Source organism: Manis javanica, chromosome 4, assembly GCF_040802235.1.
Source record: "Manis javanica isolate MJ-LG chromosome 4, MJ_LKY, whole genome shotgun sequence".
NCBI lineage: Eukaryota > Metazoa > Chordata > Mammalia > Pholidota > Manidae > Manis > Manis javanica.
In genome coordinates, this window is record NC_133159.1 from 142898636 (window position 1) to 143174867 (window position 276232).

At 42.8% G+C, this 276232-nt stretch overlaps 7 protein-coding genes, 2 long non-coding RNA genes and 1 pseudogene across 23 annotated transcripts; 5 read left to right on the forward strand and 5 right to left on the reverse strand.

Annotated features, from left to right (window-relative positions):
* Positions 1-14560: 14560 nt before the first annotated feature.
* On the reverse strand, positions 14561-58395 carry LOC140848618 (leucine-rich repeat-containing protein 37A2-like). Its single transcript, XM_073232884.1, has 15 exons — positions 58087-58395; positions 57210-57649; positions 54470-54541; positions 32223-32294; positions 29273-29344; positions 28403-28483; positions 25592-25663; positions 24953-25027; positions 22887-23002; positions 20512-20807; positions 19693-20316; positions 19276-19647; positions 18813-18914; positions 15056-15162; positions 14561-14946 (listed from the first exon to the last, which is right to left on the reverse strand). The coding sequence occupies exons 1-15, from the start codon at positions 58393-58395 to the stop codon at positions 14817-14819; spliced, it is 2940 nt and encodes a 979-aa protein (XP_073088985.1). The 3' UTR covers positions 14561-14816.
* Positions 58396-72048: 13653 nt separating this feature from the next.
* SLFN5 (schlafen family member 5) lies at positions 72049-100943 on the reverse strand. 7 transcript variants are annotated; one of them, XM_073235218.1, is made up of 7 exons: positions 100632-100943; positions 92248-92532; positions 88660-88714; positions 82909-83963; positions 81811-81936; positions 77594-78314; positions 72049-77373 (listed from the first exon to the last, which is right to left on the reverse strand). In XM_073235218.1, the coding sequence occupies exons 1-7, from the start codon at positions 100921-100923 to the stop codon at positions 76554-76556; spliced, it is 3354 nt and encodes a 1117-aa protein (XP_073091319.1). In that variant the 5' UTR covers positions 100924-100943; the 3' UTR covers positions 72049-76553. The 7 variants fall into 7 exon arrangements, with proteins under 7 accessions (XP_073091319.1, XP_073091321.1, XP_017499546.2 ...); XM_073235220.1 differs by lacking the exon at positions 100632-100943 and adding an exon at positions 100402-100510; XM_017644057.3 differs by lacking the exons at positions 92248-92532; positions 100632-100943 and adding an exon at positions 92597-92681.
* Positions 92178-100395, forward strand: LOC108386255 (uncharacterized). The gene is made up of 3 exons (XR_012130601.1): positions 92178-92314; positions 92620-92824; positions 93197-100395. It is a non-coding gene; the product is annotated as an uncharacterized lncRNA (long non-coding RNA).
* A 2666-nt stretch (positions 100944-103609) lies between the features above and the next one.
* UNC45B (unc-45 myosin chaperone B) lies at positions 103610-131798 on the reverse strand. Of its 4 annotated transcripts, none has more exons than XM_017644066.3 (20): positions 131656-131798; positions 130907-131074; positions 130347-130383; positions 129015-129190; positions 127672-127761; positions 123549-123716; positions 122801-122969; positions 121461-121631; positions 118913-119084; positions 116525-116825; positions 115550-115644; positions 115251-115392; positions 114346-114486; positions 111955-112082; positions 110986-111052; positions 110138-110251; positions 109699-109814; positions 108739-108856; positions 106484-106639; positions 103610-104336 (listed from the first exon to the last, which is right to left on the reverse strand). In XM_017644066.3, exons 2-20 carry the CDS (start codon positions 131072-131074, stop codon positions 104076-104078), a joined length of 2790 nt encoding a protein of 929 aa, XP_017499555.3. In that variant the 5' UTR covers positions 131656-131798; the 3' UTR covers positions 103610-104075. The 4 variants fall into 4 exon arrangements, with proteins under 4 accessions (XP_017499555.3, XP_017499554.3, XP_017499553.3 ...); XM_017644065.3 differs by lacking the exon at positions 131656-131798 and adding an exon at positions 131407-131508; XM_017644064.3 differs by lacking the exon at positions 131656-131798 and adding an exon at positions 131287-131401.
* Positions 131799-134863: 3065 nt separating this feature from the next.
* NLE1 (notchless homolog 1) lies at positions 134864-143444 on the forward strand. 4 transcript variants are annotated; one of them, XM_037008446.2, is made up of 13 exons: positions 134864-134982; positions 135117-135260; positions 136230-136447; positions 137022-137101; positions 137924-138000; positions 138129-138226; positions 138567-138759; positions 139261-139396; positions 139536-139582; positions 140896-141098; positions 142133-142292; positions 142400-142470; positions 143106-143444. In XM_037008446.2, the coding sequence occupies exons 1-13, from the start codon at positions 134965-134967 to the stop codon at positions 143116-143118; spliced, it is 1458 nt and encodes a 485-aa protein (XP_036864341.2). In that variant the 5' UTR covers positions 134864-134964; the 3' UTR covers positions 143119-143444. The 4 variants fall into 4 exon arrangements, with proteins under 4 accessions (XP_036864341.2, XP_036864342.1, XP_036864343.2 ...); XM_037008447.2 differs by lacking the exons at positions 137924-138000; positions 138129-138226 and having other exon boundaries at positions 134865-134982; positions 138567-138643; XM_037008448.2 differs by lacking the exons at positions 134864-134982; positions 135117-135260; positions 137924-138000; positions 138129-138226 and having other exon boundaries at positions 136288-136447.
* Positions 140150-140628, reverse strand: LOC140849081 (large ribosomal subunit protein eL21-like; annotated as a pseudogene).
* A 106-nt stretch (positions 143445-143550) lies between the features above and the next one.
* FNDC8 (fibronectin type III domain containing 8) lies at positions 143551-153244 on the reverse strand. Its single transcript, XM_017644063.3, has 4 exons — positions 151802-153244; positions 145967-146336; positions 144267-144500; positions 143551-143714 (listed from the first exon to the last, which is right to left on the reverse strand). The coding sequence occupies exons 1-4, from the start codon at positions 152149-152151 to the stop codon at positions 143562-143564; spliced, it is 1107 nt and encodes a 368-aa protein (XP_017499552.3). The 5' UTR covers positions 152152-153244; the 3' UTR covers positions 143551-143561.
* On the forward strand, positions 153244-183836 carry LOC140849082 (DNA repair protein RAD51 homolog 4-like). The gene is made up of 6 exons (XM_073235248.1): positions 153244-153664; positions 154001-154062; positions 154261-154379; positions 175453-175525; positions 182068-182141; positions 182261-183836. The coding sequence occupies exons 1-6, from the start codon at positions 153583-153585 to the stop codon at positions 182295-182297; spliced, it is 447 nt and encodes a 148-aa protein (XP_073091349.1). The 5' UTR covers positions 153244-153582; the 3' UTR covers positions 182298-183836.
* An 8794-nt stretch (positions 183837-192630) lies between these two features.
* Positions 192631-243565, forward strand: LRRC37B (leucine rich repeat containing 37B). Of its 2 annotated transcripts, XM_073235242.1 has the most exons (9): positions 192631-193521; positions 193963-194405; positions 202736-202807; positions 206673-206744; positions 209645-209716; positions 210508-210588; positions 213399-213470; positions 214025-214099; positions 216055-217728. In XM_073235242.1, the coding sequence occupies exons 2-9, from the start codon at positions 193999-194001 to the stop codon at positions 216212-216214; spliced, it is 1011 nt and encodes a 336-aa protein (XP_073091343.1). In that variant the 5' UTR covers positions 192631-193521; positions 193963-193998; the 3' UTR covers positions 216215-217728. The 2 variants fall into 2 exon arrangements, with proteins under 2 accessions (XP_073091343.1, XP_073091344.1); XM_073235243.1 differs by lacking the exons at positions 192631-193521; positions 193963-194405; positions 202736-202807; ... (3 more) ...; positions 213399-213470; positions 216055-217728 and adding exons at positions 226918-228492; positions 228854-228955; positions 241855-241901; positions 243230-243278; positions 243359-243565 and having other exon boundaries at positions 213499-214099.
* A 16936-nt stretch (positions 243566-260501) lies between these two features.
* On the forward strand, positions 260502-267290 carry LOC140849083 (uncharacterized). 2 transcript variants are annotated; one of them, XR_012130617.1, is made up of 3 exons: positions 260551-261374; positions 265641-265872; positions 266267-267290. It is a non-coding gene; the product is annotated as an uncharacterized lncRNA (long non-coding RNA). The 2 variants fall into 2 exon arrangements; XR_012130616.1 differs by lacking the exon at positions 265641-265872 and having other exon boundaries at positions 260502-261374.
* Positions 267291-276232: the final 8942 nt, after the last annotated feature.

The window sequence follows — 276232 nt, forward strand, 5'->3', positions numbered from 1 at the left end:
CTCCCCTTTTAATTCTGTTGGTATTTGTTTCACATATGTAGGTGCTCCTGTGTTGGGTGCATAGATATTTATAATGGGTATATCCTCTTGTTGGATTGTCCCCTTTATCATTTTGTAATATCCTTTGTCTCTTGTGACTTTCTTTGTTTTGAAGTTTATTTTGTCTGATAAAAGTACTGCAACTCCTGCTTTTTTCTCCCTATTAGTTGGATGAAATATCTTTTTCCATCCCTTCACTTTTAGTCTATGTATGTCTTTGGGCTTGAAGTGAGGCTCTTGTAGGCAGCATGTAGTTGGGTCTTCTTTTTTCATCCATTCAGTGACTCTGTCTTTCGATTGGTACATTCAGACCATTTATGTTTAGGGTGATTATCAATAGGTATGTAATTACTGCCATTGCAGGCTTTAGATTCATTGTTCTCAAAGATTCAAGGGTAACTTCCTTACTAAGAGTCTAACTTAGCTCACTTAGTACACTATTACAAACACAATCTAAATGTTCTTTTTCTTTTCCCCTTCCTTTTTTTCCTCTTCCATTCTTTATATATTAGGTATCATATTCTGTACTCTTTGTCTATCCTTTTTTATTACCTCTGGTGACAGCCATTTAACCTTAGGAACACTTCCATGTATAGCAATCCCTCCAAAATACAATGTAGAGATGGTTTGTGGGAGCTAAATTCTCTCAGCTTTTGCTTATCTGGAAATTGTTTAATCCCTCCTTGAAATTTAAGTAATCCTGCCAAATGAAGTATTCTTGGTTTAAGGCCCTCCTGCTTCATTGCATTAAATATATAATGCCACTCCCTTTTGGCCTGTAAGGTTTCGGCTGAGAAGTCAGCTGATAGCTTGATGGGTTTTCCTTTGTATGTGATCTTATTTCTCTCTCTGGCTGCTTTTTTTTTTTTTTTAGTTCATTTTATTATCATTAAGCTACAATTACATGAGGAACATTATTGTTGCTAGACTCCCCCTTCACCAAGTCCCTCCCCACAAAACCCATTACTATCACTGTCCATCAGCATAGTAAGATGCTGTAGACTCACTACTTGTCTTCTCTGTGTTGCACATCCCTCCCTGTGCACCCCCCAACATTATACATGCTAATCGTAAGGCCCCCTTTCTTTTTCCATGTCCCTATCCCTCCCTTACCACCCCTCCTGCCCAGTCCCTTTCCCATTGGTAACCGTTAGTCCATTCTTGAGTTCTGTGATTCTGCTGCTGTTTTGTTCCTTCAGTTTTCCTTTATTCTTATACTCCACATATGAGTGAAATCATTTGGTACTTGTCTTTCTCCGCCTGACTTATTTCACTGAGCATAATACCCTCTAGCTCCATTCATGTTGTTGCAAATGGTAGGATTTGTTTTCTTATGGCTGAATAATATTCCATTGTGTATATGTACCACTACTTCTTTATCCATTCATCTAATGATGGACACTTAGGTTACTTCTGTTTCTTGGCTATTGTAAATAGTGCTGCAATAAACATAGGGGTGCATATGTCTTTTTCAAACTGGGCTGCTGCGTTCTTAGGGTAAATTCCTAGAAGTGGAATTCCTGGGTCAAATGGTGTTTCTATTTTGAGCTTTTTGAGGAACCTCCATACTGCTTTCCACAATGGTTGAACTAATTTGCATTCCCACCAGCAGTGAAGGAGGGTTCCCCTTTTCCTCAACCTCACCAACATTTGTTGTTGTTTGTCTTTTGAATAGTGGTGATCCTTACTGGTGTGAGGTGATATCTCATTGTGGTTTTAATTTGTATTTCTCTGATGACTAGCAATGTGGAGCATCTTTTCATGTGTCTGTTGGCCATCTGAATTTCTTCATTGGAGAACTGTCTGTTCAGCTCCTCTGCCCATTTTATAATTGGATTGTTCACTTTTTATTTGTTGAGGTGCGTGAACTCTTTATATATTTTGGATGTCAACCCTTTATCAGATCTGTCATTTATTAATATATTCTTCCATACTGTAGGGTACCTTTTTGTTTTATTGATGGTGTCCTTTGCTGTACAGAAGCTTTTCAGCTTGATATATTCCCACTTGTTCGTTTTTGCTGTTGTTTTCCTTGCCCAGGGAGATAATGTTCATGAAGAAGTCACTCATGTTTATGTCCAAGAGATTTTTGCCTATGTTTTTTTCTAAGAGTTTTATGGTTTCATGACTTACATTCAGGTCTTTGATCCATTTTGAATTTACTTTTCTATATGGGGTTAGACAGTGATCCAGTTTCATTCTCTTACATGTAGCTGTCCAGTTTTGCCAGCACCATCTGTTGAAGAGACTGTCATTTCCCCATTGTATGTCCATGGCTCCTTTATCATATATTAATTGACCATATATGTTTAGGTTAATATCTGGGGTCTCTTCTGTTCCACCGGTCTGTGGGTCTGTTCTTGTGCCAGTACCAAACTGTCTTCATTACTGTGGCTTTGTAGTAGAGCTTGAAGTTGGGGAGTGAGATTCCCCCCCCCGCCCCCACTTTATTCTTCTTCTCAGGATTGCTTTGGCTATTTGGGGTCTTTGGTGGTTCCGTATGAGTTTTTGAACTATTTGTTCCAGTTCATTGAAGAATGCTGTTGGTAATTTGATAGGGATTGCATCAAATCTGTATATTGCTTTGGGCAGGATGGCCATTGTCACGATATTAATTCTTCCTAGCCAAGAGCATGGGATGAGTTTCCATTTGTTAGTGTGCTCTTCTCTTAAGAGTGTCTTACAGTTTTCAGGGTATAGGTCTTTCACTTCATTGTTAAGGTTTATTCCTAAGTATTTTATTCTTTTTGATGCAATTGTGAATGGAATGGTTTTCCTGATTTCATTTTCTATTAGTTCATTGTTAGTGTGTAGGAAAGCCACAGATTTCTGTGTGGTAATTTTGTATCCTGCAACTTTGCTGTATTCCAATATCAGTTCTAGTAGTTTTGTAGTGGAGTCTTTAGGGTTTTTTATGTACAATATCATGTCATCTGCAAATAGTTACAGTTTAACTTCTTTACCAATTTGGATTCCTTGTATTTCTTTGTTTTGTCTAATTGCTATGGCTAGGACCTCCAGTACTATGTTGAATAACAGTGGGGAGAATGGGCATCCCTGTCTTGTTCCCGATCTCAGAGGAGAAGCCTTCAACTTTTCACTGTTCAGTATGATGTTGGCTGTGGGTTTATCATATATGGCCTTTATTATGTTGAGGTACTTGCCCTCTATACCCATTTTGTTGAGAGTTTGTATCATGAATGGATGTTGAATTTTGTTGAACGCTTTTTCAGCATCTATGGAGATGATCATGTGGTTTCTGTCCTTCTTTTTGTTTATGTGGTGGATGATGTTGATGGATTTTCATATGTTGTACCATCCTTGCATCCCTGGGATGAATCCCACTTGGTCATGGTGTATGATCCTTTTCATGTGTTTTTGAATTCGGTTTGCTAATATTTTGTTGAGTATTTTTGCATCTACGTCTATCAGGGATATTGGTCTGTAATTTTCTTTTTTGGTGGGGTCTTTGCCTTGTTTTGGTATTAGGGTGATGTTGGCTTCATAGAATGAGTTTGGGTGTATTCCCTCCTCTTCTATTTTTTGGAAAACTTTAAGAAGAATGGATATTATATCTTCTCTGCATGTCTGATAAAATTCTGAGGTAAATCCATCTGGCCCAGGTTTTTTTTTCCTGGGTAATTTTTTGGTTACCGCTTCAATTTCTTTGCTGGTAATTGGTTTGTTTAGATTTTGGGTTTCTTCCTTTGTCAGTCTTGGAAGGTTGTTTTTTTCTAGGAAGTTGTCCATTTCTTCTAGGTTTTACAGCTTTTTAGCATAAAGGTTTTCATAGTATTCTCTAATAATTCTTTGTATTTCTGTTGGGTCCATCGTGATGTTTCCTTTCTCGTTTCTGATTCTGTTGATGTGTGTTGATTCTCTTTTTCTCTTAATAAGTCTGGCTAGAGGCTTATCTATTTTGTTTATTTTCTCAAAGGACCAGCTCTTGGTTTCATTGATTTTTTTCTATTGTTTTATTCTTCTCAATTTTGTTTATTTCTTCTCTGATCTTTATGTCCCTCCTTCTGCTGACATTAGGCCTCACTTGTTCTTCTTTTTCCAGTTTCGATAATTGTGATGTTAGACTGTTCATTTGGGATTGTTCTTCCTTCTTTAAATATGCCTGGATTGCTATATACTTTCCTCTTAAGACTGCTTTTGCTGCATCCCACAGAAGTTGGGGCTTTGTGTTGTTGTTGTTGTTTATTTCCATATATTGCTGGTTTCCAGTTTAATTTGGTCATTGATCCATTGACTATTTCAGCATCTATGGATATGATCATGTGGTTTTTGTCGTTTTGGTGTGTTGTTAAGCCTCCATGTGTTTGTGAGCCTTTTTGCTTTCTTTGTACAGTTTATTTCTAGTTTTATGCCTTTGTGGTCTGAAAAGTTGGTTGGTAGGATTTCAATCTTCTGGAATTTACTGAGGCTCTTTTTGTGGCCTAGTATGTGGTCTATTCTGGAAAATGTTCCATGTGCTCTTGAGAAGAATGTGTATCCTGCTGCTTTTGGGTGTAGAGTTCTGTAGATGTCTATTAGGTCCATCTGTTCTAGTGTGTTGTTCAGTGCCTCTGTGTCCTTATTTTCTGTCTATTGGATCTCTTTTGGAGTGAGCAGTGTGTTGAAGTCTCCTAAAATGAATGCATTGCATTCTATTTCCTCCTTTAGTTCTGTTAGTATTTGTTTCACATATGCTGGTGCTCCTGCGTTGGGTGCATATATATTTATAATGGTTATATCCTCATGTTGGACTGAGCCCTTTATCATTATGTAATGTCCTTCTTTATCTCTTGTTGCTTTCTTTGTTTTGAAGACTATTTTGTCTGATACTAATACTGCAACACCTGTTTTTTTCTCCCTATTGTTTGCATGAAGTATCTTTTTCCACCCCTTGACTTTTAGTCTGTGCATGTCTTTGGGTTTGAGGTGAGTCTCTGGTAAGCAGCATATAGATGGGTCTTGTTTTTTTTTTATCCATTCAGGGCTCTATGTCTTTTGATTGGTGCATTCAGTCCATTTACATTTAGGGTGAATATCGATAGGTATGTACTTATTGCCATTTCAGGCTTTAGATTTGTGGTTACCAAAGGTTCCAGGTTACTTTCCTTACTATCTAAGAGTCTAACTTAACTCACTTAGTATGCTGTTACAAACACAATCTAAAGGTTCTTTTCTATTTCTCCTCCGTTTTCTTTCTCCTTCATTCTTTATATATTAGGTATCAAATTCTGTACTTTTTGTCTATCCCTTGATTGACTTTGGGGATAGTCAATTTAATTTTGCATTTGCCTTGCAATCAGCTGCTCTACCCTCCTACCATGATATTACTACCTCTAGTGACAGCTATCCAACCCTAGGAACACTTCCATCTGTAGCAGTCCCTCCAAAATAGACTGCAGAGGTGGTTTGTGGGAGGTAAACTCTCTCAGCTTTTGCTTATCTGGAAATTGTTTAATCCCTCCTTCAAATTTAAATGATAGTCTTGCGGGATAAAGTAATCTTGGTTCCGGCCCCTTCTGCTTCATGGTAGTAAATACATCCTGCCACTCCCTTCTGGCCTGTAAGGTTTCTGCTGAGAAGTCTGATGTTAGCCTGATGGGCTTTCCTTTGTATGTGATCTTACTTCTGTCTCTGGCTCCTTTAGCAGACTGTCCTCATCCTTGATCTTTCCCATTTTAATTACTATATGTCTTGCTGTTTTCTTCCTTGGGTCCCTTGTGTTGGGAGATCTGTTGATCTCCATGCCCTGAGAGACTATATTCTTCCCCAGATTGGGGAAGTTTTCAGCAACTACCTCCTCAAAGACACTTTCTATCCCTTTCTCTCTCTCTCCTTTTTCTGGTATCCCTATAGTGTGAATATTGTTCCGCTTGGATTGGTCACACAGTTCTCTCAATATTCTTTCATTCTTATAGATCCTTTTTTCTCTGTGCCTCAGCTTCTATGTATTCCTCTTCTCTAGTTTCTATTTCATTTATCATCTCCTCCACCGTATCCAATCTGCTTTTAATACCCTCCATCGTGCTCTTCAATGATTTCTGACCAGGTGCAGGATCTCTGACCTGAATTAATTCCTGAGTTATTGGATGTCTTTCCGTACCTCCATTAGGATGTTGATTATTTTCATTTTGAACTCCCTTTCAGGAAAAGTCTCGAGGTCCATATCACTTAAATCTTTCTCAGGAGTCGTATTAAGAATTTTACTCTGGACAAGGTTCCTTTGGCATTATCATGTTTGTATATGGCACCCTCTACTGTCCAGAAGCTATTCTGGAGCTGCTCTACCCCTGAAGCAATGTCGGGGGGTTGCAGGGGAGTGGCTACTGGTGCCTGGGGGGGAGGAAAGGGCTGTTCCCCACCTCCCAGCTGCTGGGCCTGTCTCCACTGACTGAGCCAGTGGGCCGGTCACACAGGTATGTTTTTGTCCCAGAGCAGCCGGATATGGATCCCTGCTTTCCACAAGCAGCCGGAATCCCAGTCTCCCCAGGAACTCTGCCTGTATTAACATTCCAACCCAGTTGTCATGCAAGTTTCATGAAAGCACCATGAAATGCAGGTTTGTGCTCACAGAGCAGATCTCCAGAGCTAGGTATTCAGCAGTCCCAAGCCGTCCACTCCCTGCCTGCTCCATTTCTCTTCCTCGTGCTGGTGAGCTGGGGTAGGGGAGGCGCTTGGGTCCCATGGAGCCACAAGCCTGGTATGTTGCCCGTTTGGTCAGGTCTGCTCTTTTCTCCAGGTGTGTGCAGTTGGACGCAGTCCTCTTTCCTGTTGCTCTCTCAGGATTAGTTGTACCAATTAAATTTTCTAATTGTATCCAGTTTTAAGAGGAAGCCTCTGTCTCTCCTCTCACGCTGCCATCTTTAATGTCTGGCTGCTTTTAATAGTCTATCCTTATCCTTGATCTTTTGCATTTTAATTAATATATGTCTTTGTGTTGTCCTCCTTGGGTCCCTTGTGTTGGGAGATCTGTGCACCTCCATGGCATGTGAGACTATCTCCTTTCCCAGATTGGGGTACTTTTCAGCAATTACTTCCTCAAAGACACTTTCCCTTTTTCTCTCTCTTCTTCTGGTACCCTTGTAATATGAATATTGTTCCATTTGGATTGGTCACAGTTTTCTAAGCATTCTTTTATCTAGAGATCCTTTTTTCTCTCTGTGCCTCAGCTTCTTTGTGTTCTCTTCCCTTGTTTCAATTTCATTTATCATTTCCTCCACGATATCTAATCTTCTTTTAATAGCCTCCATTGTGCTCTTCAATGATCTGATCTCCATGCTGGAGTCATTCCTCTGTTGTTGAATATTTTTCTGTACCTCCATGAGCATGTTTATGATTTTTATTTTGAAATCTTTTTCTGGAATATTTATTAATTCAGTCTCACTCAGTCCTTCCTCTGGTGTTGAGATTTTGCTTTGAACCAGGTTCCTTTGACCTTTCATGTTTGTATGTGGTGCCCTCTAATGCCCGGAAGCTCTACTCTCTCAAGCTGCTTAGCCCCTGGAGCGATGTTGGTGCTCACAGGGGAGTGGTGCTGGTGTCTGGGGGAAGAAAGAGGTGTTTCCTGTTTCCTGGCTGTTATGCCTTTTCTCCACTGTCAGAACCATTGGGCCGAACACAGAGGTGTAAGCCTCTATGGTTTGTGTTTGTAGCTACCATAGGTGGGGCTTCCCTCTGGCTGGCCTGATACCAGGACAGGGGCTGCTGGTTTCCAAGCCAGGTGCAGGCTAGCTGGGAAGAAGACACAACAGGCTGTGTATCATGGTGGGGGGCCTTGGAGTTGTTTAGCTAGTCAGGAAGTTGGAGCGCCTGAAGATTGTTTATGTTAACAACCTGCTAGGCAGAGTGCACCCAAACAATTTTGTCTACCTGTCCTTTCTCCTGAGGAGTAAGCTCTGTGCAGTCCTTGCCCCTTTAGCAGCCCTCTCGCTGTTATAAAGTGTCTTGGACTACCCACCTGGATTAGCTGGATATGAATTCCTGTTTTCCAGCAGCTGGAATGAACCATGCAATGTAGGTTCATGCTCCCAGAGCAGATCTCCAGGGCTAGGTGTTTAGCAGTCCCAGGCCTCCAGTCACTCCCTGCTCTGTTTCTCTTCCTCCCACTAGTGATCTGGGGTGGGTGAAGGGCTTGGGTCCCGCTGGGTCACAACTTTGGTACATTACCCTGTTCCGTGAGGTTTGCTCTTTTCTCCAGGTTTATACGGTCTTGTGCAGCCTTCTTTCCTATTGCTTTTTCAGGATTAGTTGTATTAATTTTATTTTCATATCATATGTAGGTTTAAGAGGAAGTCTCAGTCTCACCTCTCACGCCGCCATCTTTAATCTGGCCACATATGTTTTATCATTGTAATTATCTGTACTGTTTGCCAGGTTTCAATTTTTAATAGTGGCAAAATGCATATAACAAAATTTACCATCTTAACTATTTTTTTAGTGTACAATTCAGTAGCATTAATTGTGTTCAGTATTGTCCAACTGCTTTCCAGAACTTTGTCTTACAAACCTGAAACTCTACCCACTAAAAAACCCCCCAGTTCCTCTTCCCATAGCCAGCGGCAACCACCACCTCCTGAAAATTCGTCCATATTGTAGTGAGACAGGGACCATGGGTTTAGGTAGAGCAGGGTGAGTACCTCGAGAGAAAAAGCAAAGCAAGATAATTACCGATAGAGCAATGTAACAATGTGCAAAGAAGTCCCTATCAAAACTCTGTTAAGCATTATACAAAGTCAGAGTCACACTAATTCTCTAGGGTAAAGATACAAGACTAGGAATATAGACATCTTCAGTGAGATCAGTTAAAGCTCAAAAGCCCAGGAGGAACTTGGCCTGGAATGTTTGAGTGTTCCGCAAATAAAGAAGGGTATCTCAGCATAACTTGTGACCTCACTGTATCAGTTACATCCTGACACTAAAATTTACCTTAGTCTGCTAAAAGGCCCAGCTTTTAACTGTACCTATGCTGTTTTCCCTTCTCCAATCCTAATCAAGTAATATGCAATTTAGGCAAAAGACTAATTTGGTAAGCAATCTCAACTATAAACAGCCCAAGCAAACAGACGACAATCCAGCCCACCTTGGGGGCAGGGCAGGAGGTATTACAAGTCTACACCCCTAGGCCTTTACTCCCATTCCTGAAAATCCTCAACCGTGCATAAAAACCCCTAGACCATGAGCCAACCACGAACTCTCTCATCCCCTCCTTACATGAGCCAGGAGTTCTATCCTCTCACTTTTTCTAAATAAAAGCCTCTCTACCTTGCTCTCCTACCTTGAGCGTTTGCGAAGTTCATTCTTCAGCTCCAGAACAAGAAGCCCGGCATCAGTAGCATGTGCTAGAATTTTCATTTTTAAGGCTCAATAATACTCCATTGTATGCCTATACCAGATTTTGTTTGTTTATCCATCCATGGATGGACACTCGGGTTACTTCTACTCTTGGCTATTATGAATAATGCTGCTGTGTATATCCTTTCCCACTTTTTAACCAGGCTACTTTTAATTTAAAATACGTATTTGTAATAGGTCTACTTTTATTATTATGAGAAACAATAACTAATATTTATTGTGCGTACTATGGGCCAGGTATTCTGCCCAGCTTGTTTTTAGTATTGAACTTGGGAGGGTCTAAAGATATGTCAAAACACAACTTATTTTTGCCTGGGAGAGAGGAGACACTGATCACGAAGGTGGTTTCCAACTGTGGGTAAAATTGTAACATTTCCAGAACATCTCGCCTGGCTTTAATGCATTTGCATATCCTTAGGGGGGGAGGGAAGTTCATCTCCATATCAGTGGGTAATTACTTGGGCAACCGAGGAGGGCGTGTCTGAAACTGAGAGTTTAAAGGGAGGGGCTTGCTTGTTTGCTTGCTTGCTTCTTCCGGAGCAGAGGAGAGAGGTGGCTCTAGACTGCAGTTTGTAGGTGAGGGGGAGGACCGGTTTGTTTCTGTTTTATCAGAAAATAGAGAAGGCCCCAGACTGCAGTTTGTAAGCAGTAAACGGATTTTAAACTTTTTTTCTCCCTTTGATTGATTTCAGTTTTTAGAGGTGTTTTGCCTTGGGTTTTCATCCCCCTGGACTTACACCAACAGTGAGGGCCATCATCACACCGCGGGACTGTGCGGATACCTTTGAATTCTCCAAATGTGTGTAGGTGGGGCCGCTGTGTGAGCTTTTCCCTAGTTTGCTCCCATCAAAATGAGAATCACTGTTCAACTGATCTTTCACTTAAGGGTGATTATTTGCTGCAGATTTGAAAGAGCGTATTTTGTACCTGTCCTTGAAGCTTTGAACGAACAACTTATTTTTGGTAATACGTGGACTGGACTTTTAAATTGCAGTTTTATCAAAGTTCACCTTTTTAGAGTTGCTCTTTCAGTTATGTGAATGGCTGCTTGTTTAAGTGCGCCAAACATCAGTGACGTCACTACCGCCAAGCCCTTGAAAGAACTATAATTTGTTTCCCTTTAAATCCGTAGAGTGTCTTTCCAGTTTTACGGGAACAACCCTTACTGAGCAAAGGACGCACTTAATGAGATCACAAAAGGGGTGTGGAATATGTGGATTTGCGTAGTGACTGCTGGTCATGCTTACACCAAGCATATATTTCCCCAGATTTTGGCAATATGCAGGTATGCAAACTAGTGCGCCCTGGTAATTATAGTCTGGAGACTCTTTATTCCAGAAAGAAAGGGAACGGTAGGATGCATGAGAAAAGTGCTTCTCTCTTTAGAGTGATTTGAACTGAGGGTAAGGTGCCAGGCACTGTGGGTGTGCTGACCCCCGCGATTTCCCCAAATATGGGAAACTTGAGTATATTTTGTGGTTGTGGGGCTGTTGTTCACACTTTCCTGTGATTTTATTCGTTTAAGGTAAGGTCTCCCTGGGTTTTTCATTTCTGGTTAGCTTGCAGCTTTTGTGTGTGTGCATTAGTAAATGCTTAGGCCACTTATTTAGGAACCAATTGAACTCTTTGGACACAGAGGACCTGTGTATTTTAAGAATTTCTTTGTCTTCTTTTTTGTTTCAAGTTCTGGTATTTTTATTGTTCTAGTACATTTGTCCCAGGTTCCAGTAAATTCAGCTTCCTGCTCTCGAGGTCAAAAATAATTGGGGGCTATCTTTCTTCTAGTGGAGATCTTTCTCATTTTTCCCAAGCTTCAAGAAGCTCTCTCTTATTTCCTTGTTTTTAGTCCTCTCCTTCCTCCATTGAAAACCTCATTTCTGACATCTGTTTCTTTGCCCTTTCTGCTTCCTTCCTGAGAGTCCTGTAATTACATTGGGCCTACCTGGATAATTTGAGATACTCTCTCCCACCTAAAATCCTTGGTCACACCAGAAAAATTCTTTTTGCCACAGAGATATATTCACAGGTTCCAGGGATTCAGACGTGGGCGTTTTTGGTGGGCTCTTCATTATTTAGCCTACCACATCAACCAGACCTGCAGATTTCAGGAGCTGTAGTGAGACAGAACATGCTGAAAGGATAAAACTGGTTCACATAAGCTTAGATATAAACGGAACTGTAACGTATGGTTCATTAAGGATTGCAAGGCTTACCTGTAAGCCAGCTTATTAAATTAATACATTTATTGACTTAAAATTTTATAAAGCCAAGGCTCATAAGCACTCCCTCCACCAATCTACCTCCTGAAGAGACATCCTGGTGGAAGGGCCCAGTGGAGATCACAGCTCCTTTTCTGTGTTGTCCCCACAGAATTGTATTCACACCCCCATGGCTGCTCATTGCACTGGATTAGAATTTTTAAGTTTAACTAATTTCCCCCACTCTTCTGTGGGCTCCTTAATTCAGCAAATTCAATCAGTTTCAACAGTTATATGCTTAACATTTATTCACTATGTGCTCTGAGGTCAGATATTCCTCTTTGAATCCCTAACAGGCTGGCACACAGTAGGTGTTCTCTAAATGTCTGAGAAATAGACATCTTCCAAGGCAATGATAACAGTGCACATTTACTGAATACTCACGGGTACCAAGCAGGGTCCTGAGAGCTTTGTTTTTCAGGATAACTCCTGGAAAAAGTATTTCACAAGTTCCAGGTGTTTCTCCAGCCACTGCTGGGGATGAGTGCATGTCACCAGCATCCAGCACCCAGTGTGCTTTCCACCTAGAAGGACACCTTTCAGGTTTCTGACTTAGCTAGCTCTTTTACAGAGACTTGAGCACCCACAAACCTACAAAAATTAGGATGCTAGGATCCCTGCGAGTACAAGTGGGGTCTTCTCACCATATCTGTAATATGGAGGATGCTGAATAGCACTGGTTGGCTCTTGACACCAATTTCTACCCCTTCTCTGCAGGTGTTGGAAGCCTAGGAACCACATTTCACAGATTCCCTTGACAGCAGGGTTCTGCCAATAAAATGTACTTCTGTGAAATCCGGAGGGTAGAAAGGAGGTGGAAACCATTGTTTCCTCCTCTGCGGCAGCAGATGTACAGGCTGCATGTTGGCCTCCATACTCCCCCACCAGTCACCAACCTTGTGGGTATGGGGCAGCAATGACCTCACCAGTAGTTTCCAGAAGTTTCCTGGGTCTGAATGGCACCAGCAACTGTGAATCTGTGGAAAGCAGCTACAGCAAAGTAAACTGAAAGCTAGTGGGTGCAGTACTCCTGCCCCTAACTTCTACCACCACTAGCCCCTCCAATAATGAGCAACAATTTCTTGTTTTTTTTTTTCTTGAAATATCTACAGTGGTTTCTGTTTTCCCATCTATGGTAGCTGTAAACTATGTCTGCAAATTCTTTAACTCTTCTTTCTTCAAAAAGTTTGAATGTGAGCTGGATTTAGTGACTGACTTCTAACCATTCATATTATGTGACAGAAGTGATGCTATAAGCTTTCTGAGGCTAGGTCATAAAAAGGATAATTTCCATCTGGCTCCCTCTCTGGATTGCTCACTCTGGAGGAGGTCAGCCATCACGGAGCATGGGGTCCCCAGCCCCGTATGGGAGGACTGAGGCTCCCTCCAAAAAGGGAGCTGTGTAAGTGAGCAGCAAACCACCTCGGAAGTGGACTTCCACTCTGTCAGGCCTTCAGATCTGCAGCCCTGGCAGAGATCTTGAGTCCCTTGTGAAAGACCCAGAACCAGACATACCCAAACTACTCCTGAATTCTTGGCTCACATAAATTGTGAGGAATAAATGTTTATTGTTATATTAAGCCACTGTTTTGGTGTAATCTGTTGCATAGCACCAGATAATCAATACACTGTGTGATGCGGGGGTTGAGCCGGATAGACATGAGACTCTCTGAGCGGCTGTAGTAATGAATGATGCCCACAGGTGGCTGGGGACTTTGGCTGTAGACTCTAGCTCTTCTCTACCATAGTATTTGCCATGCCAACAACCCATAGACTTTCCTGGGCACAACATTCCTTGATCTCCTATTATGTAAAGAGGACAGTAGTACCAAATGTGCAAATATAAAGTATGGTTTTATTGTTTCTTGGGGAAACTTACAAAGAGAATGGTAACAGGGGATTGGGCCAGACTTAGCTGGCCCAGGTGCCCATTGGCTAGGGGTCTTGTAGGGAGGGAGCCTGCCTGGAATATACCATGTTTATTGGATGGCAAGGCAGGGAACATCTATACCACCAACAGTGGAAACTGTAACGTGAAAGAAATGATCTCATTAGAAAGATGAAGTCTATTTTTCCATTGAGGTGGTTGGTACCTGCTGAGCTGCTGAAAGGGGAAAGGAAATGAATCTCCAGGACTATCCAACTGGCTTCACCTCCTAGATTCCTGACACTTCACTGATCCCCTTTCCTAGATGATGCATGAACCTTATCATCATCTAGAATATTCATTCTTTCACTCTCTGAACATAAGCTCTTGTCCTTCCAGTTCTCACTCAAGTAGATCCACTGTCCCAAGTTCTTCACCTGCATCAAAACCTATCTGGTGCCCCATTTTCTCCTAGTTCCTACTTATCTAACCCCCCAAGTGGCCTCTCTACTTCTAGACCACCATCAAATTATTCCTCCTACAACTCAAGATGGATCATGTCTCTTCTCTGCCTAAAACATCAGTAGTTCTCGCTTTGTAGTTCTTATTTGCTAATAAGAATTGTGTAAATTTGAGGTAGTGTTATATAAAAAACATATTATCTAATCCTCACTTTATGCACCCACTATGAAATAAGGCAACTCTCCCAGAATAGGAACCTGGAGCTGTCGGCAATCCCGGCCCACACGTTGGGAAGCCCAGCGGTACCAGACTCTCTATTCTTGGTTTTCTTCAGCCACCTGTCATGGAGCATGGGGACCCCAGGCCCGTATGGGAGGACTGAGGCTCCCTCCAAAAAGGGAGCTGTGTAAGTGAGCAGCAAACTACCTCACAGAGGAAAACACTTGTCACTCAGTAAGAAGCTTGGGAGCGGTAGCTTGGTCAGGCACCAAGGGAGCAGGGGTCTCTCGCCCAGCATCAGCAAACTAATAAACCAGATAAGGAATGACAGGCTATTCACTTTGCTTGGAACATCACCTCACCAGTTCCCAGGTACTGACGATATTGGGGAAACAAGGGAGGGAAACCTCATTTGTCCTTCTTTGCCCTCATTACCTCTGTGGAAGGAATGGCTGCTGCCAGGGATTCTGGTCTCAGCCCTGCTTTTCATGCCTATGGCACTTGTTATTTGCATATAAGTGTTTAACAATTTATACTTTAATTCCTTACCAGATGGCTAGGATTAGATATGAGTTCATACACTTCAAAGAGAGAAAATTACGTATTTTATTGAGAAGCCAATATTAGAAGGATTGTAGGTGGCCTGGGGCAGGCTGGGGCTCCCTCTGTGCTGGTATCTTGCGCTTCGCTCCCTTCCCTTTGTCACCCGAACCTGAAGTCACATTCTTCTGTATTACGACTTCACTGAGTTCCCTGAGACAAGAAGAATAATGCCAAATCTTTTACTCTTAAAAGGAATAATAAAACTTTTTGTTATTACCTCATTTTAGATAAGAATTTTAAGTTGTCCCTAATCTTTTACCCTCCATCCTTCTCAAGTAGCTTCTGTGCCAGGTTTTTCTCACATGAGGGACTGACGGTTCTGTACATATTCCTGAGCCAAAGCCGCCTTCTCCAGCAAAAGCCCTTCTAAAAAAATAGAAAGGAGGTATTAATTCCATACATCCCCTGCTTTCTCCAGCACAGTACTTGATCCTCCTCAAATTTCCCTGATTCTTACGCTATGTGATGAAACTATGTGATGAAAACATTAAAACTCTTCTGGAGGACTTTAAGAAGATATGAATACATGACCCGAGATACCATATTCCTAAATTGTTGTAAAGATATAAGTGCTCCCCAAATTTACCTACTAATAAAAAGCAATCTTATTCAAATCCCATGATACTTCTTAAATTAAAATCTAGCCAGCTAATATTTTTCTGGAAAACATTAGAAAATATGAAGGAAAAGCTATGAAATGTATGAAGAAGATCAAAGGGCAGGAGCTCACTCTATTAGACATCAAAATAAGTTATTAAGCATCTGGAATTAAATAGTGTGTTAACAGTACAAGAAAAGATAACTGGATCAACAGAACAGAGTCCAGTCACAGATAGTATTTTTTTTTTTTGAGAGGGCATCTCTCATATGTATTGATGAAATGGTTGTTAACAACAATAAAATTCTGTATAGGGGACTCAATGCACAATCATTAATCAACCCCAAGCCTAATTCTCAACAGTCTCCGATCTTCTGAAGCATAACGAACAAGTTCTTACATGGTGAACAAGTTCTTACATACTAAGTAAGTTCTTACATGGTGAATAGTGCAAGGGCAGTCATCACAGAAATTTTCAGTTATGATCACGCATCATGAACTCACAGATAGTATTTTTTATCAGTGAAGAAGAAATTAACCATTCAGTATAGGATTTTAAAACAATTGGATCTTCATGTGGGAGAAAAAGTTAGATTCTCTGCCTCAACCTCACTAAACAGCAAATAAAACACATTCTAGATGGATTAAAAAATGCAACAACACATGTTAACCAGAAGAAAATATCAGACAGTTTTTATACCGTCACGTGGCAGAGGCCTTCCTGCAAATCCACGCTAGCTGGGCCCTGCGGAGGGACTGCCGGCGGGGCTGGCACGCCTCCTGATCTTGTCATTGTCCTTCTCTGCCCTGGATTGTTTGTCTTCCTCTAGATTTAGAAAACTTTTACACTAAATATATTAATCCTCTGAGTGGCTTTCATTTAATTTCAATGTTTCAAATATTTCTCAGGGTTTTTATCTTCAATGAGGAAAACAACAGTGGATGAAGGAGCACAGACTTTGCAGTTGAGCACCACAGGGTTTTACCTTCGTTTGGGGCCTCAAGTTGATCTCCCTCATCTGTGAAAGAGAGATGGTAATATCATCCTCCCAGGAGTGTGGGAATTAAATCAGAAAATATATGGTGAATTTGGTCTGAAGTTTGACATAAATCAGTACTAAGTCTACTGATGGTGTCACAGGCAAGGTGACCAAATCTATGAAAGGCATCTGCTTCTCATATCAGGCTTAGAAGGCTCTTTCCCACCACAAGATACAAAAATATTGCTTATGGCTTCTATTTTTTTCTAATACTTTCATGGATTCTTCTTTTCTTTTTGTTGAAATATGTTTAATTAAGGTGATAAATAGAGATCTGCTATTCCCTCCCCCCCCCCCCATATAGTTAGGGAGCTGTTCAATGACCATTTATTCATCTTCTTCAACCGATGGGAATATTAAAAGGTGACATTTCAAAAGTCCTAGGAACACACGGGTCAGTCTATTGCTGGACTCCGTATGCTACTTCAGATCATTGTTAGGTGGCATTGTTCCTTACTGTGGAACTGACATTGCCTCCTCTTTCCCCCTTGAACACCATTATTGTCTACCACAGGGAAAACATTGCATGGTCTCTGTCCTCAAAAAGCTTATCATCTAAGTGAGCAGAAGAAACAATGAAACCATATATATACTGACATATATATAAATGCATGGTTAAACTACATGGACATTAAAAGCACTATGGAAGCTTATATAAATTCGAAAATAGCAAAAGGACTTCTGCCACCTGGGGTTCAGTGGTCACTGCCTGGGCAATGGCCAATGACTCCCTTCCCAGAGGCCTTGGCAAGCTGACCCCATTCTAGCTACTAGTCTCCTAGACTCAGAGACTCACCAAGAGAGAACTCACTTGGTGCAATCTCAACTGATTAGTATCACAGCATTGATAAAAAGTCAGAATGCCAGAGTATGACTTGACAATGAGAAATATATATCTGTTCCACAGGTGGACTAGCTGTGTCTACACAATCAGGGGGTTTCTGGTCATCACCAGGGAGAGGCCTCTGTGGCACACTAAAGCGACCTGACCAAGCGACCTGCAGATATACAAGTTTCTCTTTAGCAGTTCATCCATCCAGACAGGTTTTACTCAAGACGGATAGGCCAGGAAGCCATTTGGTCCTTAAATATCTCTACTCTGAAGTTTTGACCTCAAGGCTGTGGTCTTGTTTGCTTTTTATTACCCTAGACTGAATGATTATATTATTCTACAAAAGACAGAAGTGCACTTTAAAATACTTAGTTCACTTAAATGTTTCCATGTTTATAAAAGACATATTTCAACATTGTGTTCTGTTCAATAAAGAAAATTAATTGTTATAACCCTGTAAGAAAAACTATGTCTGCTCTGCTCTACCATGTGTTGACCTTGGTGTTTCTCTCTTGGGGAGCTGCTGTTTAAAAAATTGCTTATCATATTAACATCGCAGGGGAGAGGAATCCCTCACCATGGCCTCTAAGAAATGGTAGTAAGTCTCACAGAAGGACTAGAACCAGGAGGACTGGAGTGTTTAGGCAAGGGTTCATGGAGAAATATGAACCTGAGTTGGCTTTGAGAGACTCAGGAACTTCTACAGAGTACAAGGGAATTTTAATGGGAAAAGGAACAGACAAAAGTAGGAATGGGCATGTGACTGGGCATCCTGGGGAGCCACTCTGGCTGGAAAGAGGGCTGCCGTGACAGTAGAAAAGGTACATATAGGAAATTAAAGTTGGGTTGGTAGGGTAGAGTCAGGATTACCAGCTAATTAAATCACTCTGTTGTCAGCCCTGCCTGTTGGGAAAAGTAACAAACCATTCTGTTATTGAACAGAAGGCAGGCAGGCAAGCCAGCTCCAGAAGGACCGTCAATATCAAGTGCTTTAGAAACCCTGACATGGGCTTTAGCTGCAGTGATCTGACTGAACCTATTTCTGCAATGCCTTACGTGATGGGGAAGAAAGTTGCAAAGTCAATCAAATGAATCAACAAGATCACACTTTTATCTTTTAGCCGTGTCCTTTCTTCCAGGGTGACTTGTCGCTCATGAAGGTGGAGATCACACATCCCTCATAATTCCAGTCAACAAGGAAAGAAATCAGTGGTAGAAAGAATGACTGATGTCAAATCGACTTAGTTTTGAGTTGAAGATATTTTGCTGTCATGTCGACTCTGGCCTTCTTAAACCTCTCAAAACAGTCTAATGGTTCATTATCTGGTGTCAGTTTCACAGAGATCTCCGGCAAGGGGGGTTTGGTGGGGGGGGGTTCCTTTAAAAGTCTCCGGCATATACTTTGCAGGAAGAGAATAAAGCATATGTCGGTCCTGGTGACTAAAAAGGAATATCAAGTAGTGGGAGAGAGGCTTTGATTTTCAGTTTGTGGATTCTGAATCTAAAGACAGACTCTCCTCTGGAGGCCTGAACTAACTGTCCTTACCTTAATGAGGCAGAAAGCTGTAATCAACACCAGCACTGCTCCTGTCACTGACAATGCCAAGATGACTTTGATTCGATAGCCATGCACCAGAACTTTTGGGAACTGAAAAAATAATCGAAAAAGACTTTTCAAAAACAAAGAGGTGGAAAGGATAAAAGCTCTTTTAAAATCTCATTATTTCAGGTAAGCAGCGTAAATGTTTTCAAGAACATACCAAATCTAATGCTAATGATAAATCAGCATTTTCTTGGTTCATCTTGGGTGTTAGGTCCCGTCCTCGTCTACTCCAGTAATTGTGGCATCATTGTCTGAATGAGCACAGTGGGAGATCACTGTCTTCCCCAAAGGCCCAGGCCAAGACAAGACACAGACTAGGGGCCGCGGTCTTCCTGCCGGGGTGCTTCAATGCCATGTCCCAAACTGACTAACAGGCTGGGGGCCATGTTTTGGGCGTTATCCTCACCTCCTGGAACTCCTGCTCTTCCTGTTCACTCTGGGCTTCTGGACTCTCGTGGATGTAGTTTTCTGTTTCCCTCTGGTCTGTATCCCAGTCTGCCCTGGGCTCCTTTGCTTCTTGCTGCTCGCTGAGAAGCTTCATCAGGAGGCCGGTTTGGAAGATGAGCTTGGCACAGGCTGGTTTCAGGTGGGTCTCCGAGCAGCCCATTTTCAAAGTCCAGAAAACACGAGAAATGAGCTTTCTCCTATCACTGTTGGTGATGAGGGACCGCAGCTGCTCGTTTAGCTGAGCTCCCGGGTGGTCACCTGGAGATGAGCTCCCTGGGAAAGGGACGGCTGTGGATGTGGAGGCTAAGTCAGTGCCCACATTGTTGTGTTCCTAGTGTGTTTCCTTGGTGAGTCTGCCAGTTGGATCCAAAGGAGAAATTAATTCTGGGAAAGGATTTTTCTGAGAAGTCAGTTCTGATGATGAAAAAGCCTCTTGTGAAGGGGAGTCCATGAGGCTCACTGCAGTGAATGGAGGCTTGTTGACAACCATCGGGGTATTGTGTGAACCTTTATTGCTGAACTGTCTACTCATTTTGGCCTTGAGTATTTTGTGACCCGCATGCTGCAAAGATTCAGGAAAGAGGTACTTTTCTCTGAAGTGTGAGGTTGGTTCAGAAGCCTTCATATTTCTCATTCCAGCACTTGCAGCTTCTAAAACAAAAATACTGTCAGCTAGGTCTTTTGATTTTGGTTTAATCTCACGTAGAGATTTTGGAGTATTGGAAGCAGAAGGCCTGCCCATCAAGTACTGGACAGGAGGGACGGCTGCCTCCTGTTCCCTTTGGAATGAAGACTCTGTGTTGAAGGAGCTTCCTGCGGTCTCCCTGGGGGGCTGCTCCACGTGAGGCTGCTCCGGCGCCCTTGGGGATGCCGTCATGAGCCCTTTTTCTTCAGCTGTGCTCTCCACAAGGAGCTGGGCCCTCTGCTTCCTGCTGATGCCAGCCTTCCTCATTTGTCTGAGTTGCCTCTTCCGTATGCCCTTTGGGCCCTTGATGACCACCTTCAAAGGCCCGCGCCTCCTTCCTCTTCCCCAGATTTGGGGTTGAAATCAGGGACTCAGAATTTTGTAACGTAGAGGCATGGCATCTATGATATCTCCCAGAACAGAGATTATTTTCTGTTTATTTTTGTCAGCTGAAATGCTGGATCCAGGTGGAAGAGAAGTATTCTCTGCATTGCTTTGCAAATGCCCCACAGGCTCATCTCCTCCTTGTAGGTTTGAAAGAAGTTGTTTAATGAATTGTAATAATGCTGATTCTGCACCGTCCAGATATTCATCAGAGAAATAAGGTAATATGTAGTTTAGTGCACTAACAACACTTTCCTTGCTAAAGTCTCCTTGCTCACTTTTGAAGGCTGAAAAACTGATTGCATTTAGGTCTGCAGCCGCCTTCTCTGGCTCGATAGTCAGCTCAGGGCTGCTACTCTTCTTCCGGGATTGTAATGCCTTCATGAACGACCCTTCTGGGTTCCCTACAGATGTTTCATCATCTGTCAAAAACAAAAGATTGCTTTTCATCTTACTACGCTGATGGACAGTGACTGAAATGGAGTTGGGGGTGGGCAGAGGGGACTTGATAGTATGGGTGAATGTCAAAACTACAATGTTGCTCATGTGAAACCTTCATAAGATTGTATATCAATGATACCTCAATTTAAAAATGAGGAGAGACTGCTTTTGATAATGAAAGACTGATGAGACAGCTTTTTGTCAGTCTACAGCCATATATCTCAGTCAAATAGATTGGGAATCAGCAAACATTTGAGGTTTGATTAGGAGAAAAATAAACACAAACTTAAACCTATGGTCCACATGAACATAAAGAGGGATATGTCTTTGAAAAGAGCCGCTTCCTGCTAGGAACACTCCATAGTGCAAAATACAGTACTACGTGCAGGATTATTCCCATTTGTCTCCAATGGCCAATTGTCCCGTGCTCAAGAAAAGCCAAGGCTAGAGGACAAATACTCGCCCTTGGCTAGATTCTCTGCAGATCTAACAGTGAGTCCTCACGTTCACATACTCCATCCAGTAGTGCATTAGATGCAAAGGGAGTGTGCAGCTTTCTCTGTCCACCTCTGCAGTGTGTTCCTGTTCTTGGTACCATCACAATGACCACACCACCACCACCCACTGCAAACAAATGCTCTTCTCCATATGCCCTTCTCCACCTACCAACCTATTCCTTTGCTTGATCCCTGCTTCCATATATCCCAGCCCCCATGAGAGAAGGCTCTATATAGGTGGAAAAAACAAAAACTAAAAAACACCATGTCTACCCTGGCTCTTTGCTTAAATTTTAGCAGGGATCTCAGGTGTGGGTTAAGAGAGCTGTCAGGTTGTTATATCCATGTGGGATATTCAATAAATCAAAGGAACAATACCTGAGGTCCTAAAATGCAAAAGTGAAAATAAAATTTTTTTTCAGACACCTGCTTTGCTTTCATTTAATTTCATTTCTAGTATTTCCAGCTTTACGTGGGTAACCATCCAAAGCTTCTGACTACGTGAAGGCCAAGGGCAGCTGCACAAGTTCACTGGCCAGCTGGGTTTATTTTCCAGAAGAATTATAAGTATTTTTGGTGGTGGTGGTGAGGGTCAGAGGAGGAGGTAAGGGTCGTGAGGAAGGAGGAGCATGGGCTTGAAGAGAGCCCCAAACCGAGGCTAGCAGACCTGAGCACTAGGCTACAAAATATAACACTTGGATCTCATTTTTCCTCATCTATAGAATGAAAATGCCTGTTTTGCCTATCTTTAGTGGGAGAAGAGAGTGATATAACTGGCAAAAAAGAATTTTATTTTAAATAAGCAACATTGTATTTATAGAAGAAGCAAAGTATTATTTATGATGTGCCCCAGATCATTTTATGATGTGCCCCAGAGACATGTATTCAAGCTATCTGAGCATGAAAGCACGTTTTGGAAGTCATCACATTAGTGCCAATAAAACCTACCACATAGAAAAATACTTAAAAGCACCTGAGTGTTTTTGGGGATAGAAAAGCTTGAGTTCAGAGCAAATTTAGAGTTGGACAGTCTAAGAACAGAAGAGCCTTCCTTCCCATCCATTAGGAGGGCTGAGCAGCAGCTTCTGGTTATAGAACCAGAAACTCTCAGGTTCCAAAGAAAACTTTCATAAAATAGAACAACTTGTACTCCTCTATAAAAATTGCAAAAAGAAAATAAACAAAAATATATCTATAGTTGTCCTACAAGACAAAGGGCACGTGAGACCTCAGGCATATAAAATCAGTTTGTGAACCGTAATACGTGTATGAGTAAGTTCTCATTCAGGGGTTAAGCACCAGGCACAGAGCACAGTACACATGATATGGCCACTAATGTTCATTCTTTCACCTTCCATTCCTTTCTCTTGTTCCTTTAAGTATGTGGATCACTGTCACTGTTAGCTTAATGTAACTGAGAATCTGACTTTTAGCAAAGGAGTAGTTCTTAGAAATGTAGGGAGTTGAACTCTTAATGAATTAATAAAAATAATGCAATTAACACCATTAGTTTAAAAATTAACAGTTAAAACATAAATAAATCATCGGATAATGGTAACTCACAACAAAATGCGATGTTTGTCAGACATTCACTGTCACAATGCAGCTTGACTGTATTGTAGAAAACCTCAATATTTTTAAATTGGCAGAGGCAGCAGGTCATATGGATAGGTAAAATCCTATAAATTGAAACACAGAGAATTAAATCAGTGGTAAAGGAGTTACTTGACTAGATAGAAGAGGCAGGCCCAGGCCACCCACAGGGCTGTGCAAAAGGAGTTCTTGGAACATATGGCCTGTGAAGTTGGGTAGGGATGAGCTGGCCAACCGCTGTTCTTGAATACTGTAAACAAACAGGAGGACAGAGATGCCTCACAGTAGGGTAAGAATGGAAGTGGGTATCGTAGGCCTAGAATAAAGGTGATAGCGATTAGAACTGGGTGACACTGATCTGTTAGAAATAAATGATATAATGGAGACAACTGAGGAAATTTGAATATCAACTCCATTAGATAACATTATGCATAGGAATTTCATTTCTTCAGTGTGTTTTTAGTATTTTAAGCATATAGGGAAATTATTTGGATACCCAGAGAGGAAGGCATGTAGCTGACAAGAGGCAGATTGACTGGCAGATGCTGTGGGATGTTGACGAAGATGAGGCTAGAGCAATGGCCAGTAGATCTGATGGTGAGGGGAAGACAGTCATTTCTCAGCTGACCTGACAAAAACGGCGAGAGCAGACTGCTAAATGCAGGAGCATTTCCTGTACTAATCTTGTGTAAGGCCATCAGTTAGCCTTAGCATAATACCAAATTTCTGTTAGCTTGTCACATTGGAGGGGGATGGCACAATTAAAGGTGCAGTAAGTTGTGTAATAAATTGTCAGAAAGCCCTACAGAAACATTTTTTGAAACTGCAAAGATATAAAATGAAATTTGACCCTTATCTCACATTATATGTGAAAATGAACTAATAAAAATGGACCACAGATAGACCTAAATTAATTAACCAACAAGTATTCAATTTATTGAAAGAAAACATAAGGGAAAAATCTTTGTGGCTTTGGACTGGCAATGGGTTCCCAGACAAAGATTTCTTAGATAACACAAAAAAGGCACAAACCTATAAGAAAAACTAGAGCTAATCAAAATTCAAAGATTAAAGACTTCTGGTCTTCAGAGATACTTTTAATAGAATGAAGAGAAGCTATAACCTGAGAGAGGATATTTGCTAAACACATTTGAGAGAGAGGACTTTTTACAGAATATATAAAGCACTCTTAAAACTCAACACTAAGATAAATATCCAATTAAAAAATAGATTTGAACAGACATGCCATTAAAGATGTCTGCACATGTATAGACAACGTCATCAGAGATTAGAGATCTATTAGAGAAATGCAAATCAAAACCACAACGAGATACAACCACACACCTCCAAGAAAGGCTGACATTTGTAAAACACTGAATATAACGATCAGGTGAAGATGTGAAACAGTCAACCCTCATGCACTGCTTTCTGGAATGCAAAATGGCGCAGCTATTTTAGAAAACAGCTTAGCAGTTTCTTCAAAAGTTAAATACATACCTAGCATATGATTCAGCAAAAACATGTTCACACAAAGATCTGCGTGTGAATGTTTGTCATAGCTTTTTATAGCCCAAACTAGAAACAACTCCAATGTTCGTTAATTGATGACTGGTATGGAACTCTATTCAGCGATAAAAGGGAGGGACACCTGTGACAACATGGATGACTCGCAAAAAGATTATGCTAAGTAAAAAGAGTCAACACAAAGGTTACATGCGATATGAGTTCATTGAGAAGACCTGTAAAAAGCAAAAACTGCAGGGACAAAAATCAGACTGGTGGTGGCTGGGGGCTTGTGGTGGGAGGAGGGGTTTCCCTGCAAATGGCCATGAGGGGCCTTTTTGAAGTCACACGGGTTCTGCATTTCAAATGGTGGTGGTTACATAATTATACATTTGTTAAAATTTATCAAACTGTACACTTAGAAAGCAAATTTTATTACATAAAAATCATACTTCAATAAGCCTGACTTAATAAAATAATGAAACTTTAAAAAATCAACTAAGTGAAAATAAATACAAGAAAAATAAACTTACAGTTTTTCTAACTTGGGGCTCATCATGACGATGCTCTCAACTGTTTTAAGTGTCACTTGGGTTTTTCCCATGTCTCTGAAGTAAAAAGCACAAACGTTTATGATATGAACCCAAAGACAAAAGCTCTATTCTTAAAAAGATACTTAATGACACATTATTACTTCAGTTTTGGCTTCTCTATCTAGGCAGCTCGTGTTTACCTGCCACAGATGATAATTCCAGAGAGAAATTACTGAAGAAATTTAAATTTATTTGCATCATCAAATTAATGACCTTGGCTCTGAACACTATGATCTTTTTGTCATCGCCCTGCTTCTCGTTCTCACCTGCACCCACCAATCCAGACTTTTTTTTTAAATACACCTTATTCCTCTTTGCTTTCTGGGATAGGTTATATTTCTACATGCATCTGCACATTCCATATCTATGTGCATTCTTCAGCACCACTCTCTTTCTCTTATAGCTTGTCTTGCACATATACATTCTTTCTTAATCCTTTCGTTGGCCAAAACTCTTATTTCAATAACCCAGGTAAAATTAAAATCATTCTTTTTAGCCAAAATGCAAAATACATAATCTCTGATGAAAGTAAAAGAGCAGAAATCATCTGATAAGCCATAAGATTGTTGCAATACTTACAAATATTTTAATGCTCTCAATTTGAAAAAATAAGAATCTTCAACAGTTGTCAGAGGATTATGACTGAGGTTTCTGAAAAAATGCAATGGAATTAAAATTATCTGCATTTCATGAAACATATTCATTTTTTTTTTTGGTATAGGAGTTAAAGGTTATAAGAAAAAATCATTATCTGTCTTTACCTAGAAATCACACTTAAGAGTCTGTAAAGCACTCTTGCTTTGGGAACTACCTACCTAGGTCTCTAGATGATAAAGGGGAGAAGAGAAAGAGGAAAAACACAGAAAAAAGTGGAAAGCAAAGACTTTTCAGATTGAGAATCCCACAAAGTGACAATGCTAGGGGGAAATCCCCTTGCTCTGTACGAAATGGTATTCCTACGTCCTCCATAATCGAAGGTGCTATTCTTTCAGTTCTGGAAATTAAAACAGTTCCACAGTTTAAAGCAAGCAGTGACCCAAAGAGAAAGGGATAAACCTGAGAGGAGGCGGTAAAACCCCTGCTCCCATCATAGCCTTGGCTACACTGAACGCAACCACCTGTTCACTTAGTCTCCTGGATTGTCAGCTCCTTGAAGGCAGGGACCACACTTTACTGTTAGTGTCACTCCTGTGCCTGACATGGTGCCCGGTGTTTACTAGGTATTTAATAAAAGTTTTTTGAATAAATAACATTTTGCTTACATATCAATAAAATGAACAAATTCATTTTTGATGCAAATTTTTATTCCAAAATGTTGAGATTTTCTTCTCCATTCTTTAAAACAAACACAGAGCAAAAAAAAAAAAACAGGAAGGAAAAAATCAGTGCATTTTGCAGAATATTATTATCACAACTAATATCAATTGGGCTGCCAGGCATCTGTGATTAGCTTTTCACATTTAATCGTCACAATAACCTTGTGTGATACATATTATTATTATTATTACCCCATTTTACAAGCAAGGAAACTGAGGAGGTAAAGAGAGGTTATATAACTTGTCCTAATCATCAAGCTAGTACTAAGAAGCAGAGCTGAAATCTGAACTCAGCTCTGGTTCCAAAGCCTGGGTTTAACTTGTATGGGAGAAAGGGATTTAAGACAGCCTTTACTTTAACCTCAATTTTGACAGCACTAAATATGCAAATACCTTTTCGAACTTGATCTACCCATCTGGGAAACCTCTATGAGAATTGCATTTTCTCTTTTTATTCCTTTTCCCTAATCGCCTCCCATGCTTAAATATCTAATTATCCTGTGGTCATTGAGACTTTAGAGATTTAAAACCATGTTGCAGGAGAATCAGTGAAAATGATGGAGTAAGGACATCTGAAAATTTATCCTATAAAAGTAACAACAACAACAACAACAAACTAGCAGAAATGGCCAAACCAGCTTTTTCCAAAGTCTGGATATTTAATCAGTGGGCTTACAGCAATGTGGGGAGAATTTATTCAAGAAAAACATTAATTTCTCTACAAACAGTGAGATCTGTGTTGCTTTAACTTCTCCTAGACCTTTGCTCTCCGTCCAGTGGTTCCTTTGAAAAACAGCCCGAGGTCCTTCAGAGCCTCCTTCCCAAAGACTTGTCTCTATGTTACTGTCTGGTGGTGCCCTGGAGGACCTTCCCTGAAATTCGGCTTGTTTTTGACCTGACTGGGAGCTGCCTAGTGCTATAAGCCTCTCCTCAGAGGGCATTTTTTAAAACAAGTACAGGTAAATGGTTTAATGTGGTAGGTGTGTGAGGCAGTGGACAAAAAACAGCCGAACAAAAAAGCTTAAAAGGACAAGCTGAGGGAGGAGATGTTCATAGAGACTTTGAACGGCTCCAACACATTCCTGGGAAACTGGAAGCCCATGACACATATTCCTAAGAATCTAGAAAAAAACCGTTAGCACTAATCAATGAGGTCAGCAGGGTTGTGGAAGACAAAATCAGTAAGCAAAAATTAGCTGTATTTCTGGACACTAGGCAGTGAACAATCCAGAAATGAAATTGAGAAAACAATTCCAAGTCTAACAGCATCACAAAGAATAAGTCTTAGGAAAAAATTTAGCCAAAGAAACACAAGATTGATTCACTGAAAACTATGAAACCCAGTGATTTGCCTGTGTCTCAGAGAACTCGGCTGTGCCACAGAGCACTCAAGCAAAAGGGAGGAAAACCCCCATTTCTTATTGGATAGTCAGGAAAGAAAGTATATGGAATGAGGCTACAGCAATGTATTTTCTTTATGACTATTTTGCACACAAGAGCTTAACACAAACATCTTTTTCCATTCCTCAAAGGTTCCTACTGCTCACAGATAATGCACATCAGAGGTGAACACAGTTTGAAAGGTATTTTTCTGGGTGACTGGGGAGAGAAGATCCGTGTGGCAAGTTTTCAGAACTCCTTTCATTTAAAAGAAACTGATGGCTGAGGAAGCACCGACACCAGTTTCTCCCTGGAGAACTTTGTGCTAAACCTAGTTCTTTCAGCGCTGTGTTCTAAGAGCAGGAAACAGTTAGGTTCAGAAGTGGAACTGTGAGGCCCACACACCATGGAGAGCGTCACAGTCGTGGATCCCCGTGACAATGCTGGCGTGGGTGTTACATGCTGGAGTGCGGTTGTTGCCTGTGCAAAAGATCAGGAAAGCGGAGCCTGCCATGTATGACTCAGACATGTCTCTTGGCCCCTCTATCTGTACCTTCTTTTCCTCATTGCAAAAAAATGGATCTTAACGCAATTTTTCAGAGCTCATACTGAGCTTACCCGCAGCTAATCAGTAACTGTATCATGTTTTTACACATCATTTTTTTTACACATATTCATCTTCTATTTCACTTACAATGTGTGTAAGAACTGCATTCCATGCCAGGCCTGAAATGTTCCAAAGCTCAGTTCTGTAATTAGATTCCAACCAAGATTTCTACAAAAAAAAATACAAGAAAAAGAAGAAAAATATTATTTCAGAACATTTACCCCTTGGCAGGGATTCTAATCTGTATAGGATGAAACATAACCTCAGTACTTCCTCGTACACTAAAGAAATCTCACTATGGAAGATATTTGTTTTATTTTTAACATTTGCATAAAAAAATGATTGTCTATCAAGTACACTTGTTTTATAAAAAAGATAAAGATGGATTAGTAATTGACATCTAGGTTTTTTTCCTGGTATCAGTGGTATTATTACAGAAAATATGAATAAAATAAAATATATTTGTATGAAAGATTTATACTTTCATGTTTACACATGTATTGCTAGATACAAAGGAATAAGTGCTCAAAACACAGTCGTCTAAGTGATCCTTAATTCTCTAGAAAAGGGTTCCATGACTGCACTGTTGACATCTTGGGCAGGATAATCCTTGTGGGCGCTGTTCTGGGCACTGTAGGCTATTGAGCAGCATCTCCGGCCTCAGCCCCCCAGATGCCAGCAGCATAGCTACAGTTCTGACAACCAAAATGTGTCCCGACACGGCCTAGTGTCTCCTGGGCCCAAAATCACCCTACTTGAGAACCCCTGCTCTAGAATGAGTCACTCAGATTGATATGATCATTCTTATACCAGGGTTTCTTAGACACAAAAAGGATGTGGCCACATAATTTTAGTAGCTCTCCATTTAACATATTTCAATTTTCAAAATGAATAACAAAGAGGTTTACAATTAAGTTTATAAAAATTACAAACAATTAAATTGTACTTGTAACTTACATAAACTGCAGAAAAGGTAGTGATTCGAATGTACATCTTTCAATAGATTGTATTTTATTGCAGGATAAATCTCTAGAAAAATGAAATGGAAAAGGAAACATATTGTCTCAGCTATCAGATATCTAATTAACAGAGATAACTAGTAGAGGTTAGAATAGTCACATTGAATAAGTAGCTCTTATCTAAACTCTACACGTTAGAAATTATGTGAACCTTCCAGAGCCCCTATCCCTGCCCTCACCTAAGTCTCACTTTCATTATCTTCGTAAATTAAATATACAACCATAGATCTTGAGAGATTGTTGAGATAATCCTTTTTGACAGCAGAAGGACTGATTAGATCAACTTTTGTGGTCCCATCAGATTCCATAGTAGGAGCTCAAAAGTTTTTATCTCCACATATAATTTCCAATATTGAACGGAATATTCTCACATTTACAAATCTTTCTGGTTTTATTCTTTCTAGGCCATTTCAACACCAGAAAAAATAAAAGATGTCTTTCACATAATTTGAAAGGAAGTTACTCCTCTAACTAATAATTGCTTTAAACCAATTCAGAATTATACTTTCTATTATTTTAACAGAAGCTCCCTTTGGTTTCCATTGCTTTAATATTCCATGAATTTAACTGCTTCAGTTGCACAGTGGTGGGACAAAAAAAACAGCAACATGGTATTGGATTTTTATTTTAAATCACTCACTCTTGACTGTTACAGGTGACTCTCTTATTTCTATTGGTTCAGGCTTAATCCCTCACTTTTCACCTAGATGCGTATTAACTCTTCTGAAGGGTATGCCTGCCTCTGGTTCACTCCTTTCTAATCTGTCCTGCACAAAGTCACCACATTAACTCTCCATGAGTGGTTCTCAAACACCAGTATCACCTGGGAATTTATCAAAGATGTAAATTCTCAGCCCTACTCGGGACCAACTGAATCAGTAACTGTGGGGTGGGTGCGTGTGCTGTGAGAAGTCCTCCAAGTGATCTTCCAGCAGGCTGAAGTTTGTCCTGGAGTGCTGCCGGGATAACATGACAGCTTGTTACCCTTGGCTTGGCCTTCGAAGCCCCAGAAGGTCTCGCCCTAACACCCGATGTACTCTATAGGACAAGCTATTTTTCCCGTGTGCTGCTTTCTGCCACTCTTCTTTTGCAAACTTATTCTTCCCAAGATGTCTGTCTGACGATACCCAAAAGCCCCTCAAGCTGCTGCCCTAACAGCATTGCTCTTGTAGCATCTTTTTTTCCACCTTGAAGTCTTTTTCCCCACTTTTGTGCTCCCTGAACAATTCATACCTCTCACTGCCCACATCCATTTCCTCTTCTTAATATAGTTATTTTCACATCCATTTCCTCTGAGCATAAACTTCCTTCTTACATACCTGCGCTGTCTACCATTTTTAAAACTGATGCATGGACATAAACTCAAATATTTATAAAATGAATGAAGAGCTGGGGAATAGAAGAGAAGTGATCATTTAAAAAGAAATGGCTTTTCAAATAGCTCCCTCTTCTGCACCTCTGCAGCACTTTGTCATTCAATCAGTGCCTATGCACAGTGATCATAAGACAGTAGGAACCCTGTCTTACCCATCTTTGTGCCTGTAATACGAGGCACAGTGGTTGTCATATTCTTTTTTGGCTTTTTTATCGATTGGCGTTTTTTTAAAGTAATAAGAATACTTATGAGAATGAAATACTTAGCTTACAAAATATTTTGTAAAAGAACTAGAGGGGCCTAATCCACTGAGCAGTTATTTCATTTGTGTTTGCAAGGTTTGGAGCCCAGATGGCAGAGGTACGTAAGATCAATACAAAAGTGTCCCTTATGGCTTGGAAGGTTTGAAAACTGAAGGGACTATTTTTATTGTCATGTAAGGCCCTTTACATTCGATTCCCTAAAGCTTCTATTTTGCAAGAAGAATCTGTTTGCAAAAGATCATCACTAATTAGCGTAATAAGGATGACATACACAGTTCTGCATGCTAAAGACAAAGAATAAACATTGAGCTTTTATAGCAACATAGTATCTGCTTCCTTCTAAACAAAAAGAAGTACTATGCGGGCATTACTTCCTTGACAATGAGACTGGTGCCAATTAGTTGGTAATTAGAGAAGTTAGGGCCATTTCTGATATGTTTATTTAGTGTCAATGTAAACATTTCCAACTATAGCAGTTAATCACCAATTCAAACATCTGTTTTTAATATTGGTACAACAATCCCTGCTTTGAAATACTGAACACCAGTCTCTTCTCTTGGTAGCTATGTTCTTGATAATGTTGTTTACATAATTCATCTGCCTAAGTACTTATTGATGTTAATTTAGATTAAATTAGAAAAATATTCTGGGTTAATGGCATTCAACTTAATGTGAGTGTTCTATATTTTCTTGTTTTTGAAGTGACAATATGAGGTTCACTTTAATTCCTCTCATCTCACTAAACCAATTTTTACGAATCTTTTATGTGAAGGCCCGAAAGTAAATATTGTAGGCTTTTCAGGCTACATAGAGTCTCTGCTGCATATTTTTCTTTTCCTTTTATACCCCTTGAAAAATGCAGAATTCACTCTTAAGGGCTGTATAAAAATGGACCATGTGCTGGATTTGATCCATAGGCTATAAACTGTTAATATAAACAGAGGGCATAGGAACACTTACATAACAAGGCTCCTATGGGTGTCTATAATCACTCATACCTTATTACAACTTTTCCTCAGTAACTGAATGGTTTGTCTATCTGTATCTTGTCCGCATAGTTAAAAAATTGAAAACATATAGGAGGTGAGGTATTTAATGTTAGAGAGTGGCTACTGCCCTCCCTGCACAGACGTACAGAATTATAAATTTTTAATGTTGGGAAAAATTATATAGCTTGTCTAATTTAAACCCCTCATGTTATAAGATAATATAACTAAAAGCTCATAAATAAATGTGAGTAACTAACTTACAAATACTGGAGGGATAGCAGGCCTTCAAATGAGTCCTTATGTAATTCACTCAACTGATTGTCACTGAGAATTCTGAAAAATGGAAAGGTTACTTCTGAATCAAAATGCAAAAGAATTACAATGATTTACTGTACAGGACTAATTTCTACATGTGGGGGAGACCTGGATAATGATAATGGTACCACCTAAACAACCTAATTCTTATTTAATTTAGGGATGGTGATCTCTTCTCTGTTTTCATTCACATCTTTCATGTCCTCCTCTGTGTCCCTCTCCCTCCATCACACACACACACAACTATCCACTCCACACACCAAAATGTGTATTTAATACCTACTCTCTCGATCCCCATGTCTCGTTCAGAACCCAACTGTGGGTGACACCATTGTTAGCACAACTGTCATTTCCTCCCGCTCTCTTTGCCTGAACCTTATTACGGGAGCCCCACAAAGAACTATGTCAAGGCTGCAAGTGAAGCTGTTCAATCCCCCCTGCCATTAAAAATATTGTTTCGGGGAACTAAAAAGTGCATTAAGATACACATAAGAAAAATGTCCCATTTAATACAGCAGCAGACTCACAGACTCTGAGAAGGGACTAGCGGTTACTAAAGGGGAGGTGTGGGGAAGGGTGGGTGTGGAGGGATGGAGAAGGGGATTGAGGGGTACTATGATTGGTACACGTGTGGGGGGGTCACAGGGAAGACAGTGTAGCACACAGAAGACAGGTAGTGACTCTGGCATCTTACTACACTGATGGACAGTGACTTCAATGGGGTATGGGGGGACTTGATAATATGAGTGGATGTAGTAAACAATGTCTGTTATGTGAAGTCTTCATGAGAGTGTATATGAATGATGCATTAATAAAAAAAGTTAAAATGTCCATGTTAATAACTATAAAGCAAATACCCATGTAACACCATTCATGTCAAGAACATTGCCAGTATCCCAGAAGCCCACAGTGTGACCCTTTCCCATCACAAACTGATCTCTGACCCACTAGAGGTAACCATAGTCCTGACTTTGTAACTTGTCTCCTTGCTTTTGGAATGTGGTCTTACCTTTGATGTGTCAGCCATAAACAACATAGTGCAGTATTGCCTCTTCCTGAACTTAGTATGTAAATGGAATCATATTATATATGTATTATTTTCTACACTGCTTCTTTCTTTAAACCTTGCCTTGCAAATTCATTCTATCATCACATGCAGCTTAGGTTGATTCACTTTAATGCCTAGTGTTACATGCTCGGCTACATGTGGCTACTGAGTACTTGAAAGTGGCTAGTGTGACTGAGAAGCTGAATTTTAATTTAATTTTAACTATTTTAAAGATTATATTAGAAACTGATATTTGGTGCAGTTATTGGAAAACATTTCCGTATTCTGCAATAACTCGGGCATATGATACTATTTTTCCAACTGTAAATTTTATGAAATCTAAAGATAGATCAAGTAACTTTGACAAAAATTCTTGTAAATAAACTGAGATTTTACAGAGTTAGTATGGAAAAAAGAATATAAATGCATAAGTTTCATACCATTTGCAGGTCAAAATTATATTACTTTGGATATTTTAAAGAGAAAAAAGTGCAGACTATCTTAATGTATATAATGATTACATGTTGAAATAATATTCTGGACATGAGGTTTAAATAAAATGCTTCACATTACATCTGTTTCTTTTTACTTTTATTTTTTAAGTGGCTAACAGGAAATTTAAGATTACTTATGTGCCTTGCATTATGTTTCTAAAGAATAATATTCCATTGTATAACTATGCTAGATTTTATTCACTCTACTGTTGGTGGATATCAAGATTTTTCTAGCTTTTGTTACTACAAGCAATGCTGCTTTAAACTTTCTTATACTTCTATTTTAATATGCATTTGCCTGAGTTTCCCTAGGATCCAGCAGGGGTACAAAACTGTTCTCCTAAGAAGTTGTGCTATTTCAAATTGGCAAATGGGAAAGTGCCAAGTCTCTATGCCTCCAACCACAAGCTAAATCCCTAAGAATGATGGAAAAGACATGATTTAAAAATCCACAACCTTACCTCAAAGTGTGGGAGCAGCTCCACACATGCTTCCCTACCAGAAATGGCCTGGAATTACCCACAGGGTGACGAGCTGAAATGCCTGCTGCAGCAGAAGGGGCAGCACGTGGCCTCAAATCCTTCCTCCTCAGGCCAGAGAGCAAAGGGTGTTTTCCTCCAGGTAGGAGCATCGGTGCTCAACGGGCCAGGGGCCCAGAACCTGGGGAAAGGGTGTGCGCTCTGTCTAGCCACCAGAAGCCACCTCCCACCTCCTCTGACTTTCAGGGACTCCTTTAGGAATAACAAGCCCCAGCAGCTCAAGTCACCTCTGTCCGAGAGCCAGGAAACACAGGCAGGAGAATCTCAACTCAAAGATGAAGTGCACTCTGGAATGACCAATTGACAAAGAAAGCCAGCTCCATTATGGAAAGAAAACAAAAGCAAATGAGCTGATAGCCAATGAACCAGAGCGAAGAGAGGAAGCACGAGAGGACTTCAGAATGGCAGAACTGATATCCTGAGTCAGAGAGTGCGTCCGTGAAAAAGAATCAACTCAGGATTACATGAATGAAAAGTGTCATTATTAATAATAATAAAAACCCTCAATATATGCACCTTTGAAGAATAAATTAGAAAACAGAGATCCTGCCAATGATTTCTCCAGAATCCAGAATGAAGGGAATGGGAATAATTCACAGACAAGCCTGACATCTGAGTTTGCCCACAAATGTTCACACCTTTGCTTCACCTAGTGCCACAGGAAAGACACATGCCTGGCAGGATGGTTCGCACCCATTTCTTCACACCTGATGAGCAGGAGAGTATACAGCCAGTGTCTCCCAGAGTGGAGCAAGGGAGTGATAAGAGATACACCACAGAAGAAAGTCTTTAAGAAGCAAATTTCTCTTCCCTGGGAATCACCTTCCTGGGAAGTAATAGTAACAGTTTTACCTCCTTCAAGCACCTTGGGGATCTGAGAACATGCTATGTGGCCTTGTGAACTATTTCCACCAAGTTCTGCTTATAAAACATTCTGCTTTCCCTCACAGGGTCTGTTAGTCACATATTGATATTAATTCCACCTCATAGATTAATAGCTTACAACAATTAAATTACTACCACCTGGAAACTCTGCATCTGAAATCAAGGGCATCTCTGTTATATGGTGGTTCACATTACACAGAATATAGTCACGTACATTTAAAAAGATCCCAAGACAAAAAACTTTAATTCCCACAAAGAACTCCTGGAGCCCTGAGAATGCCTCAAAGACCCTAACCTCACCTAGAAATTCACCACATTACAAAGAACAGCAGCAGTGGCCAGAATGTGTGAAGGGGAAAATGGTCACCAGGTGATGCTGTGACTGTCCTTCCATCTCTGTCAGGCAATGGTTTCCTATTTCCATGGGAATGACCCAAAGAGGAAAAAAACAGATCAATATGTCCAACACTGTTTATCGTAACCCTTTTTATAACAGCAGACAGTTGAAAAAACTCTGCCTCCCCCCATTTCACATAACAAAACTGTATGTGTACACTGTTGATGACATGCAAAAAGGTCATAGGAAATGATGGTATATGAAAAAAATCAGGACAAATATGAAACTTGTATACTAATTCTTACTTCAAAAATTATAAATACAAGGTTTCAATAGGGACAGAGAAGAGATGGAGGTGGAAACTCAGCTGTTTATGGCAGTGTCTTCTGATTGGCTGATGCCCTTGTCAGACTGTTTGGTTCAAGGGAGAATATCACGGTAAGACAGGGAGTAACTAAAGAGTATGTGTTTTAAATTTATGGGATTTGTTTTGGTGAAGTTTTTGGGTGACAATGTAGTAATTTTTTTTAAATAACCCTAATAAATTCAACCTTAAAGGAAAGTTTAGACTGAGAATGAGTGTCATCGAAAAATTACCCCAAAAAGGAGCTTCACATAGCAACAATCTGTAATAAAACATATTGATCTGGAGAACTCCAAATATTTTTTGACTAAAGCAAAAATATGTAGGACTATAGGGAATCAGAGTTAAAGGGGGATCTAAAATTTTCTTACACAATGAAAACATCAAAACCAGGTATGAACTAACATTAGAGAAACATTCATGTTTAACTTCTGATCACACTTTCTTTCACTAAAGCAATCTTCTGAATTTTGCAATATTCATTCTTGACTCTACATTACTGGCAATTATCCTTCTCCCCACCTCTGTAACTTCTAGGAAATTGACAGGGCACAGAGTGGGTTTTTTTTCGGCTTACCTATACATACATGCCAACAGTAGGCCATTCTGGAATTGATTTACTCGCCTTCCCCTGCTTGCTTTCTCTCCAAAGCACTCATCATTACTTGAAATTATACCTATCTATTATAGTTAATATATTTTTTATATTACATATTTGTAAATCCCTTCAGAACTGGTATATTTGGTCTTTTTGTTCTTGGGCTTGTATCCCTGGTACATAAAACAGTTCCTGGCACATAGTAGATGCTCTGTAAATATTTGTGAAATGAATTCAAAGTGACAGGTATTGATTTTCAGATATACTACCTTTATTTTTAAAAAATCATCCCTTTATCATCATGTGCATAAATACAACTTTACAGGAAAAAGAAATATCTTTTCATCTGCATTTGTGACTCAATCTTTTGAGACAAGAACCTTCTGAGAATTTCATAAAAGCTATGAACCCTTTTCCTAGAAAACTTCACTTTCTTGAATATGTGCAAAAGCGCACATGCAATTTCCATTTGTTTATCATCCCTTTAGGGCACAGGTCTGTGAACAGAATGGCTTGGATGCAGGGTACGAACCTGAATGGGAAATCATGTCTGTCTCTACTTTCAAAAGCCTCTAAAATGGCATTTCCTTTCATCATGAATGTAGGCAGCAAACCACAACAGAGTAGCAGTATAGCTCATCTGACCCCCAGTAGAAATCAGATATGTTCATATCATGTCTTTGTTGCAGACCTCTCAAAATTCCTTTATTCTCATCACTACCTTCACCTTATAATAAATGCCACTACATCTAATAATTACCATTATTATAAATACCACTACATATTGTTATTTACTGTAAGAAAGGCAGATTTATTACTATATCACTAGTAACTATTCTTTAAGAGTATTTCAGTGTAATTGGTTTTCTTTGTTTTCATATGTATTTTAACCTATTATACCTTTAAAAACATCTCTTATTAGGTAGGCTTCTGTTGATTGCCAAATAGATTTACGGAACATAAAAAGTTAAGAGATCCTACCCTGGGGACCATTGACTCCAAGTTAGGATCCCCTCTACCTTACCAAGTATAAATCTCATACTGAGTTGGAAATCTTGTAATCTTACTGGACTCATGTTATATTGTATAAACTCTACAACACATGCGATTTAAAAATTAATGTTTAAACATCAGTTTATTTTTTGAAAACATAATATATATTTATATGGCTGAAACTTCCAAAGGTATAATGTACACAATCCAAAACGTTTTTCCTACCCCTGCCGCTCAGCCTACCCTCACGCTCGACTCTCTACTCCGCAGTGGGAACTGCTGTTATTTATCTCTTGTGTCAAGTTACTTTCATTTTTCTTAGAAGTCTGGGAAATAAAATCTCCATGTCATATACTATTATGGGAAAGATAAACTATATATATAGTATTTAAGAAATTCATAAATTAAAAAAAACAACTGTCTGGTTCCACCATTTTTTTCCTTACAAATAAGATATCCAACTAAGGGGGGTCTATTTTAGGGTGGTCATAATCCCTATTTTTAGATTACTATGACTGTCATGTCTTTTAATATTAATTCACAGGTCGTTTGACTTGTCCAAGTTGAATGAATGATTAATGATAGAATAGTCTTGAAAAATGCCAGTTAATTACTTTAAACATAAATATTTTTTCCAAAATCACTTGTTTCTAAACTGACTTAAAGAAAAACAAAAAAAATTACAACAAAAAAAGGAGAAAGCACAGACAATTCTGAGAATACAAATGTTGGTAGGCATTTATTTAAATCCCAAGTAATCAGAAAAATTCAAGTTCAGATGGGGTCCCTCTTATTCACCCATCACGCACCAGCCAAAAAAATACCCAGTGGCAGAGGGTGTAGGAAAACAAAGCTGTCATGGCCTGTTGATTAGAGTATAAATTGCACAACCATTTTGAGAGCAATTCAGATTTTCTACCTACACAGTCTTAATCTCAACAATTCCCCTTCTAGATATCTCTTTAACAGAGATACTTGCTCATCTTGACAATGATGCAAGTACAAGGATATTCATTGGAGTGATGCACGTGACAAGAATACAATATAATCTAAGCATCCAGCAATACAGGAAGAATTAACTGATAAATCTATACCATAAAATATGCAGGACTTAAAATAAAGGGGTAGCCGTCTATATAGTGGGAAGAAATCTAAATCTTATCAAAGAGTGAAAGCATTCAGTCATAGGATGTTACTCTTCATGTAGAAAAGGTAAGAAAATCACACAACAAACCTATTTTTTATCTGTAATACATAGACAAATGCATGGAAAAAGATCTGGAAGGATATATACTAAATTCAGAGTAGTGGTTACCTCAGGGGTGGGAGATTAGGGCACACGGAGGGTTTTCACTGTTCCTGTTATTTCATTTTTCTATATCGAGAACTTGATCATATGTTCCTTGCATAGTAGAAAGTAAGCTTGACTTAATAGAGAACCCACCAAATTTAATTTTTAAAATAAACAGAATTCCAATCAATAGAGGTTGATTTTTGTAGGTTGCCATCCATAGGTCATTCTGTTTCAATGGGAATTGTTTGCCTTCTTTTGTAAAGGAGTGTAGAGAGCATCAAGAGTCAGGAAAAAGAACTAATAACACTTAACCTGACTGCCTAGGGCAAGAGCCACCCAGTTTTTGTATAAACTACCCGAGGCTAAGCTTAGAAATGCTTGTGCTTTAAGTTTGATAACTGGAAGTGGGCAACAGCCTGGGGACGTGATCCGTGATAAGTCACGTAGACATGCTTGGGTAAGCAAGAGATGACAATTGAAGCGGTCAGGCAACTGGCATGTTCCCTAAAAGGTTACAATGTTTCCCATTAGTTACAATATAGAATGTGCTGTAAAATTATTGGTTGTTGAAATGCGGGGGCTTCGGTGTAACGGCTGTGAAAATCCTATATAAGCAATACCTAAAGTTGCCTGGGGGTCGGCAGCTCAGACTTGGCCTGTGTGTCAGGGGAGGTGCTGTCGGCCCCAGCTTGCTGTCTGAATAAAGACTTTGCTTGGATTTACATCTCCGTGTCCGTGTGTCTTGTTCTCTGGGAAACCCCGGAGTCCTGGACCCTAACATTTGGGGGCTCGTCCGGTATCCGTGCGGCTTCCCTGAGAACAGGACGGCTGGAGGCAAGGTCTAATTGTCCGGACGGGGCAGTGTAATTCGAGAGTCACTCCCATTGTCTGCATAGATCGGGAGTCACCCTCCCAAGTTTGGTCTCGGATTCATGATCCCGAGTGAGGATGTCTGGGTTAGTATTACCGGCCCCCAGGTTAGCGACCCTGGGTGAAGCCCAGGTAACCAATCCTGGCCCTAGGGTCTGAGTAACTCGGCCTTAGGAAGGCACATCCGATCAGCAGAAAACTGGCGCCCAAGGAGGAAAAGATTGGGCTCGTCACCCTGCGGCAGTCCGAGTGGACGCCTTTTGGGAGAATCACGAGAGTTTTTGAGGATTCTGAAAGTGGTGAGTGTGGTGCGCACCAGAGTGAGAGAAGGACCGGTCCGAGCGAGTGCGATCAGATGTGGTGTGTGTGCTTAGTGTTATCATTGATTGTTTTATTGTGTTTTTGTTTTGGTCTATATTTCTTTCTGTGCTTTTCATTTTAAGTTTCCCTGTTCTAAGGTTCTCCTGTTCTTTCTGTTCCTCCTTTCTGCCACTAAATCATTCCCTGCGGGCATGGGTTGGGCAATTAAGAGCCATTAGGGCGCCCACCACTAGAAGACTGCCATGACAGGATAAGGGGGTCACAGCCACGAATCCCAGATAAATTCGCGTCCCCCGCAGAAGAAAAACTGTGCAACAACAGGCACCTGTTTACAAGCACATACACCAGTCATCTTGTTAGAGTGGCATCTCTATCTTTTGCCTTTGTCTTCCTCGTATTTTTCACTATGGGCCAGACTCAGGCTACCCCTAAAGGTGTGATCCTTTCCCATTTCCCGAAGGTCAAGGAACAGGCCTTAAATATGGGCCTTGGCATCAAGAAAGCTAAGCTCGACACCTTTTGCTTGGCTGAGTGGCCTTCCTTTGGAGTAGGCTGGCCGACTCAGGGGTCTCTTTCCCTGGACCTTATCGGCAAAGTCAAGACCATTATCTCCCAGCCAGACCCTGAGGGCCACCCTGACCAATTTCCCTATATCCTTGTCTGGGAAAATCTGGTGGAGAAACCTCCTTCCTGGCTGGAGCCCTTTTTGGTGGGGAAACCACACCGACCCACTAAAGACCTCCGTCCTAGTCACCCAGGAAGAATTAAAGCCCTCTGATCGCAAGACCAGAAACCCTGTGTGCCCGAGTGTGCCGCCTGTTCTCCCTGACAGTTCTCCCCTCTACCCCCCTCTGTTGATTGAATGACCACCCCCATATGCGGCTCCATGGGAGGGAGGGGGTGAAGCTGCCAAGGGGGTAGAAAACAAAGTTGGAGAGCCCAGTGGGGGTCAGGCGGTCACAGTTTCTCCAGACTCTTCAGCAAGAGAAGGCAGGAGGCTAGGAAGAGTGGGAGGAATGCAGTTAAGGCCTCGGGGGACCAGGGAACAAGAAGGGGAGGCCCCCTCCTCCACCTCAGAAGGAGCAGTGCTGGTTCTGCCTGTGCGTGCCATCGGTACAGGCATCGCTCAACAATATCAATACTGGCCCTTTTCATCTAGTGACCTCTATAATTGGAGGACTCAGAACCCTCCCTTCTCAGAGGACCCCAAGTGTCTTATAGGTCTGGTTGAGTCCATTGTGTTTACCCATCGTCCCACATGGGACGACTGCCAGCAATTGCTCCGCACCCTGTTCACGATGGAAGAGTGAGAGCGTCGTATCCTCAATGAGGCCAGGAAAAATGTCCTTGGAGAGAATGGATAACCCACTACCGTCCAGCCCATCATCGACGAGGCATTCCCACTTTCGCGCCCGGATTGGGAATTCGGGACTGCAGAAGGTAGGGAGCGTCCCTGGGTCTACCGCCAGACTCTGATGACCGGTCTCCAGGCGGCCACCAAATGGCCCACTAACCTGGCTAAGGTAAAAACTATTGTTCAGGGGGAAATGGAAAGCCCAGCCGCATATCTGGAAAGGCTGTGTGACGCTTGCAGGCAATATACCCCCATAAACCCAGAAGCAGAGGAACATAGATCAGCTGTAGTCCTCTCATTTATCAACCAGGCAGCCCCTGATATCCAGAGGAAACTCCACAAGCAGGAGGACCTGGGGGAGATCTCTATTAGGGAAATGCTGCAGCAAGCAAAGAAGGTCTTCAATGCTAGGGAAACTCCGGAAGACAGAGAGGAAAGGCTGAGGAAAGAGAAATGGGTAATGCAGGAGAAAACTAGGAAAGAAGACAGAAAATTTCACAGGAGGGAGAACAAGAAGCAGAGGGAAGAGGTGGCCAGGATATTCCTGGCCGGGGTGAAGGAGAGCCCTAGGCCATCTCGAAAAATGGGACCCCGCCAGTCCCGACTAGGACAAGATCAATGCGCCCTGTGTTAAGAGATATGGACATTGGAAGAGGGAGTGCCCCAAATGGAGGGAACAAGGAGGAGGGAACCCCGTTAAGACCCTGCACTTAGGAGAGGAGAATTGACGGGGATGGGGCTTAGTACCCCTCCCCGAGTCCTGGGTAACCGAGTGCGTGGAGGGGACTCCCATTGGATTCATGGTAGATACTGGGGCACAATATTCAGTACTCAACCAGGCCCACGGTCCCCTGAACCCAGGATGCACAAGCATAGTCCAGGGAGCAACAGGGTCCAAGACATGTGCCTGGACCACTAGCAGAAAAGTGGACCTAGGAAGGCATCAGGTCTCTCACTCGTTTCTGGTCGTACCTGAGAACCCCGCACCATTGTTAGGCAGAGACTTACTAACCAAAGTCCAGGCGCACATTCATTTTGAACCCGAAGGGATAAAGATCATGGACAAAGAAGGGCAGCCCCTACGACTAGTGCATGTGTTGACTCTGTCCCTGGCCGATGAACATCGTCTGTTTCCGGCGGATCTAGAAAAGGGGGGCCAGGGAGAAATGGACTCTTGGTTGCAGGGGTTCCCTTCCGCATGGGCCGTAACCGGAGGAATTGGTCTCGCCAAACATCTACCCCCGGTTGTCGTTCAACTCAAACCCACAGCCCTACCCATCCGGGTCTGGCAGTATCCAATGCCGGAAGAGGCTAGGAAGGGGATAGCACCCCATATCCACAGACGGTTGGAGACAGGAATCCTTAAAACCTGCCGATCTGCATGGAATATGCTCCTGCTCCCGGTAAGGAAGCCTGGCAGTGGAGTTTACAGGCTGGTGCAGGACTTGCGAAAAGTCAATGAGAGGGTAGAAGACATCCACTCTACAGTGCCCAACCCTTACACCCTTCTCAGCCACCTGCCACCCTCACATGTGTGGTATACTACTCTGGACCTAAAAGATGCCTTCTGTAGTATCACATTCTCTGAAGTTAGTCAGCCTTTGTTTGCCTTTGAGTGGCAGGAGCCAGGGGGAGGAAGAAAAGGGCAGCTTACCTGGACTAGACTGCCACAGGGCTTCAAGAACTCTCCCACCTTATTCAATGAAGCCCTAAGCCAGGACCTAGAGCCCTTTCGCAGGAGCCATCCCCGCGTGACACTGCTACAGTATGTAGATGACCTATTGCCACAGAAACCCCTGAGAAGTGCAGAGAAGCCACGGGGAACTTGCTGGCTGAACTAGGCGAACTGGGATATCGAGCCAGCACCAAGAAAGCCCACATCTGTCAAAGGTCAGTGGTTTACCTGGGGTACAAAATATCTAATGGAGCCAGATGGCTAACGCAGGCCATGAGACAGACTATCCTGGCTATCCCCATCCCTTCCTCACCCCGGGGAGTGAGGGAATTTCTTGGCTCAGCCGCGTTCTGTAGGCTCTGGATTCCAGGGTATGCAGAAATAGCCCGACCGCTATATGAGGCGACCAGAGAAGGGCCAGGCTGGCAATGGGATGAAGAACAACAGGAGGCCTTTGATAGACTGAAAGAAGCCCTCCTCTGAGCCCCCGCCCTATCTCTGCCAGACCCGGAAAAACCCTTCATCCTGTTTGTTGATGAAAGAAAAGGAGTAGCTAAAGGAGTCCTGGCTCAGCAGCTGGGCCCGTGGAAAAGACCTGTGGCCTATTTGTCCAAGCGGCTAGACCCAGTGGCCTCCGGTTGGCCACCTTGTCTGCGTATCCTAGCAGCCATCACTATACTAGTAAAAGAGGCAGATAAGCTGACTTTTGACCGGAACCTGAGAGTAACAGCCCCACATACTGTAGAGGGGAATCCTAAGGCATCCTCCAGGAAAATGGATGACGAATGCAAGACTCACCCACTACCAAGGGCTCCTACTAGATTCTCCACAAATTGCCTTCTCTGACCTAAATCCTGCCACCCTTCTGCCAGACCCAGATCTGTCAACTCCCATCCATGATTGTAGAGACATCCTTTCCGAAATTATCCAGGTGCGAGCAGACCTGAAAGACACACCGTTACCAAACTGTGAGCTACATTGGTATACGGATGGGAGCAGCTTTGTGCAGGAGGGGGTCAGGAGAGCAGGGGCAGCAGTAGTAACCCACGAAGGGGAAATTGTCTGGAGCGCAGCTCTGCCCCCTGGCACCTCAGCACAGAAGGCGAACTTATTGCTCTCGCTGAGGCCCTGGAAAGGGCAGAAGGCAAGCGGGCCAACATCTACACAGATAGCAGGTATGCTTTTGGCACTGTCCATGTCCACAGTGCCATCTACCGAGAAAGAGGATTCTGTTGCGCGGAAGGGAAGGGACTGAGGAATCTACAAGAAGTCCAAAGACTATTAGCCGCTATCGAAAAACCCAAAGCGGTAGCAGTTATACATGTACCGGGCCACCAATCAAAGAAGACACTTGAGGCCATCGGCAACAACCATGCTGATGCGGAAGCTAAGAGGGCAGCCCTCTCGGACTCCCTTGTACTTGCAGCCCTCGAAACACCCATACCTGAACTGCCCGCCCTGCCACCCAAACCTGAGTATTCCCCCCAGGATCTTGAGTGGATTAGGAAACAAGTATCGGGAGAAGTGTCTGGGGAGGGAAATTGGAGTAGAGACCAAGAAGGTAGATTGATCCTGCCAGAAGCATTGGGACAGTACATGCTTGCTAATCTTCATAAGTCCACCCATCTAGGCTGGAAAAAGCTGCTCAGCCTTTTCCAGTCTGCGCAGTTGGTGTTTCCCCACCAGAATGAGGCAGCTCATCAGATCACGAAGGAATGCAGTAGCTGTGCAATGCTAAGACCAGCCCCAAGAGGACTGCACCCGGCAGGTACCCGGGAAAGGGGGAGGGCTCCAGGGAGGAATTGGGAAATAGACTTCACCAAAGTAAAACCAGGGAAGTATGGATATAAGTATTTGCTGGTTATGGTAGATACCTTCTCTGGGTGGGTGGAGGCTTTTCCAACCAAGCATGAGACTAGCCAGGTAGTAGCAAAAAGATTAATTGAGGAAATCATCCCCAGATATGGGGTCCCTGAAGCCATAGGTTCCGATAACGGCCCGGCTTTCGTTAGCAAAATCCTGCAAGGACTAGCCCTAGCTTTGGGAGTAGATTGGAAGTTGCATTGTGCTTATAACCCACAAAGCTCTGGGCAGGTAGAAAGAATGAATCGGACCCTAAAGGAGACCCTTTCTAAATTGCTATTGGAGACTGGCGGGGACTGGGTGACCCTCCTTCCCTTAGCCATCTTCTGCATTCGGAACTCCCCCTATATACATAGTTTAACTCCATTTGAGATAATGTACGGGGCCCCTCCACCCATAACCCGGTGAGTGCAGCTTCCCGGTGCAGAGGACCCGTCCCCTGACTATCTGAAGGTGTTGCAAGCTCTTGCTAAAGTGCAGCAGGAAATCTGGCACCTGATGAGAGCGTATTACGAGGGCGGGAAAATTCCGAGCCCGGAACATGGCATAGTCCCAGGGGATATGGTATGGGTCAAGAGACACCAAGTGAGGACTCTCGAGCCCAGGTGGAAGGGACCTTACGTTTTATTGTTTACCACCCCCACTGCTCTCAAGGTTGATGGTATCGCTCCATGGGTGCACCACACCCACGTTCAGAAGGTCCTGCCTCATAAGGATCCAGGGGCCCGCAAGGAGGAGTGGAAGGTGCAGCAGCATCCTGCGAATCCCCTGAAACTACACCTAAGCCGAAGATGAAGGGGGTCCTGCTGATAAGTGCCTTAGTATGGACCTTCAAGGGAACCACATCTGTGACCAGCCTCCCTCAGCCATGGGGCCTAACCTGGATGCTGGTCAACGGCGCAACTGGGGAGGTCATCAGTACCACAGAACACAGGGCGCCACTCGGAACCTGGTGGCCTGACCTGTTTTTCTGCCTTCCACGGATCAACCAAGGTTACCGGACCCTTTGGGGGCTGGGGCCCTACATCCCTCCGGTTAGCGCCCAGGGATTTTATGCCTGCCCAGAAGCAGGTAAAGGAGAGTCATGTGGGTGGGGGCCCTTCTGGTGTGCCAGATTGGACTGTGTAACCTCGAACGATGGGGGTCAGAAATGGCCAGTTACAAGAAAGGATGCTGTCATATTTTCTTATGTCAACCAGGGCATCCCTCGCCACGTGCCTGGGGACACGTGGTGTGACAGAAGGGACCAGGATTGGGTAAGAGTTCAATTCACCAAGATGGGCAAAAAGACTCAGGTATCACGTTGGATAAATGGGCTAACATGGGGGATAAAGTACTATAAATCTTGGGGACATGAGGAAGAAGGCTCAACCCTCACCATTAAATTAACCGTGTTAGCTCCCACGTCAGCTCCCAACGCCGCCATAGGTCCCAACCAGGGTATAACTCCCCAGAAACCTTCAAATCAGAACAAGGGCCTGGGCCAAAAGGATGAGAAAATGTCGACTGGAATGCTTGCCCCAGAACCCACAAGAGGAGATAATCCTATGTGGGAAATGGTGCAGGCAGTCGCAGAGACCCTTAACCACACCACTTCCTCCCTCACCAATCCTTGTTGGCTATGCTACCCAGGTTCATCCCCCTTCTATGAAGCAATCGGGATAAATGGCTCTTACACTATCAACAACTCCCATCCCACTTACTGGGACGGGACACCGTGGGGACTTACGATCGCCCAGGTCTCAGTCGCTGGTACGTGTGTAGGCACAGTCCCGGTGGCCCAGAGCCAGTTATGCTCCTCCTATAATAACACCACGTGGGAGCAGGACAAGTGGATTATACCCTCCTCGGGCTGGTGGCTCTGCTCAAAGACAGGCCTCACTCCAGCCCTATCCACGTCTGTGTTCAATGCTAACAGTGAGTTTTGTGTGCTGGTGGCCATTCTACCTCGCCTAATGTATCATTCTCATGAATCTCTCCTTTCTTATTGGGAAGAAAGGCTGAGCCCTCACCGGAGCAAGAGGGAGGTTGTTACCGCCCTGACCATTGGGACCCTCTTCTCCCTAGGGATAGCAGGGGCAGGCACGGGGGTCGCAGCCCTTGTAACTCAGGAAAAAGGGCTCACAGCCCTGAGGCTGGCAGTCAACAGGGACCTAGAACAACTCCGACAGTCAATATCAGACCTGGAGCAATCCCTCACCTCCTTGTCAGAGGTGGTCTTACAAAACCAAAGGGGCCTGGACCTCCTGTTCTTAAGAGAAGGTGGGCTGTGTGCAGCCTTAAAGGAAGAAGAGTGCTGTTTCTATGTAGATAAAACTGGTGCAGTCAGAGAGTCCCTGGCCAAGTTAAAAAAAGATCTAGAGAAGCGGCGTAAGGAATATGAAAGCAGCAAAGGCTGCTTTGAGTCTTGGTTCAAAAATAAGCCATGGTTTGCTACCCTCCTCTCGGCCGTTGCGGGGCCACTGGTCATCCTGCTGTTATTGCTTACAATTGGCTTGTGTATAATAAACAGGCTGCTTAGGTTTGTGCAGGAGAGGTTTGACACCGTCCAACTCCTGGTCCTTTGCCAAAGATATCAGGCCCTAGATACCGCTGCGGAAGATTCCTCAGTCTATTCAAGAAAAAGGGGGGAAATGTAAAGGAGTGTAGAGAGCATCAAGAGTCAGGAAAAAGAACTAATAACACTTAACCTGACTGGCTAGGGCAAGAGCCACCCAGTTTTTGTATAAACTACACGAGGCTAAGCTTAGAAATGCGCCTGCTTTAAGTTAGATAACTAGAAGTGGGCAACAACCTGGGGACGTGATCCGTGATAAGTCACGTAGATATGCTTGGGTAAGCAAGAGATAACAATTGAGGTGGTCAGGCAACTGGCGTGTTCCCTAAAAGGTTACAATGTTTCCCATTGGTTACAATATAGAATGTGCTTTAAAATTATTGGTTGTAGAAATGCGCGGGCTTTGGTGTAACGGCTGTGAAAATCCTATATAAGCAATACCTAAAGTTGCCTGGGGGTCGGCAGCTCGGACTTGGCCTGCGTGTCAGGGGAGGTGCTGTCGGCCCTAGCTTGCTGTCTGAATAAAGACTTTGCTTGGATTTACATCTCCGTGTCCGTGTGGCTTGTTCTCTGGGGAAACCCCAGAGTCCTGGACCCTAACACCTTGTTATCTGTGGTGCATGCCACAGCTCACTAAATCTAAACCGAGATCTGTTTCTTGTTATCTCTACCCCCTCATTGCCTGGCGCCAGGGACGACTTGCCCTGGCGACCTGGAGGCAGTTACACTCCTGTAGTAAAGCATGTTAATCATTGTGTCTAGAAAACTGTTAACCCACTCAAGAATGTGATGCCTGAGAGGTGCCTTTCCAGCACCACTCTTGAGCTGGTATGCCTTGAGTCCCCTGGCTGGCCCACTCAGGTCTTCCATATCTCATTGCGTCGCCTCCTTTGTCTGAGGGTTGGAGATGGGGAGGAGGCCGACAAGTGGTGCCCGAACAAGGACCTGAAAGATGGTCTAAACAGGGTGGAGAACCTCCGCTTGGCGGCACTTGCAATTCAAGGGCAGGATAAAGCTCCGAAAATCGTCGATCTGGTAAGATTCCCGGGAAACCGTAAGTGGGAAACAGGATCGAGACGTCAGGGACACTATAATGGGCCAACATGAAACTAAAGCAGATAAATCGGAGGATTATTTAAAATTACTCCGTGCCCTCCTGAAATCAGCAGGAGTGGAAACTTCTAAAAAGAACTTTGCTCAACCTCCTAAATATATTAAAAAGTATTGTTATCAGTTGCCTCTACAGGGAACCCTCAGACAAGCTGATGGGAGTAATGCACTAAGATTTCAAAGAGGCTCACAGACAGGGAAATATTATCCCCGTGCCTGTTTGGGTGGATCAATAGCCCCTTAATAAAGAAAAAGTGGCATCCTTACACAAGTTAAAGAACAGCTTCAGCTAGATAGATTAGAATTTTCCATGAGCCTATGGAATTCCCCTGTATTTGTTATAAAAAAAGAAGTCAGGAAATTAGAGACTCTTACATAACTTAAGGCAAATTAATGCGGTTCTTAAACCTATGGGACCTTTACAACAAGGCCTCCCTTTTCCGACTATGATTCCAAAAGACTGGAATATGGCTATCATTGAGCTTAAAGATTGCTTTTTTACCTTGCTCCTCATTCAAAGCAGTCCTCTTAGGCCTGCGTTACTTTCTCCTGTGTAAAGTAAATAGAGCCTGTAATTAAGCTGAACCCTCAGATCAACATGTAAATAGCTCTATTCTATTAACTGCTTTCCTTAGAGGCAGTCGTCCTGGAGCTAAGCATTTCCTTGTCAGCAGCCCCAGGGAAGCCAAACAAGCTTGTAACTCAGATCAGGGCTCTAGTAGCGAAAAGTCACACAGTCCCTGCATTTATCAGGCAGGGGCCTCTTGAGGAATGACTAAAGCTCGGGCAGAAAAAACTAGGAAAACTAACAGAGCAGTTCGATCCCTGAACTCTAAAAAAGAAGTATCTTCTGCACACAAACCTGGCCCCAGTACAAACTCTCTGATTAGAGAGGCTTGGCCCCTAAAAGAAGTACCCAATATAATGTTATGCAGCTAAATATATTTTGCCACAAGGGACGAAAATAGTCAAAAGTCCCATGAACTACTACCATATGGAGCTAGTTTTCTAAATTCTTTTAGTGAACATCTATTCTACTTATTAAGTTCATCATTATCTTTGAGAATTGAGAAGTCTTAAACTAAACTCCCTGAGACAGAAGAAATTTATCTTCTGCAATACAGCCTCGCTTTAAATGACTGGAGCTAGAATTGTACTTGCATCTCATTTCCAGCCCCCTGGACACACACAGTCCCTATCAGTTCAGAGCCTTCATTGCCCGTTAGTTTGGGGCCGTCTAAACCTTAACCCAGTTATGTAAACTGCTCGCCCTTAGAGTGTATTCTTGAAAACTGAAGTACTTTTAATCAAGTAAGCTAAAAAGAAAGAAGGCAATTAAATATTAGTAACTCAAATCTTTATATATCAGTTTTTCTGTCTGTGTATATGTTTTTATATGAAGTGTTGCTAACTGTAGTCATTACGTCTCAATTTGTATGTTTGTGTGTCTAAGTGTGTAAATGAAAAATATTTTCCTACCTCCGGATGGTATTATTAAAAATTGATTTAAAAACAAGCGCTTGTGAAAATTGGGCATTCTAAAACTTCCAGAAAATCTAATAAAAAAATATTAAGCATTCATGCTAATTTAAGTTTAACTGAAACGGACATGTCCTTATAGTTATCAGCTGCCAAAGTTTACTTAAAGTCATTTAAGTTGATGTTACCTGTTAAACATTTCAAGAAGATGCTTAAAGAAAACTTGACTTTGTCTAATGTTTGGTAAAAGTTTTGTAAGTAATCTAGCATGGTTGCTAAAAATAAGTAAACAAGTATAGCAAACATCTTAATAATAATACTGTATATTATAAATACTTAATATAATACTGTAATAATAATGTATAACAGTGTATATATATTCAAACAGCCTGAGAATTTTTGTGGTAACCAAAATTCTTAGTTTGCTAAGTTATATAAACATATTTTGTGCCTAATGAGAAATTGTGCTGTAAAGCACATTTCCAAAAATGATAATATATGTTCATAGATGTATCAATCTGAAGAATGCTAGTGTAACAGTTTACAGTGGCCTATTTTTCAGTGTTCACTGAAAGTTAAAGTATCAAATGATTTTAAGTTCTAATGAAAACTAATATAATAAGGAAAATATTTCTGTATGCTAAAGATGTGTATTTTAATAAGAGAAAGTATAAAGAATAGAAATTCATTTTGTTGAGGGTAAAAGAAAGTAATTGTTCTAACAAACAGCTATTTACTTAAAGGGGGAGAACACTGAATGTAAAAAGAAAGTTGTAGAAAGCTTGTGGAAAAATTGATACAGTCATGCTATGTGAAATTAAAGCAAGTGAGTCTTGATATTAAGTACACAGCAAAATCAGAATTTTGTTTTCAGTTAAAAAGACAAAGTTTTCTTAAACTGTTAGTCTGCTCTTAATGTTGAAAGATTGCAAAAGGTTTTCTAATTGTTTTATCAGAACAGTTTCTCATGCTTAAAGTCTCAATGAATTGTCTGAGTATTTAAGAAAATGAGATCTTAATATTAAAACACAAATTTAAACTTTGCTAATGACTGTAAACTTCTATATCTGCCTTTGATGTATTTTGTTGTCATTCTAGTTGAATAGGTAAGTATTGCTTCATGGCAGCCTATAATCTTATTTAAGCAAATGCCAAAGAAACTTTCTTTTGACAACTTTCCAAAATCAAATTCAAAAGGTGCTTTTACCTCTAGTTAACTCTGATATTTTCCAGAGGGCCCCTGGAACATGTCAGAAGAATTTTTTCTCCTCTTCGGGAAAAATATTTGGCTAATTTGGCTTATTTATCTGATGTATATTTACCTAGAAAGCACTGTCAAAAGGAATGATGCTAAACTTTGTTACTGAATGTTTTGTGGTACAGAAATATCCAAATTTTCTTATGTCAACTATCTTATGTAAGCTCTCATCAAGTCTTTAACCATTGTCATTTGTAAGTCTTTTGTCACTTAAAGTCACTGTTTTATTACTTCTAAACTAGTAAAGAACTAGATTTCAGCAGAACAAGTATTGGTTACATAGGATTAAGTAAACTAGAGAAGATGATTTTGTAGCTTTTTGTTTCAAATGTTGTTGACAAAATGTTTTAAGCTTTTTTTCTTAAGCTGACTGACAATGCTCCAGTTTACCTCTCCTCTACACTAAAAAATTTTTTTCAGCTATATAATATCACCAGAAAGCAGGTATTTCAGACAATTCTACAGGCCAAGCTCTAATTGAACATTGCCATCCTACTCTTAAGCATTATTTATTAAAACAAAAAGGGGGATTACTGCCTGATATGATAAAATTAACTGCATGCTTTACATATCCTTAATTTTGGTCTTTTAAAGGGTGACAGACAATCAGCTATGGAAGTGCATTTTTCTGACATTTCTTTTTCTAAAACAATAGCAGTTCCTGTATGGTGGTCTCCAATAGGTTCTTCACAATGGTATAAAGGCCATATTAAGGTGTGGGGGAAAGGGTTTGTTTGTGTCATTATAGAGGACCCGCTAACGCTTGATCTGGCTGCCTAGAAAGTGGATCAAGATACGCTATAAAGAGGAACTCCCAGCAACATCGCCATCTGAGATGGCTGTCCCAGGTGATGTCCCTCAACCAGTTCCCTCACTGGAGTGAGGATCCCTACATGATAATGAAGTTTTTTATTCTAATCTCTATACACATATACATAACCCAGGCCTGTACTATTACTGCTAGTATTAGCAGTCCTCCGTACTTCGGCCGGGGAGTAGTACTTCATTGTATTTCCACTTGTTCAATTTCTGTAGGCCCAGTGATTTGGAAAAAGGATGGTAATGAAATATATAGACAGAAAGATGGAGGAAAACTTAGTTGAGATAATGCTACTGATCAGTCTAAAAGAGACAATGCCCGCTATATTTATAAAATAGTTTTAACCTGAAATGATATTGGCAATTATTCTTGTGAAAAATTCCAGAAGGGAAACCCTGATCAAATATATAAAAGTAGTTATGTTTATTTGGACATTTCACTAACCCCAGAGAATGAGTATTCTTCACCCAATATGTGGTTGCAATTGGCTAATAACGGGCTTAACAAGACATCTTTTTGTGTAGCAGGTGATTCCTCTATTGGTGGAATCTTAAGGAAGAATTTGATAGTCATAGGACTCCCTTTTTCAGTGTTTACTAATATTTCTGGAATAAATATTACTTTAGCCCCCAAGATTCTTACTCGAGAAATTCAGTTGAATTTACCAGTTAGCACCACTATAGTTTCTAGTTGTATATGTATCAATTGTACTAATATACCCTTCTTACTGTAATTCTACTATTCATGTAAAATGGCCATATGGATATAGACTCCCAAATGGCTGGGTGTTTTTGTGTGATAACAAAACCTACCATGCCTTTTCCTCACATTATCAAGGTTTTTGTGGTATAGGATGCATTCTCCCAGCCCTTATAGATCATCCTGGATTTAAACACCAAAGAGTGACCCTAGCCCTGCCTCCAGATTGTGATGACAACTTGAAATTGTTGGACCCTGTTGCCATTGCAGTTGCAGCTGCGTTTGTATTGCCTGTACCAGGACTTGTTGTAGGAATGCAGAAGGAAATATCTAAGCTGGCCTGTGCCTACAGCAAGACTGCAGATCTGACTGCTTCCATACTGTCAGAACTTAATCAGGAACTTGGAGAAGTTCTAGTGGCAGTGGTTCAGAATGTGCTACCATGGACTGTTTGTTGCTGAAAGAACATTTGGGCTGTGAACAATTTCCTGGAATGTATTGTTTTAACATCTTCATTTTTCACAGACAATTCAAAACCAGTTGAATGATATTCACCACATTATTGATAAGTTTTCACAATTACCTGGATTATCTGATTGGTTCTCTTGATTTCACTGGCTATAGCCCATACTTGTAGGCCTACTTCTTTTATGCATGTCTTCCCATTTTAGTAACATGGGTGTGCCATTTGATTGCTGGCTTAATAAAGCCAATTCATGCATATGCTATATTTCAAGAAGCCATAGCAAAAAATTAATAATTGCATGCTATTTTCTTGAGAGTCCATGTGACAGATCACTGTTTTTTTTTTAAATTCCGCAGCAATTAAGGGGATGACAAAGTGTTTGCATAAATGTTTTGTATGCCTCTTTGCTCTATCGCATTTACTCCCTGTATGGCCCCAAGAGATGGCTGGCTAGCCAGAGACGGGTAAGATTCCTCATGGGAGGAACAACCTAAGACAGGCACAGTCGTGGGGGCCAACAGGTCGAGAGATGAGGGGGTCAACTGAGGCGTGGCTTAGCACCTTGCCCCCCCTGATGAGGCATTTCTTGTCGCCCCTTTTCTTTACCAAGCTGCAGTGGAATAATGAACTTCTCTTCCTTTTTAATTTAAAAATGGTGGAAATGTAGGTTGCCATCCATAGATCATTCTGTTTCTATGGGAATTGTTTGCCTTCCTTGTTATCTGTGGTGCATGCCACAGCTCACTAAATCTAAACCGAGATCTGTTTCTTGTTATCTCTACCCCCTCATTGCCTGGCGCCAGGGAAAACTTGCCCCGGCGACCTGGAGGCAGTTACACTCCTGTAGTAAAGCATGTTAATCATTGTGTCTAGAAACTTGTTAACCCACTCAAGAATGTGATGCCTGATCAATAAATATGAGAGGTGCCTTTCTAGCACCACTCTTGAGCTGGTATGCCTAGAGTCCCCTGGCTGGCCCACTCAGGTCTTTGATATCTTGGGTCGCCTCCTTTGTCAGCGGGTCGGAGACTGGGAGGAGGCCAACAGATTTGAGATATGGAAAGGGAGAATACCTTTTCTCAGAACTACTAACCCCAAAACTCTGGACCAAGAAACATCTCACATTGCAGTTAGTTTTTTGTGTTCATATTTGGAGAGAATATACTCACAGTTTCTCAACCCAAGTGTATGACTTCCATGTATTTTCTTCAACGTAAGAGATAGAGTTTCCTTGGAAATTTCTGTGAAGAAACACAGTGCATATCCTTGAATAGGTAGGAAAAGAATGAACAGAATAAGCAAAAGAATCATGGCAACCTTATCATGGCAACTAGGGGAATATTCAAATGCAGAAAATACCAGCTTTCTAGTGTCCACAGCCATCAGCTTCCCAGTTTGCACAGCTAATAAAGATACAACACGGGGCACAAACAACAAGGCATCTCCTCAGAACCTGAACTTCCTATCTGTCCAACTTCTCGGGCAGATAATGCCAGTTAACTACCTTGAAAGTAAGTATTTTTTCCTAAAATCACCTAGGTATCTCAAATGACTCCTTCCAAAGAGAAAACGATAAACAACTAAACAGAAAAAATGGCAAAAATTTATCATCAACAATAAATATAAAGGAACACTATGATTTCTTTATATAGCAAATACTTGGCTCAGGGCCCGCTGTTGAGATCTCTCCAGTTGTTAGAAGGAGAAGGGCAATTAGAATTGAGAGGGACTAATATGGAAAGATCTCTCAGAGACAGTGCCTAGGGAAACGCACAAATCACCGAGCAAGGAGTAATGTACTATCTCCCTGGGGGGAAGTGCAAAGGGAAGAGACTGGAAGGCAGGACACACACCAAAATGGTAACAGGAGCTATCTTATGGGCGGTAGGCAGGGTGGAGAGGGATTTCCACATTTTTTCCTATATACGTCTATGCCTTTTTTCTTTTTTTAAACACGGAGAATGTATCCATAAATTACATGTGTTTAAAAAAAGCTGTTAAATGCTTGAGGTTCAGTTTCAACCACTAACTCTCTGGATGACTTTGAATCTTTCCCTTTAGTCAAATACCGGGAAGCCCACTGGACGACCCGCCGGGTTACAAAAGCCAGAGTTCAAGGAGAAGCTTTGGAGCAGTGCCACCCTGGGACCAAACGGCCCTGCGGCGCACACTCCCACACTTCGCTCAGTGCCCGCTGTTGAGATCTCTCCAGTTGTTAGAAGGGCAATTAGAATTGAGAGGGACTAATATGGAAAGATCTCTCAGAGACAGTGCATAGGGAAACGCCCAAAGAGAAAATGATAAACAACTAAGCAGAAATATGGATATGACCTCCATATCCCAGTGATTACAGGTTCTGATGAATTACAGTACCTAGAGTTTGCATCTCTTTTAGTACTTAATTCAGCAACAAGTTACCTATTTTTCAGGGCAGTCAGAAATAGCTCGGATACCTGTCTGCTCCTCTGCCTAGTGGAAATTTCCACCTAACCAGAAGCCTTCTGCGTGCCTTACGCTCATCAAGAAAAGGCACCTACAACTGAACTGTCTCCCGCAAACGGGCTCTCCTTCCCAGCTGCTGTACTTCCCCCTGTTCTACCACCATCACTCTCCTCATCACCCAGGACAGAAACTTTTGAATCCAATTTGATTTTTCTCTTTTCCTGCACATCCCACCCTCCAGCTCTAGTCGGTCACTTAGGAAGTCCTACTGACTCTTCCTTTGTGGTGCTCTCAGGATTTTCTTTCTACTCCCAGCGCAACCATTCTGATTCAGCCCCTTTTCACTTCACTCCTAGGCTTTGCTAGTACATCCTGTTTGGTCTCCCTGAATCAAGCTCTCCTCTCTAGATCACGCTACATAGGGAATCTAAAACAATCCCCTTGCTCTAATCATTTGTCTCTCTTGCTTGAAAACTTTCAATGGCTCTCCATCTCTCATACTGCAACTTTCAAACCCCGATAGCTGAGAGTCAAGGTTTTTCAAAATCTTTCATTGCTTCCTAACCAGTTCTTTACAGCCAGACTGGTCTATGAAATCCTGATCATTCCTGCAGTCATGCCTTTGCCTACACTGAACATTTTCCCCCCTATTTAACAAATTATAGCTACTCTTTAATTCCCAGCTAAAATTGTCACTTACCCAGTGCGGCTTTCCCTCACCTCCATATCCCAGTGATTACAGGGTCTGGTGAATTACAGTACCTAGAGTTTGCATCTCTTTTAGTACTTAATTATCACCTCCCTTTTAATGAATATTCTTTCTACCTATCATTGTCGTGTTCTGGAGACAATGTTTATACATCTGCGGCTCTCACAGTATTTAGCCCTGGGTCGTGCAAAAAATGGGTGCTAAATATGAAAAGCCAGAGGAAAAAGTTTTGGACATAACTGAGGGACCAAACAATAACAGTTAACACTCATATATACACTAGGCACATATAGAAGGGCTTTACATGTATTAACTCATCTAAATCTCACAACAATCTAAAGGGATGGTAACTATCATAATCCCCACTTACAGATTAGGAAATTGAGTCACAAAGCTAATAAATGACAGACCTGGGTTCAAACCAGGCAGTCTAGCTCCGGAATCTTTACTCTTAACCAGTGAAATGAGGAGAGGGACATGCTGCTAAGAAGATGGACTAAAAATGATAGGAAAAGGACTTGAATGACAGAACTAAAAAAAGCAGGTAAGGAAAAAGAATAAGGGCAATTACAAGTAAAAGAATGGAGAAGGGAGAACAATATTAAGAAGGAAAAGGAAGAGAAGGAATAGTTAACAAAAGATAAAAACAGAAAATCAGTCAACACAGGGTATGGAAATGAGGGGCCAGGAAGTCCTTGAGGAAAATGCTGCCAGGTCAGGCAGGATGCAGAGAACAAATGAAGAGAGGCGGTTCTTACAAGATTGTGAAGGTGCCATTGTGAGCGTTGGGCTCTGGCACGGGCACACTCTGGAGCTTCCGCTCTGAGCTGAGACCAACGCACGCCAGCGTCTCATCTGTGCAGCTACAGAGCTCACATATGTTTGTGCTGGTGTTCACCACTGAATTCTGAGTCAGTGATGGAAAACCTGTCTCAGATGGCTCTGGCTGCTGAGGTACAGAAACGTCCAGGTCCCCAGGTGCAGCTGTGACCTGAGTCAGGTTTGGACGCTGACTGGGAACCTGCCCGGGATGTGGAAGTGTCCCCTGAGGGCGCGCTGAAGGTGGAGCTGGGGCTTCCTCCTGGACTGGAGGCTCAGCCTCTTCAGGAGTGAAGGAAGGCTCAGCCAGGGCTGCCTGCAGGTCTTTGTAGTTCTCATCCATCTCCGGGAGCTCTGGAGGCTGATCCTGGGAATCCACCTGGGGAGAAAAAGATTCAGCCTCCTCAACTTTCTGTCCATGATGAATGGGGACACTTTTCTGGAAGAAAGTTTCAACTTCCACAGGCACCTCTGGAGGTTGATATGGGCCACCCAGAAACTCTACAGGTAGCTTCTCCTTAGCATAGCAACATCCCTATTGGGAACTAAATAATCACCCTACAATTGTTTTAGATGTTTCTTTGCAAATCAGCCTGGAGTTCCAATAAGAACTTTGATAAGCCGTCGATACTGAGCTAGATCTTTCTTCAGGTTTAGAAGTGAAACAATAAACCTTGTTGGTTTTGAACTATCACTACCTAGAGGTGGAACAAGTATTTCAAATGACTGGTGTTCAGCCTGATCTACATTTACAGTTTTAGTCTCAGTTTTGAGTCAAGGAGGCAGATCTAGGACCTGATTCTGGTCCCAACTTACCACTGGAACCACCTGTGGCTGACTTTCATGCTGGCCAGGCTTGTCCCAAAGGTCTGGTCCTGGGGGCAGCTCTCCAGCTGAACCTGTGTACCAGAAAGGAACCACAGGATGCATCAGTTGTTGACGTGGATGGGGAAATTCAAGAGGGACATTGGAGGGATCCGAAGACCAGGACTCGGTTGGCCCTGGGGGTCTGGGGGTCAGCTGCACAGGATCCAGGGCCCAACCCGGAGGCTGAGCTGCCTGGACCAGCAGCCACAATGGTAGCAACACAAGAAGCCACGGGGCCCAGAAATGCAGCCAGGACATGGCAGCAAAGGCTCCAGGGCACAATGAGCCAGAGGACCAGAGCAGCTCCCTTAAGCCAGAGCAGAACCATTATGACAGCTCTCTGATGCTCACATATCCTTAGCAACTGCGTGCCCCTCCCCTGCCTAGTCCCACCCTTCATTTATGACACATTAGGCTTAGGCTGAGATCGCCTCCACACCACCTGAGCAAATCCTTTCTCAGAATCATGGAGTCCAAGTGTTCCCTCCCCAAGCCAAGGCTGCAGACACCTCCCTCCAGACCCCCCTTCCCTCTGAGAGAGACAGGATTTGGGCTGCACATCTAGGTGGCCCTGGCTTCTGGCAGCCCAGGGATAGTGGCTGTTGGTTAAGAGAAGGTAAGGGTGGAGGTGGTGCAGTTTCCCAAGGAAGCCACTGGGTCTGGCATCATAACTGATACCAAGTAATTGTTTTGTAATCTTTCCAATACCATCTGTAATATCTGAGTGGCTATGTGAAACTTTCACAGGATAGAAGCAAGCAGATTATAGTCTTCAAATTAAAGAATGTCTAACAAGTAATCATTGCAGTCACAGGGAATAAAGCCAGTATTGAAGGGTGTTCAACAGGGTACAGAAGTGGAGTCACATCTGAGGAGAGTCATCAAATTTAATCAAGGTTAAATCAAGGAGGAAAGGAATATGGGTAAGAATAGGCAGTCAGGTCAGTAGCCAATAGCCAAATCAAGATCAATCAGAGAAGGTTTATGGAATCATACAATTATAAAGTGAAAGGTTTGCGAAATCTAAGCCTCACTCATTTATTTAAAGGAATTGAAATGGTCTTTGACAAATTGGTGGTGGAATTGAGGTGCATAATAAAATGTAATTCTGGAGCTCTGGGAAAGTGAAATTGGATGGCACAATATGGAGTAAGGTTTCTACAATGTATTAGAGAACTTTTTAACTGTTTTCTGCGAACTGAAGGCAGTTCTGAATACACACTTTGAGAGTGATGACTATGACTATGAAGCTTCCGTTATGTTACAACCGATGAAAGAGGTTGTCAAGCTCACACGTTCTAAATCCACATGATAGTAATCATAGGACATCTCTTGTGAAGATTTCTTAAGGGGTAGCATAAAATGGCATGGGGTGTATCATCAGTATATTTGGGTTTGACTTCTAGTTTCCAGTTATTGTCATGAACCTTAACTAAGTTACTTAACCATCCCGAGTTCAAGTTTCTTCATCTAAAAAAAAGGGTGGAGGGAGAACCAGAGGATCAGTGTAGCAATGCAGCTAAAAGCATTCTGTAAACCAGAGAGCTGTGCAAATGCTAGCCTATGAATTATTGAACTCAGCACTTCATCCCAGTGGAGCTAGGAATTGGACCCACCAACACTGGAGATTTCTCAAAATGCTGCTTCTGATCACATGCCTTTTGGGCTCGTGGGCAGCCCTTGCTGAGTAAAACTTGATGATGGCATAGAAACCAGGACAGGCCACTGCAGCATTTGGGAAGGCTTGGACTGAATACGGAAAGCCAAACTGGGAGAACACTATGAACAGAGAATGCTATGGGGTGGTCCCACGCCAAGTACAGCACATGAAGTTTCCCGTCCTGAAAAACTGCCCATCACCTCATATTCCCCAGGTAACTGTGGAGAGCATGCAACTCAAAACACTTATTTTATGAACAATTGTGTTTTCCTCTGAAATCCTGGGATTTGAGAAGCACTAGAAGGCAACACGTGCCGTTGAGAGCTTCCTCTCAAAAATCTGCCGGGACCAGTGAATTGCTGAGGTTCGCTCCAGAAAAAGACTCCTCTCAGCGGACACTACAAGGCGGGTGAGGGCTAAGGCAGGACTCCTGGTGTCCTGGTCACCAGAGGAGCGGCTTTCCCCATCCCCGCCCCCCCACCCCTTCTATCTTGGCCCAGCTCACACGCAAGACCTGAGTCATGGGTCCAGAGCTCAGCTCCCACACCCGTAAGCTTTTGTCATTTCCAGTGTCAACCGCAAAAGGTACCGACACCATCCTTCAGTCACCGCGCATGCGTGGCCAAGGCTCCGGCAGTAGTGCGCCCGTGCAATGTGCGCCCGTGCTTCGTAAAAAGCGGATCGTGGGGGAGCTGGAGCCGCAGGGCCGGTCTACGAGGCGGCCCCGTGAGCTTAGTCTGGTACAAGCTATTTTGTCGTAATTGGAGTTTGTCCAGTGTTTTAAAATTTATTATAATTATTTCTGAATCTAGTGGCATCGGACCAGCTGATATGTGTTCCAGATGTCCTCTCCAAGAAACTGCTCTCACAACACAAAAGACTAACACAGTTATTATGTAAATGAATGGGCTCTTTTGATCAAGGTATGTTTATCTTTTTTAGCAGCTGTTCTTTATACCTAGGCTTGCAAGAAAACCAGAATGTCATCTGTGTTGTTCTTCTAATTGCCCAGGACTGTCCACCAGTCCCATACACCTTCCTTTGGGTGCTGGATGAGGAATTTCAAGGGTATTCTATGCAAACTGCCTTAACTTCAAAGCAAAAACTGGTAAAAACTGGTGGTTACACTGGGAAAGTGTATATCAAAACAAAGATCTTTTTGACTAAAGAATCTTCTACCTTAACTGAAGGCAGGGCAAGCCCTCATCATTATTTAAGTTTCCAGATATCTAACCCTGTACCCTACAATCTTACAAGCACTCAAATAAGAGATGAAGAAAGCCCTTTGAAAAGTTTTGTCAGTGGGCAGTAATAACACCATCTTGCCAAATCTGCCATGATGACCAATGAATCACTCTTACTTTCCGTTTCTTTGACATGCAGACACTCCTTAGATAGTATAATGTCCTGCTGGAAACAATATTGTTCCCTGGAGCAGGACCCCTTACCCTATTAGAGGGATAAGTCAGAGGTCAGCCCCTACTCCATGGTCCTTACACGTGGCTGCCTTGCACATAAGCCCTTCTTCCTTGCCTCTGTAAATTAGCCTTGCTGGACACAAATTGATGGGACATCTGTGTGTCCTGTGGTTCCTCAGGGCAAGCTTCTATAGGAGACATGCCCTCAAAAAACCTCTTTTGAATTCAAGCTGGATTTGTCAGCCTCTCTCTTTGGTCTCATCACAACCCCTTTTGTTTTGGGGGGTTGGTTCACTTACACCTCCCCCAAGTAGAACAATTGGCGAGCCAGCCAGGAGGGGCCAGGGGATCAAAGGATGGGCAAAGCGAATGAGCAGCAGTTGGGATATCCCGGGGTGGCCCTCCATGACCTGTGGGGACCACCTCAGGAGGGTGGGGATGCCCCGAAGATACACCAGGAGGTCTGGAACGCCTATTACCAGAGAGCCACGTAACTCACTGTGGTAGGGAAGGCTGCTGAGCTGCGGCGGCAGTGGGATGGCCATTACTGTGGGCTGTGCCATTGGCCATTGTTGCCCGATTAGCAGCTTAAGCAAAAGTAAGGTGTCTAAAACAAGAGTTACACTTAGAAAGAGATATGAGAATGCCAGCTGCACTCTTGGCAACAAATTTAGCAGAAAAAATTGAAACCCAAGAGGCACAGATTGAAACCTTAGTGGCCACTTTGCACACCTGGGAGGGGAGAGCCTGAGACATCCACGCACTCAGGCTGCAATAGCTAGGCAAGAATGTTATCCCGAAAGCTGGAACCAGTGGGAGCCAGCTAGTGAATCAGATGAGCATGTAGAAGACCTCTCAGATGAGGAAGAAGACACAGGAGGGTTTTCTTCATTTTAAACTAGACCTTTAATTCAGAGAATGACAAAGGTGCAAAATGTGGTCCCAGGAAGCAATGGACAGCCCATTCAGGAAATCTTTAAATTCCAGTTCAAGGTGTGGGTGGTAAAAGCCATTCTCTGGTAGGTAGAGCTCTTAACCTATAATCTTGCCGCTTACTGTTCATACTGGCGCCTGCGTAAAGGGTTGGATAGATGGGATGTTCACGTGCCCTAACTGAGCAGTTGCATGATCTCCTGCTCTACTTAAATGGCATGCATACCTTCAGCAATGCAGGGTTGTACACTAGCAGTGTGAGAATACAGGACAGCTGAACTTGTGCATATAGTGAAGGTTTTTTAAACAGTTGCCAAGGGAAAGTCTCCTGACTTGGATGGTAGGCTTATGGGATATGTAAGGACAAAATTCCCCTAGTGGCCAATGTAGAAAAAATGTGTAACAACCACTCATCCAGCCCTCCGGCAGAGGTTGCATAATGCCCACCAGACCCAAGGTAATCATAGTCTCATGGATTGGATGATTATGGCTGTGAGGGAGGCATGGCCTATTGAAGAAGATTTTCCAGGCCAGGTGTGAGCCTGGAGAGCTTTAGAAGAGGCCCAAAGCTTCCTCCAGGAGTTAGGAATTAAACAGGTGATATATGCTTGAAGGCCCTGACAAGGCAGTACTCACTGCTGGAGTGAAAACACATCACTGCAGGTGCACCTCGGGAATGGCACGAGCCCCCTATCTTCCACCTTAGCCCCCTTGTGGGAGAGGAAGTGTATGATGTGGGAGAAGCCACTGCTGATTTGGGAGAAAGTGAAAAGGGACATGACCAGGTGCATTTTGTGACCAAGGGAATAGGAAAAACAGTTAAACCACAACCAGAAAGTAGAGAATGACACAGAAGGTGGCAAGGCCCTGTCCAGGTAACCCAAAAGCAAATGTGAAATGATTTTTGTTGGCAGGAATAGCTAAGGAAAGAATCAGTAGCCTAATGCTGTCTTGGTGTCTCTGTGGAAGGAGCTCTCCCACTAAACAACAAGTTGGATCCATGCCATTGGCACCCCTTAGAGAATAGGAGAATACCATCAAAGCAAGGGCCAGTACCTATCAAGGATGGATAGCCCTGACTCCTAAGGATTTGTGGTCTGGCCAAGGTTGCCTCTGTGTGTGGGCTCTGGTTGGTGACCAGAGGCCCCAGATAGAGCTCAATATTTTCTGGTCACCAAGAAGTAAGCAGCATGTTATGGCCATTGTGGACACTGGGGCTGATTGTACCCTTAATACATGGCAACCCTGAGAGACACCCCAGAGTTTGGATGGCCTTAGATGGCTACAGGAGAGAACAATGAGTCAAATAAGCCATGGTCCATTTAGGTATGTCACCAACTCCCTTATGAGGTATTCATGTCCCCTATACCTGAAAACATTATCGAATGAATACTTTTGTGGAAAACATTGCAAATATCTGTGGGTGAATTCCAGTTAAAGGTGTGGTTGGTAAAAGCCATTCTCTGGTAGGTAGAGCCCTTACCTATAATCTTGCCAGTTACTGTTCATACTGGCTCCTTTGTGAAGGGTTGATAGACTGGATGTTCACATGCCCTAACTGAGCAGTTGCACGATCTCCTACTTTACTGAAGTGGCATGCATTATCTTCAGCAATGAAGGGTTATACACTAGTCTCTTGGGTATGAAATTACATGCTATTTAGGGGCCAGTACCACACTAGCTCTGGTGGAACCTCTGTTGCTTACTACGCATGTAAAGGAAGACATGCTGTATACCTGAAGGGGTCTGGTATATAGACAACTCTCGCAGGGAAATCCTGGTTGCTGGACAGCCATCCAATACCGGTTTGAAACTGGAGAACATCAGAGCAGTCCATGGGCAGAACTGCATGCTGTCTGCTTGGTATGTTTGCATGAGCCCTAGCCCATAATTTGTACTGACAGCTGGGCAGTATTCCAAGGTCTTTACCTTCTGGATGGGCCAGTGGGCAAAAGATGGTTGGATCATCTTAACAAAGCTGTTAATGGGGAGCACAAATGTGGAAGGATATTTGGGAAAGGTTACAAAACTGCAGCTAGCTTAACAGTGAACCACATGCCAGCACAGTCACAACCCCACTGGGCAACAAGGCAGACACTTTGGCCAAGATCCAAGCCTTAACACCATCACAAGCATCAGAGTTAGCAGAACAAACCTACAAATCTAGTGGACATCATAGTGCCTGGGTGAGATGGAACATTGCTAAGGGTTTACCCATAAAATATTCAGAGTTGTTAGTAGCAATATCACATTACTAAACCTAGTCTCAGATGCAACCCTGGTGTGTCATGCACATGGGGAGGACATATACATAAAGCTATTCTACCTGGTTAGACTGGCAGATTGATTATACTGGCCCCTTACCTATAAATAAGCAAAGGGAAAAAATATGCCTTTACTTTTGTAGATACTGCTACAGGATTGTTACAAGCCTTTTATCATGTATAGGTATCCTTGCAGATTGACAGTGAGAGAGACACACACTTTACAAAATATAATGTCCAAGCTTGGGCACATAACAGAGGAAACCACTGGCAGTTTCACCTGCCATATCATATAATCCAAAGGTGGCTGGGTTGATAGAATGGAAGACTGCGATTTGGAAAGAACAACTTAAATTGCAGTTATAAGCACCAACCTTGCACTGGTGCATTAACGTTTCTCTAAGACTGCGAATATTAAATGTGTCACTGATGAGCAAAATTGCCTCATCTTATGCGAGGTTGAGGGTTGAACCCCACCTCATCGACTTATTTCTGTGAAGTGCACTAAGCCAGACATGTTGCTACTGGACCCAGTGGCAGGGCAATGCTATTTGCACTTCTGTGCACACAAAGATATTTTGCCAGGGGAAGTGACGCTTCAAAGATGGTTGGGATGGCACCTTCCCACAGGTTGGGTGGAATACGTCTTTTCTTTTAATTTTTATTATTATTTTATTGAAGTATAGTTGATATATTTTACTGGCTTCAAGTTGGGTAAGATGCTCCTTGCCAGAGAGAGAGGAGTACCCTGGCCAACTAAAGTGGTTTCCACTGATGCTGTTGAACAGCAGCCCAGTGCGCTCAAAGTATACCTATGTGGGAGACAAACCCATTCATACAGGTACTGTTCTAGGGACACTTACTGGTCGTTCACTACCCCCAAAAACATTACATGTGTTAGATTCTCCTTCATCCCCTGGCAACATGTACAGGGCACATCGCCAGCCCATTCTGCACAGCTGCCTCAGTACTGACCACAAAGGACCCTGCCATCAGTGTGGTGTTACTAGAAGGGGAAGCCCTCCCCAAACAAGGACCCACTAAACACTTATTTTTTTGCCCATAAATGCCTCCTAATGATAACCTTGGTCAATGCAAGAGGAGGAAGCATGCTCCTTGCGTAGGCCCGAGGTCATGCTGCTAGCGTACATCATGGCTCTTGCCGGACCTGCAGATGATTACGTTTTCCAGCACCTCTGGATTGTCTTGGCATCTTCATGTGTTGCTGTCTCTACTGCTATATGTTTGCACATGGAATGACTGTTGCTATGGACACTAAAAAAATCCCCCTCTAAGATGGCTCAAGGCTCTCTTGTGGAAGAGGTAAGTGTGTGAGATTGTAAGAGCTGGATTTGAGGAGTAAGAGTGTTTCCAAGCAAGAGTGATGCCATCTTGTCAGATCCTGCGGGCTCACTGATGAACCATCATTGCACTCTCTCTCTTTGACACAAAGTACTCCTTAGATAATATCTAGCTTGGAATAGTTAACATTGTTTCCTGGGGCAAACTCCTTGCTCTATTTCCAGCGATAATACTTGGATGTCAGCACTGAAGACAGAGTGGTAGTCCTGCACAACGATACTTCCTCCTTGTTGCTGTAAATTAAACCCCCTGAATACAAAGCAGCATAGTGATCTATGTATCCTGAGGCAGCACAGGGCCGACTTCCCTAAGATCCTCTGAATAACCCTCTGTTGAATTCAGACTGGACTTGTCGGCCTCTTTCTTTGGTCTCATAGCCCCTTTGGCTTTTAGGAGTTGCCTTGCTGGGACCTCCCCCAAGTGGAACACACATTTCGCTGGGTGTTGTGAGTCCTTGTCTATGACATTCACTTCAGATGAATTTACTGGGATCTTGGAACAGAGAATAGAACCCAGCAAGGCTTCAGAATTCTCCGCTGCTGTGTTCAATGCCAGAGGAAGTGGAGCAATGCATATAGGATTCTGAGGAAAATTAAGTTTTTCCTAGGCATGTTTTACCAAGTCAAGATATCATTTGACTATAAAGTGAACAGGTAGACATTCTTATCAAAGAACTTATGGAGCAAAGTTCCCTAATACCATGTTGAAAAACTGCTTTGGAATGGAATCCAGCCAATGAATACATTAACTGCAATAGAGAATTCTAAAAGATGGGAGCACACTTATGCTCCCCAAATCTCTCACTGCTAAACCCTGGCTGTGCTTCCTCAGGCACAGCATAGCAGGCCATCTGCCAGGTTGTAGACCTCACAGAGGAGCACTTTTATAAGCTGCTGGTGATCCGTGACCTGGTCATAACAAGACCATGTCACCAAGCCCTAAATTAACTAGAATTCCTCACACTACCAAACCACCATTGGTGTAGATTTTGCACTCAGGGTGTGCCATGGAGCCTGCAGACCTTGATGCACCTGCAGCTCTGGGACATCACAGTAAAAAATGATTTGGAAAAAATGACAAAGATCTATTACCTACAATCTATGAGTTGTTCATTGTCTTTGATATCAGCAGGCAGCAATATTTGAAGCAGAGACAAATTGGAAAAATAATTTGGACTCAGAGTTAATGGCAAACCACTTTCAGAGGTTCTGTTGGCCAAAACATGTGACCACAGGAAGGATGTGCTTATGAACAGTGGCCTCAAGATGGACCAGTTCTGCCTGTGGCATGGTTTTGTAGGATGATTTGAAACACTGGCCAGGAAAATACAAACATTGATGAAGCCTCCAGACACCGGGTGAAAATGAAACACTGTATTAAAATGTATCCGTGGGGTTTTAATTTATTGAGGTGACTAGGGGAAGTGTTGGCTAGTTGACATATGAGGCGGGCTGCTAAGATGACAGGAATATTAATTTCCTATTTATTGCCGGCAGTTACACAGGTGTGTTTAGTTTGCAAAGGTGTATTGAGGCACACACTTGTGATTTGTGCCAATTTGTCTAGTAGGTGACTGGATAGTCTGTGGTACATACAGACAATGAAACATTATTCAGCACTAAGAGAAAATGAGTTCTAGAGCCATGAAAAGACATGGAGGAACCTTAAATTCATATTATTAAATGAAAGAAGCCAATATGAAAAGGCTACACTGAATAATTTCAACTATATGACATTCTGGAAAAGGCAAAACTGTAGAGACAGTAAAAAGATCATTGGTTGCCAGATGTCAGAGGTTAGAGAAGGATGCATAGCAGAGCACAGAAGATTTTGTAGGGGAGTGAAAGTACTCTGTGTGGTAGCATAATGGTGGATAAATGTGTCTTGCCAATGGGTTTCAGCCCCAGGCAAGTTCACTATGGATTCAGTGAGACTGAGGAATGACAATGGAATGTTCTTGGGGTGAAACGGTTTATTACCTGGCTTGTTCTCCTGGCAATAGGTTGAGCGCTAGAATTACGTCTGCATCCAGCAGTCTGCAGGTCTGGAATCCTCCTTCTTCTCTGCCTCTGCCCAGAGCACTGGGCAGAGCTCTTTTTATAGTGACTCAGTCAATAATAGCTTATTGCCTACAGGTGTGGAAGCAGTAGCCTACCAGCAGGCCAGTTACATCATCAAGTAGTTTAGGTTCAGGTGAGGATCTGGGCTATAGGAACCCTCAGTTTATCCACAGTTACCTCATCATGTTCATAAAAATCACTGGCATTCTCCGTGCCCATCTGGCTTTTGCATCAGACAAGTTGGTTAAGTTAGGATGTGATAGGAATCGCTACCCCTGTATCTTTCAACTTACTGATGGTAGGACTAATTTCTGAAATTTCCACAAGAATGCAGTATGGCTATCTTGATGGTGGGGGATAGTGGTGGGGAGACGTGCAGTGCAATTCTAGGGGCCTCCTCTTGACCCTACCATAATAGGGTCACTATGGATCATGATACATATGTGGGGATTCTGCCAGCTACCATTATCTATGGCTATTACACATTGCCCAGATTGGGAAAAATATATCAGAACAAGTGGTTGACTCCTTAAGCTCCCACCCTGACTGCTGGGCCAATGTGATGTTTCAGTTCTCTCTGGATTCCAGCCAGTTCAGAGCTAGAACCTAATAATCCCTGGAAGTCTGATATTTCCATTTCTCTAGTATAGTCTTCCTATTGAACGTTGTCTTGCCAATGGGTTTCAGCCCCAGGCAAGTTCACTATGGATTCAATGAGACCAAAGAAAATGACAGTAAAACGTTTCTTTGGAGTGAAAGGGTTATACCCAACTTTATTTCCATGGTGGCAGGTCAATCACTAAAATCCTGTTCACTCAGAGTGAGTCTGCATGCAGCAAGCCGGTCTCTGCCTCTGGGCCTCTCTGCCCACACAGCCATCCTCTGGGCCTCTATCCTTGGTGCTGCCACCACTCCAGCTTCTGCTCTGCTTTCCTGCAGCTATGCCACTGTGCGGCCCAGACAACTGGGCAGAGCTCTTTATATAGAGAGAGTCAGTAGCAATGTATTGCCCACATGTGTGTAGTGAGCTAGCCAACCAGGGCCAGGTGAGAATCCTGGCCACAGGAACTTTCGTTTTATCCACACTCCACCCCTCCAGGATTCTCTCCTCTCAATCTATGTGCCCTCAATCCTCTGCAATGGTCCCTGTGCAAGGAAGCTGGAACATTGTAATCAAACTCCACAACAACATAATACAACATACAAATAACAAAAATTACAACAAATTATAATAACCCTCAAGCCTGAGGAGATCACTGTCACCAAGTGGTCATCCTGGCTGTGTTCAAACCAGTTCTACTCAAATGAGTTAACCAGAAGAACCATGGGGGGGCCTTACAATACCCTCTTTCTCCAGCCTCTCCAGCAAAAAGTCTTGCAGACACACACGCCAATTTTGTTGCTCTGTCTCTGACCTCTGCTTCTTTGGTCTTAATGGCTTGAACTGCTGCTCTGGTTTCAGTTGTTGCCATAGGTCCAGTAAGATCCTATTTTACTTCCTAATTTCCTTCCATCTGCTCCTGCCCATATTAAATCAACCCACATTTGGGTTCTTGTAACCTTCATGGGGCCCTTTAAATTCTTCTGTGAGCAGCAGACCTTTCTGTATTCTCATTGCTTCAGCATCTCCTAAGTCTGCTACTGTACATATAACCTTGCTTTGGGGCTGCCCTAAGTGAGAGGCAAAAATGGCTACTAGAAACCCAAAGAGGGATGTAGGAGTCATTTGAAGCACAATTTCTTATGCCTAGCTCCCGTAACACCTGTTGAAGCTCAGCATACGTTTGCCATCTGGCAGGAGAGGGTGGTAGATCACCCTGAATGGGCTACACAGCACAAAGTGCAGCCATAAGCTAGTCGAGGAGGGAGTGACTCCATGGGGTCTGATGTGCATTTTGTAGTCGCTGTCTCAAGGCAGACTGCGTTGTCAGGAAAGCCTGTCAGAGAGCTTTCCCATCTCTGATCCCGACAGAACAATTCCATCCACCCCTATGTGCCACAGACACAGGAGCCAAGCTGATATTGACTCTGAGGGCTTCTGCCTAAACCGGGAGCCCAAATCCACCAGCTCAGCCTGAGTACAGGGGCGGACCATAGAGTGTTTCACGACCTGGGAGGGGGCTGTGCCTTTCCTTGGGGAACCCTCCGCTGCTGGGTCTTTATTTTCATTACAACCACTGGGCATGCTTTCACTAGAGGGGAGTGTCAGTGCCTTTGGCACCACCCCTTCATCCTTCCCCAGCTCCTCCATTTCTGGGGCTGATACCACCTTTCTCTCCCCTCCCCCGAGTGCCTCCTCTGCTACAGCCTTTACCTTTTCTACTGTGCCTCGCAGCAATGCCAGCTCAGTCATCAGCAGCTCTCTTACCTTCACCTCAATACTTCACGGCTGGTGTTCTCGTGCCACCTCCGCCTTTGCTTCCCTCAGGAGTTCGTCTTTTTCCTTGATGGCCTTTTCCTCCTTCAGAGCACCTGGCAGCACTGCTGTCTCATTCTGTAAGGAATCTTTCACCTCTTCAGTGGCACCTTGCTGCTGGCATTCTTGTGCTGCCTCCTCTCGCATCAGTGCCATTTCCTTCTTCAGGGAATCCACAGAAGTTTGCAGCTTGCCTTCTTGTGCCGCCATTTCTTGGGTCTTTTTCCGGAGTGTGTCCTTCTCCTTTGTAGACATTTTTAATATTGCAAGAAGCAGCCAACCCGCAGTCCCTGCTGCCTCACGGGCACTCTGTTTCTCAAAGGATCTGCTTACTATACCAAGGGCCATCCCTACTGCCTCCGGTATCACCTCCACTTGTCTCCAGACCTGGGGTGGGGCCCAGCCCTCTAGGAGGCAAGCCACCTCAGACCACATACCCATTGGGGGACAGTCCACTGTCTCTCCATTCATAGGCGCAGCCCACTGAAGCACCCCTCCCATAAGGGCAGCCTGTCTTTTTCCTTGGTCACCAATGAACCCTTCTGATTTTGCCAATTGTCTTGCCAATGGGTTTCAGCCCTGGGCAAGCTTGCTATGGATTCAAGGTGACCAAAGAAATGACAGTAGAACGTTTCTTTGGGTTAAAGGGCTTTTTACCTGGCTTGTTCTCCCGGCAGCAGGTTGAGCACTAGCATCTCTGCCTCCACCCAGAGCACTGGGCCAAGCTCTCTATATAGTGCAATAATAGCTTATTGCTAGCCTAGCACAGGCCAGTTACATCATCCAGTGGTTTTAGTTCAGTGACAATCCTGGCCATAGGAACCCCAACTTCCCCACACAATGCTTTCAGCCAGATCAGATGTTTTATTTCATCATCCATCATTGAACATCTTCAGTAAACACTCTCATATTTGCTCCCCATATTCTGCCAATATACATTGATGAGGTGCTAGAACCTTTTACTTACACGCTGCCTCCTCCTGGAATAGGCCTTCACTTTTGCACCTGGGCTACATTGGCATCTAACTCTTACTATGGGGTGATTTGGGGTCCTGAGGAAAATCAGCATCAGGTTGTGAGGCAGCTGGCCCAAGTGCAGCTGTTCAGTTATTGAAAAGCCTTTTTGCCTGAGAAGGCTGGTTCCCTTAGGTAAGGTGTGGCCACCTGTCTGAAGGTAACTGGGGATCCAAGTTCTTAGCATCTACCCCAAAATCCTTTTTGTGTCTCAGGGTCTCATCCCTTCCATACCAGCACCCTTCCCTTAGCGTTAGAGATCTGGCATTGAACTCAGGAGCCCTGACAGCGAGGCCCTTGGCTTGCTGCTCAGCCATAGCTGCCCTGCAAGCACAGAGCATGAGGAAGTCCTCCAAACCTGCTAGGGCTTTTGGATTTTCTGTAGATCTTCATGGCTGGATGGTTTTGTTCTATCTCAATTTTCTCATTGTCTATACTTCCTTGAGGTGTCAGAAAAAGTAAGTTTACTCTGCAAACTTTCTAATTGTCAGAGAAACTAAATGCCACAGTCACAATTTTCCAGTGCCTTGCCCTCTACCTTCACTTTGTCCTTTACCATTCCTGATGGTAATTATGTTACTGTGTGTGCATCTGTGTGTCTGTGTGTAACAGTTAGTCTGAAAGGATACCCACCAAAATCATGACGGTTTTTTTCTGCTGGAGATTGGGGAGGAGAAACTGAGTGAAAAGAGAAGAAAGGGGAATTCAAGTTTTGCTAAGGTATTTTATTTTAGAAGAGAAATATGAAGCAAATATAAAAAAATATTTATAAATTCTAGATGGCAAAGGTTTATTAAATTATTTTATTTTTTGTATTTTTCAAATTTTACCTCTCCAGTCTCCCACTCTCTATACTTCATCATTACTCATCATGATCATGAGGTGTTTACCCCAGGCTGCAGATTGATAGAAAACAAAGAAATTCAAGAAAACTATTATAGCAACAGGTGAAAAAATGCACACTGCAAAATCCTATCAGTGAATACCTCAAATTGTTACATTGTACAAATCCAAGTCATAAAACCCAAAAGCTCTTTTGCTCATCTGTATTTCCCTGACACTCATTTGCCCTTCCCCTAGAGCCAAACACTATTTACCAGTTTTTTAGTATACTTCCAACATTATTTCATTCATATACAAGCACATACCTGTATCAATTCTATAAGCAAAAGATACTTTTCCACATGTTGCTTTGTTCACCCTATAACATGCCTTAAAGATGGTTCCACATCAGTTCATATAGAGATCTATTTTTGAATGGTTTCATAACACATTATATGTGTTGATATGTCATAATTCAATCAACTCAACCCTTTTTGATAGACATTTACTACTTTGCACTCTTCTGCTATTAGAAATAAAGTGAAATTCAATTAACTGTACAAGTCACTTCACACATGTTTGAGCATGTATGTAGCATAATTTCCTAAGAGGAAGCTGGACAAAAGGATATATGTATTTAAAATTTTGAGAGTTACTGTCAGATTGTTCTTGATAGAAGTTGTACTACTTTATGGCAATGTATGAAAGTGTGTTTCCCCTGCCAAACAGTAAAATAATTAAGCTTCAACTTAATGATTTTTGTCAGTCAAGTAAGTGATAGTAGTATCTTGTTGTAGTTGTTAATTGATACTTCCGTATCATTGCTGAAGTTTCCATATGTCTAGTAATTTTAAATTCCTTTTCTGTGTTCTCTTGCCTGTTCACACCCTTTGCCTATTTTTCTTTTGGGAATCTTAGAATTTTCCTCTTTGATTTATAGAAACTGTTTTAAAAATAAGGAGTTGACTATGAATTTTGTTGTAGATATTTTTCCAGTATGTTGTTTATTGACCTTTTCATGTTTGTGCTACAAAGATAATTTTGTTTAAAATAGTCAATATTTACTTTTGTGGTTTCTAATTGGGGGCCATATTTAGGCCTCCCTTTGCTGAGATTATAAAAATAATGTCCTATTTTTTTCTCTTCCATATACTTGCATGATTCCATATTTTTACATTTAAATATTGGATCCACCTGGAGTTTATTTTGGATCAAGTGTGATATATAGCCAATGATTTTTTTTTCTTTCTTGATAGGTACCCAAGTTGTTCAACATAATTTATTGAATAATCAATCTTTTCCCAACTAATCTGTGCCACCTTTAACATATACTACATTCCCACACATATTTGAATTGAATTTGAACATTCTAGTCTGGTCCATTGACTGGCCACACAGCAGAACCCTATTGTTTTAACTATTGTAGCTTTGTGATATGTTTTAATATATGGTGGTACTAGTTTCCCTTAGTTTTCTTCATTTTTAGATTTTTCCTGGGTATTCTTGTTTTTTATTTTTCAGCAAACTTTAAGATCATTTTGATGCTTTAGGGATCTGTTGCTATTTTGGGGGGGATGATATTAAATTTATTGATTAACTTAGTGAAGTTGGATGTTTATGATTTTGAGTCTTATCTAAAACATAGTTTTCTTTATATCTGTTCAAATTCTCTTTTGTATTCTTCAGCTTCATTTCATAATTTTATTCATATTGAGCTTGTATATTTCTTGTTACAGTTATTCTTCATTATTTTGTTATTTTTGTTGGAATTACAACAGGGTTTTTTTTTTCATTTTATTGTCTCACTAGATATAGTTTGCACATATGAAGGCTATTGAATAACTTGGCAATTAGAAAATAATACATATAGATTAACATATGTTTTACTGATTTATTTGTTCATACTTCTTTCTTGAAATCACTACTTCTCAGTTCATTTTTCTCTTGCTGGAGTACATTGTTCAGTGATTCTTTCAGGAATGGTCAACTCTTGAGTTAAAAAAAAATTACAAGTCATTGCAAGCCTGAAATTTTATTGTGCCCTCAACTCTGAACAAGAGTTTGATTTGGAAGAGATATCTAGATTCAAACTTGTTTGTCCACAGCATTTGAACATATTGCCCATATTCCTCATGCATCCAATCTTACTAATGAAAAGGTTTTATAAAATACATTCATTCTCTTTGTAGATTATCTATACTTTTTCTCTCTTTTGGATTAAAGAAATCTTTTATGTCCTGAATCTTTACTATAATATGTTACATGTTTGTCATTGACTCAAAATTAGCACAGATAATATCATTATTAGACCACAACATTAAAATAGATGTTATAACTGTATTCTCTATATTCGAGAAGCTAGAAGATTGAATGTGTTAAATAGAAACATGGAAAGTATTACAAAAGGATCGAAATCAAGCTTCTAGAAAAATATTAGAAGATGCAAAAATGTCTGAGATGAAAAATGCACTGAATGGGATTAATGGCATCTTAGACATTGCATGGAGAAGAAAATATTAGTGGACTTGAGGACACAGCAACAGAAACCACCTGATATAAAACACAGAAAAATTTAAAGCACAGTACCAGTGAGCTGTGGAACAAAGTCATATGCCTAATATACATATAATTGCAGTGCCTGAGGAGAGGAAGGGGTATAGAAAATATATTAGAAGAAATAATGGCTGAAATTTTTCCAACTTTGATGAAAATTATCAATCAATGGATCCAAGGAGCTCTCTACAAACCTCAAGCACAATAAACTTTTTTAGTTACCAAATATCATAAATTACTTAAACCAAGAATAAACAGTAGCACAAAGCTTGGAAAGAAGAAATGAAAGTATTCTTACTGGTATTTTATCACTTGAAGACAGGCTGTGACAGCTTAAAGATATATCATAGACCCTAGAGCTATCATTAAAATAACAAAGCAAAGAGTTATAACTAATAAGCCAATAAAGGACATATGACATAATTGTTTATAAATGCACAATCAAGTCAAAAGGATGCAGAAAAAGAAGGAAAGGGGCAACAAAGAATAAATGGTAAAACAGAAAAAAATAGCAATAGGGTAGATTGAAACCCAAACATAACAATAATCACATTAACATTAGGTGAAGGACACAGGGTAGTGGTCTGCATTACCTTCCCAACTTCCTATGAATTTCTAAGTATTGCAAAATCAAAAGTTAAAAAAGCAAATAGTTTAAATACCTTAATTAAAAGGTAGGGATTGCCAGATTGGATTAAAAGGAAACTGAAACTTAAAATAAAAATATACCCACTGTCTTCTTGAATATTGCTCCAGAGAAATCAGAAGCCAGAATGATCATTCACAGATAATTGGATATTTTTGCTTGGATTGTTAAAATATAGCAGGGTCTTTCTATGTTTAACAGAGAATTAAGTTTTTGAGCTTTGTAGTTTATGTCTCTCAGAAAAAATGGATTTGTTTAGCTTCAGATATTGGGAGAATTTCTGAGAGAACTTTGGCACACAAGGAATTTGCACTTTCGTAGCAATAGCCATTGAGAGACTAGCTGAAATCCTGAAGACTTGGCAGGACAAAAATACTGGAATTACTTTATCATTTCATTGGTTATTAAATTAATGAAAAACAAAATGTAACCTTTGAGTCCAGTACATTCATCAGAAACCCTTTCATTTTAAAATTAACAAGTAAAACACAGTATTATCTCAGGGGAACTGAGGCAATCTTACCTTCATATACTAACCTAAGATTCTCCACAGGAATATTAAAACAGAGCCAAAAAGCCAAGATCCGAAATAACCAAAAGGCACACAGGAAGAATTTTAAAGACAGCGATCAAAACTATGAACACCATTTAAATAAATGAAAAATAATAAAATAGTGCGATGTGTTCTTACAGAAAATTATGATTTGTACCTTCCTACCTTACATTTTGAAACATGCTACATTCATTCCTAGTCCATAGAAGGTCAGTCATGCTACCCCTCTCCATCCTTCACACTCTCCCCGCACATTACATGCAAGCATTTCTGTGTCATGGCTGTGTTAATAAAAGTGAAAATACCTGAGTCTACCTGGCCCATCAGCTCATACATCTTGTCATGACTTCTTCCCTCACTGACTGCTCCCTGACCACCCTGAACAACCAAACCTCCTTCTGTCTACCTATCTACACACACACACACAAAAAAAAAAAAAAAAAAAAAAAAATCTTTGCATCTCAGGGCCCTCTGATTACTCTGGTGTCCTTTATTACTATCAGAAATTTCTTACACTTGTTTACTTATCTGTGATTTGTGTCTATCCCAAAGAAGGAATCTTGTCTATCTTGTTTTCTACCCAATCCTCAGCCCCTAGTACCTAGAAGAGTGTATGGTTCACAGTGAATCCTCATTAAGTATTTATTTGATGATTAAATTTTTAGATCAAATAGTTTCATAGTTAACTATAGGTGAAATTCCTAACTGTTTTGGATTAGGATTTTTTGCCAGAAACTTTCAGAATATACAGATGTTTCTTCGCCCTGGAAGCCAGACAGAGCATAAGATTGTGGAAAACAGCTGGTTCACCTGCTGTTGGATTGATCCCAAACACAATGTTTCTTTCCAGGCCTGAAAATCGGCGGACACTGTCCAACACAATGTGATTGCTCGTGATATCCAATGCATCACCGAATTGTACTAACAGATCAGAATCCTCACTGAGCTGATGTATTTTTCTCTTCCTCATTGCTCTTAGAAGCTCCTTTTTGTATTTCTCAACTTCACTTGCTTTGCTAAAAAGCACAGCAATATCCTGGGGGGAATAACCATTCCTCAAGAGACACCAGCAATTCTCTGCTAGCTGGACCACCATCTCCTCCATGTCCAAGTACTCCGTAATCTTAAAATTGCCTGGAACACCCTGAGCCCATTTAGCTTGATGGACTATCTCCAGAGACCCAGGGGGGATGTTAGGTGGAGGATTTTCTCTGACCACCTGCATCACTTCTTGTAGGTAGCTGGCTATTGGATCTGCATTGCGCATGACTCTGGTGAGCTCTTCTCTTGGATACTGGGCTGACAGAGTGGGGAGGCCTGTGTAACTCAAGTGGCTGGTCTGAAAGTAGTCCAGAAAGATCCAGAGAATTCCTGGGCAATCCTTTTCTCTCTGAGTGATGTTTTTTGCCTTGGTATACCAGTCCCCATCTTCACTGCGGAAATTCTGAGCTTCATCAATGATGATATGTTGAGTATCTTCAAAATCTTTTTTCATGAAGGTTTTCCGGGTCACTGCCTGGCAGATACCTTTCTTGCTGAAAATGAAAGAAACACAGTCAGGTTTCCTCAATCAGACAAAGGAAACCAACTAACTCTTCAATTCTTCTGGCACATAGTAAATACACATGAAGCTTACCATGTGAACTTAAATTCACACTTTAGCTTACTCAAAGAAAAGAGACTGAATATAAAGACTTTAAGTTGCTCTAAGAAAAGAAAGTTAAGAAAAGAAAATGGATATAGTCAGCGGCATACCTTACAAACTCCCTCAGGGGCTGGTTCTCACAGACGTAAAGAATGTCACCTGGTTGACAGTTAAACACATATCTGATCTTCTCCATGATCCTAAGAGCCAGGATGGTCTTCCCTGATCCAGGTAAGCCATGGACAAATAGCTTTCTGGTCGTGTGAAGGTTCTTTGAAATCAACTCATACTGTTTATCTGTGAGTAGGTTCAAAACTTCAGTGCCCAGCTCTTCACTTAAGAAAGATCTGAACCCTAGCAGGACTATGACAAGAGACTGTAACAGAGCTTCCAAGTGCTGGGTGGTCATAAGTTTGTAGGATGTGGGATAAATTGGCAAATCTGAACCATGAAAGGCCTTTGCTGTTTTATCGGGATTTAGCAGGAAGACTGAAGGAGTGATGCACAATCTCCCAGTGTAGCCACCTGTGTTCACCAGTTTCTGCTTTAAGAAGTGGGCGACTCTCATCGAATAGTCCTTCCAGTCCACGTTCCCCTCCCAGAGGATGGTGTAGAGGAGTGGGATGTTGTTCTGAGAGAGTAGAAGAGCATCACAGATCACTCCTTGCTTCTCTTGCAGACCCAAGTCCACAGCCCAGCTTCGAGAAAAAATTAATATTCCTTGAGAGACAGAGCACATTTCCTTACTTATGAGGTCTCTGAGTCCTTTATATTGTGAGAACAGTTCCTTATAGAGGCTTTCTGGAATATACACCACTCTGTCTGATGATACTAGACAGGGAAAGAATTGGAATAAATTAGAGAATCCCCAGACAAGCTAGTAATCATCATCATAAGTAGTAGATTCAACCCACAATTGGGCCCTACACAGTAGGTTATGCATTAGTAACAAAACGATAAAACATTTCCAAGTCCAATGGGGCCAAATAATTGACTGGTATAAACAGAGACAAACAATAGTCATGTTCCAAAGTGGTATTACAATGGGAAAGATCCCAAGGAAAGTTACAGCTTAGGAAAGAAGAAAATATGAAAGTCTTTATGAAGAAGGAGACCCCTGAACTGCATCTAAAAGATGACTGCAAATTAGCCAGCTGAAGTTGGAGAATAGAGAGGTAGGCAGAAGGGAGCTCATGAGTCAGCACAGAGACAAGAAACAGCAGGGTTTATTCAGGTAACTCCAAGCATGTTGTGTTGCTAACTTCTAAAGTGAGAGGCGAAGACGCAGGGATGACAATGGGGAGGAAGGCACTGTGCCTCGGCAATGCTGACTCTAGTTAACAATACTGTGTTACATACTTGGAAGTTGCTAAGAGAGATCCTAAGTGTTTTCATCACACACACACACACACACACACACACAATGATACTTATGTGAGGTGACAGGTATGTTGGTAACCTCGTTGTGGTGATTGTTTCACAATACACGTGTTTGAACTCATCACATACATGATGTTATATGTCAATTATATCTCCATAAAGCTGGGAGAAAAAGCACCTGGCAAAGTTTGTACACCATATGATTTTGTGAAAGGCAAAACTATAGGGATGGAGAACAGATCAATGGCTGCTATGGATTAGGGATTGGAGGAGAGTTTTGACTACACAGGGGCAGCATAGAGTCTTTTTTGGATGATGGAATTGTTCTGTACCTTGACTGTGTCCATGTTTAAAAATCCTTGTAACTGTGTAACAAGAAAGTCAATTTTATCTGTAAATTTTTAAAAATAAGTTTAAAATTAAGATAATTATAATAAAAATTCATTTTTAAAAGTACTCTTTAAGAGTTTGGGCTTTTCCTGTTGTATATAAGTTTCTTAAACTCTTTGGGGTCATAAACCCAAATTTGGAATCTAACCAAAATTTATGAACCCTCTCCCCAGAAGAAAATCAAATACACACAAAATTTGAATTTTGAATTCAGGGTAGAGGGAAGAGACAAGATTAAATTCAGATTTCTGTGCTTGGCTGGATGGAGGATGGACTGTGCAATTGATATAGACAGTGTGGAAGACATAGCAGAAAAAGAATATTGAATACAGAATAATAATGCAGAAGATACAAAAGAAGATTGTCAGAGCAGAAGATCAATTTTGGAAATGCTCAGGTTTTTGATCCCTGTGGTACATCTAGCTGTCCAGCAAGCAAGTGGACACACTAGTAAAGCTTGTCTGAGATCAGAGAAATACTCGACTTAGTTTCTGTAAAAGTGGCCTAAACTTTTATAAGGTTAAAGAGCACCTAAGGGCAACTCCTACTACTAGTCTGATTTAACATCATTCTGGAATTATTGGCCAATGAACTGAAGCAAGTAAGATAAATAAAATGTATAAACATAGGAAATGTTAGCTCAAAATTACCTTTGCTTTTACAGTAATAGGATTTTTAAATGTTTAGAAATGGTATAATGTGTATTCTAAAACTTAAGAGCTTTCCTACATGGCAGCAATTCACAATCAGAAATTATTATATGAAGATTGCCAGTGTAGGACTAAAATTTAACATATAGTAGCAATATGGATAAAACTTAAAAGAATTGGGAGATATACCATATTTCACTGATTATATATGTACTTTAATTTCTCTGATATCAAGATACATCTTTTAGTTTAATTGGCAATATTTTCCTTTTGAATGGCAAATAAAATAATAGTGCAATATTGTTTTCTTAAGTGTCATAAAATATGATAAAAGAAGACTTGAACAAATGGCTGTGTTCACCTATGAGAAAATTCACTGTTGTAAAAGTGACAATTTTTTCCAAATTAATCTATCAACTTTGTGTAATTGCCATCAAAATAATCTCATATTGTTCTCTTCTTTTTGGTGGAACAAACTGATTCTAAGCTTCTAGAAGAGAAAAGCCATGATACCATTTGGAGAAAGTATATTTTGGTATATGTTTTGAATTACAATTTAGCAATGTTCACCTAAATGTATAAGCAATTGTTATTACTTGGAATTTATCCTTCAGGAGTACCTCAAGGCATTTGTAGAAAAATGTATATTGGAGCACTGCTTAGAATAGAAAAAATTAGACATCATCTAAAATCCTATCAAAAAGGAACTAGTTAAAGAAGTGATAGAAGGGTGTTTTCAAAGTTGCATTTTTTTTTACCTGGGTGGTGGTTCAGCAGTTTCAGTGCATAATTATCTATTAAATGATATTTTTGTTGTATGCACTTTCTGTATTTATAGTATATTTAATAATAAAAACAGCTAAAGTTGATACTGTTTAGGAATACTATGAAATACCATACAATCAATAAAAGAATTGGGTAAATCTAGGAGTAAGGTTATAACAAGACGTACATACACACTACTCAGATTCAGCCATATACTTGCATATAGTTGTAGTGCATTCATTTTCACTGTAGAATAATATTCCATTATGTGGATATACTGCAGTATACTTATACATGTTATGACAATTGGTGATTTGGTTGTTTCCCATTTGGGACTAGAACAGATAGTGAATCTAGGAGCACTTGTGGGCATATTGCCAATTATATACATATCTCCTTGTGCATGTGTACAGATTTTTGTCTAGAAACCAGAAAGAATTACTGAATGGTAGAGTACGCAAATGACCAATTATACAAGGTAATCCACATTTGTTTTCCAAAGGGATAAGGCTGGCTTAATTCCCACCAGCACTACACAAAAGATTCTGATTACCCACCACTTCAACACCTGATTTGCCGATTATTTGACACAAGATGGTATCTGCTTGTGGTTTTGGCTTTGATTTGCATTTCGCTCATCACTGATGGGTTGGGCATCTCTTTATAAGTTTACTGGACTTATGTGTTTCTTTTCTGAGAAGTACATCTTTATTACTATTGCCCATTTTTCTACTGGGTTGTTTATCCTTTAAAAAAGTTGTGTAAGTTCTTTTTATATTCTTGATACCAATCCTTTGTCAGCTACATGTATTGCAAATATCTTCTAGCTTATAATCTTTTCACTCTCTTTAAGCTATCTTTGGAGGCAATGAAGCTCCTAATTTTAACATAGTGAGGTTTATCAATCTTTTTTCCTCTAATAGTTTTGTGCCTGGTCTAAGAAATCCTTTCCTACCCCAATGACACAAAATTATTCATGTACATTTTCTACTAAAAGTTTGAAAAGCTTGTTTCTGACATTTAAATCTTTGAACTCTATGGAATTGAGTTTTTTATACAATGTAAAATAGGAGTTTGATTTTATTTTTTCTATATGGATGAGCAACCAACCTATTCCAAAGCAACCAGAGATGATGAATTACCTGGAAAGTAACGCTTTTGCTGTTCTTCCAAACATTCAAAATTCTTGGGAGTGCACACAGTCCTGCCACAGGGTGTAGTGGATGACAAACTCAGTGCAAGGACCATCTCAGAAAGTCTAGAAAGATCTTAGGAAACAAGAACCAAGGATTCAATATGCAAAAAGGCAGTCCCCAACTTAGAGCTGATCTATGCTCCAAAGTCTTTCACTTAGTCTTAGAACTCAAAGCCTTGGCCCAGAGAAATATATATTTACACCCTTAGCTCAGGAAAGCTTATTGATATCTTGGGGAAGAAAAAAACTGGTGTGGAGCAACAGTTTTTAATTTTAATTGTATTATATTGAGACAAGCTTCTTATATTTCTAGAATGCTTACATTTAAAAAATATGATTAGAAGACAGGAAGTTCAATGGTATGGATTTCTGACAAGATTCTGAAATGGACTTTGTTTTTCTGGACTTTTAAAGACATTACCCTTGATTTTCTTTTGTCTAATTTTATCCTGGGCTCTCCTTTTCCAAGGCAGATGCATATCACCAACAATACTCTTTGGCTTTTAAATCAGGGCTAACTCTCAACAGGGAAAGTAGGATAGGAGAGGGACAGCCATGGTTTGGCCATGTTTTGGTCCAAAAATGGAAGTGGGGCAATGAGAAAAGGAGTATATTTAATCCAGGGAATCATAAGATTGGGAAGGCAGAAGAAAGTGGCAGAAAGTTAAAGACACACATGCACATGTGAAAATGAAATTTCATAAATAATTAAACATGAGTTCATGTTTAGGTTTAGAAAGGAAGAGACCTGAATTATGAACACAGGAAAGGATGTGAAAATAAAAATGACTTGGTCCAACAGCCTTCTGCACAACGTCTAGTGGGTCTACTAGCCCAGGGCATGTGTTGGTTAAATGCACAATATTCAAGATGGGCAGAGGGAAGCAGGGCAGTGAACAACCAACTGTAGAAGAATTAATACACCAGGCACCTGCAGCTCAGTATCCTTACCCAGATCCTAAAATAATACCTCTCTTTCCTCCCTCCCCACCATCCCTCTTTGCCCCAGCAAACATTACAGTCATTGTTGATTCTGCTCTCTGACCTGGGTCTGCTTCCATCATCCAAGCTACCCATTCCTTTGTGGCCAGCTGTCTCACACGATTGTCCTTCACCTGCCAGGAACTGGGCACGTCAGCAAACACTGCACAGCAGAATGGCTCCACCTTGACTGCACAGATATATCCGTGGAAGGCTCCCTGACTGCGTACTTCAAGAAATTTGATGGCATATTTTATCTCACTCCTTTGTGTACAGAAATGATGGACAGGTAACTTCCGAATACAACAATCAATAGAAATCTTCACAGAGTTAAGATCTGTTTTCTGTATTTTACATCCAATGACTTGATGGGTCTCATCATCCACACCAAAAAATATATACCCTCCTTCAGTGTTTGCAAATGCCGAAACACAGGTGGGGAGACTCTCCTCAAAGCATTGTGACACTCTTGTTGAGAACATTTTAAATTCAACATGTGTGGACTTAGTAAAGTTGACCTTTTCCAGGTACTGAAGGTGATCCCTATCAAATAAAGTAGCAGCTGAAGCCTTTATGTTATCTTCATTTTGTACACCAACCTGAACTTCCTGTGGACTTAATGAATTGGCATAATTGATATTCATAAGAGTCTGAGGCTTCTCTTTGAGGAATACCAGTGATTCCTGAGAATTCATGACATCAGTAGATGTTCTTTGTCTGTGGTATAAATTGGAGCATAAGGTAGCCAGTCGCACACTGGAGGCCTTTGCATTCCATGATTTCACAAAAATAAGAAAGAGGTCTCCCTGTTGCATCTCATCTAAATAGCCTTTGAAAATTGAAGGTAGATTCAGTCCTACTCCATGAATTTCATAACTGTAATCTTTGTTCTCAATCTCAGCCTTGACCACTCCCCCACCAGAATTCAGCAGAGCACATATTGCATGCAAGATGATGTCATTCTGTTTCTTCTCTAGTTGAGGGTCCATTTCATTCCTTTGCTTATTTCCAAGGATGACTTTTCCTGCATTTAAAACATACTCAGCAAAGTTCGTTTCCAAATCAGTCTTGATACTCATCTTCTCAGCACTTGTCCTATTCTTCCTTTGAAATGTTCTCCTAAAAAAACAGGAAGTTAGAACCATTATAACAGGACAAGAACAGGGGAGGTGGGAAATGGACAGTTTGAGGCCACTCTTCTGAAGTTCATTCGCACAGAGCTGGAGGCCAGATTCATGCATGGATTAAGTATGTAGGACAGGTTGAGGAGCTAACTGCTGGAAGCCCACTGCTCCCTGAGAAATGATCAAGAGGTTATTTTTATGCTGTGATTTTTCCAACTCTTTCTGCTGAGTTTTCTGAGTGGCAAGGTCTCTTAGGTCACCTGCAGAACACAGGAAAATTTACAAAGATACACATGGACTGAAGATGGATGCAGCTGGAAAGCTTTCATGGTCAGAGGTCTCTCTGGGGTGTGCTGGCACTTCTTATTTTTCTTTGTGCTTTGTCTTTCTCCTCTCACTGAGACCTGGGAAATTCCTGGGTTGTTAAAAACCCCAATTTTATATATTAAAAAAATTTAAAAATATATTTATATATGTCATATTTAAATATATACAAATATTTAATATGTTTTTGTATAACAAATATACATATATAATATATGTGAAATGTGTGTGTGTTATGTGTATGTGTGTGTATGTGTGTGTGTGTGTGTGTGTGTGTGTGTGTGTGTGTGTGTGTGTATATATATATATATATATATATATATCATGCTATCTGGACAGGGTTCTGGCTCTCCTCCCAACTTCCTTCCTAAAAAACCTGGATTCAGGAAACAAAAGATGCAACCTGAGGAAGAAGCAAATACAATCTCCTGGAAGAATGTGAAGGGAGACCCCAGAAAGATACTGTAGGACAGGCCTAGAGGATCCCCAGCCAAAACTGGAGCAAGATGGCAGCAGGTTTCAGTGGTTGGTGTGTGAGACTATACAACTGATGGGATACTTAATAAATTAGTCAACAGAGGAGGTAGAGAGTTTGGGGATGAATTAGTAATAGTGACTTAGGTAATACAAATTAAATATAAGACAGTAACTCTAAGATTAAAATAAAAAGTATAAGAAATAAAACATAACTATAAGCCATTATATGGCACAGCTGTAAGCAAAATGGCAGTCATAATATAAACTCTGAATATTGTACTGGCAGGATGTGGGGAGAGAAAGGGTAGGGTTGGAAGTGTGAGAGAGTGATACCATTGTCTCCACCGCTGGTGGGAATGTAAACAGAAAAACAGAAAATAGCTAAAACTGGGGTGGGAGTGGAGGGGGAGGTAGCTCGGGGTGTAAAGAGAACATAAGCATGATGTTTAGAAATAAATCAATGCCAAAAGAAAAAGCCAAGAGACAAGATATTGCCTAGAAAGCAGGCAAGTGGGGTGAGTTAAGGGGCCACTGATTTCCTTATGTCTTAATGGAACTATGACTTTCAGAACTACATGCAGAAGATTTCCACTTCCAGTCTCAATACAGTACCAGGGGCTACATTACTCTACTGTCTGAAATAACAAAAACATTTTTGAAGATGTAATGCCTGGAAATTTTCCAAATTTGATGTTAACATAAAAAAATTAAGATCAAGATTCAAGACATTCAACAAGGCCCACACATAAGAAATATGAAGAAGATTACACCAAAGCACATCTTAATTATTTTGTTCAAAACCAATGATAAAGAGAAAATCATAAAAGGAACAAGATGAAAAAGACATACTCTATATAGAAGAACAAAGGGTGACAGTAGATTTTTTTGTCAGAAACAAAGCAAGCAAGAAGATAGTGGATCAACATCTTTAAACCACTGAAAGAAAAAAACGTCAGCCTAGAGTTCTGTTTCTACTGAAAAACATCTTTCAAAACTTAATTCAACAAAAAGAAAAACAATCCAATTTTTTAAATGGACAAAGACCTTGAGTTGACATTTCTTCAGAGAAGATATACAAATGGCTAGTAAGCGCATGAAAAATGCTCAGCATCATTAGTCATTAAGGAAATGTAAATCTCAGAACTACAATGAGGTACCATTCTGTTGCAGGAACTGTGAGAACTATGAACAAGGAGCCGGGACACGGAGACGTTTGGCGAGAAGAAGTTTATTAGCACTGGCACTGACTCAGCGGATTCATCTCGGAAGGCTGAGCCCCAAGCCAGCGGGGCCATGGCTTTTACACATTCATTACAAGGGTAAAGGAGAGTCATGCCCCAGGACTGCTGCAGTGGGAGCTGTTAGTGCACTATAGGTTCAGCCACAATATTATGTTTTAACTTACCTCAATAAAGGGTACCTGGCTACTCTATTGTAAACTAATGGGCCTACGTGACTATAATCAACAAGCTGTTCCATATCACTGGGTTCCGGTGGGCGGTACATTGTTACATTGCTTTAAACTCAAGCACCCTGGTATTCCTCTGCGTTCTTAAAGCCTTAAAGAAACGTTGTCCCTTCTCTTGACTTGGCTTCCTACCACAATTTCACTCACTAGGAGGTAATGATGATGAAAAAAGGAAAATAAATGTTAGGGAGGATGTAGAGAAATTGGAATCCTCATATACCGCTGGTGGGAATGTAAAATGGTGAAGCCATTGGGGAAAATTGTTTGGAGGTTCTTCAAAAAGTTAAACACAAACTTACCATGGGACCCAGCAGCCCACTCCTAGGTACATACCCAACAGAACTTCAAACAGGCTCTCAGACAGATCCTTGAGGCTCAAACAGGTCTATTTACAGCTGCACTATTCATGATAGTCAGAAAATGGAAACAACTTAAATGTCATCAACAGATGAATGGATAAACAAAATTGTGCTATAGCCATATCATAGAATGTTATTCAGCCATAAAAAGGAAAGTATTGATACATGCTTCAACACCGATGTACCTCAAAAACATGCCAAGTGAAAGAAGCCAGACATAAAAGGTCGCTGTTATGGATGGACTATGTATCTCATGTCCCCTCAGAATTTATATGCTGAAGCCCCTAATTCCCTTTGGGATAGTATTAAGAGGTTGGGCCTTTAGGGGTAATTAGGTCATGAGGGTGGAGCCCTCGTGATGAGATTAGTGTCCTTAAAAAAGAGACTCAAGTCTCTCTCTGCTTTCTCCACTATAAGAGGATGTAAGAAGACAATCCAGTTTGTAAACCAGGAGGAGTACCTTCACTGGATCTGTCAAGACCTTGATCTTAGACTTGCCAGCGTCCAGAACTGTGATAAATAAGTGTATGTTGTTTAAGCCACCCTGTCTATGCAGCTTTCATTATAGCAGCCCAGACTGCCTAAGACAGTCACAGATTGAATGGTTCAGTTTATGAGAAACATCCAGAATGGATAAAGTCATTGAAACAGGAAGGAGATTGGTAATTGTCGGGGGCTATGAGAAGAGGGGAGCAGGGAGCAACAGCATAATGGGGTTTTATTGGGGAGTGATGAAAATGTTTTGAAGCTTGATAGAGGTGGTGGCTGCACAGTACTGTGATTATACTGAATGCTACTCATTCGTTCACTTTAAAATGGCTAGTTTTATGTTACATGAATTTCACCTCAATTTTTAAAATCGATCCAAAAAATGAAGGTGAAATAAAAACTCTCTTGGATGTGTAAAAGCTGAGAGACTTCATTAGCAGTAGAACAGTAATATAAGAAGTGTTAAAGAAAGTCTTCAGGTAAGAGGAAAATTATATCAGTTGAAAAGCAGATATACAGAAAGCAGTGAAAAATGCTGGAAATGTTTACATGGGTACATATGAGAGAGATTCTAAACTTAAATCTCTCTAAAGGAGGAAGAAAATTGGAGTACTAATATTAATTGATTTTCAAGCCTTATTCTACAGTTAAAGTAACTAGTATGGAATTGGTATAAAGACAAATAAATAGATCCATGGAATAGAATAAAGAGCCCCAAAATAGACCTACATATATATGGACAACCAAGGTGCGAAGTAGAGAAAGTGCAATCTTTTCAACAAATAGGACTGGAATAATTGGATATCTGTACAAGAAGAACCACACTTCATATTCCACACAATTCACAAAAATTTACTTTAAATGTGTCATAGACCTAAACATAAAATCTACCTAAAATCTGAAACTACTTCATTTATTTAAATGAAGTCTACCCAAATGAGAACAGGCAGAGGCTATGTATTCAGAGCTTACTATATTAAGGAAGTCAGCCACCATCACTTGTGATGGCAGAGACTCAAAGGCAGGCAGAAGAATGGGAATGAAAAAAGAGAAGGCTCAGGAATGTGCTGATCTGAGGTGGGTATTCTAGGGAAGCTGAAGGCGGGCTTACAGAAACAAGGCATCTTATGTGACTCGTTTGGAGAGCCTGTTTTCACTTTCTTTGGTTGGTTCTGAGTTGGGGCAAAAATTTTGGAAGGTGGGAGTTATTAACCATGTCCTGACCATTTTTGACCAACTGCTGCAAGAGATGTGGTTCGGCTTCCTCAGCTGGCTGCAGAGGTCATGGGTCAGAGTTCTTTTTTTATACATGGTCTGGCCACTGTCCATTTGTATATTCAGTCTCTTAACCTCAAAACTTGTAGAGGAAAACAGGAGAAAATGCTTTTACTTGGGTTCAGCAAACATTTCTTAGAGATGATGCTAAATTCACAGTACACAAAAGAAAAAACTGATATACTGGACTTTTAAGAATGTCTTCTTTTTGGAAGCCACTTTTAAGAGAATGAAAATAGAAGTCCCTGACCAGAAGAAACTTTTTCAAATAATTCAGCTGATAAAGAATGTGTACTTACATACAGTGGGGAAATGACAGCCTCTTCAACAGCTGGTGTTGGCAAAACTGGACAGCTTCATGTAAGAGAATGAAACTGGATTACTGTCTAACCCCATACACAAAAGTAAATTCAAAATGTATCAAAGACCTGAATGTAAGCCATGAAACCATAAAACTCTTAGAAAAAAACATAGGCAAAAATCTCTTGGACATAAACATGAGCGACTTCTTCATGAGCATATCTCCCTGGGCAAGGGGAAAAAAAGCAAAAATTAACAAGTGGGACTATATCAAGCTGAAAAGCTTCTGTACAGCAAAGGATACCATCAATAGAACAAAAAGGCATCCTACAGTATGGGAGAATATATTCATAAATGACAGATCCGATAAAGGGTTGACATCCAAAATATGTAAAGAGCTCATGCACCTCAACAAACAAAAAGCAAACAACCCAATTAGAAAATGGGCACAAGAGCTGAACAGACAGTTCTCCAAAGAAGAAATTCAGATGGCCAACAGATACATGAAAAGATGCTCCACATTGCTAGTCATCAGAGAAGTGCAAATTAAAACCACAATGAGATATCACCTCACACCAGTAAGGATTGCCACCATCCAAAAGACAAATAATAACAAATGTTGGCGAGGTTGTGGAGAAAGGGGAACCCTCCTGCACTGCTGTGGGAATATAAATTAGTTCAACCATTGTGGAAAGCAGTATGGAGGTTCTTCAAAAAGCTCAAAATAGAAATAACATTTGACCCAGGAATTCCACTTCTAAGAATTTACCCTAAGAATACAGCAGCCCAATTTGGAAAAGACAGATGGACCCCTATGTTTATTGCAGCACTATTTACAATAGCCAAGAAATGGAAGCAACCTAAGTGTCCATCAGTAGATGAATGGATGAAGAAGATGTGGTACATATGCACAATGGAATATTATTCAGCCATAAGAAGAAAACAAATCCTACCATTTGCAACAACATGGATGGAGCTAGAGGGTATTATGCTCAGTGAAATAAGCCAGGTGGAGAAAGACAAGTACCAAATGATTTCACTCATATGTGGAATATAAAAGCAAAGAAAAACTGAAGGAACAAAACAGCTGCAGACTCACAGATCCCAAGAAAGGACTAACAGTTACCAAAGGGAAAGGGACTGAGAAGAATGGGTGGGAAGAGAGGGAGAAGGGGGGAAAAGAAGAAAGGGGACCTTATGATTAGCATGTACAATGTGAGGGGAGGGTACGGGTAGGGCTGTGCAACACAGATAAGACAGGTAGTACTGATTTTACAGCATCTTACTATGCTGATGGACAGTGACTAATGGGGTATGTGGGGTGGCTTGGTGAAGGGGGGAGTCTCGTAAACATAATGTTCCTCATGTAATTGTAGATTAATGATACCAAAAAAAAAGAATGTGTACTTAGATTACATATAGGATTCTTGAAAGGCAATAATAAGAAAACAAACAACCTGATTTAAAAATGGATAAAAGATGTTAACAGATACTTCACCAAAGAATGTATGTAGATATACCTGACGTACATAAAATGCTGTTCAACATTATGACACACTAGGGAAATGCCAATTAAAACTACAATGAGATACCACTCTACATCTGTTAGAATGGCTAAAATGACAAGCCATACCAGATGTTGGCAAGGATGTGGAGAAAAGGGAAGTATACATTCCTGGTAGGAACATAAAGTTCATTTTTCCATTTCAGAAAAGAGTTTGGTAGTTTCATACACTTATCATATGACCCATCTCCTCCACTCCTACGTATTTAGCTAAGAAAAATGAAAACATATGTCCATCAAAAACTTGTGCATATATGTTCATAACATTTTTACTTATAAATGCCATAAACTGAAAACAAGTAAAATGCCCATTAACAGAAACAAAATTTGTTTATCCTTATAATGGAATACTACTCAGCAATAAGAAGGAAAAAGTTCTTGGTACCCACAACACAAATGAATCTCAAAATAATTTTTCTGAGTGAAAGAAGCCAGACAAAAAAGAGCACATATGACTCCATTTGTATAGAATTCTAGAAAGAGCAAACTTACCTATAGTGACAGAAAGCCAACCAGTCACTGCTTGGAGATGGTGGGGGGAGGTAGGGACAAAAGAATGGGAGGTGGGGTTTACAAAAGGGCACTTCTGGGGGTGCTATACATGGTCACTATCTTGATTGCAATTTTGGTTTCATGTGTCAAATGTATCAAATTGTACACTTTAAATATGTGCAGTTTATTGTCTGTCAACAATACTTCTTAAAAGCTTTTAATAAGTACATACGTGAATGATGGTGAAAATAAGTAAAACATTTTATGATAGTATAATTAGCTCAAAAACTAGTAGATTTATTTGACTGCTATTACTGAGTTTTTTCCATAGCAACTAAACCTTTGATAAGATTAGTGTTACAGAGTTCTGAATTCTGCACACTCCAGATGGAGACCTTTGTATGGCTCCATATTCAGTTGATGATAATCACTAACACACCCTGTCCTTTCCTTTCCATGCTGTAAACGTACACTTCTCAGACCTACCCAGTCCTCTCTCACTGGGAGTCTAGTACTTGGTGTGGAAAACAGCAGGCAGCCCTTAACTGCCAGAGAAAATTAGGTCAGCTAAATAAGAGAAAACTTGTTTGGAAAAGGAAGCTCTTTTCCCTTACAGGCACATAAAAGCAGGAAGTATTCATTTAATAAAACTGCCCTTGTAGATTTTCTCTTCTAGTAAAGGAATCCTCTGATACCTGGTCTTCAGAGACTGCTGATCTGGCCCACCAACGTGTCCATGAGCCTTGAGAGACACTGTAACTATGAATGGTTGTTTATTTAATGTCCCGTGGCCATGACAGTATTAAAATTGATTTCTGTTTTCTGATGGGCATCAACAACTGTGAGTTTTCATAATCAGTTCAGGAGCAGATCATCACATTTCAGTCTCGTTCCACATGCATGCAATAATACTAAAGTGTGTGATGGCTCATTTTCTTATTTAAACAACAGTTGAAGAGTCCTGGGACATTTAAACGAACACTTCTGACACGGTCTGGCTAGAGGAACACTCCCTTGGGCCCCCGACAGATGGAAGAGGCCTAAGTTTCTCTTTCCCCATCAAGGCGGGCATTTCCTCGCTAGCTCCTGGATGGCGCAAAGCCAGGCAACGTGGGCCACGCCCCCATCTCCCCCTAGAGACTCAGCTCTGAGATCCGCGTAGGTGGGGAAACGGGGAGAAGCCACAGCACCATCGAGCGACCCCGCTTACCTCCCTAGTCCTCAAGGAATTCCTTCTGGCTCCTACAGCAGTCGTGAGCAAAGGGGGGAACGGAATCACCGCAGCCCAGCCTCTGTGGACAGAACCCACGCGAGTTCTCCGTGGCCACTTGGGGCATACAGGGCTTCGTGGGCTATCCTGGGAGCCTGCCCAGCCTGTGCGATGCTGTGACAGTTTGAGGACTGACGTCCCAAGCCAGGGGTTCACGGGCAATCCTCGGAATACAGCCTCCTGTAATAATCTGGACACTGACCCTACTGGTCCTCAGGCCACAGCCTCACTGGTTCCGTCTTCAGGAGCCTCAGACCCTACCTTTGCTGTTTCCTCTGAAGTTCTTCGTGCTCCTGAACCGCGGGGAAATTTTACCAGGCTCGGTGGGGTAAGATATAGGCTGTGCTGCTGCGCGCCTCTCCCTCCTCGCCAGCTCCCTCAGCTCCCCGATCCTCCACTGTCCTGGCCGTTGGAAGTTGCTACTGATTTCGCAACCAACCGAGCGTCCCGAGCGGGAAAGGAGCTTAGCAGGCTGCGCCGGGGCCCTGGGGCTGCGGTCGCCGCATCCCGCCTTCGCCACAGCGGGGTCGGGGAACGGACGCGGACCTGGGGAGGGAAAGAAACCGAGCTTTTGAGGGACCTGGGCAAAGAAGCGCGGGGGACTGCTTACCCGCCAAGGTGTCCCCTCTGCAGCGCGCCTCCTTGGCCTGAGAAAGCGACGGCGCCTCCCAACTCCGGAGCAGAGACTGACTGCAGGGTCCAGGCTTTATATCAGCTGCCGTCGGTGACACCTCAAGGGGCGGAGCACGAGGCAGGACAGTCCACCAGTATGGCTTCTGTGGCCCGGGAAGCCCACTCCGTCAAGGACTACAGCCTCCGTTACCTTCAAAGGATACGGGTAGGATGCGCGGTTTTGGGGTGGGGGAGGGTCTTCTTCTTTGTTGCATCTCTCTTTTCTGATTTTTTGGAGATTTGCATTTCTCACCCCCCACCCAAGGAGGGAGATCTGAGTGCAACCCCACGCCTGCCACCCCTCCTGGACACCCCAGGCTCGGGTACGCTCAGCCGGTCTCTGCCCCCAACGCCCCCAGCCGGTTGATTCCTGCTCGAATTGTCCCACCAGCACAGGGTTTTCCCGCTGGGCGAGGTAGAAAATGAAGCCTCCGCTTTCTTGCCTCCCCACCCCCCAGTAATTCCAGAAAACTGATTCTGCAGCCCTTTACGGGTGACTTAATTTGTAAGGTGTGATAACTGCTTCTGAAAATTCCAGGAGAGGGTCGCCGCTTGGAAGAACCCGGGCAGGCTCCGGCCATGGCGTTTTGGTGAAAAAAAGGGACATCCTTTAGAGTCATCTGCCCACTGCGAATTTCCAGGGCTTGTGCAAGACCGTCAGTTTCCCGCTTGCTCTTCCTAAAGTTAATATCGAACATACCGTGGGCGCTCAGGAAGGGTCCCCGGGCCAGGTTCTGCTGACCTGCCCGCGCTGGTGGCACGTGTCGCTGCCCCGCGGTGTCCGTGCGGTGGACCCAAGAGGCGGTGCAGCAGGACGAAGGGGGCCAGGAGCGTGATGCCTGGGCACTGATCCGAGCTCGTGCCCCCAGGGGTGTAGATAGCGCTTGGGGACCCTTGCAGCATTCAGTCTGGTTCTGACTGTAACTGCTCCTCTCTGGCGGCAACTTCCTTCTGTCTTCGTCGGCCCTCTTAAAATTCTGGTAGATTTTTCTCCATCTCATCACTTCCAACTCCCGTGTCCACAGCCGGCAGGGCTGCTGGAGCCCTCTCAGCAAACTCTTTCTCTCCCATCTCCAAAAGATCGAGGTCTCAGTGGACAGGGCTGAAGAACCTGAGGCCACCTGCAGAGCCTGGGCAAATGGGGACTTGGCCCCAGCTGTCTGGTAGAGGTCTCTCTCTCCCAGTTTCACTTCTCAAGACTGGGTCAGACCCAGCCAGACCCCTTGGGCATGAGGAGAATCTCAAGCTTCGAGCTAATGGGAAAGGACTGGAAACAGGTAATTGTAGAACAGTACGTGTCTCTGGTGAGTCTACCTCATCGTTGCCCAAGTGCACTCAAATCCCTGCCCAGAAAGTATGTTGTCACCTCTAGCAGGGGACCTTCACAGCTGGGGCTGCCCAGGGAAAAAAGGACGCTGGCCAGTTACCAGAAAATCAAAGAGGAGGGAAATGAACTTCTGGAGGACACCACCTGTGATCATCTCTGGAGGCTGGGGCTAGAGGCTGGCTCTTCATTTTTTAAAGTATTGTCAAATAGCTAAGGTGTATGGAAAGTCCAAAAATAATAATACATTGAGGATCCATCCACCACCCAGCTTAAATGATAAAACATAAGCAGTACTTTTGTATAACCCTACCCCCAAAACTGGTCTCATACCCTCTACCCGTCCCCTACTCAACCGATACCAGTACAGTATTCTGAATTTGAAGTTGCTATTTCCACACAATTCTGTATACTTTTATTACATGTGTATAAGTCACTCATACATAACATTTGTCTCACACATTTATATACACTTAAGCCATATGTAAATAGTATATTGTATCCGACTCCTTAACATTTTGTTTTAAAGATCTATCCATATATCTAGATGATTCATTTCACTGTTGTATGAGCTGAGTCCTTCCAGCTCACCCTTCCATCCATCCCCTTCATCCCCAAACTATCCAGGTCTCCTCAACTTTTCCTGCAAAAGACCTTAGCTCCCACCGGCTGTGGGGTCATGATTGTCCCAGGGCTCCTCTCCCAGGCCTTCTTCCTGGTGTTAAGCTTCTGGAGGGTCAGGAGAAAAGGGGTGCTTTGGTGAAATGTTGCCCCCCCAGTTGTATGCATGTGCATTTGTTTTGGGCGTAGGAGAGGAGTGATTTATTCTTAGTATTTACTTGAGAATAAATGTAAAACTCTTAGGTTTGCTCTGTCCAAGAGTAGGAAATACCAAAAGCAACTATGGTCACACACAAACACACATGGGATGATACAACATTTACTATTTTTTTCTCCTTCTCAAGGTAATCAGGGAGCAAGCTAATGAGACAGGAGGTATGTTACAGGGACGTATCACCTTACGAGGTTCGGGCAGTCAGTCCCTCCTGGGAAGGCAATCACTGTACTAAAGAGAAACACTGACTAGGCCAGCCATGTGTCTGTGACCTGTACAAGCGCTTGTGGTGAAGGTCACAATAGGGCTGGAGACTGCATGTCATGGTCTGTCGTTATTCCTCCATAGAAAACCCCATTCAGCGTTCTCCATGAAAGACCCAGGGAGACTAACGCTGGGGCCCCATGTTCAGTGACACCAGTTGTGATGCGACAGCTATTACTAGGGGACTGAGATTTAGCATAGAGCCTTATCAGTGCTTTCACAGTTTTTCTTTTAAACCTAAGCAACTTGCTTGTAATATTCTCTCTTCAGGCAAAAACATATTTTCCATTTTCTTCTTTTTTACTTTTCTGATTACAAATTTTAAAAATAAATTTTACATAAATGTGTTTATGATATTTCTTAAGAATAGTGTTTGCCATTTGATAAAACAGAATGAAAACCTCATTGAAACAAATTTACTTGGAGGACGTAGATGAGGCATCCTTTACAAATGTATATGCAAATCACACACATCAGAGAGGATGGTGGGGAGAATCTCAGCTCTCTGGCCTGAGATCCCAGAGCACCGTGATGTTTCTCCTGTCCCAGTGGGTGATTATGCTTTTCCTGAAGGAGCCGGGTTGGTGGGAGCCTGATGCTCCATTTGCTTTTGCAGGTGTACGAAAGCGAAAGCACGTATGACTCAGTGTTTTCTCTCTGTGCTCTCCCTCAGATCCAGTGTGGTAGACAGAATAATGACCTCCTAAAGATGTCCACATCCTAATCTCCAGAATTTATAAGAGGTGATGTGACATGGCAGGGGGAATTAAGACTGCAGAGAAAATTAAGGTTGCTGATCAGCTGACCTTAAAATTAGATTATCCTGGAATATCTGAGCAGGCTCACTGTAATCACAAGGGAAGAAGGGAGTGATGTATGGAAGAAGGAGGCAGAAGAGTGAATGTCAGAGGGATGTGCTGTGACAAAGACCTGACCAGCCATTGCTAGATTTGAAGATGGAAGGGGGTCACAAACCAGGGGATACCAGCAGCTTCTAGAAGCTGGATTCTCCCTTAGAGAATCTCCCTAAAAACAGATCTCCCTTAGACCCTCCAGAAAGGAATGCAGTCCAGCTGATACTTTGACTTCAGCCCACTGAGACCTATTCTGGGCTTCTGATATCCAGAACCGTATGGTAATACATTTGCATGGCTTTGAGTCACTATATTTGTGGTGATTTGTTACAGCAGCCTTAGGAAACTACAACAGGGATTCAGACCACAGGACAATAGCCTTCCATCCACCTGTTCCCCTATTCAGTGAGGAATCACAAAGATCCCACAACAGCTTGTGAGAGAAATAGGACATCTAAAATCAGTTCTCATAAGGGTCCCACGACCCTTTCAAAGGGGCCACTAGGTCAAAACTAATTTCATTAGAGATAAAGACATAGATACATAGAGAGAGAGAGAGAGATTCAGGTTGTTCTTCCTCCTCTGCCCCACCTCATACACACACTTGCCAGGGGCAATGGTGCAGGAGTCCACAGGGATAAAATCAGGGCAGCCAGGATGATGAGTTTAGGGATCTAGCCTCCACTGTTCACTAACGCCCCCTCCCTCCTCCAAACCCGGAGAGCCAATGATTGGCTCTACAGGAAGTGTCTCCCCTAAACCTATTGTCCTTGGGGTACTGAAAGTAACAGCCCTGACCCGAAGACTCACTTTCCTTGGGGGAGGAATACTAAACTGAAGTGTTTAAACATGATTTTCTGGTGTCTGGGTCTGTCCACACTCGCACTCATTTCCTTGGCTCTTTTCCAGCCCCTGCGGCTGCGATGAATTAGCATCGGGCTTTTGTCCCTGCCCCACCACACAGTGTAAACGAGCTCAAAATAAAAAGGGTTTTAAAATTCAATTACCTACATTTTCAAGTTTGTTTTTTCTTCCATTGGTAAATCTATACTGTCAATGTTCCAATTTTTTAAAATTCTAAGGGGAAAAAAAAACAGAAAAAAGGGAGGGGAAACATAGACTTACCACCCAAACCCTGTTAGCATTGTGATGTATTACATTACGCCTTTTTTTGTAAAAAAATATATATTTAAAATTTTTCAGATCAGTAATTAAATAATACTAGATTTTTAATATATATTTTTACTGTTTACAGAAGTCAGAGGAGACTCTAAGCTATCACAGGAAAAATATCTCTGTTCTCTTGTTGCAAATTGTCCAAAAGCAAGAATGAGAAATGAAACACAGTAACCTCAGCCCTCACATAACTGTCACCAAGGAATAAGGGCTGGAGGGCAGGACAGGTGGAAGAGAAACCTGCAGTACAGATACTGGGTGCAGCCAGCAAACTGAGAGCTCTCCGTAGGGGGTGATTTACAGACCCTGAACAGGAAGGTCAAGGACTACTTGTTTATAACAACCAGACTGAAGGGCGGAGGTGGGCTTAAGGGCTTTCTTTATCCCTGGATTGACAGCAAAGATTGGCAAAGGAGACCCATCATCTTTGCAAATCACTCTTCAGGGCTGAAAAGATCTGTGAGAGACCAACAGCTCTGCCGCTGCCAATATTTAGCATCTGAAAAGAGGAAAGCCACAACAATCCTCCGAACAATTAATTATCAAACCTTGTGCAATATTTACTGCGAATCAGGGAAACTTTGGTGCCCCAAGCATTGCCCTGGCCCTGTTCCCACACTACGCTCCTGCAAGCAGCTTGATCCAGGAAACAAACATCTCACCCTGGAGAAAAGAAAACAGAAAAACCAAAACCCAAACTCTGCGTGGATACATGGGAAGGGAGAGCACAAGTTGACAGCTAAGGAATGGGCCTGGAGAGCCCCTAGTCAGTATCTAAGGGCAAAGGGTGCAGGGAATATGTCCCTAGGATACCGAATTGAGGTTAACTGGTAGTGCAGTTGATGTGTTTGATTAAGAACAACAATTTCCTGGGACAAGCCAGAGAATTTGGAGATAAATTAGTGTTAGATACATAAAAAACTGAAACAAAAATTAAGATGATCACAAATCCTAAGCAAAGCAGAAAACTGTACATGAAACGAAAGGCACTCATAGTATATCACCTAGCCCAGCAATGACTAGAGTCATAACAAGGTAAACACTGAATATTGTTCTGCTTCAAAATGATGATATAACCATATTGGCAGGATGTGGGGAGGAGAAGACAGGGAGGGAGTGTAACTGAACTAAGTCTTCTGGAAGTGAATAGATGATTCCTATTTAAAACCTAAACCTGCACTACTTGGAAACAGAGGCATGTACTGAAAGAAATATCAAAGTGTCACCTCTGGGAAGAGGGGTGGGGCAGAAGGCTGCTAATTTTATTCTAAGTTTTGTAGAAGAGTTCAACTTTCAAAGCCATGTGCATATATAATTTTAAAATTTGCATATAAAATTTATAAAATTTCTTATTATAATTACTTAGAAAATAGTAGGCAATGTGTGTGTCTCCTTTTATGGAGCTTTTCTCTCCATATAAACTCGGATTTTGATAGAATCTGTGTTTGTAGTCCCATATTCTTGGCACCCCTGTGGATGTAAAACTCTACACCTGCTATAGTTCACATAATCATAGTAATCCCATCATGACCTTCTTGCATTTCGGGTGGGGGGGGTCTGGCATCTGTTTTCTCCAGGACAACTAGTAAAATTGCAGTGCTTGGTTCTAAAAATTGCAGACCTTGGTGAAAAAAAAACTCAATAAGATAAGCAGATAATGTCCCTCTGTCCCTTTATAACTGCAGAAAGCAGGTATACCTCAGGTAAAGCTGTCTTTTCAAATTCTATTTCTGACAGATGGAGAATTGTATAATTCCTGGACTTCAGAGAGGGTGGTTGTGGCTTATGAAAGTAAATCACTAACTGCTGAAAACTTCAACAACCCTTAGTATTCTTAGAGGGGTTGTTTGAATAATATGCTCTGATAACATTGAAACTGACACCTTTTTCCTGCAAGGATTACACGCTTAACAAATTTGCTTTTCCAAGCCAGAAGAAGGAAGAAGAGCTCTTCCCCCTTCTCCCACATACACTGAGATAACGTTTATGCTTCTGCTCAATTTCTTAAGAGTTTGGGGATTTGTGTTATATTTAAATTAATATTTCTTACCCAGGAACTGCTGCCATGCCTGGGGGCTGACCCTGCCTAATGGCATGCACCTGAAACTCTCACTCCACCTTTAAGTTCCCCTGGTGCCACCCGGCGGACACTCTGCACTGTCACCTGCAGGTGTCACCAGCTCTGCAAGCAGCAGCCGCTCCTCCATTCTTTCCCATGACCTCTATTACCTTTTTATTGCTTAATGTTAAGAATTTATTTATAAAGCTTCTTTGTTGTACAGTAAGCAAAAATGGTGTTACAACCTCAGTGCACCTGAGAGTTATGACTCGTTATGACCAATCACAGCTACCACATTACAGCAGAAAGTTACACAAAAACTTGGCAACACTTAACATTTTGTTGGGGTGAAGTCCCCAAGCATGGGGGAAGGCAGAATGTCACAAGAATTGTCTTCAGGTGGGTGGGTAGGTGTCCCGGAGTTTGTCATCACAGACACTTTTTTTTTTAACAGCTACCAACTCCATATGAGCAGTCCCATCAATCCTGAACTGATACCTACTAGCATTTTCCCTTCCCAGACTTGGGGGATCCCCTCAGCCCACCTTTCAGTCCTCCCTGCCTCAGGCTCTACCCTAGAGGATTCCTTGCTGGCTCCCACACCCACCACAAAGAGACGGAGAGGAAATAAATCTCTTTTCTCACAGGCCTCAACCTCTGGGACGGGCACCCTACGTAAGTCTGGTTGATCTTTGTAATGGGATTCACTGGGCTCAGTGGGCTAGCTCAGCACTCACCCAACACACCAAATGTTGCTCTTCTACAAAGACATCCCAGACAATCGCTCACAGGTGAATATCTAAAACACAACTGGTTGGGAAATAATCTCAGGGACTTATTTGTACCTGAGATCCAAAACTCACTACCTTGCTTGGGTCCCAGAACTTTGGCTCCAAGTATGGCTGTTTCCTCTGAAATCTTTCATGTTTTATGAAAGAATTTGATGAGCCATGAGGAAATCTTGTTACCTTGGTAAATTTAGGTTAATTGGGTTTTGGACTTCAATACTAAGAGGGAAGCAGCCCACAGAACTCGGAACCCCAAAGATCAGTGCCAGAGTGGCATACAGGCAGACCCACGTAGAAAAGGGAAGTGACAGATGTACCCTCCTTCATTAGCATTTACCCATATAGCATTTAGCATTTTACTGTATCGCGAGCGTTTTCCGTATCTCTCCCCTCCTTAGAGATTATAAAACCCTATGGGAGAGTACGGCGGAATTTCTCCGTACCTCTGTACACCTGCAGCTTCTGCTTGCTCTCGGGGTGCGCGGGAGGAGGCACGTCCAGGAACTCTGGAGCCCCGGCCTTGTTTGTGCAAAAGGCCCTTCGCTTGTCCCGCCAGGCTGAGAGAGCAGCCTCTCCTCACCCCGAAAACCCCCCTCTGTGCTTCACTGGGCGCGCAGGTGGTGACATCTGGCCTAGTCTGCTCCCCACCCGCCCCAACCCGGCCGGCCCTTACCGCCCCCACGCGCGCTTTTCCGGGGAAGTCCCTGCAGGGCCGTCGGCTGGAAGGGCGACAGCGGCGGCCGTGGCGCGTGGCCCGAGGGCTTCCCACACTCTGCGCCGTCGCGCACACGCTCCGCATCCCGCGCGCTCTCGCGCCGGAGCGCGCTCCCAGCCGTCGCGCGCCCGTTTGGCGGGCTCAGCTGCGCAGTCCCCGCCCCGGGGAGGTGGAAGTGTGCGCCGAGCGGAGTGAAGGAGGAAGGAACCCGAACCTCGGCTTCCACAGAGGTATGCTTCCCGCTCTTCATTTCTTCAGGCTGAGACTCTTGAAGCGTATGCGTCTAAGGCAGAGTTTCTTAGCCCCACTAGCGCCCTGGAATTTGGCTCTGAGTGGTGACGGGCGCTGGTGTTGGAGTTCAGAGAAAACAAAAGCGAGCGAATAGTTGCTGAGCTCTGACAGCGTGCCAGCCTCCGCTCCAGGGGCCCTGCTGGACGTTCCACCAGCCCACGAAGGAGAAGGGCGCCAGGAACAGGCTGCACCGACAGATGACTCGAACCCGCAGCTCCTGGGAGTCTGCGGGGGCAGCCCCCGGGGGGGGGGGGGTTAGGCCATTCCCGGATTCAACTGCGCTGTCAACCGGAGCCCCTCCCTGGAACCTTGGTGCATAGAAGTCTCTCCGTTTCACCAGTGCCCGCTTTCCTGCCCAGAACCCTTAGTTTCCTAAACACACTGAGGCCAGATGGCCTCCATTTCCTGGGGGGATTTGCAAATATGAACTGCGCTTCCTCGCCAGTCCCCGGTCCCCCTAAAGTGATTCGTGGAGTTACAGATCCACGAATAGGGAAGCTCATTCTGGTAATCGTATTGCAACGCTGCCATGAGGAACGGAAAATATCAAACGGATTAAAGGAAGGGAACTAACGAATATCAACCATTCGTTATACTCAGAACCAGGTGCTTTAGATCCATTCTTTTATGTAATCCTCACATTCTAAGACATGGATACTTTTTAAACTAAGTCTTTAAAAAGCATTATACAGAAAAGTGCACAAACAATAAGCTTGATGAAAGTGAACACTCCCAGGCCAAAAATTAGACGCTCTGTGGGCCCCTCCCCATCACTGTGCACTCCCTTCTCCCTACAAGTAAATAGTATCCTGACCTGTAATATCAGAGGGTAGTCCTGCCTAGTTTTGAAGCTACATAAATGGAATCACTATACAGTATATTTTTAGGTCCAGCTTCTTTCACTGAATATTGTCTAGTTAGCTCTATAGTGTATGTAGCAGTAGTTTGTTCACTCACACTGGTGTATCAACACTGACTTACCCATTTTCTGTAGAGACTGGGGTTATTTCCACTTGGATGCTGTGATGAACAATGTTCTCTCTGTTATACATGTTTTTTGGTGCACAAAAGTACATATTCTGTTGGCTGTGTACCTTGGAGAGGCTGGCTATGCCTATGGACAATTTTAGTGTGTATATCAAATATATTTTCCTAAGTGGCTGTAGCAATCTACATTCTCATTCACAGTGTGTGAGTGTTCCAGTTACTGCACATTCACACCAACACTTGTTTTTGTCAGTGTTTTTAATAGCTATTCTGACGGGTTTATAGTGCCTTCTCATAATACTTTTATTTTCCACCTTTCTGATAACTAGTAAAGCTGAGCATCTTTTCATACACTTACTGGCCTCGTTTGAAGTATCTGTTCAATCAGTTTGCTCCAACTTTATTCTTTAAAATATTCATTGCTATTCTTGACTTTTTGCATTTTCATATACATTTTAGAAACAAGCTCTCGGTCTCTCCCAAAAGCCTCAGTTTGATTGGTATTTCATGGAATTTATATGTCAATTTGAGGATAATTTACACTCTCTAAAATGTTGAGTTGTCCAGCCAATGAACACGATAATATCTCTCATTTATGTAAGTTTTCTTTTGTTTCTCAGGATGTTTTAGTTTTCTGTGTAAAGTCCTTCAACATCTTTCATGATTTATTCCTAACCACTTGATGTGTTTTATGTTATTATAAATGGTATCATGTATTAAATTTTTATTTCCAAATTGTTTGTTATAGGTATACAGAAATACAATTGATTTTTGTAAACTGACCTTGTCTCTAAGTTCACTTATTATTTCTAAGAGTTTATCTGCAGATTTTTTGAGATTGTATACATGTACCATCCTATTGTGTAAATAATTTGAAAGTTTTGTTTCTCAGTTTTCAATCTTTATGTTTCTAATTTCCTTTTGTTGCCTTGCTGCTGTAGCTAGACCCTGCAGTGCAAAGTCAAGTAGAGTTGGTAATAGCAAGTAGTATTGTCTCATTCTTAATCTCAGGCAGATTGTTAAGTATGATATTGGCTGTAAATTTTATACAGACAACTTTTATCAGACTAAGGAAATCTATTTTTAGTTTGCTGAATGTTTAATTTTATGAATGGTTTTTCCTGTATCTATTAAAATAATGATTTAAAAAATTTTTTAATGTGATAAATACAAATGTGATGTAAGCTAGACCTATGAGAGTTGTCCCTGGGAATTTTGCTGGGTTATTGAACCATAATTATGAACAATAGCAACTATGTAAGTCTGGAGCTTCCAGGGACTATCTTTCCTTCCACATGGAGAGAGCCTGCCAGAAAATAAGGTCTACCCAGAGGAAATCAAATCCAAGATACAGGGAGAGATGAGAGAGAAATAAAGACACACACAGAAAAAAAATATTGGTGACAGCACTTGAACCCCTGGATCTAATAATATCAACCTTTCCTTGGATAGATAAGACATATGAACCAGGAATTTTTCTTTAACTTAAAGTGCTTTGAGTTGATCTTATTCATATTTATCATGTCCATGTTGCTTGGAAGATTTTCCCAAGCAAACTGCAAAAATCACATCACACTCTTGAATATCAACTGTGTTTCCATCACAGTTGAGTGATGGGAATATGCACAGTGCTGAGACAGGGCACTGCCACTGAAATATGCAGTTCTAGGCAGCTTTATTCAAATAGCATGCGAGTGACAGTATGGAAATCACACAGACCCACACCCAGATACAGCAGCACTAACCTTTGTAGTCACACATCTGTTAGGTCCACCCTTACCACACAAACCATTTTTTAAAATACAAAGAACTTCAGCCCATCATCCTGGCCTTTGGAATGGGTACAGAAAGGATCATCCAATCTGTCTTCCAAATTCTAGATGAAAGGTACTCTAGGAATTTCTGGACCATGACAGATCTGAGACAAGGAGCAAGAGAGCCAATGCAACATCCAAACTTTCCTAGGGCAAAGGGAAGGGTTCACAACCAGGGAGCAACCAAGTCTTCCTCCTACACAGAGACTTCACTGTCCCTGCTATGATCCCTAGTGGAACCGACACTTGGGGAGTGCCCAGCTCAGGACTCTGCACAGTTCAGAACCAGCCCCAGCATCCCTCTGGGCCTCTATGACACTGGTTTAATGAAGCCATAGTCCATGCACTTGATGAGACACTCCCGGGCTGTCTGAACCACTGCTGCCTTCTTCTCATCCAGCTCTTGCTTGCCCACCACAGTCAGGATCTCCAGCAGCTCGCTCTCCATCAGCTTCTTGGCCAGCTCAACATCAGCGGCGAGCAGGTTGTAGGCAATGACCAGGCCCCGGTGCTGAACTGACAGCCGGTCATGCAGGCAAAGCCTCTGTAGGATCTCCAGCCACTGAGTGGTCTATAGGGGAGAGGTGGGGAAGGGAAGATGGGAGGAATCAGTGGGGAGACAGACATAGAAGGCTTCAGATGAAATAAACAGAAGGCATTGGCCAGGCCCAGATTCTGGGCTCTGAAAGGGCAAACACATACCTGGTTATCTGTATGGTACTCCACACATGCCTACTGGAGCCTCGGGGACTAGCTGGCTGATGCTCATCTCATTACCAGTACCAAGGCAATCAGAGAACTAGAGGGATCTTGTAATAACCCAATCTCTTTCATTTTACAAGTGTAGGGGGAGTGACTTAGCTATGCTCCTACATCTGGAAATAGTAAAGAATAATACCACCCATCCATTTATTCTTTAAGCATCTTGAGAAGCAAAGGGACAGGCCCAGTGCATGCCTGAGTGGAATGAGGTTGGAGGGTGTTCAGAAAGGAGGATTCTAACCCTGGGCACATAGACAATGCCTGCATCTACCAATCCAGGTGCACTTAGAGACATGAGCTCCGGGTATGAGCTCTCCAAGCCTCAGAGCCGCCTCTGTCATCTGCTATGCCTACCTCTTAACATTGTGACGATTTAATGGTATGACACATGGAAAGAGCTCAGCATGAGAGCCAGAGCATAGTAAGAGTTCAACAGACACAAGTGAACAGGGACGATGGTTTAAGGCACTAATCCAAAGATTCCCTTTTGCTTCTTCATAACCTTGCTTTCACCCTCCATTTGTCAGTGGGGATAGCTCTCTACAGACACTGCTCTCAGATGGGGAGGCAGACACAGGGGAAGAAAGGCCAATTACTGGCTTCTGAGCTTCTGAGCAGAATTTTGTTAATTCTTCACTGAATCTCCTAACACAAGGAAAGGAGATGAAAATTCAGCTTGCTGTGGTGAGGCTCAGGGGAAGATTTAATGCTCACAGGTAACTGATAATGGGTCCAGCGCCCATCACTCCCTGGGATAGGAATGCAGCTAAGATTTCTGAGCCCCTTGAGAAGAAGGACGAAGCGGCCAGGGGTGAGTCGGCAATCCTGAAGGATTCCAACCCCTTCCCAACTACTCGATCATGGGGCTTTGGGCTAGTTACTTTTCTGCACTCAGTCTCCTCCTTGGTAAACAGAGATAATAATGACCAATAACCATGCACCCCACAGGGTGTTGGGAATGCCAGGTGGGTGTGAACACTTTGAGCACACCTGGAGCACAGTGAGTGGAAGAGACACAGAGCACCCTGCGGGAGCCTGTTCACCAGAGTCGTGTGACCAGTCACTTCACCACGGCCTGCTTTAGGGCAGAAGTTTCTGGGTGGTTCCCAGGCTGGAAGCACCCCACCTCTGATCTACGGAACGAGGATATCTGGGCGAAGTGTTTTAACCAGCCCTCCAGGCGGCTCTCACTCACCCTACAGTCCTGAGAACCTTGCCTATGGAAAGTGCAGAAGCCCAAGGACCAAGCAGGATGTGCTACACCTGGGAGAGCCCCTCCCCCAGTGCCAGGGCAGCGCAAGGCCCCGTGGGACTCCGAGAACATGCACGCTCACACACACTCCTAAACTATCTAGAAAAGCTGCCTTTAAAGCAGACTTGAAAAATGTGAATTGGGACATTTACATTTTTCGTGTATGGAGATGATGCCTGTGAACTAAGTTCATTGTGGTGAAATAAAGAAAGTTTATCTGTGACTGTGTAACTATCACTCCCATTGCACCTGTTGAGATGGCCTGAGTCTGAGCAAAGGATCTGATCATCATGTTCACTTAAGAGAATCTGCTGCCTCTTCACCAGACCACAAGCTCCCTATGCTACCCGACCACCGCCGTGCTTTTCTGGTGGAGCTCAGGGGGCTCCTCAGCAGTTCATGTTGTTCTTATCATTATTGTTGTTATTATTATTAGGTAATGAGGCATAAGGACCACGAGAGGCAATAGGTGAGCCTCCAGAGGGAGGATCTGAGTCAGCACACTTAGGAGTCCAAATAACGAATATATGGGGCCAAGGACTAAGGCTCTCATCCTCTCTTTAGGTGGTGAGAACAGACATCCAGAGAGCTGGGAAGGGTTCCCACAGGGTCTGGCATCCCCCCAGCAATACAAGACACTGTGCTCTGGGTGGGGACCCCCTACAGCCCGACCACCCTTTCCTGCTCCCAGCGCCTGCTCTCACCACATGGGTCATCTTGAGGCACAGCTTCGAATGAGCTGCTGTCAGCATGGCCAGGGCCCCTGCGGCCGCATTCTGCACCTTGTCATCATCTTCCCCGCAGAGCAGCACCACCAGCTTCAGCCTGTCATTCCCATCAGCCAGGAACCTCTCCTGTACCTATGGGAGGCATAGGTACAGAGAAAAAGGCCCCCACCTGCCCAGCCTGGAGAGGGAAAGATGCATCTGAAGCTGTGGGTTTCTGACGCAAGATCCCTCAGTTTTCTTTGATCCTTGCCACCTCCCCCATGAAGTCTTCTCTGATTAGCTGGGTGAAGGGGCTACAAACTCCTTCAACTAAAAGCTTAAAGAGAATAAGGGCCTCCCTGTATAGCATGCACCACCTCCTCTGCTTGCATTCAGCTACCCATACCAGGGGAAAGGGCAGGCATGGATTCCCGAAGAGCAGATGTTGTCTCAAAAGCCATGTTTCACTCTCCTTTGGGAAAGCCTGGAATGTTTTTCCCACAGCAGATGGGCCTTTGGGCTCTGCCATGAAGTGACTTTGGCAGGAGCAGGGGACAACCGAGTGGTTTATACTTGGTATTAAAGTGATGCTGTACCATTCACCAGGTGAGGGATGAAGCTTCCCAAGAACCAGAAAGCCAGAAGAGCCTCCCAGGGCCCAGGCCCAGCTCAGAGCACACTGACCCCGCACCCCTCCGCTCTATGTTAAAATTTGCTTGGTCAAGTTTAAGGGCATTTTGTTGGGTTTCTGAGAAGTGGAGCTCTGAGAGGGGTCAAAGGTCACAGCTCCCCAGGTTCTGACCCCCCACCTGCATCTCCCTGAAGCTGGAACGGTGACCCTCGAGGAGAGAGAATGGCGGAGATGGAGAGATGGTCCGTGTAGCTCCCACTCATGGGGCATTTTTGAGTGGAAAGCAACTATCCCAAAAGGCCAACCCCACCTCTCACACCGACACGTGGCCGTGAACCAGCCCTTGTCACAGAATGTGAGCAGAGGCGATGTAGGCTGCTTCCAGGCCACCTCTCCCCATGGTCTTGCTCCCCATTCACCATCTGAATGGAAAATGCAGACTGATTCCAAGGTGGCAGAGAGAGAGAGTTCCTTTTTGTTTTTGAGATAGTTCTTGATGATCAAAGAAGCCTGGGTCCTCAAGCCTTTGCTTGGAAATGAGCCACCCAATCCAGATGTGAGCAAGAAATGAGTGTCTACCCTGTTGGGACCACTGAGTAGTTTTTATTTTGGTTATTGTAGCAGCTGCTGCTCCCCACTCCCACTGTCTGCCTCTTCCCTCTCTTTGGACACACTCTCCTCCCACATGGCTACCAGGCCCCTATGCCAGCCTGGTAGACTCTGTTTAGCTTTATTTTTTTTGTGGAAAGCCTTTAACAAGCTTTCATGGGTCAGGTTTTCCTTCTGTAATAGCAAGAAGACCCAAGAGTTGAGTTGAGAGGGAAGAGTTAAGAGTTGAGGGGAAACCTGGTGGGTCTCACACTGGGACCTACGTGAGGGTTGAGGCCCAGTCCTTATGTTTGTGAAGAGCCTCCAATTTTGACCCTGTTGTTACTTCTGATGGGGTCATACCGACAGGCACAGCACTATTCTGGCAGGATGGAAAGAAGACATTCATTCATCACATAGCTATAATTTATCCCATTACTGGATTAGGAGGCCATTGACATGCTCTGAATTCATTTTTTTTTATAAATCCCATAATGATTCTGTGAAGAGCACAATTACAGTCCTTGCAACTTCTATGGAAACAGTGATAGTTCATTAAATGTTAACATTTAAAAAATTCTACAATTGTTTGTAACTGGTTTTATATTTCTTCATCTTTATATATGTAGAGCTTCAGTAAATGCAAGTGGTCTAACCTCTTTTGACCTCTAAGAGGCCCTAATCTCATATCCTACTTTGCTATGAGATTGATTAGAACTAAAAACTTAGAAAAATGGTATCTTCCACCTCATGCAGCCCAAGCATTGAGGTCAAAGCCCCAGCTTTAATAATACTGTTTTTTGTGTTTTTCTTTGCCTCCTTTGTGCAAATTCCTTCCAGGGTCCCTACAGGGAGGGGAGCTGTAATCTAGAAAAGATTCCATGATTCCTGGGTTCTCTGGCAAAATGCTACCTTAATATCATTCTCCTGGCCACCAGGCTCACACCAGGCCCTGACCGCTGGCCTGTCTCTCCATGCCTTGACCACTCCCTGTCCACATCCTGAGCCCTTATCCCATTCTGAGCCCCCTCACCTCCTTGTTCAACACCATGTTGCACATACACTCCGTGGCTGCCTGCCGCAGCTGGTCATGATTCTCAAACATGTAGTTCTCAATGTCTGGCAAGGCCTTCTCCTTAAAGATCTTCTGCCTAGGGTGTGAGGGGTGGAGGAAGAGAGGCCACTGAGTCCTCTGTAGGGAGCATGTCAGCTTTTTGGCCGCCAGGGGCCATTCTACCATCCTAGTGGTGGCCCACCCACACCCTCAGCTAGCAAAGTTTGGATCCTGCCCCAGTTCCAGGAGGGGCACCAAGGGGCAGAAACTAAATGATGTAGTATAGCATCCTGGCCATGGGGACGGGGTCTGGGATGAACATGTCATCCAGCTGGAGAGTCCTTTGCATCACCGCTAAGGAAGAGAATTTCTCTCTCCTTCCTGCTGAATGTGAAGGGGTCTGGAGGAATCCCTGCAATCACGAAAGTGGGGAAAGCTCATCTGAAAATTAAGGCAACACAGGCAGGAGAAGTGGAGAGAAGTCAGACCTGGGCCAGCTTTGTAAGCCCTGCGTCAGGCCACGCCTGAATCTGCATTACTCCACATTTTTTACTTACGTAAGTCATTATATTCCCTTTATGCTTAAACCATTTGGAGGTGAGTTTTCTGCCACTTGCAACCAAAAGAATCTCAACCCAATACACTCCACCATTCCTGTGCTTCCGAGAAGGAACAGCCTTCATCCCCACCTATCCACCTGGATATTTTTTTTTACTACTGCAGAAAGAAGTGGTTTTACAGTCTCCTTTGGCTTCAAACACACTCACTAGGTGGTTTTTCCAAGTGCTAACTCAGATTACTCCAGCGCCCTCTGCCCCCGGTCCTCTGCACCCGCCTTTGATCCTGCCCTCTGAGGCAGCACACAGAGCATGAGAGCTTCCACCAAACACTAGGGGACACCTTTCTCGACCCGGCTCCCTCCGCACTCCGGGGCCTCACCGCAGTTTATCACTCCGCCCGGACAGGTTGGTGAGGCCTAGGAGAGCCTCGTAGTTCTGGATGCCGTCCCTCTGTGTGTCCAGGAGGCGCACGAGGGGCCGCACCACTTCATACACCTGCAGTGGCAGGGTCACGGCACAGGTCAGAGGGAGGCCATGCTCCTCAGTCCCTAACATTTGTAAGTGCCTAGTGTTTGAACTACCAAAGCACTGGCCTACCCCTGTTTTGACCCAGTCTTCACAGTGGTCCTGAGAGGCAGGATAATTTCCTATACTTTGCAGGTAAGGTAACTGAGATTCCGAGAGCACAGCCCTGTTAGTCAGAGGCTGAGCGAGGCCTGGAGCACACGCACCTCCAACGCTTTGCCCTCCCTGTGCCACGCTCCCCAGGAGCAGAGGAGACCTTCCCATCGCCCCGCCCCACCCACGCACACACACACCCGCTCCCCGGGGAAGGCGGTGTCCGGATTGGAGACTGCAGCGATCTTTGCCAGGGCGTGGGCTGCCTTCACCTTGCCCACGTCTGTGCCCTCCAAAGCCAGGGGAATCAGCGCCTGCAAGAGGGCACAGTCACTCCTTGGCCACAGGCACCCAGAGGCCCCTCACCCCATCCTCCCGGGAGAACTGCAGAATAATCAATGCTTGGGAAAACAATTAAATACTTAGTCCTGGATTCACTCCCCCTACTTCTGAGCACACATCAAGGTCTTCACCTGTACTCTCCCCAACCCATTCATCTGTTCATTTGTCTTTTGGGAAAATATATAGATCAATATAGTGATGTTTTTACTTTCTGCCTAAGTCAAACCCAATCCTAACAGCAGCCATTTATTGAGCCCTTACTCTGAGCCAGTACTTCAAGTGTATTTCCTTTAATGCTTGCAACATTCTGCAAGTAACTGTGTGAGTTTCCCCTCCATTTTACAGAGGAGGAAACTTTGGCTCAGGGAGGATAAGAATTTGCCCCAGGTTACACAGCTTAAAGGGGGATGCAAGGACTCAACAGTAAGTCTTCTAGAGCAAAGTCCACAGTCTCTGTATCTGCACCATGCTTCCTTCCAGCAGCAAGGAAGAGAAGTGGGATTCCATGAGAAATACCACAACACACTGTAAAATCAGGCAGAAATTGGATTGGGGCCATGAGCACAGATACCTGAATGACCGTGTTCGAAGAGATTGGGTTGGAGCAAGGGAGACATTATTTTGGGGCCAGGCAGAGAGCGTGTACACACACACACACACACACATACTCACTCTCAGATGGTGAGAGCCTATCCTACCCAATCACCTTGCCACCACCTTGAGCCACAATGGTTCCTCGGTCTTTTGGGTTGTCACACAATGCCAGGAATACCCTGTAGGGCGAGGATAAAGGACACTCAGTGCCTGAGCACTGAGCACACCCTGCCAGGTATCAGGTCAGCCAGTCAGACCCAGTGAAGTCCTGGAACATGCTGCTGGTGTGCACGTACCCCAGAATTAGCCATCCTTGGGAAGATGCTGCCATGGCTGTGAGAGGCTCGGGAGGGAGTGAGGCCAAGGGAGGCTGCAAAGAGCTACCTGATGTACACAGACAACAAATGGCTCCTGGCTGCCTATCACCCAGGAGAAATTCTTCAACATGGATACATACACCCCAGGACTCTATGATCTGGCCCTTGCCTTCCCCTCTGGTCTTACCTCCTGTGCACTCCAAGCACCAGGCATATTTTATGAGAACCCCATCCTCATTCACTCATTCTCCCTCCATCCTCAGTACCTTTGCACATGCTGTTCCCTCTGCCTGGAACCCTTTGCTCCCCTGCATCTGAGTGCTTCTTCTTTCTTCAGGGTTCCATTGAGGTTTCACATCCTCCTAGAGGCCTTCCTGGCCCACACACCTGCCCTCCAGTCAGGCCAGTTGGATGCCACTGCTGGTACTCCAACCAGCCCTTGCTCTCCCCCATCAGGGCACCGGCTGCCCTGTGTTGTAACCATGAGTCTGTCAGCCTACATAGGAATTGGGCCTTTCATCTCTGGAATAGCAGTCCCACACAAGGCCTGGCAGCCAGGGAACCAGAATGGACAGTGACCTCTTCCCTCCAGCTGTGGTGACCTGTCCCACCATGTCACTTTGTGAAGTTGGCCCCCTCAGTCTCCTCTTCAGGCACCCCCATGGCTCAGTCCCTCAGTTACTCCCCTGCCATCTCCACCTCCCTGCCCAGCCTCCTGTCTCCAAGGCCCCTCAGACCCAAGCCCTGCCCCAAGGCAGCCGCACCTGGCCAGCAACTCTTTGGTCTGGTTGGTGAGTATGGAGCTGTCCGCTTTTACCATGCAGGCCAGTGCAGAGATGACGCCGGCCTTCAGCAGCCGCTTCACCCGCATGTCTATAAAGTCCTTCTTGTCCTGGGGAGTTGAAAGGATGGCAGTGGGGAAGAGGCCTGGACACCAGGTCAACATGAGTGGGAACTAAGAATGGTGCATTGCCGACTTCTTGTGGTAGATTAATAATCCCCAGAGCCTGCAAATATGTTACCCTACACAGCAAAAGGACTTGGTGGATATGATTAAATTAAGGATCTTGGACGAAGGAGATATTCCTGGATTATCTGGGTAGGCACAACGTAATCACAAGGGTCTCTAATAAAAAGGAGATAGGAGCAGAGAAAGACAAGTACCAAATGATTTTACTCATCTGTGGAGCATAAGAACAAAGAAAAAACTGAAGGAACAGAACAGCAGCAGACTCACAGAACCCAAGAATGGACTAACAGTTACCAAAGGGAAAGGGACTGGGGAGGATGGAGGATTGGTGGGAGGGAGGGAGAACAGGAATAAGGGGCATTATGATTAGCACACATTGGGGGGATCACGGGGAAGGCAGTACAACATGGAGAAGCCAAGTAGTGACTCTATAGCATCTTATGACACTGATGAACAGTGACTGTAATGGGGTATGTTGTGGGGACTTGATAATGGGGCGAGTCTAGTAATCATAATGTTGCTTATGTAACTGTACATTAATGATACCAAAATAAAAAAAATGTTTAAAAGGAGGTAGGAGGGTCAAGGTTAATAGGAGATATGACAACAGAAGCAAGAGGTTGGAGCAACTCAAGGTCATCAGCCAAGGAAGGTGGGCTTTAGAAGCTGAGAAAGGCAAGGAAGGCTGTTAACCCCTTGAAGCCTCCAGAAGGAACCAGCCCCACTGATAATCTGACTTTGGCCCAGTGGGACTGATTTTAAATTTCTGACCTCTGGAACTAGAAGATATTAAATTTGTGTTGTTGTAGGCCATTAAGTTCGTGGCAATTTGTTACAGCAGCAATGGGAAACTAGCATACTCTTCCAGAATCCCTTTGTCCAAACTACAGCCAAGGGGGTGTCCTGCATGTCCTGCTGTTGTGAACATCAGAACATCTCTTCCTTGCCCTCCCCTCTCTCAATACAGAGCCTGAGCAGCTCATATTAAGGGCGACCAACCCCAAGGAATCTTCATTCACCGAGGAAGGAAATAAAGGAGATTATCCCAAACACTAGATGACGCATATATTACTTTTTTTTGAAAAGGTTGGCTTTCCATTACAGTGGGGAAGGGTGGGGGTATGCAGGCAGAAGGGAGAAGGGAGAGGGATAAAGCTGACATAAGAATGAACTGGGTTTTGCTGGAAACCGAAAGTCTTCCCCAGTGTTGAACAGTCTCTACAGATAATCCTCAGAGTGGCTGGGAAAAGGCTGACAGTCATGGGAGATCTCTGGAAGCCACGTTCGTACTTTATAGCTGCAGAACACATTGTATACTCTTGCCTGCATGAAATAGTGTGCAGCTTTAAAGAATGATTCAGAGAATGACATAGCAATGTGGAAAGCACCTAAAGTGTTTTCCCAAAATTGGGCACAAAATGGTAACATTATGTGTAACATGTTTATATAACATATAAAGAAGAAGGATGCACAGGAAAAAAAAAAACAAAAAACCTCTGGTAGGTAATATAAAATACAAAAACGCCTATAGTGTCAGAGAGAGATGATGCGATTGCGAGTGGTTGTTTACTTTTTTCTACCATTCATTTTTTTGTTTCGCAACATGGTTATATTACTTTGATCATTTAAAAAAATCTAAATGTTATGCTGGCTGGAAATATGATACATATCTATTCATATAAACCACATACAAAGTATACCCTTGTGTGCAGGGAATCATTGTGGGGGTGGGGGGTGAAGGTATTGTGACATCTGGGCTAATGCCACATCCCTCCTTCCTTCTCTCATTCCTACTTAACATCCATATCGCCAAATTCAGATAGCCCAGAAAATAAAAATTTTACAAGTGTTGGAAACATGAAACCAACTGTTTGATGCCCATGAATTCAACAACATAAATTTCAAAACGCTTATCACGGCTCCATTTGGTTTCTCAGACTGCAAATTGTTTTATTCTGCCTCTACTGATCTATCCTATGCACCTTGGCCACACATTGTAACTAAGCGGGGAAACATAAGTGCCACCTACTGGAAGAAATTTGCAATTATCATCTTCAATGCACATGTTTCTTGTGCCAAATACGTCCCAACACACCCACACATCACCTGGACGTCCCTGTTTTTCTGTTCCACCTCTCTGACAGTGTGGTAGCACAGACGCCCTCCCAGGTCACCCCCTCCCCACCTTAGGGTGCTCCTCAGGCACGTGCTGCTTGGAGAACTTGGCAAGCTGCACCAGCTCAGGGATGACCTCCTTGACATCATAGCTGTTGGTGCAGTTTACCAGGGTGGTGGCCACCGAGTACAGGATGGTCTTGTCAGCGGTCTGGAGGCACCGTGGGGGGATAGGGGGAGAAAGGCAGAAAGGAAACTTAGTACAGACTTCTGCTTCCAAGATGGCTCCTCCACATGGGCAGTAAGTTGGTTTGGGGAGAATGTGGCTGGTGCAGCTCAGCCTGGAGGAGTACAAGCAGCACAGAGGGAGAGGAACTGGTCTGCTCATACAGGGTGGGCAAAAATTTCTCCTGCACCCTCTACAGCACCCCTGAGAGCACAAATGGGCGGCCTCTGGGTGAGCTGCCAACTTTGTGCCTCTTTCCAAAGTCCAGTCCAACCCGCTTTCCCATCAGGTGGATTGGGGATGGGATAGAGTTGGACACCCTCTGGTCTGGCCCTGGTGGAAACTCCCTCGCACTCTACCTCTCTTTAGTGGCGGGAAAGAGCCAGGGGTTTGTCCCAGCAGAGTAGGAAAGAGGTCTGGAAGGTGCTGGGACGAAGGGAGGGACCCAGAAGGGGCTGGCACTGCTTCTCAGTCCCTCAAGACCTCACTTCCCCAGGGCCCCAGAAAAAAAGCGCCATCCTCTAGTTCATCTTCCCACTGCTTGGGAGAAGTGAAGAGTTGTGAGCCCATTTTATGGTCAGGTAAAATAAGGACCAGAAAGAAGAAAATGACCATTCTGGGTTTACACTGCAAGTAGGGGTAGAGCCAGGATGAGGACACAGGGGTCCACTTTCCCAGGCTGTGCCAAGCACCCTGTGAGACTGAATCCAGGAGACCTTTCTGAGGCCAGAGGTCAGGACCACGCTTGCCTTGGCCAGTTCAAACATGGCCTGCAGGGCAGGGATGTCCTGGACAAAGTCGTCCTTCACGTCAGCATCCAGAGTGAGGTAGGCCAGGCCCTCTGCTGCCCATCTCCGGGTACGGGTGTCTATAGACTCATTGCACAGCCACCTGGAGGAGGGGAGGGAGCGTGCTGGGGAAGGGTGCCCGGGCCCAGGTCAGGAATGAAGTCATTTCAGGGTAGTAGGCAGCAGGTGAGGGGTCTGGCGTCCACCAGAGCACACACCAAAGAGGAGATGGTGGGCCTGAGGAAACGGGACCTTCTTACTTGCGACACTGTTTGGCCAGCTTCTCTGTCGACCCTTCAGCAAACTGCCTGAGACTGTAATCCGTGCCTCCCGCAGAGCCGAGCTTACAGAGTCCCTGTGGAGGAGGGGAGATGCCTGTAGAGCCAGAGACACCAAGGTTTGGGACAAGGCCGTGCTCAAACAGGCGGCTGTGCCTTTGCCTGGACAACCTCTATGCAGTCTACAAAACTCAGCTCAGATGTCTCCTCTTCCAAGCTGCCTTCCCAGAGGCTTCCTGGTTAGGGTCCATGCCCACGAAGCTGGAGGTTTTTAACCCTTCCCCTTCTGACCCCACAGATGTTTTGTCTGCCATTTTGAAAACTAAGCACCAGATAACACCAATCAAACCTGAAGCTGCAATGGTAAAACTTGTATAACACAAAATGTGGCACAGAGACTGTATGTCATGGGTAACAAACTCAGATATGCAGAATTTTACCCATGAAGAATTGGACTCTTTTTTTCTTAGGAGGAAAAAATGTCTTCTGTAAGAGAAAATTCATGATGGCAGAAGCTATAATTCATTTTTTAAAAAATTTATATAAACAAAAAAACAAATGGCTCAAATCTTTGCTGTAACTGCTTATAAGGAAAAGTCAATGAAAATAATTTCTGTAAAATGAAAACAGAAAAAAAAAGGTTTATCTGTGCTATATAAAAACTGATTAAGGAAACAAATTGACCTTTTAGAGTTTGCTCTGAAAATACTTGTTGGATGAAAAGTCATCAGAGTTGGTGTTATTCAAGGCCGTGGAGGCAAATGCCTGCAGTGTCAAACAGTAAGCTCCACTGGTCTGAATCTATGTTCTCACAGCCTCCTGCTGGTCACCGTGCCCTGCAGGGGCCTCTGGATGGGTCTGGGTGCCCCCCAGAATGTGGTTTTCTCAAGGAGAGGGGCCATGCCTCGCTCATCCTGGGGTCCCTGGAGCCTGGCATGGTGTACCGAGCCCACTCACCACCAGCGTGCGAATCTTGATCCTCTCGTTTTTGGTGGTCTTGTAGATCTCCTTGAGCAGTGACACGCCATTGGTGATGATGAAGGTGGCGCGGCTGAGCTTGGTGGAGGCATGGATGAGGGCCTCCACAGCCACCAGCTGGTCTGCCTCACGCTCCGAGCCACACAGCGCAACCATCATCTCCATCACGCCTTTCAGTCCCAGCAGCTGATTGCCCAGGTCAAAGGGGCCTTGTAGGATTCCTGACACTGTCTGGATGGCAATCACATTCTTGTCCATGTCCTGGGGGTCAAACTTGCCCCTAAAACAGAGGGTAATTCACTGAACCTCTCTAGACTTCAGCTCCTTGATCTGTAAACTGAAGATAGTGCTATTACTTCTCAGAGCTTTGGTGAGAATAAATGAGCTAAGAGATGCGCTCTGGGCTGTGTCCCCCGAGAAACACCCTCTGAGATGGGTAGGGATTGACATGTAGGATGCTTATTAGGGAGAACTCCTGGGATCAGCACCTGTTGGAGAAAGCAAGGAAGCGAGACTGGGTAGAAGGAGGCACTGGGTTGCAATGCAGCCTCCAAAAGGCTCAGCCTGAAAGGGGTTCTAGGGCTGGGGCACCCTCCAAAGTTGTCCCAAGAGGGGCTGAGGGACAAGTCATTGGATACTGGTGGCCCTGGGAAGGGTAAAGCAGCTGTCCTCAGCTGAGGCAAGCCCCAAAGAGAGCTGACAGGTAAGAGCTCTCTGCCAACAGGCTTCCCAGTAACTTGGATGCCTGGTGGGACAGCAGGGCAGCCACAACACAAGGGCTTACCATGGGGTCCACCACCCTGCATCACTACAGTGTGCTGAGCCACAGCGTAGCCTGGGCCAGGGACTCCCCATCTGGTCCCTCACTTCTGCTGTCAAGTGAAGATGTGCACCAGATGCTTCTGCCTTGTTTCTGGAATCTACTATCATCTCCTCTACGGGAGAATCTCTGTATGGGGATGTCAGAGGTGACAAGCCTCTGATCCTTCAGTGATCTGCCCAGCTGGTTCAACATGGGAGATCAGAGCAAATAAGCACAGTGGAAATGCATAGGTTATCACTGTAAGAAGGCAGCATGGACTCGCCAGAACTCCACATTGATAGCCAGAGACCTGGGTCTGGCCCCAGCTGCCTCTGGAGGGCTGCCCTAGAAGCTGGTCCCACCCAGCCCCTGCCCCTGGTGCAGCAGGGTGCATTGCACCCCAAGGGGCAGCCTCAGGCACCATCTGCTGAAGGCAGAGACCGCATCCACATAGTTGACCTGCCTAGGAGCAGGGTCTGGGCTGCGGCAGCTTACCCAGGCTGACCAGAGTGGGCTCTGATCAAGCCCTCTGCTCAAAAAAGAACTAACTGGCTGACAGTTACTGGAACTTGATTTGGGACCTCAGAGAGACTCAAGAAGTTAGTTGCAAAAGCTGAAGCTGAGGTAGAGAAAGACCAGGGAGCCATAAGGAACTGTAAGCAAACCCAACTCAGGGGTCAGGAGAGGCTAGGGACTGAGCAGGAGTCAGCAAACTTTGGCTGCAGGCCAAACCTGGGAGGCTGAGAATGGTTTTCACACTGTTAAGGGTTCATGTGATAGAGACCTACATGTCCCATCAAAAAAAAAAAATTTCCTCTCTGTAATTTTTACAGCAAAAGTTTGCCAACCCCTGGAATGGAGAAGGAAAACGTGGGGTGATATCAGGATCTTCACCCTCCTAAACTTCACCTGGGGTACTATTTAAACATGCAGCTTCCTAAGCCACACCCAGACTACTAAATTGAGCTGGGGGGTGGGGGGGAATCCCAGAAATCTTGACAAGCTGACATTTGTTCCTCTTAATTACAGGAGCCTGTGGTAGGTTTAAAATAAATCCAAAAATATTTTGACACACCTCTCTGCAAGAAGTAGAGCCTAATTCTCCCCTTCTAAGTATAGTCCAGACTTAATGACTTGCTTCTAATAAATAGAATGTGGTGGAAGTGACGGTGTGTGACTTCTGAAACTAAATTACAGGAGACATTGCTGCTTCTGCCTTGCTCTGTCTTGGCTCATTCACTCTAGGGGAAGCCAGCTACTGTGAGGTAAAGACACTGTAGCAGCCTGTGGAGTTCCACATGGGGGCAACCAAGGCCTCAGCCAGCACTGGCATGGCAGCCGTATGAGTGCACCACACAGCTCTTCCTCCCCAGTTGAGTCTTCAGATGACTGTAGCCCAGGAGACTCCAAACCAGAACGACCCAGCATAGCCACTCCAAAATTTCTGTCATCTTGTGAAATAATAAATTATTTTTGTTTTAAGCTGATAAACTTTGGGGAAATTTGTTACACAGCCACTGATAACTAATACAGAGCCCGACCCCACGAGGGCTCTGGGAACTCACGTGATGTACTCCTCGCAGATCTTACGGAAGTGATCGCGCTCTGGATCACAGCGCAGGTCGTCATAGAGCTTGTTGATAAGGATAGAGGCCAGCATGAGAGTGTTGTCCGTCAGGGGCAGGCAGGATGGCAGACCTGGAACCTGCCCCACCACCTTCAGGATCTTTCTCAGACCTGCAGGACAGATGGTGGCAAGTAGAGGACCCCCTGCTGGGGTCTCACAAACACAACCTCTCGCCCAGCCATGTCTTACCACCTGCTTCTCTCCAGCTTTCCTTTAGGCAGCACATGGCTTCTCCAGAGGGAAGGGGCCTGGACGGAGTCAAGTGACCCAGGTTCTACCCCTGACTCTGCCCCTACTGAGCAATTCACCTCCCACTATGGGCCTCTATTTTCACATTTACAAAATCAAGGTTAATTGATCTCAGAGGACTCTCATCAATGTTGACATTCTATGGGTTGATGTACAATCTTGCTCAAATACTATTTTATATTCTCTTCTCCTCAGGCCTCAGCTTGTTTATGTATAAAATGGGAACAATACTACCTACCTCAGAATTTGAGGATTCGGTGAGATCATGTATGGAAACTGCCCAATGCCAATCCAGACACATCATTACCACCCAATAAATATTGGTTATTTATTTACTAAATACTATATTTACTATTTATTGTTGTTTTGCCTTTTCTTCTGTTGAAGAATCTACAATGGCTTCTATTACCCATCAAACTAATCCAACCATTACGTATTTGTTCAATAAATGAATGAATGAGCACCTTTTAGGTCCTGGCTACCAAAATAAAAGACACAATCCTGACCTTGAAAAGCTCACTAGGCAATAGGTAAGGCAGACGAATGAGGATTATGATAAGGTGTGATAAGGCCAGAGTGGTAACATAGCCAGTGGGTGATTGTCCCCAACATAGTAAGAGTTCCTAGTTATTTTGGACACTTAATACACGCCAAGGACTTTATACATGTTACCTCATTTAATTCTAACAATAACCCTAGTGGTTAGGAATCATTGTTTCCATCTTTTAGAACAGATAACCAAGATATGGAGAAGTCAAGTAAGTTGCCTAAGATCACACAGCTTGCAAGTGACAGAGTGAGGACACTCCCAGTGATGTCTGGTTTCTAAGTCCACGATGTCAACTGTCACGCTCTGTTGCCTCTGGACAACTGGAAGCTTGGTTTCAGGGCCAGGTTTTAGAGATGGCTAGAGTTGTCAGGCCTTGGGCGACATGGGTAAGTGGGAGGAGGAAACTCATGGTAAACTCGGGGAAAGATGAAACTCTCGGCAGTACATGTTATGCTCTGCGTATTTTACCATATATGGGAAAGCACTGGCAGGGCTGGAGAGTGCTCAGAAGGGGCCTGTGAGCCCACGTGAGCTCCGCAGCTCAGTTCCCAAAGGCCCCCATCACGCGCACCTGCTCCTGCTCCGGCTCCTGCCACCTCCCCAACCCTTACCCCACTCTTCCCTTCCATTCCTGGCCTCACCTGGAGCATCTCATTTTTCTTCTGCTAGAACACTCTGGACCTCCTCCTTGTAGTCTTTGCCCCTCTGCCAACTCAAAAGCCCCCTTCAGGCTTGACATCCTGAAGGTTCCCCTACCCAAGTCTCCCAGACCAGTCTGCACAGCATACAACCTCACCTGGCAGCTTTCCGTTAGTTTACCAGGCTTTGTACATCCACATGTTTACCCAAGTGCTATTCCTTTTTCATTTTGGTGCCTAGAATAACAGATACTACTCCCCACCCCAACCCTACCCCACAAACCATGTGGCTGTGCCTGGCTCCCACTGCAGAGAGAGGAGATCTATTGTTGGTACTCAGCCTTTGTAAGATATGCCTAGAAGACCAGAGCTGGGTGGGAGGAGAGCACTGCGGGGAAGGCCTAAGCACTGGAAGAATTTGTTGAAGTGCACTTTGCTGAAATCTGTGAAAACCAAACCAGAGACAATACACTTCAAGCTGCTAAAAGCTGACCTGAATCTTTTAGAACAAGGTATGGCCTACATGTCATTAAACCTGTGGGAGAATGTATCATAGCAGACTATAAAGCTACAGGTACGATTCTTGCACAGTTGAAGAAGTTGGTGTAGGAGAGGGTAACACGCTGAAGCTGGCTGTCTGATAGAACATGGCCACCATGCTTTATATAAAGCCAGCTTGATGCCATCTCTCCTCTCTGGAAGGCCTGTGAAATATCTGCCAGCCATGATACCTGAGGGGTGTTAGCCCACAGTTGGTGGAGACCTATCTGGTTTTGGCACTTGCTCTTGTTTGTTAGGTAACTCCACCCAGATGATTTTGGGTATGTTTGGACATTTTCTGGGTGTGTTCAGGCTCTGCATTCAGAGCCTCGATCTATGTTTCCATCAGCCCACTGATGGAGTCTAACATGTTAATGCCTTTTCTGGCTTTTTAGCTGGGACTGAAGACTTTTCTCAGACAAGAGTCACTTCCATTCTCGGCTCAGAGCCAGGTATCTGGTGCCCACTCGATAGGCTGGAGTGAGCCCCAGACCCTCCCCTCCCCTCACCGTTATCCACCACATAGATGGTTCGTGAGTTGTCATGAATGGCAAGGTGCTTCCTGGGGATGTTCTTGTTGAGCAGGTTCAGGGCCTGATCCCTGCCCTGGCCAGACACCTTCTTACTGACCAGCATGTCAAGCAGGTGGCTGGTGATCTGCTTCAGGTCCTTCTTGGTGTCTGAGGAAGGAGAGGATGAGGTAAATAGGAGAGTCTATGCAGTCTCAGGGATATAGGAGCAGGAATGGCAGAGGCTTCTAGAAGGACTCTGGAAATATCAAATCCACCATTTCCTGGATATTGGTATTTCCCAGGAAAGTATAGTATTGCGCATCTTGCCCATAGAATGGGAGAGAAAATCCCTAAACAACACCCCAAAGTCCTCCAGCTACTCTATGTGCATATATGCAGGAAGGGAACAGATATCAAATTAACAATTATTAAAGTCAAAAGGAATCCTTTTTAAGAATATTACATCATATGCAATACTAATATATTGCTCAGTGAAGGGAAAAACACACAGAACTACCCACAGCCTACTTCTGATTTTGTTATGTAGAGCTTTATATGGCTGGACAGAAAAAAAAAGACAGGAAGAACACACAGGCCAATTCTAATACTTGTTATGTGAGGGAGTGATTACAGATTGTTGGCTTTTTTTCATCTTTACGTATTTCTAGATTTTTGCAATTTTCTCCAATAAGTCTCTTACTTTTTAAAATTGTGGTGAAACATACATGAAATAAAATTTACCATTTTAATAATTTTTAAGTGTACAGCTCAGTGGCATTAAGGACACTCACATTGTTCTGTGACCATTACTACCGTCCATCTCCAGAACATTTTTCATCTCACAAAACTGAAAGTCTATATCCATTAAACAACTGCCTCCCAATTCCGCCTCCCTCAGCCCCTGGCTACCACATTCTACTTTCTGTCCCCATGAATTTGCCTAATCTAGGTGCCTCAAGTAAGTGGAATCATAAAGTTATTTGTCCTTTTGTAACTGGCTATTTCAGTTAACATAATGTCCCCAAGATTCATCCGTTTTGTAGCCTGTGCCAGAATTCCCTTCCTCTCTAAGGCTGAATAATAGTCTATTGTGTGTATGCACCACATTTAATTTATCCATTCACCAGTCCCTGGACTCCTGGGTTGCTTCCACCTCTAAGCTATTGTAAAGAATGCTGTTATGCCTCTACTTCTTGTATAATCAGAGAATAAATATTGAATAAATATAAAAATACATCCAGGCCACCTCCACATACAGGATCCGCCCAGCCTGAGGTAGCAAGTGAGTTGCCCTTGCCCCCCACGCCCTGGAACCCAAACCGAAGAATGTCTCCTACCCAGAACCAGGGCCTCCTCCTCCCCTCGGTGCTCTCGCTTGTCCTCTCCAGAAAGAGATTCGATGATGGCCTGGAGCAGGTTGCAGACGGCCAGAGACATCTCCTCATCCTCCAGGGCCATGAGGCTACAGAGCCGCTCTGTCCGGACTGCGTGGAGAATGGCTGTGGCCTACAGTCGTAGCAAGAAACACAGTCAGCTGCCTGGCCCTCCCTTCCAGCAGCCATGCAGGTTAGGAAGTGGGAGATAACAGCCCTGCCCCACCCCTGCGGCAGGGAAACAATCCTGGGCAGCCAGCGCCTCCTGGAGCGGGTTGTATGGGAAGGCCCTTGACAGGAGTAATGCCCCTTTCCACAGGCTTAGAGCTGTGCCATCCAACACAGTAGCCACTCACCACGTGGGGCCACTGAGCACTTAGAATGTGGGGAGCGCACTGAGATGTGCTTTGAGTGTAAAATACACACTGGCTTTTGAAGACTTAGTATGAAAAAATGCAAACTATCATAACCTTTGCATTCAGCTTTTCCTCACAAACAACTTTTAATCATCTTTTCTTTGCATGGACCCATTCCCACTCAAATGAGAGGATCAGTCTCTGTTGAATCCAGGACCATACAACCAAGACTAGAAGGACACTTTAGGCTTTGCATCAGGATCTACATATGCCAGCCACACCCTGTCCACATGTCACCCTCCGAGTCCTCAGACAGGCAGCCACCTGTGCCATGAGCCCCACACCCAGGCCCTCACCCTAGCTTGGTGGCCACTGCACATGCCTGACAGGGTCCGTACTGCAGCCAGCACCAGCTCAGGCCTCTTAGTGTTCACAAGTTGCAGCAATAGGGCCACTCCGTTGTTCTGGAAGATTCTCTCAGCCCCTGCTTCCTCACGGCCTAGGACAATGAGATTGTTGGCTGCCTGAAGGAGGAAGGAGACAATGAGGGAGGTTTGGCTGTGGAGGCCTTGGCTATGGGATAGTGTGGGGGCTGTGCAAGGATGGGGTCTTCAAAACATCCTTATATTCTTTCTGCCTCTAATCCTACTCCTGGAAACTTAGCCCAAGAGCATAATTTAAAAGAAGGCACAAAGTAACTTGCATAAAGATCAACTTGATGAAACATTGCAGCCATTAAAGTCATAAATAAAAAGAGTACCAAGCAGCACAAGAACAGAGCCACAGACCAGTGGAACAGAATAGAGACTCCAGATAGTAACCCAAACATATATGGTCAATTAATATATGATAAAGGAGCCAGGGACATACAATAGGGAAATGACAGCCTCTTCAACAGCTGGTGTTGGCAAAACTGGACAGCTACATGTAGGAGAATGAAACTGGATCATTGTCTAACCCCATACACAAAAGTAAATTCAAAATGTAGCAAAGACCTGAATGTTAGCCATGAAACCATAAAACTCTTAGAAAAAAACATAGGCAAAAATCTCTTGGACATAAACATTAGCAACTTCTTCATGAATATATCTCCCCGGGCAAGGGAAAAAAAAGCAAAAATGAACAAGTAGGACTATATCAAGCTGAAAAGCTTCTGTACAGCAAAGGACACCACCAATAGAACAAAAAGGCATCCTACAGTATGGGAGAATATATTCATAAATGACAGATCCGATAATTTTGACATCCAAAATATATAAAGAGCTCATGCACCTCAACAAACAAAAAGCAAATAATCTAACTAAAAAATGGGTAGGAGCTGAACACACAATTCTCCAAAGAAATTCAGATAGCCAACAGACACATGAAAAGATGCTCCACATCACTAGTCATCAGAGAAATGCAAATTAAAACCACAATGAAATATCACCTCACACCAGTAAGGATTGCCACCATCCAAAAGACAAACAACAACACATGTTGGCGAGGTTGTGGAGAAAGGGGAACCCTCCTACACTGCTGGTGGGAATGTAAACTAGTTCAACCACTGTGGAAAGCAGTATGGAGGTTCCTCAAAAAGCTCAAAATAGAACTACCATTTGACCCAGGAATTCCATTCCTAGGAATTTACCCTAAGAATGCAGCAGCCCAGTTTGAAAAAGACAGATGCACCCCTATGTTTATTGCAGCACTATTTACAATAGCCAAGAAATGGAAGCAACCTAAGTGTCCATCAGTAGATGAATGGATAAAGAAAATGTGGTACATATACACAATGGAATAATATTCAACCATAAGAAGAAAACAAATCCTACCATTTGCAACAACATGGATGAAGCTAGAGGGTTTTATGCTCAGTGAAATAAGCCAGGTGGAGAAAGAAAAGTACCAAATGAATTCACTCATCTGTGGAGTATAAGAACAAAGAAAAAACTGAAGGAACAAAACAGCAGCAGACTCACAGAACCCAAGAATGGACTAATAGTTACCAAAGGGAAAGGGACTGAGGAGGATGGGTGGGAAGGGAGGGATAAGGGGGTGTAAAGAAAGGGGGCATTACGATTAGCATGTATAATGAGGGGGACATGGGGGGGTCTATGCAACACAGAGAAGACAAGTAGTGATTCTATAGCATCTTACTACGCTGATGGACAGTGACTGTAATGTGGTTTGTGGGGGGGACTTGGTGAAGGGGGGAGCGTAGTGAACATAATGTTCCTCATGTAATTGTAGATTAATGATTAAATAAATAAATAAATAAATAAATAAATAAGTACCAAGTGATTGGGAAAAGCCCCGATAAGCAGATGACAATCAAGGCTCACTGGACAGCACTTACATTAAAATAAAACTGTGTATGTGTACTTAGGGATAAGGACTAAAATAGAGAAGTGTTCTGTTAATTAAAGTAGGAAGCCATTAGACTGAGGTGGCTTCCATGCCTGTGCTTATTCAAGCAAAAACAAAGCCTTAATGCCTCAAGAAGTGAAAACTTAGGGGCACAACCAGGCACAAACAGCCTTGGCAACTGCTTAAGCAAGAGCCAATCAAATCATTTCCTGGCTTTGCTTCCACCTCTTTTCCAGAAAAGCCTTTCCTCTCGCTCCTGAGGGTGGAGCACTCCTAACCACTTCTGGTTTGGCACTGCCCGATTCAAACAGATTTTGTTCAAATATACTCTTAAAATTGTTAACATGCCTCAGTTTATCTTTTAACAGGAGGGAAGTGTTTTTACGTGGAGAATTATTTTCCTGTAAAAATTGTCCTTGTATCTGGTTTTAGCATTTTTTGTTAGTTTATCTGTTAAGGGTAAGCTGAAGTCACAAGCTTCTCAGAATGTGGAAGATGGTGGGCAGAGAGCACTAGATGGGACTTGAAAGCTCTGGATTTGTGTGGTGTGGACTGAAATCAATATGACCTTTGTGTTTAAGAAAAGTTTATGTAGCATCTTATTGAGGACCATGGCCTGACAGCAGCCCATTGCTGTGTTCTGATAAAATGTTCCACAGGCCCTTTGTTTGGGAGCATCTTAGATCCTTTTTTTTTTTTTTTTAACATCAGGGCAGTGTCTAAAAGAATAGACAATGAACATTCCGATGCCATCTGTGTGTAACAGGAAGCAACAATTAGGATTGCTAACTATTCTCCTAAAGAATCCTACTAGGGACACAAGAACCAGACCACTTTATCTTCTTTCCAGCATTCCAGGCTGGGTGAAGGGCTTTGAGCTGATGACACAGGCAAGAATGGCTGCAAGGAATCTTCGCAGCACAGCAGGCAGGAGCCAAACTGGCAGACTTGTGCCTCTGCAGCTCCCACAGCCCTTTCTTTGCCTGAGGGACTACCATGGGGAACCACACAGGGAACCATCATTTCATTTTATTTCACAGTACTGATTCCCCCACATGTTGTGACCTTGGGCAAGTCGTAGCACCTCTCTGGGCTCCAGATTCTGTCTATAAAATTAGGTAGTTGGGCTGGAGGGTTGCAAAATGTCTTTTGATCCCAAAGCCTTTTCATTTGAAGATAACACATACCTTGAAAAGCCCCAGAACAGAAGAGGAAGTCTCGAGCACGACCTGAGAACCCAAGGCTGGGTGGAGAGCTCATGAGGTAGGAGAAGGAGGAGGCGGGCAAACATGGGGAGAGGAATGCTGGGGACAGAGCTGATCAGAGAATTCCAGGCGACCATGACCGGAACCACCATCACTCCTTGGCCAAGGGCTCTGTGCTTTTTAAAGTGCTTTTTAATCTATAACAACTCATTAAGTCCTCACAAGAGTTTGTTATAAAAGATATTTGCATATTATATAGACCTACTGACCATAAAACTAACAGAAATTCCCTAGGCACTGTCTGTCAAGTTCTCATACATAAATGTGAAGCATTCAGATGTTCCATTTCTTTTCCTCTGAAGAAGTACTGGAAGGGAACATGGCAAAATGCAACAAATTTGGCCAAGAGGATGGCATTTCAAGTCAATATTTTCATGTTTCAGGATGACTTTTTGCAATATTTCATAATGGAATAAAACATTAACCTGTCATTGCTTCTGAGGGCCAAAACTTAGAGTGGGGCAAGCAAAGCACTAGCTTTGGCTGCTAATTTTATGGTGGCGCCAAAAACCTCAGCAATTAAGATAAGTAATATTTAATGCAATATTTAAAAATATCAAAACTCATGCGATGAAAAAAACCCACCATGTACAAAATATCGAAAATTTAAATTAACACAGGATTCAACCCTGCTGCATGACTCCTCACAGGTCTCACCTTAGCTCTGACTCTTCTTATAGCTCACAGTGTTTTCTAAAGTGCTTGACCTTTGGCCCGTTTTTGTCCAAGTTCTTCAAAGAGAAACCTCCCCATCTCGTCTGCCAAACGGTCTCCGCGGCTACTCTGCAGACCCGCGAGGGGCCTGGGGTTACCCTGCGGGTCCCGGGAGCGCCCTCTGCTGGCCAGCTGGTTGCCCAGCACTCACTTTCTCCAGTTTATCAGCTTCGCTGTTTTCATCCAGGAGGATCTCAAACATTTTGTGTACCCTCGAGTCTGTAGAAAACTGCACACGGAGCTGAGGAGAGAGGAGGGAGTGGGGAAGGATGCAGGCAGGGATCCCCATTTCAGTCAGCTCCACTTACAGTTCATTTCAGTAAATATTAAGGTATCTACTCTAGGTCCCGGGCACTGTGGTTCATTCGTTCAACTAATGTTTCCTGAACAACTACGACATACCAGATACTGTTGTAGACGCTGGAGATAGAATGTGAACAAAATCAAGCCCTCTCCCACAAAACTTGCAGTCTAGTTCATTCACTATCCCATTTGGTCATCACAAGTCTCGGGAGGCAAGGGACCATCACACCAGTTTTGCAGTCTAGTAGCAAACAGTTTGTTACCAGGCACTTAAAAATGACCTAAACTGAAGTAAGTGTGTCTTGAAGACCAGAAACCTGAAGCTGTTTTTAAACACCTCTTCATGCAAATTGCAACATTATGTAACTTTTTACAGCACACTCCCAACCATGACCCCAATGCTCTAAATCTATCATAAAATGACCTACTGAGCTCATCCCCCATCTCACCAGCAACCTCTGTACCTCCCACCACTTGGTTCTGCTGGTGCACACTTTTGCCTATTTCCATCCTGGGCTCTTTTCCTTTCAGGGGTGTGTGTGTGTGTAGTGGGGGTGTCTCTCATTTGTTTCCTCCCCTTACTTTACTGATCACTCCTTAGTTTGTATTTAGCCCTTGAGTCTGCACTTTGGACAGTATGATGTGGTCCCACTGTGGGGCTGCTCCAGGTGCACAGGACTTAACTAAGTCTTGGAGCAAGGAGTGGAGTGATCAGTCACCCTTCTGCTTTTGCAGAGGGGAAGCTGACACCCCTGAGTGTCCCTCAGAATATTGGGAGCTAAGCCAGGACTAGGATGCAGGGTTCCTCCCCTCTGGTCCAAGTTATTCCCCAGCCCCACTCTCCCTTTTCCTAATGGCTCTCTATCCTCCAGTAATATCCTCCCCTCAAACCAGGGATCTCCTGCTGCCTTTGTCCTAGAAAGAAAGGAAGATCGTGGTGCATACACTCTGAGTTACAATTATTTTAAAGCTTCCATCTGGAATGGAAAGACTTTTTTTCTAGTCCTGGCTGGCTTGCACCCTGGAACAAACATCTCCAATCACTCACAGATGGGACACACCTGCTCGGCTGGTCTGTGGCTTCTGCTTGAGTCATATGCTAGCCCTGCCCTGATGTCTAGCTTCTCTAACTTGTCCCAACTAGGAATGGGAGGGAAGTAGCCAAGGCTTGTGGGTAGGGGCCCAACTCACTTTCTCCTGGATGCTGGTGTTGAGCCTCCTCAGCGTCTCCTGGAAGCTCTGGTTCCGTGGTTCGAGGGTGACACAGCGCTGCACATCCTTGAAGGCCAGGTCCAACTTCCCCAGGTGCTCTAGGGCCTGGCATCGCCGATACAGAGCCTTGATGTCCGAGGAGTTGATGTCGATGGCTAGCAAGGGAGACGGGCATTGACCTCAAGGGGCCAGGCTGTAGACCACCTTTCTCCCTCTCCTGCCACTGTGCCCAGCTCCAGGGCTTCTGTGTGCCCCTATGTAGACTATCTGGCCAAAGTTCCCCTTTGCCAAGGAGGCAGTAAGAATCATAGCCTCAGGGCTGGAAGGGAGCTTAAAGGTCATCTTGTCCAACTCCTGATGCTTCAGTCTCTGCTACATGATGGTCCCAGCCAAGAGCTCATCCAACTGGTGCTTGCATACCTCCAGCAGTAGGGAGCTCCCCCTCCTTCTCAAGGTAGCCATGCAGCAACATCAGAAAGCCCTTCCCTCTTCCTACCTGAAATGTACCTCCCTGTAACTCTGTCCTTTTATCCTTAGTCTAGCCTTGGAGCCTCTGAGATGAAATCAGTCCTTCCTGTGACAGCCTTTTAGGTATTTGAAGGCAGCTCTCAGTCCCACCTGGGAGTTGCCTTCTCTGAGCTAAATATTGCCATTTCCCTCAATTGCTCTTCAAAGGATGTATTTCCAACCCCCGTCCAGCTGGTTCCCTCCCTTCTGAACTCACTCCGGAGTGTTTCTCCTAAAACTATGGTGATCAGATCAAAACCCAACACAGACCTGAGTACAGAGCCCCCTTCCTTCTGCATATTATACCCCCAAAAATGCAGCCAAGGGAAGTCTTCCTATTATGATTATGCACTTAAGCCTAAATTCTCCCAGAACTCGAGGCACTCCATTGCCAGCACTGACTTATGTTTATTTCCCGTGTCTCTGGGATGGGCTCATGCCTCCCTCTTCCCCTCCAGAAGCCCGGACCCCGCAGAGTGGCCTGGGCTGGTGCCCTGGTTCTGAAGAGCCCCAGGATGAGCACATCCTAATTCTTAACAAAGAGGGTATGTCGTTAGGACAAAGGAATTTCTGGAAGCATCCTTTTCAGAAAAGCAGCTTCCCCAACATACTTAACATGTAAAACTGTGACCTAGGCAGGGTTTTTCTGGAGACCTCCTTTCGCACAAGGACAGTACACCTGGGGCCTCACCTGCAGTGCCAGGGATGGAGCTCAGACAATCTATGAGTCCTGCGTGTATCAGGAGGGGACAAAACAGGGACACAGCAAGGGTGGAGGGGCAAGGTTAGAATGAGGGGGCTCACCTCTCGAAGCATCTGAAGCTGCCTGCACGTAGCTCTCCTGAGAAATGGGAAGGAGAAGCAGCAGAGTTAATGTCAGCCCAATGCAGAGACAGCCCAGAGGGGCCGTGGGGAGGGGACGGAGGCCTGGGGGGCAGTCAGCTGCCTGGGGAGGGCCCCATGCCTGGCATGGAAAAGTGGATGAGCTTTGGCAGAGGGTAAACTTGGGTTTGGCTGCAGGCTCTGCTCCCTGGAGATTGTGGGCAGGTTACTGAGTCCTGAACCTTGATCCTGACCTGCGGCATGGACGTGACAGCAGCAGCTGCCTCCCAGAGCTGCGAGCAAGGGGCCAAGGAACAGCACATGACAAGCCCCCCACATGACACCAGCTCCCATGAGGCTGATTTCCCTCTGCAGGAATTTCTATCTCCTGGAGGGGTGGGTCTAGGAAAGGAGGCGCTGTCTCCCATCTGAGGGGCTGAGATGAGAGGGCTGGGACATGGATGGGGTGCGGCTGAGGTGGGGTGCGGTGGGGGGTGCAGCGTCGCACCCCTGCATCCCTCTCCTCCCGCCCTGCCCCAGACCGTTCTCAGGCCGCAGGCCGCCCGGTTCCGATAGAGCGTGGCCAGCAGGGCCTTGTCCTTGGTCAGCTTCAGGGCCTGACTGTAGCTCTTTGCTGCAGCCTTGTAGTCCTGGAGCTGGAAATGCCGGTTCCCTTCCTCCTTCAGCTGCACAGCTTCTGCCTCTGCCATCTGTCGGGACAGGAGCGGCTGCAGTCGGCCAGCCCCTCACTCCAGGCCCAGGGCTGAGTTCTGGAGCTCCAGGCTCCCCTCCCACCAGGACAGAAGGTGAGGCTTCTGCCTGGAAGGGCCCCACAGCCTGCATCCCCAAACCACTACCCAGAAGGGCAGTATGGCAATTGCTGGGAGAAGAGCGTGGTAGAGCAGGGTCTCAGTCCCCATACCTCACTCTCTGTCCCTCCCTCCCATCTGGGCGGGTGAAGCCACCATGCCATTGCAAGCCTTAAAAGTTCTCAGAATCCCTTCTCCTGCCCCAGTGCAAAGAACACCCCAGGCAGGCTCACGTTCTCACGAGAACGGTGTGCTCAGGGTCCTCCTGTGATACCGCTCCTCTGAGTGCCCCTGTCAACCCCCAGCCAGCAAGCCTGGGTCTGCCCCTCCCAGCCCCCACCCAGGAGACTTTATCAGCCTTGCTACTGGCTCCAGGCCATATTTGGCCACAGGCACAGGTGCCCCAGAGTCTGTCACTGATACTCAGGGTCCTCCCCCTCCCCACACTGGACAGTCACTACCACGTGGGGGTGGTGACTAACCTCTACCCCAGCACCCTGCTCAGGGGCAGTCCTGGGGGCTCAGGCACTCATCCACAGAGTAAGAGAAAGATCCAGAAGGGACAGGAGCCCCCAAGCAGACTCCCCTCCCTAGGCACAGCTATAATGCCTCTTCTCTACCTCCATCCCAGATAAACAACCTCCTCTCCCTCCCACAACCACTGCTATTTTGGGAGCAGAGTGACAGCTGAGGGGCTGACAGACTTAGGCACACAGAGCAGCTGCCCTTATTCAGAACCAAATGGAGACTTCCAGAAATGTCCTTCTGGAGGGGAGAAGGAAGAGGAGAGAGAAATTCCTTTCCCTATTCCACTTGTCCACAACTTCCCTACTCCTCTGGCATTCGCTTGTTGAAATGTCCTTCCTTTTCAGAAACACCGACACACTTGCTAACTCAGTTGAGTGTAAGTGGGTTCTATTTTCCAGTCTGCACGTCTTCTGCTCCTCCCCATCTGTATGAAGTGGATACATTCAGCTTACCTTCCCCATCAGACTGGGAGCTCCCGAGGATGGGCTCTGTCTCTCCCCCACCAGACTGCAGTCCTCTCCTAGGGCAAGAGCAGGGGCAGTCTGGGAATTGCCCAAGGCTGAGGACTGTACCTTCTACCTGACGGGGACCTCCCCGGGGACAAGCTGAGTCTCCCTCATCAGAAGGGGGTCTTCTGGGGACAAGAACTATGTATTTCCCACCAGAGAGGGTCCCAGCCAGGGCAGTATTTGTTTCTCCCCATCTGAGGACTGAGGGTTCCTGAGGCAAACCTATAGGCTGGTCCCTATTTGGACTCAGAACTCTCTCGCCTTTCAGTGAGAGGTCTGGAGCTACAGGCTCCCCTCCTTTCAGTGTCTCCATGCCTGGGCTGTGACCTCCCTCCCTGAGGCCAAGGGCAGCATCCCACGCAGTTGGACTTCCCTTAGCATAGAATTCAGCCGATTCTGTGCCCAATGCATGTTTCCTGAATGAATGACGGATGAGTGAATGGTGTCTTCACGCTGATGCTTTGCTTCACTCACCACCATTCTGCCCTCTCCCCACAGATATCTTCAAACTTACCTGACCAGGACTGAGAAAAACACTGCAGGAAAAGCATACATGGCATAAAGCCACACTAGATTCTGCAACTTGCTCTGTGACCTTAGGCACACAGCTATGACCTCAGATAAGTTCTACTGCCCTGCTGGACCCAAGACCCACCTCTGATGTATATTTGTCTGATGCATGTTTGTTGACTGAATACATAAATGAATGAATGGATAGATGGATTCCCTGCCCACGTGGTGTCGTAAACTCTGGGGCCTTTTGTGGAGCAAGTTCTCTGCAGCAATAAGGAAATATGATAAAGGATCCTGCCATTGACAGAGAATGGAGTTCTCTGACTCTAGGTCCAAGGGATCCTAGATTCAAATCCCAATTTAGTAGTTCATTCCACAACCATTTCTTAAGTATCTACTATGTGCCAGGAACTGTGAATGATATTGGAAGCACGTATGCTTTTCTTGCAGTGTTTTTCTCAGTGCCTGTCACACTGGATGGTAGTAGGTGGTCAATAATATTTGCTGAGTGAATGAATGAAATTAAAGAATTCTATAAAATTTCTAAATATGAATTGGGTTGCTTTGAAAATACTGGGATGTTTTGAAAACAGGTAACAGGGAATCATGGCCTCGTTTCAGAGGCAGGTTCCCTGAGTAAATGATTAAGGGAGATACTACATGCAGTGCTCCTAGAACAATGTCGGGCACAGACTGTTGTTAAATGAATGAATGAATGAACTCATATTTAAGACAGAACCTGAAGAATGAGGAACTGTTCCTGTCTTACTTTGCTCAGGCTGCAATAAATACCACAGACTGGGTGGCCTAAATAATTGAAGTATATTTTTTCACAGTGCTGGAGACTAGAAGTCTAAGGTCAGAGTTGGTTTCTGATGAGACTTCTCTTCCTAGCTTATTGATAGCCACCTTCTCTGTGTCTTCATACAGCCTCTGTGTGAGTGCAGAGACACAGAGCTCTTTGGTGTCTCTTCCTCCTCTTATGAGGACACCAGTCCTATTGGATTAGGGTCCCACCCTTAATGACCTCATTTAATCTTTATTCCTTTTTTGGCTCAATCCCCAAATACAGTCACAGTGAGGGGTTAGGGTCCCAATATATGAAATTGGAGAAGACACCACTCAGTTCCTAAGAGTTCTAGCCAAAGAAAACTGCATGTGCAAAAACCCTGGTGCAGGAAGGCTTGTGCCTGGAGAGAGCTAGAGAAAGCCAGAAGGATTTGATCTTAAAGAGAGAGGAGTGGCTGGAGAGGTATGGACGGTTGCATGGACCATTATAAGGAGTTTGATTTTTTTCCCTGCATGTGATGGGAGCCATCGTAGGGTTTTAGGGTGGAGAATAATAGGGCAGATTCTTGGTTTGAAAACATCATCTTGGATGCAGTGCAGAGAATGCCTGGGAGGAGGCAAGAGTGGAACAGCAAGGCGAGTGAAGAGGCTGTGTAGGAAACCCTGGCCATGCAGACCAATGTGTGTGGCAGTGGAGATGCAGATAACAGACTCAAGACAGGTTAACGAGGCAGAATCATCAGAGCTCAAGACGGCCCATATGTGAGCTATGAAGGTGAGGAGAGCTGATGGACTTCGGCTTCTGCACCTCACCTGGAACGTGTGAAGAAATGGGATGTTGTGAGGATAAAATTTGTATGTGTAAAGCTCTTAGAAAAATGCCTGACACATTGCTGTCATTGTCATTATTACTGTTATTGCTTTACAGTGTTGAAAACTGTACACAGTTTTTGTTTTTGTGCTCAAGTACTATTACTTGATTTGACCCGTTTAAAAAAAATAATAATTTCTGCCTTCACCCCAGTAGGCTCTGGCTTTGTAAGACACCCCTGCAGCAGTGCTGCTGCCAGGAGCCGAGCACTCTCAGCCTTCTGCCATTTCCTCTCTCTGTGATATTTGAGGAAGATCAAGTGACCTCTCAGAGCCTCGATTTCCCCACCTATAAAGTGGGGCAAGATTCCCTGTTCTGAAGAGACAAAAAGCCCCTTGTATCCTGCAATGCACTTGCAGAGACAGATGGACTGAAAGTGGAGGCGGTGACCCTTCCAAACTGACCCGTCCCTCGCAGGGGGTGGGTACTAAGTGAGCCCACGCCTAAGGCCGCAGGCCTCCCGCGGGGCGACGCGTCCCCTCCGCCACGCCAGAGGGCGAGGTCGCGCGCTGCGGCTCCGCCCCACCGCGGGGCGGCGCTCCGTCCCGCCGGAGTCTCCCTCCTCCACGTGGGGACGCAGCATGGCGGCGGCGGCCGCGGTGGGTATGCGTGAGTGGGGCGGACGCGCGGCGGCCGGGCGTTCGGGCCGGGGTCTCCGGGGCTGGGGGGCAGCGGAAGCGGGGTCCCCCGGCCGGGGCGGCGTGGCTGACGTCCGCTGCGCTTGCGCGCGCAGGATGAGGCGGTGGCGAGCGACGTGCAGCGGCTGCTCGTGCAGTTCCAGGACGAGGGCGGGCAGCTGCTGGGCTCCCCACTCGACGTGCCCGTGGACATCACCCCGGACAAGCTTCAGCTCGTGTGCAACGCGCTGCTAGCCCAGGTGAGCGGCGGGCCGGGCGGCCCTGCATCTCCCCGGGGTGGGCAGGCGGCGCTGGCCTGGTCCGGCCTACAGGGGATCGGAAGAGCGAAGATCTGGGGTTCAGGGACCCCCACTACCTACCGACAGTGGGTGACCTACACCCTGGCGTGCATCCTTGGCAGTGCCACCTGTTCCGGGGAGAGGGTCAGAAGATGTAATCAATGTGAGCGCACTTTACACTCGACCTTCGGGATCCAGCTGTGGAGACAGTGTTTTAAACACGAGGGGTGCATTGTCAAATTGATGCCTCGCCACAGCCCCTCATTAACGTCCCCATTTCACAGTGTGGTTTGAGGCATTAAATTATTTGTAAGGTGCTACAACAGTAGGCGGTAGATTTGGAATTGGAACCTGGATTCAGATTCAAATCCCACGCTCTTGTAAGCCAGTGCTTATCAAAATGCTGCCCTCTCTTGTGGGAGGGGGAAGGGGTTTAAAAATGCAGTACCTTGACTCCACCCCAGATTTATGGCAGCCAACTCTGGAGTGATGCAGAGATTCTGCTTTTCCAACCAGCTTTTTGGATACTTCTTACACTTTGTATAGCATGGTGTGGTAGTTGAGAAAATGCTGCTTAATGCTATATGCTAACCCTAATCCTAGACTTTAGTTTTTCATTCCGAAGAACGCTAAAGTATCTGAATTAGTCTTTAGCAGTAGGACATTGGGCTAATAACTTAGTTGTTCTAAGCCTCAGTTTTTTAACTCTGTCAAGTGGGAATGTTAATGCCTACCTCCCAGGGTTGTTGTGAGTGTTCTACAGTTGCTCCTCCAGGATCAAAAAGGTCTTGCTCAATGGATGTGATGCAATTATCCCAAGCAGAATGTCTGAAAAGCATCACCTGCCCACAGCGTAGTGGGGAGTGTCCGATGGAGGCATCTCCTGCCCATTCTTTGATGGGGGTGCTGCCCTCTGTCATTGCCCACCAGGAGGATCCCCTGCCATTGGCTTTTTACATCCACGATGCTGAGATCATCTCCTCGCTGGGGAGGACCCTGGAGGCCCAGGCGGTGGAGACAGAGAAGGTTATCGACATCGTCTACCAGCCACAGGCTATCTTCAGAGTCCGTGCTGTGACCCGCTGCACCAGCTCCTTGGAGGGTCACAGTGAGGCGGTCATTTCCGTGGCCTTCAGCCCCACAGGAAAGTAAGGATGGCTGCAGAACTGGGGAGGAGGTGAGGGGGTGGTGCCTCTGCCTAGGGTGGGGAGAGTGCCTCATCGCCCATAGACTTGAACTCTGGGCTAAGGGACTTCCCTGGTGGGGTTTGGTCCCCAAAGGCCACGGAACTTTCGGGACTTGAAAGAGCCTTTTCTGGACTTGATCTCAGGAAATCTGAGCTTCAAGCCCAGCTCTGCCCCTCCCTAGCTCTGTGACCTGGGCAGGTCATGTAACCTTTCTGAGTTAATGTGTCATGTGGGAAATAGGCTTTATTTGCTTCTTACAATCCTATGAGGATAATGAAAAGCTCTAAATGTGGTTATAGCTGTGGCCATTCATTTCAGGAAGGAAGATGAGAATAGGCCTCCTGGGGTCTTCTCCCAGATGGCATCAGTGTTATATTTATCCTTCTAAGGGGAGAGAGAAAAGTGCTGTCCCAGATTCTATGCCCAGAAGACAATGGACTAGACAGCAGAGGTGCACACTTACCTTATTTTGGGGTGGGCCCTGTGCCTCCCCAACCCTACTGCAGAAATCAGCCAGCCTCTCTTTTTTCCCCAGGTACCTGGCCAGTGGCTCTGGAGACACCACTGTGCGCTTCTGGGATCTAAGCACTGAGACACCGCATTTCACATGCCAGGGTCAGTATGCAATTAGCTGATTAAGAGGTCTTAAGGCAGTGGTGTGTGGATGATTCGCTCCACTCTTTAGTTCCTGAGGAGACTCAGAGCAGATTTCAACCTCTTAACATCCAGTTAGCGACTGCCTGTTCCTATGAAGAGACTGCACCCTTGAGCCCAGCCAGCTACTTAGAAGCAAGCAGACCCTGTACCAGAGTCAGTATGAGCTTGGGGCTGCTGACTGGCTAGTGGCTAGGGGAGAACATGGCTTAAATCCAGCTTCTACCACAGTGGTTCTCAAACTTGAGTGTGTTTTAGAATCCTCCGGAGGGCCTGTTAAAATAGAGGTTGCTGGGTCCCACTCCGAACTTTTGTCTCCTTGGGTCTGGGGTCTGGCCTGAGAGTGTGCATATCAAGTTCACAGGTGGTACTGATGCTGCGGCCTAGGGACCCCACACTAACTGGATGACCTTGTGTGTGTAGGGCTTGTTCCCTTTGTGAGCTTCTGTTTTCTCATCTGAAATAGGATGATAATTCTTGCTTTGCTCCATACGTTAGAGCTGTTGTGAGAATTACAAGGGATGATGTGTAAAAACACACTTTGTACCATGGATTACATAAGGAATTATTAGAAAGTGGCAGTATTATCTGTGCAGCAAGATGCATGGCTCTAGCACTTGGGGTGGATTTTCCCTTTGCCTAGAAAGCCTCATCTCTTCTTTGGTTCGATTGTTCATTTGTTCTGTGACAAGTTAAGGAGTTCCTGCCATGTGTCGGGCATTGCTGTGCTCTGGGGTTAAAGACAGATGTGGTCCCTCCTTTCTCCCTCCCCTGCTTTCTTAGGACACAGACACTGGGTCCTTAGCATATCCTGGTCCCCAGACGGCAAGAAGCTGGCCTCAGGCTGCAAGAATGGCCAGGTAGACAGTGATCAGGGTAACTAAGGCAGGGACTCAGGTCTTCAGGGAGGGATGGGTGGGCACGAGGGACCTTTGGTGGGGACAGGGACAGCTCGGGGAGGGTTATTGGGTGAGCTTCTGTCCTTCAGATTCTCCTGTGGGACCCAAGCACAGGGAAGCAGGTGGGCAGGACCCTCGCTGGCCACAGCAAATGGATCACGGGCCTGAGCTGGGAGCCCCTCCATGTGTAAGTGACACAAACCTGGGGTGAATGAGGAGCCAGGGGTTCGAAGCTGGCCCCCTCCACTGCTTGATGTAGAGGAGCTTTACATCGGGCAGTGAGGTGGGCAGCCTGGCTAAGAGTGACAGAGTGGCAAGCAGTGGGGAAGGTCTTCCATGCCTGCACTGTGGTTTGAGAGAGGCTTGCCCATCATGGGGCCCAAGAGCCACCTTGCAAAGCAGCTGGATCTTGGGTTCAGGAAGCTGTGGAGAAATTGTCCCTGACCTTTGAGCTGTGAATGGGGATGTGCCATGGGAAGACAGACATTGCCAGGTCGGAAATGAAGTCATGCTTCCCTTCTCTCCAGGAACCCCGAGTGCTGCTACGTGGCCAGCAGCTCCAAGGACGGCAGCGTGCGGGTCTGGGACACAACTGCAGGCCGCTGTGAGCGCATCCTCACTGGGCACACACAGTCAGTCACCTGTCTCCGATGGGGAGGGGATGGGCTTCTCTACTCTGCCTCCCAGGACCGCACCATCAAAGTCTGGAGAGCTCATGATGTAAGAGGTGGGAAGGTGCAGAAAACAGCCTGGCTAAATGTCAGGCCATGGACATGCTTGAAGGAATGTTGATCAGGGTTTTGAGAAAGGGTCCTGGGAGCCAGGTCAGGGAGGTGCTGTGGATACGAGGGGTCCTGTGGTTGGCACTGTGTATGGCGCAGGTTCTGGTGTCTGTGTGTGAGGTTAGAGTCTGGAGATTGCTATGCAGGAAGCCTGTTTAGCTTTATAGAGCCTGCCGTATCCCACACTTAACTTGATGGAGCCCTTTTATTCTGACATTTTTAACTTCCCTTCCATGAAACATACTTTTAGAAACATTGATCTGGGCTGGTTCTCTCCTTTTATAAATGAGGAGAGACTTTCACCCGGAGAGGTGATGTGATTGTGGTCACAGTGAGTGCGGGTCCTGTGCTCTGTCTTCTGTGATTCATCTGGGAGTGCAGGTTCTCCAGGGAGGAGAGTGTTCTATTAATGTGTCTTACCTGTCTCCCTCCGCCCTAGGGCGTGCTGTGCCGGACTCTGCAAGGCCATGGCCACTGGGTGAACACCATGGCACTCAGCACTGACTATGCCCTGCGCACAGGGGCCTTTGAGCCAGCCGAGGCCTCCATCAATGCCCAAGACCTCCAAGGGTCCTGTGAGTGAGCGGGAGACAGAGCCAGTTCTCTAGCTTAATGTGTGAGTTGGACCTAGGCTGGGGAGGTGTTTGCTGTTTGGGCTGGATTTTCTAATCGGCCTTGTTCCCCATCTCCTCTCCCCTCCCGTACCGGCCACAGTGCAGGAGTTGAAGGAGAGGGCTCTGGGCCGCTACAGCCTCGTGCGGGTGAGTGTGTGCCAGCCACCAGCATCCCCAGCATCTGTCCTCTTCCTCTACTCTTGCCTAAAATGATCTGCACACTCAGGCCCCTCCCTGCTAGCCCCAGCTCAGAATGTACTTTTTCCAGAAAGTTGTTCTTGATGATCCTAGTTTATAATCCTAAAATCTTAATGTGCTGGGGATCACTTTATTTCATTTTGTTTTATTTATTTGCGTATCTACTTATTGCCTTCCCAAGGTGTCTCTCTCTTTTATCTAATTTAAGTAACATAGTCCCATGGTCTAAGGTACAAAGAACACAAAAATGTAGAAGGTAAATAGAAAAAATTTCCCATCTCTGTCAAACAGCTGTCCATTCCTTCTGGAAGCATCCAGTGCCACCAGTATCCTGTGTCTCCTTCCAGAGACTTCATATATACACTTAGGCATATGTGAACATTATATACAAAACACATACGTGTGTGTGTATACAAACCCACATGGAAAAAACCCTTTCTGCTTTTTAACACACCATTCTGCACTTTGGTTTCTCTTTTTCTTCACAATCCAGAGGTCTTTTATTTTTTACACCTGTCAAGCCATGAGCTCATAGGGAGTGGGTTCCAGCAGCTCCGGCCCCTTTACATCTGTCCTCACAGAGCATGCCTCTCTGGGTGGGGCGGGCTGGCGCCTCAGTGGAACCCAAGTGCTTTTCCCTTTGACTTCCTTCTTTTTCTCTCATCTTCCTTCACATGCTTCCGAAAGCTAATGTGGCTCTTGGGGTGCTTGATATGCTCGATATGTACATTAATTCTCTTTGCAAGAATCTTGCTCTTTACTTGTTTGTTTACAGCAATGCCAACAGCGTGCTGGGTAACACTGTAGACTTCCAGATTTGCTGTGGTAACATTTGTGGGCCATTCCTTTTGAACAGTGCCCATTCCCTCGATGTCTACTATTATCACCTTTCTTGTAGAATCGCATGTATGTGCCCAAAGGAAGAACTCTGTGTTTTCTGAAAGGTCTAGAAAACATATAGTGGTGCCTATCCTCTTTCCCTTTGTGTTGATCATTTTGGCAATTGACTGCAAGATGGCAGTTCTGGCCAAACTGGTGTACTTTGCTTTTTCATGTAATTATGTATCTCAGAAATCGTTCTGTGTATGCAGTTTCCTTTTGGGAAAAGTGACTTGCCTGGGGCCCCATGTGAGGTAGAGGCTGGCCCAGGCCTCACCTGTCCTCATCCTGTGGTCTGTAGTCAGCAGTGTGTGTGTGGCACCAAGGTCGGGCTCTCCTCTCTGAGACCACGTCCAGCACAGTGTGCCTTCTGCCTCCCCCAGGGCCAGGGCCCAGAGAGACTGGCGTCTGGCTCGGACGACTTCACCTTATTCCTGTGGTCCCCAGCCGAGGACAAGAAGCCCCATGCACGGATGACAGGACACCAGGCGCTCATCAACCAGGTGCTCTTCTCCCCTGACTCCCGCATCATCGCCAGCGCCTCCTTTGACAAGTCCATCAAGCTGTGGGATGGCCGGACGGGCAAGTGAGTGGGGGTGTGTGCGCGGGGGGCACGGATCCTCTGGAAGGAGCTGGGCTCTGTCACATAGTAGTTGCGTGGCCTTGGCTAGTATTTGGATTTTTCAAGCCTCTGTTTCCTCTGTGTGACATGCAGATCCCCTACATCTCAGCATTGATATAAGGGTTAAACGAGATGGTATATTGAGGACCAGCACTAAGTAGGCACTGAAAATGCTAGTTCATTTCCTTTTGAAGGAGAGAAACAATCTCAAAGCTGGCCAAGGGCCAGAGAAGTGGGTTTGGAATAGAGTTGTTGTCTGGCCCTCCCCATGGTGTGGTCCACAGACCAGTGGCAGCCACATCACCTGAGAGCTTGATGGAAATGGGAAACCTTGAGCTCCCACCCCAAACCTTGTGAATCAGAATCTGCATTTTAAGTCAGCAGATACTCTGATGGCCTTTAAAATCTGAGAAGCAGTGGTGTAGTGGGGCACAATGCCCTTGGGGTTAATTAGATTTTCTTCTCTCGCCAAGGAAAACCCTTGTTGGGGCTGAAAGGGCGCATTTGAGTCAGTCACTGTGTACTTACACACAGTGGCCCTTTGAATAGGTTATCCCCTTCCTTTTTAAGATGAGAGCGTCTCAGAGAGGCTTGATGACATGTCCCCGTGGACACAGCTAGTCTGTATTGACCTGAAAGTTCCAGAGGGCCTGTCATGCTCTTACTCCATGCTGCCTGTCAGCAAGCAGCTGTTACATTGAGGGCATGTTAGGTCATGGGCCAAGCAGGTGGCTGCAGTGGAGTCTAAGGCATGCAGAGCCCTACAGGTATGGAGGCCTGGTGAGAGGCCAGGAAGCAACTTATTTGGAGTTTTTCAAAATCTTAATGATGGGTAATGATTAAACTGGTCTGGGGAGGGGGCCAGGCAGTGAGATATTGTAAAAGTTCCCAGGTAATTCTAATGTACAGCCAAGGTTTAAAGCCACTGCTGTGGACATAGAGGACCTTTCAGACATGTTTGGAGATCTCGTATCCATCGTCATCTTCCCTTGGCCCAGGTACCTGGCTTCCCTGCGTGGCCATGTGGCTGCCGTGTACCAGATCGCGTGGTCAGCCGACAGCCGGCTCCTGGTCACTGGCAGCAGTGACAGCACCTTGAAGGTGTGGGATGTGAAGGCCCAGAAGCTGGCCATAGACTTGCCAGGCCACGCGGATGAGGTACAGCCGACCCTTGTGAGCAAGAAGCGGGAGTGGAATTGAAGCCTGGCTTTCCTACCCTCAGCCTCCTCACTGCCCTACCCTTCCACCCCATGCCCTCCATTTAGGTCTATGCTGTCGACTGGAGCCCAGACGGCCAGAGAGTGGCAAGTGGTGGGAAAGACAAATGTCTCCGGATGTGAGTTTGAGAGAGGTGGTGGTCAGTGTTCTGGGCTCTCCCACCCTTCAGACGGCCACTCTGTGACCTTCCCTTCTGGGACAGGATTCTAAGGGCTCTCTGGGTGCCCAGGTGGTGCATGGAGCTAGGTTCTCAGTAGGCAGGCAGGAGGGATATAGGAGACCCCCAGAAGGCGAGTCCAGGGGCTTTCTAGCGTGAGGCAGTAGTTCTTGGAGCACTGGATTTTGGAGTCCTAAGACCTCCTCCAAATCCTGGTTCTGACTCTGACTCTGCAGTCTTGAAGTATTTGGCTCACCTGTCTCCTAGGTGTTACCAGACTCAGTAGACAGGAGAATCCAAGATAGGCAGTGAACACACTTTGGAACCTGAGGCATTGTATACTTGTATTGTCACTGTTTGTCATTGTACTACCTTGATGGGCATCCTAGGGTCAGACCCTGGGATGTGGTCCTGGCTGGGGCAGGTGATGGGTGCTTAGCCTGACCTTGGGTTGCTAGAGCAGAGATGGTAGCTCTTGGTGACTGAGGGTGAATCACAAGCTCCCCCGCCCTTCCTGCTGTGGGCTCCTGGGATTATATGGCAGCCTCCCTTTCCTGATGTAAATTCCCCATCCGGTTCCCTCCCCTTCTGCACAGATGGAGGAGATGAGAAATCCCCAGTTCTCTGTAACTCCCTTCTGGATTCCGCCTCTGCCAGCGGCCTTCCCTGACAGAAACCAAAGGCCAGGGTGTGACCCTGAGAACAAGCATGGCCTGCTCTCCTTGGGCAGACCCCTTGGACAGCACCGAAGGTCAAAGGGCATGGGAGATTGTCCCTGAGCTCACCCCTTGGCCGTCACTCTGTACTTTGGTGGCCCAGCATGGGTGGTGGGAGGCCAGGCAGACACTGGACTCCGGCTGCCGCCCCTGCTTTCCTAAATGCCATCTCCGTCCAGGGTCAGATTCTGTGACCAAATAAATGACTTATTTTGTGTGTGTGCAGATTATAATTCTTTACGCTAGAATCCCAGGGTTCAACCAAAGACTGCTAAGTCAGTGAGGACCTTGGGCTGCAGCTGAAGACAGGTGAGGGGCTTCCTGGGATGCTCCCCCTTAGTAGGGAAATCGGTATTCCAGGTCTTCCAGCCTCCACATCTCCTCCAGCCCGATGGACACAGTTCTCTGCTGGGGTTCCTTGCGCCGTACTGTGATCTGGATGGGGTTGTTCTCGGGGAAGCTCTTCAAGTCAGTGGCCACGGTTGCAAACTGAAACAAAACAAAACCCCTCAGAATTCCTTCTTAGGCCTGACCCTGGCTCACCTTTGTCTCTGCCACCCCTTGTTTGTCTGGTAAATGGGATCTTAACCTTACCAACCTGTGTTGACACCAGAAACAGGTACAGAGGCCCGATTCAAACCCGCGCCTCTCCAGTTCTGTGAGGTTTCTAGCCTCAGGGCCGTTTGCCCTTGGGCTGCTTCCCCCGAGCCCCTGCCCACTCCAACCTGTTCCCTTTTCTGTCCCACTTTAGCCTCTCCTCTGTTTCCCTCAATGCTCTTGAGTTCCTCGCCCACCCACAGTCATTGGTACTAAGGTGAAGAACCCCAAAGGCCAATAACTTTGGAATATGAACACTACAGAGAAGAAGACCAAGTATGTTAGTAACCCTTAAACCTCCCAGAAGAAAGCAGTGTGGAATAGATGCTCATTTGCCCAGGCAGAAGGGAAGCCAGCAGGGACTATAGGGGTTCCCAGCCTCCAAAGCCCCTGGTTCAGACTTCTCTCCCCGACCCCTAGGGCTCCTCTTCTCCCAGGGCTCACTCTGTAGGGCTTGCACCACTTCCCCACCCCAGCTGTGTTGGCTGCACGGACAGTGACGCAGTAACTTGTGTCAGCCTTCAGCTCCATCAGCTTGACAGTGGTGCCCAAAATCTCGTTGAAGACCCAGCGGTGATTTTTTGCTTTGGGCAGCTTGTCTCTTGTCTTGTCTGCCTCGTGCAACAGGAGCTGGTAGACGCTGACCTGCTGCTTGGTGAAGGCATAGGTCCAGGAAATCTAAAGGAAGAGAGCCCCCAGGCTTCCTCAGCCCTGGTCTGACCTGTCCTCCCCTCATTCCCCGCTGACTCCCGTGGGTCAGAATGCCCCCTCCCGCCCCCTGCCCTGGAGGGGTGGAGCTGAGGCCTGGCTGGTGGGAGGTGTAAAGCCTTCTAGTGCTAGATGTGGGACCACCAGCCTGTGCATATGCTACTCTGCCTGGGCAGCCCCACCCACCTCAGAGTATGCCTTTGCTCCACAGTCATTTGAGTGGGACCTTAAGAGATCATCTTGTCCTCCTTGCTCATTGCCGATGGGGTTACAGGTTCAGACAGAACAAGTGGCTGGCTCATGGTCACACAGCAATTAAGTGACAGAGCCAAAGTGCAAACCAGTAGCTCCAGAGCCTATACACTTTGTACACCACTGGTTGCCAGGACTGGCTGGGGTCTCCAGGGGTGTTTATAACAATAGATCCCCGGCCCCACTGTCTCCTCTCCGATCTCCCATTTCCATTTTCTCCTCCATCTGGACCAGTGCTTCTCTGGTTTGTATTGGAATACCCTGGAGGACGTGTGAAACACGTCCCCTCTCCACAGTTTCTGATTCATTAGGGGGAAGGTGGAAGGGAGGGAAAGAGAATTTACATTTTTAACAAGCTGCCATATGCTAATGCTGCTGGTGGTCTGGGAACCACGCTTTGAGAAACGCTCCTCTAGGCCAGCCAACAACGGGGCTTCCAGATTCCTCTTCCTAAAATACAACTCAGACTGCATCCACTGCCTGATATTTGCAAAGAGCTGTTCCCTGTTGTTGACAGAAAAATCTATAAAGTGGCCTAACATTGGAGGACCTCTGGAAGATGACCCAGACTGACTAACTTCCCCCTCTGTTGCCCTTCATGTACCCTAAGAGGGTGCTACTCAGCATGTGGTCCATGGGCTACTGCGCCGCCTGGGTATTTGGGTAAATTCTCAGGCCCTACCCCTGACCTGAATCAGAACCTCTAGGGATGAGTCCCAGGACTCTCATTTTCAAAAAGATTATCAGATCTGCAGGCATGTGAAAGTGAGAGGCCCTGGATTAGGACCTGGGTGTTTCCCCCACATGTTTCCACCTGTGAGCCTTTACTCATATCAGCCCTTCCATGAAATGCCTTTTTCCCATTACTAGATGTTTAGATCCTACCTGTGTCCCAGCCAAATGTTACCAAGGCCACCAAGCTTCTTTCTGCACCTGAGAGTAATGTTTCTTTCCCTCTGAATACCTGGTGGGACTTGGTCTGAACTCTTACTAAAGCCTTGAGCCCTTTCAGGCTTGTACTGGGGTTCTTTGCAGACATGCCCTCTTTCCTAACCCATGCACTTGAGGTCAGGATGCAGGTGGTAGGTAGGCTTCTTCATACTCCCCCTGGAGCTCAGCTCAGGGCCTGGCATGTTGGGGGTGGCCCCTAAGCCTTTGCTGAATGCATGAGGCAGGAAACGCACCACAGCTGTGGAATTACTGACTGTGTGTTCATAGATGAAGGGGACCTCTGGCAATTCCATGGTCACAGAGGACTCTGAGGGTGTTGAGGAGGTGTCTGCGTCCACATCAGGGTTGTCAAGGTCCAGCAGGCCGCCAGGAGCAATTTGGGGCTTGGATTGCTGGGGGTGGACCGCCAGGTCCCTCTTTCCTGTGTTCTCAGCCACTGAGGAGATGCTGAGTTTGTCCAGCTCGCCTTCCAGCATCCCTGCAAAGAAGCTGCTGCTGGGTTGGGTCACGACCAATTTGATGGGATTCAACAAAGTGAATGAGCTGGGGGCGATGCTGGTGTCGTCAGAGCTGCATTCGGAATCCTCCGTTGGCATCGGCTTCCTGGAGTGGGAGGGGAGACAGGTGAGCTAGATGAAGGAGGCCATCCCAGCCCATGCAGCCTGGAAGCTTCCAGAGGACAGTCCTTGGCCTGACCAGCATCCCCAGCTGCTTCTGAATAGCTCAGAACATCCTATTGCTCAGTAGCAGTTCATCAGACCTACCAGGGCACTTACTAATGAAACATGCAGATCCGTGGTCCGGTCCCCTGAGCTGGGATGAGACTGGAGAAGCTGCTACAGTATCTTTAATGAGCTACTCAGATGCCTCATGCAAGTGTTCTGGGACCCGCAATTTGAGAAACACTGTTACAACTCTTTTAAGTCCTAGTCTAAAGTGAAGTGCAAACACCCCTGGAAATGACCATAACAATCTACTGGGATACAGGAAAGTATCTAAAAGTATCTAAAATAATAAATGAAGCTTTATTAAGACTTATTTACAATTTAATGTTTAATGATTACCAATTTTTTAAATGATAAATTCTTATTTATTGAAGATATCCAATTAAGATAATAGAGAGGTAATTATCAGGTAAGCATATATGGCACATGATTAAGTTCCAGTAATTCATATTTCTCAATTATACTTTCTGCTAAATCCAGAGCATTAAATTCATGTAGCAGTGGTAGAAAGCATTACTTTTTTTTTTTAATGTCCACCCTCTTGATAAAGCAATTTTCCAATCAGGAACATTTAGTAGTCTTCTTCTACCATTTGAGTATATAATACTCTTGCTAAGAAATCAATCTAGGTCTAGGATATTCAGACTAATTATTTGTAATATATAAATGTGGAATTGCTGACTGTGTTCATAGATGAAGGGGGCCTCTGGCAATTCCATGGTCACAGAGGACTCCGAGGGTGATGAGGAGGTGTCTGCGTCCACATCAGGGTTGTCAAGGTCCAGCAGGCCTTGTGGAATTGCCAAGGTCACCAGAGTAGTTTCATGGGTGTGTGACCTGTGCAGCCCCACACAGCCCCACACATAGAAGGGCTCTGTGCTTATCTTCTATGGTAAATAAATCCAGTGGTTGTACTTGGCTTTTGCTTATCTTTGTGTTGAAATTTTCCATTTTTTTATGACTTGTCCCAAGCACAAAATCCTGAGCAATGGGATACCAGGTAATGAAACAACATTGTATTAGTAGTCTGCTTTGCACTGTTCAGGAGGCAATGGATTGATCTGATCGTTCTTTTTTCTCTCCTGTAGTGTCATTACATATTTCATCAGATAAATTAGCTGTAGTAGGTGTAGTCTGGGGAGTCACAATGTGTCCAAACCCTTGGTAGTGATCCATGGGTGACAGTGACACAGAAGAGGAACAGAGATTGCATCTTATGATGATGATAGCAAGCTTGTATGTTCACTTTGATTTTTATCTCAGGAAAAAATTTTTTCCTAGGAGTCCCATGACAGTCCTTTCCAACATGTCTTACTTGTTCAGAAATATCATCCCTAATATCTGAAGCATCCCACATGGCAAGAAAGGAATCAAAGCATGAACCCTCTTCTGCTTCTTGGACATACGGTTTAGATGAGAAGGTGTAGTGATGAGCAATAGCAGCAAGGAACATCTCAATACAAATAATGAAGTCCTGGAGTCCTGTAGCCACAGCTTCTACAGTTTGCCATTCCCATGTATGCTTTTCAGAAATAACGCCAACTTTTACCAACAAAGTAGTAACTACTGCTTTCCAAAAAGAAACAAAAACCACCAACTTTACACAAATTTGCCAACTGGTTAGATTGGACTCAGTTCTTCTTTCAGGATTTTATAAAACAGCAGAAGACAGTACATGGCAAATAACTGTGACATATTATAACCGAGTATATCCAAGCATTTGAAAAGCTAAAGTTTCCTTCATCATATATATCAAGCAGCAATGGTGGTGAATGGTCTAAAGCTGTGTACTGCAATACACCCAGTTTGCACCTGAAGAGCAATACTTCTCCCGTAGTCCATGGTGGACAGCAACATAAAGGGGGGGAAATGTTTCTGCTCATCTTTGGCTTCAAGGATTAATACCAGATTTGGCTACCAGTTAGATAATTGGTAAGAAATCCCATAAAGTTGTAAATGACATAAGCTTTATAACATTCTCTGCAGGTATCCACATATATTGCAATGCTAGGATATTTCAAAGCTATCCAGCTATCTAAACTATATGGGTACCATCCAAAGAATCCTTATTACTGGTTTCTGTAGTTCAGGTTGTGTATAATGCACTAAATGTTGCAGTATCCCCCAGGGTGATATAGGTATGGTCAACGGCAAAAAGATAACAGCAATAAACAAGCCTTGGTGTGGATTCCAACCTCCAGTTTCTGTAATTCCCACACACATAGGGGAACAGCAACCACTATGGACACCAGGTAGATGACCACCGCTAAAGGTCAAATCCACTGTCTCCAGTTCCTCCAGGTACAAGTGCAAGGCATGTTTCCACATAAATCAGCTCCAGGTAGCAAGGGAAAAGAGCTCAGAGGAGACTGGGGATTGCCCAGAGCTCTGCCCGCACCATAGCCCTGAGAGTGGCGCCGACCAGGACTGGCCTCTAAGGACCCCTCACAGTCCGGTTCTGCCCTGATGCTACCTGCCCATGGGCGGTTGAGCTGGGAGCCCGCGCTCTTTTTCTCCTGGGCGTCTCTTCACCTGATTTTACCAAAAGCCTGGAGGTGAGGAATCAAACCCACCAGCCTGCTGGATTTCCTAACGATTACCAATTTATACAGATTCTATAACATTTAACTATATAGCATGTAAAATTAACAGTAATATAAAATATAAATATGTATATTTGGGGTGACTGCTCAAAACTCTTTCCTTCCATTCTAATTTTGTTAAATTATAAAAATTTTAGACATACACAAAGATACCAATATATTAATGGGGATGTAATGTACAGCATGGTGACTAGTTTATAATACTGTATGTGTATTTGACAGCTATTAAAAGAGTAGATCCTAAAAGTTCTATGACAAAAAACTTGTAACTGTGTGGTGATGGATCTTAACGTAATGCAGTATATACACATATCAAATAATTATGGTGCATATCTTAAACTAATGTAATGCTGTATGTACATCAGTTATATCTCAAAAATGGAAAAAAATAAAATGAACATATGATAAAGTGAGGAAAAACTATTTTATGCTTCCATTTAGCCACCATCCAGTTTCAGAACTAAAGCCTCATCAGTACAAACTAAAACTCCCTGCACACTTCTCTCCCCCGCCTCACTCCTCATCCTCCCAGAGATAACCAGTACAGTACATTTTAACATTTGTTTATTATTACATGTATGTTGTTACAGATTTGTTATATATGTATGTTCTCCCCAAGCAACATCTACTTTGCATATTTAAAATTTTTATATAAATAAATGGTATTCAATACCTGTCAGCAGCTTGCTTTTTCATTAACATGTTTTCTAGATTCATCTGTATTGATACATAGGAGCTCGGGTTCAGCTATTTTAACTGTTGTGTGGTTTTACATTATGTAGATATTTGGATTGTTAGCAATCCTTGGCTATTACAGAGAAAAACTTAGTGCATGTTTCTCCACTATTTAAAATTTTTTTACCGATGAAGTGCAGAATCCAAAAAGTTTGGTTTTCAAATCTTTTTTTAACTTGACCCAAAGAAAGAAATACATATTCCATGGCCACCTAGTATACTCATACATACACATAAAACTAAAACATGTTTCACAAACCAGTGATTTATGTGTGATGTGCTCTGGAACTTTCTCTTACTTTGTTTTTATAATACTGGTCCTTGCTAACTAGAATGAGTTCCTGACCCATTCATAGGTTACTACCTGCAGTCTGAAGAGCAGTGTTCTAGAAAGAGTAATCACAGAGCCTTTGGGGGTTAAACACCTTAACAAGGTCGCATGATGAGTTGTGACAGAGCTGGAAGTAGAACCCGGACCTCCGGGGCCCTATGCCTTCCCCATGCTATGCAGCTCCCATCTCCCCTGGCTGCTGCGGACATGTTCAGTAACAGACACCCCTGGATCCCTCACTCAAGGCCACCTCTGGCCTCATGGTTGATTAATGGACAAAATTTTTTCCTCCATGAGCGCTGGTCCCCCATCAACCTCCTGAGAATTCCTCATCAGCCCAAACATCCTATGCCAGCCTTAGTGGATATTTGGAATAGTTAATTCCCCCACCAAGGTCCTTTGTAGGCTGAAGACATATTGAAGACATATGTATGACATATTGATGTCATTTATATGTCATATTGTCCTGATGTATCAGATTTGCTATAGACACCGGTGTTGAAGTGGGCATGGAAGGCAGGTAGACAATGGGCTACGTGCTGGACAAAAACTTTCTGGTCTTCATAACAGCCCTGTTGGATGGGTGTTAGCCCCATGTAAATGACTGGGAGTCCCTGATCTTAACTCGTCTATGGCCATATGTCTAAGTGGTATAACTTGGATTTGGACTTGGACTCGTAACCCAAGACTTTCCAACCATATCACGAAGTTGCCTATAAGCATCTATCCCTGTAGCAATGCTTACTTATAGGTCCCTTAAGGAATGGACGCCATATCCCTTTTAAATAATCAGGACCAGCTACATTGTTCATGGGGCCTCTTCAAAAATTATTAAGCATTTCAAGACAGTGATAGCAGAACATTAAGCACAGAGCCCTTCTATGTGTGGGGCTGCACAGGTCACACACCCATGAAACTATTCTGCAGGTAATTCCCTCAGCCCACATCAACCTGTATCATCACCCCTTTGCTGGCTAACTCCTTCCCTTCCCAAGAGAGTCGGCTCAGATACCACCTCCTCCAAGAAGTCTCCCTTAACTGTACTCCCTCCCAAGCTATACTAAGCCCCTTCTGGTTCCTCAAGGTGTCCTGTCACAGCACAGACCATGCCGTACTCTCGATTCTTATCAGACAGCCCCTGCAACACCCTCCCCCCCCCCCAGGGGGCTCCTGAAGGCAGGGGCTGTGCTTTCCAACCCTGCATTCCTAGAACTTAACACTGGGTCAGACATCTTGCAAGGAGCTGTGTTCAGAGCTGTAGAATGAAGAGAAGGGAGCCCAGTATCACTGAGGAGGAAAAGGAACAGTAAACCTTCAGACCTGAAGGCAGGCAGTTGGGGGAGCACAATCAGGCAGGCAAAGGCACCAAAAGGGGGGATTGAGGAAGAGGAGCCACAGGGGAGTGGAACGGGGCAGGGGTGTGTGTGGGGAGTAACTGGATGGGGAACACGGCCAAAAATTCTCTGGCTAATCCCAGAAGGCCTCCTGAGAGGGAGGCCTACATGCCTCGCAGAACTGATTCAGGGTCAGGAATTGGCACAGCGTGCATGGGTGTTGTTCTCTGGGACTCCAGGGTTCTGTCTGGGACAGGTCAAGGAAGCACGGCCTCTTCAAGCCCCTCTCCCCACCCGCAGCTCCAGCCTTACAAAGAAGGAAAGGCCTGGACTGTCTTACAGTAGGTCGATGGTATCTTCCTCCAGGAAGTTAACCAAACTGCCCCTTGAAGAAAGTGGGAGTCCTTTGGTAGTGACAGTCCTGTTCATAGACTTGGGGTTGGGAAAGGGCTTCAACATTTGATTGAGTGCATTCAAAACGTGGAGGGTTTCCTTCTTCAGCATGGCCTCCTCCCCGTCTCCCACTTTACAGAGTGCCTCTGACGCCATCTGGTTAAGTTTGGGACCACAGCCGTTACCATGCAGGAGAGCCAAGCTGACAGGAAGTAGAGAGAAACTGGGGACTAGGGGCAGGGGACCCACCCTTAGTTTGGGTGGGATTGGTATGCAATGAACTGACTTCATAATCATCACAGAGTAACAATCAGGGGCCAGCCTCCTCCTTGGTCTGGGGCTGCTGCTGCTCAGGGCCCCTGTCAGGAGTGGGGTAGAGCCAAGGAACAGGACACATCACCCCTGGGCCACTCCCAGATTGAATGCTCTGTGGTTACAGCAGCTCTGCCCTTCTCTGAAGGTCTCAAATGCTTACACCTGTTCTCTTCAGAGCTGCCCCGGGAAGGATAAAGATGGTAAGAGAAAGGTACCTGCACATGGAGGGAGGTGCCTGGGGCCCTGTGAGTGGGAGACTTGTCTATAGAATGCTGAGGGTCTATATCCAGAAATTCCACGCAGCAAACCCATTACGTCCAGTCGTGTAGGCACAGGGAAAGCCCAGATGGTCCGTGGGGTTCCCAACTCACATGCACCCAGGTTTTACTGCTAGAATTCTAAATGTGATACACCAGCACCCCATCTGTCTTCAGGTGTGGAGTGCTGCGGAGGGACACAGAAATGGGTCAGACATTGTTTCTGCTCTCGAGGAAACCACTTTGCAGGAGGAAGACATTCACAGAACTTGCAGGATGGGAAGAGAAGCTGTTAAAACAGCACTGGCTTTGCACTTATATGTGGACTTGTCCACTCTAAGTCCAGCTCTGCACTTACAGGCTGTGTGACATTCCACAAATGACTTCCTCTCACTGAGTCTCAGTTTTCTCGTCTGTGAAACAGGAATAAAAATAGCACCTATCTCATTAGATTGTGAGGAGACAACTCTATAAGGTTGTTTAACTTCTTCCAGAGCATGAGGCAAAGCAAAAGACATTTTAAAATACAAATCATATTTTTTTGTGTTCTATGTAGTCAGGTTTTCATTAAAATTTTTTTTCTTGGTAAAATAGGCAGATGTCCCCCTGTGTTCTGCTGCTGCTTAGCACCCATCATACAATCTAGTCATCTGACTTGATTCCAGTTCACTTCCTTCCCCTCACTAACACGTAGGGCTATGGGCATAGGGATGGCCGGTCTTGAACTTTCTGGCCCAGTCCCAGGACAGGCTGTGCGTGTTCGGGGAAGAGAGTGGAGGTGCATGCGGGCGCGGGGCGGCGTGGGGCGTGAGGCCGAGTGAGCCCGCGGAGCGCGGGGTTCTGCCGACAGGGCCCGGAGGCCGCGCTGCGGGACCGGCTCCTGCCCACCCCCACCTCTGTCCCAAGCGCCGGATCTCAGGAGGCCGCGGTTGCGCCGTACGCGGCCAGCGGGTGGCGCTGCAGGCCAGTCCCTGGAACCTGGAAGCCGGAAGCCGCGGCGCGGCCCGAGGGGGCGGGCCCGGGGCGCAGGACACCCAGCGTGACCCGCCCCCAAGCGCCACCGCCTCTCCCGCTGCCTCCAGGAAGGAGGGGGCCCCGCGGATGCCCACGGGGCGAGCAGCCCAGATGCTGGCGCGGCCCTGGGCCCCCAGGGAACATGGGCGTGCTCAGGGCTGGACCGTGCCCGGGCCTTACCCCGGACACGGTCCAGCTTCTGAAGACCCGCGGACTCAGAACAGGTGACCGCGTGTGCGCGCCACCCAGCTGGGCACGCGGCGGAGGCCGGCCTCTCTGCCCTGGCACGCCCGCGAGAGGGGCCATTCCCCTCCCTCCTGTGCCCCACACCATTCTGGAGAGGCTCGGGGAGGTGGGAGTGGGGCCGCCCAGGCCCCAGGAACCCCTAATGTGCTCCAGGCACCACCAAGGCCCTGAGGCTGTTATGTCAAGAAGGCCTCCTGAAACTAACATTTTCCAGATGAGAAAAGCTGTCTCCCCATTTTCCAGATGTGAAAAGGCCAAGTATGGGAAGCCCCGGGCCTCCCTTCCTGCCAATCAACCACGTGTTTTGTTTTCAGTGGTGGACCTGGTTTCTGCAGACCTGGAGGAGGTAGCCCAGAAATGTGGTTTGTCTTACAAGGTAAAGCTGACAATCTCCATGCTCCAAACCTGGGTGTCTCCGAAGACCCATCCCTGAGCAAAGGGTTCCCAGGACGATTGGAGGGGACGGTGGGACCCTGGGATGCCGCTTCTCTTGGCCCCTCGTTGCCGAGGCTCTGGGCTGTTTGTGCTGAAGTGCCCTGGGCCCCATCCTGATTTGCCTCTGCCCTGTCCCCAGGCTCTGGTTGCCCTGAGGCGGGTGCTGCTGGCCCAGTTCTCGGCTTTCCCCTTCAATGGCGCTGATCTCTATGAGGAACTGAAGACCTCCACTGCCATCTTGTCCACAGGCCTTGGAAGGTTTGTTTGTGTGCTTGGGGCAGAAGGTGTGCTGGGCTTTCGATTCTTGAGTCTAGAAAGGCTGGGTTTTTCCAGCAGTGGTGAGGGCGGCATGGATGGACGGTCAGGACTAAGGACTTTGCTTCCGTTATAATAGTTTCTCTACCCAGCACTGCTAGCATATTGGGAGTGTAATTGTTTGGTGTGTGTGGGGTTGGGGCGGAGTGGGGTAGGGGAGTGGCTGCATCCTATCTGCTAAAAGCCAGGAGCCCCTCCCTGCTCCCCATGCCATGATAATCCAGAATGTCTCCAGACATTTCCAAATGGCCCCCAGGGGGCAAAATGGCCCCTGGTTGAGAACCACTATCTTGTAACTATATCAGCATATCAGAGCAACTCTTCTCTGGCTCTCCCATTTCATTTAAGATAGGGCAAGAGAGACCACGGCAGGTCTAATATTTATTGAGTGCCTACTATGTGCCAGTCATTGATTATAGGTTATGAAATCTCTTCAGTGACCCGGTGAGTTAGTGATTATGAACCTGACTTCAGTTGAGCCTAGGAGTGGGGCAGAGGTGGGACTCAAGCCCCTGGTACTTGACCAGAAACTTGGCTCATTCCACCCCCACCCCCGCCTCCCCCCTCTCCCCGCACACCACAGGAGGGACAAGAGAGCTTCTGTAAAGGAGGAGTTTTCGTTCTGCTGTGTTTGGAGAGGGAAGGAGTTGGAAGATAACAGTCAGCTTCTGGCTAAGAGAGTCTGACCTCTTTCCTGCCCTGTTCAGAATCTGATGACGAACTTGGCCACCACAAAGGTCTTTGGACTGTTTGGCCCTTGCTGCTTCCATAACGTGTTTTCTTGGCGAAGTTCCTGTGGCCTGGTTCTTGTTCCCCCTGGCTGGGGGACCAGGTGTGTTATCATCAAACACTGACTGCTCACTCACTGGGTGCTCAGTGCGAGGTTTGTCCTGAATGCCTACCGGGTGCAAGACAGAAAGAAGCAGATGACATGTGAAGGAGGGGGGGCAAGGCTCCTGCATGTAAGCAGTGTGGGGTCTAGTGGGCAGAGATGAGCAGGTGCACCCAAGAGAGGTGTAAGCATGGGTGGAGGCAGCGTAAGGAGGGAGTGATTAACAGGAAGCAGACTTAGCCTTTGGGCTCAGGGACGGTGTAAAACCTACAGAGGCAGAGGAAGCATTTAGGGAGCAGTGAAGTGGTGAACCAGCAGGATTGCAGCGGCAGTGGGTCACTGCACGGGAGACCAGGGTAGTTCAGGAAAGCTCCCAGAAGGGGGCAGGCCTTGGGCATTGAGGCACAGATGGGCTTACCAAGAACCAGGCACGGGGCATGAAATTCATGGGACATTATTTCGTTTGTTCTTCACAACCACCAGTGAATGCATTATGATTAAAATTACTTCTATAGATGAGGAAACTGAGGCTCAGTCTAAGTGAGCCTAGCTAGTGAGTGGCAGACCAGGCGCTTGAGGTCAAGCCTGTCACACTCCTAAGTCTAAGATCTAACTAGCTCATCTGCCCTTTTGCCTCCCTCCAGGTGGGAGGCTGCATTGTGAAAGCAGAGGCGTAGGCAGTGGGGTAGAAGTGTGCAGGGTGAATGGGACCAGGGAAGCTTGCGAGAGGAAGGCCATGCGGGGGTCTGATCTAGAGCAGGTGACAGTGGGAGAAGTGCTGAAGAAGAGACATGGCAAGCCTTCCACCAGATGGGACAGAGGCATGAAGGATCAAAGATGACTTGCTAGGTTTCTAGCCTTGTTCAGAGTGCTCTGTGGACAATTAATGGATGTAACTTTAAAAAGGCAACGGAGTTCTGGAGTCAAAAATTTGGGACATGCTTCATTAACCCAAATACAACAAAAATTCTTTGTTGCAGTTCTTCTCAGAGCTTGTAGTGCGCTAAGGTGCTTGAGTGAATCCTTACAAGGACAAGAGCATGCAGTGTACCGCAAAAGCTGTAATGACTGGGGGAGAGTGGTGGTTTCTCGGAGGCCAGAGTTGTAGCTTATTCCTCTCTAAAATGTCCCTCATTTTAGAATAAGGCCTTCAGGCGGTGTTTGAATGAATAGCTTAAAAGAGACAAAATCCAGTTCAGAGGGAATGGTGGAGGATAAATCCCAGAAATCACTTGTGTTCAGAACAAGTTGTAAAACCCAAGTTTATTGAAGTATACTGTTCCACAAGGCTGGCAGAGGGGGTCCCTTTCCAGTCTCCCCAAGTCGGCGAGCCGAGTTAGAGGGGATTGGTTGGAAGGTCCACTAGGGCAGTAGGAGACGTGGAATGAGAACACATGAGAAATCTGCTGGCAGGTGGGTCTGGGGATTCTTTGTGCAGTGATGTTCACAGCCAGGACTGTGGCTGGCTCCCGTGGCAGTGACAGCCTCTCTCACTCACTCCTCTGGTGGCCTGAATACGCAGGCAGGACTGAGAATTACTGGCCTAGCCTAGTTTTCAGGCATGAATGTGAACCCACACCACCTGGCTGTCCTGTTGGAACTCAGATGCCGTTTCTACCCCAGCATTCTGGTTCAGTAGGTGAGGTATGGGGCCTGAGAGTTTGTGTTCTGAACCAGTTCCCACATGGTGCTGAGGCTGCTGATCTCGGGACCACACTGGGAACCACGCTGTGATAGAACTGGGGGCTCTGTGATCCCAGGGGGAGGGAGGGGAGCCAGGAGTGGCAGAGACTGGATGCTTTTTAAACAGATGCTTGTTCAACAGAGACAGGGTGAATTCAATTATGCCAAAGCCACAGGGCTGGAGGTAAGCAGAGCTTTTTGACTGGATGGGACCTGTGGGTCCATGTATGTTTGTAGAAAGTCATGGGGTCGCTGGAATCTAAATCAATGGGGTGCTTGCTGAGGTGCTGCTTGGCCTATACAGATGGCTTGTGGGAGGTCTTCACGAACCACTGCAGAGGACTGGAGCCTGTGAAGGTGAGTGCAGTGTTAGAAAAGGGATGCGTGGGGTCAGGATGCAGAGCTGTTGGCACAGGCTGTGCTGTAGAAGAAGCTACAGGCAGTTCACACAGGGTGGGTAGGGATCTGTTCCATGGTTCAAGGGGAGAATTAGGAATCTGGAATTCCTGGATTAGGAATTGGCCACGTCTTGAGTTTATTCCAAGGTTTCCACAGCTGGAGTGTTGACAATATAGGGACTAAATAGCACCATTCTATCACTTATTTCTCTGGGAACATTTATTGTGCATCAGCTGTGCTGCAGACTCTGGGTCAGTGTTGGGGATGTAACAGTGAACAAAGCCCAGCTCTTGCCCCAGGGTGCTCTGAGCCAAATGGGAAGACAGATAACAACAAGCAAACAGAAAATAATCACAAACTCCTAGAACTAATAAGTGAATTCGGCAACGTCGCAGGATACAAGATCAACACATAAAAATCAATTCTATATCCTGAAAATGAACATTTGGAAACGGAAATCAAAAACACAGTACCATTAACAATTGTTTCAAAGAAAATGAAATACTTCCAAGTTTAAATCTAACAAGGCAGGTATAGGATCTGTATGCTGAAAATTAGAAATTGCTGATGAAAGAAATCAAAGACAACCTAAATAAATGGAGAGACAAACTGTTCATGGATTGGGAAACTCAACATAGTAAAGATGTCACTTTTCCACAAATTGATCTATGTTAATTCCTACCAAAATCTCAGCAAGGTTTTTTGTACAAATAGGTTTATTCTAATAATTATGTGGGAAAGCCAGTGACCTAGAATAGCTAAAACAATTTTGGAAAAAAAAGGATAAAGTTGGAGGAATCACTCACTAAATGTTAAAGTCTTGCTGTATGACCATAGTAAATCAAGGCAAGTGTGGTATTGGCAAACAGACACACAGATCAATGGTTTGGGATAGAGAACCCAGAAAGAGTCCCACAAATATGTCCAACCGATTTTTGATAAAGGTTCAAAAACACTTATCAAAGAAGGAGGAGGGATATAGCCTTTTGAACAAATGGTGTTGGAGGTATTGGACATCATACATAGTAAGTAAACCTAACATAAACTGCCCACCTTATACAAAAATTGAAACTGGATCATGGACTTAATGTAAAATGTAAAACTATCAAGCTAGGCAAAGAATTCTTGACACCAAAAGTATAATCAATAAAAATACCAATGTATTATTTAATTAAATGAAATCAAAATTGAAAACTAATTAAAAACATTTGCTTTATAAAAAGAAGATGAAAAGACAAGCTATAGAGTGGGGAAAATACTTGCAAACCACCATCTCAGCAAAAGACTTGAGTCTAGAATATGTAAAGAATTCTTAAAACTCAACAATAAAACAAACATTCTAGTTAGAAAATAGGCAAAAGACATGAACAGACATTTCCCCAGAGAGGATATACAGATGGAAAATAATCACATGAAAAGATGTTGAACACAATATCAGGGACATGCATTATTAAAACCATGAGATAGAGGGGTGCAAGATGGCAGCAAGAGTTGGGCAATGGAAATCTCCCAAAACCATATATATTTTTGAAAATACAACAAATACAACTATTCCTAAAAGAGAGACCAGAAGATACAGTACAATAGCCAGACTACATATACATGTGGAACTCAGCATCTCACAAAGGGGGTAAGATACAAAGCCATGACCCAGCAGAACCCGAGCACTCCCTCCACCCCAGCTCACTGGAAGAAGGAGAAGGGTTGGAGTGGAAGCATGGGACTGCTAAATTACCAGCCCTAGTAATCTGCACCGGGAACACAGACACACATTGCATGGTGTACTGGATATTAGAGAAACAGAAAAGTAAAATCCGAGACACAGACGGCGAGTGGATCCCCACAGCCAGCTCCCTTTGGACAAAAGAAAGACGGGTGCTTTTTAAAAGTCTTAAAGGGACAAGGGCTCAACAGCTGAACAAAATCATCCCAGCACACTCAGCCCAACAGGCTGGGAATCTTGAGGAACTTTGGGCCCCTTAGTCCCCTGGGGGGTAAAGCAGCCTCAAAGCCCCTTGCGGCAATAAGCAGCCTGCCATTCATTCCCCCCGGCCAGCACTGCAAGCAGACCGGTGGCCCTGCCCACAACAACCACACAGTCTCCTCCCAGCGCGCAGCTAACTGGGACAGATGGAGGAAGCCAGAGCAAGGTCCGGAAGGCATGAAGGGGTGCCGTTCTTGTAGGAGAACACACCCAGTGTGTCTGCCAACCCCCACAGTGAGCTGGGCTTTTCTGAGGGCTGCCCCGCCACAGCAGCTCAGGAGATTGTCCGAGAGTCTGCTCCTGGTGTGCGGGTAACCGGCACAGGCAGCGGAAGCAGGGGCAAGTTCCAGAAGGCACGAAGGGGCACCGTTCTCACAGAAGAACACATCTGGAGCACCTGCAACCCCCCGCAGTGCGCTAGGCTATCCCGAGGGCCACTCTGCCCACGGCAGCTCAGAAGATTATCCCAGAGACTGCTCCTGGTGTGGGGGTAGATGGTACAGGCAGTGGGGAAGGGCAAGGCGACCAACAAGCAGGAAAGGATTTTGTTCTCCCAGCTGACACATGCACCACCTGCTTGTGACCACGTCTATAATCATGAAAAGGCAGAAGAATCTGGTCCAGTCAAAAATCACTCAGACAACCCCAGAGAGAGGGGTCTGGTGAGACAGATATAACAAATCTTCCTGAAAAGGAATTCAAAATAAAAGTCATTTCCATACTAATGGACCTGCAGAGAAATATGCAAGAGCTAAGGGATGAAGTCCAGAGGGAGATAACAAAAATGAAACAATTGATAGGTCTTAAGAGAAGACTGGACGAGGTGCAAGAGACTGTTAATGGAATAAAAATCAGAGAACAGGAATACAGAGAAGCTGAGGCAAAGAGAGATAAAAGGATATCTAGGAATGAAAGAATATTAGGAGAACTGTGTGACCAATCCAAATGCAACAACACTCACATTATAGGAGTACCAGAAGAAGAGGAGAGAGAAAAAGGGAGAGAAAATGTCTTTGAAGAAATAATTGCTGAAAACTTACCAAGCTGGGGAAGGAAATAGTCTCTCAGACTGCAGAAGTCCACAGATCTCCCAACACAAGGGACCCAATGAGGACAACACCAAGACATGTAATAATTAAAATGACAAAGATCAAAGACAAGGACAGAGTATTAAAGGCAGCCAGAGAGAGAAAAAAGATCACCTACAAAGGAAAACCCATCAGGTTATCATCAGACTTCTCAACAGAAACCATACAGACCAGAAGAGAATGGAATGATATATTTAATGCAATGAAGCAGAAGGGCCTTGAACCAAGAATACTGTATCCAGCACAATTATAATTTAAATTTGAAGGAGGGATTAAACAATTTCCAGACAAGCAAAAGTTGAGGGAATTTGCCTCCCACAAACCACCTCTACAGGATATTTTTAAGGGACTGTTCTAGATGGAAGCACTCCTAAGGCTAAATAGATGTCACCAGAGAAAATAAAACCACAGCAAAGAAAGCAGACCAACCAAATACTAACTAAAGGCAAAAAATAAAATCAACTATCCACAAAAGCAGTCAAAGGAAACACAAAACAGTACAGAATAAAACACCTAACATATAAAGAATGGAGGAGGAGGAATAAGAAGGGAGAGAAATAAAGAATCATCAGACTGTGTTTATAATAGCTTAATAAGAGAGTTAAGTCAAAATGGTTAGATAGTAAAGAAGCTATCCTTGAACCTTTGGTAACCAAGAATCCAAAGTCTGCAATGGCAATAAGTACATATCTATCGATAATAACCCTAAACGTAAATGGAGTGAATTCGTCAATCAAAAGACACAGAGTAATAGAATGGATAAAAAAGCAAGAACCATCTACATGCTGCTTACAAGAGACTCACCTCAAACCCGAAGATATACATAGACTAAAAGTCAAGGGATGGAAAAAGATATTTCATGCAAACAATAGGTAGAAAAAAGGTGTTGCAGTACTTGTATCAGACAAAATAGACTTCAAAACAAAGAAAGTAACGAGATAAAGAAGGACATTACATAATGATAAATGGGGCAGTCCAACAAGAGGATGTTACTATTATAAATATATGCACCCAACACAGGAGCACTGACATATGTGAAAGAAATACTAACAAAATTAAAGGAGGAAATAGAATGCAATGCATTCATTTTAGGAGACTTCAACACACCATTCATTCCAAAGGACAGATCAACCAGACAGGAAATAAGGACACAGAGGCACTGAACAACACACTAGAACAGATGGACCTAACAGACATCTATAGAACTCTACACCCAAGAGCAGCAGGATACACATTCTTCTCAAGTGCACATGGAACATTTTCCAGAATAGACCACATACTAGGCCACAAAAACAACCTCAGCAAATTAAAAAAGATTGAAATTCTACCAACCAACTTCTCAGATCACAAAAGTATAAAACTAAAAATAAATTGTACAAAGAAAAACAAAAAGGCTCACAAAGACATGGAGGCTTCACAACATGATCCTAAATAATCAATGGATCAATGACCAAATTACAACAGAGATTGAACAATTTATGGAGACAAATGAAAACAACAACACAAAGCCCCAACTTCTGTGGGACGCAGGGAAGCCTGTGCTAAGAGAGAAGTATATGGCAATACAGGCCTACCTCAGGAAAGGAGAAGAATCCCAAATGAACAGTCTAAACTCACAATTAACGAAACTAGAAAAGGAAGAAGAAATGAGGCCCAAAGTTAATGGAAGGAAGGACATAATAAAGATCAGAGCAGAAATAAATAAAATCAAGAAGAATAAAACAACAGAAAGAATCAATGAAAGCAAGAGCTGGTTCTTTGAGCAAAAAGAAACAAAATAGATAAACCCCTAGCCAAATTTCTCAAGAAAAAAAGAGTCTACACACATAATCAGAAATGAGAAAGGAAAAATCACTACAGACACCACAGAAATACAAAGAATTATGAGAGAATACTATGAAAAATTATGTGCTAACAAACTGGATAACCTAGAAGAAATGGACAACTTTCTAGAAAAAAACAACCTTCCAAGGCTGACCCAGGAAGAAACATAAAATCTGAATAGACCAATTACCAGCAAGGAAATTGAACTGGTAATCAAAAAACTACCTAAGAACAAAGGCCCTGGACCAGATGGTTTCACTGCTGAATTTTTTTTTCAATTAAAATTTCTGCATTGATGGCTATGGTCAGCAGCTGTGGCAGGTCAGCTGGTCCACTTGCGGCGCCGGCCAGGGAAGGATGAATGGCAGGCTGCTTATTGCCATGAGGGCCTTCGGGGCTGCTTTACCCCCTAGGGGGCTAGGGGGCCCGAAGTTCCTCAAGATTCCCAACCTGTTGGGCTGAGTATGCTGGGATGATTTTGTTCAGCTGTTGTCCCTTTAAGACTTTTAAAAAGTAAGAAACCTCCAGGAAAAAATGATAAATATGACTTCATAAAAATTAAGAACTTCTTTTCATCAAAGACACCATACAGAGTGGAAAAGGTCATGTATGCGAGAAGATATTTGCAACATAACATACATAAGACATGTATTTAGATTTTTAAAAATTCTAAAAGTCAGTAAGAAAAAGACAAAACAAATGAAAAATTATTCATGCAACATTTCCTAGAGAAATTTCAAGTGATCAATAAATATATGACAAAGTTCTCAACTTCAGTAAAGAGAAAATGAATGCAGGTTAAATTTATAATAAAATATCTTGAGATGCCTACAAGACAGGCAGTATTTAAATGTTACTTATTTTAAAATGTTTAAATGTTGCCTACTTTGTGTGGGTGAGGATGTGGGAAATTGGGTAGTGATGTAAATTTGGAAATATTTTGGTATTATCTACTACAAGTTCCTTGTGACCCAACAATTCTACTGCTAGGTATGTGCTCTTGAAAAATAAGTAAATTTTTAAAGCCAATCTGCTTGGTTCTCAGAAGGCAATAAAATGCCTACCAGGCATTTGAAGCAACAGTCATCATAACTGGTCAAACTAGATATGACTCAGGTCAATATGGAAGAATATAGAAATAAATTGTGTTCACACAGGAATATTTTATTGCAAGGAAATTTAATGAGCTATGTGCAACATCTAACAATAAGTTTCAATGAGGAAGCATCACAAAAACAATATATGCAGGTTTAGGGATGAACACAAAGAACATAAAGAATATTGAAAATGTGATTACTATAAAATCAGGTTGGAGGTAACCCAGGATAGGGATGTGGCTGGGAAAGAACACACAAGAGGATTTTAGGAAGCTACCAATGAACTACATTTTGATTTGGGTGGTAGATACAAACCTATTTATATACAATTGTTTCCTTATATTGTTCTTTTCTGTAGGCATATTTCACAACCTTAGAAAAGCATTGTTTGAAAGAAAAGAAATAACATAAATACTGGAAAAGAATGAACCAAATTAACTTTATTATGGTGTGACTTAAAAAACCAGGAGAAATAACTGAAAAACTTTTCTAATCATTAGGCAAGGGGTTTGATATAGTAAACATTAACTGCAGTGTTTTCCTATAAAGCAGCAATCCATAGCTAGAAAATACAATGGTAACAATTTCATTCCAAAAGCAACTTGCAATTACTAGAAATAAGCTTTAACAATAAGTATTCAGCAACACAAGTGAGCACTTAAGTTCTAGCACCTCTCATAATTTAGAGGCACATAGACCTACAATCTAAATCAGGTTCCAGCCTGGGTCACTATAGGTATCACTGCCTATTGTGTTTATAGATATATACTGTGTTATAGAAATTCTCAGAAATTTCTAGGGAAGGGGCTGTTCCACTTTGGGCTAACATACTCTGAGTCCCCTTGACCTATTACTATTTTTAATAGTAGACTAGACTACAGGACAGAAAATTAACATGTAAGATACCTAGGAAAAGCACTTACTTCAAAAAATAAGTAAATTTTTGAAGCCAATCTGCTTTGTTCTCATAAGGAAACAGAAAATGTGCTTGACAAAATTCAACATTTGTGATAAAAAGAAGAAACATTAATAAGCTAGGAATATTGCTGAATTTCTTTAATCTTAAAAATGGTATATTCAAAAATACTTAAAGCAAAGCTTAACTTAAATGAGAAAGTCATAGAAGTATTCTCTTTAAATCTAAGTAAGTTCATTTCCACTCAGAATTAAACCAAGAGTTCTCATGGATCCATTAATAAAAAAAATTTTAAACATAAAAACTGGGAAAAAATGGAAAGCAGAAGTCAACATTTATAATCAGTATAACTATAAAAACAAAGAATCTATGGACAAATTATTAAAAATAAACAAAGCTCAACAAGGTAGCCCAATATAAAAACAATATGTGAAATCAATTGCATTTTTACACCAACAGACAATAAAATGTAACTTTTAAAAGAAAAACATCATTTACAACAAAATTTATAACAATTAAAATAACTGAGCAATAAATGTAACAAAAGATATACAAATTTTGTACATAGGAATTTACACAACTCTAAAGACATTAAGGATCTACATAAATGGAAAGTTTTCCTATATTCAAGAGTATAAAAAACTGATGTAAATATGTCATTTCTTCCCAAATCTACCTATAAATTCAATGTAATTGCAGCCAAAATCCTGAAAAGGTTTTTTGTGACACTTAAGCTGATTCCAAAATTTGTTTGATAAATTACTACAATTGCCAAGATGCTCTCTTACCAAGAAAAAGATTTAAGAGTAAGGAGGTTTACCCTGTCAGATATTGATAGTTAGTATAATATTACAATATTAAGACAGTACAGCATATGTAGGGACAAAATGACCAAGGGAACGTAATAGTCCAGAAATAGAAATAGTCCAGTTCTACCAATATGCTGGAGGTGGCATGGCAGATCAGTGGGTGAAAATGGAACTATTTAGTAATGAGCTGGGAGGTGGTTATCCATGTGGAATAAAATGAAGTGGAGCCCCTACATCAGTGTCTTATTGAGATGGATGAGGATTTAGATATGAAATATCTGTAATCTGTAATACCTATGACCAAAAGAGGATTTGAATTCCAAAATCTGTAAATTACTCCTACAAAAAAATATAAAAAAGCCTAATAAAAAATGGGCCAGGATGGAGCTACAGGGTATTATGCTCAGTGAAATAAGCCAGGCGGAGAAAGACAGGTACCAAATGATTTCACTCATCTGTGGAGCATAAGAACAAAGCAAAAACTGAAGGAACAAAACAGCAGCAGACTCACAGAACCCAAGAATGGACCAACAGTTACCAAAGGGAAAGGGACTGGGGAGGGTAGATGGGGAGGGGGAAGGGGAATAAGGGGCATTACGATTAGCGCACATAACATAGGTGGGGGGGGCGCATGGGGAAGGCAGTATAGCAGAGAAGACAAGCAGTGACTATGCTGATGGACAGTGACTGCAATGGGGCATGTGGTGGGGACTTGATAATGTGAATCTAGTAACCACAGTGTTGCTCACGTGATTGTATATTAATGATACCAAATTACCAAAAAAAAAGTCAAGTAACTGAAAGAAAAATAAAAAAGAATGGGCCAAAGACAGAATAGGCATTTCATAGCAAATAAAATACACCTGGCAAAAAATTATATGAAGAGATGCTCAACCAACTTAACCACGGAAATGCATACTGCCAAGGGATGCAGTTTTGTATCTATTTGAGTGGCAAGATGGAAGATGAGAAAGAGGAGAAGGAACATGAAGAGAAGTTTACAACTGGAGAAGATGTGGCATTTCTAAAATACTATTGATGGGAATAAGGGACTCATCTACTTTGGAAAACAATTTGCCATTATCTTATTACCTGAATATTCACATATCTTCTAATTCATTTCTACCCCTAGATGTATACCCAAGAAAAAATCCTGTAAATATGCACCAGAAGGCTGAATAAGAACATTCAAGCTAACAGTTCATACAGCAGAAAATGTTTCCCGTAAACAATACCAACAAAAACAAATCAGAGATGTTGAGTACCTATGGCATTTCTTCAGTAACAATATAGCCATGTACAAAGCTAGGTCTCAATCTAGACTTCCTACTGACCTGATATCCTTTCTTTTTTGTTTAAACTGAATTGGGCTTCTCTTACTTTCAATTAAAGGAGTTCCTATTACACCAGAATCTAGAGAATCACTCTTTGACCTATTCAGTTAAGTATTCCTACTAATACCAGCATGTGCTTCTATGACAAAGTTTGAGACAGAGCTAATATAAAGAGAAAGAAATTTTAATGTACACCAAAAAATCCAAAGAAACCAGAATTAAAATGTCTGGAAGGTTACACCCTGCTGTTGACTTTCCAAATTCTTACCTTTATTATTAGGCTGATTACAGGGAATAGATGATGACATAGTTCGTTGAAAGATCATCTGTTTCAATAACCAGGAAAAATCTTAAGAAAGAAAAATCAGATTAGTTTGCAACAAGAGAGACCTCCACCTAAACTAATGCAATCCTCTGAAAAGTCAGCTTAGAACTGATGACGTTTTCCCAATAGAAATACTGTTGGTATTGTGGTTAGATTCCTAGGTCAGACACAAACTATTACTTAATCCTGATGCTGCTAAAACATACTACACCTGGAATTAAAACTAATAGGAAAAATGAATAGTAACTGAATACATTGTCATATAATTGGGGTCATTTTAAAAGCAATTAATATTGGCAGATGTGCTGGCTAGTGAAGGAGAACTGGAGTTTTGCAGATTCTAGGGAAGAAGCTTGCATCTTCAGAGATTTTCAAGTTCCTACTGCTAGTCTAACTTTGAGGCTTTCCTTTTTCAAAATCAGATTAAAATACCAGCACTAAGATTCAAGATGGCAGCATGAGAGGTGAGACAGAGAATTCCTCCCAAAACCACATATAGTGTGAAAATATAGTTAATACAACTAGCCCTAAAACAGTAACAGGAAAGAAGGCTGCACCAGACTGCATACAGACCTCACGAACAGAACAGGCCTCATGAAACAGGGTAATGTATGAAAGCCTTGATATGGCATGACCCAAGCCCTTCCCCCACCCCAAATCACTGGCGGGAGGAAGAGAAATGGAGCGGGGAGCGGGTGAAAGTCTAAGGCTGCTGAACATCCAGCCCTGGAGGTCTACTTTGGAGCACAAACATACATTGTGTGGTGCTCTGGAGATTGGTGGGGTTGGGGAGCTGGGACAGGCGGAATACATGAGACACAGATTCTGGCCATTTGCAGAGGGCGGGATCCACATGGGGCCGCTCTGGGACAAAGGAGAGGCGGGTGATCTGACAGGCTTCCTAGAGAGGGCTGCTGAATGGGCAAGGTTTTTACAGAGCTTGCTGCATGGGAGAACAGAGAGCTAGACGAAGGTGTCTGGGCGCACTCTGCCCAGCTGGTTTGGAACTTTGAGGAGCTTCAGGCACTCCATCCCCCTGGCTGCCTACTCAGCAACAACGCCCCCCACTGTGGCACGCAGCCTGCAGCACCTTCCTCCTGGCCTGCTGGCACCGGCTCGCAAACCAGCAGTCACTGCGCTGGCATCAGGCCAGGCAGAGGGAGGCCCCACCTACAACACCTAGAGACACCAAGCACGGAGGCTTACAATTGTGTGCTTGACCAACTGGCTCTGACACCAGAGACAGGCATGCAGCCAGGAATCAGGAAACAGCTCTTTGTTCCCCCCAGGCACCAGCACCACTCTGCTATGACCCCAACCTCACTCTAGGGGCTGAGCAGCTCCAGAGACTAGAGCTTCTGGGCACTAGAGGGCACCACACATTTAGGAAACATCAAAGAACCTGGTTCAGACCAAACTCTCACAAACCCCAGAAAAAGGGCCAAATCAAACTGAACTCACCAATCTTCCTGAAAGAGAATTTAAAATAAAAATCATGAACATGCTCGTGGAGGTACAGAAAAATATTCAAGAACTCAGGGACAAATTTAAGTCAGAGATTCAATCATTAAGAAATTGTGTCCCTGAAATGAAACATACAATGGAGAGATTTAAAAGCAGATTAGATGTAGAAGAAGAGACAGTAAATGGAATAGAAATTAGAGAAGAGGAATACAAAGTAGCTGAAGCACAGAGAGAAAAAAGGATCTCTAAGAATGAAAGAATATTGAGAGAACTGTGTGACCAATCCAAGCGGAACAATATTCGCATTATAGGGGTACCAGAAGAAGAAGAGAGAGAAAAAGGGATAGAAAGTGTTATTGAGGAGGTAATTGCTGAAAACTTCCCCAATATGGGGAAGGATATAGTCTCTAAGGCCATGGAGGTGCACAGATCACCCAACACAAGGGACCCAAGGAAGACAACATCAAGACATAATAATTAAAATGGCAAAGATCAAGGATTAAGACAGACTTTTAAAAGCAGCTAGAGAGAGAAAAAAGATCACATACAAAGGCTATCATCAGATTTCTCAACAGAAACCTTACAGGCCAGAAGGGAGTGGCATGATGTATTTAATGCAATGAAGCAGAAGGGCTGTAGGCCAAGAATACTCTACCCGGCAAGGCTATCACTTAAATTTCAAGGAGGGATTGAACAATTTTCAGATAAGTAAAAGCTGAGAGAATTTACCTCCCACATACCACCTCTATAGTGCATTTTGGAGGGACTGTTACAGATGTAAGTATTCCTAAGGCTAAATAGATGTCACTGGGGAAATAAAACCACAGCAAAGCAGAACAATTAATTAGTAAGCAGATTCAAAATCAAAGCAACTACCCCCAAGGTCAATCAAGCAATAGACAAAGAGTACAGAATATGATACCTAACATATAAAGAATGGAGGAGGAAAAAAAGGAGGGGAAAAAAAAGAACCTTTAGGTTGTGTTTGTAATAGCATACAAAGTGAGTTAAACTAGACTGTTAGAAAGTAAGGGAATTATCCTTGAACGTTTGGTAACCACGAATCTTAAGCCTGTAGTAGCACTAAGTACATACCTATCAATAATCACCCTAAATGTTAATGGTCTGAATGCACCAATCAAAAGACACAGAGTCACTGAATGGATAAAAAAAGACCCATCTATATGCTGCCTACAAGAGACTCACTTGAAACCCAAAGACATACACAGACAGAAAGTAAAGGGATAGAAAAAGATATTTCATGCAACTAATAGGGAGAAAAAAGCAGGAGTCACAGTACTTCTATCAGACAAATTAGGCTTCAAAACAAAGAAAGTAACAAGAGACAAAGAAGGACATTACATAATGATAAAGGGGTCAGTCCAACAAGAGAATATAACTATGATAAATATCAATGCACCCAACACAGGATCACCTACATATGTGAAACAAATACTAACAGAATTAAGGGGGGAAGTAGAATGCAACACATTCATTTTAGGGGACTTCAACACACCACTCACTACAAAGGACAGATCAACGAGACAGAAAATAAGTAAAGAAACAGAGGCACTGAACAACGTATTAGAACAGATGGACCTAACGGACATCTACAGAACACTTCATCCAAAAGCAATAGGATACACATTCTTCTCAAGTGCACACAGAACATTTCCAAGAATAGATCATACACTAGGCCACAAAAAGAGCCTCAGTAAATTCAAAAAAGATAGAAATTGTACCAACCAACTTCTCAGATCAGAAAGGTATGAAACTAGAAATAATTACACAAAGAAAAAGAAAGAGCCCACAAACACATGGAGGCTTAATAACATGCTTCTAAATAATCGATGGGTCAATGACCAAATAAAATTGGAGATCAAGCACTATATGGAGACAAATATCAATAATTCAACATCACAAAATGTGTGGGACACAGCAAAGACTGTGCTAAGAGGGAAGTATATTGCAATACAGGCCTACCTCAGGAAAGAAGAACAATCCCAAATGAACAGTCAAAAATTACAATTAATAACACTAGAAAAGAACAAATGAGGCAGTAGAAGGAGGGACATAATAAAGATTAGAGCAGAAATAAATAAAATTGAGAAGAATAAACCAATAGAATCAATGAAAGAAAGCTGGTTCTTTGAGCAAAGAAACAAAATACATAAACCCTTAGCCAGACTTATCAAGGAAAAAAGATAGTCTTACACATAAACAGAATCAGAAATGTGAAAGGAAAAATCACTATGGACACCACAGAAATACAAAGAATTATGAGAGAATACTATGAAAAACTACATGCTAACAAACTGGATAACCTAGAAGAAATGGACACTTTCTAGAAAAATAAAACTTTCCAAGGCTGACCCCAGAAGAAACAGAAAGTCTGAATGGACCAATTACCAGCAAGGAAATTGAACTGGTAATAAAAAAATTAGCTAAGAACAAAGACTGTAGACCAGATGGTTTCACTGGTGAATTTTATCAAACATTTAGTGAAGACCTAATACCCATCCTTCTTAAAGTTTTCCAAAAAGTAGAAGAGGAGGGCATATTCCCACTCATTCTACAAGGGCAACATCACTCTAATACCAAACCCAGGGAAAGACACCACAAAAAAATGAAAATTACAGACCAATATCCCTGATGAACATAGATGCAAAAATACTCAACAAAATATTAGCAAACCGAATTCAAAAGTACATCAAAAAGATCATCCATCATGATCAAGTGGGATTCATCCCAGGGATGCAAGGATGGTACAACATTCGAAAATCCATCAACATCATCCATTACATCAAGAAAAAGGACAAAAACCACATGATTATTTCCATAGATGCCAAAAAGCATTTGACAAAATTCAGCATCCATTCATGATAAAAACTCTCAACAAAATGTGTATAGAGGGCAAGTACCTCAACATAATAAAGGCCATATATATGACAAACCCACAGTCAACATTATACTTAACAGTGAGAAGTTGAAAGCTTTTCCTTTAAGATCAGGAACACGACAAGGATGCCCAGTCTCCCACTTTGATTCAACATAGTTCTGGAGGTCCTAGCCATGGCAATCAGACAACACAAAGAAATAAAAGGCGTCCAGTTTGGTAAGGAAGAAGTCAAACTATCCCTGTCTGCAGATGACATGATATTGTATATAAAAAACCCTAAAAAATCCACTCCAAAACTACTAGATCTAATATCTGAATTCCGCAAAGTTGCGGGATACAAAATTAATACACAGAAATCTGTTGCATTCCTATACACTAATGATGAACTAGCACAAAGAGAAATCAGGAAAACAATTCCATTCACAAAGGCATCAAAAAGAATAAAATACCTAGGAATAAACCTAAGCAAGGAAGTGAAAGACCTATACTCTGAAAACTACAAGACACTCTTAAGAGAAATTAAAGAGGATACCAATAAATAGAAACACATCCTGTGCTCATGGATAGGAAGAATTTATATTGTCAAAATGGCCATCCTGACTAAAGCAATCTACAAATTCAATGCAATCCCTATCAAAATAACAACAGCATTCTTCAATGAACTAGAGCAAATAGTTCTAAAATTCATATAGAACCACAAAAGACCCCGAATAGCCAAAGCAATCCTGAGAAGGAAAAATAAAGTGGGGGGTTTATGCTCCCTGACTTCAAGCTTTACTTGAAGTACAATTTGGTACTGGCACAAGAACAGACCCACAGACCAATGGAACAGACTACAGAGCCCAGATATAATCCCAACCATATATGGTCAATTAATATATGATAAAGGAGCCATGGATATACAATGGGGAAATGACAGCCTCTTCAACAGCTGGTGTTGGCAAAACTGGACAGCTACATGTAAGAGAATGAAACTGGATTATTGTCTAGCCCTATACAGAAAAGTAAACTAAAAGTGGATCAAAGACATGAATGTAAGTTATGAAACCATAAAACTCAGGAAAATATATAGGCAAAAATCTCTTGGACATAAACATGAGCAATTTCTTCATGAACATATCTCCCTGGGCAAGGGAAATAAAAACAAAAATGAACAAGTGGGACTATATCAAATGAAAAAGCTTCTGTACAGCAAATGACACCATCAGTAGAACAAAAAGACATCCTACAGTATGGGAGAATATATTCATAAATGACATATCGATAAAGGGTTGACACCCAAATTATATAAAGAGTTCATGCACCTCAACAAACAAAAAGCAAATAAACCAATTAAAAATTGGGCAGAGGAACTGAACAGACAGTTCTCCAAAGAAGAAATTCAGATGGCCAACAGGCATATGAAAAGATGCTCCACATCAGTAATCGTCAGAGAAATGCAAATTAAAACCACAATGAGATATCATCTCACACCAGTTAGGATGGCCAACATCCAAAAGACAAACAACAACAAATGTTGGCAAGGATGTGGAGAAAGGAGAACCCTCCTACACTGCTGGTGGGAAGGTAAATTAGTTCAACCACTGTGGAAAGCAGTATGGAGGTTCCTCAAAAAACTCAAAATAGAAATACCATTTGACCCAGGATTTCCACTTCTAGGAATTTAATTAAAAAATGCAGGAGCCTAGTTTGAAAAAGACATATGCACCCCTATGTTTATCACAGCACTATTTACAATAGCCAAGAAATGGAAGCAACCTAAGTGTCCACCAGTAGATGAGTGGATAAAGATGTGGTACATATACACAATGGAATATTATTCAGCCATAAGAAGAAAACAAATCCTACCATTTGCAACAACATGGATGGGGCTAGAGGGTATTATGCTCAGTGAAATAAGCCAGGCGGAGAAAGACAAGTACCAAATGGTTTCACTCATCTGTGGAGTACAAGAACAAAGAAAAAATTGAAGGAACAAAACAGCAGCAGACTCACAGAACCCAAGAATGGACTAACAGTTACCAAAGGGAAAGGGATTGGGAAGGATGGGTGGGAAGGGAGGGATAAGGGGAAAAAAGGGGCATCATGATTAGCATATATAATGTAGCGGGGGAGGAAACGGGGAAGGCTGTATAACACAGAGAAGACAAGTAGTGATTCTATAGCATCTTACTATGCTGATGGACAGTGACTGTAATGGGGTGTGTGGTGGGGACTTGATAATAGGGGGAGTATCGTAACCATAATGTTGTTCATGTAATTGTACATTAATGATAGCAAAAAAAAGAAAATAGCAGCACTATTCTTTTCTTAGTCCAATTTAGGGTTATATATTGGCTCACAAATGGAAGAGATAGAAGAGGAAGTGGGAAGAGGTTTTAAGGGAATTAAATGGAAATGTGTAAATAAAGATGAAGAGGCAAATAAATAAGAGGCAAGTGTTCCTGAAACAAAGATATGTTCAGTTACTGAAACTGACTTCCGAGCAAACCGAGAAGGATTGAACAGGCTTTCCTTCAAAGTAAATGGAAAGGGAGTAGGGAAGAAAACCAGGCTTGCTTGGATCTTTGTTCCAGGCAGTACTATTGAGAGAAAATAATGTGCTTTCCATATGGAATAGGTAACTTCTAAGTCTGTAGAAGAAAACAAGAGGCAGTGCACCATTGATTGTATCCACTAGAGATGAGTAAATTAGGTGTTGAAATTTGAGGACTATTGATCTTGCCCCAAATCCCCAAAACAAAAACCTTCCTGCCACCCTAGCTGAACATATCTTTATTTCAAACCCCCTGTCCTCACTTGGCTCAGCAGGCACCATGACGTTGACCTATTCCTTCACAGTAAACTGCCTCACTTGGTTGACCCTCACATGCCAGCAATCTGGCTCTTAGGAAACACCACACAGCAGAATTGCTCTATTTTCAGTGCACAGATATATCCACAAAGACTTCCTTCATCATATACTGCAAGAAATTTGCATGAGTAATTTATATTCTTCTCTGTACAGAAGTGAAAGACAGGTAACTTCTTTTTTTTTAATTATTATTATTCTTTTAATTTTGGTATCATTCATCTACAATTACATGAAGAACACTATGTTCACCAGGCTCCCCACCTCACCAAGTCACCCCCACCCCACCAGTCGCTGTCCATCAGTGTAGCAAGATGCTGTGTAATCACCACCTGTCTTCTCTGTGTCGCACAGCCCTCACTGTACCCCCCCCACACACAATACTATACATGCTAATCGTAATGCCCCCTTTCTTCCCTCCCCCGTTATCCCTTCCTTCCCACCCATCCTCCCCAGTCCCTTTCCCTTTGGTAACTGCCAGTCCATTCTCGGGTTCTGTGAGTCTGCTGCTGTTTTGTTCCTTCAATTTTTTCTTTGTTCTTGTACCTCACAGATGAGTGAAACCATTTGGTACTTGTCTTTCTCCGCCTGGCTTATTTCACTGAGCATAATACCCTCTAGCCCCATCCATGTTGTTGCAAATGGTAGGATTTGTTTTCTTCTTATGGCTGAATAATATTCCATTGTGTATATGTACCACATCTTTATCCACTCATCTCCTGATGGACTTAAGTTGCTTCCATTTCTTGGCTATTGTAAATAGTGCTGCGATAAACATAGGGGTGCACCTGTCTTTTTCAAACTGGGCTGCTACATTCTTAGGGTAAATTCCTAGGAGTGGAAATCCTGGGTCAAATGTTATTTCTATTTTGAGCATTTTGAGGAACCTCCATACTGCTTTCCACAATGGTTGAACTAATTTACATTCCCACCAACAGTGTAGGAGGGTTCCCCTTTCTCCACAGCCTCGCCAACATTTGTTGTTGTTTGTTTTTTGGATGGTAGCCATCCTTACTGGTGTGAGGTGGTATCTTATTGTGGTTTTAATTTGCATTTCTCTGATGACAAGTGATGTGAAGCATCTTTTCATGTGTCTGTTGGCCATCTGAATTTCTTCTTTAGAGAACTAAGACAGGTAACTTCTTAATGGAGTTTTCTATTTCTTTTCCTAGCTTGTCAAGATCACTAGTCTCTGCTTTAAAGCCAATTACTTTGTGCTTATCATTATCTAAACCAATAAACAAATATTCCCCCATCAGTATTTGCAAATACAGAGACATAATGAGGGAGAATTAATGCGTTCTACCAACTTTTCTGTTGAGAAGTATTTCATTTCAATGTGTGTGGATTCTGTAAAGGCAAGTTTTTCTCTGTATTTAAGTTGCATCCTGTCAAAAATGTCATCAGCCAAGTCCTCCATGTTGCATTCTTCTTGTACATACATATGCGTCCTGTTTGGAGGCAATCTGGATCTTAAACTAAGTCTCCCTTCAGTTTCTTTTGTCTTTCAGGAACTCCAGAGCAGCAGCTGCACTCATGACGTTTGCAGATGTTACATCTCTTTTATATAAATTGGAGCTCAAGGTGACAGTTGGCAAACCAGAGGTTTTTGAGCCCCATGATTTGATAAAAATCAGAAAACATTTAAGAATTTTCCAAATTTAGTTCTATTCCACCTCTTTGGTAACTATAGTTTTCATTCCAAATTTCAGCCTTGATTATTCCCCCCGCCAGAATTTAGCAAAGTACCCAGAGCTTGTAAGACTTTTCCATTCTGCTTTTTTCCCAGTGAGCAATCTTTCATATTTTTTCTGTCCTTTTCTCCAAGAGTGACTCTTCCCACAGCTAGAACCAGCTCAGCATAGTTAGTTCCCAAATTAATACTGATGTTCATTTTCCCAGCAGCCATTCAATTTTCAAGCAGAAATCCTTTTCAGTAAAACAGAACAGAGCCAATAGAATAGGACCTGAGCAGAAGGCACAGCAAATTGTGTTGTGAGGCAAACCTAGCAAAATCCTTTGTTATACATATTCCACTGGGTACTATGGTAAGGGTACAGGTATGATGTAATTTTTTTTGGACAGATTTTGAGCTAAGACTATAATAATTTCAACTCCTATGACATTTTTACATTTTTGTCCATAGTTTTTTATATATGATCTTCTGCTTTACTCTTGTCTTCATCTGTGTTTATATCCTCTTTCTAATCCCTAAGATTATGTAACTTGTTTTCTCTCTCTTCTCCTTAAATAAGCCCCTGAGGGGAGCCTATCTATGTTTTTTATCACAGTGAATCGTTTTAGTTTTATATATCACTTTTACTTTTATTTTAAATAATTTTAACTTTTACCTTAACTATCTCATTTTATAGGGAATCCTTTGGGAAAACTCTCATTGGGGTCTAAAGACATCCAGCAATATGCTATATTAACCATTTTTCCTTCTTATAAGAATGAATTAGATTCACAAATTTTGCCCATTGATCTTAAGAAAGGTGGGCCAACTCACTGTACTTTTTCTATCAGATACATATTTTCAATGAGGTAAAATTCTTATATGCACATATCTGCTTTAGTATACATACCCCTAATCTATCAGTTCTGTCTCCTTACTTGGATCTTGGCTTTGTTATAGATGGCCTAGAGACAGTCAACAGTAGAGTCTGTCCTGGAGAATGTCCCATGTGCACTTGAGAATATATAGAATATATATAGAATATATATATTCTACTATTGCTGAATTGAGTGTTCCATAAATGTCTGTTAGGTCCAACTAGTTTGTAGTATAGTTCAAGTTTTTCTCCTCTTATTGATCTTCTGACTGATTGTTCTGTCCATATTATAAGTAGGATACTTAAGACTCCAACTACTTTTGTAGAGCTGTCTATTTCTTCCTAGAGTTCTTTCAATATTTGCTTCATATATTTAGGAGCTCTGTTTTGTGTATACATGTCTATAATTATTACATCTTCGTAATTTGATCCTCTTATCATTATATAATGTCATTCTTTGTCTCTTATGTTTTCTACTTAAAGACTATTTTGCCCAATATTAGCATAGCCCCCTGTTCTCTTTTGGTTATTATTTGCAAGGAATAACTTTTTCCATCTTTCACTTTCAACCTATGTGTGTCCTTAGATCTAAAGGTGTTTTCATCTGTTCTGCTTATCTATGCCTTTTGATTGGGTAGGGCAATCCACTTGCACTAAAAGTAGTTACTGATGGGGAATGATTTTACTATCGCTATTTTATTACATGTTTTTTGTATGTGTTGTGACTTTTTTGTCCTTTCTTTCCTCTCTTTCTGCTTTCCTTTGTGTTTAACTTTTACCATAACTTACCTTAAGGTTCACTGTTGATGTTGTCCTTTCTGTGGGTTTGAACATATGTATAATAACAGGTATCCATTATTAGACTATCATACAGAGTGTTTTCATTGCCCTAAAAATCCTCTGTACTCTGTTCATCCCTCCCCAAACCCCAATCCCTGACAACTACTGATCTTTTTACTGTCTCCATAGTTTTGCCTTTTCCAGAATGTCAGATCATATAGTATATAGACAATTCAAATTGGCTTCTTTCACTTCATAATATACATTTGAGTTTCTTCCATGTCTTTTCAAAGCTTGATAGCTCATTTCATTTTAGCATTGAATAATATTCCATTGTCTGGATGTACCAGTTGTTTTATCCATTCACCTACTGAAGGACATTTTGGTTGCTTTTAAGTTTTGGCAGTTATGAATAGAGCTGCTAAAGCATCCATGTGCAGATTTTTGTGTGGACATAAGATTCCAACTCCTTCGGTTAAGTGCCAAAGATCAATATTGCTGGATTGTATGGTAAGAGTATGCTAGTTTTGTAAAAAACTGCCAAAGTTTCTTCCCAAATGATTTTACCACTCTACATTCCCACTAGCAACAATGTTCCATATCTTTGCCAAGATTTGGTGTTGTCAGTGTTCTGTGTTTTAGCTATTCTAATTGATGGGCAGTGGTACCCTGCTGTTTTAATTTGCATTTTGTTGATGGCTTTATGATGTGGAACATCTTTTCATATGTTTATTTTCCATGTGTATATCTTCTTTAGTGAAATGCTTGTTACAAAAGTTTTTGGCTCTTTTTTTAAAATTGGGTTGTTATCTTACTGTTGAGTTTTAAGAGTTCTTTTTGTATTTTGGATTATGGTATTTTATCACGTGTTTTTTGCAAATATTTCCTACAAGTCTGTCTTGTCTTCTCATTCTCTTGACATTGTCTTTCGCAGAGCAGAAGTTTTTAATTTAATGAACTCCAGTTTACCAACTCTTTATTTCATGGATCATGCTGTTGGGTGTTGTTTCTTAAAAATCATTGCTTTACCTAAGGTCATATAAGTTATCTCCTACATTACTTTCTAGGAGTTTTATACTTTTGAATTTTACATTCAGCTCTGTAATCCACTTTGAGTTAATTTTTCTCCTGTACAAGATTAGTGTCTAGATTCATTTTCTTTGCATGTAGATGTCAGGTAGTTCCAAAACCATTGGGAAAAGACTTTCTTTGCTCCACTCTATTGCCTTTGCTCATATGTCAAAGATCAGTTGACCATATTTATGGGGATCTATTTTTGGGTTCTCTACATATATATGTTTTATACATTTATACCTAAATATTTCATTTTGGGACATGATAATATAAATGATGTTATATTTTTAAATTCAAATTCTACTTGTTCATTTCTGGCATATGGGAAAGTGCCTTACTCTGTGTATTAGCTTTGTATCTTGCAGTCTTGCTGTAATTGCTTATTAGCTCCAGGAACATTTGTTTTTGTTTTATTGTTGATTCTTTTGGATTTTCTACACAGATGACTGTGTCATCTGTGAACAAAAACAATTTTATTTCTTCCTTCCCAATCTGTGTACCTTTCTCTTTTCTTGTCTTACTGCATCAGCAGTGATTTCCAATACAATGTTGAAAGGAAGTGGTGAGAGGTTTTTGCCTCATATCTAATCTTAGTGGGAAAGCTTCAAGTTTCTCACTATTAATTATGATGTTAGCTCTATATTTTTCTGTAGATAATCTTTATCAAATTGAGGGAGTTCCTCTTTATTCGTAGTTTACCTACAGTTTTTATCATGAATAATTCAGGTTTTGGATTTTGTCACATGCTTTCACTGCACCTATTGATATGATTAGTGATTTTTCTTCTTTAGCCTGATAATGTAATGGATTACACTGATCAATTTTCAAAAGTTGAACTAGTCTTGCTTACTTGATACATATAATTCTTTTTATACATTGTTGCATTCAATTTTCTAATATATTTTTAAGGATTTTTGTATCTGGGTTCATTAAAGATAATGCACTGTAGCTTTCTCTTTTTGTAATGCAATTTTCTGGTTTTGGCATTAGGATAATTCTGGCCTAACAGAATGAATTAGGAAGTATTTCCTTGGCTACTATCCACTGAAGGAGATTGTAGAAAACAAGTATAATTTCAGCCTTAAATGTTTGGTAGAAGTCACCAATGAACCCATCTAGATATGGTGCTTCTAGTTGGGAAAGTTATTAATTGTTGATACAATTTCTTTTATATATATATATATATATTATATATATATTATATATATACCTATTTAGATTGCCTATTTCTTTCTGTGTAAGTTTTGACAGATTATGTCTTTCAATGAATTGGTCCACTTTATCTAGGTTAACAAATCTGTGGGCATAAAGTTGTTCATAATATTCCTTGAATATCTTTTCAATGTCCATGGAGTCTACAGTGATGTCCCCTTTTTCATTTCTGATATTAGCAATTTTTGTCTTTTTTCTTAGCCTACCTAGAGACTAATCAATCACATTGATCTTTTCAAAGAACCAGCTTTTGGTTTTGTTGCTTTTCTCTATTGATTTCATGTTTTCAATTTCATTGATTTCAGCTGTATCATTTCTTTTCTTGAATATATTCAATTTTGTAATATTTTTTTAAGGATTTTTGCATCTGGGTTTTATATATATATATATATGGTAAATATATTTCTTATTTCTTTTCTTCTTCAATATAATTTGCTCCTCCTTTTCTAGTTTTTTCCTATGGTGGAAACTTAGATCATTAATTTTAACTATTTCTTCTTTTCAGATATATACACTCAATGCTATATATTTCCCTCTGAGCATTGCTTATGCTGCATTCCACAAATTTTGATAAATTGTGTTTTCATTTTCACTTAATTCAAAATAATTTTTCTTTTGAGATTTCTTCAACCCATGTGTAACTTTGAAATATATTGTTTGATCTCTATATATTTTGGGATTTCCAGTTATCCTTCTGTTATTTCTAGTTTAATTCCATTGTGGTCTGGGAGCAGATATTATATATATTTTATCTTCTTTTACATTTGTTTGTACTCTATGGCCCAGAATGTGGTCTATCTTGGTGAATTTAATTGATTTTTGTATGATATGTTTCAGTTCCATTCTCATTTCCTTTTGTGTATTCTATAGATTTGTATGTGTGTTATCATAAGGATTATATATAAATCCTAAAGTTATGACAACCTGTCTTAAACCATAGAGAAATACTCTACTTCTTTACAACTGGTTCCTCCCTCACTTTCCTATTAATGTCACAAATTGTATCTTTATATACTATGTACCATTAACATATTTATATTTTTTTGTGCATTTGTCTTTTAAATTTTGTAGAAAGTAAAGAATGGATGTACAAAGCAAAATTACAATAGTGCTTTAAAAAATATTTGTCCATATATTTTCCTTTACAGAGACTGTTATATTTTCATATGATTTAGAGTTACTGTTGAGTGTCTTTTCATTTCATATTGAATTAATCCCCTTTAGCATTTTTTGTATTAGTGGTAATGAAATCCCTCAGCTTTTGTTTGGGAGTATCTTGATTTCTCCTTTATTTCTGAAAGAGTTTGGCAGATAAAGAATTCTCGGTTGATGGGTTTTTTTGTTTTTCTTTTAAGCACTTTAAATATATCATCCCACTGCTTCCTGGCCTCCATTTTTTTTGCTGAGAAATTGGCTGTTAATCATTTTACATGATGAGTTGTTTCTCTTAAAAGTAAGGTTTGCTTCGACTTTGGCAGTTTGATTATAATGTGTCTTGATACACATCTCTTTGGGTTTATCCTACTGGGAGTTTATTGAGTGAGCCTCTTGATCTGTAGATCCACACATCTCATCAAATTTAGGAAGTTTTCAGCCCTTATTTCCTCAAATAATCTCTGTTCCTTTCTCTTTTTCTGGACACCTATAATGTGTATATTGGTTCATTTGTCAGAATTCCACAAATCACCATGGCTTTGCTTTTCTTATTTTTTTTCTACCCCTCAGCCTTAATAATATCAATTGTCCTGTCTTAAAATTCACTGATTCTTTCTTATGCTTTCTCAAATCTTTTGAACCCCTCTAACAGTTTTTTCACTTCAGATATTGTATTTTTCAGCTTCAGAATTTTTCTTTTTATAATTTATATTATTTTTGTTGATCTCATTTTGTTCATATACTGTTTTCCTGATTTCTTTAGTTCTTTGGCCATTTTTTCTTTACCTCTTTGAGCATACTTAAGACAGTTATTTTAAAACCTTTGTCTAATATGTCTAACATCTGGGCTCCCTCAGTGAGAGGTTCTGCCATTTCACTTTCTTTTGTATGGGCCATGTTTTCCTGTTTCTTTGTATGCCTTACAAGTTTCTGTTGAAAAGCAGGAATCTGAAAAAACAGTCACCTTTCCCAGTCTTTGAAGACTGGCTCCATACTAGGCAGTCCTTCACTGATTAGCTAGGCATTCTCTGAGCACAAGGAAATCAGCCTCACATGAAAGCTAAGGTCTTCTCAGGTCTCTTCTGAATATGAATCCTACATGTGCATTACTCAGTTCCTCTACATACACAGCTGCTTTTGAATGTCTTCATTTCCTAGAGAATCTCACCACAGCTCCTCTTCCAGGTTTTAGATGGTTGTTGCATGTCTCCAGCTACTGAAAAGTCTGTAGTCTCCCTGAAGCCTTCATGAGTAGTGGCTCCCACTTCCCCCCACCTGAGATTTGAGTTAGGGGATAGAGACCAATCCTTCTGGTTAGAACGTTGCAAATAAAGTCTATTCTGCCATCTGCAGTTCCAGGGAGGGAACTGGACTGTTATGCCTTCCAGACCAAGACCTTGCCAAACCAGAGAGGAGTTGAGACAAAGGCAAGTAAAAACATCATATATAACCACTTTTGTAAAACAATGATTTGCTATTTTTAAAAACCTTATTAACTGCTGTGTAATTTAATATATGGTATTAATATGTCATTATTCTCCTACAGCTGGGAACTGAAGTTGTTTTCAATTATTCAATATTAACTATACAAGATCTTGGCTCAGTTATACTGAGACTTGAATGTGCTGATCACATCTCCTAATTTGCATAGAGTCCAAGAGGCCTCCTGCCAAACTCTGTATACAGATATGGTTCAAACATAAGTAAAGACTTTTGGGATGGAGAATGGGAGGCCAGAACAAGCAGACAGAACAACCAGGAATGGAATCCAATATGGGAAAAGTCATGTAAGTGAAGAAAGAGCCTGGATCTGTGGAAATAAAGGTTGAGGCTAAAATATGAAGTTATGCTTTATCTTAGGTAAATAACTAAGTCAAAATTATTTAAGTATACAAAGCATATATAAGTATATATACACAGAGAGGTTTCTAAAAGTTGAATTACCTGGTCACATGATGAAATATTTAAATATCTTGATATGTATTGTCAAAAGGTTTCCTGAACAATTACATCAGATTTTTCTGTAGCTACTTTATATTGGGGAGGGTTACAGGGCTCTGTCTGCCCTGTACCTTTGGGGCAAGGAAGCTATTTTTCCAAATCTACTACAATGCAACACCATTTCCTCAGGGTTGCTCAAAAACAGAGCTGAGCCAGAAGGAAGCTGCCTCTCTAAGAGATCTGGGGATCTAGTCATTCATTCAAACAGGCCAAGACCTGGATTCCTAGAAGAAAACTTTTAAATATGACCCTGAGGGTTCCCCTAAAAAGTAAAACTAACAGAAGAAGTCTTCACTTCTGGTAGATAAACAACAATTAAGCCAGGTAAACACAGTCATTTAAATTTAAAAATAGTCTTAATGTGGCATAATTATGCAAAATATCAGAGGGAGATGTGTATTCTTGCCATGCTTTGCTTACTCCATAGAATAGCACAGTATTCTTTAGACACAACTTCATATTTTTTATACAAGGGATACCTCAAATCACATCCATCTTCCCTGCTTAACTGACAGAAGAGACTCTCCATTTCTATGCCAAAAGGCTGCAAGGGAATCAGTTCCATTTATGCTCTTCAGTACAGCCCCTTCTATACCCACCCTGCCAAACACCCATTGCTCCCCATTTCTTCTTGCAGCTCTTTAACTACAGTCCTCTCACCTCTCCTCCCAGCCTACCTGCCAGCACCCTCTGCATTCCTTCAACACCCTTCTAGTTCACCCACCATGTGCACATCTCAGCCCAAAGAGCTCTGGTATGCCTTCCCATACCACTGAGAAACTCATAACCCAAAGGAGCTATAGATGAGCCATCTACTAAGGACCCAGAGCTTTTGAGTTAAGTGTGGAATTCTAACCGTGCCAGTCTAACACTGCAGCTGTGTAAAACTCTCTATGGTTCAAACCCACAATCTTCGGTACACAATCTTTAAAAATGTGGAACACAGTCCTTTAAAAATATGCTGGTGACTGGAGCCTACCAAATTCCTGCGGCCTAAAAATCACTGCCCTCACCTCGAACCCTAGATCTAGGTTTACAGATTAGTTTTTCCCTTTAAAATTTTCTGTACTTTTAACTGTGGAGAAAATCCTATCAGACCTGGATTTGGAATTTAGGCTGTGTTGTTGGATATTTTTAATGAGGAAAAGAATGGCATTCACATCTCCTTAGTTATGCCAGAATGCAGGTTGGTGGGAATTGCAAAACAAGTGACAGGAATTACCCCTGGGGAACAAAACCATACTACATTCTTGGTCCTCCGTCTATGGCACTCTGTATTTAGTTTAGGAGGGCACGGTTCTCATCCTTCCTCCCTTCTAGATTATAAACCTTGGCAGGGCACGACAGTGCTTGGTGTCTCTTTCTGGATCTAGGAGCAGTTCATAAGTTACTCGTCCGCTGTATTTTACCTACAGAACCTATTCCCCAACTCCCTTCATTTCGGGACCCCAGGGGAGCAGGGCACCCCCACCGATCTCCGGAGACCTACACTTGCCTGACCTGTCCATACAGCTCTCTGATGTCTGGGCCTCATTAGCCCCTGCTTCAGACTGACTCCACAGAACCTGCTGCTGCCTCCCTCCAGGGCTCTCTAAGGTGCTTCCCAGCCCTCGCAGGGGCGATGTCTTGCCCTGACCAGCAAGCTCCCAGGTGCCTGGCTCCAAGAGTGGGCTGCCCCGCGGATTGCTTCTGGGGACAAAAACCAAGGAGCCAAGATTCCCAGATGGGAGAGAAATCAGCGGGCGCGGGGCGGAGGTAGGGGGTAGGGGTGAGGGCGGCGGGGTTGGTGCTGGCTCTGCCCCATCTGCTCTGGAAGCCAGCAAACCAGACTTAAAGGGGGTAAAAAGCCAAGATCAGGGTGATTTTGCAAAGGTGGGAGACAAACACCCTTCCGAGCTGCTCCCACACGGCACGATACCTTATAGGCGCGGAAGTGTCCGGAAGGAGGGGCAGGAGGGCGAACGCGCTTGAAAGATGGCTCTCCCAGCCGAGGGCGACGCGGCCCGCGGTCCAAACTTATGGACCCCACGAGACGAGAATTCAAGTCTCACGTGATGGCGGGAGATTTCTCCTTTCCTATCTGCTTATCTCTATCTTTTATATTCTGCATGGTAAGACTAAAAAATATAAGGGTCATTACAAAACAAACAAGAAAGGGCTTGGCGAGCGCCCGGGCCGTGCGGGCCTGCCCCGCACCGGGAAAGAGTCCCGGCTCTTCCGCGTTCTGCGCGGCAGCCGCTCGCTCGCTTGGCGCAGGCGTCGGGTGGGCGGTTCCGGAGCCGCGCTCGCGGGGCAGGGGCGTGTCCGGTGCCGCGCGAACAGGGAGGGGCTCCGCGCTTTCCTTGAGCGGCGTCGGGGGCGACCCACTCGGCCGAAGAGATCCCACGTCCCGCCCTTTTCAGCTCCACTGCCATCCCCGGAGCGGCACTACTGGCCCCTTGTCTAAAAGAGCAGTTGCCCCGGAACTCGATGAGAGCTGCTGTCAATGCGCAGAGAGGACGAGAGCGGGCTGCCCCGCGGGCGGCACATTCGGTCACACGCATCCTTCCAACTAACTCTGAGGAGCACCTTGGGGCCACAGGGGATGAGTCTGGACCCAGCTCCCTGGCTTTTCTCAGGGATAAAGCCCTCGGGCCGCTTTGCATATTTCAGGTCCCCATTTAGTGGTAACGATGGCGATGCACGTTTCCCCAGCCCATTCCCTCTGAGACCTGTCGCGGCACCCACAGCGTTTGAAAAGCACACAGGCCAGTTGCTGAAGAAGGGGTATGGAGGGGAGGAGCTTGGAGAAGTCATGTCAATGTAGGAGGTAATCAACAGGTCTTGGCACAACACAGCAGAACGAAAAGTGGCAGGAAACTACCAGAAAATATCTGTGGAACATGGAAGCATTTCTGGCATTTTCAGAAATCTTAATGGAGGAAAATGAAATAAAAGACCTAACTTGCTGTATTTACCCATAGAGCTCAGACAGTATTAGTTGGACACTAAAAATCTCATTGAGGAAAACTGAAGGAACAAAACAGCAGTAGAATCACAGAACCCAAGAATAGACTAATAGTTACCAAAGGGAAAGGGACTGGGGAGAATGGGTGGGAAGGGAGGGACAAGGGCTGGGAAAAAGAAAGGGGGCATTACGATTAGCATGTATAGTGTGGGGGGTGGGGTGGGGCACAGGGAAGGCTGTGCAACACAGAGAAGACAAGTAGTGATTTTACAGCCTCTTACTACACGGATGGACAGTGACTGTGAAGGGATATGTGGGGGTGGGGGGACTTGGTGAAGGGGGGAGCCTAGTAAACATAATGTTCTTCATGTAATTGTAGATCAATGATACCAAAATTAAAAAAAATCTCAGTGACACAGATAGCTGGGGATCTTAGGGACATACAGATGGCAAAGGGATAGTTTTTTCTAGTATAAAGTAAAAGAAATTGAACTAAACACTTCGACCCTCCCTCTCTTCCCTTTGTGTTAAATCTAGAGGCAAGAGAAAGGGTAAATGGGCAGGTGATATGGAGTTTGGGGTGAACTGCATTGCCTGTGGGCAGGATCCACTGGCAGGCTCACAACTGACAATGGACACAGGAAAATGAGATAGGTGACAATATAAAGCCTCAGCCGTTCAGCTCAACACAACTCTGTTGGGCACAATTTAATGCACAGCGTTCTGCCTGGTTAGCTAAGGTTTTGCTGAGGGCTTCATCAGAGTTCCAGTTTCTTCCTCTGCCCAGTTCTCCTTTCAACCCAACCTGCAACGTGCTGTGAGAGGTTCTAGCAGACTCTGGAGCCACAGGAAAGATAGTGTGGCAGACCTAAGATGATAGATGACCAAAGACATTTCGCTGCTTTGAATTAGTAAGAGAGGCAAGAGAGGACCATGGTTTACCATGAAAAGAGATGAGGAAAAATTGTCGGGTTTGGATGCTGGTTCTTGTGCTTTTACAGAAGTCCCAAATTGACAATGGCTTAAAGAAATTCGGAGGTTATATTCTCATTGAGAAGTCAAAAATGATGTGCTAGCTCTCATCTGAGAAGTTATCAAAGTCCAGGGCTCTTTCCAACGTGTTAGTCGGCCTCCCTCAAAATGCTTCACATTTGAGTCAATATAGGCTAGGTTTCCATGAAGGGACAAACCGTTCCCAAATCTCAATGGTTTAAAACAAACATTTTGTTTCTTTCTTGTACCGCATGTCTGTTGGGTGTTCCCATTGCTCTGCTCCACATCCTTCTCCTAAGAGGATCCAGGCTACCAGAAGACCCCCTATCAGAGACATTGCCACTCTTGTAGCACAAGGAAACAAGAGCAAGGAGAAACTACACTTTGATTCTTAGAACTTTTGCTCAGAGTAGCAGACATCGTTTGTATTCACATTTAATTGGCCAAAGCAAAGTACATGGCCAAAGTAAGTGTAATCCTAACCCAGGGAGGGGCAGCAAATTGTTTGGAAAAGAATACAATAAATTGCAAATATTTGCACATAAAGTTCACTTCTCTTCCTTTCATATTACATAAATATTTACAGTGTTTAACCTGAAGACAAATTATTATCAATCAATGTTAATAATGTACTGAGGACATTCCCATTCTTAATATCTGGAGTCCAATTACAAAACGAAAAACAGTGTTTTGTTTGCCATTGTTAGTATATAGAATCTAATAATAATAGCAGTCCCTGAAACGAAAATTGGTTTTAAAAAGAAACTATTAGGTAATACATTCATTCCCATTCCCAAAGTCCAACTATCAAAGAACTCCAACTCCCATTTGATACATTTCATGCCTGCCCAAACCAATCCTACTCACCTACCACACATACTTTATTTTAGTTTTTGCTTATTCTTCCAAAGTTTCTTTATGCAAAGGCAAGCAAATATCCCTCCCTTTCTTACACAATGGGTAGCAAACTTGACACTTTTTCTTACTTAGCAATATATGTTGGGGATCTTTCCATATCAGTACACAAGTAACTTCCATATCTTTTATCAAAGTTATCTTACATTCCATTTTATGGATGTGCCATGTTTTATTTAACCAGTCCTTAATGATGGACACACAAATGTTCCCCCCAATATTTTGTTACTATAATAATACATATTATGATAAGCACATTCTTTTAGGAAACCTATCTGAGCATGTATCTTATTTCTGTGGTGTAAATATGGACAACTTCAAGCTACCAATATGACCTTGCTAAATGCAGAGATGGAAAGAAATGTATAGTAGCACACAACTTTCTAGAATTCCCACCATACACATACAATAGATTAAAATAACTTCACAAGCATAGATAATAGTAAAATGTAATAAATACTTAGGAAGTGGTGAGTTCATATTGATTACATTTTAATAATTTATTTAATTGTAAATTTATATGACTTAATTCTTAATAATGACTCAATTTTTCTGTAAACCTAGGACTATTCTGACAAATAGAGTTTTAATTCTTAAAAATCCAATTAGAAAATGAGCAAGAGACATGAAGAAACATTGCATAAAGAAGATATACATGGTAAGTTAACACATGAAAAGACATCAATGCCACTAGCCATGGAGAATGCAAATTACTACCATGTTGAGATATAAATATATCTAGAACAATGGCTAAAATAAAAAATATCAACAACACCACATGCTAGTGAAGATGCAGAGAAACTGGATCTCTCAGACATTGCTCATGGCGAATGTAAAATGGTACAGCTACTCTGTAGAACACTGTAGAAGCTTCTTAAAAAGTGAAACATGCACTTACCATATGACTCAGCAGTTATACTCCTGCGCACTCATCCCAGAGAAATGCAAGTCTACATCCACTCAAAGCATGATTACTTTTAGTGGCTTTATTTGTAATAACCCCCAAACAGAAGCAAATAAAGTGTCCCTCACTAGGTGAATAGTGTGAAACATCTACACCATGGTTTACAACTCAGAAATAAAAAGGAACAAACTATTAATAGACACAACTAGATAGATCTTAAAGGCATATGCTGAGTGAAAAGAGCCAATTTCAGAAAGTCTCATACTTTGTGATTCTATTTATTTAACATTCTTAAAAATTACAAAATAATAGGGATAGAATATGGATTAGTAATTGCCAGGGGTTAGGGATATTGCAGGATGGGGGATGAATGTGTATAACTAAAGGGGTAGTGTAAGGGAGATCTTTGTAGTTAGGGGTTGTTTGTACCTTGATTGGGGTGATGGGTACATAAATCTACAATAGAGCTATGCATTGTACCATTGTCAGATTCCTCGTTTTGATATTGTACTATAATTATCTTAAGATGTAACTACTGGGGAAAATGGGACCTTCCTCTATCTTTGAAACTTCCTGTGAATCTACAAGTATTTTAAAATAAAAAGTCTTTTTAAAAAAGCAAAAACTGAAAGAATATATTTGCAAATTGCAACACATAAATGATAGGATTGTGTCAGAATCCACAAAGAATGCCTACAAGTAAATAAGATGAAAATAATCTAATAGGAAAAATGGGAAAAGAATTGAACAGGTATTCACCAAAGAGGAAACACAACTGGCCAGTAGACATGAGAGGGTGCTTAGCCTTAGATTAATTGGGGAAATGTAAAGGAGGACAATGATGACACACCACTTCATTCCCTTCAGATTGGCAAACATTTTAAGACTGACAATATGAAGTGTTGACCAAGATGTAGAAAACTTGGCGCTGTTATTGGTAGCAGTGTGAAATGATACAACATTGTGGAGAAAACTTGGTAGTTTCTAGTAAAATTGAAAATTTACATAAACTTTGACCCATCAGTTCCACATTTTGGCTTCTCCTTAGGAAAAAAACGTCAATAATGTGCACAGACATTTTAGCGCTTTTAGTAACACCAAATTTTGGAAATAGCCTTTGTTTATCAATAATGGGATGGGAATATAAAATTTAATATGTATTGAAAGAAATATTATGAATCATTTTAACAGAATAAGTTAAAACACACACACTGACAAAGATATGAGACACAGAACTTAGAGTTTAAAAATCAAGTTGCAGAAGTATACAGATAGAATTATACCATTTCTATCAGCTAAACATGCACACACAACAATACTCCATATTATTCCTGGATGCGTATGTGTAAAACTGTGTGTGTTAAAAATACTATGGTGAGATACAATAAACTCAGAATATTGGTTGCCTCTGAGAAAAGGAAAGAAAAATGGAACTGGAGGTGTATGGCAAAGAAACTTCAAATTTATCTACAATATTTTATTTATTGAATTTAAGAAAGGCTTTAAGTAACTATGACAAAATGCCAAAAAGCTTTTAATTTGGGATAAGAGGATAACAAAAATTTGGGGTGACAAAGGAAGTGTTTGTTATATTATCTTTGTTCTTATTTAAGTTTATTATTACTGCTATTATTAAACACACACACACCACACAAATACAAACTGTGTTTATCCCAAAACACAAGATTGTGCAGTATAAGAAAATCGTTAATTATAAAATGTCACATGAACAAAGTCAAAATGATCTCAAAAAATAAAAAAAATTGATATTTACGAAGTATCCTAGAGAAGCATTATTTTAGAATAATGACAGTAGGGTATTTTCTTAATCTGAGAAACCCCAGTCTCAAAAAGTGCATGTGTGCGCGCACACACACACACACACGCACATGCACACACACACGCACACACACTCACGCACACACACACACATACACACACATGCCTTATGCATGCACACTCCCCATTTCCTGTCTTTAAAGTCTTCATTTCTTGGAAAACTAAGGTAGATGTGCTCTTACCTTTTAAATTTCAATTTCCGAGAAAACTAAATTTTCTCTTCTCAATGCCTGCCTTCCTGGTCTCGGAGAAAAAGAAGCTGACTGTTTCCCGTCTAGCAATAGAAATTTGCCTTTTTTATAAGTAGGAAAAAGGCTAGTCAGTTCTGCCTCTAAAGGAGCTCTTTTAACTTCTTCGAGAACAGTGCTACAGAAAAGCTTGTTTGGATTCACTCTGAGCTATTATTAAGGATTATCCCCTCAGAGGAGAGAGGAATTGTTACTTCGTACAATAAGCCTGAGTTGCTCAAGAAATATTTAATGCAGTAAGGAAAAGAAAACAATGCTAGATTCAGACAGGGAATTAAGCAGTGAATCTAATTGTCTCAGTTTTTTGTTTGTTTTTTGTGTTTGTTTTAATTTTGGTATCCTTAATGTACAATTACATGAACAACATTATGGTTACTAGACTCCCCCTATTATCAAGTCCCCCCTACATACCTCATTACAGTCACTGCCCATCAGCGTAGTAAGATGCTATAGAATCATTACTTGTCCTCTGTGTATACTGCCTTCCCCGTGCCCCCTCCCCACCCCCGCTACCTTTTATTTATGCTAATCGTGATGCCCCTTTTTCCCCCTTCTCCCTCCCTTCCCACTCATCCTCCCAGTCCCTTTCCCTTTGGTGACTCTTAGTCTATTTTTGGGTTCTGTGAGTCTGCTGCTGTTTTGTTTCTTCAGTTTTTGCTTTGTTCTTATGCTCCACAAAGAATGAAATCATTTGATATTTGTCTTTCTCCGCCTGGCTTATTTCACTGCTGTCTCAGTTTTTTTTAGCCTCTATAATCCTGACAGTTGTAGTTGAAGCTGGGTTGAAACTTCTGCTGGATTTCCCATAACTGATCTGGCTGCTAATGCTGTTTGGTATTGTTCTGATTAAGTTTTTTTCTGCTTACCACTTTGATCTACAACTTCCCTCCACAGCCCACACAAGGCATTACCTTGAGTTCCTGTTTAGTTTCTCTCTCCCTCTCTTTCATTCCCATCCTTACAGATTTCAAGAAAGCTGCAGCGTTGACTTAGAAATTATTTTTAACTATGAGAAAAGGTGTTGTGCACTACAGGGAATTAAGTTTGAGCTGTCATGAACCATAATTAGTTCCCAATCTTGGCTGCTCATCAGAAACTTCACAGCATACATTTTTTATTTGCAGATTCTAGGACTCCTCCCAGACAAGTGGAATCAAACTATGAATCTTTATTTTTCAGATCCCCAGGTGATTCTATGGTCAGCCAGATTCGGGAACTACTGGACGCTCATTTCCTATTTCCTATTGTCACAGTCTCTTGGCTCATTACTGATAGTGGATTGTCATAGAAATTACTAGTATTACAGACTGCCACACAAATCCACTTTGTACCAAATCTGGTTCCAATATGGCCAGTGTTATCACTTCATGACGTTGCCTACATGTGAAAACAGAACAGGTAATTATATGATTACAGGCAAGTAATATAACCACAAATTATCCCAGAGATACAGCATTTAAAAAAGAAATCATACTTGAAAAACATCCTGTAAGAAAAACCCATCAGGGTCCAGGGGATATCTTAATAGCTGCCATTCACAGAGCATTTAGTGTTGCCAAACCTGTGCTAGACATTTCATAGTACCTCACTTATCCCTAGGAAGAAACTAAATTTCAGAAAGATCAAGTACCAATGTTGATAAAGTAACTTCTCCCAATCACTGAGTGTTTGACCATATGCCAGGCACCAAGAACTTAGCAGTGGTTTCATAGCCATTGTCTGTTAGCACTTCAGTTTGTGCCAAGCACATGAAACTAAGCATTGAATCTTTACCACAACCATCTGAGAGATATAACATTGTTGTTTCCATTTTACATCAGTTCAGCTACCCAAATTACATTTCTGTGCTTGAGACCTTATTTGAAACTTGTCACATCTGACTCCCAATCCACACAAGTACATGGGTGCCTCAAAGCTCAGTCCAAGGGAAGCTCCCTTGGAGCTTGGGGGTAGATTGTTCACCCTACAAGGGCCCTTCCTATAGCAATTTTGGAGTCATCACTGATTCAGTGGTAGTCCTCATGTAATAGAGTGGTGAATTAACAATCAGACATGGATATACTGAGAGTTTAAAGAAAATGGCAACATTTTAGAATGACTGTAAAGTGTATTTCCCTCTCCACCACCTTAACAGGTGTTTGTTTTGCAGGAAAGCTACTTTTCTTGCAAGCAGAATGTCTCAGATTTTAGCTTTGAAGAGGAAGAGTTGCCAGGACTGGACGAGCACTCTTGAATTTCCCATGATGCCAGACCCAGTGGCTTCCTTGGGAAACTGTACCACCTCCACCCTTACCCTTCTCTTAACCAACCCCCACTATCCCTGGGCTGCCAGAAGCCAGGGACACCCAGATGTGCAGCCCAAATCCTGTCTCTCTCAGAGGAAAGGGGGATCTGGAGGGAGGTGTCTGTAGCCTTTGCTTGGGGAGAGGACGCTTGGACTCCATGATTCTGAGAAAGGACTTGCTCAGGTGGTGTGGAGCTGATTTCAGCCTGAGCCTAATGTGTCATAAATGAAGGGTGGGACTAGGCAGGGGAGGGGCACGCAGTTCCTAAGGATATGTGAGCATCAGAGAGCTGTCATAATGGTTCTGCTCTGGCTTAAGGGAGCTGCTCTGGTCCTCTGGCTCATTGTGCCCTGGAGCCTTTGCTGCCATGTCCTGGCTGCGTTTCTGGGCCCCGCGGCTTATTGTGTTGCTACCATGTGGCTGCTGGTCCAGGCAGCTCAGCCTCTGGGTTGGGCCCTGGATCCTGTGCAGCTGACCCCCAGACCCCCAGGGCCAACCGGGTCCTGGTCTTCCAATCCCTCCAATCTCCCTCTTGAATTTCCCCATCCACGTCAACAACTGATGCATCCTGTGGTTCCTTTCTGGTACACAGGTTCAGCTGGAGAGCTGCCCCCAGGACCAGACCTTTGGGACAAGCCTGGCTAGCATGAAAGTCTGCCAGAGGTGGTTCCGGTGGTAAGTTGGGACCAGAATCAGGACCTAGATCTGCCTCCTTGACTCAAAACTGAGACTAAAACTATAAATGTAGATCAGGCCGAACAGCAGTCATTTGAAATACTTGTTCCACCTCTAGGCAGTGATAGTTCAAAACCAGCAAGGTTTATTGCTTCACTTCCAAACTCAAAGAAATATCTAGCTCAGTATCAACAGCTTACCAAAATTTGTTTTGGAACTCCAGGCTAATTTGCAGAGAAACATCTAAAACAACAACTGCAGGATGATTATTTATATCACAGTAGGGATGTTGTCTATGCTAAGGAGAAGCTACCTGTAGAGTTTCTGGGTGGCTCACATCAACTTCCTGAGGCCACTGTGGAAGTTGAAGCTTTCTCCCAGAAAAGTGTCCCCATTCATCATGGACAGAAAGTTGAGCAGGCTGGATCTTTTTCTCCCCAGGTGGATTCCCAGGATCAGCCTCCAGAGCCCCCGGAGATGGATGAGAACTACAAAGACCTGCAGGCAGCCCTGGCTGAGCCTTCCTACACTCCTGAAGAGGCTGAGCCTCCAGTCCAGGAGGAAGCCCCAGCTCCACCTTCAGCGCGCCCTCAGGGGACACTTCCACATCCTGGGCAGGTTCCCAGTCAGTGTCCAAACCTGATTCAGGTCACAGCTGCACCTGGGGACCTGGACGTTTCCGTACCTCAGCAGCCAGAGCCATCTGAGACAGCTTTTCCATCACTGACTCAGAATTCAGTGGTGAACACCACCGCAAACAACATATGTGAGCTCCGTAGCTGCACAGATGAGATGCTGGCATGCGTTGGTCTCAGCCCAGAGCAGAAGCTCCAGAGTGTGCCCATGCCAGAGCCCAAGGCTCACAATGGCACCTTCATGATCTTGTAAGAACCGCCTCTCTTTGTTTGTTCTCTGTATCCTGCCTGACCTGGCAGCATTTTCCTCAAGGACTTCCTGGCCCCTCATTGCCATACCCTGTGTTGACTGATTTTCTGTTTTTATCTTTTGTTAACTATTCCTTGTCTTCCTTTTTCTTCTTAATATTGTTCTCCCTTCTCCAGTCTTTTACTTGTAATTGCCCTTATTCTTTTTCCTTACCCGCTTTATTTAGTTCTGTCATTTAAGTCTTTAACCTCTAGTCTACCATTTTCCTATCATTATTATTTTTTAATTTTTTTGGGTTGTTATCATTAATCTACAATTACATGAAGAACATTATGTTTACTAGGCTCTCCCCTACACCAAGTCCCCCCCACAAACCCCATTACAGTCACTGTCCATCATCATAGTAAGATGTTGTAGAATCACTACTTGTCTTCTCTGTGTTGCACAGCCCTTCCTGTCCTCCCTCCACATTATACATGCTAATCATAATACACCTTTTCTTCTTCCCCGCCCTTATCCCTCCCTACCCTCCCATTCTCCCCAATCTCTTTCCCTTTGGTAACTGTTAGTCCATTCTTGGGTTCTGTGATTCTGATGCTGTTTTGTTCCTTCAGTTTTTCTTTTGTTCTTATACTCCACAGATGAGGGAAATCATTTGGTATTTGTCTTTCTCTGCTTGGCTTATTTCACTAAGCATAATACCCTCTAGCTCCATCCATGTTGCAAATGGTAGGATTTGTTTTCTTCTTATGGCTGAATAATATTCCATTGTGTATATGTACCACATCTTTATCCATTTCTCTACTGATGGACACTTAGGTTGCTTCCATTTCTTGGTGATTGTAAATAGTGCTGTGATAAACATAGGGGTGCATCAGTCTTTTTCAAACTGGAGTGCTGCATCCTTAGGGTAAATTCCTAGAAGTGGAATTCCTGGGTCAAACGGTAAGTCTATTTTGAGTATTTTGAGGAACCTCCATATTGCTTTCCACAATGGTTGAACTAATTTACATTCCCACCAACAGTGTAGGAGGGTTCCCCTTTCTCCACAACCTTGCCAAGATTTGTTGTTGTTTGTCTTTTGGATGGTAGCCATCCTTACTGGTGTAAGGTGATACCTCATTGTGGTTTTAATTTGCATTTCTCTCATAACTAGTGATGTGGAGCATCTTTTCATGTCTGTTGGCCATCTGAATTTCTTCTTTGGAGAACTGTCTGTTCAGCTCTTCTGCCCATTTTTTAATTGGATTATTTGCTTTTTGTTTGTTGGGGTACATGAGCTCTTTATATATTTTGAATGTCAAGCCTTTATCGGATCTGTCATTTACGAATATATTCTCCCATACTGTAGGGTACCTTTTATTCTATTGATGGTGTCCTTTGCTGTACAGAAGCTTTTCAGCCTGATATAGTCCCACTTGTTCATTTTTGCTTTTGTTTCCCTTGCCTGGGGAGATATGTTCATGAAGAAGTCGCTAATGTTTATGTCCAAGAGATTTTTGCCAATGTTTTTTTCTAAGAGTTTTATGGTTTCATGGCTTACATTCAGGTCTTTGATCCATTTTGAATTTACTTTTGTATATGGGGTTAGACAGTGATCCAGTTTCATTCTCTTACATGTAGCTGTCCAGTTTTGCCAGCACCATCTGTTGAAGAGACTGTCATTTCCCCATTGTATGTCCATGGCTCCTTTATTGAATATTAATTGACCATATATGTTTGGGTTAATGTCTGGAGTCTGTAATCTGTTCCACTGGCCTGTGGCTCTATTCTTGTGCCAGTACCAAATTGTCTTGATTACTATGGCTTTGTAATAGAGCTTGAAGTTGGGGAGTGAGATTCCCCCACACTTTATTCATCTTTCTCAGGATTGCTTTGGCTATTCGGGATCTTTGGTGTTTCCATATGAATTATTGAACTATTTGTTCCAGTTCGTTGAAGAATGTTATTGGTAATTTCATAGGGATTGCATCAAATCTGTATATTGCTTTGGGCAGGATGGCCATTTTGACAATGTTAATTCTTCCTAGCCAAGAGCATGGGATGAGTTTCCATTTGTTAGTGTCCACTTTAATTTCTATTTAGAGTGTCTTATAGTTTTCAGGGTATAGGTCTTTCACTTCTTTGGTTAGGTTTATTCCTAGGTATTTTATTCTTTTTGATGCAATTGTGAATGGAATGGTTTTCCTGATTTCTCTTTCTATTGGCTCATTGTTAGTGTATAGGAAAGCCACAGATTTCTGTGTGTTAATTTTGTATCCTGCAACTTTGCTGTATTCCGATATCAGTTCTATTTGGAGTGGATTCTTCAGGGTTTTTATGTACAATATTATGCCATCTGCAAATACTGACAGCTTAACTTCTTCTTTACCAATCTGGATTCCTTGTATTTCTTTGTTTTGTCTAATTTCCATGGCTAGGACCTCCAGTACTATGTTAAATAACAGTGGGGAAAGTGGGCATCCCTGTCTTGTTCCTGATCTCAGAGGAAAAGCTTTCAGCTTCTCACTGTTCAGTATGATGTTGGCTGTGGGTTTATCATATATGGCCTTTATTATGTTGAGGTACTTGCCCTCTGTACCCATTTTGCTGAGAGTTTTTATCATGAATGGATGTTGAACCTTGTCAAATTCTTTTTCAGCATCTATGGAGATGATCGTGTGGTTTTTGTCTTTCTTTTTGTTTATGTAGTGGATGATGTTGATGGATTTTCAAATGTTGTACCATCCTTGCATCCCTGGGATGAATCCCACTTGGTCATGGTGTATGATCCTTTTGATGTACTTTTGAATTCGGTTTGCTAATATTTTGTTGAGTATTTTTGCATCTACGTTCATCAGGGATATTGGTCTGTAGTTTTCTTTTTTGGTGTCGTCTTTGGCTGGTTTTGATATTAGGGTGATGTTGGCTTCATAGAATGAGTTTGGGAGTATTCCCTTGTCTTCTATTTTTTGGAAAACGTTAAGGAGAATGGGTATTATATCTTCTCTGTATGTCGGACAAAATTCCGAGGTAAATCCATCTGGCCCGGGGGTTTTGTTCTTGGGTTGTTTTTTGATTACCACTTCAATTTCTTTGCTGGTAATTGGTGTGTTTAGATTTTGTGTTTCTTCCTTGGTCAGTCTTGGAAGGTTGTATTTGTCTAGGAAGTTGTCCATTTCTTCTAGGTTTTCTAGCTTGTTAGCATATAGATTTTCATAGTAGTCTCTAATAATTCTTTGTATTTCTGTTGGGTCCGTCATGATGTTTCCTTTCTCATTTCTGATGCTGTTGATGTGCATTGATTCTCTTTTTCTCTTAATAAGTCTGGCTAGAGGCTTATCTCTTTTGTTTCTTTTCTCAAAGAACCAGCTCTTGGTTTCATTGATTTTTCCTATTGTTTTATCCTTCTCAATTTTGTTTATTTCTTCTCTGATCTATATTATGTCCCTCTTTCTGCTGACTTTAGGCCTCATTTCTTCTTTTTCAAATTTTGATAATTGTGACTTTAGACTATTCATTTGGGTTTGTTCTTCCTTCTTTACATATGCCTGGATTGCTATACACTTTCCTCTTAAGAGTGCTTTCGCTACATCCCACAAAAGTTGGGGCTTTGTGTTGTTGTTGTCATTTATTTCCATATATTGCTGGATCTCCATTTTAATTTGGTCATTGATCCATTGACTATTTAGAAGTATGTTGTTAAGCCTCCATGTGTTTGTGAGCCTTTTTGCTTTCTTTGTACAATTTATTTCTAGTTGTATTTCTAGTTTTATTATAGTTTTGTGGTGTGAAAAGTTGGTTGGTAGAATTTCAAGCTTTTTGAATTTACTGAGACTCTTTTTGTGGCCTAGTATGTGGTCTATTCTGGAGAATATTCCATGTGCACTTGAGAAGAATGTGTATCCTGTTGCTTTTGGGTGCAGAGTTCTATAGATGTCTATTAGGTCCATCTGTTCTAGTGTGTTGTTCAGTGCCTCTGTGTCCTTACTTATTTTCTGTCTGTTGGATGTGTCCTTTGGAGTAAATGGTGTGTTGAAGTCTCCTAAAATGAATGCATTGCATACTATTTCCTCCTTTAGTTATGTTAGTATTTGTTTCACATATGCTGGTGCTCCTGTGTTGGGTGCATATATATTTATAATGGTTATATTCTCTTGTTGGACTGAGCCCTTTATCATTATGTAATGTCCTTCTTTATCCCTTGTTACTTTCTTTGTTTTGAAGTCTATTTTGTCTGATACTAGTACTGGCACACCTGCTTTTCTCTCCCTATTGTTTCCATGAAATATCTTTTTCCATCCCTTGACTTTTAGTCTGTGCATGTCTTTGGGTTTCAGGTGAGTCTCTGGTAAGCAGCATATAGATGGGTCTTGTTTTTTTTTTTTTATCCATTCAGGGCTCTATGTCTTTTGATTGGTGCATTCAGTCCATTTACATTTAGGGTGAATATTGATAGGTATGTACTTATTGCCATTTCAGGCTTTAGATTTGTGGTTACCAAAGGTTCCAGGTTACTTTCCTTACTATCTAAGAGTCTAACTTAACTCACTTAGTATGCTGTTACAAACACAATCTAAAGGTTCTTTTCTATTTCTCCTCCGTTTTCTTTCTCCTTCATTCTTTATATATTAGGTATCAAGTTCTGTACTTTTTGTCTATCCCTGATTGACTTTGGGGATAGTCAATTTAATTTTGCATTTGCCTTGCAATCAGCTGCTCTACCCTCCCTACCATGATATTACTACCTCTAGTGACAGCTATCCAACCCTAGGAACACTTCCATCTATAGCAGTCCCTCCAAAATAGACTGCAGAGGTGGTTTGTGGGAGGTAAACTCTCTCAGCTTTTGCTTATAGAAATTGTTTAATCCCTCCTTAAAATTTAAATGATAATCTCACCAGATCAAGTAATCTTGGTTGCAGAATTTAATGCCTTCTGCTTCATGGCATTAAATACATCAATGCACTCCCTTCTGGCCTGTAAGGTTTCTGCTGAGAAGTCTGATGTTAGTCTGATGGGCTTTCCTTTGTATGTGGTCTTATTCCTGCCTCTGGCTGCTTTTAACAGTCTGTCCTTATCCTTGATCTTTCCCATTTTAATTACTATGTGTCTTGGTGTTGTCTTCCTTGGGTCCCTTGTGTTGTGAGATCTGTGGATATCCATTGCCTGAGAGACTATCTCCTTCCCCAGATTGGGCAAGTTTTCAGCAACTACCTCCTCAAAGACACTTTCTATCCCTTTGTCTCTCTCTTTTTCTTCTGGTATCCCTATAATGCGAATATTGTTCTGCTTGGATTGGTCACACAGTTCTCTCAATATTCTTTCATTTTTAGAGATCCTTTTTTCTCTCTGTGCCTCAGCTTCTTTGTATTCCTCTTCTCTAGTTTCTATTTCATTCATCATCTCCTACACCGTATCCAGCCTGCTTTTAATACCCTCCATCATGTTCTTCAATGATTGGATCTCTGACCTGAATTCATTCCTGAGTTCTTGGATGTCTTTCCATACCTCCATTAGGATGTTGATTATTTTTATTTTGAACCCCTTTCAGGAAGAGACACGAGGTCCACATCATTTATATCTTTCTCGGGAGTTGTATTAACAATTTTCCTCTGGACAAGGTTCCTTTGGCGGTTCATGTTTGTATATGGGGCCCTCTAGTGTCCAGAGGCTCTATTCTGGAGCTGCTGAGCCCCTGAAGCAAAGTTGCGGGTCACAGGGGAGTGGCACTGGTGCCTGGGGGTAGGAAAGAGCTGTTCCCCGCCTCCCAGCTACTGTGCCTGTCTCCACTGCCTGAGCCAGTGGACTGGTCACACAGGTACAAGTTTTTGTCCCAGAGCAGCCGGATATGGATCCCTGCTTTCCACAAGCAGCCAGAATCCCAGTCTCCCCAGGAACTCTGCCTGTATTAACTTTCCAACCCGGTAGTCATGCAAGTCTCATGAAAGCACCATGAAATGTAGGTTTAAGCTCCCAGAGCAGATCTCTGGAGCTAGGTATTCAGCAGTTCCAAGAATTCCACTCCCTTCCTGCTCCATTTGTCTTCCTCCACCAGTGAGATGGGGTGGGGGGCAGAGCCACAGTTCTCGTACGTTACTCTGCTCTTTTCTCCAGGTGTGTGCAGTCTGACGCCGTCCTCTTTCCTGTTGCTCTCTCAGGATTAGTTGCACTAATTAAATTTTCTAATTGTATCCAGTTTTAGGAGGAAGCCTCTGTCTCTCCTCTCACGCCGCCATCTTTAATCCCATTTCTTCCTATCATTTTTAGACCATCTTCTTTATAGTAACATGTCCCTATCCTCATTTCACTGGTGAAGAGTAAAGATTCTGGAGCTAGACTGCCTGAGTTTGAACACAGGTCTGTCATTTATTAGCTTTGTGACTCAACTTCTTAATCTTTAAAGTGAGGATTATGGTAGCTACCATCCCATAAGATTGTTGTGAGATTTAGATGACTTAATGCATGTAAAGCCCTTCTATATGTGCCTAGTGTATATATGAGTGTTAACTGTTATTATTTGGTCCCTCAGTTATGTCCAAAACTTTTTCCTCTGGCTCTTTATATATAGCACCCATTTTTTGTACAGCCCAGGGCTAAGTACTGTGGGAGCCACAGATGTATAAACATTGTCTCCAGAACATGACAGTGATAGGTAGAAAGAAAGAATATGCATTAAAAGGGAGGTGATGATTAAATACTAAAAGAGATACAGACTCTAGGTACTGTAATTCACCAGAACCTGTAATCACTGGGATATGGAGGTCAGGGAAAGCCGCTTTGGATAAGTGACAATTTTAGCTGGGACTTAAAGAGTAGCTATAATTTGTTAAATAGGGGGAAAAAATGTTCAGTGTAGGCAAGGCATGGCTGCAAGAATGATCAGGATTTCATAGACCAGTCTGGCTGTAAAGAACTGGTTAGGAAGCAATGAAAGATTTTGAAAAACCTTGACTCTCAGCTATCAGAGTTTGAAAGTTGCAGTATGAGGATGGAGAGCCATTGAAAGTTTTCAAGCAAGAGAGACAAATGATTAAAGCAAGGGGATTGTTTTAGATTCCATATGTATCCTGATCTAGAGAGGAGAGCTTGATTCAGGGAGACCAAACAGGATGTAGTAGCAAAGCCTAGGTGTGAAGTGAAAAGGGGCTGAATCAGAATGGTTGCGCTGGGAGTAGAAAGAAAATCCTGAGAGCACGACAAAGGAAGAGTCAGCAGGACTTCCTAAGTGACCGACTAGAGCTGGAGGGTGGGATGTGCAGGAAAAGAGAAAAATCAAATTGGATTCAAAAGTTTCTGTCCTGGGTGATGAGGAGAGTGATGGTGGTAGAACAGGGGGAAATACAGCAGCTGGGAAGGAGAGCCGGTTTGCGAGAGACGAGTTCAGTTGTAGGTGCCTTTTCTTGGTGAGTTTAAGGCACGCAGAAGGCTTCTGGTTGGGTGGAAATTTCCACTAGGCAGAGGAGCAGACAGGTATCTGAGCTATTTCTGACTGCCCTGAAAAATAGGGAACTTGTTGCTGAGGGAAGAGAAGCTAAAGGGAAAGATTGAAAGTCATCCAGAGAGTTAGTGGTTGAAACTGAATGTCAAGCATTTAACAGCTTCTTCTAAGCACAGGTAATTTATGGATACATTCTCCGTGTTTAAAAAAAGAGAAAAGGCACAGAAGTAAATAGGATAAAATGTGGAAATCCCACTCCACCCTGCCTACTGCCCATAAGAGAACTCCTGTTACCATTTTGCTGTGTGTCCTCCCTTCCAGGCTCTTCCCTTTGCACTTCCCCCCAGGGAGATAGTACATTACTCCTTGCTGGGTGATTTGTGAGTTTCCCTAGGCACTGTCTCTGAGAGATCTTTCCATATTAGTCCCTCTAAATTCTAATTGCCCTTCTCCTTCTAACAACTGGAGAGATCTCAACAGTGGGCACTGAGCCAAGTATTTGGTTTATAAAGAAATCATAGTGTTTCTTTATATTTATTGTTGATGATAAATTTTTGCCATTTTTTCTGTTTAGTTGTTTATCGTTTTCTCTTTGGAAGGAGTCATTTGAGATACCTAGGTGATTTTAGGAAAAAACACTTTCAAGGTAATTAACTGGCATTATCTGCCCAAGAAGTTGGACAGATAGGAAGTTCAGTTTCTGAGGATATGCCCTATTATTTGTGCCCCGTGTTTTATCTTTATTAGCTGTGTAAACTGGGAAGCTGATAGCTGTGGACACTGGAAAGCTGGTATTTTCTGCATTTGAATATTCCCCTGGTTGCCATGATAAGGTTGCCATGATTCTTTTGCTTATTCTGTTCCTTCTTTTCCTCTCTATTGAAGGATATGCACTGTGTTTCTTCACAGAAATTTCCAAGGAAACTCTATTTCTTACGTTGAAGAAAATACATGGAAGTCATACACTTGGGTTGAGAAACTGTGAGTATATTCTCTCCAAATATGAACACAAAAAACTAACTGTATTGTAACATGTTTCTTGGTCAAGAGTTTTGAGGTCAGAAGTTCTGAGAAAAGGTATTTCCCTCTCAGTATCTCAAATCGACCTCTACTATTGCAATTCTATGTTTATTTCAGAAATTAAATTTGGTGGGTTCTCTTTAAGGGTCAACTTAAACTTACTTTCCAGTATGCAAGGAACACATGATCATGTTCTCGATATATAAAAATGAAATAACAGGAAGAGTGAAAACCTTCCGTGTGCCCTAACCCCTCACCACTGAGGTTACCACTACTCTGAATTTAGTATATATCCTTCCAGATATTTTTCCATGCATTTGTCTACATAAGTATTTACAGATAGCAAAATAGGTTTGTTGTGTGATTTTCTTACCTTTTCTACATGAAGGGTAACATCCTATGACTGAATGCTTTCACTTTTTGACACGATTTAGATTTCTTCCCACTACATAGAAGGCTACCCCATTTATTTAAACTCCTGCATAATATTTTATGGTACAGATTTATCACAGTTAATACTTCCTGTGTTGCTGGATGCTTAGATTCTGTTGTTTTCTTGTCACATGCATCGCTCCAATGAATATCCTTGTACTCGCATCTTTGTCAACATGAACAAGTATCTCCATAAAAGAGATATCTATAAGTGGAATTGTTGGGATTAAGACTGTGTAGGTAGAAAATTTGAATTGCCCTTAAAATGGTTGTGCAATTTATACTCTAATCAACAGAGATTGCCCTTGCTTTCAGATGCAGAGTTTCCAGGTGGTAGTAATTGAATTATTGTAAGCTATGAGAAAGGAATTAATCTATGAGGTGGAATTCATATCAATATGTGACTAACAGACCCTGTGAGGGAAAGCAGAATGTTTATATGCAGAACTTGGTGGAAATAGTTCACAAAGCAACATAGCATGTTCTCAGATCCCCAAGGTGCTTGAAGGATGTAAAACTGTTAGTATTACCTCCCAGGAAGGTGATTCCCAGGGAAGGGACATTTGCTTTTGAAATCTTGAAGACTTTCTTCTGTGGTGTATCTCTTATCACTCCCTTGCTCCACTCTGGGAGACACTGGCTGTATACTTTCCTGCTCATCAGGTGTGAAGAAATGGGTGCGAACCATCCTGCCCAGCAGGTTGTCTTTCCTGTGGGACTAGGTGAAGCAAAGGCGTGAACATTCGTGGGCAAACTCAGGTGTCAGGCTTGTCTGTGGATTATTCCTGTTCCCTTCATTCTGCATTCTGGAGAAATCATTGGCAGGATCTCTGTTTTCTAATTTATTCGTCAAAGGCGCATATATTGAGGGTTTTTATTATTATTAATAATAACACTCTTCATTCATGTAATCCTGAGTTGATTCTTTTTCATGGACGCACTCTCTGACTCAGGATATCAGTTATGCCATTCTAAAGTCCTCTCGTGCTCCCTCTCTTCGCTCTGGTTCATTGGCTATCAGCTCATTTGCTTTTGTTTTCTTTCCATAATGGAGCTGGCTTTCTTTGTCATTTGGTCATTCCTGAGTGCAGTTCGTCTTTGAGTTGAGATTCTCCTGCCTGTGTTTCCTGGCTCTCGGACAGAGGTGACTTGAGCTGCTGGGGCTTGTTATTCCTAAAGGAGTCCCTGAAAGTCAGAGGAGGTGGGAGGTGGCTTCTGGTGGCTAGACAGAGCACCCACCTTTCCCCCAGGTTCTGGGCCCCTGGCCCGTTGAGCACGGATGCTCCTACCTGGAGGAAAACGCCCTTTGCTCTCTGGCCTGAGGAGGAAGGATTTGGGGCCACGTGCTGCCCCTGCTCCTGCAGCAGCATTTCAGCTCGTCACCCTGTGGGTAATTCCAGGCCATTTCTGGTAGAGAAGCATGTGTGGAGCTGCTCCCACACTTTGCAGTAAGGTTGTGGAGTTTTTAATCATGTCTTTTCCATCATTCTTAGGGATTTAGCTGGTGGTTGGAGGAGTAGAGGCTTGGCATTTTCCCATTTGCCAACTTGAAATAGCACAACTTCTTAGGAGAACAGTTTTGTACCCCCGCTGGATCCTAGGGAAACTCAGGCAAATGCATATCAAAATAGAAGTATAAGATAGTTTAAAGCAGCATTGTTTGTACTAACGAAAGCTAGAAAAATCTTTATATCCCTCAACAGTAGAGTGAATAAATAAAGTCTAGCATAGTTATACAATGGAATATTATTCTTTAGAAACATAATGCAAGGCACGTAAGTTATCTTAAATTTTCTGGTAGCCACTTAAAAAATAAAAGTAAAAAGAAACAGATGTAATGTGAAGGCATTTTATTTAAACCTTATGTCCAAAATATTATTATTTCAACATGTAATCATTCTATACATTAAGATAGTCTGCATTTTTTCTGTCTTTAAAATATCCAAAGTATTTTAATTTCTACCTGCAATTGGTATGAAACTTACGCATTTATATTCTTTTTTCCCTACTAACTCTGTAAAATCTCAGTTTAGTTGCAAGATTTTTATCAGAAGTTACTTGGTCTCTCTTTAGATTTCATAAAATTTACAGTTGGAAAAATAGTATCATATGCCCGAGTTATTGCAGAATACTGAAATGTTTTCCAATAACTGCATCAAATATCAGTTTCTAATTTAATTTTTAAAATAGTTAAAATTAATTAAATTAAAATTCAGGTTCTCAGTCACACCAGCCACTTTCAAATACTCAGTAGCCACATGTAGACGAGCATGTAACTCTAGGCATTAAAGTGAACCAACCTCAGGGGCATGTGACAATAGAATGAATTTACAAGGTAAGGTTGAATGAAAGAAGCAGTGTAGAAAGTAATACATATATAATATGATTCCATTTATATACTAAGTTCAAGAAGAGGCAAGACTGCACTATGTTGCTTATGGCTGGCACCTCAAAGGTAAGACCACATTCCAAAAGCAGGGAAATGAGTTAAAAAGTCAGGACAGTGGTTACCTCTAGTGGGTCAGAGAGCAGTTTGTTGGGAAAGGGGCACACTGAGGGCTTCTGGGATGCTGACAGTGTTCTTGACATGAATGGTGTTACATGGGTATTTGCTTCATAATTATTAACATGGACATTTTAACTTTTTTATCAAGGTATCATTGGTATACACTCTGATGAAGATATCACATGAAAAACATTGTTTACTACTTGTCTTCTGTGTGCTACACTGTATTCACTGTGACCTCCACACACACCATGTGTACCAATCATAGTACCCCTCAATCCCCTTCTCCATCCCTCCGCACCCAGCCTTCCCCACACCTCCTCTTTAGTAACTGCTAGACCCTTCTCAGAGTCTGTGAGTCTGCTGCTGTATTAAATGGGACATTTTTCTTATGTGTATTTTAATGCACTTTTTAGTTCCCCGAAACAATATTTTTAGTGGTGGAGGGGATTGAACAGCTTCACTTGCAGCCTTGACATAGTTCTGTGTGGGGCTCCCATAATAAGGTTCAGGCAAAGAGAGTGGGAGGAAATGGCAGTTCTGCTGACGATGGTGCCACCCACAGTTGGGTTCTAAACGAGACTTGGGGATCGAGAGAGTAGGTACTAAATACATATTTTGGTGTTTGGAGTGGAGAGTTGTGTGTGTGTGTGTGTGTGTGTGTGTGTGTGTGATGAAGAGAGAGGGACACAGAGGAGGACATGACAGGAAAGATGTGAATGAAAACAGAGCAGAGATCACCATCCCTAAATTAAATAAGAATTAGGTTGTTTAGGTGGTACCATTATCATTACCCAGGTCTCCCACTCATGTAGAAAATAGTCCTGTACAGTAAATCATTTTAATTATTTTGCATTTTGATTCAGAAGTAACCTTTCCATTTTTCAGAATTCTCAGTGACAATCAGTTGAGTGAATTACATAAAGACTCATTGGAAGGCCTGCTACCCCTCCAGTATTTGTAAGTTACTTACTCACATTTATTTATGAGCTTTTAGTTATATTATCTATAACATAAATAAGAGTTTAAATTAGACAAGTTCTATAATTTCTCCCAACAATAAAAATTTATAATTCTGTACGTCTGTGCAGGGAGGGTGCTAGCCACTCTCTAGCATTAAATACCTCCTATGTGTTTTCAATTTTTTGATCATGTGGACAAGATACAGATAGAAAAACCCTTCAGTTACAGAGGAAAAGTGGTAATGAGGTCTGAGCAATTATAGACACCCATAGGAGCCTTGTTATATAAGTGTTCCTATGCCCTCTGTTTATATTAACATTTAGTTTATGGCCTGTGGATCAAATCCAGCCCATGGTCCATTTTTATACAGCCCTTAAGAGTGATTTCTACATTTTTCAAGGGGCATAAAAGGAAAAAAGAAAAGAAAGAAAGAAAAATATGCAACAGAGACTCCACGTATCCTGAAAAGCCTACAATATTTACTTTCAGGCCTTCACAGGAAAGATTTGTAAAAGTTGGTTTAGTGAGATGAGAGGAATTAAAGTGAACGTCATATTGTCACTTCAAAGACAAGAAAATATAGAATATTTACATTAACTTGAATGCCATTAACCCAGAATATTTTTATAATTTAATCTAAATTAACATCAAAACATTAAGTACTTAGGCAGAAGAATTATGTAAACAACATTATCAAGAACATAGCTACCAAGAGAAGAGACTGGTGTTTACGATTTCAGTGCAGGGATGGTACCAATATTAAAAACAGATGTTTGAATTGGTGATTAACTGCTATAGTTGGAAATGTTTACATTGACACTAAATAAGCATATTAGAAATGGCCCTAACTTCTCTAATTACCAACTAATTGGCACCAGTCTCATTGTCAAGTAAGTAATGCCTGCATAGTACTTCTTTTTGTTTGGAAGTAAGCAGATACTCTGTTGCTATAAAAGCTCAATGTTTATTCTTTGTCTTTAGCATGCAGAACTGTATATGTCATCCTTATTACCCTAATTAATGATGCTCTTTTGCAAACAGATTCTTCTTGCAAAATAGAAGCTTAAGGGAATCGGATGTAAAGGGCCTCACATGACAATAAAAATAGTCCCTTGAGTTTTCAAACCTTCCAAGCCATAAGGGACACTTTTGTATTGATCTTAGGTACCTCTGCCATCTGGGCTCCAAACCTTGCAAACACAAATGAAATAACTGCTCAGTGGATTAGGCCCTTCATTACTTCTTTTATAAAATATTTTGTAAGCTAAGTATTTCATTCTCATAAGTATGCTCATTACTTTAAAAAAATGCCAATTGATAAAAAAGCCAAAAAAGAATATGACAACCACTGTGCCTCATATTACAGGCACAAAGATGGTAAGACAGGGTTCCTACTGTCTTATGATCACTGTGCATAGGCACTGATTGAATGACAAAGTGCTGCGGAGGCACAGAAGAGGGAGCTATTTGAAAAGCCATTTATTTTTAAATGATCACTTTTCTTCTACTCCCCAGCTCTTCATTCATTTTATAAATATTTGAGTTTATGTCCATGCATCAGTTTTAAAAATGGTAGACAGCGAAGGTACGTAAGAAGGAAGTTTATGCTCAGAGGAAATGGATGTGAAAATAACTATATTAAGAAGAGGAAATGGATGTGGGCAGTGAGAGGTATGAATTGTTCAGGGAGCACAAAAGTGGGGAAAAAGACTTCAAGGTGGTAAAAAAGATGCTACAAGAGCAATGCTGTTAGGGCAACAGCTTGAGGGGCTTTTGGGTATCGTCAGACAGACATCTTGGGAAGAATAAGTTTGCAAAAGAAGAGTGGCAGAAAGGCAGCACACGGGAAAAATAGCTTGTCCTATAGAGTACATCGGGTGTTAGGGCGAGACCTTCTGGGGCTTTGAAGGCCAAGCCAAGGGTAACAAGCTGTCATGCTATCTCGGCAGCACTCCAGGACAAACTTCAGCCTGCTGGAAGATCACTTGGAGGGCTTCTCACAGCCCAAGCACCCACCCACAGTTACTGATTCAGTTGGTCCTGAGTAGGGCTGAGAATTTACATCTTTGATAAATTCCCAGGCGATGCTGGTGTTTGAGAACCACTCATGGAGAGTTAATGTGGTGACTTTGTGCAGGACAGATTAGAAAGGAGTGAACCAGAGGCAGGCATACCCTTCAGAAGAGTTAATACGCATCTAGGTGAAAAGTGAGGGATTAAGCCTGAATCAATGGAAATAAGAGAGTCACCTGTAACAGTCAAGAGTGAGTGATTTAAAATAAAAATCCAACACCATGTTGCTGTTTTTTTTGTCCCACCACTGTGCAACTGAAGCAGTTAAATTCATGGAATATTAAAGCAATGGAAACCAAAAAGGAGCTACCATTAAAATAATAGAAAGTATAATTCTGAATTGGTTTAAAGCAACTATTAGTTAGAGGAGTAACTTCCTTTCAAATTATGTGAAAGACATCTTTTATTTTTTTTCTGGTGTTGAAATGGCCTAGAAAGAATAAAACCAGAAAGGTTTGTAAATGTGAGAATATTCCTTTCAATATTGGAAATTATATATGGAGATAAAAACTTTTGAGCTCCTACTATGGAATTTGATGGGACCACAAAAGTTGATCTAATCAGTCCTTCTGCTCTCAGGAAGGATTATCTCAACAATCTCTCAAGATCTATGGTTGTATATTTTATTTACGAAGATAATGAAAGTGAGACTTAGGTGAGGGCAGGGATAGGGGCTCTGGAAGGTTCACATAATTTCTAACGTGTAGAGTTTAGATAAGAGTTACTTATTCAATGTGACTATTCTAACCTCTACTAGTTATCTCTGTTAATTAGATATCTGATAGCTGAGACAATATTTTTCCTTTTCCTTTTCATTTTTCTAGAGATTTATCCTGCAATGAAATACAATCTATTGAAAGACGTACATTCGAATCACTACCTTTTCTGCAGTTTATGTAAGTTACAAGTACAAATTAATTATGTTTGTAATTTTTATAAACTTAATTGTAAACCTCTTTGTTATTCATTTTGAAAATTGAAATATTTTAAATGGAGAGCTACTAAAATTATGTGGCCACATCCTTTTTGTGTCTAAGAAATCCTGGTATAAGAATTATCATATCAATCCGAGTGACTGATTCTAGAGCAGGGGTTCTCAAGTAGGATGATTTTGTGCCCAGGAGACACTAGGCCGTGTCGGGACACATTTCGGTTGTCAGAACTGCAGCTATGCTGCTGGCATCTGGGGGGCTGAGGCCGGAGATGCTGCTCAATAGCCTACAGTGCCCAGAACAGCGCCCACAAGGATTATTCTGCCCAAGATGTCAACAGTGCAGTCATGGAACCCTTTTCTAGAGAATTAAGGATCACTTAGAAGAGTGTGTTTTGAGCACTTATTCCTTTGTATCTAGCAATACATGTGTAAACATGAAAGTATAAATCTTTCATACAAATATATTTTATTTTATTCATATTTTCTGTAATAATACCACTGATACCAGGAAAAAACCTAGATGTCAATTACTAATCCATCTTTCTCTTTTTTATAAAACAAGTGTACTTGACAGACAATCGTTTTTTTATACAAATGTTAAAAATAAAACAAATATCTTCCATAGTGAGATTTCTTTAGTGTACGAGGAAGTATTGAGGTTATGTTTCATCATATACAGATTAGAATCCCTGCCAAGGGGTAAATGTTCTGAAATAATATTTTTCTTCTTTTTCTTGCATATTTTTTTTGTAGAAATCTTGGTTGCAATCTAATTACAGAAGTGAGCTTTGGAACATTTCAGGCCTGGCATGGAATGCAGTTCTTACACACATTGTAAGTGAAATAGAAGATGAATATGTGTAAAAAAAATGATGTGTAAAAACATGATACAGTTACTGGTTAGCTGCGGGTAAGCTCAGTATGAGCTCTGAAAAATTGTGTTAAGATCCATTTTTTTGCAATGAGGAAAGGAAGGTACAGAGAGAGGGGCCAAGAGACATGTCTGAGTCATACATGGCAGGCTCCGCTTTCCTGATCTTTTGCACAGGCAACAACAGCACTCCAGCATGTAACACCCACGCCAGCATTGTCACGGGGATCCACGACTGTGACGCTCTCCTTGGTGGGTGGGTCTCACAGTTCCACTTCTGAACCTAACTGTTTCCTGCTCTTGGAACACAGCGCTGAAAGAACTAGGTTCAGCACAAAGTTCTCCAGGGAGCAACTGGTGTCGGTGCTTCCTCAGCCATCAGTTTCTTTTAAATGAAAGGAGTTCTGAAAACTTGCCACACGGATCTTCTCTCCCCAGTCACCCAGAAAAATACCTTTCAAACTGTGTTCAACTCTGATGTGCATTATCTGTGAGCAGTAGGAACCTTTGAGGAATGGAAAAACATGTTTGTGTTAAGCTGTCATGTGCAAAATAGTCATAAAGAAAATACATTGCTGTAGCCTCATTCCATATACTTTCTTTACTGACTATCCAATAAGAAATGGGGGTTTTCCTCCCTTTTGCTTGAGTGCTCTGTGGCACAGCCGAGTTCTCTGTGACACAGGCAAATCACTGGGTTTCATAGTTTTCAGTGAATCAATCTTGTGTTTCTTTGGCTGAATTTTTTCCTAAGACTTATTCTTTGTGATGCTGTTAGACTTGGAATTGTTTTCTCAATTTCATTTTTGGATTGTTCACTGCTAGTGTACAGAAATACAGCTAATTTTTGCTTACTGATTTTGTCTTCCACAACCCTGCTGACCTCATTGATTAGTGCTAACGGTTTTTTTCTAGATTCTTAGGAATATGTGTCATGGGCTTCCAGTTTCCCAGGAATGTGGTGGAGCCGTTCAAAGTCTCTATGAACATCTCCTCCCTCAGCTTGTCCTTTTAAGCTTTTTTGTTCGGCTGTTTTTTGTCCACTACCTCACACACCTACCACATTAAACCATTTACCTGTAATTGTTTTAAAAAATGCCCTCTGAGGAGAGGCTTATAGCACTAGGCAGCTCCCAGTCAGGTCAAAGACAAGCCTTTCAGGGAAGGTCCTCCAGGGCACCACCAGACAGTAACACGGAGACAAGTCATTGGGAAGGAGGCTCTGAAGGAACTCAGGCTGTTTTTCAAAGCTACCACTGGATGGAGAGCAAAGGTCTAGGAGAAGTTAAAGCAGCACAGATCTCACTGTTTGTAGAGAAATTAATGTTTTTCTTGAATAAATTCTCCCCACATTGCTGTAAGCCCACTGATTAAATATCCAGAGTTTGGAAAAAGCTGGTTTGGCCATTTCTGCTAGTTTTTTGTTGTTGTTGTTGTTGTTGTCGTCATTACTTTTATAGGATAAATTTTCAGATGCCCTTACTCCATCATTTTCTCTCCTGCAACATGGTTTTAAATCTCTAAAGTCTCAAAGACCACAGGATAATTAGATATTTAAGCATGGGAGGTGGTTAGGGAAAAGGAATAAAAAGAGAAAATGTAATTCTCATAGAGGTTTCCCGGATGGGTAGATCAAGTTCGAAAAGGTATTTCTATATTTAGTGCCGTCAAAATTGAGGTTAGAGTAAAAGGTGTCTTAAATCCCTTTCTCCCATACAAGTTAAACCCAGGCTTTGGAACCAGAGCTGAGTTCAGATTTCAGCTCTGCTTCTTAGTACTAGCTTGATGATTTAGGACAAGTTATATAACCTCTGTTTACCTCCTCAGTTTCCTTCCTTGTAAAATGGGGTAATAATAATAATAATATGTATCACACAAGGTTATTGTGACGATTAAATGTGAAAAGCTGATCACAGATGCCTGGCGCCCAATAGATATTAGTTGTGATAATATTCTGCAAAATGTACTAATGATTCTTGAGTAAAGTTAATTTACAAGAAGATTTTTCCTTCCTGTTTTTTTTTTTTTTTTTGGTCTGTTGTTTGTTTTAAAGAATTGAGAAGAAAATCTCAGCATTTTGGAATAAAAATTTGCATCAAAAATGAATTTGTTCATTATATTGATGTGTAAGCAAAATGTTATTTATTTATTCAAAAAACTTTTATTAAATACCTAGTAAACACCAGGCACCATGTCAGGCACAGGAGTGACACTGACAGTAAAGTGTGGTCCCTGCCGTCAAGGAGCTGACAATCCAGGAGACTGACAAGTGAACAGGTGATTGTGTGCCAGTGTAGCCAAGGCTGTGACGGGAGCAGGGGTTTTACTGCCTCCTCTCAGGTTTATCCCTGTCTCTTTGGATCGAAAAGCAAGGAACTGGTCCTGCTGTCACTGCGTGGTTTAAACTGTGGAACTGTTTTAATTTCCAGAACTGAAAGAAAAGCACCTTGGATTATGGAGGACCTAGGAATACCATTTCCTTCAGAAGAAGGGGATTTCCTCCCAGCATAATCACTTTGTGGGATTCTCAATCTGAAAAGTTTTTGCTTTCCACTTTTTTCTGTGTTTTTCCTCTTTCTCTTCTCCCCTTTATCATCTAGAGAGCTAGGTAGGTAGTTCCCAAAGCAAGAGTGCTTTACAGACTCTAAGTGTGATTTATAGGTAAAGACAGATAACGATTTTTTCTTATAACCTTTAAGTCCTATACCAAAAAAAAAAATGAATGCAAGTCTCGTCAAATGCAGATAATTTTACTTCCATTGCATTTTTTCAGAAATCTCAGTCTTAATCCTCTGACAACTGTTGAAGATTCTTATTTTTTCAAATTGAGAGCATTAAAATATTTGTAAGTATTGCAACAATCTCATGGTTTATGAGATGATTTCTGCTCTTTTACTTTCATCAACGATTAAGTATTTTGCATTTTGGCTAAAAAAGAGTAATTTTAATTTTACCTGGGTTATTGAAATAAGAGTTTTGGACAAAGAAAGGATTAAGAAAGAATGTATATGTGCAAGACAAGCTATCAGAGAAAGAGAGTGGTGCTGAAGAACGCACATAGATATGGAATGTGCAGATGCACGTAGAAATATAACTTATCCCAGAAAGCAAAGAGGAATGCGGTGTATTTAGAAAAAGTAAGTAATCTAGAGTGGTGGGTGCAGGTGAGAATGAGAAGCAGGGCAATGACAAAAAGATCATAGTGTTCAGGGCCAACGTCATTAATTTTTAAATTTCTTCCATAATTTCTCTCTGGAATTATCATCTGTGGCAGATAAACTCGTGCTGGCTAGACAGAAAAGCCAAAACTGAAGTAATAATGTGTCATTAAGTATCTTTTTAAGTATAGGGCTTTTGTCTTTGAGTTCGTATCATAAACGTTTGTGCTCTTTACTTCAGAGACATGGGAAAAACCCAAGTGACACTTAAAACAGTTGAGAGCATTGTCATGATGAGCCCCAAGTTAGAAAAACTGTAAGTTGATTTTTCTTGTATTTATTTTCACTTAGTGGATTTTTTAAACTTTAATTATTTTATTAAGTCAGGCTTATTGAAGTATGATTTTCATGTAATAAAATTGGCTAAGTGTACAGTTTGATGAATTTTAACAAATGTATAATTATGTAACCACCACCATACGAAATGCAGAACCCATGTGACTACAAAAAGGCCCCTCATGGCCGTTTGCAGGCAAACCCCTCCTCCCACCACCAGCGCCTGGCCACCACCAGTCTGATTTTCATCCCTGCAGTTTTTGCCATTTCCAGGTCTTCTCAATGAACTCATATCGCATGTAACCTTTTGTGTTGGCTCTTTTTACTTAGCATAATCTTTTTGCGAGTCATCCATGTTGTTACAGCTGTCCATCCTTTTTACTGCTGAGTAGAGTTCCATACCAGTCATCAATTAACGAACATTGGAGTTGTTTCTAGTTTGGGCTATAAAGAGCTATGACAAACATTCACACTCACGTCTTTGTGTGAACATGTTTTTGCTGCATCATATGCTAGGTATGTATTTAACTTTTGAAGAAACTGCTAAGCTGTTTTCTAAAGTAGCTGCACCATTTTGCATTCCAGAAAGCAGTGCATGAGAGTTGACTGTTGCTCCACATCTTCACCTGATCCTTATATTCAGTGTTTTACAAATGTTAGCCTTTCTTGGAGGTGTGTGGTTGTGTCTCATTGTGGTTTTGATTTGCATTTCTCTAATAGATCTCTAATCTCTGATGATGTTGTCTATACATGTGCAGACATCTTCCTTAATGGCATGTCTGTTCAAATCTATTTTTTAATTGGATATTTATCTTACTGTTGAGTTTTAAGAGTGCTTTATATATTCTGAAAAAAGTCCTCTCTCTCAGATATGTGTTTAGCAAATATCCTCTCTCAGGTTACAGCTTGTCTTCATTCTATTAAAAGTATCTCTGAAGACCAGAAGTCTTTAATCTTTGAATTTTGATTAGCTCTAGGTTTTCTTATAGGTTTGTGCCTTTTTTGTGCGTTATCTAAGAAATCTTTGTCTGGGAACCCATTGCCAGTCCAAAGCCACAAAGATTTTTCTCTTATGTTTTCTTTCAATAAGTTGAATACTTGTTGGTTAATTAATTTAGGTCTATCTGTGGTCCATTTTTATTAGTTCATTTTCACATATAATGTGAGATAAGGGTCAAATTTCATTTTTTATCTTTGCAGTTTAAAAAAATGTTTCTGTAGGGCTTTCTGACAATTTATTACACAACTTACTGCACCTTTAATTGTGCCATCCCCCTCCATTGCGGCAAGCTAACAGAAATTTGGTATTATGCTAAGGCTAACTGATGGCCTTACACAAGATTAGTATGGGAAAGGCCCCTGCATTTAGCAGTCTGCTCTCGCCGTTTTTGTCAGGTCAGCTGAGAAATGACTGTTTTCCCCTCACCGTCAGATCTACTGGCCACTGCTCTAGCCTCATCTTTGTCAACATCCCACAGCATCTGCCAGTCAGTCTCTTGTCAGCTACATGCCTTCCTCTCTGGGTATCCAAATAATTTCCCTATATGCTTAAAATACTAAAAACACACTGAAGAAATGAAATTCCTATGCATAATGTTATCTAATGAAGAGTTGATATTCAAATTTCCTCACTTGTCTCCATTATATCATTTATTTCTAACAGATCAGTGTCACCCAGTTCTAATCCCTATCACCTTTATTCTAGGCCTACGATACCCACTTCCATTCTTACCCTACTGTGAGGCATCTCTGTCCTCCTGTTTGTTTACAGTATTCAAGAACAGTGGTTGGCCAGCTCATCCCTAGCCAACCTCACAGGCCATATGTTCCAAGAACTCCTTTTGCACAGCCCTGTGGGTGGCCTGGGCCTGCCTCTTATACCTAGTCAAGTAACTCCTTTACCACTGATTTAATTCTCTGTGTTTCAATTTATAGGATTTTACCTATCCATATGACCTGCTGCCTCTGCCAATTTAAAAATAATATTGAGGTTTTCTACAATACAGTCAAGCTGCATTGTGACAGTGAATGTCTGACAAACATCGCATATTGTGGTGAATTACCATTATCCGGTGATGTTTTATTTATGTTTTAACTGTTAATTTTTAAACTAATGGTGTTAATTGCATTATTTTTATTAATTCATTAAGAGTTCAACTCCCTACATTTCTAAGAACTCCTTTGCTAAAAGTCAGATTCTCAGTTACATTAAGCTAACAGTGACAGTGATCCACATACTTAAAGGAACAAGAGAAAGGAATGGAAGGGGAAAGAATGAGCATTAGTGGCCACATCCTGTGTACTGTGCTCTCCGCCTGGTGCTTAACCCCTGAATGAGAACTTACTCATACACATATTACGGTTCACAATCTGATGTTATATGCATTAGGTCTCACGTGCCCTTTGTCTTGTAGGACAAGTATAGATATATTTTTGTTTATTTTCTTTTTGCAATTTTTTTTTGAGAGGGCATCTCTCATATTTATTGATCAAATGGTTGTTAACAACAATAAAATTCTGTATAGGGGAGTCAGTGCTCAATGCACAATCATTAATCCACCCCAAGCCTAATTTTCATCACTCTCCAATCTTCTAAAGCATAGTGAACAAGTTCTTACATGGAGAACAAATTCTTACATAGTGAATAAGTTACATGGTGAACAGTACAAGGGCAGTCATCACAGAAACTTTGGTTTTACTCATGCATTATGACACAGCTCATATTTTTTTTTTCTGAGAGGGCATCTCTCATATTCATTGAACAAACGGTTGTCAACAACAACAGAATTCTGTATACGGCGGTCAATGCTCAATGTACAATCATTAAAACATCTCAAGCCTAATTCTCATCAGTCTCCAATCTTCTGAAGCATAATGAACAAGTTCTTACATGGTGAACAAATTCTTACATAGTGAATAAATTCTTACATGGTGAACAGTACAAGGGCATTCATCACAGAAACTTTCGGTTTTGATCACGCATTATGAACTATAAACAATCACGTCAAATATGAATATTCATTTGATTTTTATACTTGATTTATATGTTGATCCCACACTTCTCCCTTTATTATTATTATTATTTTTATTTTTAATAAAATGCTGAAGTGGTAGGTAGATGCAAGATAAAGGTAGAAAACTTAGTTTAGTTCTGTAAGAGGGCAAATGTAGATGATCAGGTGTGTGCCTATGGACTAAGTATTAATCCAAGCTAGACAAGGGCAGCAAAACATCCACGGATGCAGAAGATTTCTCTCAAAGCAGGGGGGGTGAGGTTCTGAGCCTCACCTCTGTTGATCCCCAATTTCTCACCTGATGGCCCCCCTGCGACTGTGCCTGTCTTAGGTTGTTCCTCCCTTGAGGCATCTTACCCGTCTCTGGCTAACCAGTCATCTTCCGGGGCCATACAGGGAAATGTAAAGTTGGTAAGTGAGAGAGAAGCCATATTGTTTGAAAAGGTTAGCTTTTTACTTCTTTGCAGATTTATGCCCTGTGGCTTCTATGCCCAGCACTTGTCTCGAGGTATCTTTACCACCTGGAGGAATTATGATACTCGGTAAATTCGATATGAGGCACGAATTCTATTTAAGAGTTGTAATTAGGAAGGAAGAAGAAAAGCTATAGAGGTAGCATATGGAAGAAAACATGGGAGGATTGATTATTTCTTTGACATATCTTCTTGTAGAGTACCTTAAGTATGTATAGGTTTTAAACTACTAACTAATTTGCACACACATATTAACATAATAGGAATACGGTGACATAAACAAAGCAAATCTATAATTACCATCCATCTCCAGTGAAGCCAAGAAAACCATTTAGGCACCCTAGGCATTTGTGAAAATTTGTCTATGATATGATGGATATTGTCCAACTGTACTTGAACAGTCTGAGAGAAATCAGACAAATTAAAGCAGCCCATTTCTGGGATCTGTTCACATCCCATATGTTCTTTTAACCGTAGATAGTCTATAGTCATAAGATTTTGGAGTGCTACAACTTACAACCCTCCCACCTCCTGGTTGAGTTCCAACAGTACAGATCCGGTCAAATTCATTGTCTCACTGTATGCACATGCCAGCCTAGACATCTGCCTCCTCATTCCAATGGCAAGTCCAGGAAACGGTGGGGTGGATGCAGCCACAACCGCAGCATCGCCCAGATCCCTGTGGAGGGCTTTTTGTTGATCATCCCCCTGGCACGAGTCCTCCAGAGAGTGCTGATGCCGGAAGCTCCTCCTCATATCGTATCTTAGTTCATTTTCTGGGTATCCAAGCTAGGCCTTGATCTTCTGCATAGAAACAAACAGACCCTTTGCCCACACTTTGACATGCCCTCTATACCACTGTGCAGAACTCATTGGAGGTCAGCACACAGGAACTGCTTTTTTTTTTTTTTTTTTTAAGAGAAAGGAATATTATCAGAAAAGAGTACCTCCATAGCTGATCATCTGACACCCTTTAAGTGATCAACATTAAGGATATTTAAAGCATGCGTTGATCTTTGATTTACCAATAGTTTTATCCTATCAAGGAGTAACCCCCCTTTTCTTCTTTCTTTCTTTCTTTCTTTCTTTTTTTTAAAATCTTTAATCTACACTTACATGAAGAATAGTATGTTTACTATGCTCTCCCCTATATCAGGTCCCCGCTAATAACCACATTATGGTTACTGTCCATCAGCTTAGCAAAATGTTGTAGAATCACTACTTGCCGTCTCTGTGTTGTACAGCCCACCCTCCCCTTTCTCCCTCCCCCCCATGCATGCTAATCTTAATACCCCCCTTCTTCTTCCCCCCCCTTATCCCTCCCTGCCCACCAATCCTCCCCAGTTCCTTTCCCTTTGGTACCTGTTAGTCCATTTTTGGGTTCTGTAATTCCGCTGCTGTTTTGTTCCTTCAGTTTTTCCTTTGTTCTTATACACCTTCAATGAGTGAAATCATTTGGTATTTCTCTTTCTCTGCTTGGCTTATTTCACTGAGCATAATACTCTCCAGCTCCATCCATGTTGCTGCAAATGGTTGGATTTTTCCACTTCTTATGGCTGCATAGTATTCCATTGTGTATATGTACCACATCTTCTTTATCCATTCATCTACTGATGGACATTTAGGTTGCTTCCAATTCTTGGCTATTGTAAATATTGCTGCGATAAACATAGGGGTGCATCTGTCTTTCTCAAACTTGATTGCTGCGTTCTTAGGGTAAATTCCTAGGCGTGGAATTCCTGGGTCAAATGGTAGGTCTGTTTTGAGCATTTTGATGAACCTCCATACTGCTTTCCACAATGGTTGAACTAATTTACATTCCCACCAGCAGTGTAGGAGGGTTCCCCTTTCTCCACAGCCTCGCCAACATTTGTTGTTATTTGTCTTTTGGAAGGCAGCTATCCTTACTGGTGTGAGGTGATACCTCATTGTAGTTTTAATTTGCATTTCTCTGATAATTAGCGATGTGGAGCATCTTTTCATGTGTCTGATGGCCATCTGTATTTCTTTTTTAGAGAACTGTCTGTTCAGTTCCTCTGCCCATATTTTAATTGGGTTATTTGTTTTTTGTTTGTTGAGGTGTGTGAGCTCTTTATATATTCTGGACGTCAAGCCTTTATCGGATCTGTCATTTTCAAATATATTCTCCCATACTGTAGGGTTCCTTTTTGTTCTATTGATGGTGTCTTTCACTGTACAGACGCTTTTCAGCTTGATATAGTCCCACTTGCTCATTTTTGCTGTTGTTTTCCTTGCCCGGGGAGATATGTTCAAGAAGAGGTCACTCATGTTTATGTCTAAGAGGTTTTTGCCTATGTTTTTTCCAAGAGTTTAATGGTTTCATGACTTACATTTAGGTCTTTGATCCATTTTGAGTTTACCTTTGTATATGGGGTTAGACAATGGTCCAGTTTCATTCTGCTACATATAGCTGTCCAGTTTGCCAGCACCATCTGTTGAAGAGACTGTCTTTTTGCCATTGTATGTCCATGACTCCTTTATCAAATATTAATTGACCATATATGTTTGGGTTAATTTCTGGAGTCTCTAATCTGTTCCACTGGTCTGTGGCTCTGTTCTTGTGCCAGTACCAAATTGTCTTCATTACTGTGGCTTTGTAGTAGAGCTTGAAGTTGGGGAGTGAGATCCCCCTACTTTATTCTTCTTTTTCAAGATTGCTTTGGCTATTTGGGGTCTTTGGTGTTCCCATATGAATTTTTGAATTATTTGTTCCAATTCATTGAAGAATGTTGTTGGTAATTTGAGAGGGATTGCATCAAATCTATATATTGCTTTGGGCAGGATGGCCATTTTGACGATAATAATTCTTCCTAGCGATGAGCATGGGATGAGTTTCCATTTATTAGTGTCCCCTTTAATTTCTCTTAAGAGTGACTTGTAGTTTTCAGAGTATAAGTCTTTCACTTCTTTGGTTAGGTTTATTCCTAGGTATTTTATTCTTTTTGATGCAATGGTGAATGGAATTGTTTTCCTGATTTCTCTTTCTATTGATTCATTGTTAGTGTATAGGAAAGCAACAGATTTATGTGTGTTAATTTTGTATCCTGCAACTTTGCTGTATTCCAATATCAGTTCTAGTAGTTTTGGAATGGAGTCTTTAGGGTTTTTTATGTACAGTATCATATCATCTGCAAATAGTGACAGTTTAACTTCTTCTTTACCAATCTGGATTCCTTGTATTTCTTTGTTTTGTCTGATTGCCATGGCTAGGACCTCCAGTACTATGTTAAATAACAGTGGGGAGAGTGGTCATCCCTGTCTTGTTCCCGATCCCAGAGGAAATGCTTTCAGCTTCTCGCTGTTCATTATAATGCTGGCTGTGGGTTTATCATATATGGCCTTTATTATGTTGAGGTACTTGCCCTCTATCCCATTTTGCTGAGACTTTTTATCATGAATGGATGTTGAATTTTGTCAAATGCTTTTTCAGCATCTATGGAGATGATCATGTGGTTTTTGTCTTTCTTTTTGTTGATGTGGTGGATGATGTTGATGGATTTTCGAATGTTGTACCATCCTTGCATCCCTGGGATGAATCTCACTTGGTCATGGTGTATGATCCTTTTGATATACTGTTGAATTGTGTTTGCTAATATTTTATTGAGTATTTTTGCATCTACATTCATCAGGGATATTGGTCTGTAATTTTCTTTTTTGGTGGGGTCTTTGCCTGGTTTTGGTATTAGGGTGATGTTGGCTTCATAGAATGAGTTTGGGAGTATTCCCTCTTCTATTTTTTGGAACACTTTAAGGAGAATGGGTATTATGTCTTCTCTGTGTGTCTGATAAAATTCCGAGGTAAATCCGTTCGGCCCCGGGGTTTTGTTCTTGGGTAGTTTTTTGATTACCGTTTCAATTTCTTTGCTGGTAATTGGTTTGTTTAACTTTTGTGTTTCTTCCTTGGTCAGTCTTGGGAGGTTGTATTTTTCTAGGAAATTGTCCATTTCTTCTAGGTTTTCCAGCTTGTTGGCATATAGGTTTTCATAGTAGTCTTTAATAATTCTTTGTATTTCTGTGGAGTCTGTCATGATTTTTCCATTCTCATTTCTGATTATGTTGATTTGTGTTGATTCTCTTTTTCTCTTAATAAGTTTGGCTAGAGGCTTATCTATTTTGTTTATTTTCTCAAAGAACCAGCTCTTGGTTTCGTTGATTTTTGCTATTGTTTTATTCTTCTCAATTTTGTTTATTTCTTCTCTGATCTTTATTATGTCCCTCCTTCTGCTGACTTTAGGCCTCATTTGTTCTTCTTTTTCCAGTTTTGATAATTGTGATGTTAGACTATTCATTTGGGATTGTTCTTCCTTCTTCAAGTGTGCCTGGATTGCTATATACTTTCCTCTTAAGACTGCTTTCGCTGCGTCCCACAGAAGTTGGGGCTTAGTGTTGTTGTTGTCATTTGTTTCTATATATTCCTTGATCTCTATTTTGATTTGTTCATTGATCCATTGATTATTTAGTAGCATGTTGTTAAGCCTCCATGTGTTTGTGAGCCTTTTTGTTTTCTTTGTAGAATTTATTTCTACTTTTATATCTTTGTGGTCTGAAAAATTGGTTGGTAGAATTTCAATATTTTGGAATTTACTGAGACTCTTTTTGTGAGCTAGTATGTGGTCTATTCTGGAGAATGTTCCATATGCACTTGAGAAGAATGTATATCCTGTTGCTTTTGGTTGTAGAGGTCTAGAGATGTCTATTAGGTCCCTCTGTTCTAGTGTGTTGTTCAGTGCCTGTTTGTCCTTACTTATTTTCTGCCCGGTGGATCTATCCTTTGGGGTGAGTGGTGTGTTGAAGTCTCCTAAAATGAATGCATTGCAGTCTATTTCCCTCTTTAGTTCTGTTAGTATTTGCTTCACATATGCTGGTGCTCCTGTATTGGGTGCATATATGTTTAGAATGGTTATATCCTCTTGTTGGACTGAGCCCTTTATCATTATGTAATGTCCTTCTTTATCCCTTGTTACTTTCTTTGTTTTGAAGTCTATTTTGTCTGATATTAGTACTGCAACCCCTGCTTTCTTCTCACTGTTGTTTGCCTGAAATATGTTTTTCCATCCTTTGACTTTTAGTCTGTGCTTGTCTTTGGGTTTGAGGTGAGTTTCTTGTAAGCAGCATATAGATGGGTCTTGCTTTTTTATCCATTCTATTACTCTGTGTCTTTTGATTGGTGCAGTAAGTCCATTTACATTTAGGTTGACTATTGAGAGATATGTACTTATTGCCATTGCAGGCTTTAGATTCGTGGTTACCAAAGGTTCAAGGTTAGCTTCTTTAGTATCTTACTGCCTAACTTAGCTTGCTTATTGAGCTGTTATATATACTGTCTGGAGATTCTTTTCTTCTCTCCCTTCTTATTCCTACTCCTCCATTCTTCATATGTTGTGTGATTTGTTCTATGCTCTTTTTAGGAGTGCTCCCATCTAGAGCAATCCCTGTAGGATGCCCTGTAGAGGTGGTTTGTCGGAAGCAAATTCTCTCAGCTTTTGCTTGTCTGGGAATTGTTTAATCCCGCCATCGTATTTAAATGATAGTCGTGCTGGATACAGTATCCTTGGTTCAAGTCCCTTCTGTTTCATTGCATTAAGTATATCATGCCATTCTCTTCTGGCCTGTAGGGTTTCTGTCGAGAAGTCTGATGTTAGCCTGATGGGTTTTCCTTTATAGGTGACCTTCTTCTCTCTTGCTGCCTTTAAAACTCTTTCTTTGTCCTTGATCCTTGCCATTTTATTTACTATGTGTCTTGGTGTTGTCCTCCTTGGATCCTTTCTGTTGGGGGTACTGTGTAATTCCATGGTCTGTTCGATTATTTCTTCCCCCAGTTTGGGGAAGTTTTCAGCAATTATTTCTTCAAAGAGTCTTTCTATCTCTTTTCCTCTTTCTTCTTCTTCTGGTACCCCTATAATATGAATATTATTCCTTTTGGCTTGGTCACATAGTTCTCTTAGTGTTGTTTCATTCCTGGAGATCCTTTTATCTCTCTCTGTGTCAGCTTCTATACGTTCCTGTTCTCTGGCTTCTATTCCTTCAATGGCCTCTTGCATCTTATCCATTCTGCTTATAAATCCTTCCAGGGATTGTTTCACTTCTGTGATCTCCTTCTTGACATCTGTGTTCTCCCTCTGGGCTTCATCCCATTGCTCTTGCATTTTTCTCTGCATCTCATCCCATTGCTCTTGCATTTTTCTCTGCATCTCTGTCAGCATGTTCATGATTTTTATTTTGAATTCTTTTTCAGGAGGACTGGTTAGGTCTGTCTCCTTCTCAGGTGTTGTCTCTGTGATCTTTGTCTGCTTATAGTTTTGCCTTTTCATGGTGATAGAGATAGTTTGCAGAGCTGGTACGAGTGACCGCTGGAAGAGCTTCCCTTCTTCTTGGTTTGTGGCCTTCCTCTCCTGGGAGAATAGCGACCTCTAGTGGCTTATGCTTGTCAGCTGTGTGCAGACAGGGCTTCTGCTACCAGCTCACTTGCTATGGAGTTTATTTCCGCTGTTGCTTTGGGCGTGGCCTGGCTGGGGCTGCTCCTCCAAATTGGTGGAGCCCTGTTGGAGGGGGAGCAGCTGGGAGGCTATTATCTCCTTAAGGGGCCTCTGTGCTCCCTGTTGCCCAGGCGGTCAGAGTGCCCAGAGTTCCCCAGATTCCCTGCCTCTGGTCTAAGTGTCCTGTGCTGCCCCTTTAAGACTTCCAAAAAGCACTCTCCAAACCAAAACAACAACTGCAACAATGAGAGAGGGAACAGAAAAAAAAAAAAAAAAAGGAAAAAACAGGCAATTCTTTTTTTGTCCTCAGGCGCCGGTCCCAGGCACCCGCTCACTGGTCCTTCTGCCCTGCCTCCCTAGTACCGGGGTCCCTGTCCCTTCAAGGCTTCCAAAAAGCACTCGCCAAAAGGAGAAAAAAAAAAGGGGGGGATAAACACGCGATTTCCTCCATCCTCAGGCGCCGGTCTCAGGCACCTGCCCTCCGGTCCTGCAGGGAAAAATGCGGGATATTGTTTGTCCTCAGGCGCCGGTCCCAGGCACCCGCTCACTGGTCCTGCTGCTCTGCCTCCCTAGCACCGGGGTTGCTGTCCCTTTAAAGCTTCCAAAAAGCACTCACCAAAAAGAGGGAAAAAAAGGGGAAAAACGCGCGATTTCCTCCGTCCTCAGGCGCTGGTCTCAGGCACCCGCCCACCGGTCCTGTAGGGAAAAACGCGCGATATTCTTTTCCTCAGGCACCGGTCCCAGGCACACACTCACCAGTCCCGCTGCCCTGCCTCGCTATCAACGGGGTCCCTGTCCCTTTAAGGCTTCCAAAAAGCTCTCACCAAAAAAAAACCGCTCCAGTTTCTTTCCACCCGCTGGGAGCTGAGGGGAGGGGTGCTCAGGTCCCGCTGGGCTGGGGCTTGTATCTCACCTCCTTCGCAAGGCACTGGGTTCTTGCAGGTGTGGATGTGGTCTGGATGTTGTTCTGTGTCCTCTGGTCTCTATTTTAGGAAGAGTTTTCTTTGATATATTTTCATAGCTCTATGTGTTTTGGGGAGGAGATTTCCACTGCTCTACTCACGCCACCATCCTGGCTCTGCCTCCTCTTTTTGCAATTTTTATACAGGAGTACAAGTAGTGCTATTTTATGAAAGTTTTCTTTGGAACCTGAGAGTTTCTGGTTCTATAACCAGAAGCTGCTGCACAGCCCTTCTAATGGATGGGAAGGCTCTTCGGTTCTTTAACTGTCCAACTCTAAATTTGCTCTGAACTCCAGCCTTTCTATCCCCAAAAACACTCAGGTGCTTTTAAGTATTTTTCTATGTGGTAGGTTTTATTGGCACTAACGTGATGACTTCCAAAATGTGCTTTCATACTCAGATAGCTTGAATACACATCTCTGGGGCACATCATAAAATGATCTGGGGCACATCATAAATAATTCTTTGCTTCTATAAATACAATGTTGCTTATTTAAAATAAAATTCTTTTTTGCCAGTTATATCACTCTCTTCTCCCACTAAAGATGGGCAAAACAGGCATTTTCATTCTACTTCTATAGGTGAGGAAAAATGAGATCCAAGTGTTATATTTTGTAGCCTAGTGCTCAGGTCTGCTAGCCTCCGTTTGGGGCTCTATTCAAGCCCATGCTCCTCCTTCCTCACGACCCTTACCTCCTCCTCTGACCCTCACCTCCTCCTCTGACCCTCACTCCTCTGACCCTCACCACCACCACCAAAAATACTTATAATTCTTCTGGAAAATAAACCCAGCTGGCCAGTGAACTTGTGCAGTTGCCCTTCGCCTTCACATAGTCAGAAGCTTTGGATGGTTCCCCAAGTAAAGCTGGAAATACTAGAAATGAAATTAAATGAAAGCAAAGCAGGTGTCTGAAAAAATTTTGTTTTTTCCCTTTTGCATTTTAGGATCTCAGGTATTTTTCCTTTGATTTATTGAATATTCCACATGGATATAACAACCTGACAGCTCTCTTAACCCAAACCCCAGATCCCTGCTAAAATTTAAGCAAATAGCCAGGGTAGACATGGTGTTTTCTTGTTTCTGTTTTTTCCCCCTATATAGAGCCTTCTCTCATGGGGGCTGGGATATATGGAAGCAGGGACCAAGAAAGGAATAAGTTGGTAGGTGGAGAAGGGCATATGTAGAAGAGAACTTCTTTGCAGTGGGTGGTGGTGGTGTGCTCATCTGTGATGGTAGCAAGAACAGGAACACACTGCAGAGGTGGAGAGAGAAAGTTGCACACTCCCTTTGCATCTGAAGCACGACAGGATGGGGTATGTGAATGTGAGGAGTCACTGTTAGATCTGAAGAGAATCTAGCCGAGGGGAAGTATGTCTTTTAGCCTTGGCTTTTCTTGTTTACTGGACAATTGGCCGTTGGGGACCAATGGAATAATCCTGCATGTAGTACTGTATTTTGCACTATGGAGTGTTCCTAGCAGGAAGTGGCTCTTTCAAAAGACATATTCCTCTCCTTTTGTTGATGCCGACCATAGGTTTAAGTTTGTGTTTATTTTTCTCCTAATCAAACCTCAAATGTTTGCTGATTCCCGATCTATTTGACTGAGATATATGGCTATGGACTGACAAAAAGCTGTCTCATCAGTCTTTCATTATCAAAAGCAGTCTCTCCTTTTTTAAAAACTGAGGTATCATTGATATACAATCTTATGAAGGTTTCACATGAGCAACATTGTGGTTTTGACATTCACCCATATATTCACCACACCATAACATTCACCCACCCCCAATCCCATTGCAGTCACTGTCCATCAGCGTAGTAAGATGAAAAGCAATCTCTTCTTTTTGACAGATGATGAAACATCTATAGGGGACCCAGAAGGGTTGTTCATGAAGTCATTACAATCCCGGAAGAAGAGTAGCAGTCCTGAGCTGACTATTGAGCCAGAGAAGGCGGCTGCAGACAAAAATGCCATCAGTTTGTCAGCCTTCAAAAATGAGCAAGGAGACTTTACCAAGGAAAGTGCACTTAGCTATATATCATCTTATTTCTCTGGATATATGAAAGCTGCAGAATCAGCATTATTACAATTCATTAAACAACTTCTTTCAAACCTACAAGGAGGAGATGAGCCTGTGGGGCACTTGCAAAACAACGCAGAGAACACTTCTCTTCCAACTGGATCCAGCATTTCGGCTGACAAAAATAAACAGAAAATAATCTCTGTTCTGGGAAATATCATAGATGCCATGCCTCTACGTTCCAAACTTCTGAATCCCAGATTTCACCCCCAAATCTCCACCAAAACATTGGAAACTGCCCAATTACAAGAAAACAGCCCACTAGACATTCAGAGAGTAGGGAGGAGGGTGGCGTCTTTGAAGGTGGTCATCAAGGGCCCAAAGGGCATTCAGAAGAGGCGACGCAGACAAATGAGGAAGGCTGGCATCAATGGGAAGCAGAGGGCCCAGCTCCTTGTGGAGAGCATGGCCGAAGAAAAAGGGCTCACGACAGCATCCCCAAGGGCGCCGGAGCAGCCTCACGTGGAGCAGCCCCCCAGGGAAACCGCAGAAAGCTCCTTCAACACAGCCTTCATTCCAAAGGGAACAAGAGGCAGCCGTCCCTCCTGTCCAGTACTTGATGGGCAGGCCTTCTGCTTCCAATACTCCAAAATCTCTACGTGAGATTAAACCAAAATCAAAAGACCTAGCTGACAGTATTTTTGTTTTAGAAGCTGCAAGTGCTGGAATGAGAAATATGAAGGCTTCTGAACCAACCTCACACTTCAGAGAAAAGTACGTCTTTCCTGAATCTTTGCGGCATGCGGGTCACAAAATACTCAAGGCCAAAATGAGTAGACAGTTCAGCCAGCAATAAAGGTTCACACAATAGCCCAATGGTTGTCAACAAGCCTCCATTCACTGCAATGAGCCTCATGAACTCCCCTTCACAAGAGGCTTTTTCATCATCAGAACTGACTTTTCAGAAAAATCATTTTCCAGATTTATTTTCTCTTTTGGTTCCAACTCTCAAACTGACCACGCAAGCACAACAGGAACACGACAATGTGGGCACTGACTTACCCTCCACATCCACAGCCGTCCCTTTCCCAGGGAGCTCATCTCCAGGTGACCACCCTGAAGCTCAGCTAAATGAGCAGCTGCGGTCCCTCATCACCAACAGTGATGTGAGAAGGCTCATTTCTCATGTTTGCTGGCTTTGAAAATGGGCTGCTCGGAGACCCACCTGAAACCAGCTTGTGCCAAGCTCATCTTCCAAACCGGCCTCCTGATGAAGCTTCTCAGCGAGCAGCAAGAAGCAAAGGAGCCCAGGGCAGACTGGGATACAGACCAGAGGGAAACAGAAAACTACATCCACGAGAGTCCAGAAGCCCAGAGTGAACAGGAAGAGCAGGAGTTCCGTGAGGTGAGGATAACGCCCAAAACATGGCCCCCAGCCTGTTAGTCAGTTTGGGACATGGCATTGAAGCACCCCGGCAGGAAGACCGCGGCCCCTAGTCTGTGTCTTGTCTTGGCCTGGGCCTTTGGGGAAGACAGTGATCTCCCCCTGTGCTCATTCAGACAATGATGCCACAATTGCTGCGGTAGACGAGGAGGGGACCTAACACCCAAGATGAACCAAGAAAATGCTGATTTATCATTAGCATTAGATTTGGTATGTTCTTGAAAACATTTACGCTGCTTACCTGAAATAATGAGATTTTATAAGAACTTTTATCCTTTCCACCTCTTTGTTTTTGAAAAGTCTTTTTCTATCATTTTTTCAGTTCCCAAAAGTTCTGGTGCATGGCTATCGAATCAAAGTCATCTTGGCATTGTCAGTGACAGGAGCAGTGCTGGTGTTGATTACAGCTTTCTGCCTCATTAAGGTAAGGACAGTTAGTTCAGGCTTCCAGAGGAGAGTCTGTCTTTAGATTCAGAATCCACAAACTGAAAATCAAAGCCTCTCTCCCACTACTTGATATTCCTTTTTAGTCACCAGGACCGACATATGCTTTATTCATTTCCTGCAAAGTATATGCCAGAGACTTTTAAAGAAACCCCCCTTGCCGGAGATCTCTGTGGAACTGACACCAGATAATGAGCCATTAGACTGTTTTGAGAGGTTTAAGAAGGCCAGAGTTGACATGACAGTAAAATATCCTCAACTCAAAACTAAGTCGATTTGACATCAGTCATTCCCGTCTCCTACCACTGATTTCTTTCCTTGTTGACTGGAATTATGAGGGATGTGTAATCTCCACCCTCGTGAGTGATCCGTCACCCTGGAAGAAAGGACATGGCTAAAAGATAAAAGTGTGATCTTGTTGATTCATTAGATTTACTTAGCAACTTTCTTCCCCATCAGGTAAGGCATTGTGGAAATAGGTCCAGTCAGATCACTGCAACCAAAAGCCCGTGTCAGGGTTTCTAAAGCACTTGTTATTGATGGTCCTTCTGGAGCTGGCTGGCCTGCCTGCCTTTTGTGCAATAACAGAATGGTTTGTTACTTTTCCCAACAGGCAGGGCTGACAACAACAGAGTGATTTAATTAGCTGGTAATCCTGACTCTACCCTACCAACCCAACCTCATTTCCTATATGCACCTTTTCTACTGTTGCAGCAGCCCTCTTTCCAGCCAGAGCAGCTCCCCAGGATGCCCAGTCACATGCCCATTCCTACTTTTGTCTGTTCCCTTTGCCCGTTTAAAATTCCCTTGTTTCACCTTGTAGAAGTCCCTCGAGTCTCTGAAAGCCAACTCAAGTTCATGTTTCTCCATGAACCCTTGCCTAAATACTCCAGTCCTCCTGGTCCTAGTCCTTCTGTGAGACTTGTTAACAGTTCTTAGAGGCCATGGTGAGGCATTCCTCTCCCCTGCAATGTTAAGCAGCTCCCCAAGAGAGAAACACCAAGGTCAACACATGGTAGAGCAGAGCAGAGATTGTTTTTTACAGGGTTATAACAATTTATTTTCTTTATTGAACAGAACACAAATGCTGAAGTATTTCTTTTATAAACATGGAAACATTTAAGTGAACTAAATATTTTAAAGTGCACTTCTGTCTTTTGTACAATAAAATAATCATTCAGTCTAGGGTAATAAAAAGCAAACAAGACCACAGCCTTGAGGTCAAAACTTCAGAGTAGAGATATTTAAGGACCAAATGGCTTCCTGGCCTATCTGTCTTGAGTAAAACCTGACTGGATGGATGAACTGCTAAAGAGAAACTTGTATCTGTAGGTCGCTTGGTCAGGTCACTTTAGTGTGCCACAGAGGCCTCTCCCTGGTGATGACCAGAAACCCCCTGATTGTGTAGACACAGCTAGTCCATCTGTGGAACAGATATATATTTCTCATTGTCAAGTCATACTCTGGCATTCTGACATTTTATCAATGCTGTGATACTAATCAGTTGAGATTGCACCAAGTGAGTTCTCTCTTGGTGAGTCTCTTAGTCTAGGAGACTGGTAGCTAACATGGGGTCAGCTTGCCAAGGCCTCTGGGAAGGGAGTCATTAGCCATGGCAGTGACCACTGTACCTCCAGGTGGCAAAAGACCTTTTGCTGTTTTGGAATTTATATAAGCTTCCATAGTACTTTTAATGTCCATGTAGTTTAACGTTGCATTTATATACATGTAAATATGTATATGGTTTCATTGTTTCTTCTGCTCACTTAGATGATAAGCTTTTTGAGGACAGAGACCATGCAATGTTTTTCCTGTGGTAGACAATAATGGTGTTCAAGGGGGAAAGAGGAGGCAATGTCAGTTCCACAGTAAGGAACAATGCCACCTAACAATGATCTGAAGTAGTATACGGAGTCCAGCAATAGACTGACCCGTGTGTTCCTAGGACTTTTGAAATGTCACCTTTTAATATTCTCATTGGAGGAAGAAGATGAATAAATGGTAATAGAACAGCTCCCTAACTATATGGGGGGGAAAAACAGCAGATCTCTATTTATCACCTTAAATAAACATATTTCAACAAAAAGAAAAGAAGAATCCATGAAAGTATTAGAAAAAAATAGAAGCCATAAGCAATATTTTTATATCTTGTGGTGGGAAAGAGCCTTCTAAGCCTGATATGACAAGCAGATGCCTTTCATAGATTCAGTCACCTTGCCTGTGACACCATCAGTAGACTTAGTACTGATTTATGTCAAACTTCAGACCAAATTCGCCGTACATTTTCTGATTTAATTCCCACACTGCTGGGAGGATGATATTACCATCTCTCTTTCACAGATGAGGGAGATCAACTTGAGGCCCCAAACGAAGGTAGAACTCAGTGGTGCTCAACTGCAAAGTCTGTGCTCCTTCATCCACTGTTGTTTTCCTCATTGAAAATAAAAACCCTGAGAAATATTTGAAACATTGAAATTCAATGAAAGCCACTGAAAGGATTAGTATATTTAGTGTGAAAGTGTTCTAAATCTAGAGGAAGACAAACAATCCAGGGCAGAGAAGGACAATGGCAAGAGCAGGAGGCCTGCCGGCCCCGCCTCCAGTCCCTCCACAGGGCCCGGCGGGCGCGGGTTCCCAGGAAGGCCTCTGCCACCTGACGGTATAAAAACAGTGTCTGATATTTTCTTCTGGTTAACATGTGTTGTTGCATTTTTTAATCCATCTAGAATGTTTTATTTGCTGTTTAGTGAGGTTGAGGCAGAGAATCTAACTTTTTCTCCCACATGAAGATCCAATTGTTTTAAAATCCTGTACAGAGAGGTTAATTTCTTCTTCACTGATAAAAAATACTGTGAGTTCATGATGCGTGATCAAAACCGAAAGTTTCTGTGATGACTGCCCTTGCACTGTTCACCATGTAAGAACTTATTCGCTATGTAAGAACTTGTTCGTTATGCTTCAGAAGATCGGAGACTGTTGAGAATTGGCTTGGGGTTGATTAATGATTGTGCATTAAGTCCCCTATACAGAATTTTATTGTTGTTAACAACCATATGATCAATAAATATGAGAGATGCCCTCTCAAAAAAAAAATACTATCTGTGTCTGGACTCTGTTCTGTTGATCCAGTTACCTTTTCTTATACTGTTAACACACTATTTAATTCCAGGTGCTTAATAACTTATTCTGATATCTCATAGAGTGAGCTCCTGCCCTTTGATCTTCTTCATACATTTCATAGCTTTTCGTTCATATTTTCTAATGTTTTCCACAAAAATATTAGCTGGCTAAATTTTAATTTAAAAAGTATCATGGGATTTGAATAAGATTGCTTTATATTAGTAGGTAAATTTGGGGAGAACTTATATCTTTACAACAATTGAGGAATATGGTATCTTGGGTTATGTATTCATATCTTCTTAAAGTCCTCCAGAAGAGTTTTAATGTTTTCATCACATAGTTCTTAGACGTTTTTTGTTAAGTTTACCCTGAGGTACTTTATGCATTTTTGCTGATGTAAATGGGATCTTTCTTCCATTTTAAAATTAGTTACCCATGGTATATAGGCATGCTTTTGAGGTTTGTATATTGATCTCTTGATTTTCTATCTTAGTGAATTCTCATATTATTTCCAATAAAATTTTAGTTGATCCTCTTGGGCTTTTTAGGTTATTCATCACTTCAAATGCAAATATGTTTGTCTCTTCCCTTACAATACTTCACTTTTCTTATCACATTGATTAGGACCTCCTCAACAATAATGAATAGTCACAGTAATAATAGGCACCCTACTCTTGTTCTTTTTTTTTTTTTCCACTCTTGTTCTTGACTTTAAAACAGTGATGCTGTTTAGGATCCTTGCAGATAACTTCTGTTCCTAGTTCCAAGAGTTTTTTTTTTTTTTTTGAGAGGGCATCTCTCATATTTATTGATCAAATGGTTGTTAACAACAATAAAATTCAGTATAGGGGGGTCAATGCTCAATGTACAATCATTAATCCATCTCAAGCCTAATTCTCGTCAGTCTCCAATCTTCTGAAGCATAACGAACAAGTTCTTACATGGTGAACGAATTCTTACAGAGTGAATAAATTCTTACATGGTGAACAGTACAAGGGCAGTCATCACAGAAACTTTCGGTTTTGATCATGCAATATGACCTATAAACCATCAGGTCAAATATGAATATTCATTTGATTTTTGTACTTGATTTATATGTTGATCCCACATTTCTCCTATTATTATTATTATTTTTATTTTTAATAAAATGCTGAAGTGGTAGGTAGATGCAAGATAAAGGTAGAAAACATAGTTTAGTGCTGTAAGAAGGCAAATGTAGATGATCAGATGATCAGGTGTGTGCCTATGGACTAAGTATTAATCCAGGCTAGACAAGGGCAGCAAGACATCCACGGATGCAGAAGATTTCTCTCAAAGCAGGGGGTGTGAGGTTCTGAGCCTCACCTCTGTTGATCCCCAAATTCTCACCTGATGGCCCCCCTGCGACTGTGCCTGTCTTAGGTTGTTCCTCCCTTGAGGAATCTTACCCGTCTCTGGCTAACCAGTCATCTTCCGGGGCCATACAGGGAAATGTAAAGTTGGTAAGTGAGAGAGAAGCCATATTGTTTGCAAAGGTTAGCTTTTTACTTCTTTGCAGATTTATGCACTGTGGCTTCTATGCCCAGCACTTGTCTCGAGGTATCTTTACCACCTGGAGGAATTATGATACTCGGTAAATTCGATATGAGGCACGAATTCTATTTAAAGTTTGTAATTAGGAAGGAAGAAGAAAAGCTATAGATGTAGCATATGAAGGAAACTTGGGAGGATTGATTATTTCTTTGACATATCTTCTTGTATAGTACCTTAAGTATGTATAGGTTTTAAACTACTAACTAATTTGCACACACATATTGACATAATAGGAATACGGTGACATAAACAAAGCAAATCTATAATTACCATCCATCTCCAGTGAAGCCAAGAAAACCATTTAGGCACCCTAGGCATTTGTGAAAATTTATCTATGATATGATGGATATTTTCCAACTGTACTTGAACCATCAGACAAATTAAAGCAGCCCATTTCTGGGATCTGTTCACATCCCATATGTTCTTTTAACCATAGATAGTCTATAGTCATGAGATTTTGGGGTGCTACAACTTGCACCCCTCCCAACTCCTGGTTGAGTTCCAACAGTACAGATCCAGTCAAATTCGTTGTCTCACTGTATGCACATGCCAGCCTAGACATCTCCCTCCTCCTTCTTATGGCAAGTCCAGGAGATGGTGGGCTGGATGCAGCCACAACCGCAGCATCGTCCGGATCCCTGTGGAGGCTTTTTGATGATCATCCCCCGGCACGAGTCCTCCAGAGAGTGCTGATGCCGGAAGCTCCTCCTCATATCGTATCTTAGTTCATTTTCTGGGTATCCAAGCTAGGCCTTGATCTTCTGCGTAGAAACAAACAGACCCTTTGCCCACACTTTGACATGCCCTCTATACCACTGTGCAGAACTCATTGGAGGTCAGCACACAGTAACTGCTTTTTTTTTTTTTTTTAATTAAGAGAAAGGAATATTATCAGAAAAGAGTACCTCCATAGCTGATCATCTGACACCCTTTAAGTGATCAACATTAAGGATATTTAAAGCATGCGTTGATCTTTGATTTACCAATAGTTTTATCCTGTTAAGGAGTAATCCCCCTTTTCTTTCTTTCTTTCTTTTTTTTTTTTTAAATTTTTAATCTACACTTACCTGAAGAATACTATGTTTACTATGCTCTCCCCTATATCAGGTCCCCCCTAACAACCACATTACGGTTACTGTCCATCAGCTTAGCAAAATGTTGTAGAGTCACTACTTGTCCTCTCTGTGTTGTGCAGCCCACCCTCCCCTTTCTCCCTCCCCCCCATGCATGCTAATCTTAATACCCCCCTTCTTCTTCCCCCCCCTTATCCCTCCCTGCCCACCCATCCTCCCCAGTTCCTTTCCCTTTGGTACCTGTTAGTCCATTTTTGGGTTCTGTAATTCTGCTGCTGTTTTGTTCCTTCAGTTTTTCCTTTGTTCCTATACTCCTCAGATGAGTGAAATCATTTGGTATTTCTCTTTCTCCGCTTGGCTTATTTCACTGAGCATAATACTCTCCAGCTCCATCCATGTTGCTGCAAATGGTTGGATTTTTCCACTTCTTATGGCTGAGTAGTATTCCATTGTGTATATGTACCACATCTTCTTTATCCATTCATCTACAGATGGACATTTAGGTTGCTTCCAATTCTTGGCTATTGTAAATAGTGCTGCGATAAACATAGGGGTGCATCTGTCTTTCTCAAACTTGATTGCTGCGTTCTTAGGGTAAATTCCTAGGCGTGGAATTCCTGGGTCAAATGGTAGGTCTGTTTTGAGCATTTTGATGCACCTCCATACTGCTTTCCACAATGGTTGAACTAATTTACATTCCCACCAGCAGTGTAGGAGGGTTCCCCTTTCTCCACAGCCTCGCCAACATTTGTTGTTGTTTGTCTTTTGGATGGCAGCTATCCTTACTGGTGTGAGGTGATACCTCATTGTAGTTTTAATTTGCATTTCTCTGATAATTAGCGATGTGGAGCATCTTTTCATGTGTCTCTTGGCCATCTGTATTTCTTTTTTGGAGAACTGTCTGTTCAGTTCCTCTGCCCATTTTTTAATTGGGTTATTTGTTTTTTGTTTGTTGAGGCGTGTGAGCTCTTTATATATTCTGGACGTCAAGCCTTTATCAGATCTGTCATTTTCAAATATATTCTCCCATACTGTAGGGTTCCTTTTTGTTCTATTGATGGTGTCTTTCGCTGTACAGAAGCTTTTCAGCTTAATGTAGTCCCACTTGCTCATTTTTGCTGTTGTTTTCCTTGCCCGGGGAGATATGTTCAAGAAGAGATCACTCATGTTTATGTCTAAGAGGTTTTTGCCTATGTTTTTTTCCAAGAGTTTAATGGTTTCGTGACTTACATTCAGGTCTTTGATCCATTTTGAGTTTACCTTTGTATATGGGGTTAGACAATGGTCCAGTTTCATTCTCCTACATGTAGCTGTCCAGTTTTGCCAGCACCATCTGTTGAAGAGACTGTCATTTTGCCATTGTATGTCCATGGCTCCTTTATCAAATATTAATTGACCATATATGTTTGGGTTAATTTCTGGGGTCTCTAATCTGTTCCACTGGTCTGTGGCTCTGTTCTTGTGCCAGTACCAAATTGTCTTGATTACTATGGCTTTGTAGTAGAGCTTGAAGTTGGGGAGTGAGATCCCCCCTACTTTATTCTTCTTTTTCAGGATTGCTTTGGCTATTCGGGGTCTTTGGTGTTTCCATATGAATTTTTGAATTATTTGTTCCAATTCATTGAAGAATGTTGCTGGTAATTTGAGAGGGATTGCATCAAATTTGTATATTGCTTTCGGCAGGATGGCCATTTTGACGATATTAATTCTTCCTAGCCATGAGCATGGGATGAGTTTCCATTTATTAGTGTCCCCTTTAATTTCTCTTAAGAGTGACTTGTAGTTTTCAGAGTATAAGTCTTTCACTTCCTTGGTTAGGTTTATTCCTAGGTATTTTATTCTTTTTGATGCAATGGTGAATGGAATTGTTTTCCTGATTTCTCTTTCTATTGATTCATTGTTAGTGTATAGGAAAGCTACAGATTTCTGTGTGTTGATTTTGTATCCTGCAACTTTGCTGTATTCCGATATCAGTTCTAGTAGTTTTGGAGTGGAGTCTTTAGGGTTTTTTATGTACAGTATCATATCATCTGCAAATAGTGACAGTTTAACTTCTTCTTTACCAATCTGGATTCCTTGTATTTCTTTGTTTTGTCTGATTGCCGTGGCTAGGACCTCCAGTACTATGTTAAATAACAGTGGGGAGAGTGGGCATCCCTGTCTGGTTCCCGATCTCAGTGGAAATGCTTTCAGCTTCTCGCTGTTCAGTATAATGCTGGCTGTGGGTTTATCATATATGGCCTTTATTATGTTGAGGTACTTGCCCTCTATTCCCATTTTGCTGAGAGTTTTTATCATGAATGGATGTTGAATTTTGTCAAATGCTTTTTCAGCATCTATGGAGATGATCATGTGGTTTTTGTCTTTCTTTTTGTTGATGTGGTGGATGATGTTGATGGATTTTCTAATGTTGTACCATCCTTGCATCCCTGGGATGAACCCCACTTGGTCATGGTGTATGATCCTTTTGATATACTGTTGAATTCTGTTTGCTAATATTTTATTGAGTATTTTTGCATCTACGTTCATCAGGGATATTGGTCTGTAATTTTCTTTTTTGGTGGGGTCTTTGCCTGGTTTTGGTATTAGGGTGATGTTGGCTTCATAGAATGAGTTTGGGAGTATTCCCTCTTCTTCTATTTTGTGGAACACTTTAAGGAGAATGGGTATTATGTCTTCTCTGTGTGTCTGATAAAATTCCGAGGTAAATCCGTCCGGCCCCGGGGTTTTGTTCTTGGGTAGTTTTTTGATTACTGTTTCAATTTCTTTGCTTGTAATTGGTTTGTTTAACTTTTGTGTTTCTTCCTTGGTCAGTCTTGGGAGGTTGTATTTTTCTAGGAAGTTGTCCATTTCTTCTAGGTTTTCCAGCTTGTTGGCATATAGGTTTTCATAGTAGTCTTTAATAATTCTTTGTATTTCTGTGGAGTCTGTCGTGATTTTTCCATTCTCATTTCTGATTATGTTGATTTGTGTTGACTCTCTTTTTCTCTTAATAAGTTGGGCTAGAGGCTTATCTATTTTGTTTATTTTCTCAAAGAACCAGCTCTTGGTTTCGTTGATTTTTGCTATTGTTTTATTCTTCTCAATTTTGTTTATTTCTTCTCTGATCTTAATTATGTCCCTCCTTCTGCTGACTTTAGGCCTCATTTGTTCTTCTTTTTCCAGTTTTAATAATTGTGATGTTAGACTATTCATTTGGGATTGTTCTTCCTTCTTCAAGTGTGCCTGGATTGCTATATACTTTCCTCTTAAGACTGCTTTCGCTGCATCCCACAGAAGTTGGGGCTTAGTGTTGTTGTTGTCATTTGTTTCTATATATTCCTTGATCTCTATTTTGATTTGTTCATTGATCCATTGATTATTTAGTAGCATGTTGTTAAGCCTCCATGTGTTTGTGAGCCTTTTTGTTTTCTTTGTAGAATTTATTTCTACTTTCATACCTTTGTGGTCTGAAAAATTGGTTGGTAGAATTTCAATATTGTGGAATTTACTGAGGCTCTTTTTGTGAGCTAGTATGTGGTCTATTCTGGAGAATGTTCCATGTGCACTTGAGAAGAATGTATATCCTGTTGCTTTTGGATGTAAAGTTCTATAGATGTCTATTAGGTCCATCTGTTCTAGTGTGTTGTTCAGTGCCTGTGTGTCTTTACTTATTTTCTTCCCGGTGGATCTATCCTTTGGGGTGAGTGGTGTGTTGAAGTCTCCTACAATGAATGCATTGCAGTCTATTTCCCTCTTTAGTTCTGTTAGTATTTGCTTCACATATGCTGGTGCTCCTGTATTGGGTGCATATATATTTAGAATGGTTATATCCTCTTGTTGGACTAAGCCCTTTATCATTATGTAGTGGCCTTCTTTATCTCTTGTTACTTTCTTTGTTTTGAAGTCTATTTTGTCTGATATTAGTACTGCAACCCCTGCTTTCTTCTCACTGTTGTTTGCCTGAAATATGTTTTTCCATCCCTTGACTTTTAGTCTATGCTTATCTTTGGGTTTAAGGTGAGTTTCTTGTAAGCAGCATATAGATGGGTCTTGCTTTTTTATCCATTCTATTACTCTATGTCTTTTGATTGGTGCATTAAGTCCATTTACATTTAGGGTGACTATTGAAAGATATGTACTTATTGCCATTGCAGGCTTTAGATTCGTGGTTACCAAAGGTTCAAGGTTAGCTTCTTTAGTATCTTACTGCCTAACTTAGCTCACTTATTGAGCTGTTATATACACTGTCTGGAGAGTCTTTTCTTCTCTCCCTTCTTATTCCTCCTCCTCCCTTCTTCATATGTTGTGTGTTTTGTTCTGTGCTCTTTTTAGGGGTGCTCCCATCTAGAGCAGTCCCTGTAGGATGCCCTGTAGAGGTGGTTTGTGGGAAGCAAATTCCCTCAGCTTTTGCTTGTCTGGGAATTGTTTGATCCCACCATCATATTTAAATGATAGTCGTGCTGGATACAGTATCCTTGGTTCAAGGCCCTTCTGTTTCATTGCATTAAGTATATCATGCCATTCTCTTCTGGCCTGTAGGGTTTCTGTTGAGAAGTCTGATGTTAGCCTGATTGGTTTTCCTTTATAGGTGACCTTTTTCTCTCTAGCTGCCTTTAAAACTCTTTCCTTGTCCTTGATCCTTGCCATTTTAATTATTATGTGTCTTGGTGTTGTCCTCCTTGGATCCTTTCTGTTGGGGGTTCTGTATAATTCCATGGTCTGTTCGATTATTTCCTCCCCCAGTTTGGGGAAGTTTTCAGCAATTATTTCTTCAAAGACACTTTCTATCCCTTTTCCTCTTTCTTCCTCTTCTGGTATCCCTATAATACGAATGTTTTTCCTTTTGTATTGGTCACATATTTCTCTTAGTGTTGTTTCATTCCTGGAGATCCTTTTATCTCTCTCTATGTCAGCTTCTATACGTTCCTGTTCTCTGGCTTCTATTCCTTCAATGGCCTCTTGCATCTTATCCATTCTGCTTATAAATCCTTCCAGGGATTGTTTCACTTCTGTGATCTCTTTCCTGACATCTGTGATCTCCTTCCGGACTTCATCCCACTGCTCTTGCATTTTTCTCTGCATCTCATCCCACTGCTCTTGCATTTTTCTCTGCATCTCATCCCATTGCTCTTGCATTTTTTTCTGCATCTCTGTCAGCATGTTCATGATTTTTATTTTGAATTCTTTTTCAGGAGGACTAGTTAGGTCTGTCTCCTTCTCAGGTGTTGTCTCTGTGATCTTTTTCTGCCTGTAGTTTTGCCTTTTCATGGTGATAGAGATAGTCTGCAGAGCTGGTACAAGTGACCGCTGGAAGAGCTTCCCTTCTTGTTGGTTTGTAGCCTTTTCCTGGGAGAATAGCGACCTCTAGTGGCTTGTGCTGGGCAGCTGTGCGCAGACAGGGCTTCTGCTTCCTGCCCAGTTGCTTTGGGGTTTATCTCCACTGTTGCTGTGGGCTTGGCCTGGCTGGGGCTGTTCCTCCAAAATGGTGGAGCCCCGTTAGAGGGGGAGCAGCCAGGAGACTATTTATCTCCGTAAGGGGCCTCTGTGCTCCCTGCTGCCCAGGGGGTTAGAGTGCCCAGAGATCCCCAGATTCCCTGCTTCTGGTCTAAGTGACCTGTCCTGCCCCTTTAAGATTTCCAAAAAGCACTCTCCAAACCAAAACAACAACAGCAACAATGAGAGAGGGAACAGAAAGGAAAAAAAAAAGAAAAAACACGCGATTTTTTTTTTTTTTTTCCTCAGGTGCCGGTCCCAGGCACCCGCGCACTGGTCCTGCTGCCCTGTCTCCCTAGCACCAGGGTCCCTGTCCTTTCAAGGCTTCCAAAAAGCACCCACCCACCGGTCCCGCAGGGAAGGAACGCTCAATATTCTTGGTCCTCAGGCACTGGTCCCACGCACCCGCTCACCAGTCCCGCCGCCCTGCCTCCCTAGCACCGGGGTCCCTGTCCCTTCAAGGCTTCCAAAAAGCACTTGGCAAAAAGAGAGAAAAAAAAGGGGAAAAACGCGCGATTTCTTCCGTCCTCAGGTGCTGGTCTCAGGCACCCACCCACCGGTCCCACAGGGAAAAATGCGGGATATTCTTTGTCCTCAGGTGCCGGTCCCAGGCACCCGCTCACCAGTCCCGCCGCCCTGCCTCCCTAGCACCGGGGTCCCTGTCCCTTTTAGGCTTCCAAAAAGCACTCGCAGAAAAGAGAAAAAAAAAAGGGTAAAAACGCGCGATTTCCTCTGTCCTCAAGTGCCGGTCTCAGGCACCCGCCCACCGGTCCCGCAGGGAAAAACGGGGGATATTCTTTGTCCTCAGGCGCCGGTCCCAGCCACCCGCTCACCAGTCCCGCCACCGTGCCTCCCTAGCACTGGGGTCCCCGTCCCTTCAAGGCTTCCAAAAAGCGCTTGCCAAAAAGAGAAAAAAAAAAAAAAAAAAAAAAAAAAAAAAGGGGAAAAACGCGCGACCTCCTCCGTCCTCAGGCACCGGTCCCAGGCACCCGCCCCCAGGTCTCGCAGGGAGAAACGCGGGATATTCTTTGTCCTCCGGCGCCGTTCCCAGGCACCTCCTCACCGGTCCCGCCACCCTGCCTCCCCAGCAACGGGGGCCCGTCCCTCTAAGGCTTCCAAAAAGCGCTCGCCAAAAAAAAAAACTGCTCCGGTTTCTCTCCACCCGCCGGGAGCCGGGGGGAGGGGCGCTCGGGTCCCGCCGGGCTGGGGCTTGTATCTTACCCCCTTCACAAGGCGCTGGGTTCTTGCAGGTGTGGATGTGGTCTGGATGTTGTCCTGTGTCCTGTGGTCTCTATTTTAGGAAGATTTTTCTTTGTTATATTTTCATAGCTCTATGTGTTTTTGGGAGGAGATTTCCACTGCTCTACTCACGCCGCCATCTTCTCCAAGAGTTTTTTTATTAGGGATTATCTGTTGAATGTTATCTAAAACAATCAGTAAAATATATTGCAAGCTACCTCATGATCTCAAGTTAGGTAGTGTGGAAGACTCCAAGGACAGTTAAATAGAACAGAATTCCTGTCCTCAAAACCGTTATCATCCCACTGGTAGATTAGATTTAAAATAAAAAGTTGAATAAAGATTTGGAAATAGTGGTCATCATGATAGATAATCATGATCATGTTTTCTCTCAAAACAGATGTGCTCCCATAGAAGGGCAGCGCTGGATGAAGCAGGAAGCTCAAGGTAAATACTGATCTGGCCATTTCAAAGTAGAATTTTAGAACTAGAGGAAAGGTTAGAACTCATCTATTTCAAACACGTCATTTTACGGTGAGGAAACCATCAAAGGCAGGAAGAGTAGTTACCCTACTGCCTCTCAGAAGCTGCTCCCCAGCCAAAGCTGAGTTAGAATGCGACTGGCACAGCCGCATCTGCTGTCAGGAGGCCTGGAAGGAAAATGACTGGAGGGGAAAGGTTTTGGTTGTACCTCTTCCTGCTGGGGGTGGACATGAGGCCTGGCCAGAGGACTGCTCAGAGGCTCTGGGGAAAGGGCAGAGAAGGCCACATGGTCCTGGATGCGAGTCTCCTTCAAAGCTGATGGAAGGTTGAATATATGAGCCCTTCCTGTCAATCATCCCTTCGCATCTTACTGGCTTTCACGTCCCCAGTGTCTGTTGCCTTTAAACAAACCTCACAGAATTTTAACTGGGAGAAACCTCAGTCAGGAATTTATCTCTGCTTCTTACAATAAAGAAATGGAGAAGGAGAAAAGGGAAACGATGTTGCCCCATGGTCATACTGAGAGTGAGTAGCAGGAAGAAGGTGGTTCCTTCCCACTGGGGACTTCTCCACTGATCATTGTGCTTGGGCTGTGAGCTCCATTTTATGTCATGACCCACTACATGTGCCATATAGGCATGAGTAGTTTCTAAAACAAACTTATTATGCACTCTGATTTTTTTCTATTCCATTTGTATTCAAAAGAATATTTTGTGTTTCAGTGCTGGTCATGACCTTTAAGCTGATTTCACAACCCATTCACTCATCAGTGAGAGTCTGACATGTGAAAGTTAGTGAGTTAGTTGGACTCAGCAATAAGTTGGTGTGATTCAACCTGTAGGAGAAAGCAGTAGGGAAACAGAAGCACCTTCTCCCCCACCCACCAGCAAGTGACACATGTGAGACTGAGTCCAAAGGATACTGGTGTAAAATGCTTCTGGGGAGAGCGAAAAGGTTCTGCCCGGTGCTTGAGCAGTTCGCTTACTGCACAAGCGCACTTGGCCAGTGGCCAAGAAAGTGAGTGGGGTTGAAATCCTGCCTACACTCCATGCCAAGCCACATACAAAGGTCTCCCTAGAGACACTGTGGGGCTATAAGAGACAGATACAGAGAAGTTCTGGAGCTCAGCATGCATGGAATTATTTTCAGGATCCCATATCTGTAGTGATTTTGCTTGTGATGATGGACTGAGGTACCCATTTGGTCCTAATAAGTCAGAGATACACATTGTGAGAGACATGAAAAACAGCATGAATCACTAATTATTATCTGTATGTGTGTTTTCCTCCAAGGGGCTTCTTCCCACTTCCGGATAAACCCTCAGAAGAGCGTAAGAATCAGGTAAATTTGAGGAGGATCAAGTACTATGCTGGAGAAAGCAGGGGATGTATGGAATTAATACCTCCTTTCTATTTTTTTAGAAGGGCTTTTCCTGAAGATGGTGGCTTTGGCTCAGGAATATGTACAGAACTGTCAGTCCCTCATGTGAGAAAAACCTGGCACAGAAGCTCCTTGGGAAGGATGGAGGGTAAAAGATTATGGATAATTTAAAATTCTTATCTAAAATGAGGTAATAACAAAAAGTTTTATTCCTTTTAAGAGTAAAAGATTTGGCATTATTCTTCTTGTCCCAGGGAGCTCAGTGAAGTCGTAATAGGGAAGAATGTGACTTCAGGGTCAGGTGCTGAAGGGAGGAGAGTGAAGCCCATGATACCAGCACAGAGGGAGCCCCAGCCTGCCCGGGGGCCACCTACAACGTTTCTAATATTGGCTTCTCAATAAAATATGTAACTTTTTCTCATTGAAGTGTATGAACTCATAACCAATCCTAGCCACCTGGTAAGGAATTAAAGTATAAATTGTTAAATACTTAAATGCAAATAACAAGTGCCATAAGCACGAAAAGCAGGACTGAGGCCAGAATCCCTCGCAGCAGCCATTCCTTCCACAGAGGTAATGCAGGCAAAGGACAAATGAGGTTTCCCTCCCTCATTTCCCCAATATCGTCAGTCCCTGGGAACTAGGAAACATGTTTTGCTGGTGAGGTGGCGTTCCAAGCAAAGTGAGCAGCCTGTTGTTCCTCATCTGGTTTATTCGTTTGCTGATGCTGGGCGAGGGACCCCTGCTCCCTTTGTGCCTGACCAAGCTACCTCCCAAGCTTCTTACTGAGTGACAGGTGTTTTCCTCTGTGTGGTGACTTCAGTGAGCCAACAAATATTTACGGTGCTTCAAGCAGAAGCCTAAATAGCAGTTATAATAGGAAGCAGCAACTCACATTTACTGTTTGCTTCCCCAGGTTAGGCATTTTACAGTTTCACTTAGACCAACAATCCATGGAAGCATATGTTGTTATCCTCATTTGACACATAAGGAAACAGGACTGAAAGAATCTAGGTAACCTGCTCAAGTGCACCAGGGCACCATCCAAAACTACAAATTAAGGCTTAAACTCAGGACTGTTAGACTGCAAAGCCTGCTAACTGTTGCACTGCCCTGTCGGAGGGCATAGGGATTCAGAGAAGTATAAGCCATGGTCGTCATCAAAGAGTAAAAACACTACAAATAATATTGGTGATGAGCATGATGGCAGCTACTGGTGACGGAGCCCCTTCCTGTGGCCAGGTATCATCCCAGGCACTTTAGTTACACTGTTAGGACACAAGGGCAGAAACTCCCCACACTGGCTCAGACTCCGTATGAGTACAGGGTTGATCCTAATAAGACAGGTGGCCACAAAGATAGGGAGCTGAAGAAAACCAAGAATAGAGAGTCTGGTACCGCTGGGCTTCCCAACGTGTGGGCCTAGATTGCCGGCAGCTCCAGGTTCCTATTTAGGGAGAGTTCCCTTATTTCATAGTGAGTACATAAAGTGAGGCTTAGATAATATCTTTTTTATATAACACTACCTCAAATTTGCACAATTCTTATTAGCAAATAAGAACTACAAACCGAGAACTACTGATGTTTTAGGCAGAGAAGAGACATGATCCAGCTTGAGTTGTAGGTGGAGTAATTCGATGGTGGCCTAGAAGTAGAGAGGCCACTTGGGGGTTTAGATAAGTAGGACCTAGGAGAAAATGGGGCACCAGATAGGAGGTTTTGATGCAGGTGAAGAACTTGGGACAGTGAATCTACTTGAATGAGAACTGGAAGGACAAGAGCTTATTTTCAGAGAGTGAAAGATTGAACATTCTAAATGATGATAAGGTTCATGCATCACATAGGAATGGGGATCAGTGAGGTGTCAGGAATCTAGGAGCTGAAGCCAGTTGGATAGTCTTGGAGACGTATTCCCTTTCCCCTTTCAGTAGCTCAGCAGAGACCAACCAGCTCAATGGAAAAACAGCCTCCACCTTTCTAATGAGATCGCTTCTTTCGTCATTGCACTTTCCACTGTTAATGGTGTAGATGTCCCTGCCTTGCCATCGTATAAACATGATACATTCCAGGCAGGCTCCCTCCCTACAGGACCCCTAGCCAATGGGCACCTGGCCAGCCAAGTCTGGCCCAATCCCCTGTTACCATTCTCTTTGTAAGTTTCCCCAAGAAACAGTAAAACCGTACTTTATATTTGCACATTTGGTACTACTGTCCTCTTTTCATAATAGGAGGTTAAGGAACGTTGTGCCCAGGAATTTCTATGGGTTGTTGACATGGCAAATATTATGGTAGAGAAGAGCTACAGCTTAGAGCCAAAGTCCCCAACCACCCGTGGGCATCATTCATTACTACAGCCGCTCAGAGAGTCTCATGTCTATCCAGCTCAACCCCCGCATCAGACAGTGTATTGATTATCTGGTGCTATGCAACATATTACAGCAAAATGGTGGCTTAAAATAGCAATAAACATTTATTCCTCACAATTTCTGTGAGCCAAGAATTCAGGAGTAGTTTGGGCAGTTCTGGCTCTGGGTCTTTCATGAGGGTCTCAAGACCTCTGCCACGGCTGCAGATCTGAAGGCTTGACAGGCTGCAGGTCCCCTTCCAAGGTGTTGTGCTGCTCACTTACATGGCTCCCACGGTTGTGCTGGATGCTGGAGGGAGCCTCAGTCCTCCCATATGGGTCTGGAGACCCCATGCTCCGTGAATGAATGTCCCCACAGCGTGATGGCTGGCCTCCAGAGTGAGCAATCCAGAGAGGGAGACAGATCGAAATTACACTTTCTATGACCTAGCCTCAGAAAGCATATAGCATCACTTCTGTCACATAACATGAATGGTTAGAAGTCAGTCACTAAATCCAGCTCACATTCAAACCTTTTGAAGAAAAATACTCAAAGAATTTGCAGACCTTTTACAGTTACCATAGACAGGAAAACAGAAACCACTGTAGATATTTCAAACAAACAGAAAGCTTGTATACAAACAATTGGTTATTTTCATTGGAGGGGCTAGTGGTGAAAGCTGAGGGTGGGGGGACTGCACCCCACTAGCTTTCAGCTAACTTTGCTGTAGCTGCTTTCCACAGACTCAGAGTTGCTGCTGCCAGTCAGAACCCAGGAAACTTCTGGAAACTACTGCTGAGGTCATTGCTGCCTGGTGACTGGTGGGGTGCATGGAGGCCAACATGCAGCCTGTAGATCTGCCGCCACAGAGGAGGAAAGAATGGCTTCCACCTCCTTTCTACCCTCCAGATTTCACACAAGTACATTTTATTGGTGGAACTCTGCTGTCAATGGCATCTGTGAAATGTTCCTGGGCTTCCAACACCTGCAGAGAAGGGGGTAGAGATTGGTGTCAAAAGCCAACCAGTGCCACTCAGCATCCTCCATATTACAGATAAGGTGAGAAGACCCTGCCTGTACTCTCAGGGATCCTAGCATCCTACATTTTTGTAGGTGTTCAAGTCTTTGTAAAAGAGCTAGCTAAGTCAGAAACCTGGAGAGGTGTCCTTTTAGCTGGAAAGCAGACTGGGTGCTGCATGCTGGTGACATGCACTCATCCCCAGAGGTGATTGGAGAAACACTTGGAACTTGAGAAAAATAAAATTTTTTCAGGATGTGGCGGGAGGAGCCAAGATGGCAACGAGAGTAGGGCAGTGGAAATCTCCTCCCAAAACCATATATATTTTTGAAAACACAACAAATATAACTATTCCTAAAAGAGAGACCAGTGGATTCAGTACAACAGCCTGGCTATATCTACATCTGTGAGAACTCAGCAACTCACGAAGGGGGTAAGATTCAAGCCATGGCTGGGCGAGACCCGAGTGCTCTACCCACCCAGTTCACCAGTTGGAAGAAATGAGTCCAAGTGGGGAGGGAGTGGAAGCCCAAAGCTGCTAAACAACCACTTCTAGTAATCTGCACAGTGTGCTGGATATTAGAGAAATGGTAAAGCAAAATCTGTGAGGGGTCCCCGCAACCGGCTCTCCTGGAACAAAAGAAATGCGAGTGCTTTTTGAAAGTCTTAAAGGGACAGGGACCTCACAGCTGAATGGAGTCATCCCAGCACACTTAGCCCGGTAGCTGGGAGTCCTGGGGAACTCCAGGTGCCGTAACCTGGTGGGCAGCAGAACAGCTCTGAAGCCCCTCATGACAATAAACAGCCTGCCAGTCATTCCAACACCGTGCCTGATCCCCGACACAGCTGCCCAGTAGCCTAGGAGCGGCTGCACGTGCCCACAGCAGCGGGAGAGCAGTCACGCCTTCGGCAGTTGCCCAGAATCTCCTCCCAGCGTACAGCCACCCATGCCAGACCCCAACACCGCAGTCAGTGTGCCGCTGCCCAGTGCAGGCAGAGGGGCGCCACTCTCACAGGCGAGAACACCTGGCTTGCCTGTGACACCCCGCTGGGCTCTGTGCTACCCTGATGGCAACCATGCCCATGGCAGCTTAGGGGATTTGTCTGGAGTCTGCTCCATGAGTGCCGGTAACTGACACAGGCAGCAGAGAAGGGCAAGGCGAACAGAAAACAGGAAAGGACTTTGTTCTACCAGCTGACACACACGCTGCCTGCGTACAGCTACCTCTATCACCATGAAGAGGCAGAAGAATTTGGTCCAGTCCAGAATTAGCCAGAAAACCCCAGAGAGAGGGCCTGGGGAGACAGATTTAACCAATCTTCCTGAAAAAGAATTCAAAATAAAGGTCATAAACATGCTGATTGACTTGCAGAGAAATACGCAAGAGCTAAAGGAGCAAGTAGCAAGGAAGAATACAGAAATAAAACAATCTCTGGAAGTACTTAAGAGCAGACTGGATGAGGTACAAGAGGCCATTAATGGAATAGAAATCAGAGAACAGGACCACAGAGAAGCTGAGGAATAGAGAGATAAAAGGATCTCCAGGAATGAAAGAATGTTAAGAGAACTGTGTGAACAATCCAAATGGAAGAATATTCGCATTATAGGAAAAGCAGAAAAAGAAGAGAGAATAAAAGGGATAGAAAGTGTATTTGAAGAAATAATTGCTGAAAACTTCCCCAAACTGGGGAAGGAAATAGTCTCTCAGACTATGGAGGGGCACAGAACTGCCAACAGAAGGGGCCCAACGAGGACAAAGCCAAGACATATAATAATTAAAATGACAAAGATCAAAGAAAAGGACAGAGTATTAAAGGCAGCCAGAGAGAGAAAAAAGATCACCTACAAAGGAAAACGCAACAGGCTATCATCACACTTCTCAACAGAAACCTTACAGGCCAGAAGAGAATGGCATGATATGGTTAATGCAAAGAAACAGAAGGGCCTTGAACCAAGAATACTGTATCCAGTACAATTATCATTTAAACATGAAGGAGGGATCAAACAATTCCCAGACAAACAAAAGTTGAGGGAATTTGCCTCCCAAACCACCTGTATAGGATATTTTAAAGGGACTGCTCTAGATGGAAGCACTCCTAAGGCTAAATAGATGTCATCAGAGAAAATGAAATCACACCAAAGAAAGCAAACCAACCAAACACTAACTAAAGGCAAAAAATAAAATCAACTACCCACAAAAGCAGTCACAGGAAACACAAAACTGTACAGAATAAAACACCTAACATATAAAGAATGGAGGAGGAGGAGTAAGAAGAGAGAGAAAATAAGAATCATCAGACTGTGTTTATAATAGCTTAATAAGAGAGTTAAGTTAGATGGTTTAATAGTAAAGAAGCTACCCTTAAAACATTTGGTATCCATGAATCTAAAGTCTGCAATGGCAATAAGTACATATCTCTCAATAATCACCCTAAATGTACATGGACTGAATGCACCAATCAAAAGACACAGAGTAACAGAATGGATAAAAAAGCAAGACCCATCTATATGCTGCTTACAAGAGACTCACCTCAAACCCAAAGACATACACAAACTTAAAGTCAAGGGATGGAAAAAGATATTTCATGCAAAGAATAGGGAGAAAAAAGCAGGTGTTGCAGTATTTGTATCAGGCGAAATAGACTTCAAAACAAAGAAAGTCACAAGAGAGAAAGAAGGACATTACATGATGATGAAGGGGTCAGTTGAACAAGAGGATATAACCATTAGAAATATATATGTACCCAATACAGGAGCACCAACATATGTGAAACAAATACTAACAGAATTAAAGAAGGAAGTAGAATGCAATGCATTCATTCTGGGAGACTTCAACACACCACTCACTCCAAAGGACAGATCAACCAGACAGAAAATAAGTAAGGACACAGAGGCACTGAACAACACACTAGGACAGATAGACTTAAAGACATCTACAGAACTCTACACCCAAAAGCAGCAGGACATACATTCTTCTCAAGTGCACATGGAACATTTTCCAGAATAGACCACATACTAGGCCACAAAAAGAGCCTCAGTAAATTCAAAAAGATTGAAATAATACCAACCAACTTCTCAGACCACAAAGGCATAAAACTAGAAATAAATTGTACAAAGAAAACAAAAGACTCACAAATACATGAGGGCTTAACAACATGCTCCTAAATAATCAAAGGTTCAATGATCAAATTAAAATAGAGATCAAGTAATATATGGAGACAAATGACAGTGACAGCATAAAGTCCCAACTTCTGTGGGATGCAGCAAAGGCAGTTTTAGGAGGAAAGTATATAGCAATCCAGGCCTATTCAAGGAAGGGAGAACAGTCCCAAATGAGTAGCCTAAGTCACAATTATTGAAACTGGAGAAAGAAGAACAAATGAGGCCTAAAGTCAGCAGAAGGAGGGACATAAAGTGATCATAGAAGAAATAAATAAAATTGAGAAGAATAAAACAATAGAAAAAATCAATGAAACTAAGATCTGGTTCTCTGAGAAAATAAAGAAAATAGATAACCTCCTAACCAGACTTACTAAGAGAAAAAGATAATGAACACAAATCCACAGAATCAGAAATAAGATAGGAAAAACCATGACAGACCCCACAGAAATCCAAATAATTATTAGAGAATACTATGAGAATCTATATGCTAACAATCTGGAAAACCTAGAAGAATTGGGCAACTTCCTAGAAAAACACAACCTTCCAAGACTGACTAAGGAAGAAACAGAAAATCTAAACAGACCAATTACCAGGAACAAAATTGAATAGGTATTCAAAACACTACCCAAGAACAAAACCCCCGGGCCAGGTGGATTAAACACTGAATTTTATCAGACATACAGAGAAGACATAATACCAATTCTCCTTACAGTTTTTCAAAACATAGTAGAGGAGGGAGTACTTCCAAACTCATTCTATGAAACCAGCATCACTCTAGTACCAAAACCAGGCAAAGACCCCACCAAAAAAGAAAATTACAAACCAATATCCCTGATGAACATAGATGCAAAAGTACTCAACAAAATATTAGCAAACCGAATTCAAAAATACATCAAGAGGATCACCCACCATGATCAAGTGGGATTCATCTCAGGGATGCAAGGATGGTACAACATTTGAAAATCGATGAACATCATCCACCACATAAACAAAAAAGACAAAAACCACATGATCATCTCCATAGATGCTGAAAAAGCATTTGACAAAATTCAACATCCATTCATGATAAAAACTCTCAGCAAAATGGGTATACAGGGCAAGTACCTAAACATAATAAAGGCTATATATTACACAACCATAGCCAACATCATACTTAACAGCAAGAAGCTGAAAGCTTTTCCTCTGAGATCGGGAACAAGACAGGGATGCCCACTCTCCCCACTGTCATTCGACATAGTACTGGAGGTCCTAGCCATGGCAATCAGACAAAACATAGAAATACAAGGCATCCAGATTGGTAAAGAAGAAGTCAAACTGTCACTATTTGCAAATGACTTGATATTGTACGTGAAAAACCCTAAAGACTCCACTCCAAAACTACTAGAATTGATATCAGAATACAGCAAAGTTGCAGGATACAAAATTAACACACATAAATCTGTTGCTTTCCTATACACTAACAAAGAACCAATAGAAAGAGAACTCAGGAAAACAATTCCATTCTGCATCAAAAAGAATAAAATACTTAGGAATAAACCTTACCAAATAAGTTAAAGACCTATGCTCTGAAAACTATAAGACACTCAAGAGAAATTAAAGAGGACACTAACAAATGGAAATTCATCCCATGCTCTTGGCTACAAAGAATTAATATAGTCAAAATGGCCATCCCGCCCAAAGCAATATACAGATTTGATGCAATCCCTATTAAATTACCAACAGCATTCTTCAACGAACTGGAACAAATAGTTCAAGAATTCATATGGAAACATGAAAGACCCCGAATATCCAAAGCAATCCTGAGAAGGAAGAAAAAAGTGTGGGGCATCTCGCTCCCCAACTTCAAGCTCTACTACAAAGCCACAGTAATCAAGTCAGTTAGGTACTGGCACAGAACAGAGCCACAGACCAGTGGAAAAGAATTGTGACTCCAGACATTAACCCAAACATATATGGTCAATTAATATATGATAAAGGATCCATGGACATACAATGGGGGAATGAAACTGGATCACTGTCTAACCCCATACACAAAAGTAAACTCGAAATCGATCCAAGACCTGAATGTGAGTCATGAATCCATAAAACTCTTTAAAAAATGTAGGCAAAAATCTTATGGACATAAACATGAGCAACTTCTTCATGAACATATCTCCCCAGGCAAGGGAAACAAAAGCAAAAATTAACAAGTCGGACTATGTCAAGCTGAAGAATTTCTATACAACAAAGGAAAAAATCAATAGAACAAAAAGGCATCCTACAGTTTGGGAGAATATATTCATAAATGACAGATCTGATAAATGGTGTACATCCAAAATATATAAAGAGCTCATGCACCACAACAAATAAAAAGCAAGCAATCAAATTAAAAAATGGGCACAGGATTTGAACAGACACTTCACCAAAGAAGAAATTCAGATGGCCAAAAGGCACAAGCAGAGATGTTCCACATCGCTAATCCTCAGGGAAATGCAAATTAAAACCACAAAGAGATATCACCTCACACCAGTTAGGATGGCCAACATAGAAAAGACAAACAAAAGCAAATGTTGGTGAGATTGTGGAGAAAGGGGAACCCTCCTACACTGCTGCTGGGAATGTAAATTAGTTCAACCACTGTGGAAAGCAGTATGGAGGTTCCTCAAAAAACTCAAAATAGAAATACCATTTGACCCAGGAATTCCACTCGTAGGAATTTACTGTAAGAATGCAGCAGCCCAGTTTGAAAAAGACATATGCACCCCTATGTTTATCACACCACTATTTACAATAGCCAAGAAATGGAAGCAACCTAAGTGTCCATCAGTAGATGAATGGATAAAGAAGATATGGTACATATACACAATGGAATATTATTCAGCCATAAGAAGAAAACAAATCCTACCGTTTTCAACAACATGGATGAGCTAGAGGGTATTATGCTCAGTGAAATAAGCCAGTCAGAAAAGACAAGTATCAAATGATTTCACTCATCTGTGGAGTATAAGAACAAAGAATAAACTGAAGGAACAAAACAGCATCAGACTCACAGAACCCACGAATGGACTAACAGTTACCAAAGGGAAAGGGACTGGGGAGGATGAGTGGGAAGGGAGGGATAAGGGGGAAAAGGGGGCATTGTGATTAGTACACCTAATGTAGTTGGGGTGGGGGACACAGGAGAGTCAGTGCATGCAGATAAGACAGGTAATGATTCTGTAGCATCTTGCTGTGCTGATGGCCAGTGACTGTAATGGGGTATGTGTGGGGGACTTGATATTAGGGGGAGGCTAGTGACCGTAATGGTGTTCAAGTAATTGCACCTTAATGATACCAAAATAAAAAAATTAATTTATCAGTGAGAAAAAGAAATAATGACTCACATTTCTGAGTGAATTTTAGGTCATTTCTTCATTCTTCCCATATGATTCCTTATGAAATACAGACTGACCTCCTGTCAGCCCTTCGTGCTATGTGTTTGCCCCATAAGCTGCAAAGGGACTGTACTATTTGGAGCCGGATTTGTATGCAGATCCAATACCAAATCTTATATCCAGTGCCACTCCTAGGGACCTCCAAAGGAAAGGCCTTACACAAGGTAAACATCAAACAGGTCAGTGGAATTTCTTTCTCTAGAGACCATTTGAATCCGTGAAGATTCTGATCCCCTGAAATATCCTAAGAGGAAGGCTGCTGTAGGCACTGCCCTAGTCAGGGTCCCCATCACAGCCCCCACGGCTCCTCAGTCTCTTGGCCCCTCTCATCAGGGCATAAGCAAAATGGGCCCTAGATGCTTCCCCTTAATTGCTGCCTTTCCCAGCCAATGATGCCCAGTGATGGAGAACCGCCTGTAGGGAGCTGTTGGAACCCAAAAAAGCGCTGCTCCCATTACCACCGCATTCCAGGCTGGGGCATGTGGGCGGGAGTCTCAGGGTAGCGACTCAGGGTCAGCCACTACCTTTATCTGGTCATGGTGGTGGTTTTCCGCGGAGATGATGGGGAGGCTGCAGTGCCACGTTCCCTTATTTACCTTTGAATTTTATAAATTTTAAAAAACAAATTGGTAATTAGGAGTCCCTACATAAGGTCACGTTACCAGGACAGTGACTTCCCCAGAGCTGACTTTGCAATCTGCCTGAAACAAAATAAGTTAATAGATATTACAATTTCACATTTAATTTTTTCATAGCTAAAAGATTTGACTCTTGCCACCATCTCTCTGACCTTGTGAGCTCACAGGCAACATGGTGAAGTAATGAGTAGCAAGGTGACGTTAAGAGGACAACTCAACCGACTGCAGTCCTGGTTGGTAGCATTTTTTTTCCCAAGCAATGTGTGATGATTGTGATTTTATTCTGCATGAATAAACATGCCCATAGTACCCGCTGGGAAGGTTATTTCTACTTCAGTAACCGAAAGAAGTGTTCTGCGAAATGCACCACTTCAAATGCCTTGTCTCCTGTGCAAGTTTGAGAATGGGGAGTATGGAGATCACAGGGGATGGGGATCCTGCCTGTAACCTGAGTCCAGGCCGGTTAAGCTGGGAATAGGGGTAGGGGGAGCTGTTGAACAGCCAGTCATGCTTTTAGAAAAAGAATAAGTACAGAAGGGAAGGGGATGAAAGAATGTACATTGTTCTGCTCAAAAGGCAACCCCCAGAGCAGTGATTTCCAAGCTGTGGCCACAGGTCCTTGTGATGCCGGGATCTTGTTTGCGGAGTGGAAGAATGAACTTAGCAAACACGCAAGGTGGGAGAGCCAAGGAGAGGCTTTTATTGAGAGATACAGTGAGAGGATAGAGCTCCTGGCTCGTGCCAGGAGGGTACAAGAGAGCCCATAAGGGTTTTATAGGCAGTTGAGGATTTGGGGGAACATGAAAAAAGACTTACGGGTGTGGACTTGTTAAGTGGGCCCTGAATATTTAGAATTAACATAAGGAATTTCCTGCTTTGAGTTCTTCCTGGGATTCCAGGATCTTGGTCAGGGAGCATATCAAACAAGGCCACCTGCCCTGCTTCCAAAGTGGGCTGAGTTATTGTGTATTTGTTAATGAGTAAGTTAAGAATCTTACTTCTTAAACTTCCTGGGTGTTAAAATGCAATCTTTTCTGAAGGTGGAATCCTTCTTGCCTTTTACTATGTTGTTTACAGCTGGGTCTGCATGCTGAATTAGTTGCCCAGTTTGCAAATCACTTCATCAGATGTGAAGGAGGAAAGACAGCACATAGCCCTGAGCCTTTTAGCATGCTAAAGTGAATCTTACACATGATTACAAATGATTAGCATAATAAAAACATGTGCTACTCTTCTTTATCTGGGGAATATTAACTGATCTCACTGAAGAAAGATTCTAGGGCTTAATATTTAATAGAGTTTTGGTAGGGAAGGTTTCTTGAAGGGAGTTACATCGCTCTGACTGTAAATATCCTGCCTTGCTTTTTCTAGAGGCCCTCACCCTACTCTGACCACATCCATGGTCCCTGTCTCACTTAGAAGGCCAGTTAGAGCAGGGGCCTCTCAATCATGCGTACACTAAGCACTGTTCAGAGAGCAAGCAAATCCTGTGTCTCCAACAAAGGAAATTGCTGTATCACTAACAGTGATAATATATTGAGTGTACATACATGTTGTCTCACTGAAATCTTACAGCTACCTGTGAGGTAGATCTTCTTCTCTCCAATTAATCAGGAAACTGAGACTTGGGGTGCAGGTGACTGGGCAAATAACTTGCCCAAATTCACAAATACATTCATCACCATTCTTTATGTTCCAAGAGAAAGAAATCAAACTAAAATATGCTTAAACCAAAAATGGCATACAGTATATTGGCTGTAGGTCCGAGGACAGGAAATCCTGGGGCAAAATAGCTCTTTAAAAACCGAAAACAGTCAAAGGGAGAAATAAAGTTTAAAATCCGTTTATTGTTCACAAACTGCAGTCTGGGGCCGCTTCTCCCTTTCCTGCTCCAGCAGAAGCCAAAAACCGACCCTCCCCCTCACCTCCCAGGTACAGATAAGCCCTCTGTTGCCCAGGTAATTATCCACTGATATGGCGATGAACTTCTCTCCACCTCTGAGGAATGATGCAAATGCACTAAAGAACTTCTGAACCACTGAACGCCTAATGATATGCAGATGTACTAAAGCCAGGCAAGATATTCTGGAAATGTTACCATTTTACCCACAATGTCTCTTATAGCAGGGAGGCCTAGGGGCTTAAAGTTGGCTGCATCCAGGGCTCAAACAATGACGTCCTCCCCCCTTTCATCTCTCAACTCTCCTTTCCTCTGGGATGCCTTCTGCCTCAGGGGTGCCTCACTGTGGCAAAGATGGTCCCGGATAATTGCAGCTCTGCACTGCCGTGGAGCTAACCTCTCAGAGGAAAGCCCATCCTCTGAAAGCCTCTAACTGGCCTGCTTGGACAACGCGTCCGGGAGGAGGAGACCCCAAATTGCCAGGTATGGTCATGTGCACATGCTGGGTGGGGCCTTAAACCCGCGCTTCAGACAGACTGGATCGGAGGGAGTAGCGGGAGCTCAGTGAAACGTCAAGAGAAAGGATCTCTCACCAGAAGACCAGAGGGTGAGGAAGGTGCCGGAAGGGATCAAAGAGTGAATGAAGTGAGATTGATCTAGCCCTTAAGCCTAAAGTCTTAAGAGGCTTTCACATGTCAGTAGATGCTATCCTGGTAAATAAAAGAAATTCATTGACAAGCCTTCCTGGTAATTTTTGGTCCTTATGTATTTTTTTCCAATTAATGCGTACTAAACGTATAAGTACTATCCTGAGATGGTCCCAAAACATTCACGTTAAATAGAGATCCTTCACTTGAGGTTGTGCTCCAGCAAAGAGAGAGTAAAGGAAGCAAGAGAGGGAAGCAGGGAGGGAAGCTCCGGGATGACAGCTCTGTGACAGGTGGAGGAGGTGACCCGACACACTGGAGGACAGCCCAGGAGGGGCTCTGAGGGAACTGGGCACCAGCTGCTGCCGCAGAGCACCGGAGGGGAGCTGGGGGATGGTAATGGCAGGCAGCACAGAAAGGCCGGAGAGGAAATGAAGCCCCTGGCATCTGGGCAGGGAAATGCAGGACAGCATTAAGCTCTGGGGTGCACAATATTGCCACAGTCACACTTCTTTAAACTTCATTCTCTGGAAAGGGTGACATAACTAAACCTCAAGAATGGACTGGGCCAGGGCTGTGAAAGAACTAACTCCTTGCCTATGTCATTAGGAAGTCAAAAGGCAGTGTCTACAATGGATAGAGCAAAACCCAGAAGTACAGGAGATGTGGAGATGGGCGCCAGAAGTTTCAGCTGAAGCCCAGGAACAGCAGGCGCGGCCAGGGGCTGGTCCTGAGGAATGGCACGTTTCATCACCATTTCAGTTCAGTTAGCACTATTTGAAAACTGTGAATAATGCAAGGTATTTTGCAGTTTATTATTTTGTGATGTTTATTTTTCCCCCAGCTTTATTGAGGTACAGTTGATAAAAGATTTTAAGTCCATTTTTGAAAGGAGCCCGAAGGACCAGCTTTCTACAACAGAACCCACAAGAACACTGGCTGTTCCACTGTCAAGAGAGAGGGCCGCATTATTAAGAGTTTGTTGATTTCAATCAGATGCCAAGTAAGGATATAAGTGGGGTTCAAACAAGAAAGAGAGGATCTCACTCCAGTGCTCAGAAGTGCAGTTAAAGGCAGGGATCTGACTAGACTGGAAAGATGAGAATTAGCCAGAACTGTAATAACAATAGCTAGCCATTTTGGAGTGCTTACCGCAGACCAGAAACTGTCCTAAGTACACTATTTTTCCCAGTTTACAGATGAGGAACTGAGGCTCAGAATTTTTGTAACTTCCTGAAGTCACACACTGGCCTCTCTGCCTGAGGCTAAGGGGCCATAGGGTGGTGTGACTGACTTCCCTTCTCTAAACATCAAAAAAAGTTCACTTAGAAGTTTCTATCTTCAATACCATATAAGGCGGCCTGTGAAAAGTACTGATACTGTGGGAGCTGTTTCAGCCCCACCCCTCAGGCTGCCCAGGGCCCCTCACTGTTCTGGGAAGAACCAGCAAACAGTGTGGGATAGAGCTGGGGTTCATCCCTACGCATTCCTTGTTCCAAAGCCCACTTGCTGTACCACTGAACTATGCTACCACTCCAACTAGAATCAGAGAGAGCTGGAGGAGAATTCTGCTTCTACCATGTATTAGTTGTGTGGGCCCCCAAGTTACTTAAACTCCCCTAAGCCTGTTTGCTTACCTGTACTGTGGGGACAGCAATGTCTCCAACCTTCCTGGGGGATGGTGAGGACAAATCACAATTCCTACCTGGCAAACAGTTAGAGCCCTTATTTCCCACAGACGTTAAATCCCGTACGCCTCATCTCCTAGGTAAGGTTAGGGCAGAGATTCTCACATTGTATTGTGTTTCAGATCCATCGATGATGAGGACAGGACAGAAGAGGGGAAGTGTCAAGCGTAAATTTCCTGGACCCCATCCTAGAGTGACTCTCTGGGCTGTGATGGGGTTCAGGATTGTCCAAGTTGGACCCATCGCAGGGGAATCCAGATGCCTGCAGTTCTCCCACCTGGCTTTGAAGAACCCTGGATGGTGCTTGAAATCTCACAGACCCATGGGATGAGAGCTGCCTTTGCAAATGTTTTGGGCCCCTCCTGCACTGGCCTCCATGTCTGTGTATTCTCCCTTTCCTCCTTATCTCCCTCCCATTCTGACCTCCTCCTCTTACTCTTTTCTTATTTTCTGGCTTCCTCTCCACCTCTTGGTGCACCGTCCCAGGAGCTCAGCCTCCACTCCTACTGATCAGATGCTTTTTTGTCAGTACCTTCTGCAATGGCCCTTTCCTCTACTCACCTGGAGGTCTCAGATCAAAAGTCACCACCTGCACATACCCTTCAGCCCCTCCTCTGGTACCACGAGGATGCCAGGGTTCTTGTTCTCAAAGACAGACAATGAGCTTCACAAACACTCAAGGTAGGAGAGCAAAAGTACAGGTACACAGTACTTTTTATTTAGAAGTACAGTGAGAAGAAAGAGATCCTGGCTCATGCCAGGAGGGAACAAGAGAGCCTGGGTTGGTGCATTGTCTAGGGGATTTATAGGCAGTTGAGTATTTTGGGGAATTGAGGGCTTACAGTGAAGTCACAGGTTATGCTGAGAATACCCTTGCAGAATGCTCAAACATTCCAGGCCAAGTTGGTCCTGGCCTTTTGACATTTAACTGATCTCACTGAAGATGTCTGTATTCCTAGTCTGGTGTTTTTACCCTAGAGAATTAGTGTGACCTTGACTTTCCATAATGCTGAACACAGAGTATCGATAGGTACTTTACATTGTTACATTGCTTTGATTGTAAATATCTTGCCTTGCTTTTTCTGGAGGCCCTCACCCTACTCTGTCTGAGCCCATGGTCCCTGTCTCAATAACACTTTGCAAGCACCTTTCTTATTGTTCAAATTACACTGTAATGTGAGTTGTTTTTTCTGGCTAGAGTGTACCTGGAGGACTCACGGTCCATGGATGAGATCTTTTGTGGAAATGTGCATCATGTGTATGCACTCCCCTCTCTTTCATCCCTGTGTCCCACATTCCATCCTCCTCCCCAGTATCCAAGGCCGCATTCAGCTTCACAAAGGGGTGCAAGATGAAGATGTAACTCCGGAGGGAAAATCCCGGGGCAAAATACCTTTGAAACCTAAATCGAAGGGAGAAATAAACTGGGAGAAACTCATTTTTTACCCTACAAGCAGTCAGTCATCCATTTCTACTCTCTACTGCCTCTCACAACCCTGGTTGCAGAAGAATGGGCCCCACCCAGCCTCTCCTGTCCAGATAAGCCCTCTATGGATATGAAGACTACTTCTCTCCACCCCTTAGAAACACGTGTTGATACGGTGATGCACTAAGCCAGGAAAGATATATTGGAAGTATTGCAGTTTTACAACTACCGCTTTCCAGAACAAGCCCACACACGTTGCAGCGATGTGGAGAGGCCTGGGAAGTAAGAAGACCTGAGATGGACCCTCCTAAAAAAGGAAACAGGAGATTAACTCTGGGGGGTCCCCACAGCTTTTGCAGACAGCTGGGCAAAAACTTTTTGTAATAACAGGGATGTTGTGTGCTCCATTTTTGTGGAGGGGATGCTTGTGTCAAGTCACTGATGCTTGGCTGCACCGGTTATGACCAGAAAGGACCCTGACCTTTCCCAGAGATAGGAGGACATCTTCCTTCCCGGAGAGGCCCAGTAAGCATAGGACCCCTGGCAGAGACCCCTGGAGCTTGCTTCCAAGAACTGGCCTGTTTCCCAGCCAGCCCTGTAGCCATCACTGAAGTCCTCTTGGACTCGCTCCTAGTGGTATCTCCTCACCTCCACACTCAGGCCCTAGGCTCCCATTTGAACGAAGCCTACATGTGTGAAGTGTCTTTAACAAGACAAGACGTTCCCTGCTACTTTTGACCTTTTCTGAGTCCATTTGAAAGGAAAATGTCACTTCTATCGCGAAAGGCAAGTAAACAACATGGCTAGTGAGAATTAGCAGACCGCTTGAGCTTCGTGCCCCACAGGGCTGATGGGCGGGTTACAGAAGCGTGCCCAGGGACTCTCAAGGAGCTCCCTGGGTATAAGGTATGATTAAAACATGTTTTTTTCCCCTTGAAATCCGCCAGGCTCTGCCGACCAGACTGCTCTGGTGCTCTCAGGGAGGCCAAAATAGAGTAGGCATTATTGGTCCCACTTTGCAAGTGGGCAAACTTCAGTAAAGGAGGCCAAGCGGCTGAGCCAGTGTTACACAGATGCTGTTGAGGCCAGGCAAGGTCAGCAACCCAGAACAGCATCTAACTGACGCAAACCCTGCTGCAGGCGGGCAGTAAGAACGCCTCTGCGCTTGGTAGATCGCGAAGCTCGCGAACCACAGGCGGGCTCCTAAGCTGGGAATCGTCCGGTTTCCAAGAGCACAGGCCCAGCCTCGCGGCTCCGCTGGCCCTGCGATTGGCTCCATGCGGCGGGCGGACTAGATCGCCGAACCGACGTCATGGCGTCAGGCGCCGCGAGCGGAGCTTCCGGTTGTCAGTGGCCGGAATGCCGCTGCGTCGGGTCGTAGGTGTCAAGCCTACCGTCGCCGGGTAGTCCTCGCCCCCTCCCCGCTCCCTCTGGTGAGTTAGGGGTCGGCGGCGAGGAGGGCAGTGGAAGAGCGGCGGGGCCGAGGCCCGAACAGGCGGTTGTCCACTAGCCCTCTCCGTGACGCCAAGACCCTGGTTGCTTTGAAACTCCTGCTTCAGACCCCTTACCCTTCCCAGTCCAAAGCCCGGGGCCCTGGCCCACTCCCCCGCTAGCCTGCGGCCCGCACTGCCCCTGCGGGGATGACGTTAAGCGCGAGGCGAGGTCCTCTGACGTCAGACGTAACTGTCCACCATCTTGGTCCCTGGCGAGTGGGTTTTGCGCACTGGCTTAGACCTGGAGGAATCGTGACGCGCAGGAAACCATTAGACCACCTCTCGGGCTGCGCTTTCAGGCAGCTGCCGCCCCGCGTTTGCCCTCGGTGAGTCCAAGACAGCTTAGTTTTGGGGTATGTCCCTCACTGGGGGAAAAGGGGAACCCCAGGTTGGGCGCAGGCATGCGCGGGAGAGGAGATCCTGGGAGCGTGACCGTTGAGGCTGGAGTGAGCCGGTGGGTGTGACCGATGGGGGGAGGGGGTTTAGAGAAAGGGACTCCGCCGCTGTGGTGGAGCGAGGGGCTCCCCGGATGTGGTCGCTGGGAGTTGAGGGGCACCGGGGGCGGGGGGGAGATGTGTTCGAAGAGTCGCGGTGGGTTAGCAGGGCCAGAGGCCAGGGGTGTGGCCGGTAGAAGCGAGAGGCCAAGGGGAGAACCTTCCTTGTTAACGTCTTGGCGTCGTTCACTGAGGGACTGGGAACGTGCCCAGCCAGCATGAGGGAAAAGGGGTTCCCCAGAGGTTGGCAGCTTGGTGGGCGATCTGCGCCAGTCTCCCGTAGTTAAAGGTTAAGGGGCTCCTCTTTCCCATCTGGTAATGGAGGATCATATCTGTAGAATCTTGAACACCCAGGGAAAGAAGACGAATTCCTGACACTTGGGGGAAGGGAAGAGAAACCTCCAAAACTGACCTGATGTGAGAGAGTGGGAAGTGAGGGGGGTTACATTTTAGACCGGGATTTTTATTTTCTTTTCTGGGTTTATCAGGAATAATCTAGTTTGAGAAAGGCTGTAGATTAAGCCAGAGGTAAAGAAACTGGAACTTCCTGTTACTTTCGTATTCTTTGAATCCAAAGAATTTATTCATGCTGTTTTCAGAGCTGTCTTCTATGTGAGGAGCAGGCTTTTAGTGAACTCACTTGGCTGTTTCATTATGCAGCGTAAATAGTGTTGATGCCTCATTAAACTTGGATTTTATAAAGCTGTGTTTTTTTTGTTTGTTTTTATTAAGATAACATTGATATACACTCTTAGGAAGGTTTCACAAGAAAAAACAATGTGGTTACTACATTCACCCTTATTATCGAGTCCCCTCACCCCCTTACCCCATTGCAGTCACTGTCCATCAGTGTAGTAAGATGCTACAGAGTCCCTACTTGTATTCTCTGTGCTAAACTGTCTTCCCTGTGACCCCACACACACCAGGTGCACTAATAATACCCCTCAATCCCCTTCTCCCTCCCTCCCCACCCCTCCCCTTTGGTCACCGCTAGTCCCTTCGTGGAGCCTGTGTCTCCTTAAAGCAGTGTTTTTTAAATGCCAAACACTGTCCTGATAACCACTGTGGTTTAAAAGAAAACGCAGGTAGTAAGTTTAGAAAAGGCAAAATGACAAAAAAGGTGGTCTGAATGAGAAAAAATTTAAATCATTAGTTACTTTCCTGGTGCACCTCAATTGCTTAGCCTCAGGGTACATTTATAAAGTAATAATAGCAGCAGATGAAGGAGATGCAGCTGTACAACAAAACGTGTAACACATTCCAGTGATGACAAAGCGTGGCAGTAAAGTGAGAAGTATTTGCAGATATTTGAACAGTTTAAACTCCCAAGGAAGCAGAGAGGATAGTGTGTTCCAACTGCCTCACTGAAAGTTGGATGGTGAAAATTAATAGAAACCTAACATTCTGTGAATTAAGAAACTGAAGAAAGTCCAGTTTCCTTTTTTTTTTTTTTCTGAACATCCACATTTTAATGTATACTATTTTAGGCACTGGTTTGAACCAAGCTGAACATGTAATGAATTAAGTAGGGTATGTTCCTTTTCCTTCCTTCTTTGCTAACTTCCAGGCTTAAGTTTTCCAAAGTTTAGTGGTATTTCAGTTAAGAATTGGATGTAAAACTTTTAAGCTTTGCTCTTTTTTCCTTACTGTGTAATATTAACAAATTGCTTTGGAGTCTGTCATGTTTCAATGGAAATCAGTTATAATTTTCTTATAAGCTAAATGGTAACTGAAGAAACTTTTGTTTTTGCAGCATTATCGAAATAGCTGATTACCGTCTCTCACCCTTGTAATAGAAGTTTGCTAGAATGACCTTTCCGCTTTATACTTTACTCTGGCCAGTTTTTCACTACAAGCACCAGGCTGTAAATTCCATCTGTGTGTAAAACGGGATTTAGTGGCCTCACCAACTCTAATTTAGCTTTACTTTCCCAGAGCTATTTTAAATTAAGACCTTATTAATTTTTTTCTGGCCTTACTTTCTTTAGGGTGTAGGATCTAAGCATTCAGTGAAGACATCAGGTTAGCCTAAGCACAGCCATCTTGAGAAGCTCAGAGGCCATTTTCTGAATATGTGACTCAGAAAAGCCTTGAAAACGAGGTGAAAAACAAGTTAATTATGAACACCAGGTAGTGGGCAGCTGCCGCTTTCAGACAGCTAACCTTGGTCAGTTAGTCATACATACCAAGCTTATCTTGCTGAAACCCACCCTAGCATTCTGAGAGTAATCTTATCTCACTGAACCCCCCCAAGATGTGACGCCAGCCGATGAATCATGTGTACGTGCTTGTAGAAAAATACTGTCCTCTTAGAAATGCTATAAAAACCTCTGGCTTTGGCTGCTCAGGGTCCTTGTTGAGACCCGCTGCGTCGGGCTGACACTTGGACCCCAGCTAGCTGGTTCCTGAATAAATTCCTCTTGCTTGTTGCATCAAGAGATGCCTTTTGTGAGTGATTTGGGGCGGCATCCTCCTCTGGGAGAATCCAACATTTGGGGGCTCGTCCGGGATCATGCGCTCACCCCGCTTCACTCCCGAAGTCGCTCTTGGAGGAAGAGGTAAGCTTAGTGGCGCCTTGAGTTGTCTGTGTTCTGTCTTCTGTTTTTCAGTGAGACCGGTCAGAATTCTGAAAGGGGTACCCTCTGTCTGGCAGTCGTCCCGATCCCGTAAAGGGGTCGAGACCGCGGTTGGTAGATGTACTTGGAGCACCGCAGGCTGCAACCCTGGGGGACGCCTCGGGGCGATTGGAGGGCCAGGGACGCCTGGTGGCCTCTCACCTGTTTTTCCGGCAAGGTGAATCTGATGAGATAAGGTTGATTTTAGGGCGCCAAGAGTATCAACCCACCGATTCTTTTCGGTTTTTAGTCAAAAATCTGAAGAAAACAAAAAGTGGCCGCTGTGTGTCTAATCTGTGTGTGTCTCTGTTTTTTGTGTCTTTCACGTGCTTAATAATTGTTATACTGACAATGGGACAGACTCAGACAACCCCCTAAGTGTGTAAATAAATATATCTTTCTACCTCCAGATGGTATTAATGAAATTGATTTAAAGACAAGCGCTTGTGAAAATTGAGTATTCTAAAACTTCCAGAAAACCTGGTAAAAAGTGTTAAGCATTAATGCTAATTTGAGTTTGCCTGAGGCGGGCATGTCCTGGTAGTTGTCAGCTGCCTGAGTTTACCTAGAGTCATTTGAGTCATGTTATCTGCTAAATCTTTTAAGCTTGGCTTTGTCTAGTGTTCAGTGGGGGTCTTGTGAGTAGTCTAGCGTAGTTGTTGCAGGTGGGTGAGCTGGATAAGTATGGCAAGTGAACACCTTTTTAATTGTGTGTTGCAGTGTGTATGCCTACCTGCAGCCTGAGAATCTTTGTAGTAACTTAAAGCCTTAGAGTTTTGTTAAGTTGAGAAGATGTGCTCTGTGTTTGCTGGGAGATTATGCTGTGAAGCTCATAGTTGCAGAAATTGTAGAATGTGTTCGTAGGTTTGTCGGTCTAGAGAATGTTAGTTTGACAGTTTGCAGTGTCCTGCTTCTCAGTGTTCACTGGAAGTTGAAGTTTCTAATAGTTTTGAGTTCTGGTTGGAACTGCTTAAGGTGATGGAGAGGGCATTTCTCTATGCTGGAAGATGTATGTTTTAATGGGAGAAAGTGTAAAGAATGGAAATTCGTTTTGTTGAAGGTAAAAGAGAGTGATTGTTCTGAAGTGCAGCTATTTGTTTAAAGAGAGAGAACACTGAATGTAAAAAGAAAGTTGTAGAAAGCTTGTGGAAGAGTTGGTATAGTCATGCTATGTGAAATTGAAGCGAGTAAGTCTTGGTATCGAGTGTACAGCAGAATTAGAATTTTGTTTTCAGTTAAAAAGACAAAGTTTTCTTTAACTGTTAGTCTGCTCTTAATGTTGAAAACTCAAAGCAGTTTCTCATGCTTAAAGTCTCAGTGAGTTGCCAGAATAAAAAAAAAAAAGAAATCATAATATTAAAAAGACTAAAAGCTAAAGTTTGTTAACAACTGCTTTTATGAGCAGAATTGAAACATCCTTCTCTCTACCTGATCCCTCCAGAGTTTAAAAACTTTCAGTGACTGTTTTTGTATTCCATGGCAGTATGTTTATTTGCACGAGTTCAATAAGAATCTGCTTTCCTTGTGAGAAGACTACTAAAGAACACTGGTTATACTGCCAAGGCTTTGACTGGAATGTCATACCTGAGAGACATGTGCATAGACTCAGATGTGAACAACTTTAAAGAACTAAGACTGACTTTATAAAGCCAACAAAGCCCCTTAGAAGAACTGGCCTAGTACCTTGCTTACAGAGTTCCCAGCAGCCTTACCAGGTGAGTAAAGAAAGTCACTTCCTGGCAGGTGCAGAGACCTCGAGAAGAGAGAAATTCATCCAAATCTACAGGTACTGCAGGCAAAGCCTGATAGTAAGTCTGGCTTGGCTGTCTAGCCTCAAGAAGCCTTTAAAAGTTCAATCTGAAATTCCTTACAAAAAGTTCCAGCAAAGCATATTTAAAAGAGCCTGTGTAATCAGTTGCTCTTCTTGCTGCACTTGTGCAAATAATCAAGCCAGCTGTTAGTTATTTTCTTAACCTAGTTACTTCTAGTAAAAATGAGAGTGATTTTAGAGAAAAGTATTGTTTCAATAATGCAGCCTCCTTCCAGAAAAAATCCAACTCCAGATGTTGCTACATAACCTAATAACACAATTTGTTTTATCTTGCCTAGAAGCCACAAAACTGCAAATAGTAATAAAAATGAAACCCAGAATAGAAGTGCCAGCCTTCTGAAGCCCTCTCAACTGACCAGTGATGGAGACCTAGCTGCACCCTTTACTGCGCCCTCTTCTCAGCACGAAGCAGCCAGAGCGGTCATCGCCCCTTTTCCCTAGCAACAGCTAGAGTCTCTATCTGTAGAAGAGAGAATGAGACCATACCCGTAGCTTCCTCAAGTGAAAACAGATATCTAGTCCCTCCTCCCCAGGGGTAGTGGGCTTGTAATACTAGACTGACCCCGTGTGTCTCCACCTCCACCTTCAATTCCTCCCGTGATTTCTGTATTATAGTCCAGCTAGTGCCTAAGCTGATGTATCATACAACCCTGATATCCACTCTAGCCAGACCCTTGCTTATTTTTGTGCTGCTTCTTACTTTTAGTCCCTGTGTTTTAAACCGGCTAGTATCTTTTGTTAGAGAGAAAGTGAGTGCTGTTCAGGTGCTAATGCTAAGACAGCAGTATCACTCACTTACACAGCAAGAAGAAATGAGCATTCCATGATTGGAATATCCAAAAAAGAAAAGTGGGGAAATGTAGGATCTAAGCATTCAGTGAAGACATCAGGTTAGCCTAAGCACAGCCATCTTGAGAAGCTCAGAGGCCATTTTCTGAATATGTGACTCAGAAAAGCCTTGAAAACGAGGTGAAAAACAAGTTAATTATGAACACCAGGTAGTGGGCAGCTGCGGCCTTCAGACAGCTAACCTTGGTCAGTTAGTCATACATACCAAGCTTATCTTGCTGAAACCCACCCTAGCATTCTGAGAGTAATCTTATCTCACTGAACCCCCCCAAGATGTGACGCCAGCCGATGAATCGTGTACGTGCTTGTAGAAAAATACTGTCCTCTTAGAAATGCTATAAAAACCTCTGGCTTTGGCTGCTCAGGGTCCTTGTTGAGACCCGCTGCGTCGGGCTGACACTTGGACCCCAGCTAGCTGGTTCCTGAATAAATTCCTCTTGCTTGTTGCATCAAGAGATGCCTTTTGTGAGTGATTTGGGGCGGCGTCCTCCTCTGGGAGAATCCAACAAGGGGAACTGGAAGGAGGGAGTATAGGAGAGAAGAGCCTTTCACAAGCTGTATTTAGTAGAAAGGAGGTTATGTTAAATGTAGATATATAGTCTGTATAGGAGGGAGGCCTTCTCTCAAGTATATGCCAATGAAAGTTTTTCAAAAATATATAGATAATATAATTTTTATATGAAATTCATGTAACATAAAATCAACTGTTTTGAAGTGAACAGTTCAATGGCATTTGCAACCGCCACCTCTTCTCATTTGTTTTTGTTTAGACTTTAATTTTCTTGGAGTTTCTTCTGGGCTTAAGGCAGGAACTAACTTGATAAAGTCATTATGGGTAAGCTCTATACTATTACTGTGTTACAACAGCGTGAGCTCAAAGAGTATGTTTCTCCCTTTAAGAGCTGGGATTCTTAATGTAGGATCTAAGATTGCTTGATAGCCTACTCTTGCTGAAATTTTGTGGGTGGCACATTATTCTCTGGTTAAAACACAGTGCTCACAGTGTGAATAGGACAGAATACATTCCTTGACAGTGAAATTTGTTAGGGGAGGTAGTGAAATGTGTGAGTCATTAATAAAGGTAGGATTTAAGACTAGGTTAATTTAGTGTTTAACAGATTGTGGTGAAAACTGTTAAGAATTTAATGTGTGTGTATGAGAGCTTTAGAATACAGAAGAATTTCTTGTGCCTTCCAAAGAAACTGGGTGAAAAATTCCAGAGTTTTGTTTTTAAGCCTTAAGCAGCTTCTAAGTGTTGGTAATCCAATGGGCCTCAGAATAGCATAGTAACATCCTGGACAGACCGTAACAGCCTAGAGTCCAGGTGGGCTCAGTAATCATTTCTGGATACTGATTTTTTCTAAGTGAGTGTAAGTGGTAACCAGATTTATTCCAGGTCTCTTATGTGAAGGACTCCTTTCTTCAGTTTGCTCACTTCACATTTAGTTTACATTGTGAATTGATTATACCATTCTTTGAGTTTTTGCTAGAAAGGCATTATGATAAAGTATTGCATAAGGCAAGCCTGTTACAGATTTTTAATTATGACAAATACTGCGTTCTATAATATTTGTGAGTTCTAGCTCACTTCTTTTTACAAGGTAATTCAGTGAAATTCTGGTTCAACCAAAATATTCTTATATAAGGATCAAGACTGTAAATAGCAAGCAGCTGCTTGAAGAGATAGGCTATGAGTCTAATTTCCCTTAGAGTGTCCATGTAACACATTTAGAGATCAGATTTGAGCCAGGCTTTTTTCATGATTTCATGTTTATCTGGCTTTTTCCTTAATTACACTGATTTCTTTAGTGCTTAGGTCTTTTCTCTCAGATCCATATTTACTGTTGTTTGCCAAATGTGTTATCACTCAAGTTTGCCAGATGTCACTCGTTTTTGACTGAATAGTACCTAGCAGGTGCCAGGGTATCTGTCCTAAATTTGGTAGTAAGTGTTGTTAGTGATTGTGATAAGGAGCACGATACTCATTTTTGAGTACAGAAGGAATGTTATTAAAAGAAAATTTTAATGTATTTAGAGAAATCAAGTACATTGGACAAAGTCTTGGAGTTTTTGAAATGAGAAAACATTGTGTCATTGTTTAGGAAGAAATGTGACCAGTTGCTACTGTTTTTGTTTTACTGGTAGAGCCATGTGTCCCTTGGATTAATTCTCCTGGGAACTGGAACAGAAGAATTAAGCTTGAGGCTGGGACTCATGTTCTTTTAAGTTTTAGCACCAGTTCTGATTCTCTTTTGTCATAAATATGACAGAAAAACAGTCACATTTTTTTTTGGCCCTGTTTTTAAGTGTAAACTGATATTTATTCTTTGGGAATACTGTTAGGCTAAGTGTAGGTTGTTCAAATAAGAAAACCATAATTAAAAAAAGAATTCATGTGTAAAGCATGTTTACCTCTCTTAAATGCTTTTGGGGAAGAATACTGTCCTATTAATTTAGGCTTTTTTTCTGAAAGAGTTTCCTTTTATTGAAAGTTGCCTGCAATGATGAGTAGGTTAGCAGAACTGTTTTCTCTTTAGACCTTATACTGCTTCAGAATACGTGTTTTGGAATGACTCCGTTTTGAGGCAGAAAGTAAGTCATATTTTCCTGAATGGAAAACAATGGGGAGATCTTTCAAAACAACTTTTCCCTATCTTAAATATTTGAGTCACTAACTGAAGGTGTATTTACAAAAAGGTCTAGTTTTAGGTCTTTTAGGCTCTGGGTAGAAAACTGGATAAAATCACAAAGCCATAATAGGTTCAGATTATGGCTCCGTTCTATTTGGCCTTTGCCCCAATTAGCTCCTTGAGGCAAGAGTTAAATTCTTTTATCTTTGCATCCATTGAATCACCAGTAATGGTGATAAGAAGATACCCATTTTTGAATACCGAAGTTCTTAAAAATGTCCTTAAAATTAATCAAATGCCTTGCTGGACATAACTTGGATAAGGGAATTCTTTTTTCTTGCTCTAGGTGCACATTAAAGATCCAAAACCATGACAGATTCCAAGTACTTCACAACAAATAAGAAAGGTAAGTATACAAACCTGATGAAAGAACTTTTGAGTTCTTTTGAGATTCTTCAAAAGTTGTGGTATAAGATTGCCACAAGTGGGAAGTTCTTGATGTCTTCAGATAAGTAGACATCCACAGTCTCATTGAGGAACTTCTGCTTCTACAGAAAAGTGTATTTGAGCAAATTCCTGAAGTATAGGTTTCTAAAGATAAGACTGTGCTGTACATCATTTTGACTTAAAGGTCCTGTTTTAGTGAAAGGAAGGGCTCCAACATGGATCCGTTGAAAATTGATAGATCTGAGAAGAAAAGAGTAAGAAGCATGTTTCTTTTCTTTTCATTTTTTTACTTGGAAATAAACATTTTATAACAAATATGATTAAAGCAGTATAGATATATAAAAAATACAAATGAAAGTTCTTTTCCCCCTCCTTGTACCTGAGGGGAACTAGGTGTGTATAATCAGTCTTTTTCTGTGCATATAAATGCATGTATTAATACGGTTTAAACATTTTTCTGTCTTTAACAAAAAAGGGGCCATGCAAAACTACATAGAAATGTGATGTTTTTACATCTTTCCATACAGATCCACCTCATTTTTGGGCTTTGTTTAATATATTCTTTGTAGTTAAAATAGGGAACCGTTTGAGTCAATTCCATGATTTTTAAGTCAGGCTGTTGATTAATAAATTTGAATTTATTAGCTCATCCATCTTTGTAGTGACAAATAACATATTTGTTTTTACATATGACTGTGGGGCTAGAAACTAAGGGTTCTTAGGAAAAGTCCAAATTCCTCATCTTTTGTAAAATTGTTCCTAAATAACGAAGTTCATTTCTAGTGCTATGTACATGGCCCTCCCATCAAAAGCAGGCCAGTTTAGCCCTTCTCAGGCTGTTGTGTGCCTCAGCTGAGCTTACTTACTCCTCAGGATCAGAATTCTGTGTTTTTGTATTCAGTCCTCCTCATAGTTACTGAAGTATTCTGGGCGTGATACCAGCTAGCATTCCTCTTATTCTCCAACAGCTTGTCTTCTCAGATGTACCTTTTCTCCTCTCCCCCAGGGGCCGAAATATGACTGCTTTTCTGCCCCACAATTTATCTTTGTTGTTATTCCATGTAATGTGTACTGGCCTCAGCCTCCTGACTGTTGTGAGATTTAACTGAGTTTGGTCTTTCGTCTTGAACACTTTGCAGAGTCTTTCTACGTTGATTTATTAATTCCATTCATTTATTCGGTAAATGTTTATTGAGTGCCTACTATGTGTGAGTCAGATTTTCTCAACACTGTAAAATATATAGAGTTACTATTAAATACCCTAATTTCTTTCAAGTTAGAGTACACCAAATGCCTAAATCTTGTTTTCTAAATACCATTTCCCACTAAAAGGAGTCATGATTCTTTGGAGAAAGGGCTGATTCCAGGGCAGGGTCAAGGCAGAGTACTAGGTGAACATAACATCTTGTACCAGAAAGGAGGGGAGCGCTGAAAAAACGATGGGACATGTCAAGGAGCAGTGCAGTTTGAAGGGGCTCCCACTGGCCAAATTTGAGATGGTTTCATCATTTAAAAAAGAGATCACGGTGGACTCTAACTCATTGAATAATACATACGTATATACACATAAATCATCATCATAACTAATTCAGGCAGGAGTCACTGATGAATGCTAAACCAACTAGCGGGTGAAAGTTTTTGAGGAATAGGATATTTAAATAGTCTGCAAGTTACCTTTTCACAGATTATTTACCAATTACAAAGGAAAAAATAGTAACTTTACAGTGTCAAAACTTGGCATTTACCACCTTAAGTATTCCATGCTACCATCACCAGTAGATAAATTAACATTTATCTCTTGATGTCGTGCACTGAGAACACACCATCACTTAAGAATTTGCTGCCAAGATGCTTAACCTCAGTGTAATCGTGAGGGAATACCTGTGACAAACCCAAACTGAGGGCGTTCTATAAAATAACTGGCCCGTACTTAAAAATAAATACTCTCATGAAACACAAAGGCTGAGGAACTGTTGCCCATTAAAGAAGACTAAAGAGATATGAGAGTAAATGTATTGTATGATCCTGGGCACAGCAGGGTAGGAGTAAAATTGCTATAAAGGACATTATCAAGACCTTTGAATAAAGTCTAAAGATAGATGATGGTGACGTATCAATTGTAAACTTCCTGATTTTGATCATTATATTTTGGTTATGTAAGACAATTGTTCTTAGGACTTATACACTGACATATTTAGAGCTAAAGGACATGATGGCTGCAGCATACTGTTAAATGATTCAGGGAATAAATATGCAAATCTAAAATATGGTAAAGCAAATGTGGCGCCAGTGTTAACAATTGGGGAATCTTGCAGCTTCCCTTTAAGATTGAAATGATTTAACAGGCACATGAAAAGATGCTCCACATCGCTAATTATCAGGGAAATGTAAATTAAAATCATAATGAGATATCACCTCACCCCAGTTAGGATGGCCACCATAGAAAAGACTAGGAACAACAAATGCTGACCAGGATGTGGAGAAAGGGGAACCCTCCTACGCTGCTGGTGGGAATGTAAGCTAGTTCAACCATTGTGGAAAGCAGTATGGAGGTTCCTCAAAAAACTAAAAATGGAAATACCATTTGACCCAGGAATTCCACTCCTAGGAATTTACCCTAAGAATGCACAATCCCATTTGGAAAGACATATGCACCCCTATGTTTATTATCACAGCACTATTTACAATAGCCAAGAAACGGAAGGAATCTAAGTGTCCCATCAGTAGATGGATGGATAAAGAACAGGTGGTACATACACACAATGGAATATTATTCAGCCATAAAGAGAAAACAAATCCTACCATTTGCAACAACATGGATGAAGCTGGAGGTATTATGCTCAGTGAAATAAGCTAGGTGGAGAAAGCCAAGTACCAAATGATTTCACTCATTTGTGGAGCATAAGAACAAAGCAAAAACTGAAGGAACAAAACAGCAGCAGACTCACAGAATCCAAGAATGGACTAACAGTTACCAAAGGGAAAGGGACTGGGGAGGGTGAGTGGGAAGGGAGGGAGAAGGGGAATAAGGGGCATTATAATTAGCACACATAATGTATGTGTGGGGGGCACGGGGGAGGCAGTATACCACAGAGAAGACAAGTAGTGACTGTATAGCATCGTACTATGCTGATGGACAATGACTGTAATGGGGTATGTGGTGGGGCTTGATAATGGGGGGAATCTAGTAACCACAGTGTTGCTCATGTGATTGAATATTAATGATACTCAAAAAAAATACTGTTAAAAAAAAAGTTTGAAATGATTGAAAAATGAAAGAAAAATAGGTCATGCTATAGTTGCCTGGAGTGAACAGGGAGCTCCAGAACATTTTCTAGAAAACACAAATACGTCAGTCCTATTCTGTCATTTGGAGCTATGTAAGGGTACATTACAGACACCTCCACAGTGAGTTGTTGAAGTGTATCAGCTGCTAGTGGCTTTCAACCTTGCCTGCACCTTAAAGTCGCCTAGGAAGTTTAAAACATACTGGTGAGCCCCCAGAAATCCTGATTTCGTTGGTCTGTGATGTGGCCCAGTCGTGGGGGATTTTTAAAATCTCCCCACATTTTTCTAATTTGTAACCAAGATTGAGAACCATTGCTAGCTGCTAACCATGTTTGGTAGATTTTTATAGGGGGAGGAGTAGCAGTAAAAGATAGGAATTTAATGGTATGTACGAGATAGATGTCTGGCTTAGTGGCCCTCCTTGGCTCCACCCAGCTTATTCCCTATGTTTATTATTTATATCTCCCAAAAACCATCAGTCCATTGTCACTCATTTTCAGCTTTTTTCAGAATCTCTTATTGTGAAATGTGTTTATTTATTCTGTTAATGACCAAGATATTCTATAATGACATGAAAGGTTTAATTTAAAACTCACCTAACTTCTCAAACCTTCCTTCTCTTGCAGTGGATCCTGGTAACCTTTTTTTATTCAGGGATTTGTTTAAGTTTAAGACTTACAGATTGAATCACACCTGGGTGAACCACCACATTTAGAAAAAAATGGATAGGCCGAGTTCCCTTTACTTCCTACATCGCCCGCCAGAACTGCCACTGGAACATACTCTTTAAGTTATGCTGTTGGAATAGTTTCAGTTACATCCTGTTTTGATTCTTTAAGTCCTGCTGCTAGTTCCAGTGCAGACTTTTTGAAACCCTGTGCTGCTTGTCCTTTACAGTTCCCGAAAGTAAATGATGGGAACCCAGAGAGCTGGATTTGGCAGCAGAGGACTTGGTGAAGAGACAGTTGACTCTTAAAAGGTCTAGCTTTTCTGGTTCAGCTGTTTTTGCAGCTGTCCATTAAATCAGTGATTTTTGTAACATTGATTTGGTTGTCCTGTTGGCCATGGCTATTGTGTAACAAATCTTTTTAGTGCTCAACTTCTGTGTTTCTTGCCAGTTTCATCCTTCCCATTTAGAGGCTTTAGCAGATCACATAGTTTGCCGCCCCATTATTTCTAACTGGTGAATGAGGTCTGGTTAAAATGAACATCAAGAGCAGCCATAAAGGTGGAGGGAAATGAGGCAGTTATTGTAGCAGAGTTTAAGCGTACAGATGGAAGGTTGAACTGGGAGTAGTCTACTTTTTCATGGGCTTAGTGGTGTATTTTCTTTCTTTTAAAACCAGCAAGGATTGTTACCTTCTCTTTTCTGGTTCAGCTTTCTGAAGATAGGTGAGCCTGAGCCTTATAGTTCCCCTGGCATTTCACAGTGCAGGGCCCGAGGGTCATTCAGGTTGGACCTTTAGAAATGACTCTGGTTTGTACCATTCTTGAAACTTCAAGATTATAATTTCTGTTTGATTGATTGAATAGGATGAAGCCTTAAAACCCACTGGCTTCTAATTAGAGAGCAGTGATTCTCAATCCTAGTTGTGCATTAGAATCGCTTGGGGGAACTTAGAAAAATATGAACTTAAGAGTTCTCCTTGACATGCTGACTTATTTGGCCCAGAGTGGAGCCTGAGCATTGTTGTTTTTAAATACTTCCCAGGTAATATTAGTGGGTGGGCAAGGTTGAGAACCTCTGGATTCAGCAGTCTGGAGAGACAGCTCGAAGGTAGCTCGCTCTGTCATTAACTCACTGTGATCTTTGAGCCTTGGCTCTTTATTTGTGAAGTTGAGAGTGGGTGAATGATATGATAACTGGAGTCTCTTCTGGCTTGAAGACAATGGTTTGTGAACCCTTTCCTTGTCTGCGTGTATTGTTCCCCTAGGATCTTGCAGTTCTGATGGGAGGTGATCCCGCAGATGCCATTTCTTCCTCATGGTGTTAAGATTTCAGGAGATCTGTTTTCCCACTCCTGTGCCTCCTCAGATCTCGATTGTACCCCCCTCTTTGGCCATACCTTAAAAAACGGTATCCTCATCAGTGGGTCAGTTGATGTTGTAGGGACTTGACTTGTACCTATCCTATAATTGAAAAATTTTTATTTCAGTTACTGCCCTGCCTCTGGTCTGGTGTTGTGGTGTTACTTGTTATGTGGTACACTGTTGTGCTCTGGTTCTCCCGTTTGGGGACCTCACCCTTCTGTTTTCTTGTAGGAGAAATCTTTGAATTAAAGGCTGAACTCAACAATGAAAAGAAAGAAAAGAGGAAGGAGGCTGTGAAGAAAGTGATTGCTGCTATGACTGTGGGGAAGGATGTTAGGTAAGGGTGGTCGCCCCTGCCGTTGGTCACTTTAGACCCATATCCTACTTTATGGCTTTTACTGCTTTTCCTTGACAACTGTTATAATCATAGACCCTATGAAAATGGATTTGTCCCACTGAAAACATCATGAGGGAAATTACTTGTCTGTTAACTCATGGCTTAAGCTTTCTTGATCTTGTTTTGGCAGAATAAATAGTTTGATTTTGTTGCATACATGCAGCATAAAACCTGAGAGCTGGCACAGTTACAAACCTGTTGCTGACTTTTAGAAGATGATAAAAATATACTGGGAAGCAGAAACTCTTACGTTGTTTAATTGGCTCCAGTCAGTACCCTTAACTTTACAGCTCTACATTCAATTGCTGACTTCAAGATGAAAACCAATGTTAACAAAATGCACTGGGTCTTTTTGGTTTTCTTATTTTCTTTCTTCCTTCCTTCCTTCCTCCCTTCCCTTCCTCCTCTCTTCCTCCCCTTCCTTCGTCTTTTTTTATGTAGTTGATATATCAAGAGCATTTTGAATTAAGTAAGGAGTATTGTAGGCCTCTCAGGATTCCTAAGATTCTTCCAGGGAGTCCATGAGGTCATATCTATTCTTATAATTATAATACTTAACTTTTTCACTGTGTTGCCATTTGTACTTCTGATGCCTTAGCATA

Coding starts and splice junctions, on each gene's coding strand:
- LOC140848618 (XM_073232884.1), bottom strand. CDS start 58,395: ATGTCCTGGCTGCATTTCTGGGCCCCGTGGCTTCTTGTGTTGCTACCA. Junction 32,295..54,469: donor TACACTTGGGTTGAGAAACT/GTGAGTATATTC, acceptor TCCATTTTTCAG/AATTCTCAGTGACAATCAGT. Junction 14,947..15,055: donor CTACTTGAGAAGGATGGAGG/GTAAAAGATTAG, acceptor TTCTTGTCTCAG/GGAACTCAGTGAAGTCGTAA.
- SLFN5 (XM_073235218.1), bottom strand. CDS start 100,923: ATGAAGAGCGGGAAGCATACCTCTGTGGAAGCCGAGGTTCGGGTTCCT. Junction 78,315..81,810: donor GCAAAAGCGTTACTTTCCAG/GTAATTCATCAT, acceptor TTCCCTGTCTAG/TATCATCAGACAGAGTGGTG. Junction 77,374..77,593: donor CCCCTGAGGGAGTTTGTAAG/GTATGCCGCTGA, acceptor TTTCATTTTCAG/CAAGAAAGGTATCTGCCAGG.
- UNC45B (XM_017644064.3), bottom strand. CDS start 131,337: ATGGCATGGTGGCTTCACCCGCCCAGATGGGAGGGAGGGACAGAGAGT. Junction 121,632..122,800: donor GGAGGAGGCCCTGGTTCTGG/GTAGGAGACATT, acceptor CTCCTTCCTCAG/ACACCAAGAAGGACCTGAAG. Junction 110,252..110,985: donor TGGCTCAAGGTGGTGGCAAG/GTGATTGGGTAG, acceptor GCCCTCTTGCAG/GCGCTGATTCCCCTGGCTTT.
- NLE1 (XM_037008446.2), top strand. Junction 138,001..138,128: donor CAGGCTGCAAGAATGGCCAG/GTAGACAGTGAT, acceptor TCTGTCCTTCAG/ATTCTCCTGTGGGACCCAAG. Junction 138,227..138,566: donor AGCTGGGAGCCCCTCCATGT/GTAAGTGACACA, acceptor CCTTCTCTCCAG/GAACCCCGAGTGCTGCTACG.
- FNDC8 (XM_017644063.3), bottom strand. CDS start 152,151: ATGATTATGAAGTCAGTTCATTGCATACCAATCCCACCCAAACTAAGG. Junction 146,337..151,801: donor GAAGATACCATCGACCTACT/GTAAGACAGTCC, acceptor CTCCCACTCCAG/GAAGCCGATGCCAACGGAGG. Junction 144,501..145,966: donor TCAGTAATTCCACAGCTGTG/GTGCGTTTCCTG, acceptor CTCTTCCTTTAG/ATTTCCTGGACCTATGCCTT.
- LOC140849082 (XM_073235248.1), top strand. CDS start 153,583: ATGGGCGTGCTCAGGGCTGGACCGTGCCCGGGCCTTACCCCGGACACG. Junction 154,063..154,260: donor AATGTGGTTTGTCTTACAAG/GTAAAGCTGACA, acceptor CCCTGTCCCCAG/GCTCTGGTTGCCCTGAGGCG. Junction 154,380..175,452: donor TTGTCCACAGGCCTTGGAAG/GTTTGTTTGTGT, acceptor TTTGTCTTTCAG/GAACTCCAGAGCAGCAGCTG.
- LRRC37B (XM_073235242.1), top strand. CDS start 193,999: ATGGATGAGAACTACAAAGACCTGCAGGCAGCCCTGGCTGAGCCTTCC. Junction 213,471..214,024: donor TTGAGAGCATTAAAATATTT/GTAAGTATTGCA, acceptor TCTTTACTTCAG/AGACATGGGAAAAACCCAAG. Junction 214,100..216,054: donor AGCCCCAAGTTAGAAAAACT/GTAAGTTGATTT, acceptor TTCAATTTATAG/GATTTTACCTATCCATATGA.